General features: G+C 38.3%; 4 protein-coding genes across 17 annotated transcripts; all 4 read right to left on the bottom strand.

Moving 5' to 3' along the window:
• Positions 1 to 94,018: 94,018 nt before the first annotated feature.
• Positions 94,019 to 177,831, bottom strand: LOC102233741 (septin-9-like). 7 transcript variants are annotated; one of them, XM_023334163.1, is made up of 11 exons: positions 177,640 to 177,831; positions 139,417 to 140,097; positions 112,715 to 112,900; positions 106,071 to 106,202; positions 105,837 to 105,918; positions 104,599 to 104,736; positions 100,916 to 101,033; positions 100,604 to 100,699; positions 100,367 to 100,463; positions 97,215 to 97,266; positions 94,019 to 95,677 (listed from the first exon to the last, which is right to left on the bottom strand). In XM_023334163.1, exons 1-11 carry the CDS (start codon positions 177,659 to 177,661, stop codon positions 95,461 to 95,463), a joined length of 1,821 nt encoding a protein of 606 aa, XP_023189931.1. In that variant the 5' UTR covers positions 177,662 to 177,831; the 3' UTR covers positions 94,019 to 95,460. The 7 variants fall into 7 exon arrangements, with proteins under 7 accessions (XP_023189931.1, XP_023189930.1, XP_014331614.1 ...); XM_023334162.1 differs by lacking the exon at positions 177,640 to 177,831 and adding an exon at positions 157,402 to 157,504; XM_014476128.2 differs by lacking the exon at positions 177,640 to 177,831 and adding an exon at positions 147,286 to 147,511.
• Positions 177,832 to 180,125: 2,294 nt separating this feature from the next.
• LOC111608512 lies at positions 180,126 to 190,873 on the bottom strand. 7 transcript variants are annotated; one of them, XM_023333168.1, is made up of 6 exons: positions 190,772 to 190,873; positions 188,408 to 190,646; positions 187,977 to 188,294; positions 186,007 to 186,149; positions 184,367 to 184,482; positions 180,126 to 180,415 (listed from the first exon to the last, which is right to left on the bottom strand). In XM_023333168.1, the coding sequence occupies exons 2-5, from the start codon at positions 188,457 to 188,459 to the stop codon at positions 184,378 to 184,380; spliced, it is 618 nt and encodes a 205-aa protein (XP_023188936.1). In that variant the 5' UTR covers positions 188,460 to 190,646; positions 190,772 to 190,873; the 3' UTR covers positions 180,126 to 180,415; positions 184,367 to 184,377. The 7 variants fall into 7 exon arrangements, with proteins under 7 accessions (XP_023188936.1, XP_023188937.1, XP_023188935.1 ...); XM_023333169.1 differs by lacking the exon at positions 180,126 to 180,415 and adding an exon at positions 180,441 to 180,715; XM_023333167.1 differs by lacking the exon at positions 180,126 to 180,415 and having other exon boundaries at positions 184,188 to 184,482; positions 188,408 to 188,543; positions 189,032 to 190,646.
• An 8,165-nt stretch (positions 190,874 to 199,038) lies between these two features.
• Positions 199,039 to 216,755, bottom strand: LOC102233481 (cell adhesion molecule 2-like). Of its 2 annotated transcripts, XM_023334173.1 has the most exons (9): positions 216,652 to 216,755; positions 207,357 to 207,433; positions 206,914 to 207,246; positions 204,853 to 205,146; positions 204,022 to 204,132; positions 202,778 to 202,813; positions 201,334 to 201,372; positions 201,189 to 201,236; positions 199,039 to 201,095 (listed from the first exon to the last, which is right to left on the bottom strand). In XM_023334173.1, the coding sequence occupies exons 2-8, from the start codon at positions 207,421 to 207,423 to the stop codon at positions 201,190 to 201,192; spliced, it is 927 nt and encodes a 308-aa protein (XP_023189941.1). In that variant the 5' UTR covers positions 207,424 to 207,433; positions 216,652 to 216,755; the 3' UTR covers positions 199,039 to 201,095; position 201,189. The 2 variants fall into 2 exon arrangements, with proteins under 2 accessions (XP_023189941.1, XP_005797618.1); XM_005797561.2 differs by lacking the exon at positions 202,778 to 202,813 and having other exon boundaries at positions 216,652 to 216,754.
• A 1,864-nt stretch (positions 216,756 to 218,619) lies between these two features.
• LOC102218596 (jupiter microtubule associated homolog 1-like) lies at positions 218,620 to 234,193 on the bottom strand. The gene is made up of 5 exons (XM_005797502.2): positions 233,973 to 234,193; positions 231,105 to 231,247; positions 224,518 to 224,615; positions 220,294 to 220,321; positions 218,620 to 219,942 (listed from the first exon to the last, which is right to left on the bottom strand). Exons 1-5 carry the CDS (start codon positions 234,026 to 234,028, stop codon positions 219,809 to 219,811), a joined length of 459 nt encoding a protein of 152 aa, XP_005797559.1. The 5' UTR covers positions 234,029 to 234,193; the 3' UTR covers positions 218,620 to 219,808.
• Positions 234,194 to 234,398: the final 205 nt, after the last annotated feature.

The following is a 234,398-nucleotide window of genomic DNA, read 5'->3' as shown; positions in this document are numbered from 1 at the left end:
TCCAGTTTCTTCAGAAACAGGGAGAGACATCAACCATTCACAACATGATACATGCGGAAACCCTTGTGCACCCCAGAACTGCATCTGCAGCCTCCTTAGACAAGTAAAACATGGCCCCCTGTCCATTCTCTGCACTCCATTCTCATGGAAATGACCCCTCGGTGCACAGACAGACACTCACAGATACACACTCAGTTTACTGGGAACAGGTCAAGATTGCGTTCCACAAAGGGCAAGGCTGACCAGTCAGAACACTCACTTACATCTGCGCTACAGACTACAAATGAGAGAGCAGGACGGGCTCGGCCAAAAGTTTTTTTCTCTCGTTTTCGAGGCAATATGCCCAGAGCTATTAAAGCAGCAAGCTCCCACTGAATGGGGAAAGCAGATGTTCTGTGCTCAGGGTTAAGAGAGGTGAAAGCAGGGGGAATGCCTTCAGAAACACTGTAGGGGATATGAACTTCACCGTGGCTCAATCTCTGAATCCAGAAGATTGTGAAGGTGTTTATTTTTTTATCCATGATGTTTAAATTTGTGGTTTATTACACAAGGCAAAGTCAAGTGTGTCATTGTTAGCTGAAGTTATGTGAGAAATTGTGAGCCAAGCAAGAAAAAGTGTGTGTTAATGCCAAAAAGAGAGCATGTGTGTGTGTCTGTGACAAGACATGCATGTTTGTACTGCATGCCTTGCAAAAGTATTCCTTGGCCTAGATGCATAGCACTTAGCTTGGCAGAAAACAAATACAACACATCACCCTGAAAACTCAGTTCCCTTACTGGCACATGGTGGATGCTGTGTCATGCTGTGGGGATGCTCTTCTTCACCAGGGGAGAGGGGATTTGGTCAGAGATGGCTGGTGACCCCTCACACCCCCACCATGGACTGTTCTCCCTGCTGCCCTCTAGAAAGAGGTTCCGCAGCATCCGGTGCAGGTCCACCAGGTTCCGAAACAGCTTTTTCCCACTTGCCATCAGACTGCTGAACTCTTAACTGGACTGCACTCAAAATCTGGTCTCCACTTCATACCTTGCACATATACATAGCTAAATAACTTCCATTTTACTGTCAGTCCTGCACTTTATATTTTATATTCATATTTATATTCATATTTTATACTGTATTTTATTTTATTCTGGAGTAACCTCACAACATTGGAACCTCAAAACACTGTCCTGAGCCGTATGCAATGAAATTTCATTCTGTATACACCCTGTGCATGCAAAATGATAATAAAGTCTGTCTAAGTCTAAGTCTAAGGAATGTGGTTTGCACAAACTGAACAACTATTAGCCAAAGTGATGTGAAAAGTAGTGAGCAAAGCTATCAAAAAGACAAAACATTCATGTGAATTTGCAGTGCTCTGCAAAAGGATTCATTGCCCTAAATCCAAAATATTGCAGTCTCTTCCAGTCCCTCGATATGTGATCTACAAACCTCGCAATTAACTGAAAGGTTAATTTTCTGTTTGTGTCCGATATGAGAAATTTGTAAATGAGCACTGAATGCATCTGGACCATCTGGATCAGGGACTGCAACACAGAGTTCAGCCTGATGCAGAGGAAATCCCTCACACATCGCTCAAGTTAATGCTATGAGTAAGTCTGATTTCAAGATCTTAGCTGTGTGATCTGAAAAGAAAAAAACAGCTGGTCATCACTCTGGATCAACTTACGTAGATCATCTCAGATTGCTTATTCTCAGAGCTCTTCTTGCCTTTTGTTTTAATTCCAGTCCAATCACGTGCCATGTTCTGCATCAGGTTTTAATTTCAAGCAGCCTGCACGCTCACGGGTGCATATGTTCTCAAAAATGCATATTCACACACCCAACCTGAGATTCCAGGACACACAGTCTCCCCTAACTATCATGTCATTAATACTTGCTTAAGCACTGCAAAGCAATATGCATATTTAATGTGTCTTTAATGCTTTAGCATTTCAACATCTCCCCCACGAGACAAAGTATCTTTCTTCAAACATCAATAACCACAGTCATTGATAAATGACAGTTCAGGCAAAATTAAATCAACTTTTAATCGCTTAAACAACGAATAAATGTTTATGACAATGCACTTAAATTTAGAGAATCATAAATTAAGAAGATTTGAAAAGATTATTGCAGCTCAAACCACATCTGCACATGCCTCGTCAGAGGAGTAAAATGCTAAATGTCAGATTTTTGAGTGTCCATGTTGTAACAACAGTAAAGTTTATTCTAACTCTAAAGTTCAAAGCACATCTTCCTACCTTAACATTTAATCATGTGGCATTCACTGAAGAAACATGATCTGAGAGCTAACCCAGCACTGTGAAAAGAACAGATCTTGGTTTTAAATCTTTATTCCCCAGATGGTGCTCTCAACAAGAAGACACTCACATTGAGTTGTGCAATTCAGAATGCCTGATGAGTTCAGGGTGTCTTTCAGCATTGATTCTGCATGCGGAATCTTCCTCAACACTCTTTACTTAATGCATATGAGTAATCAAAATGCAGACAGCGAGCCGCCGCCGTTTCGTTCAAAGTGACATTTCCACAGGCATGACTTGACATATGCAAAGAAACCACCGTGATGTTAATTCTGACGGAGGTAGAAACTGTTCCCTAACTGCACATGAAAAAGGGATCTTATGCACAAGCTCTCCCAGTTGTGCCACTGCAAGGCATGTTCTATGAGTGGGAGCTGTGCTGCTGAGCGGGAGACATTCATTGTGAGTTTGTCTCACTGATTAGCAATGTGATTGAAGTGCCTGTCCATTAAATAACAGTGCGACAGTGTGGTAAAACCCTGCTGAGTTACTCACTGCTCATCTCAAAAGTCTGCAGAGTTTCTGAGAAATAACTGGGATCTGCTCGAAGGCATGTTGGAGCAAAAGACCAACATGCCTTTAGATTAAAGTTCTCCTCTACTAACTTTAATCAGGTCTAAAGAGCGTATTACTCTGCAAGGTACAGGAACATCATGAAGCAATAAAATGCAAACACATTTTGAATTTCTTCATGGAAATAAAAACCCTCTTAGATAATTTCATGCTCTCAAATGATGTGAACAAATGTTACCTGACTGTTTGTGTATTCATGTGTTTCTAGAACAGGAAACCAGAGAAGGATGCATAACTGCATGTAGAGGACAAGGTACTGCAACTCTTATAATCCAAAGAGCATTTTTTTTCCTTAAGTCCAGCTAAGAAAATTTAATGGATGAGAAAAAGTATAAGCAAGGACTCATTTATCTCGACGATCCAGAAAGATGATGTGCTTATTGTTCTCTGTGCTGTCCTATTTGAAAAAGGGAATCTTATAAAGTATGTATAGCAGGTGGAAATTTTCACTGAGTAAATGTACTGCAATTAAAGGTTAGATTGTTCAGTTTGAGATTATGCTACTGGGAAAAAAAACAAGTATTTATTTTTAGAGGCATTTCACATGTTGTTTTGTTTGGGGCCAGAAAATGTATATATTTAGGTCCTACACAAGCATGCATGCATTAGTCCATGTCCATGCTAAATGGCAGGGTGTTTGCAAAATGTCCATATGAGTGTGTTGGATGACTGGATGGAGGCAGAGTAGAGCGAGAGGGGAGTAGGAGAGTATTTCCGTGCTGTGGTAATTTCCCCCGAGACAAGCGAGCAGGTAAAGGCCAGCGAAAAAAAGGGGGGTGAGGGGTGGAGTGGGGAGAGATGGAGGCTGGGACGGCAGGCAGGCGGGGAGGGCGAGCATAAGGAAGCGAGCGTGGCAGAAAATAATGAGGAATGATACGACGGCGGCGGAGGAGAGACTGGTCGCTTTGCCCGATCAAATGGGCTCTGACTGCGCCAACAGCATCCCAAGGCTGAGTGCAGCAGCTCTCATTGTCTGCACATTAACGTTTCTATTTTCACTTCAAAATGCCTTATCTTGTTAATGAGTGTTTTTTTAACTGACTCATTGTTTTTCTAATGAATTCAACTATTAATTACAAGTGGGCTATTTCTTGATGACCTTGCTTTATTTTGTTGCGAGCCGCAGCTCTTATAATATTAGCATACATTAAGCCATGCTTATCTTTCATCCCCCATAGCTAATACATCAAATTATCACCCAGAAAAAAAAGCATCAACCTGCGTTGTGGTTTCTCAGTGTGTGTTTGTGGGTATTCGCTCCTCCCTTTTCTTACTTGCAAACTCATTACAAGCACATAAGACCTGCATGGATTTTATGGTGTTTTGGGAACTGACTGGCTAATCAGATTTATCGCACACTTAAGCTTAATTGATTGACTTTATGGATCTAAATGAATAATTAAGCGTTAACAAGCCTGGCCTGTGTTTCATTGTTCCGATATAATGGCAATAACCCATAGAAAGAAAATGGTATTGGGGATGTCAATCAAAAAAAAAAGTATGCTTCTCGACCTGACAGCTTGCTTTGTAATTCATGATAAACGTAAGAAAACCAGAAAAATACAAAGCAGAACTGCCATGTTACTGCACCTGTTGTGATATTTGTCCTTTCTACCAGATGACACAGTCATGAAGCTGTGTATCTCGATCAAGGCAGCACAAACAAAGGCAACACATCCTGACCTTCAGATGGTCTTCATCAGATCAATACTATCATCAGCACAGACAAGCGCTGGCAGATTAACCCAGCCTGCTGTAACCATCCCCCCGTGCACACATGCACACACAGACACGTGCGCACACATACACACTTTATTCAGTTAGGGTCCTGAGAGTATTGATTGCTTTCTACTTGATTGACACGCTGAACCACAGCGTGCACATGCTTGTTGACTTAATTTTCTACCGGCTGGTCAGAGGATGGACATCAGTGATCCTGAATTGGTGGAGTTCCATTAACTCTGTTGAGCACCAGCTGTTTTGTTTAGGACAAGGATATGTACTAAAGCTCCTACTCTGTTATAATTGTTGTATTTCTGTGTTTGACATTAGAGAAAAGGGCATGTGCAATGTGCAGTCATTGTCACATGCACAAATATCTATATTTTTTCACTCTAATATTTAGGCAAATGTGCCTTTGCAGGTTGCAAAGAAACCACACCCTTTTCGATCAACCAACTCTCTTTTGGCTGGATACGGTGCCTTTTTTTAAATTCAAAACTAATGTTTACTTTCATGGATGTGACGTTTGAACATCATCCTCAAAATGTCAATATTGTTCAAGTGAGGGATATTCCAGAAGCTTATTTGTTTGGGGATCATTGTACTGTTTGAGCACTTGTGTCCAAGTTTTGAGTGGCAAGTTACTGATTTGTGGTGAAGTTGGTAGGTTTACTGGCAACACTCCAATATTCCATTCACTTTGTGCAAGTAATATTTACCCCGAGCAGTAAAATAGTTCCACAGCATCATGCTGCCACCAACATGCTTGACATATGGTTGTTAAGTCTTATGTTTTAAAGAGTCGCCTTGACTCCACCCAACATTGTTCATGTCACTTTGGTCAAGTAGCTAACTTTTTCTCTTGTCTTACCAGAAATTGTTGCAATTGTTTGTGAACACAAAAGTTCAGTTTTTGAAACTCTTTTAGTGCATGCTGATGTTAAACCAGATTAAGTTAATAGGCTTGAGGTTTGATGGTTCCCAGGTTATTCTTGAAAACACTCACTACAAGACAAGACTGATGAAAAATCAAGCTATTTGGACACAGTGGCAAAAACAATATTTACCAGTTTGGTACAGTCAAGCATGGGCTGCCAGAATCATGTGTGAAGTCTGTTTAACGGATTTGTACAAAGTAGATCAAATAATAAACTCTAAAGTCATTAATTGTACCTCAGATCCACAGCTGGTCAGTAGAAACTTGAACATAATTGGCCATTCAAGGAGGACAATAATCCCAAAGACACAATATAGCTGGTTCTGTAGTACTAAGCTAATACTGAGTTTGACCCTGACTTTAACCCTGTTGGAAATATGATTTCCTACAGGGAAATCATACTATGTGCCAACTATATAACACTGTACATAGTTGGCCCGATGGCAGGGAACTAAAAGCCAAAATTTTGACAGGATCCTGGTGACGGCAACAGAAAATGTTTAGTTTCTTTGAAACATTCTAAGGAACATGCATACAAATATTAGTGAGAATGCGTGTATATTTTTGATCTTGTGAGGATTAGAGAAAACTTGCACGATACTCAATTGACATTCTGTGCTATATCAGTATGCCATTCTGAAAATATGACTGCGATAAATCATAAAAAAGCCAGAAGTTACTGTGACATTCACAACCATGATGAGTGCATGTAAACTTCTGCACGTCCACATTTCCATTTACACACACACACACAAACATGTGCATCTGGCTCTCAGCCAGTCACTTATGCAAAGCAATCACTAAGGCAGTGAGCAAAACAAATAAATTGATACCTATACGTCTGTGAGTGGCCAGGGGGCTACAAGCCCACATGCGATGTAAATGTTGGGCGGCATGTCTACAGGCAGGGACTGATATTTAGAAGTCCATTAACACAGAGTGGTGATGGGTTAATTCGCTGCGTGTGGCTGCGGACCCGGAGGGAGTCTGCGGCATACAAAGAAGAATCAAAACAGAGATGGATAACATGGAGGAAAGAATGGAAAATAAAAAGACGAGAAGAGGAGCAACAGAAATGAAGGCAATGGGATGTAGATTAGTGGTGGTGTTGGAGGATTGTTGGGGGTGCAGTGGATTTGGTGTGTGTGCTTGTGTGATGGGGGAGCGGGTGGGGGTTATTGTGAGCATTACTGCCTACTATCATCCGCCTGAGCCCTAGCGTCAGTTTGATTAATGCTGCTTTCCTCCAAGTGACCTCCAAGGTCAGTGGAATAGTGGGTACTCAGCCTCTCCCATTCGCTGGGCCTCCAGAGGGGGGGTAACCGCTGTATAATATGCTCCTTCTGAGTTCTCACCTCCTTTTTCTACTTTGCACTTCTGTCTGTTTTTTTTTTTTGGAACATCTTTTTCATTTATTCATCTCTGGCTGCTGTCGGTCACTTCCCTCTCTCCCCTTCATCCTTCCTTCCTCTCCCCCTGCATCCTTTTCTATCTCTTTCCCTTATTTATTTTCGTCTGACTCTTTTGCTCTTGCCACCAGCTCTCTGCATTGTAACTTGCAATCAATAAAACAGTGTTGCAAAGTGTTGTTTTCTTGGTGTTGTTCCTGAATAAGTTACACCTTTTTGGGATATTTGCTGTCCCTCTTGAATGCCCCATTTTTATATGTATGTTTATGGAATCTGGACTTTCTTAATAACGTTAATAGACAAAGCATTTTCTGACAGTTTCAGTTATTCATTGGTATTACTTTTCAGATTTCACAGTTGTAGAAAACAACACTTCAATTCTTCAGTCTTTCGGACCTTTAGTAAAATATTTTTTAATAGTAAAAATGACAAATGAACTGACAAATTAGGTGCTGGGAATCTGATTTTAAGTTTTGTCTTGCTCTATGTAATCAGCTGGTCAGAAAAGCAAAAATCCATTATTTTTCCATCAATATATATAAAAGCAGCACAACACTGCTCTAAAATAACTCGTTTAGGTATCGAAGTTGTTGTATCGACAAGATTTAAATTGAGGTATTTTCAACAACAGTGAATTGTAGCAGATAATTGGTGCAAGGATATTTTTTACTAATGAATACTTTGAATTGTTTTGAACATTTGGAAAAACTTTTCTCTATCGGCATTAATAAAAGCGAGTGCTGCCAGGAGTCCTGAGTCACCATCACTTAAAAAAACTTTTGGCCACAACTGTAGACCAGTCCTTGTCCCTCTGCCAAGATGAACAAAGAAAAGTAGAGCGGCTGCACAGCAAGAATCACTTGGGATTGTGCACTTCCTCTTATGGAAAGGTTCTTATTTTGTGAGATGTTATTTCCCAGCTTTGATTTGCAAAAGGAGAACTGCATAGATCTATTTTAAAAAGTCGTATGTGTTATAAATACTTAACTTCATAGATGCAAATTCTAAAAAAAAGCAGCTAGAATTTTGAATCTGTTTGTCTTTCCTAGTTTGGTTGACGAGATAACATATTTTTCGTGTATCTAAAAAACATCAACATGAGGCTGAAGGATACTGCCTTTCATGTTGTAAACCTTTGTGAATATAACACTCACACTGAACCCACGGATTTTGTTTCACATCACCAGAACCCGTAGCAACTCACCCACACATATGAAGCCTGCATAATTTCAAGCTGAGGCCTATTTTTAACCTGAGCGCCTGCACAGTTCTATGAAAAGTGACTCCAGATTGGATTTGCATGGGCCTTTTTGTATCTGCACGCGTGCACAGCGTTGTGACTGCCTGATGCCATTGTCTGGTAAAAATTGGAACTTGAAGTCACCTGGCTGGATCTCAGATCTTCCTGCAACAACATGTTGCAAATTTCTATCACCCATCAAGCTCCCAGTTTGAATTTCAAAGCTTTATGTGTATTCCTTAGGCAGTGTTGTTAAATCTGTGATGTTTGCTTCTGCTTCTGAATTTTCATGCGCAAAAAAGAAAGCTACAGTGAACATCCCAGAATGTGATATGGCTTACATAAATAGATGAATAGAAAACTACTTTGGCTAAATTTGTCTGTAATATCATCATGCTGCTAACAAACATCAACTTGGACAATTAGAGCTTATCCCATCAAACTGAAATAGTACTACAATTTTAGCAAAAGATGAAAGCAGTTTGTATGAGTAGACTTGGAAAAAAAGAAAAACATAACTGTTGAGGCCATTTCTGCATTTTCAGTGTCCTGGTTATTTTGTATAATTTCACCAAAATCAGTTGCACCACTTTCACCATTCAGAGGTTCACATCCAGATATTATTTGCTTGAATGTCATTTTAAATTGGGGCTTTTAAAGATGCATTTGGACATTTCCTTTTTATGTGTGGGTTGATTATACAACAAATAACTTTAATGAGTTTTAAGGAACAAGAATTGGGTGCAGAAGGTTGAATCTACAGTATTTGGTTGGAAACCTGTATTGGTGTTGTTGGTGTGAGGTGAAGCTGAGGTAGTCCTTCATTTTTCCACCCAAGTCGTGCAATGCACCAAATCTACTGGCAGGGAAACAGTCCCTTAGCATCATGCTACTACCACTATGCTCAGAAGTTAGAACAATTTATTTAGGTTACATCATTTTGACTCCTAAAATTTTCTTGTAATTGTGTCTAATCAGCTAAATCTTTGTCCCATTTTATAAAACTTTTTTTTTTTTCAGAAGGTTTTGCATATTCGGTGAAGCAACACATTTCATTTGAGCTTGAAGATATTCATTTAAGAGCATGGGCTTCTTTTATCATCCACTCCTTCTTAGTCCACAAAACATGTGAAGTCTTCTTTACCTTGAGTAGTGACATTGAATTCATTCACTCATTTCCGGTTGCCCTTTGTCAGATTCTATTCATTTATGGACAGAATTCCTAGCCAAGGTGTTGAAGGGATCCATTTTGGTCACCTCAGGATCAGGTCTCTGCTTGTTGCAGACAATGTTCTGCTGACTTCATCTCCAGCTTTCACTGGATCAGTTTAAAGTCAGTATCTCCAAATCTGAGACCATGATCTCGAGCCGGAAAAGGGTAGAGTGCCTTCTTCAGGCTGGGGAAGAGGTCCTTGGGCAAGCGGGGGAGTTTAAGTATCTCAGGATCTCGTTAACAACACATCAACAGGAGGATTGGTGTGCTGTCTGCAGTGCTGCAAGTGTTTTACTGGTCTGTCGAGGTGAAAAGAGCTCAGCCAAAAGATGGAGCTCTAGACTTAGAGTCAATTTACATTTCCAAACTAATGTATAGTGGCAGAAGCTTTGGGTAATGAGAAAAAGAATGAGATTGTAGATAGATGCAATCAAAATGAGTGTCCTCCTCAAGACCAACTTATATCCTAATGGTATGTGCTAACTTAGCAACTACTTTCTCTTCTTTCCTTTGGTTTGTTATTTTGTTTGTATTTCTTTTTCATTCCCGTAAAGCACTTTGTATTGCATTGTTGCTGAAAATGTGCTATATACATAAAATTACCTTTACCTTTATGACTGTATGTGGATACTGAATTGATTTAAGTGCTAAAACCAATTTCATTAAGGGTTAAATAGGGTCTTTAATGCAGCATTTAGTTTTCTTTAATTAAATGATAAATCTTTAGTTTTGGTTGATTTTTCATGGATTTGTTGACCGTTGATCTTAAAAGCTCTACAGAATTAGCCTCTCCTAAGCTACATTTCAATTAAAATTTGACTAATCTAAAGTTGGACTTTGGGTGTTCATTAGCGGACCCTGACAATGAGCACATATCTGTTTTGGTTTCTAACTTTTCTCATTGGTCATTTGTTTAATGCAAGCCTGACCAAAATGGCGTCTATAAGAGTGTGCATAGAAGCCAGAGGTATAATCGCAGCATGGTGAGTTAGTCAAGCTGTGCACCATCAATTTGTCTCAGATTTTGTGCCCTCCATCCCCCACCTTTTTTCTCCCTTTTCTCTGTCTCTCCATGTTCCCTTTTTCCAGACAGTGCCCCAGCTTCAGCAACACACACACACACACACACCTACACACCCGTGCACACTCCTGAGAATCATGAATCTTTCATGCAAGCGGGCTGTATAATCCCTGAGGCGTGCTCTTTGAGACCCACACACACCCGCCTCCATCACCTTGAGAGAGAGGGAAAGCCATCACTGGAAGGGAGCGAAAGAGGGAGACGGGAGGAGTAGAGCGAGAAGGCGAGTGACATATAGAGATGGAAAGATAGAGGAGGGAGACGGGCATTGTGATGGAGGGTGGAGGTGGAGGAGGAAGGAGAGGAGGAGGGAGTGCGGGGGGCTGGAACAGCTCAAGACAAATTGAAGGTGTTAAGTAGAACCTGGCTGGAATTACTTTCCTCCTTGTGACCACTGATGAAAGGATAAAGGAAGAAGAAGAGATAACAATGGAGAGGTCTGTTCTTTCTCTTCATGGCTGCTGAAGGCAGAGGTGGAGAGTCTTGTTACTGGGCTTTGCTTGATGGAAGCACACTTTATATTAAAAACAGTATATTCTTTTAAGTAACTACAAATTTACACACAAATAAAAACATAAAACGAAACTCTATAGGTGAATATTTCCAATCTTTCAGTAAAGTTTTGTAATAGAAAAGGTCATTCTCCAAAACAAAAGGACCCATAATGTTTTATTTCAAAAGTATATTTTAAGGTAGAACATACTTTAAAAATCTCATTATGTGGTTTAACAGCTTAAAAAGAACCAGGGTCAGTGGAATATATTACTTTAATGGTTTCATTTGGTGGAACAGCTTTTTGAAACACAGTAAGAATTTGAAAGGTGCTTTACTTTCAAGATGCAATGAACAACAAAACAAGGAAAGGTCTACCAGGAACAAAAATTAAACTAACTTGCCAAAAACTCAATGTCCATAGATCCAAACACCGTCTCACTTTATGTGCCTTAAACCTTCACCTGATGCTCCAGATTGGGAACGCAGGTCCATCTAAAGTATTTTCTCTATGTGTTCGTAAAGAACACAAACAGAAAAATATAAAATATAGACAATTTCTATATGTTAAAGAAAAATTCATACTTTACTCAATCATTGACTTGACCACAAAAGCTAAATGTAATAATATTCACCTGAAATTGTGATGCTGAAAACCAATTTTGGCATGTCAGCCCAACCATGCAAAGCCCTTGCGGCACCATAGGTGCAGCCATGAAAACATAAAACAAAAAAAGTCTTTTAGATATTTCTGTACGAGCACTAAAAAAGTTGAAAAATAGCTATTGGTAAACAGTTGCAACTGGTATGTGTCAAGCAACATTTGATGAAAACAACACCTTGCCAGCTGGAGAGCAAATACTCTTCGTTGGGGTGTCTGTCAGTGGCACAGGGAAAATTGCTTTCCTGCAGTGTTAGCTCTGCTGCTGTCATTCAAGAAAGTGTGAGTGAAAATATTATATTTGAAACATCAGTAAAATACAACAAAACATAGGGTAAAGATTCACCTTTCATTGCGGTTATAGTCACAGCTTTCTTTTGGTATGGTCATCTCTGTTAGTTTAGCAGGGTAACCATAACTTGGTAGGTTTGCAGTGGTGTCGTATTTTTCCCAGGTATAGATGCATTGACTGTGCAGTGAGATGTTTAAAGCTTGGGAAATAGTTTGATGACTTAATACTGCTTTCATTTTTAGACAAATTTCTACCTGGTCTGTCAGCTGTGTTTCTTGATCTTCATGATGTTGCTTACTTCTCTATTGTTCTCTGATGTTTAATGATGGTACTTACTCCTAATCAGTACTTACTGATTAGGAAACTTGTGCAACTGGTTACATTGGATTTTATTTTTGAGGTGTCAAAGTAGAGGAGCAATACATATGCTCTTAATATTTTTCTTTGCAAAACATTTAAGCCGTGATATTTTTTTTCTCGTCACAATTATGCACGACTTTGTACTGGTCTGCAAAAAAAATTTAAAATCCCCCCAAAATACTTTGAAGTTTGTCATTGTCATGCAGCAAACTGTGAACATTTTCAACATGTGAGAATAATTTTCCAAGGCACTGTAATGGCAAAGAAATGTGGCGAAAAATGATACAATTGACATAATTTACCATAAATAGTTTAATGATACAGATGATTTACATAGTTGGTCTGCTATGGTCAGCTATGCAGTGTTACTCTTTTAAAATTGTTTTGACTATTTACATTTCAATCAATCCAGAGTTTCTCAACAGTTCAGACAGATATAGCTGATCACGCAAATAAATTAGCAGCCTCATTTAAACATTTTGACTGGTGCTGAATAATCCCAGACAACTGGTCCCTTAATAATCCAAAACAGCAGTGTGTGTATAATATAGAAAGCTCTAACATCAACAAAGAGGATAATACTGTGTAAACAGCCTCTACATTCCCACTAATCTACTCTTATCAAAGTCACACACGAGGGACTTCTTGTTTGCCATACCTATTATTCGGATCTTCGGACATGCCACATAAAACTCCCCACTATGATCTCCCACTGCAGTCAATTAGCTTAATTTCTACTTTCTTCAAGGGAATGTAAACAAATCTGCAGGTTGTCCAGGACAGCTGCTGAAGGGGAAACAATAGCTAACTCACAGGAGGCTAAGCAATAAGTTGTGGCTGCTGGTTTAATTACTAGAGACAAGAGTCAACACAGCGACACAGAGAAACTTCCCACTGACCAGATGAGCTTATTATGGCCCCCACCTTCACACACCAGGTTTCTGATTTACAATCACTCTGATTAACAAAGCTATCCAAGGGGAAAAGGTGTGTCTTTGTGGGGACACACATTTAGGCTTGACATCATACTGGCAGAATACATGCATGTATAAAAAAAACATTTCATTTTATAGGCAGTCTCAAGGTCCTTGGTATTAACAAACAGCTGTGGAGAGGTTGAATAGAGGAGAAGTGATCCTTCAAATGTCTGAGCACTCATGAACGGCTAATAAAGGGCATCGATAAGTGGGAAATGAGCGAGTGTTCAATGTACTTGCAGTATGAGTTGCCAACCTAAAGAAACATGGGGGGATTTGTGAGGGCTCCATGTTAAATTAATACATCCTGGCATCTAAAGATGTATTTCAGATATACTACAAGGTCAGACTTTCCTAGCTCCAAGTCAAAAAAATCAGGAGGAACATCCCTTAAGGTCAGATTTCCAAATGGGAAGTTGGAGGTTCAAAAGCAGCTGATTCATGTACTGTATAGCACACTGTTATAAATACAATAATATATTGTTCATATTTTTTTACGACTTATTCCTAATTAAAACTATTTCAGACCTCGCACAGTGCAACATCCCTGTGTAAATATTTTCCTTTAGTGTTCGCATACATGAAGTGAACAAAAATATAACATTGTTGACTTGGATTGCCTACTTTAGTTGGCCAAGTCACAGAGAACAATAACTAGCCACATCCCAAAGGAGTTTTTTTGGACTGAGTGGCTGTAGAGGCCATTGGAGTGAATTGAACTCATTGTCATGTTCAGGAAACCAAACTGAGATGATTTGAGCTTCGGTGAATTTTTCTGCTGCACGAAGGATGGGTACAGTTAGCATCAGTATGTACAGTATGTGGGTTTGTCAAGTGATACAATGGAGCCGAGAGTGTGCCAAGAAATGTCTCCCCACATGATACCAGCTCTAACAACCTGAACTGGCAGAATGTATCCATCCTTTCATGTTGCTTACACTTCTGACCACCAGTTGGATGTTTTTCAGTTTGTTATTGTCCAATATTGATGATTTTTGTGCTTTTGCTGCTGTTGCCCATATGCTTCAAGATTGTGAATGTGTTTGGCATTCACAAATTGTATTCTGCATACTTTGGTTGTAATAAGTGTTTTTTTAAGCTAAAATTGGCTTTCTTTCTTCACGAATCACAGATTCTCCCCCGACATCAACAAGGTATTATCGTGTTATCATAACTTATAGATATATGTACCGTATGTATATGTATCCACACATGCAAACTGATATATAAAAAAATGTTGTCAACAATAAAGACTCAGTGTTTATGGATTGTGATTCTAGGGCACGCAGAGGCACCTCTCATAACTTTTTGGTCTGTTTGTTTTGCACTCTTTCCCAAATGCATCCTGTTTGTTTTCTACAGTCAGAAGCTTATCCCCGCCCGACCTTTCGCCGCTCGCTCATGTTCTCAGCTCCATTTCACCGTGCACGCTGACCACTCCCATGGAGCTTTTTGAGCAGCAGACACACAAACTTACACATATGTTGCTGTTGTCGTTCAGACTACACAGCCCCTCCTTGAGGGGGATCGCGGGCAGCAGGTTGAGACTAAAGGGGGGATGTGAGAGGCGGACGGTGCAGTGCCAATTTCACGCCTTCACTTCTCTCTGCCTCTCCCAGCTGCACGCTTCATGTTATCCTCTCCTCTCTGCCTCTCCTCCTGTACTTTTCTCCCTCCGAAATATACAAACAGAACACTTTCTCCAATGACAGCACCTCGCCAACCCACACCCATTTATTTATTTATTTATTCTTTCCCTCCCACCATTTCTCTCATGCTCCGAGTAACAATCTAGAAAACACAATAAACCACATCTGAGCTACCTCAGGAATAAGAACGAGACAAAGACACCAAATAACAACAAAACCCACATCACCAACTTCGAATAAATGCCTCAGTGCGCTCACACCTCATGCTTGATGGCAGGGGAACAGATAGAGACTAGAGAGAGGGAGAGGGGGGAAAGACGGAGAGAAACAGCCACATTTGCATTTGCAGAGGTAACATTTGTTTATAGCATGTGTGCCGCCTCTCCCGACAACCCCATGGCTGATTGAAGCAAGTCTCCTAATTAAGCATTAATTACACAACAATAGAAGTGGCAATTAGGTGGCGATGATTCAATGCTGACATATTCCCACCTGGGCTAATGTCAACACGGCATTATTACTTTCACCGCCTGCTGTGAATACGGCTATCTCAGCAGTCGTAAACGTCAGCCTGTACATATTGCGCCACAGTTGCCATACAGAGGAGCAATATGTTTTCCTTTCCCTCAAGTGCTCTTCTCTCTCTCACCCTACACACACTCACATGGATGGAGTCTAGTCTTTGGTGTTAATTGGTGAAAGCGTTGGGATTTACGCTGGCGGGCAGGTGGCCAAGGCTTTCCCTTTGTAGTGGTGCAGTGTTTACAGCTGTGGTGCAGTGCAGTGTGGAGCCACGTGGACGTCGCCTTTGTTTGCATCCCGTCACACATGCTTGGTTTACAAAAATGTTTCTTCATGTAAAAATCCCAGACTTTTTTATTATGTTCTTTGCCAAATATGACGATGGGTGGGGAAAAAAAGAAGGAAGGAATGAAGGAGAGAAAGAAAGGAAAGGCATGAAGGAAGGAAAGAGGGAAATAAAGAAAGAAGGAAGGAAGGAAGGAGAGAAAGAAAGGAAAGGCATGAAGGAAAGAAGGAAGGAAAAAATAAAGGAGGAAGGAACAAAGGGAGGAAGGAATGAAGGAAAAGAGGAAGGAAGGAAGGAAGAGAGGGAGGGAGGGAAGGCAGTGAGTGAGAGTGAGTGACTGAGTGAAGGAGGGAGGGAGGAAGTAAGGAAGGAAGGAGGGAAAGAAAGAAGGAAGGAGGTAAAGAAAAGAAAGGCACGAAGGAAAGAAGGAAGGAAAAAAGGAACGAAATAAGGAAGGAATAGAGGAGGGGAAAAAAGGAAGGAAGGAAGAAATGAAGGAAAGAAGGAAAGAAGGATGGATGGAAAAAAGGTTGGAAGAAAGAAAGAAAGAAAAGAAAGAGAAATTAAGAAATTGAGTAAGTAAGGAAAACTTTTAAATAATGAAATAGCAAATCACCAAATACAAATATCTTTCCATTCCTTTATTTTCTTTTTCCATACTTCTTTCTGCACATGCACAGACGATAAATCCAACTTACATACTTGGAAAGAAAAACAGTAAAGCACACCTTGTGGAGATCCAGGAGGAATCAAAGAGTTATTTGTTAGCGGATGGAAAATCACATTTTCATAATATATTGATTTTGATATCGTGTAAGGATGATGATTAAGAAGAGTAGAGGAGGATAGGGTACTCCTAAATAGCTCTAAAGCACTACTTTAGAGATTTGCTATTGATTAGTGTTAGATTAAAGATCAGAGAAATGGTGAGAGAATCCGGCTTTCTCAGGTTAAGCATCCTTGGGAGTGTACAGAAGCTCAGTGTGTTTTGAATACAAAGCAGTAACAATCCTAATGCCCCTGCCTGCACTTCCCATTAACTTATATGGCTTGTATCCATGATACTAAAAGGAAATAAATGGTAATTGGCCTCAGCACTTTAGAAAAAAAAAAACATTTTGCAGGGTAAAAGCTATAGTCCTCTTAAGAATATGTCTGCAAACCCAGAAGCCCCCCCAAACAACTCCCTTTTCCTAAATTGGAGAAATTTTCACAAAGCGTGAATACGTTAGGGAGGAATTGCAGCAAATGGCACATTATGACAATTGTCAGAAGTGGCCTATTAAAAAGGAATCAGGCATTATCGATGCCTGTGAATCTGGAGAACAATCTCAGTTAAGTTAATAACGTGCAATTAATCATAGGTCACTTAGCGCTGGATGGGGTAAAACTTACTGCGATAAAGTCAGGTTTAATCTGCCATCCCTCCATTCAGAAGGAGGAAGAGATTGATGGATGGACCGAGGCAAATTGTAATTTAGATGGGCCGGTGGATTTAAATTTTTGATAACTTCTTACTGTAGATATGAAATGGCTGAAGTTAACTAATAGCTTGTACTTTCTTCAGGTCATCGTTTTAATACAGTATAGCACTCCTTTTTGGAAAATGTAAAACATTTAATGAATTTTAATTAATGTTGTCCTACTGAAAAAACTGGGTCACCAAAAGGGCTTCGTTCATCCAACAGGAGCAAAATACAGACATCTTCTGTCCTCTCCACAGTTCTTTCTGAAAGATCAGGAATTCCCAGATCCATAGTACTAACCAGCCCCTCTGCTGAGCTCTCCAACGGTGGCTCCCAAGAGGCCTCCAAACTTCAGAACTACCTCAGCTGACTACTTTCATTGAGGGGAAACAGTGGTTCTACTTTGTGCTCCCCAAAGAGTTCCTCATCCTACTGTATATCTAAGGAGTGGAATGACTTAAAGATACCAACAGGAAGATAAAGCACATCATCCCAGGGTTAAAGTCCTCTCACTAGCTCCCTGTAGCTAAGAGAATAGACTTTAAAATACTCCTGGAAGTTTATAAACTTCCAGGAGCTCCAAAATACATTCAAGACCTGTTGTTGTTGCATCAACATTCCAGATCACTCAAGACTTCTGCTTCTGGTTTTCCCTGCATACCTGTACCAGAATTAAACACGGAGAAGCAGCATTCAGCTTCTATACACCACAAGACTCTTTGGAAGACTCTTCCAAAAAAACTGCAAAACTGTTGAAACACAGAGTGCCTTTAAATTAAGGCTAAAACCCAACCTGTTTAGAGTTGCCTTTGATTAGTAGGAAGTGGAAAAATTTTCAACATATTTAATGTTTATATGTTTGATGATTTTGATGATGAACAAATTTAACAAAATGTAATGTGTATTGCTTGTTTTCTTATTGGTAACTGTATAATGTTTTTATGATGTAAAGCTATTTGAACTGCCTTGTTGCTGAAATGTGCTGTACAAATATACTTGACTTAATCAAATCACAACATCTGCAAAATGCAGAGATGAGATCCTGTCAGCACCAATGAAGTCCAATCCATTCTCCCAACAAGCTCAACTCTGAGAAACAACTCTTCTGCTTTGCTTAAACTAGGACCCGGTAGCACATGGTAACCCATATTCCAGCAGCACCCCTCGCTAAAGGCCTCAGGTTTGTTGCTTTCATTGGTTTGAAACGCCACTCTACTAAACTCAGCATGAATCTGTTTAGCATAAGGTAAGAAGAACCTTTAGTTTTTGGAGGGGTGACTGCAACTTTCTAGAAGAAAACCAATCCTGATGAAGTTTTTGCATAAAAAAGGAAATTAACTTACTTAGAGTCGTGGGTAATCTCATTACCAGCGCAAGAAGAATCAGTACATCAATAATTCATTAAATCTAAGAAAGTGGAACTATATTATTTTCTAAAAGACTTTGAGTAGTTTTTCTTCATTTTTTTCTCCATTTGTGCAGGGTTGTCATTGGATAAGAACAACTTTGAATCACTGCTGCATTGTGAAGAGCCAAAGTGGTCTTTCACGATAACTTGTACATGCAAAGTTGATGTCGCTAGCTGTATTTTTACAGGTATTTCAACTTGGAGACTGTTGTGATTTTAGAGGAGATCAACTGTCCTTCTTTACCAAAAAAACAAAACTCAACACTCAGGCGTAGCAGTGGCAGTGTTGCAGCATTTAGGAACAAGAAGACAGGCAGTTAGGCAGTATAATAAGAAATAGAGCTTTAATCCATTGCTCAGGGACTAGATAGCGAGTGCTAAAAAGAAGAAGGTGAGAGAAAAGGTGTAAGGTAGAGACAGAGAGCTGGAGGAGGAGAGTGAGTGAGACGAGACAAGCTGGGGGAAAAATTCACTTCCACAGTTGGCTGATCTAGGAAATCCTGCAATTTCAGAGCAGCCTGAAAGCAAAGGCAGATGAGCCGTGTCTCTCCATCTTTCGTCCATCCCCCTCCATCCATCTTCCTTTCTTCCTTCCCTGGCTTCCTAATTCTCCAGTTGAGTTGCTGCTGCATTTTTCCACCTCCCTCACTTCTTTTGTTCTCTCTCATCTCGCCGACCTCGTTCTTCAACCACCACCTCGCTGCGCTCGCGCCTCGCCTTCGCCCTGTCTCTCTCGCTGTCCCGTGATGTTCCGAACAGCTTGACTAATGCCAGACTACAGCCCCCAGTGGGCTCATTTCACACCTCCAGACCTGATGCCAGCCAATTGGCCCCCCTGCGGTGTAACAACTGATGGGCAGACTGCTCTTGCCACCCAGTTGGCCCTGATTTGGATGCATAACGCTGACTTGAAATAAGAAGAGGAGGGGGAAAAGGAACATTGAAGTGTGGCAGGTTATTTCAAGCACAGGAAACTTTTGTGGGTGTGCATTTTTAATTGACTGCATAATAGATTATCTCTGAAGAAGTTGGTAATGGGAATAGTGTGTCGCTCACTACATTGTGCTGTATAAAAGTATTTATACTATAGCTTTTTCACAGTTTCTCACATTACAACTATAAGCTTAATATGTTTACTTGGCTTTTATGTGATAGACTATCACAAAGTAAAGCGAAGGTGGAAATTGAGCTTAAAACAACAGAACATAAACACTACATTAAAAAGCATGTGTAGCTCTGTTGCCGGGGTCAATCTGTGGAATAGTTTGCCAGAACACAAAACGATTGAAAGCTACAAAGGAACTTGAATAGTTGACATCTGATTGAAATCTTTGTCATTTACTTTACTTGATTTACTTACTTTTTAATATTCCTGTTTTTGGTTTCATTTTTTCTTATTATTTGGATTCAATTGTTGATTTTGTGTTAATATTTGCTTTACTAAAGCTATAAACCTACAGTTTATTTTTTATGAGGGTAGGCATGTATAAGCTGAATTTGCCTCACTTTATGCCTTTTCTATTTATATAACTTATGAATTAGTTTAATTTGACTGTCTTGAATTTCATTGATTGCAATTGGAGTGTAACAACTATTATTATTATGTGTGTGTGTCCATGTGTTTTAGACTGAATGAACTATAAACTAGCACAGCGGTGCAGTTTCAAATCTTTTCCACAAATGAAAGTGTGGTGTCTATTTGTATCCTACCTCCTTTACTCTAATAACCCCAAATAAAGTCCAGTGAAACTAATTTCATTCAGAATTGATTGCACTATATACTAATATGGGGTAGAATACAGAATGCACTGTTAAGGAGATAAATTAATTAATCTTATTTTGATATGAGACGCTGTTCCAATTAACAACAAATCAAGAATAACACCCAGAATGCATTCGGTCATTATTTCTATTCAAGGAAAAATAATGACAGAAGGGTAAAAGGAAAAGAAATGACCATTGAGACTCTCTGCAAATCCAAGAATAAAGAAAGAAAAGATATATTGCTCTTTATTATCTACCAGTTGCACAATCATGGGGCTTCCCATCATAACAAAGAAGATACAGTCTTTCACATCACTGGCCTGCAACTGTGTCCTTGGACAACAGTTCACACAGGTTCAGGAGTACGAAAACAACTTCTCACGAATCTTCTGTTAATCAGGTTCTGCTTCTCCAGTAGATAAAACAAAAATGTATTTTTTTACACCACAACCGCATATGTGAAAGTGGCAGCATTGCATTGAGTTGATGCTTTTCTTCATCTACATTAACATTTACAGGGAAGCTGATCAGAGTTGATTGAGAGGCAGATGAAACTAAATGTGAGAGAAAAGAAAAGAAACTTGTTAGACTCAGGCAGAGGTTCACCTTCCAGCTGGACAAAATCCCCCAAACTTTCCAAAGAACAAGTCATAAAAATTGTAGCCACTAGATGTACAGAGCTAGTAAATAGATATCCCAAAAGGCTTGCTGCAGCCACACTTTTCAGATTGTTAACTATAAAAAGTTTGAAAACTGAGTCAAATACTCATTTATGCCCATAAAATCTCAATAAAGAATACACTGAATTTTGTTGTTGTAATGTGATAATGTGAGTTTGACAAAAGTTCATAAAAATAGTGACAAATAGCTCAAAGCTCAAAGTATTAGGGATGATCTAATGCATTACAAATCAGAGCACAAAGAGGGCGATTACCAGCCAAATCACCCTGCTTCCCATAACAACAACTAAACACAACTCTCCATGCTTACAGAACAGTAACTGAAGAGGGGTGTCACATATTACACAGAAGGTCAAGTATGGATGAGCATGTGCGTTGTATTATGTTAGGGTAAACGGCGCACAACAAGGACAAATTGAGATGCTCCAACAAAGCAATTACATCTTCTAATAAAGCTGTAATTGTGTTTCATTATGGCAAGACGACATCTATTTGCATCATCTTTTATTTCCTTCCTCACCGAATGGTGTCTGCTCACTAACCTCTCTGGTTCTCAAGCGGGTTATTATGCTTATAGTGGTGATCACCCCCCCCCCACACACACACACCCACGCCTGCACGCAAACAAGAACAACACACACACTTCAAGAACACCCACACACACATAGCCAGACAATGAAGCGAGGAAAGCCTCTAGCGTCATGGGGTAAATCTCTCCACTGAGAACCTGTAATTATAGACCCTGTCTCAAGATAAATCAATTAACGCCAACATATAGCTTTTAATTTAATCCGTAGCTAATTAAAGAGAGGAGACGTGGGGGACCTGAGAGGGGGAGAAGGGAAGACAAAGCGGCAGAGTGTAGTGGAGGTGAGACACTGCAATGAGGAGTGCATTGGAGCTGGGGGAGTCCCTTGGTTCAACTCGTGCAGGGCAGAGATGATTGAAATGAATTCCGCTGGCAGCTAGGCTCGGGATCCCCGATGTTAGCTCAACATTACAAAGCATCACCTGGAACTGTCTGAGTGACAGGTGACACTTTAATTGAGATAATTTAGCAGCTCATTAGGAGAGAAAGATTTCGCCTTGAGGAAGGCAGGGAAGCAATGAAGCAGGGCGTTCATGTTTGTGAGCATAAAAAGAAACAAAATGAAGCAACAGAGCAATTTGCCTGGAAGGCACATTTTCTCTAAAAGTGACACAGTGCCTCTGACTTAATCTCTTATAACAGAATATAAAAGGGAGAAGAAGAAAGTTGTTCTCGGCTGTGACTTTCACACGACCTGTTAATACATTTATTTGCATGGCAATATCTGCTCAGCTGTCCTAGATAAATAAAGTTTCAATACATTTGACATTGGAGCGTTTATTTTGATCATCAGCCAAGGATTCCCCCAGTGCCTTTTAAGCCTGGCGGGCCACCAGGCTTTACTTGTGCCACCACCAGGCTAAGCATGGCTTATTTTTTAGTCTTTCTAAAATATTTTAATTTTTTAAGGCTTTATAGTTGGTGCTCAACTATTAATCTTCCAATCATTCAATAACACATAATTATCAGGTGATATTTTCAAATTTCCTGTCAACTTTAAACATTTTTTAACTCAAAAACACAACGGGCCACTGGATGAGTGACTGCCCTATCGCCCAACCACCGAGCTTAGCAAATTTCTGGGGGAAAACTTGCCAGCTAAACCAGGCTAGAACACTCTGTGGCACAAGCATCACAACTTCTAAAAGTCACGTGCACCACACACAAGGTTAAGCCCAAAATTTTTCATACCCCAGGGAGATCCAGTTTTTAAAATGATATTCATTCATTCAAGAAGTTTGTTTCTGACAGGAAATGAGACAGGCACCTCTCAAAAGATAGTAAAACAATGTAAATTAAAAAAAGTATGTGTACATTTCATCAGAAAGTGGCATGACAAAAATGAGCTTTACCCTCCTTAGTATCAATATCTTCATTATATATCTGCCAATTTTGAGTTTCCTTGCCATCAACCTAATCTTTGTAGATTCTCTGATTGCTTACAGTCTGGTCACTCCAAACCTTTAATATTTGCCCAGTCACAGGAAATGTGCCAGTAAAATTTGGGATTAAGGATTAGTTTAAATCTTATTCTTCCCAGGGTGTGAATAAGTTTTGGATTAACAGGAAGATTTAGCTGTATGCAGTAAGTTGGAGGACCTCCGTTTACTGCCATCCTTCAGCCACTTTGGTCAGACTCTCCCACACTTCCCCATCACTGTGTAGCCTACTAACCAGAAACATTTCAAAAGCTTAGGAAACATTTGAACGAGTTTTATTTTATTAGTTGTGACACTATGAGTTTATAATATTGGATTTTTTCACAGTATTGTAATTTCGGAGACACTAAAGATTACATTTTCAGTACATGGAAGCTGCAATCTTTAAAATTCCAAGAAATGATCACTTGAAATATTTCATTATGTTACCACAATGATCAATATTTTTTTTAGATGTTACATGAGAATGAAAGCAAAGTCCAATGAGAATCTAGATACAAATTTGTGGACGACTCCCTGTGGGTTGGGAACTTGCTGTTCAGAATGAGATGTCTCCAGATTTTTAAACGACAGGAGAAGGAAAAAAACAACAACATTTTTTCATGAGCATAGATTTAACAAGACTGTTATGGTGAAGAGGAAACACTCTATGCCAGCCTCTATCAGGGATCCTTGAACATTGACTAAAAAGAATAAGGTCACAAAAACAGGCTGCTGAAAAAATAACCAGAGGCAAAAAACAAAATAATGAGTGAAGAAAAAGAAAACTCACATTAAATGACAGGGAAAAGTGGCAGATCTGTCAGCTGCACTTTCTCATTACTTGGTCCAGGGGCATAATGTGTGGTGACAGCAATCTGTTCTACACTCATAAGCTTAGAAAAAGGAGGAAAAAGATACAGCAGCATCTTACCCTGTACTCCACATTGATCATCATGCCTCTCTGCCTTTGCATTCACCAGAGTTTAAAACCTGGTCACGTTAATGGCTGGCAGCTCATTAGAACTGAAACAGAAAGGGAACTTTGAAAACAATGTAAACCAAAAATTCTGCCTTTAATTGAGCCAAACAGCTGACTGGTCCCTTTGTTTTCGTGGTAATCTTTGCTCCATTTTTTAAATTTCTATTTTATGACTAAACACATCAAATAAAATTAGCATTGTTCATTATTATACATAGTAAAGGGCACTTAAAAGGGAAAATGTTTGATCACTGTGTAACACATGCTTTTCTTTGGAAGCTTCCCAGAGAGAAGTGAAATGGGGCACTGTCGAGAGACTTCAATTAAAATTCTGGCTTTTAAATATGGTGATAATTAAAGTTACACGCTAACTCTCAGTGAGCACATTAGTCACACAGACGCTCAAGAATTATAAGAAAATTTTAAGACAGAAAGAAATAAGCTCAAAATGCAGTGAGAAATTGGCTGCTGGCTGGAATTGGCAGATTTACATCTACGTAGATCTGCCCTGATTGCTGACCTGAAACTCAAAAATGTGAACAAACACTGAAAAGTTGCGCTAACAGCCACACTACTCAGAGCGGAAGCTGTTCCTGTGGAAAGAAGACCCAAAGTTAGTATCTTTTGGTTTTATTGAGGTGGTTTTGAGAAAGCAGAAAGGTTATTAGATGGCCTTTTCCTCCAGTGCAGTCTGACGAACTTGGTTCGATTGGGAGAGGAGAGCTAAAAACATTTCACACCTTCATTTAATTTGGGTCACTTTCACACTGCACTGTCTAAAATGAATGTAGCTCCCCTGAGTCTCACCGGTTGCTCTTCTGTTGCAAGATGGCAAGAAACTGCCCGGCGTGAGCAACAGGCAAAGCAGTGGACTATCCGGCCTGTTGCTCTGTATACATGAGATGAATACAGCTGTACAGAAAATAACAGCAGAGATGGACGCCAGATGTCATTTCCTGACTTGTTCACTGTTTGCTTTCCCTCTGTAAGCAAACCGCACCAAGTGAAGCGAGATCCATGCTCTTGGGCGGATCTGTGTTTTCTTGTTCTGACCTTACTAGAGTTCAGATGACTTTTCACACTTTTCACTTTTCAGGTGGAGTTTGATTTTAGTGGGTGCTGGTCTGTTTTTTTCTTCTCTATTTTTTCAGTTTTGTACCTGAAACAATCAGGTATGAAAAATATCTGCCAAAAGGATGTGATTTCAGAATCACCTTGCTGAGGTTTCAAAGCACATTTACATGTAGCTGAATTTAGCAAATACCAGAACTGCACTTCCTGTAGTCCCTAATTTGCTCTGATTTATCAAGTTGTCTTTTGTAGAATATAATTCATTTGGAAATGATTGCAACGTTTTGGAAATTTTATGGTTCAGGTAAGAGAATATGGAGAAAGATTTAAAGAAAGTAATGCTAATTGAGCTTGTTGCTAAATACAACTTAAAATTTGAAATTTCACGTTACTTTGTCTCTGTTTAAAATTTCCGAAATTGTGCTTTACAATCACTTCACATGGTGTGACATCACTGTAAATAACTAACCAAATGCTCATAGTCAAGAATAACTCTGTCTGTTGTTTTTAAAGAAAAAATTTTAATCAACTAAAATCATCTTGAGTTTATGAAAATGGAGTTGTGTAATCACTGTAACAACCCAGATTAAATGACAATAAAGTGATGTGCCATCTACAACCAAGCATACATCAGAAAGCTACATTAGATGCTATTATATTTGATGGTATTCTGTATCATAATCCATGTGGACACAGCATATTGAAGGATTATATGTGTGTACTTAGGGCTCATGACCATTCTTGCCAACCATTTCGCCTGCGGGGATCGTAAAGTGCTCATTAATTCCTTAAATTAGCTTAAATGCCCTTATGAACACTACCCTCATGATTATTTTTTGCTTATTAACTATTCCCTAAGTGGGATGCCGTGGGTCCTGTCAGGTCAAAGAAGCACAGTGTGTGTGGTGTGTGTGTGCGTGTGTGTGTGCGGGCGGGTACATGTGTGTGTGAAAGAACACAGAGTCAGTTGAGAGGCAGAACTGACGCTACATCGCCTTCCCGTTTCTTCCTCATATCCCTTTCTCGCTAGGCTCATGGACCAATCGCAGTTGCCTTGGCGACGCTGGATGGCAGCCTCCGGGAAAAAGAGGCTGGCAAATAGAAAATGTCAATTACTGCCAGAGATATGCAGATCTGAGTGAGGGACCGCTGCATAGAGAAAGGGCAAGAATGAAAGCAGAGACAAAAAAAGAAAAACAGGGGAAGAGGAGATGGAAAGAAGGACAAGGTGTGGTGGTAGACAGCTGTAGCAAAGATAGAGAGAAAGGCTGGAGGTGAGAGCTGACAGCAGAAGATAGCAAAAGGTTACAGAGGACTGTTGCAGGGAGAGAGAAAGGGGAAAGGAAGGGACAGGAACTCACTAATGTAGGAGATGAGCGACTGAATTGAGTGCAGGCCGCTGACAGTACACGTCTGTCCACATCTATTATAACACCTATCTCCGTCTATGAAGTGTGGCACTGCAAAGTTCATTATTCCACTCTTCCTCCAACGCCTGCCTCCAATGCATAGCTTTCAGCAGCAGCCTTCACATCTAGCTGGCAAAATTGATTAAGTCTGGAAAATAAGGTCAAACTGGAGCGAATAGGGTGTAATCACTGCAGGGATCTCCAAAGCATGTGGCCGGTCCAGATTATGGGACGACCTTAGCTTCATCTTGGTCTTTGGAGTCCAAGATAAATGTGCGTGTGTGTGCGTGTGTGTATCCCATGTGCACTTCCTCTTGCATCTATAAATCTAATCCTCTGCATTTAATCATGCATGGTGCATGTCCACACCATATACATGTCTGCATATTTAGCAGTTGTAGGTGGAAATATGCATCTCTGAGGTGTGCGCTTCACAGAATGAACACAACGTATTTCAGCGAACATCACTAGGCCTAAGTTGAATTAAAGCGTCCCCACCCCCTTCCCCAATTTCCATCAGGGGTCTCTTGACCTCCCATTCTACAGACACATAATGGTCCATTTGGGGTTTAGCAGCTGGCATTACCAGGAAGCATGGAGACACTGAGCTAGACCATATTTCCATAAGACTGGGACACAGAGGCCCTTCCATACATATATTAGCCCCTTTGTGTCTGAGAGCTTTCATGTTGGCCTTGTCTACACCAGTGCACGAGTACGGACTACTGTGTGCACACACAACACACCACACACATATACACATAGACATTCAAGACTAGACTCACAAATATAGTCTACCCTTCCATAATCATTACTGAAGGTACAGTGCCTCACAGAGAAATTCATTGAGAATCAATTCTGATCAAAAATACTTTATGATCTCTAAGGGAAATTCAGTGCTGTTGTTGCTCATATTAGTTATAAGACTCTTCCAGGAGTTGTTGTTTATAGTGATGGCTGTGGGAAGGAACAATCTCCTGTAGCAGTCTGTATTAAAGCAAATTTGAAGACGCCTCTGACTGAAGACATTGTTTTTCTATGACAGTCATGAACTTGGCAGCATTTTATTGGGATTTTATGTAAGCAGTGCAAAGTGGTGCATGATGGTGAAATGGAGAAAAATAGTTATAAATTCTTTCCAAAAAATCTGAAAAAATGTGGCATGCATTTGTATTCAGTCCTAAATAAACACTTTCTAAATTGGTTACTTCTGCAGTTACTTTCTGGTTCACCTCAGTTTTTAAGTCTTGCCACAGATTCTCGGTTGCATTCAGGTCTGGGCTTTGACTGGACCATTTATTCACAACCCGTCAAATAAAGTGTTATCAAATTTTGTTTAGAGAATCACAGTAAAGGGGTCTGAATTCAAATGTACACCACATGTTTTATCTTTACCAGTATCTTAAACATTTCCAAGTATCCTAATTTTGTGTCTCTGATCCAAACAGTCAAGAAACTTGAATTCACAAGATTTTTCCTTCATTTTTATTTTCTGGCCTGGGAAGCATATTTCTATTTTGGGAAATACAGCTGCCATTTTCTTTGAAAACATAGTAGAGTAAACAAGAGTTAAAATTTGTCTGCTGCTCAAACTACAATACATTTTATCTAAGGGATTAAAAAAGAACAGACCCTTTGAATATTTCTGGGGTGAAATAAAGGTCTTTAGCTCTTCTCTTTCACTTTCATGGAGTAGCTCTTCTAATGGACACAAATTGTCTGGAGGAGTTTAAATTGCCATCAACTATTAGGGCCGGATTATTATCATCAGATCATCTAATCACACTCAAAGCCCTGAGAGCACCTTAATGAACACTGTGCTCAGCACAGCCCAGACACATCAAACACAATGTAAATTTCTTTCTTCATCTTTTACATCACACACACACACACACACACACACCCCATCATCCCCACCACACACACGTACATTCACAAACAGCTGAGATTGCTCCGTCTTGACCCACTTCTGATGGTATCATCTTCAAAGAGAGACCGGGGAGAAATGTAATGGAAAGGAAAGGGAAAATGATGAGAAGCGATTAAACTGAAGAAAAAGAAGTAATTGACCACCATGGTGTAGGTAGGTATAGGTTGAGTCGCCCGGAGGCAGAAAGACTCTCCGTTCATTTACAGTTTAAAGCCTGCTGCTATTTGAAGCCAAACGCCTACCTTCATCTGGGATTCGCCCCCGTCTGCCAGTGGCAGATGGTTATTTTATCATCATCATCATCATCATCATCATCATCACTCATACATATGACCACACAGAAAAAAAATACAAAGTAGCCAACATGTTGAAGAAGCAGGATGAATGTGTGTTTGTGTGCGTTAGTGGATGTGGGGTTCCAAGGCATTATTTTTTTTAGCACAATTTATTATCAAGACCGCTTGGATTTAAAGAGTTAATGGACGGCGTTGAACCTGATTTGCTTTGCTGCACATCCCGGCTGAGAAGATCAAGTGGATGCCTCAAGAAAAAGAAATATTTTCAAGATTTTATGTCTTGTTTATGAGTTTAAATATTCCAAGCAAAAGTAGAATTGCTTATTCTGTTCATATTTGCATTAATTATTCATTATTTGACAATATTCCATTCTGGGTCTGCAACCACATCGCAAAAGTCACAAAATCTTACCAGGTGTTCTTGGTCTACGTTCTAGTGCAAATATCTTACTACACTTGAAATAAGACAAAACTAAATTACAAGTGACTTTTCTGCATGCTTATCCCACCACTGTGCTTCCCATGGGAATTATCTAGTTATAGTGACGTGTAGATTTTTTTTTTTAGCCAAAGGCTAAAACATTCACTTGTTACCTCATCTGACCCGAGGACTTTCCTTCTTCCACACACATTTGCTATTTCCCCTTAACGGCTCTTGGCAAACTGCAACAGCCACAACAAGTTCCTCCCATGCTTAGGTTTTTGCTCATGCAACTACAGAAGCTACATACAGTTTGTCCACCCTGTAGCTATTTGCTATTTCATGAGTCCCTAGAATCAACCCAGCCATTAAGGCTTCCGGACAAAAACACTCAGCAAAATCTACGGACAGGTGGAGTGAAAAACTTACCAGTTCCACCACTATTTAAATCAAAACCATCTGAACCCAAAATATGGAAAAAAGTTATGACTTTTAATGAGCAGCCAAAGAGATCAGGTCTTAAATCACATACATGTAGCTGAATTTGATTTTTAAACGCATGTTCCCTTTTAATTGCCTCTGTAAGTGAGCTGAATATGCTGCTGAATATGTCTGTTAAGACTTTACTTTTTCTGAACATCCCCAGCAGGTTTATGTTTGTTTTGGCAGCTCTTTGATGGTAAATTGCTGTTTTATAAGAGATATCATTGAAACTCTGCTCGGAAGGTCAACAGCAGATCAAATCAGCTCGCAGAAATCAAAGTGAAGAAACTCTCAGAGTGAACTGCGCCCCAGAGGCAAACTCCAAATTTGGCAGTGCTACTGCATGAGAGCTGCTGCCACCTACAGCAGAAATGCGCCCCGTCTGCACCTGGTAATGAATTCAACTCAACACGGAGCAGCTGACAAAAAGCCTGCGGCCATTGGGAACAGAGGTTCCTAAATCTGCAGCAATAAACCTCAATCAAACGCCAGTTAGACTGACTGACAGTAAGTTGAAACAGAGGCACAAGTCACTAGATTAGAAACAGGAAAAAAAGTTGAAAAAGGAAGAAATATGAAGAGTCACTTATTTGGCAGGTCTTTTCTCATAAAACCCTAACAACTGTGAAATTCCCTTCATCTTCCATGTATCCTGAAGGATTACAGTGTAAAGAGTCCTGAAATGCTGTTTGAGAATTCTGTGGATGTTTTTTAAGTGGATACCAAGGATATCTGACAAAAAAAGGGCATCGCAAAAGATGTTACGGCTCTAGAAATTGTTCACATTTGCACATATTGCAGACACAAACTTCTTGGTATTTTATTTTTAGATTTTTAAGTGACAGACCAACACAAAACTGTTAATTAAATTAAGAAAATAATGAGTAATCTCAAACTGTTTTTTAACAACAACAACAAAAAATCTTAAAAGTGTGGTGTATATTTGTGATCTTGTCTAACATTTACAACTGGATTCCAGTTTCAACTTGGACTGGGTTATTCTGAGACATAAAAACTGATTGGATCTAAACCATTTCACTTCAGTTCTGGCTGTATATTTAGTGCTGACCTCTCTGCTGTTCTCCTTGGTCGTCAAGATGTTTGTTCACTAATGTTGTCTGAGAAACCTCAGAGGTTTCCACAGAACCGATGTGTCATTTATACTGAGATTAAAATACACACAGGTAGACTCTATTTGCTAATCAGGTGACTTCTAAAGGCAATTGTTTGCACAGATTTTCTTGTTTTGGTGCATCAAGGTAAAGCAAACTGAATACAAAAAGGTTAGATTTTTATTAGTAACATTTTCTTTTTCCTTCTACTACCCTCCCCAAAAATAGATTAAACTTTATGGTTATAAAGTGGTAAAATGTGAAAGCAGTTCTGGGGGTATAAACACTGCATAGATCATAATGTGAAGCATACATTTGTTTATAAGAGACCTTCTTTTAGGTTGGCCAGACCAAACTTGTACATTTCTTTGTACATTTCTTGTATGGTCCTTTGGGATCAAGACAAACATGTAGAAAGAGAGAGTTAAAGAACAGAAAGGGTGCGAATGTGTTGGACCGTGTACTCGTGCCCTTTGCAAAAGGAACTAAATAAATCATCCACCAGTATGGTGAGTTATTACCTCAGGGTGAGGCAAAAAGACAAACCACACACTGCAACCCGATAAAAGGTCAAGGGGAAGCAAAGAGGAGAAGCACTGGGAAAAGGTCGGCTTGCACCACGAAAAATTAGTTGCATGGAAAGAAAATAATGTGGTGAAGATGAGAACATCATGTTCCCTAACTGTAGCAAATAGGTGAAAAACAGCAGGTTAGTGATGCTTGATGGAAATGAGGAGCAACTTGATGAATATGTAAGAGGCAGATACAGTGAAATAATCTGTGGTTTAGGAATAATTTTATTTTTTTCTATGTTGCTGGTCTAAAAAGAGACATAACTTCAGATTGATTTTCAGATTTGTAAAAAATAACTGGAATAACTGGTAAGAAAAGTAAGATGATAAAAATAGTCATAAATAAAAGCAGACAAGAAAAATCAAATATTTATTCAAACTTTACTGTCATTTTAAACATTAAAGAGCAAATATATGCTGCATTATTTTTCTACAGTAGTCAAAATTTGGAATTTAATTTCCAAGTTAGAAAAATCACCCATGAAGTTTTGATTCTGACCGGGAAAGTTGCAGGTTTCTTACCAGAGGTTCTTTACAGAGGAACAAAAGATTATTTACACAGGAAATGGAAATAGAGGGCAGTGAGCTAACAGTGATCTTGGATGTGTACAATCCAGCAGACTATTTAACTAACAGAAAAATATGGCAGCGCAAAAATTGATAAGACATAGTTCAGTCAAACTGCTGCAACATTTTTGCTTGCTTTACTTTTTTGCTCTACTGCTTGTTCTGCGACCTCCTGGATGAGTCGTGGATGAGCTCTCGCAGTAATATTGGTAGGTTGACAATTCCTACATTTTTGCTTACTCTACTTTTTAATCAGGCAATTCTTCTATTTTTCATCAGTAGATAGAAGATCACTGCAAAGAAGACATTCTCCTAACGTCCTGTGCAAATGATCATTGGCTTCTTGTTTTTTTTTTTTTTATCTTTGCAAGGACTGCTCTTAAGTTGCTTTTTATATTAACAGCATTTCATATTTTTACAATTTATAGCATTTTATATTTTTATTTTTATTTTATCTACAACTACTACTCAGTGGTAGTTGTTATTGTGTCTTGTCTCTATGCTGTAACTGCGAAGTAATTTCCCTGCTGGGATGAATAAAGTACTTCTATTCTATTCTATTCTATTCTATTCTATTCTATTCTATTCTATTCTATTCTATTCTATTCTTGTAAATAACCACATAATACAAATGTGAGCACAGTTTAAAAGCTGATGAAATTACATAAACCCCTATGAGGCATTTGAGATTGGAGTTGTTTTTAAGGCAGTAGAAATTGCCATAGGTTTTTTTTCTCTTGCACTTAAGATACAATGTACCTAAAACTCCTCAACACAGCCATACTTTAAAAAATCCTAAGCTATACTTTCAAACTGAATTTGAGAATATATATTAAAAGTTTTCTTAATTTCAAGTTAAATTTGAACAAGAGTGTTTTAGAGGTTTGGACAGGAAGCCAAACACTGCTACGACAAAGACTGATGGCTCCCACAACAAAGCCGTTGTTACATAAACCATAATGAAACGAACACACACAAAGCCCTAATGACATTAAATCATAAACACATCCTCAATTAATCCATCACCTTCAAGTTATTCCCTCAAAACACACACCCACACACACACACGCACAATTAAAGTGCTAAGTCGGAACATGATTTACATCATTATGATTACGACTGTCATAATTACAAACGCTGTTATCACTCTCATTATTAATAGCAATGACACTATTATTAGCCTGACTGTTGGTGTGCTGCTTAGTCTGCAGGCTAATTACTGCATCTGAGTGTCCAGGCATGGTGCCGGTCCACATCTCCGAGGTCAGCAAAGCGCTCCTCCTCTCGTCGACGAGCTCTCACACTCACTTAATTCTGTCACTCATGATCTCTTTTAATCTCGTTATGATGGAGAAAGCTCTAATTCTCTCACACGCAATCTATTAGCGCGTGTTTGTGCTTTGGAGACCTGATAGAGCATTACTGTCATAGCTTATCCAATTAACGGGGGATGTATCTAGCCGGGCCCGAGGGGGAAGAGAAGAGAAGGGGAGCAGGTACAACGTGTGGAAGACGCCACACCCCCGCTGTGTTGTGGGCACATTAGGAAGACTCCCTTCCTGCGTCTCCGGTCTTTTTATCACTGCAACCAAGGCCTGAATATTAGAGTGAGATCACAGCAGAGACAGCGGCAGAGCACAGAGTCCCTTCCTGCGTGGATTCTGTGACTGTACATATCTGCGCTGTATGCAGGGTGTAGGTGTCTGTATGTACACTACATGTGATTGTTTACACGGCTGAGGCGTTATGATGATGGGGTCCTTCTAGAGCGGGCCAATTTCACAGACCATAGAGCAAAGAGGGCTTAGATGATCATAAGCCCATACCGTCTCCCAAACACACACACACTTAGTTTTCATTATCCCCACTCACCTATAATGGCTCTGATGAAACCACAACGCATGGCTGTTTTCAGCAAACTCACTTCAATTGAGCATCATAGAGGACCTGAGTGGAATCAACATGTCAGACAAAGAAAGCACTGGCCTTCCAGGACACTGATCACCTCTCTTACGCATCAAATCTTCAATTTTCTGAACAGAGCTTAATTGAATCATGATTTTATGTCTTTCTAAAATAACTGTAATTTCATAGTGACCCAAATACACAAGGTTTGTGTTAGAAAAGAGGAAAAAAAAGCAAAGTTAGTTGCTGAAAATTGTCCCTAATCCCCTAAAATACATGTAAAATACCCTGAAAAGTGCTGCACCTATTAAACATGTTAAAAAGAAACTTTAATGTGTATTAATTTCATTGTGTGACAGGTTAACAAAACGTAAGTTGTGTTTTGAAATGGAAGAATAGTAACACATAATGTTTTGAGATTTTATAAAGAAAAATCTGAAAAGTGTGATGTTAGAGAACACAAGTGAACAAACAAGCATCATTGTGACAAAAGAGCAAATCAGAACCATTAGAAATAAAGTTGTGGAGAACATTAATCAGGGTTAAGTTTTAAAATTATATCTCAAGACTTAAACATGTCACAGATGGAAAATGGAAAGAGTTTGATACAAGTGCAATCCTGAGCAATGAGAGCAATATTTGAGATATACGAGAGCTGAATTTCAGGCAAATTACACTTTTGAGATTTTCACTTGTGATAAACATCTTATTTTCCTTTCACTTAACAACGATGTACTACTTTGTTTTAGTTAATTACATGAAATGCCAATAAAAGACATTGGAGTTTGTGCTTGTTACATAACAAAACCAGTGGCATAATTATATTTACAAGGTTCTGTATGTTGCACAACCCAGTGGATTTATGCCAAAGCCTAAAAGATGCTTGTGATAATGAGCTTGAAAAGCATATGCCCATTTAATTGAAAAGGAAATAATCATCTGAGGGATGAAATTATTTATCTCGCTGAAGCAGTTCAGTTGGATTTAACTCATTCTACTGATTATGCACGAAAACACAGACTGTTTGCAGAAATCGATGTGATGGCAATTAGAACCAGGGCTTTAATCAAAGAAAATAAAGAGGAACCACAGGGAACAAAAACAACAGGTCATCTGCCAAAATTGTTTCTACTCCCATCTCTGAATTTAATGGCAGAGCAGTTGAGCATTCTGAGTCTCTTGTAGAAAAATACTGCTCGAGTGAGTGCGTTTTCAAAAGTAAATTAAATATAATTTTAAGTTTATTGTATCGTGGTCTGCAACAGAAAAATTCACAGTGCATTGCAGGTTTCCTTTTTTAAATGACGCTTTAACTATGGAGATCAAAGCCAACTATCCGCTCACAAGGAGGCTGAAGAACATTGGCACTCACTCGCCAACTGCGCATTGGTCCTCACGTGTCCTCTTGTCTTCCATCTTCTGTGGAACGAGAACAGAAAAACAGAGCTCTTGAGACGGTGATGAGGCAGCCAGAGTGATGCGTAATAGCAGGAAAGAATACATTTAGTCGGCAGTGTAGGATTCTTGTAAGCTCTTGGCTGTCAGCGCCCAATTTTATCAATCAACGCTATTGTTCCAGTCTCCTGGCAAACACTGGACATTCATGGGAATCAGTTACTGAAATTATCTGCTTTTTGGTCTTTGAGCAACTTGCACTTATGGTTTTGGAAAATGAACACTTCATCAACACTGATAGTGAATGAGTTCAGATCTGATGCAGATTCATGAGACTGTCAGTAGAAATGAGATGGAGATTAGTGAAACTGGTAGAAAGTACATTGTTTCAATTATTTTACCCAAATTACTCAAAATATGTACTTTTTAATAAAGATACACAACTTGGGTTTGAAACAAGATGATTTTCAGCTTAATTGACTGGCAAGTCACAAGCTCTAAAATTGTACCACCAGCAAATCTCCCTTTCTAGGTGTTCAGTTTTTTAAAAATTTATTTTAACCAGATTCTTCATTTCAATAACATAGACTTCTTCAGAAATTGCTACACAAATCCTACAGATTGTTTCATCAGAAGATCAAAGAACAATTCAGTAGATCTAACACGTAGCATTTACTTTTAAATGAAAGTGCAACAATCAAAGACTTCATGATAATCAAGGATCACACTGTATTTATTATAAAACACATCCTGTTCAATACATTGTTCAAAGAGCACAAATAAATTACCATGCCAAATATTTTACAATGAAATGCTAGATTTCTCTGAATTGTCTAACAAAATCCCTTAAATTTTGTAAAACCACAGAGTAAATGCAGAGCAGAAAAGGCAGCATGCACTCTGGCTGACAAAAGGTAGCGAAAGAGGGGTCAAGGTGTTTCTTGAGATACAAAAGCCTTTTTCTTCTCGAAAATCCATTAGTGACTCAGTGTACTGTTATCATCATCAGCTGCTTAAGCCTACAACATCCCAGCTATGATGTTCTTTTTAGTTGTGTCTTGGCATTTTCCCCAAGAGGTGAGCTTGAAAATATCACACGAAGGAGGGAAAGTGGCGAGGAAGAGCTTTATTCAATGGAAAAAATGGAGTTACTGAAAGCCATGTTTTATGTCTCTTTGCGAACACTTTAAATTAGCTATCACGTTTGTGTGGCAGGACATATTTTGGGGCTCGCAGGGCAGGAGGCAGGATAGAAATGTCTATTTCTGGTACGGTGTAATCAGGACACAAAGAAAAATCACAGCTGACAAATCAGAGTTAAGAGTTTGTGGAGGTAGAAAAAATATCAAATTACACCAAATCAAACATTTCAAAAAATAGCTAACAAAGGCCAACATGAACATAGACAGAGATAAAACACACAATTTAAGCTGTTCTCCAATTTTCTGTTCCTCTGAACTTGATCGCCATCGTCCTCCCTCCAGCTCATTCAGTCTCTCTCTTCTCAGTGCTAACATGCTGCAGCATTGAACAAAAAGCATTATTTACTTAGTAGATTGGCAGAATATCTTCTAGAATTAAGCCAGAAGCTAGTTGATGGTCAGAAAATATTTTTGTAGCTGACTGGATAATTAACAAAATACCAGTGGCTGGACATTTTCTACTAGATACAAAAGCAGTAGAGCAGGCACTCCATGTACAGAGTCCTTGATATAGTCCTTAGACACTTGCTGCATGATCATTTATTTTTATGCACACAAATTATTTTTGGGGGAAAAAAACTATAGAAAATGAAAAAAGGGAACATTAGGATCTTAAAAAGAAAAACATTTTCTTTGCAAGCTGAAATATTTACTGAATCAACTAAAAAGTACAGCTTTATAGTTGATACAGTTGATACATAATAATTACTGTCTGAATTGCTTCACATCTGTGTTGCATGAAGTCAAACATGTTCATGCCAAGGACAACTGGACCGGATTCCCCTAATGAGCCGTTCTTGGCTTTTCTTTCCATCAGAAACAGAATATTTGATGCCCAAATATACAAGTTTTCTGTTGGATCAATATTACTTTGTCAAGGAAATAAGCAAACAGCATTGAAACAGGCAAACTTTCTATTGAGAAAGAAAAAAAAACAGAACACGCATGTTGGTTTTAATATAGACAACAGGGAAGCATGATTAAACATTTTTTGAGGCATTATTTTTGTTGTTGACATTTTGTCAGGTTATGTGTGGCGTAACATAAAGTGGATTTTCCTGGGCGCCTGTAATGTAAGAACCACTATTGAACTGTAATAGCTCTGTTTATGACTTTGTACATGAAAAAAACACGTTCAAACACAGAAGTACTGAACCAGCAGTCCTTTACTTCCTGAAAAAAAAAAGAAAAGAAAAGAGTTCACCTAGCTAAAGACAACAATACCTCCATCAATCCCCACCTAGAGGAAAAAGACTCACTTCCTGCTGGGAGCCTGGCTGATTCTCATGACTTCTTTATTGAAACTGATAGTGATAGATAGAGTTTAATAGGCAACAGTTAGAGAAGGTGCTTGAACAGCTGAGATTTTTTTTTTAAATCTAATTATCTTTGTGGATTTTATTATTGATCAGTAGCAGTAATAGCCTTATACTTTACCTCAAAACAAGCTCTTTAAAACTGCTGCAAGTCTATTAAATTGGCCGATACTTTCTTTGTTTGATTGACCTCTCATACCTGAGAGTAAGCTTCATCATGCAGACAGATGAAAAGATCAATCTCTAATTATTTGCAAGGTCTTGTTGTCATTTTTCAAGCTTCACTGTGAGACTGTACTGATATAAATATCACCTAACTGTAAAGAGAAAAATGAACTCTTGCAATTCCATGTGCAGCACCCTCATTAAAATTAACCTTTGTTGTTATTACAGTTGATGCTAATTGGAGCTGCAGCCAGTTAACACCCACAGCTTCTTTGTTAGAAAACCACTTGGTGACTAAACAGTCTCCCATTGCTCTGAAAAGACAATTTACAATAGGTGTAAGGTGTTTTTTAAACACTACGAAAAGGGCTGAACGTCACAGTAAGACCGTTGGGCAGCTGGTGCTGGACTGGGACATTTTCTTGCACAAACACTTCAGAAAGTTTCATCCATTGGGTTTTATTCACCAGTTTTTCTCAGTGGAAATATTAAACAAGAAGCATTAATTAGGAACCTTTACAAGTACTGATACGCAGATTAATTGCATTTTAAACAGAACTCAGAGAAGTACTTGTGCTCGTTTCCTGCAGTTACCTTCACATTCAGATTCAATGGAATTAATAAGGTATTTTAGAAAAAGATGAAGGCGATACAAAAATTAATGCAGAATTAATAAATAAAATTAAAGGTGCAGTAATGTTTTAAGACTCGTATAAAAAGATGGTTCTTTGAAAATGGAGAGCGACTTCAGTGTTTGGCTCCATCTTTTTGATATCCAAACTGTTAATACCTCAATGAGATCCTGAAAACATTTTTTAACTTAATACAAACTGAAGAAAATTAGAAAATTATTTCTAAAAATTAGAAAATTAAAAAATTATTTCTAAGAAAATTAGAACAAAACCAAATAAAAAAAATAGTCCTGTGTGTCTCTGTTTAGTCCTGCAGTAGACTGGAAACTTGTGTAGGGTGGGCATGCCTCTTTCCAAGTCGATGGATGGATGGATGGATGGATGGATGGATGGATGGATGGATGGATGGATGGATGGATGGATGGATGGATGGATGGATGGATGGATGGATGGATGGATGGATAAATAGAGTCATCCTTGCTATGAGTTAGTCCTTTGGTTTCACTTACAGTTTGTTCCCTCTCATTAAATGAGAAAACGTAAAGGCTTCATTCTAAATGCTAAAAGTAGCGACAATGTTGCTAAGTTGGCAAAATTGGGGCAATTATTGCTAACCTGACCTGGTGGTCGGGTTTGTCACTCAGACTCTCACAGTAGCACAAAAAGGGACAATGACAGATTTTCAGAGCTTTGTGGAGGCCACTAAGTTTGGTGGATAACATAATTTTCACATGAGTATCAGTTGATCGCTTAAAATTAAGAAAATCGAGGCTGATTTAATGGCCGGCCAATTTACTGATGCACTTATCATCCCAAAAAAATTATACTTGTGGTATTTTTTCAAGATCTATCATATCCAATTCTAATGAAATGTGATATATACAGTAGCTTTGTAGTGTTAATATGCCAAAGTGAATACACATTTCACTGCTTATATGTGTGTATGTTGGGGGGGGGGGGTGTTTTGCTCATGATTTAGTCACACCATCACACATTTAAAAAAATCTAAATATGTCATGATAGAAGAAAATACCACGAGGCCAAGAGACAGAGACAGAGACTTCTTGTAACAAGTCCGAAAAGAAAATAGGATTAAGCTTTTATGGGGTACTTTGTTCAGCTTGGAAAAAAATTGGGTATATCAGCAGGTGTCTTTCTGTGAAAACAGCCAAAGATGAATGTGAAGGTTGGCAGAGTCGCTTATTTGCCTCAGACCTGTAATCATTCCAACAGAAGAAAAACACACAGAAATAAAATAAGAAACATTGTCTAAAATTGAAAAACTGGTGCATTTGTATTCGGCCAGTGGACTCTCAGAAAACCACACAAGACCCGTTAAAAAACAGAGACATACCCAGACACGGCCTCATTTCACTGCCCTGTGACACAAAATGGGATTTCTGTGTTTGAGCAGAGGGGGGTCCGGCGGCTGCACAGAAACACATCAAGGGGTGAGGGCTTCAAAATCGCTGGTGCCAGATTGGATGTCAGCTGCAGCATAAGTGACTATCTATCATTGGTGCAGTTCATGTGAAGAGTGCTCTTTATAGACAGCACAAACAGCCCAGAAAATCCTCCTAAATTCAGCCAACTCCGGCCCCCTGCAGGGAGGGTTTGCACACAGGCTTCTGCATTCATTCACAATACACAGACACACAGAATTCACATGCATGGTTTCAAACATTGATGCATAAGCAGTGGATCACTTCAAAAGATATACACGTATGTATATTCACACAAAACCAGAGGTGTTGTTGGGTCTCTTTTAAGAACAAAGCTGCACACAATTTTTCGCTTTTGCATATAAATGTGGTGCATAGCTGCCATCCATAGGACTATGGAGAAAGTCAATGCAATTTGCCTTTAGCTATTGCACACTTGGGTTGTGCATCAGGGCAATGATCTAAAGCACATAAGCAAGCACACATCTGAATGATGAAAAAAGAGAAAGATTTGTAGTAGTCAAGATGCTATGACATCACCTTAAATAAACTGTTTATGTTCAAAAAACCTGGAATTAAAGCAATTCAAAATGCTTTGTTGGTTACTGTGAACACCAGATTGCAGTTGTTGTCAAAGTTAATTTCTGTTTCGCACAGGGAAAAGTTGCTACGGAAAGCTGTTTCCCGATAATAAATTAAACTTTCTTTTAAACACTACTCTTTGTATTTATTTTGGTTGTTTTTGTCTGAGGTTAAAATGTTTATAGTCTGAAACATTGAGGTCTTAAAAAAAGGAAAAAGGAATTTGTTTTACGACACTAAATATATTTTAAATTTTAAGGCGTGTCTAAGCGGTAGATCTTGATAACTTCCTTAAAAGAACCAAAGAAAGAAAGAGAAGCAGAACCAATACCTCCTCTCTAATTACACTAACGGTTTCTTCACTAAATCATGACAACAGTTCACTCCTAGATATTTATGTCCCTGTGGATGATCTTCACATGAACACCATGCAGTATTTGTATACACTCTGCTGCAGAAGCAAAGGCAGATGCTAATCTGTGCTTTGACTTAGCTGCATTTCCTGGACCATTAAACTCATGTAAAGGGATAACAAGGACATGTGGATGAGATATGATGATAACAAGAGCTAAATATCCAGACCAGCTCTTAGCCTTAACACCAACCGTCCCTCAGAAACATAAACCCCAGGCACCACCAATGAGATAATTATAAAAACCCAAAGCTTTTAACATTCTAGTAACTTGTCTCAAATATTTGAATTTGTTGTGAGATTTGTTGTTTTATGAGGCACTTGAATTGGTGACAGCTAGTTGTCCCCTTTTGTCTCTGGTAATGAATAGTGTTATTTACTGATGTGGCTTAAATGATCAATCTTTATTGCAAAGTAGCTAAACTCAGTGAGATCAGACTGAGATTGGATAGAGAATCTCTGATCAGGAATGTTAAAGTCTTGTCAACGATTCTCAATTTGATTAAAGTCTGAATTTTGACTGAGCTTGAAAGTGTTTGCACTGGATTTTATATATAAATCAAATGATTTATATATAAAATCAATCAATTTATATATAAATAAATCTATATTTAATTTTATTAAATATTATATATATATAAATATATATTTATTCAAGATATATAATCTTTAAGATTATATATCTTAATCAATCAAGATATGTAATCTTGATTTATTAATCAAGATTATGCAGTATATAGCACATTTCAGCAACAAGGCAGTTAAAAGTGCTTTACACCATAAAAACACTAAAAGACATTTATAGTCAGTTCAGAGTAAAATTATCTGAATAGAAATGCATAATTTTGAGTTTTTTAAATTAATTTAACATGTAATAAATCATGTACCCTTATTCTTTCCACAACAGGAAGTGAAAACAAACAAAAAAAGCAAAGATGCTACTTAGAGACGATCACCACTAAAGTTCTCCTAGCAACAAGCAATCTCAAAATCATCTCTGTGTGAGATTTTCCTCCTTGCCAGGTGCTGAAACAGCATGGCAGCTGTAATCTGCATGCCACCTGATCTGACCAATGAAAGGCAGTCTGGATAATCATTTCATTTAACTTAGCAACCAAGCGCACCCTGTGAGCCTTTGACTGGCAGGCAGTAAAAAGGGAAATAAAAAAACAAGAATATGTCCCTGGGATATCATAAGATCAAATGCTGAAGAAATGGCTAACAAGGCACATTTTCAGGTCTTTTTTAAAATTATTTTTTAATGACCTGCTCACTCAGCGTGAGTGAGCCTTCTGCTTACTATTGATCTTACACTATTTATTACAAAGCCACAGATTTATAAAGCATAACCAAACACCAGCAGATTTAAATTTACATGAGGGTTAATTTTTTGTCTTGTCCAATTAGACATAAACTAGACTTTATGCTCAAATACATAAAGCAGTGAAAAGTAGATTTCATTCTCAATATCAATCAAAAATAACCAGAGGAATTACAAAAAGCAGTAATTAACCTAGTACCTAATAACTTTGTGTGTTAACCTCTGGAACAACTGTGATTAAATGTAACTAAGAAAATGTTTTTTTATATTTTTATGTTCACTGTTTGGAGAAGTCAGTAAAAGTTTTTTTCATTAACAGAGGAACTTGCTGGAAGTCTTTGGAAGTCTGCTGCACGTTGCTGATATTAAAGTAGTAAATTGATGGTGAGACTTTTTCTTTCAGGTCTTTCTGGAAGAGATCAGAATTTATAATTCTATGAATCCCTGCAAATCACTCAGCAAAGCAACCACTGATCACAACGCTCCCATCATAATTAAATGATTAATGATGTTCTTTTTCCAAAACTGTAGCATTATAGTTTTGTACCAAATGTAACATGAGTCCCACCTTCCAACAATTTCCTATTTTGTCTCATCAATCTAGCAAATATTTTCTCCATACTTTTGGGGATAGTCAAGATATGTTTTTGTAAATTCAAAATTAGCTTTTGTGGAGATTTATTTGTTTGTTTAGCAGTAATTTTGGTCTTAGAACAGTCTGGTCCTCTTTTACCCAGTCTTCTTTCTTATTCTTGTATTGTGAATACTCAACTTAACTTAGGCAAGTGAGGCCTGCAGCATCTTAGTTGCTGTTCTGTTTTTTGTTTCTTACCTCCAGTAGGAGTCATGATGCACTCTTGTGGCAACTTATGTAGGCAAGCTACTCCTGGCATGGTTCACAACTTTTCCTACATGGAAGTGTTTTTATTGGCACCACTGGCCTCTATTCAACAGTAGCTGGACAGGAGACAGGACAGAGAGAGAAGGGAAAGTCATGCAACAAATGACCAGAGAACCGAAATCGAAAAAGGAAAAAATGTGTTAAGGACTGCAGACTCTGCACGGTGCACCTGCTTGACCACTGTGCCATGTGGCACTACTTCCATCTCTCAACATGGCTTTCACAAAGTCTTAGAAAAGGCTTTCTAACTCTTTACAGACTGAGAGAGGCCAGTGACATTCACATCTGTTCTTGAAATTCTGCTTTTTGACATCTTTAAGCTCCCATCATGCTGGAAAAGAGGTTTTATTTAAGTTATTTCTTGATCTAAACACAACTATCCCCCAAAAATAATAAAAATGTGGTTCATCACAATCAATGTGGTTGTCTGATATTAAAAATACTTTGATGAGATGAAACATTTAAGTTTGGCAAAAATGCAAAACAGATCAAATCCATTGCAAATACTTTTTCATGCCACTGTAAAATCAGTAAAAACGATGCAAGTTAAGGACAAGAAATCCTTCCCAACTAGTTTCAAACTACTTTGAGCAATAAATGAAAAGCTGAGAAGACAGTGTCCCCTGTCTCGGCATCGCTGTGTCCCTGAGTTGAGGTTGCATTTCAAAGACAAGCTGGCCTACTGAAGTGTGGCTTCAAAAGAAGCAGAAGGATGACTGCATGTTGTTTGAAAGGGGCTTAAGACGTATGGCGCACACATACACAGACACGCATGCAGACTCCTTTACAGTAGGATCCAGCTGAGGACCCCTGGCTACAAAGGAAGCCTGATGGAGCTGAGCAGACAAACAGAGGTGGCCCCGGGCTAAGAGAGGCGACTGAACCCAACAGATGACAAAGGAGCTAAGCTTCAAGCATCTCCTAGAATGAAAAGATAAAGGTAAATGGAACGATAGGGTAGGGTGAGGAGGAAGGAAGAAAGCCAAACTTCCTGTTTAGCGTTTGGTACACCTTAATGAAGTTATTTGCAAAGTAATTGGAGAAAATGAAACAGCAGAAAAGGTAAGGTGGAGCAAAAAAAAAAAAAGAAGAGGGCCCCTATTAACAAGGTCTGTCACCTTTTACCCCTCCTGGATCCTCTCATCTCCATAATAAGCTGACCCCCCGTGTTTCAGCCTCATTAGGAAGGCAGACAGCTGGGCGATGCGGACACACTTTTGTCACCTCTCTGCTCCCACCAGAGACCTCAGTGACACAAAGACAAGAGACAGACAAACGGAAAAGTGGTCATCAAGAAAGAGATGGAGGACATGGAAGGCTGGACCCCAGGTTTGATCAGCATGGGGGAGAATAAAAAGAAAATGAGTTTGACCTGTTTCTAAGAGGAGACACCTGCAAAGAGCATAAAAACTAAAAGGGAAGTCGAGTGGAACTGTAAATAGTCATACCTGGAATATTGCATCACCACCATGGCACACCCTGAGGTTACAACAAGAAGCTAACACTATGGTTAAATTCATTAGAGTATATCACCACTGCATACTTGGTTGAAAACATCAACTTTGACAGAGTGACAGGAAAGATAACCTATGAGAACACCACAACTGTCAAAACATTATCTGCTAATTATGCTAAGGTTGGTAACTGCTTCAAAGCATACCATCAACATTTGGTTCCTATGCTAAAGGACAGTTTCAGTTTTTAATAAGACAGGACTGTGTCTGTAACACTTAAACTCGAGGAAGCTTCTCACTTGAGGAAGCTTAGAGGTGAGCTAAGAATATTTAGCTGACTGTCAGTTCTTCTCAAAAAACAATTTCACTTTAATTAATTGAGTGGTCTAAAAGTGTACAAACACTCTGGGCAATTTAAATGTGCTGCATAGTTGAGACATTTCTTCTACTTTTGCTAAAAACAGTTTTTTATCCTACAGAGCTGCTCATGTGACAGAAGCATGTCAAAAAAAATAATGATGACAAGCCTGAGCTTTATCTGTTGACTGGCAGGTGGCCTGGTTGTATGGAACATTTACAGCTTGTTGGAGATCCCCCTCTGCTCCCCTGGGGACCCTTTGTTTTATTAAATGCTGCGTCTGTCATTGATTATTCCAGCGTTCTTACGCCAGACTCATGCCTAACCAGGTCCAGAGGTCAAAGGTCGAACTGTTGGTGCTAAGGTTGGTGACCTCATCCTGCTCTTTCACCATCAAATTTTGATCAGTCACTTCATAGCTGACAGACTGGTGGGTTAAGTCAATACTATGTCTCGCCTGCAGGAACATTTGTATTAAATCTTGTTCTTCTTAAACAGCGTTTCAGATAGGAATAAATAAATTAATCGTTCTATGTAAAAAGACCATAAAAATATTACCTATTTTTTCTCTTTTCCTGTAGTCCTGCATCATCCCTCATTTTCTTCTGTTTGGTTTGATTCTCTTTTCTTTGCTAATTTCCGTGCTCTTGCTCTCTGTGAGCTATCTGTGCATCTGCCAGCTGAACTCAAAAACACACTTTAGAACACTTCTCTTAAGAAGAAGAAATGGCTAAATTGTCATTCTGTTGGTTATGATGGCTTTTTAATCCTCAGTATAACTCCCCTCCCCCAAAACCATTCATTCATAAAGGCTGTGCTTATGAAAAAATTTACATTTATAGAAGTGTTTGATACAAACGTGTAAAATCTATCAATCTAAGATTTTTATGTACCTGGACACCTTCAAAAATCATAATCTGACATAGCAGAGAAACAACAATAAAATGATTATTCCACAACTCAGTTCTTCAGTTTCTTAAACTATAGATTACAAACAAAACCAGTTACTGTACAGAAAACTTTTATAGAGACAAGTGGTTAATTTTCTGATTCACTTTTTGGCCAACTTAGTTCTACTTCTACTTCAGTCTTATCTTTACGATGAAAACATCTGTGAGCATACACCAGTCTGGTTCCTGCCATACAATGGCTTAATGCATCTGTCATTGATCTCTCTCACTAAAAGCAAGTTGCAGCCATTCTATTATGTTGCATTTGATCTGACGAATCTGAGGAGTCTCTAAGAAAAATCTTTTGCTCTGAATCAATTTCACTCTCAGCTGAGATGGTAACTACTGTCCATTACTGTAACCATGTACACTATTAGCATTGAATTACATTAACTTTTCTTATCTTTCCATAGCATTTTACAAAGTAAGCAATTCTCTGTTGTCTTTACTCGGTGATGAGCATCTAAATTACATAAAAGCTTGGAGTGGGAGTACTTTTAAGATGTTATGACAAGAGAAAACAAACATTTTCACATCTTGCTCACCACAAGGACTCAGTATTGAGAACCATTTGTGACACACAGAACATTAGCTTCCTGGGCCCAATCATCATATAGTTGCTCTGTTTCCTGGTATAACACTGAACCGTACCTATGATTCTCTTCAACGTATCCCTTTAACTCATAAAAAGCAACTAAACTAATGAGCTAATAAGTACAAATACAACATAAAAATATCTTTAACTCTACATAAAATATGTATATGAGATCTTGACACCCTCTTTAAAATCAATTATGTCTATCTTACTACTTTAAACATTAATACTCAAAGTAGAACGTGCCATTGTGCCAACTTGGTGTTACCCATGACCTGGTGAGAATGGAGGCAGGTTGGCCTGGGGCTAATTGGTGTGCTAATCCAGTCTCGTGGGCATCCTATTCCATCCTTAAAAAGGGGGAAGCATGTCTTTGAGGACATATTGAACAATCCTTTTTGTGAAAAGGTTTGGAGACTGCTGTCTCTATCCAGCTATCCAAGCAAAGCCGTACCCTACTTACACAATTGCATACCAGGCTATTGTTTCACAAAGGTGTAGGAAGAAATAATATCATAGGAACAAACTGCAAGGTTATTGCTGTATGATGCATTTGTGATTTGTAGCTAAACTGACAGAATGTTCTGGGGAAATGTCAAAAAATGCTGCCGCAGCTCATGCACGTCATGGGTTCTTCTCATGTGCACCACTGTCACACAACAGATGAAAATGTGACTGACGTGACACAGCTGGGACCCAGTTACTTACTATTAACATTCATTTATCTCACATTGCACTATGCAGTCTCCACAGGTGAAGATTTACTCATCTGGCATGTTAAATCCTTGAAACAGTTTACCTGTACGCTCTGATAAACACAGGGTATAATTGACTGACTCCTATGTACAGAAAGCATTGAAATTTTGCTACCTGAAGTAGTAGAATAAAAGATAAGTGACATTTCAGTGAAAGTACTGTATCCTGTCCCGATGCAGTTGAATGCTGTGAATTCCACGTCCTTGATTCCAATACAGATGCACTATTCTATAATACATATCGAATACATATATATATATATGTATTCGATACATATATATATATATGTATCGAATATATATATATATATATATATATATATATATATATATGTATCAAATATATATATATATATATATATATATATATATATATGTATTCGATACATATATATATATATATATCGAATACATATATATATATATATATATATGTATTCGATACATATATATATATATATATATCGAATATATATATATATATATATATATATATATATATATATATATATATATACTGTATATACTGTATATACTGTATATACTGTATATAATGTATATAGTACACTATATAGTTAAAGGTGCTACCAGTGTCGGTAAGAGTGGCATTCCTGAATATCACTTCATTGTTTAGTGAAGTTTCCCTTCAAGGAACAGTTTAAGACTTCAGACAGAAGCATCTGCTTAATAGATGAATGACAAAATGTGCAAATGAAAAAATAAAAAAAAGGGAAAGACAACATCAAGGTTCCCCCTCTCTGAGCCCGTCCCTTTCAGTGTGCTGTTTGCTTTAATCTGCCCTACTAGCCACAACCTTGAGCTCATACTTTATTTTGATGAATTGAAGGGGAAGCCGTGCTAATAAATCAGGCTCCGTAATGAAGAAAAGCTCTGAATGGGATATTAAGATTTATATCAGAGATTACAGCTCTACACTGACATGTACACAATTGCCTCCTCTTCTTTCAGTCTCTCTTTTACTCGTCCTATCCCGCTGTTTCTAACGCTCTCTCTAAAGCTTAAGTCAAATTGTCCTCGCTTCCTTTATGACAACGACAGGATGATTTCTTACCAGAGCACTGGAGAGCAGAAGCAAGGAAAGAAAATATGAGAGCGTGAAGGGAGTTGTAGAGCAAGAAGTGGAGAGAAGAAGTGGGGGGTTCTCTGCTGTAGTCTTTGCGATATTGGCTCGGTGGTCAAGTGTGAATGCAGCACACAGAGCTTCATTATGGGAGCGCAATGGCTATCTGTGTGACAGGAAGAAGGATGGGGGAGTGAGTGCGTCGGAGAGAGCGTAGACGTGTGTGATCTACATTTGCAGCAAGATGCAAGATTGAATTTGTGTGCCTATGTTTCTCGGAAAATGCCTGTGCATATGTGTGTGTATGTATGAGTGTGTGTGAACATGCAGACAAATGTGTGCCTCCCTCAGATCTGCAGTGTGAGCACACACACTCACAGTGACTTATTTACTCCAGAGGCGAGGCTATAACCCCAGGTACAGAGCCCTGCACAGAATAATTGCTTTTTTTCATCCTCCTGCATCATGCTGCCTCTTTGTTCCTAACCGCTCACACACAAGAAGTGAAATCTATTTGTGAGTGAGAACGTGTCCGCATGCATATGAAGAAGTAAGATTGGGTCTGTCTGAGTGGGAGTATGTGCTTATGATGGATATGAGCCTCAGAATGCGCTTGTATATCCAAGTATTTCCGTATTCAATTGTCAACCCAGCAAGAATTTGATTTGAATATATGTTTGTGTTGTCTTTGGTGTGAATGTAGCTTTATATGAAGAATACTGAAAGCCTTGTGAAAATGTTTTTATCTTTGGCAGAAGTGTAAAAAGCAGTTTTCAAATGAATTTTTTATTTATTGAGAGAAATATTATATCTGTGTTAAATAGTAATTTCCCCCTAAATCTACAAATTGGCTGAGCCATTCTTGCCTACATCAACTTTAGCGATAAGTAACAGAGTCTTTTACATCTTTGCAGATGAATTTTGACTCGGTGTCCTTTGCAAAATTGTTTGAATTGAACCACATTGGACCCATTGCCTTCATTTTGATTTTCTGAGCCACTCAGAAGTGAATTTGCTGGTGTGGTTTGGACCATTTTACCTGCTTCTTAACTCAATTTTGCTGGTTTTTAAGATCACAAAGTGATGGGTGGACATTACTCTCCAGGATTCTTTTACTCCCCAGAGAGCAGATTTCTTACCAGTCAATCGGTTTTCCACATTTGTACATTGTGCCCAGTTGGTTTGGACAACTTGTAACCAGTCATTATTGATATTTTGTGATATAGTTTGCTATTAAAATATCATTAAACATTTATGTGTGATAAAAAAATTCTGCGGGGGAAATTATCTTCATAGCAATGCAGAATTATTCCTTCATGCAATGTGCATAGAAATAAAAAAACCCATAAATGTAAACATGCAATTTAAATGTGCAAATCTGCAACAACTGCGAGTAATTATCATTCAAGCATTTGAGGATAATTTTATTCAGTTTTCAGAACAAACTGCTCTAATTTCTGGTCTATTAGACTGCTGAGTAATGCTTTTAACTCACTTTCCATAATTAAACCCAGTGTACGATTGAGCGGGCGGGTTACTTGTGTTATGTAATGATTGCAATTAAGGGTCACGCACAAAGCTGGGTCTGCTTTCGGGAGCCACTGCGCGAGACACTGGCAATTAATTGAAAATGCAAATACACAAGCTGATGAATGAGAATTGTGCAGGGTCTGTTGTGCGTGAAGAGACTGTCTGCCTCAGTGCTCGAGGCTCGGGGTGGGGGTGGGCGGACGAGAGGGAGGGAGATGCTCCTTCCACTCCTTCAGAGGGGAAATCAAACAAATTGGATGTGATGCATTGCTGTGCCTCTGCTGAAAGTGTGTTGTTTGCAGAGATGGATGCCGCAGACTGCAGGCCAAGTAAAAACAAAATGCTTTTAGACAACAATAGGACCACGGAAAAATTTTCTCTGCATTGAATGTGAAGTTGTTCTGTATAATCTGTAAAACATTACTTATTTCTTTCTTTATTTTTTTTTTCTTCTAAACTAGCCGATGACTGTCGGTGGAAAATAAAAAATCATCATCAGAAGAAATTAAGTCTTTGCTGAAGACAAGCCACAACGTTGTTTTTATTATTTACATTGATAAATAATTTTTTATCATCGGACCAAATTAAAACATAAATCGGGTAGATCTCATACTTCTGTAGACATTTCACATGCACATGACAAATGTTCATATGAGCATGGTTATTAAAGTATGGCTATATGTTTGAAAAGCACGTTTCGGTTGTTGCGATCCGTCGCAAAAGATATTCAAGCCTCTTTGGGCGCCTGTTGCAATCCCATGCAGTGTATTAACAACGTTATAGTCTTCTATACATCTCAGTTATAAGTCTCTTTGGATAACAGCGTCTGCTAAATCAATGTAATGTAATAAACTGACACACAGAGAAGTTGCAGCTGTGTCCCTGCAGCTTCACACAAACTGTGTGAATAAACAGCTGAGCCCTTTCTCGCTGAGATGATACTATCTGTACAGATACATAAAGCAGAGGAGAAGCAAACTGAGCATAGCTGAATTATGCTGCACTAAACCTGTTGCACAAAAGAAAAAATGGGTGAAATTAAACATCCTGCCTTGTGAATTGTTTCCCATGTTTTTCTGGGTCAAGAAAAAACTTTTAATTATTATTATTATTTGTTAGACTAAGACAATGTAGTGCAGAGAAAATAGTGCATGGAAAAATGATATGTAGTTTAGAAAAGTGTACAAATATAAATCTAGAAAATCTGGGATGCATTTATTTTCAGACTTCAACACTTCTAAATAAAGCTCAGTTCACTCAACTATATTTTAGTTTTAGTTTTGGTTTAAATCTGATTGACATGCTTTGAAGTGACATTAAAGTGTTGTTGGTGTGTTCAGACATTTATTCATAAAAAAACAAACAAACTTGAAGAACACCATGCATCCTTTTCATTTTATTTCATAGCTACAAACTACTTTGTGCTGGTCTATCACATAGACTAATTGGTGCTTTGTTACTGCAGAAATGTGTCTGCGCCAGGGTGTAAACTCAGCTGTGCCAAGATCCAACGAGAAAAACTTCCTACACACGACCGTCTCTCCACAGTGTAGCCCGTTACAGCATTGCTGGATTTGGCACAGAAGGCCACACCACCTGGCTGATGCCAGCAGCTATGTAAAGTTTTGCCTTGGCAGAACCGCCCTGTGACATGGCAGCATCAGGAGGGCGCCCCTGGCTTCATGAAGAAAAGACACTGTGCAGGAGGGGAGGCCCCATTTCAGTGCGACGAAACACACACACACACACACACACACAAATGCCCATATGGAGCTTGTCTTTGTGGGCCAATGGTGACAGATGGGGGATGAAGCTGTCAGACCCTTACTCGGTGGTGCTGTAGGCCCATGTCGGCTGGCTGCTGCTTGTTAATGTGTTAATTAGACTACATGCTTGCCCTGTTTGGTAATCAAAGTCCGTCTGGGCCAAGCTACTCATCAGGGGCCACTGAGTGCAAGACAGGGGAAGAGTGCTGACATATGGCCAAGGTGGTGTGTGATGCATGACCTCGTGAAAGAGTGCAGACTGTTACAAAAACTGAGCAGATAAATTGTAACGAGAAGGGAAACAGTGTTGAAACACCTTAAAGGAACCTTTTCATGGTTTCAGCTGCCAATTATGCATTTAAATGGTTTTGGTAACTGATAAAAATGTCAACCTTTCAGAGCCCTTTCTTCAGAATGTCTGAAAAAAACTGATGTTACCCACATTTTCATTTAGATCTTTTGAACGCTGGATCGTCTGGGACCAAGAATGATGGACGGGCCAAACACTCGTCGCTTAGGGAAATCTTGAATTTCCCTAAGTCATATTTAGCCCACTAGTGCAATGATTTAACTGTGACTTTGCTGGCTGTCGATAGTCCTCCTGCAGAAAGTTTCATGTTCTGATGATACAAACATTAAGCTATTTGGCCACACTGACAAGAAGTGTGTGTGGAAGGGCAAAGATGAAATTATTAAACCTTACAACACTGTGTATTCTTTCAAGCATGGTGGTGGCAGAATGATGCTGTGGGACTATTTCTCCACAGTGGTAATGAGGCATTGCACAATGACAGCTGGGTCGTTCACTGCATGTCTTCCCCTTCTCTCTGCTATGAAATATATAAAGACAGAATCATTTAAAGTTAAAATCATTACACTCTCACTGCTTATTATGTTTGTTTTCAAGACATGGAAACTGCAAACCAGCAGCAATAAACAAATCAAAGAAAAACAATTTAAGTAGCTCAGCACACCTAATCTAATAACTGCTTTCTTCAAGCTAAACACAAAATGACACTTTTAATAACTACCGCATTGTGAAAATTGTTTAACCTCTTAATGACAAGCAAGCCGCAAACATGATGGCCAAAGACCGGCCTCTGGTAGGATTCAGGAGAAATCTTAGTCCACTGGTCGAAAGGACAAAAGCTCTCAGATCATTCATATTTAGGTGTCCAATAGGAACTGCATCTAATTAACATTAGCTTCTTGTCTAAGATGGTTTAATTTTTTTATTTATTTATTTGTAATCTGCTGTCGTTGATTTGTTTTTTGTTTGAAATAAAGATTTATTTCTTTTTATAAATGGAGTCCTTGACTGGTTGCATCATTTGTACTAAAGGCTATTAGATCTATTGAGGGGTTTTAGTATTTTTTAAGCTTCATGTGTGGAGTCATAATAAAGGATTAACAAACACAGAAATTACATTCCCATAGACGGACCAAATAAGTACAAAACATCATGTCTGTGTTTGAGGCTGTGGAATGAGTGCCACAGGTAGAGATAATGTGCTATTAAAAAGTGTGAGGTGTGCAGAAGGAGGAGTGGATGTCAGATAAGGAGAGGAGGAATGATGCTGACGACCATTCATCTTTGCTGTTATCTCCCACCTCGGCTCCAGCTCTTACCTGCAGGAAGCAGCAACTTCCTGCCTATGAGAGCCTGGCAGAGCCAATTAAAAGCGGTTTGTTTTGTAGACGTGGGCTAATTGACTCGGCTGGATTGCTCGATCACCCGGTTCGTGCCTTCCATATTTTCTTTTTCATATCTTGACACTGCAGCTGCCTGACCCACGTTGTTTACTGTATTGCTGTGTAAAGTGAGGAGGGACTTCGCTCCTACGTCTAATTAGACTCCTCTCCATCACTCTCCGTCTACCTTCTTCACATCTATATCTTTGCCCTAGAGGTCTGGTTTTGTCTATTTTCTCTGTCTCTGTGACCTTCTTCTCATTATTTGTCCCTCTCTACTCTTCCTCTACTCACTTCTCCATCTTATCCTCCTCTCCCATCCTTCTTTCTCTGCCTCACCACCATACCTCCTTCCTCCCCTGCTCTGTCCTTCCCAGTGAGTTAATTAGGCTCATCTCTGGCACCCTTTTGCCAAAGACTGTGCCCACAGGGCCAGTCGCACTACTCTGCTCGTGATTGGGGAGGAAGGTCTATTTTTAGAAGACAACAGAAAGAAATGAGGAAGAGTGGAGGAGAGGGATGGCTGAAGGTCATCTGGTGCCTTCAGTTGGAGCATATCTCAATGAGTGGAAACGAAAAACGGACAGAAAAGAAGATGAATCATGAAGCAACAATTATTTTGAAAGCCATAATCGAATATAATTGTGCCGTTTCTTTCGTATGGCAACGATGCAATATGTTACTTTGCCTCTTATGTTGTACCATGTCCCATTGTATTTCTTAGAAAACTGCATATTTTAATGAGATAAAGCTTTTTAGAGCTCTGAATGCAGACTGCCGCTGCACACACTCTACAGCTCTTTCTCAGAAAACCTTCCATCATAAAGGTGCACAAGGTTTTCTGATCCGGTTTGTGCCGTTGCACTGTTGTGTATTTGCTTTGTTTTTTTCAGCGCTGTGGGAAGCTATGCTGCTTTAGGTCAATAACGTCCCAGCTTCACCTTCATATAAATCTGAAGATTTGTTTTCCTGTATAACTGGAAGGGTGGGGCCACAACCTGAATGACCTGAATATGGCAAGACCTTTTAAACAACAATAAAGAACACAGAAACCATTAAAATAAAAACCCAAACACCAGAAGAGAGAACAATATCATATGCAAAAGGCAAAATATATTAAGGGCTAATTTGCCTCTCATATTATTAACTAAACTACATTTTTATTGGATAAAGATGAGGATAGATCTTAAAATATAACTTTTCCATAGTGGAGAAGAATAGGACTGGATATCCGAAAAGCAAAACGCCAAAATTTTATTACAATGACTCAGTTGATTGCGGTCACGTGAGTTATGAGCGGAATTAGCAAGACACAATGACAGCACACAGAATTAAATGTCATCCACTTGTCCAATCAGTGTTAGGCTCAATAAGGTTACATTTCCTGATAATTATCCTTCTGGCAGACTGGAGAGAGGGCTTCTACTGTTTTCTGCATGTGGTTTAAATGCAAGTATTTTATTAGTACTGAATCTTTTCATCCTGTTTATGCAAATCATTTTCATTTTCAATAGTCACAGCTGACTAACTACCAACAGAGATAAATTTTTACACCCAAAAAATATAATTAAAGTATTGAGATCACAGTTTGTCACAACACAAAACAAGGTTATTTAACAAACCCTGTATTCAGCTTACTCTGACACCCCTAAATAATATTGAGTGAAATCAGTTGCTTTCAGACATCCCATATTTAGTAAATAATTTAATTTTTAATTTTAACCATTGTATTAGGTATCTTTAATGGAAAAACTTTGGCAACCGTTTCTGGTTCAAAACATTATTCATGCATATGAATACATAGAGTATGATATTTTTGGCCATTCTTAGCTCGCATTTTTGGATTCAGTTCAGTTCATTTCATTTCAGTTTGGTTTATTTTTATAGCACCAATTCGCAGCACGTCAACTCAAAGAACTTTACAAAAAAAATACATTTGTCACATACTGTACATTCCAATTGATCCTAGTAATCAAACAGTGGATTACGTTCACTTTGTTGTTCAAATTAATTGAAAAGGTTTTGTATCTAAGGAAACCATGCAGATTGCATCTAGTTTTTGGCTTGCAGGCTTTGACTAGGTCATTACTGAAAATAAACATGTTAAGATTCTTAACTCGGGCTTTACTTTTGGCTAGATTTTGTAGGCAGGAGAGCAGTTTACTTTTACTTCTTTTCTTGTCCATGATCAAGTAAATTTGAAATAAGTAATAACAAATAAATAATACTTGTCCATTGGACAAATATATTTCGTTCACTGATGTTCTCTGACAAACTTCTGAGGTGTTCAGAGAACAGCTGGACTTTTATACAAACACTTCAGTGGATTTTCTTCCAAAGATGACTGGCTTTACCAGTTTTAATTTAGGGAAATCAAAAAACAAATCAATACATGCTACTTTGTGTTGGTCTGTTGCATAAAATTCTAAATAAGGACTGAGAAGTTTGTGATTGTCAATTTAAGGGTCTAAATCATTTTTGAAAACCATCAATAGACTGTGACAGATTGTTCCTATGTCATAAAAAAATCATCCAACAGTTCATCATTTTCTTATTTTCCATTTTCTCTTTAATAACTTGAGCAAAGTTTCTTTCTAACAGTCCCTTTATTTTTTCCTGAATTTCAGATTTACACATGACCCTCTGAACCAAAGCAGCAGCACAAGAGACACGCAAAACAACAAAAAGACAAACAGACAGTGGGATGTAGAGGAGGCAGTCTGAGTGTAACCACCAGAGGTCTTTTCACCCTACGTCTATAAGAAACAAAGCAATCAGAAACCGTCAGACATACAATTATGAGGTAATTACATCAAATCAGGGATTTTCTCTGTTTTTTTTTTGTTTTTTTTGCATGTCTTACATGGGTACTACCACATAACAACAAACAACATGAACCCCCTCCTCCACCATGCAACTGTTATCCAAGCCCCCAACACACGTCCCCCACCCTCCCTAAACACATACTCACATTCATCTCCACGCTACACGAGACTAAATAAATGCACAAGTATGCAAAATGCACACAGATTTATGCGAAAGGTTATTCATGCGACTGCGCGCTCTCTCTGTCACACAGAGTCATCCTCTGCCCTCCCAGAGCTTGTCTTAATTAGCAGCCGAGTCGTCTCATGGCAACACACTCGTCAATCTCCCTCTATGCAGACTTGCACTAATTAACTGATCTAAATGAGAGTGTGTAGCGAAGTGACACGGGGTGCAGGTTCTGTTGCCTTTCGTGAAGCCCCCCTCACCCCCGCCTGATTTGGCTCCAGATATATTCTTCACTCTTCCCTGACTTCTTCTTGTTCGTCCTGCTGCACATCCTCTAGAGTATTTGATTACAGTTATCAACGTGGGCAGACTCATCCTGCTGTAAACGGGTAAACCACTGCGCCCCTGAGCCCAAACGGTGTGCTGGAAGGGGCACTGATGCTCTTTTCACAACATGATCATCAACATGAGCAGCTCCATAGGGAGGAGTCTCTCTAAATACGTGAATCAGCGCAACTCTGGAAGTGTCATAAAATATGGAGGGAAAGGAAATGTTGCACAGGAAGCTACTTAAGGTTCACAGGTGTAACTTAGGTCGCTTCCTGGCAATGAAAGGACAATTTGACGAGTCATGGGTAAATCTCAGAGTCAAAGTATGTCAGCGGCTATATATTGTGAGTTAATGCATAAATGAAATTTTATTTCCATAAATTGAAGTGTAAGAAGCTCTCTCTAAATAACAATTTAGAGAAAGCTGCAGGAGAATCCCTTCTGGGTTGGTGGAGTATTTATAATCTGTGTAGATTCCCACTAACCTCTTTCATTGACCTAATTTTGACAAAGTGGATTGATTTAAAGAAGATAATCCCTCGATTGGATTGGATTACAGCGAAAATGTAAAAGATGTTTAACATAAAAGATGTTTAACACAAAATACTTTCTTTATGGAAAATAACTTATTTCTGTGTGGTTTGTCTACACATAAAGCAAACATTAACTAATGATAACTTTTTATTTTTAACCTCTATCACTAGGATCAGGTGTGGGCTGTAAGGATTTATAAAATAAAAGTTTATTTCTGGGAAAGATTATGAGTTTTTAAAACGACAATGAAAAAAGAAAATGAACACAGTATTTATACTGGCTGTTTAGTATTTTCATGTCATTTACTCTTAAATTGCTCATTTTAAGGACCTTTCTGACAGGAATGCTTGTTTCTTGGAATGTTTTAAAGACACTGACAAATAAATTAGAGCTTAGAAATCATAGGAAATAAGATTAGGGAATGGAATCAGCCATGACAGTAAATAACTAGGAGCCTACTGGAGCCCAAGCCTGAACGATAATGTTCAGCTATTTATCTCCCAGATATCCAATATTATTGGAACAGCCACACACACACAGCTAAGGTTTTAAGCTGCCTCCCTCCCCTTTGAAATGCCCTGGCTCTCCAAAATGGCCTGCAGAGCCCAGTTTCTCAGCATGTAGCTAATACTGGTTTTATCTCCGAGTTATATTGGCCTCTCTGCTTGCACTACTGCCTCCATGCTGGGACGTTCTGAGCCACAGGATGGAAATGGCAACAAGGGGGTGAAGAGAGGGCGAGGAGAGGGCGAGATGGGTGGTGCTGGAGCATCAGCTTGGTGGAATTGATTTTCCTTTGTGACCTAAGAGTTGTGGCAAAAGCACACACACACACACGACTGCTTTTACGCTTCAGAAAACAATACTGACATAAGCTAGCAATTTATTTTCTACAGACTTTATCTAACTGTAACCATAACAACCTGGCCCTTTTCATATCTTAAAAATAAATCTTGTCCTCACCGCAACATTATACCCAATGTTCAGTCTTAAAATTAATAATACAGAATGAAATCTGTCTTTTCCATTTTAGATTATATACTATGAGCACAGAAATTGCGCATGCAGTGTTAGAACTTGTTTTTGGTACAAATAAGAAGGGAGGCAAACTTTCTCAGGTGCACAGCTCAGACAAGGCTATCACTATTGTAACTAATATTGTCTTAACATTACATCATTCAAATTGTATGCGTATGTCTATGTATAGAATAGATACACAGAAAAGGCAGGTGGATAGAAAAACAGTGCATTTCAAAAGTATTCATAAGCATTTTTACTTTTTTTCACATTAACACCACAATAGCAACAATATTTTATTGAATGTTTGATAGGTTGTCAATTTTTTTTATTTTCCTAAAGATATTCATTTGCATTTTAAAGATATTAATTTGTTGTGTGAAGTTGGTTAGACACTGCAAACACACAGTTACTCAAGCCTGTCCGATTTTATCTGTTATCCTGTCATTTTTATTTTATTTGTTAACCTACAACTTTCAGATCCTTAATGGCAAGTAGTATTGGTATTTCATAAAAAATCTTTATGTGACAAAACCCAATAGACTAACATTATAACTCCACGACCACATACCCCCATTCCACCTCTCTAAGTTTTTACCAAAGCAAAGCTTCTCTTACTTTTAGTAGGATGCAGATTTTGGAACATGCCACAGGCTGGTAATAAGCCCCACTGCTCCACCACACCGTACAGCAGCTAAATGCTTCTAATGGTTCCATCCTGTTCAGACAATGAATTGAAATTGAATGTTGTGCACCACACCAAATCTAATAGGTAACACTCGAGCATTGCAGTGAAACAGAGGGCATATCCCCTGATGCCTATCTGTGCTGCATTAATGAAGATTTATGGTGCAGGTATAGTGATGACATTTTCATGGGCAGTAGACACCTTCCATCTGCCCCGAGGCATCGGCTCGTACCACGCCTGTCTGCTCTGTGATGTGGAAAGTCAAAAGGTTTTGGACACAGCAAGAAACAGGTGATAGAATATCTGATAGTCGTCATATGGAAACACTGCAAGCTGTGACATGACAATTTCATCATATTACTTTTAGATGTGAAACAACTGTATTGTATTTACTGGTTTATGGGGGGGAAAAATCTGATATTTGTTAAGGCATTTGGGTTTGTTTAAAAGCTTATCAGAAACTGGAGTTAGACATTCCAACTGTCAACAGTCTAACAGTAAAAATATTACCAGATAAAAAATAAAAATAAACTATTTTAGACTTTAAGGGAACAGTCACACAGGCTCAGAATTAATACAATCCTTATTATGGCACTTTGACAAAAAGAAACAGTCTAAATGATATTTGCATTTCTGTCCAATCAAAACAAATTCTTTATGTTATTTCAATTATTTCAACAATTTGGTCAATATGAAGTACATCATTTGACTGAACCATTAGGGTCTGGAATATTTTGACAAGATTTTCTTACTAGAAACCAATAATGACAAAGAGGAAAACAAATTGTACATTTATTTCGAATTAAACACACTTTAATTTGAAATAAAAGTGTTACCAAAAATGAATGAAGAGAATCCTGAATGTGTTATATTATTTGTTTAAAAACGTAAAATTATGACCATGCCTGTAGCCAAATGACAGTAGAAGTATCTCACTCAGCCTAATAGATGCCTTAATGTGTTTTGAGTAGTTGGTCAACATTCATTTAGACCTACAACATTTTCCAGCCATCTTTTAGCTATTTACTTTGTTTAATTTTCCTTTTCCTGCACCTCCACCTATACTACCCCTAATCTTATTTCTATGGCTTCCCCAATTTTTTCCCCAAATGTGGGGATACCTGAGAGGACTCGGTTTGGCGTTGAATGGCGGATGTAGCTGAGTGTGTTGCCATGGCCAGGTAATGCTAATTCCTTAGCATTACCTGGATAGGAAGGAAAACGTGACTAAAACTAGCAACCTACCAATGAGCACAGGGAGCAAAATAAGATCCTGGAGTTAGCAGGGTGTGTGTGTGTTGTTGTGAGTGAGTGGGTACACAGAACAATGTTGTCCAATTTAGTAAACACACAGGCTCAAACCTTACAGGCATGCAATGCACATAAGCATGTGCACACACTTTCTTTTATGCAGAATTAAATCTCAGCGCTTCCAGAGGTGGTTCAGTTGAATTATTTATGGCCGCCCGTCTCTGAGCGGAGCCGTAATAAAGTTACAGCCAAGACTAATTTGCAGTTTGATGAGGTGGGCTTTTAGCGGCAGATATTAGACCAACATTAAGTACATATTGTTTTTAGAGATTTGATTACCTTTTTATTGTTATTTTTATTAATGTGCTGAGTGTGTGTGTTGGCTAAGACCGCACACTCTGTCATTGTTTGCAGCTCAAAAGGCTCAACAAAGAAAAAAGATAAAGCTGAAAGAGCGGACGTGAATGGGGACCATTGGAAATGTACAGCATGTAATCTCGTGTTTAAAATTCAGAAAAAGTGGCAGCTCAACACTTTTTATAGCTACCTAGGGGCAGTCTGTTCCTTAATAAGTTAGACTTAGTCATGAATTAGTTGTGAATTGGACATGAGTCATAAAACAGCACAAAAAACACACGTAAACACACGAGAATATGCACACACACAATATACACAGGAACCTCTATGAAAGTAGGAAAGTTTAAGAGATGATGTTGGCACTCACTGGCAGTAGATTAAGGATAATGGGAAAATGGTGTTGAAAAAGACCAATTTAGTATCTGTAATTTACCCTGGCTAAACAAAATTCAAGTCTGCATATTTTCCTAGGCTCATCACTCTGTCAGGCAAGAAACAACACCCTGTAAATCCGAGGCATAAAATGACAATGTGTTGCTGGGTTGTGAAAATGGAAGTTTCATGAGCTATTAGAGGATTAGAGCCTGTAAAAAGGTGATCGTTATTAAAACATAAAAAGAAAAGTGGGGTTTTACTGCACCTTGTGGATGCCATTACATCTCTTATTCCTTAGGAAAAGCAAGCTTACATCGTATTTACCCTCCTCTGAATGTATGATAATCCACTGATTAATGACGCACAGCACATTTAATGTTTAATATGTAGAACGGGAGCTGACAAGCCAAACAATTAGATCAATTACTGGGTGACAACTATGTTGTGCTGGGTTAATTACTGGAGTCCTCGATCGTGGAGGGCTGGCGATTCAGGGTCATTGGAACAAGTTCAAATGCAAATGAGCTCACTGACAGTACAGGAGCCAGCAGTAACATGTCTTATGCTTACAGGTGGGTGTGTACAGATACAGTTGTTTGTGGAGCTCAACAAAACTGTGCTTTTTGTCCCCTCACAGGTCATCTAATTATATGCAATTCTCTAATACATTATCTGACTAGAAAAATAAGTTGCTACCTAAATTTAACAAAGCCAATAGCAATGAGACAAATCACAGCACGGCCAACTATCTTTCAGCTAGCAATAAGTTATTTAACCCCAGGTGATGCAATGAGCAGCTTCTCGTTTTTTAAACAAATACGTGGAAAGAAGCATCTGGTACTCATGAAAAAAATGTTAGCTTGTTTAAGAAGGGTCAAATCATTGACACCAAGCAGAGAAAATATCTGAGCAGATTGCAGAAACTACTAAAATTGGGTTGAGAACTGTCTAAAGTATTAATAAAAACTGGAAGGAAAGTGGGGAACCATTGAACTCAAGGGATTGGGGCTGAAGACAAGTGTAGCCTTCAGAAAACCAGTAATGAGGCTAACCAGAGAAAAAGGTTACAGTTTGCAAACGAGCATAAAGATTGGACTCTGGAGCGATGCAAGAAGGTCATGGGATCGGATGAAATCTGTGCAGAGGTCAGACTCTCCCATCATCAATACAAGATCTTGGTGAGAAGTTAATGTGATGCTGGATGGAAATACATTTTGAGGCATTGCAGAAGCTTACTGAAATAATGCCAAAGCAAGTGTGTGCTATAGTAAAGGTGTCCAACAAAATATTAAAGTGTGTGACCATATTTCTTTTTTTGTCCAGACTGTGTATTTCTGTCTTTTAGAGAGTCTTGCAATGGTTTTCATTCCCTTTTAGCTGGGTCACACTGGTTCAGGTTAAAACCAAAATTAAAGGTTTGATGGAATTAAAGGGCAAGACCACATAGCAAGTAGGCCACAATTGTGGTAGAAAGAAAATACTACAACAGTTTTCAACAGTTTTTACAAATAGAAATCTGAAAATTGTTTCTTACATTCCTATTTAGTTTTCCTCAGTCAATCTTTCAGGTTATGTCGCCAGTAGTTTTGATTATCTAGAGAAATTACAAAAAAATATTATGCTTAGTCATATTGGATGGTATCTACCTGTGAACAGCATTTTTTTCCAGAACACCAGAATGGTTTGGTTTGCAGGTAGGCTGGTAAATCTAGAGTTTCAGCACTTTTTTTCCCCTACAAGGATAGATCAGAGCAGTGCCCACATTACTGCAGAAAATTCATCCCTTGCTTTATCTTACCAACACTCATTAAAAAAGATACATATCTTTGCATTGAATTGAAAATGATTTGAATTAAACTCCTCTGCTCTGACCTGAGAACCATGGCCTGAGGGCTTAGAGGAACTGATTCTCATTCCAGCTGTTTCAAACTCTGCAGTGGAAACTCCAGCACACCTTGAAGCATGAAGCTGCTAAAAAAACCACATCATCTGCAAAAATAAACGATGGCACCCTGAGAATGCTGAAACACCTTGGAGAAGTTACTAATGTACACCTCAAATAAGATCCCATACGCCCAACGTACCCCTCACAATTCATCTGAGGAGATACAATCTCAAGCTTTCTTCGGCTCCACAAAACAAATGTCGACCGGACAATGAAACCCCTCAGCAGTTCAGCGACGGCAAATATATGATTTGCTGTTTCATAGCCAGGATAAAAACATACAATTCCTCCTGACTCTGAGGTCCTACAATCACTTCAATTTACCAGGTTCAAATATTGAAAAAAACCCCAACAAGGATTGCCCCTAATCTTTTGTCACTCTCTGACTAATATAAATAGTTGGGGTGTCAATAAATTTGCATGTGAATGCAAAATCATTTTGTTTTTAAAGTCTATACTGCTCGTTTTTGTCATTCGGTGACAAGGACATACATATTTTTTGAGTATTTACACACTGTTCTGTGAATATGACACCACAAAGTGTTCAAGAGAAGAAATTACTGGGGTTCTGCTTGAACATTCTCAGTCTTTAAGAGCCCACAGTCACTGGAAATGTATTAATTAATCAAAGCTGGAAGACTTGAACCGGTCACAACCAATCCACAAGGTCCATCATGTCACCATTTTCTCCCACGCACACCACTGTTCAGCGCATTAAGAGAGGTTGACACAGGAGCAAAAGAGAGTGGCGTAGGTCATTTCCATATTCACTTAACAGAGAGTTGCCTCTCTCTTTTCTGCTCTGCAGCGCTTTAATCAAAGCAAGCGGCACTGTCACCATTCCTAAATGGCCCTGGAGCACCTTTGAAACACACTGACACCAGTGTCATGCTGAAAAAGGACATGCTTTTTATCCTCCTAAAGAGCTTGTAAAAGGGTCCCATTGACTACACAAGCAGCAGACACGTCCATGCCTCCTTACCCAGGACTCCTTTGTACTTCCAAGCAAATCTATCAATGATACTCTTTGAGCACAGCCAAGCTGTTCAAGTAGGCTTTGAGCATTTGTGAATGGCAAATATTTATTTTGGTCTTCAAAGACACCTGTAGCAGAAATTGAGGCTGCTTTAATGGGAGAAAAGAAAGAAAGGGAACGACGTTGATATTTCATTGGAGTTCTCACACACACACGCCCGCATGCACGCCCCCACACGCAGACACACTGACAAAAGTGATGATACCATGAAGACATACACAGTCAAACCAGAACATACACATACACTGAAGCCCCTACAGCACAGACATTCTTCATGTATGGCAATACACTGTGAAGGCTATCATCCATCAAGAGGTATTGCCTGTCCTTATTAGAAAGTCCTAATCCACTTGTTTCTACAGTCTATTCTCCTGGTAGTCACCCCACACTAACATTGTAATGGGCCCACAGCGCTCACAAAACACACAGACACACACACACACACGCCAACACATGGCCACACATATGGACAAACTGATTCCTTTATGCTTGTGGTTTTGTGTTGGGAAACTGCACCAAAACTATACCTGTTCCTGACAGTTTAGCCAAATATTTATTTACATAAATAAGCAGAAACTCATGACAAAATGTTAGTTACGGTTCATATTAAGAAATTGTGCATTGGAAACATACAGGTTTCCAATGCACCTGTATTGCAGGTGCATTGGAAACCTGATAGAGCAGCAAATCAATAGCAAAATAAGAAAGCCGATGATAGAGTGAATTTTTTTACTTTTCAGCAAAAACAATAAACAGTACACTGAAAATGCCGTCTTTCTTTTATTTTTTGTTTATGTCTTGATGTGTTGTTTTCAAAAAAGGAAAGAGAAAAAAACAAAAAGTGGCAAATTGTAACCTAATTGTCAGACTGTAGTAGGTAGACTACAGTGTGTGATTACTGCTAGCATAGCTACAGACTAATGTTGTAGTTAAGCTAACGATCTAGAATCTTGCTTTCAAAGACTCTTCTTCTACTTCTTAATATGGTTCTTACCTTCTCTATTACTTTTAGTTATATGACCAAATTGTTTCATAGTGATGTAACTGTAATTTATTTATTTTACAGGCAATGACAGAACCTTGAAAACTCTCGTCTGACATTGACACACTAGGATAATTTTCACAGTGTGTGTGGGCGTGTGTGGAGGTGTGTGTAAGCACAACAGAAAGTGTACCGTACTGCCATAAGGCTCCAGTTGGTGGACCCTTACACAGCTTCGTGTAGAATATGTTTTGGTGTTTGCTTGTGCATCTGTCGCAATTGTGTGTGCGCTAGTGAATAGGTGTGTAATTGAGCTGGTGTAAGTTGGCCCCTATCAACTTCTCCCTCTCTGTAGTCTCTGAATTAGGTGGAGAGTGGCCCCATGGGGAGCCATTGTTTGAACAGCAGCAGAAGACAAACAAGACCGCCACCGCACACAGTGACTCCCCAGGCAACACTTAGAGTGTTGCAGTCATTCATTGAACAGCTCCTGAATGTGCACACACATATATGTAGCCCCAACATTTGCATATGCTTATCAATGCATATAGGCACAAATAAAAACAATAAAATGGAGAATATTGTAATATAGGCACAGCAGTTCATATTTGATTAATTGAAAGGATGTGAAGGTGTACAAGCAAAACATGGACAATGTGTGCACACACATGCAATGTTACACCGCAATGCTTCCTAGTAAATAGAGCAAAACCACAGATCCAGGGGAAAAACAAGGGCACACATGTTTACACACAAATTGCCCCCCAAGGACTTACTTAGCTCAGTTTCTGAAACAAAAGGCCTCAGCATGTTAGATTATACAGTGTGCATGGATATTCCCTTATGCATGTTTACTGACACCTTAATAACTGCTACTGTCCTGGGGCCTCTAGCTAAATGAACCAAAAAGATTTTACAAAGCAAAAAAAGCAGAGAAGTGAAGGAAAGATTTCTATCATAAACCCATGCTGGAACCAAAAAATTGAAATGAGAAGAATTGTCAATTTTTTTCAACAATTTTTTTTACTATGTTTCAATTAGAGAATGAAAAGATAAGATTTTGTTTTTGTTTTGTTTACATGGCTAAATTATTTTTTAAATAATTTTGAATATTTCTGTCATGGTTGGAGCTGTTTCTAGAGGACCCAAATGCAGAACCAAAGAAGCCAGGAGGAGGGTGAAAAGACCATTTTAAAACAAAACAGGATGACAGAACAGGAAGAAGAAATCAGCAGTGAGTGACAAATAGTGAGGAGGAGCTTAAATCCTGAGGAGTTGATTACTGAGAAGATGCAGGTGGATGATTACACACCAAGTGCAGCTGGGAGAGAAGACAAAAAGGCAGACAGGCTGAGGAAAACAAACGCAACCAGGGCTAGAACTCATCCAAAGAAATGAACAAATGAAATACAAGAATACACTTAGAACTGAATACAAAGAAATGATCTGAAATAGTGAGATCTAGGCAGAATGTAAACATTAAAAATCAAAATACAAGCACAGTTGAAAACTAAAACCAAAACATTCCCATATTTGTGATCATTTCAACTCTCCTATTGAAATTCCCTCTTGTCTCATTCCAAGGTGGACTGGATCCCCCCAAAAAGAATATTTTTTTGTTGCTATTTTGATAAAACAAATAATGCAGTTGACTTTTCCCCAAATCCCAAATTGTTTGTCATTGATGTCAAACTCAGCTATCTTCTTATGAACTTTACAGAAAGGGAACAACAAACAACAGCAACAGGCCAAAGGCAACACACTGGACGTGATAATGCCCAGTGTGTCCAGCGACAAAAGTTGGACATTTTTCAACGTTCATGTGTTGAACGTCTATATGTACAAGCTCAAAATTTCATATGCATGAATTTTGCCGATTGCTTGGCTGAAGGAGGGCAAACAATTGTCATCTCATCGTGGAAATTAGTGGAGATGTGTGTTGGGTGCTTTAGACTTTAACGATGAAATCAGAATCAAGAACTCAGAATATTTACTTGTTTCACATTTAGAAGGGCAGCGAGTGCCAGTCTGCTCTTCACTTTGACCCAAACTGCTTTGAAGATGATTAAACTGCTTTTCCCCCCCCCCAAAGGTTACAAACTTTAGCAACATACATGAATTCTAGATTGGTTTACTTTCAGTTTCTCTCTTTTTCCTCCTCATTATCTCCTGCTATAATAAAACTTTTTCTCTGTGGAGAACTTTTTTTTTTAGATCATAAATGTTTTATAGGGGTCATAAAGGTTACAGCATATAAAGCCAGCTCCTCTGAGCTTACACTGCTACACTCTTCAAAAGAAAGGCGTTCAGTCAGGAAAAGAGTTACCGTGATCCATCCACTTGTCTCATCTTACCAATGTTATTTTCTCTAAATGCTCTTTTGAACTTCCTGTGCATTTTATGCCGCCCTTCATGTGGAGTATTTCTGCCGATGGCTTTAAAGAAGCGAATCCTAATGACAGAACTTAAGGAGAAGAAAGCCAACTCAAACATTGTGATGATTCTTTATTTAGTGTCCAGCTTTAGATGGCACAGGTATTGCTTTGAATTATAGTCTAAAGTGCATGGATGTGTTCCAAAGCTTTCATCCTTGTGCTTTCCACATTAAAGCACAAGGATATTCATTGTTATGTACCATGGGCAGATATACACCATACTTTCTTTTGTGAGTATCTCCATCTATTTCCCCCCCTACAAATAAGGAAATAACTTCCACGTATTACATGGAGCTACAAATGGAAGATGACAGTCATTCAGTCGAACGGGGTGTCAGCCGACTCCTTCTCCACAACCTATGCAGCAAGCTGCAAAATAACAAGCGCGCAAACAACAAGAGAAATAAATGACTTTCTGGACAAAGGCGGCAGGAAAGCAGAAAGCATTTCTCCTGAGGCTAAGGGGGGAATGAAAGCGAGATGGAGAGCTGGAGGAGGGGAGGGGATACATCACCTTGTGCAGCGCTCCATATAATTTGCATGGTTTATACTCTCCGAGGCCCCCACCATGCAAATGACTCATAAAACAGAAATAGAGAGACTTTGGAGCTGGTGTCAGGAGTGAATTTATATATGATTGCCAGGCGGGCCCGCTGTCCTAAATCATTTTCAATTAGATGACACTTTCAATATCGTGCAACTGATTTAGAGATATTAAAACTTCTCCTGCCTTATTCTCTACAGAGTTGCAGGCAGGCAAGCTTATCAGCCGCCCTGCTTACCTCCTCCCTCTCCATTTTTTCCTCTCATCCGTGTTTTCTCATCCTTCTCCACTTAAAAGGTGTGTGTCAGAGGGATTTTTTAAAGGAAGGATTCAGCTCTTCAACGGGTTAAGGACCCCCTCGCCACACATATGAAATGAGGATGATTTGAAACTCGTTTGAAATTCACCATGTCATTGTCTGAGCTGGCATTTGCAGGATTGAAAGAGAAAGGAGTGTAATATGTACAGGGTCTTGAAAAACTATTCAAAACGCTTGATCTTTTGCATTGTTTATAACTACAAACTTTAAGGTATTTTAGTGGGATTTTATGTGATAGATCAATGCAAAGTACCACATACAATTGCATCGCTATAAATTAGACTATAAATGAAAAGCAAATTTATTTCATTAACTCAATTTACAAAGTGAAAGACATTATGTAGATCAATTACACACTAATGTTTTTATTTTCATTAGTTATGATGATTTTCTGCTTAAGACTAATGAAAACAGGCTTTAATGAGGATAAACTTCAGAATATTACATCAGACCAATAAAAAAATGTTACAGGAATGTGGGCTTAATGAAAAATATGTTTTATACTTGCCTAAAGATTGTTATCTTCAAAATATACTTTTAATCTCACCATTGAGCTTCATTGGAACACATTTTGAATTTTCTGATGTACCTGAAATGTTAAGCGGAAGCAAAAACAATTAGAAATTTTTACCCAATAAAAAAACAGAAAAGGCGTAGTATCAAAATTTCTGACAGTTTATTACTACAAAATAGCTCAAGCTCAATCTGATGTGAGCCATTTTAACAGATTCATTGGTCTAAGACATTTTATTGTAGGAAGTTTAACCTCTGCAACAATCTTGGATTTTGGCAGAGCAGTTGGACGCTAGCCCAGTAGTGGCTGGGAGAGAACTGATTGAGTTTGTGGTCACCAAAAAGTATTTTGACCCAGCAGGCCAACAATGGTGGAGTGTGAACATTGGCTGTTGAACTACTGTTTGCTTGAGGTTCAACATGTAGCAAAAGTTTAGTTCACATCTGTTATGTTCAAATATTTACCATTAGACAGCAGTTTTTGGGTTCATCCCAGAAATAGTCCACTGTAATTCATGGAAAGGTGTTCAGTGTTAAGTTTTTTTTTAAATCACGGGTAGCAAGTCTGTCTCTGCTGGAGCAAAAATTAAAAAAACAATTCTTCCAACTCTTGTAGAGAATCCAGATTTGTAAAGAATATGACTAATCACTGTTCTGTTGACAGATGAGCTGTGGACCTGTGCAGCTCCTCCAGAGTTACAATATCAGTAGGTTCTTTGATTGGTGTTCTTCTTGCCTGTCCTATCAGTGTGGATGGGTGACCATGTCTTCATAGGTCTGTAATATACATATGGGGTATTTTTAAATAAGCTGACTTCTTTGATTGGTGTTCTTCTTGCCAATTGGGAAATTGGGTGAACTGCCATCAAAGTAAAAAGGGCTGAAAACAAATGCACATAACATTCATTTAATTAAAATGAACTAGTTTGTGTCAGTCTATTGCAAAATCCCAAAAATATTACTTTTTTGTGTTATGTGACATTATGTTGAAAAATTTGAAAGGAAAAGAAAACTTTTTTAAGGAATTGTATTTTAGTTATGATGACACAGAACTGGATTAACTTCACCAAATGTATAAGTTTCAGTGCACTTATTCTACCTCTTCACTATCACCTTCATCCACTCCATCTTGCTCACACAATGTCAAGACAAGCCTTGATCCTGAATCTCTTTAAATTGTTCCCATTCATTCGCATTCCTGTCTTGCGCCCCTCTCGACCTTTCTCAAGGCTGCCTTTTTAAGCATTCATTGTGGCGCTCTTAACAGCTTTGTTACATCTGCCCTCGCTATTTTGTACACCGTCTGAGTTAAAAGGCAGCCGTTTTAACAAAGTGCACCTCGACTTCCCGTCTTCATCCAAACCTCTCTCTTCAAGGCAGCAAGGCTGAGTGAAACTGACAGAATGGGATCCATATCAAAAAGCTTTCTTCAGTAGCAGCAACGGCGTACACCTTATCTCGTCAACACCGTGCAGAACACACAGCCCATTCGGAGGCAATAAAGACGGTATCTTAATGGATGCACACTAAGAGAATGTCCCCTCTGTAATGCATCTAAATGACATCTCCACCCTGCCATCATCGCAGTCTGTTCACATTTGGTCTAACCGATGCCAGCACCCACTCTCACCCCCTCCAACCTTTCAGGACCAATAAAACCGAGGCTTAGATGGACATCTCCCATACCTATACTTCCCTCTACATGCTGCCCTCCACCTCCTTTTCTTCATTTCATTCAGCTTCCTCTTGCTCCATCTCCCCCACTTTCAACCACCCTCACATCCCCCACCTCCCACTTTTCCATCTCCCTCCTCATCTAAACACCGGTGCCCTCCCCCCTTCTCTTCTCCTTGCGTCCTCGATCTCTCCCTCCATCCGTCCTCAACGTGATCGTGTGCGAGGTCGGTGCTGCTGACACGCCTGGGCAGGGCTGATAACGTGGGGAGCTGAACAATGGGGGGAATATTGTAAAGCCTAATGGAAAGGAGCTAGAGGTGGTGGGATCAGGGACATAAATCAGGGCGCTTGGCACTGATGGGACTTTTCAGCAGCAATAAGAGAAGTAATACCTCTTGGAGAACCACAGCCGTGGATAGAGGAGGGGACCTATACTCCTTACCATGTCTCGGATCAGGAAGGAAAACACACATATGCAGTTTTACAGACACACACATATGTACCAATTGTTAATGCCTCCAAAGGGGTTAGTACAGCAATAGATTTTAAATGTAGAAACACAAGGACACAACCTATGTATACTTTCTGAAGGACTATGTTAAGCAGGAACTGTGTCAATCTCCCTGGGGACAGATGGGGGTTGGGGAGACTGGCACCCGTCCGCCGCTGTGTTTGATAACCGGCAGGGATGGATGAGTCACATTTTACTTTTATGGTGTTCTGCTATTCACTGTGCAAAGATAATGGACGAAGCCACTTAGTAATCAGAGGTGGAATTAAAGAGCTTCTCTCATCTCCATTCTGACTCACTACAAAGCCTTTCTTATTCCATCACTCCTTCTACCCTCTCTTTTTTTACCCTCACCTGCCATCATTTCTAATTATCTGGCAATAAATGAATCGCTTTCTGCATTTGCCAAAGAAGGTGCTGCGTGCGCTGTTTTATCTGACCCAAAACTTGAGCGAGGGTGTGAACAGTCTGCAGAGTGACAACTTGTGTTAGTGATGAAAGGCAAGGTGAGGCTGGTTTGAGATGACACTGTGTGCTGTTAGCGTGGGGCTGCTATAGGATTTGAGTCTGCTACTTAAACATTTCAGAAACAGAAAAGTATTGTGGGGATTGTTCCTGTGCTATCACACTCAAACTTATTGCAGTAAAAAAGCTTCAGTTTTGTGACATAGTGTTGGTTTATGTTGGCACTGCTAGACCAGACTTAAATTTTGCTTTTCCTTCTAAGAAGTAAACCCTGACAAGAACAACAGTGCCTTGCTAAAGTATTCAGACCTCTTGAAATACTCTGGAGGGGGAATCTGTTAACACAAGAACTATTAGTCGGTGCAGTTCACAAGCCCGTTCATTATGGGAAAAGAAGAAAGTCAATAAGACGTCCTGTAGGGAACAGCAAACTTGTGAAAAGAAGGTGTTTTGGTTAGAAGAGACCAACATTCACCAAATTTTAGGCCACACATCACTCTGAAAGCAAACTGTGAAAAATGGTCCAACAGCATCATGTTGGGGAAAATACTTAGCAGATACAAGCAAAATACTAGTAGCTGTAGTTGTACCGTTTTCGAAAATGGTGAATAATTTTCCTTCTATTTCACAACCAATTACTATGTTGATCTTTACATAAAACCCCAACAATAGCATTGAAGTTTTTGGTTGTAGCAAAATGAGTTTTTCTTATATTTGTAATGCATGGCAGCTTATATTTTGGCTATCCTAGCTGCTTGGTTACGCTTAAGCAACTAAAATGGATAAATAAAGAAAAGACAATGTGTGAATCTCTTTTTTGTTGGGTAAAAACAGTTTTTTGATTCTTGCTAACTAACGCCTCGTACTTTTAACTTGATTGTAATGCAAGTTTTATGAATAAATTTTTAGATCAGCTATATTTATGTATTACACAGAACATCACATTGCTGAATAATTTAGATTAATTTGCTAAAGACTATTAAACAGACTATTAAACAGTTAGCTAAATGAATAGACCAAATGCAACAAAAGCCAACATGCAATATAAAGAACAATCACAGTGTGACAATGGGCAGTGTTAGTTTTTGTTTAGATATCTGAGCACAGGGTCTGAAAATAAAATGCAGTGCAGTAAGGCATCCCTCATGGTCTGTAATGCTCAATTAATCATTCCCCTCAAGTCATATCCTCCATGCTGCCACAGATAAGAGCATTGTATAGAGGCTGGGAAAGAATGGAATGTGGTGGAGAAATGGGAAGGGTCCGGGGGCAATCACAGACCTGCTAAAATAATAAGCTGGTTCAGAGCCACGTGGAGGGAGGCCCTGGTGAGATGGGACTTGCTGATTAAATTAAAGGCTCATTAATCAGCCCTTGACCATGACTTCCTCATTCCTCTTTTTCAGCCTACACTACTGATTTCCAACATTTTTTTTCCCTCCTCTCCTTTAGGCTTCTCTCTTGCCAAGTGGGGGAATCCCCCCGCGGAAGGGTCAGGGTTAAGAGTCGGCAGGAGAGTGGGGATAAAGGGGCAAAAGGAACTGGCAAGCTTTTCCTCTGATTTGCCTGGAAAAACAGATATCTGGCCTCCTGCTGTATTGGCTGCCTCCAAATGAAAGCCAGAACAACTAAGGGCACCGGATTGGCAGGCGCCAAACGCATACGCACCCACTGCCTGGCTCATCCAGAATCACACAGAGCCTTGTGGCTGTGATTTGTCTAAAGATCTGGCAGCTGCTCCACTAATCTGTCAGCCCGACTGTGCTGAAGAGGAGCGAGGAGCAAATGAGCGCTGGCTGTAGGCATGAGTAGGCAACACTTTGATGATGGAGTGGGTTAGGGAGCTGAGAGCCTGTGTCATAATGGTGGTGATTATGCTGAGGTCATTAGAACATACACATTACATCATGGCTGAATGTAAGGGGACCCCCACCCCACAAGTTTACCTTAATGGAGAAAAATGGGCTTCTTCTCATTACAAAAGCCATCACTTAGTCAGTCAGATTATCGGTCAATCAGTAAATCAAAATTGTCCAAAAAGAAAATGATCTGCTATTGGTGTCTTTCGATGCACTTAGTGGAGAATAACATGATGTTTTCATTGGGACTCAATTAATTAGTCAGTTAGATCATTAGTACAAGAGACAACACTGAAATATTAAATAGTAATTAATTTTTCTTTCCTCTGTCTATGGTAATGATTTATATAACTTATGATTTAGGTAATTTGAGGATATCACCTTATCATGTGTTCAATAAAGTTTGAATAAATTAGGAAAAGAAGGCAAATCACATTGTAGGAACTCAGTTGCATTTATGTAAGACACAATCTGATTTGAGGCAACAGTAGAGAGGAAAACTCCTAATAAGGAGGCAGGAACAGCCAGCAGAACCAAAGCTGCTGTCATATTGTTTCTTATTTAACCATGTACACCAGTGGTCCCCAAACTACGGCCCGCGGGCCAGATGCGGCCTGCCTCCACATTTGGTCCGGCCCCCTGAACAATACCAGAGTATTTTCATATATGTGCATTTTTATTTGATAAGTTGGACTTTTGCAATAAAATAAATGTTCCTTAGTAATGAACTTTATTTATTATTAACTACTAGTTAGTAACTGTTTTATACATGCATATAATTGACCCTAACCCTTTTTTTATGTGGAGAACCCAGTGTTATTTGGTTATTATTTATTTCATAAATAGTGTTATTTCCTGACTTTTGTTCTCTGAAGAATCCAGAAAAGGTTATTTGATTGTGCTTTCTGAAAAACAATACATTTTTATGTTTAGCACTCTTACAATCTTCACACTTTTTCTGTTACAAACTGACCCCGGCCCCCCATCAGAGAAGGGACAAGTTATGTGGCCCTCACAGGAGAAAGTTTGGGGACCCCTGATGTACACAGCTCTTTTCAGTTACACCAAGAAATGTATCTTGTTTAAAAAAGAACAATAAGACATAAAGGAAAAAATGTGTTTTCTAATGGAAGGAAAGGAAAACGCTAGGAGACCTTACTCCCTAATGGGACTGATCGCAAATTATGTCACCTTTGCTCATTAATATTTATAAGAGCTTGCCTGTACGTTCGGACAATTAGAGTACAAACAGAACGGTGACATCTGAAACGATTATAACTCTGGAAGATGACGAAGGTCCTGGCAGCTTCGCTTCAATATGTTTCAATACTGAAACACGGTGTACAGCCGCTTAAATGTTGGTTGAAATGTAGAGGACTCAAAGTGAGTGAAAAGAAGACAGTGTTTGTAGAAACCACTTTCTAGCACAAAGTTGTCTGGGCCTACCCAGCCAGGAAGACAGGTGTCAGACTATTGATTTATTAATGCATTGGAATTAATTTTTTTCCATTGAATATCAATTCAGAATCATTTCAGATGTTGACATTCTGTTTGTACTCTGTCCAAACATCTGGGCAACCTGCGCATTTATGACTATAAATGAGCAAATGTGACATCGTTTGCAATCAGTGCCATTCTGTCAAGGCTGCGGTCATCATCAAAATTACAATAAATAGGATATTTACCTAAATAATAGTCAGAATATAAATTTTAACTTCAAATTGAAGTTGTTTTCATGAAAAGGATTATTCTTTATTTTTATAATTTTTTTGATGAACCTGTTGGAACGGTTGACAGCATTTGTTGTCTTTACGCTTTCAAGAATTTGATACCAAAATAATAAACTGAATGACACCATTTATGCATTTATCACAAAAAATGATTTCTTTCCCATAATTTCATCTGAGGTTGAAGTGAAGATTTTACACAAATGATTGCAACCAGGTCTGAACAGTTAGGAAAACAAAACCCCAATGCACAGTATATACCTTTATTTGAATCTCCCTCAAAGGTTTTAGTGGAGGACAGGATGTAAATAGAAAAAAAATATACAGATTCATCTATACATTCTGCACCTTGTCCCATGTGAACCCCCTCAGTATAAGTTGATAAATTGAACAGGACTCCCCTGACATCTCTGACAGCCTCCTTTTCATTCCTCTGTCGGCCCCGTCGCTTGCCCTTCTCACGCCACGCTGAGGAAGACTGAGGAAGTAATGGGATCGCAGGGCTACCTGACCCCTGGCACGTGAACAGCTGTGGCACACAAAGCAAAGAGGGAGCAGCCACTTAAAAAGGAAATGGAATGAGCAAGGTGGAGGAACAGACTGGGAAGGTGGGAGCAAAAGAGTGAGAGAGAAAAGTGAAGAATGACGATAAGGAGCGTGTGGAAGAAGAAAAAACAAGTGCCCAGCCATGTGTGAAAGACATAATTGAAAATGTCAAAAGAAGTAAGGAATGACAGCAATGAACTGGCTGAGCGTGGCAGTGCAGCCTGTCAGTGAGCTACTACCTCCATGCTTAATGGCTTCTCCCTTTCTCTCATCTCCTGCATGCATTCTGTGCTGCACACACTCACACACACATTTAAAATAACCAGCAATATTTTCCTGAACTCCTCCGATTTTATTCACGTGCTCTTGGTCTGTGTGACTGTTCGCAGACTCACACATGTACACTCAAAGCCTCTAAAAGTGTGAGGAGGAGCATATTCATATAGACGGATTTCAAAGGGAAATGTGATGCTAGATAAGCACTTGACCCTGATGTCAGCTTTATCGCTTACCCCCCCTCCCGCTCCTCACTTTTCCTCTTTATGGGTTGCCCTCCATCTACTTTTCATCTCTCAAGATGAAAACGAGATTCGTGGCCTATATTGGCCGCAGACGATGAGGCGAGTAGACGACTTATAATTCAGCATATGTGCCTGATGCCAGGTGTGTTTACTCATGTACAAGTGCAGATTGAGGGGGAGGGATGGTGGACGTCGTCAGATTTCCATGCAAACGCTTAAAAGCATTCTGTAGGCATGCAAACTTAATAATCACTAGAAATTTAATGTTAATGAGCAAAGAGCTTTACTTCAACTTACACATATGTAACACAATACAGAAAAAACTGGAGGCAAAAAAGAACCAGCAGAAAACTACATTTTAAAATTGTCAGTCTTCAAATGGTTTTACAGGAAAGGCTTTGTAATCTTCCATACTTATTTGCATTGCCTTGCAAAATTATCCTTGAACTTTCACAGGATAATTGCAGCTACAAACCCCAGTGGATTTTACTGACTGATCACAAAGAAGAACGGAAAGCAGAAGAATTTAACATGGTTTTTAAACTACTATTTAAAGAAAAAAAAGAAAGTCTGACATCCATTTGTGTTGAGTCTATTTTTTATGATTCTATAAAATAAAATCCCGAGAAACTAATTGTAGTTACCAGCAAGAGTTCATCAAAAATAACATAGACCCCACCTCAATAGTAAATCTAGACATGAAAACCTTAAGTAGAAAAACAACTAGAGGCCCACTGTAATTCTGGAGAAGCTGCAGAGATCAATGTCTTGTGGGAGAAGACATATATATAAGACAATATTGCTGTCCTGTTGATAGGACAGTCATAAGTCATGCACATCAAACCCTGACTTTTGTAGAAAATTGGCAAGAGAAAAGCCATAAGAAGTCCTGGTGGATATTCACCAGAAAGCATCTAAGAAACACAGCAACCATAGAGAAAAAGTGATCTGGTCAGAAGAGACCAACGTTTTAACCAACGCTTAAAATATGTGTGCATATACTGGAGAAAGAAAGAAAACTTGTTAGAGGCTGCAGCAGACTTGAGGCTGGTATGGAGTTTCATCTTCCAGCAGAGGTTTCTATGTTCTGTTGACTTTAAACCCACAAAATAAAAAAAAATTTAAAAAACATTGTAATTAATTTGGTGTGCGAGTGCTACTAATGAACTAAAATGTGGTTCTATAATTAAACCGCAGCAATGATAAAACCCACGTCAAAAATAATGTTTTATGCATTTGTAAATGCTACTGTTATATCTCTAGTCACATTTACAGAACAATTTTTTCCCCCGCACTTGTTTTCACACCTTAAATGAGATCTCAATCCCATCATTGGGTATCCCTCCTCTAGCAGAGCAACAGTCCCAAACATACAGATCAATCATGTATTAAACTGGCCTAGTCAAAGTCTAGATCTAAATCTTATTAAGAATCTGTCCAATACTTTAGCAGAGCACTGTAAATACAGGGAAATACATGTAGGATTGCGATAAGTATGAAATAAGATTTACAAACGGAGAAGTTTCTCATTTCAATTCACATTAACATGTTTTAAATCTACTGCACGGTTCAATACAATCGGTTTGAAGATGAAGATGTATAAGATCATTTAACAGGAAGCATTTTTCTTGATGACTTAAGGAACAGCACAAGTCCTTAATAATTGCTTGACATTAATATCAGTTCTAATTCTGCCCATCTTCTTGGAACTGAAAACAGTTTCCAAGCATCATTAATTAAGAAGAAAAAGGGGGCAGTATGGTGGAACAGAGATGTGAGTAGATATAATTTGCATAGCCTGATGGGTGGAAATCACTGTGCGACGACGTACAGGCTCTCAGCACCTTCATGAATATTCATGTCTTCCATAGTCTACTAACACAGCACATCAAAAATGGATCAGCAGATCAGTGTGTGACATGGCAGTAGCATCCAGCTGAACTCCTCCACCGCAGAGAATCTGTGCGGTGGGTTTAGATTTGCAGAGTTTAGAGTGTTGCTGTGAGTCAGCTTGCACAACAATTTAAGATAGAACTCTACAGAAATGCCATGGACGTCTTGTGTTAGAGATACGAAGGACCCCTGCTGAAGAATTCATGAAACTTTGAAAGGCTCGCTGCAGAACGACACACTCCGAGTCGGCGGTCCTGTGATGAAGCAAATGCCACTGCGGCTCTGTGAGATAATAACAGAACGTATCCTGCGGTAGTGGTGAAGGTGAACAAGGTAACCCATCCTCTAACACTAATAAGTGTTTCCTTTTTGTTGCCCAAGGAAATGTATTTCACTTGCAAGACAATGCTGCCCTCTAAAAAGACCAGAAAGGGAGAGGAAAAGGGGGAGGAAGTTAGTGAAGGGGAAAGGGAAAGGAGGGAGAGGAGCAAATGGAGGCAGAAATGGCTGCAGGGTCGGGGGAGTTTATTTAAGACTCAAATTAAACATGCAGAGCAAAGGCGCCGACAAAAATTAAACCTTAATGACAAAATATTACCTCCATAATGGAAACTTGCACAATACACACAAGGCAACAAAGAAATTATGCATGCATGCAGGCGTGTCTGAAGAAAATATCTCATCTTGCTTTTCATCAACCTAGAATATGACCCATTAAAAATGTCCAAGTTACATTTTATATTAAAATTACTTGAACAAAGATTGTTTCAGTGTAATTCAGCTGGTTTTCAGTGTTATTATTGTGCCAAGTGTATCAGTTGGAATGTATATTCATGTGGCATTAGAGAGGTGCACTGGATGTGAATATTTCCTTTCATGCTGTCTTGCAGAATGTGCCAGCAGGTGTTTCTAGACGTACCCGGTTATGTCCAGTTCTGCAGCATCCAAACAGCCTGTGAGCTCCCTGCCACACAACAGTGTGGGAACCAGGCTGGTAAGAGGAGAGAGTGCAGACACAGCAAACAATGCTGAGACAGGGGACAACCAGTAATAGGATAAGTGGCGGGTTGAAAATGTGTCGACCGGAATGTGAATTCCATGTTAGCTATGCAAATGAGAGGGAGGACCCATTGGCTTGGCACACACGGCTCATCTATTCCACACAGCGGCCTGCCATGGTTATATTCATCAGTGGCAGCTTGAGCTCTGCAGAGCTTTCTACTGTAAATTATACTTTAAGGGTAATTAAATCAAATCTGGGCCAAATATTAATTCTCAACTGCCAGAAAAAATTAGTTTTACAAAATGTTGCACATGGCTGACGCTGGCAGGCTAGCATTGGATACGTGCACAAAAAAAACTTTAGTAGCTTGTCTGTTTGCAACAGAAATGCAAAACACTATAAACAGCTGTTATTTTAACATGTAATTTTTGAACTGATGCGAGTCAAATTGAGCCAGGATGACAAAATAAAAATTCATACAAATGGGGTTTTTTTTTTCCATTTTCTCACATTACAACCACAAATCTTGGTATTTTAGCAGAATTTTATATGATAGACTGACACAAAGTAGTATATAACTTTGAAGCAAAACTACACGTTTTTGTTTTGTTATCAAAAAAGACAAAAATATTAGAATGAGTGGAGTGTGTCTTTGAACAGTGATTTTCAAGTCCTGCCAGAAAATTCTGTTGGATTCAGGTCTTGTTTTTGACTCGTATGTTTAGATTGTCGTCATGCTAGACGGCGAACCTCCAGCCCAGTTTCAATTCTTCTCTAGCCTCTATCAGGTTTATTTCCAGGATTGACCGTATTGACTTCATCAGTCTCCACCTCAGCAGTTTTTCTGTCCCTGATGGACAAAAAAAACAAAAAACAAAAAAAACACAGGATGATGCAACCACCACCTTGTTTCATGTTACTTCCTCCTCACATTGCATTTGGGCTAAAATGTTCGAATTTGTTTTTATTTAACCACTGCACTAAAACTTTTATCCATTTACGTTAGCAACGTGAGTATTTAAGCACTCAATTTTAAGTTATTTTATACTGGGAATAAAATACCTTTACCTTCAGAATAATTGAGGAAAACATTGTTTATAACGTGAATGACAAATCGCTTGACGACATTTGAAAAGCTGTCCTTGAAAAAGCTTAAAAGCATTCGAGTCCCTGAAAGTGGCTCTAAATTTGAACCCTGTTCAGCTTCCTGCAGTAGAAAATGTCACACAGCAGAACAGGACGTCTGAGGAGAGAAGGTTCAAAATCAGTCATGCTGAGCTGGAATTTTCAAAATCAACGGTGGGTGTTGCTAATTCAGGAAAATAAATCAGTAATGAACGTAACTCTGACCTACCAGGCTGAGCTAATCCTCCAGGTCATCTGAATGCCAGATTTCTGTTTTTGTCTTCACACAACCTGAAGTACGCAAGTCAATCACAGTTCTGTTCAGAAAAACTGATTTATCTCACAAACAGAATTTTGTTTTCACCCTTTTGGACCCAAGAAGGAAGTAAGGCTGGTGCCAGAGATGGAGCACTGTTTATTCAAGATACTAAAGTGGTAACAAAAGAAACATGACCTATAGCAAAACTAAAAACATTGGAGCAAGCCTTCAGAACAGAAAAAAAATGTTTTCTACTCCTCTGCATATTTCTTTGTCCCTCCAGTCCTTCCTCCTCCTTCTCCTCTCCTTCAACCCCCCACTCTTTCTAATTTTCCTGAGGACGGAGGTGCCTGCCTGCCTGGCACATGACATTGATTTCCATCAGCGCTTGGAAATAACCTCAGAGCCGTTGCCAGGACAACCCGCATCTACCTTTTCACATTTTTGCATATTGCCAGTGAGTTTTGTTTTTTTCTCACCCTCCTCACAGCCCGTCTTTCTTCACTGCGTCGGCCACTGCTCACAGAGCGACGGGAAGACAAATGCTCTCAGGTAGATGGGTAGCGTGCGGGGAGGTGGAGGTGCGGTGCGGGGTGATTGCTGTGGTTGGGTGGGTGGCGGTTGAGGAGAGAGATGGATGGCCATGCCAGGCCAGAACAGGATGGGCTGTGGGGACTCTGGCATGAAATGTGTGTGCATCTATACCTTGTGGGGGAGGGCTAATGATGTCTCCACCCTGAGGGGGGGATGTGGGAGGGTGGGGTCAGCAAGAAGGAGGAACAATAAAACACAAGAGCACTGACACCGATGGACTTCTGCCTCCTAATTAACTAACATGACGAACAAAAGCGGATGGAATGGAGAAGAAAGGAGAGATTAAGGATTAAACCTGGAGGTGTGAGAAGAAAACAAACGGAAAAAAAAAACGACCCTTTCAACTTTCCCACTTTTTTTTTATTATTAAACCATAAGCCTCAATTGTATTTTGAACACAAAGTGATGCAAAAATCTGAAAAGTTTGGCAGGCAATTGGGTTCAGTTCTCCATCAATTTTTCCCATCAGACATTCTGAAGAGAAATATTCCCATAGCATGACCCTGCCACCACTATGTTCCACTATGAATTCCCAGGATTTCCCAGCTTTAGTTTTCATTTTTATAGCATTTCATATGTAGGTCAAAAACTTCAGTTTTGATCCTATCTGATCCAAGTCTTCCATATGTCCCCTACATAAGTGGACACAAGTCCCTTATACGTCGTACATATATGGTCCATAAATGGGTAAATGAAAACCCTTATGAACGTCAGTGTGGGACAGTTTCACAGCTTGGCACACCTACTTAGATATTTATTCATAAAGTTTTTTGGAAAAATCTTTCATTTTATAGTTATGCACTTACTTTGAGTTGCTCTAGCAGATAAACCCTCCAACAAGATACATTAATGGATCTGCTTTAAATGTCAAAAACTGTGTAAAATTTAAATGTGAAATACTTTTGCAAAGCAGTGTATCTTACAGACTTGAACCAGCAGGCTATCAGTGCACTGCCACTCACAATGTCAGACTCTGACAATCATTAGGTTTCTCCCCTGACAGTGTACATTTGTCTATGTGCATATGATGTGGCGTCCATTGGGTTGGTCATTTACAGTTCAGTGGTGTGGAGAGGCTGGTTTTAGCGCTAATGTTAAAGTATCTGGAAAGCTGTATGAGCACAGGAGAAACAGGGTGTGTGAATGTGTGCGGTGGTGGGGGCCGGCTGTCAAACCGTCAGTGTGTGTCATGAGAAATGTTGATGCACACAGAGAAAGAGGGCAGGCTACCAAGAGACCGCCCTCCACCTGCATCGTGTGCCTTTTGATTTCTCTCCTCCATCGCAGCATCAACACCTCAGCCAAAGTGCAGCCATGGAGAAAATTAATTTCTTATTACCTGATTATATTATTTGGTTTTAGCTGGAATGTCACTTGAATATTCCACATCAGCATTTCATCAATAAGGTTGCTAGAAGGTAAAGAGAGGCAAAGTGTTGAAGCAGGGCAACATGGCGAGCCGGCCTGTAGTTCTGCAATGGCAGTTCTAAAGTATAAAGACTGGCGCTGGCAATATGCCGACCTGGGCAGAAAGCAATTTGCTCAAGTGCTTTTCTGTCTTATCTGCCCACTACAATCACACACACACAGTCTTACACTCTTGTATGTGCACAAACATCAAAGAGGAGCAAGACTCGGCCATTCAATCCACGAGGGGGTTTAGAAGTTTTACTGAAGCTGAATGTCCACCTTCATACACATTTTATGTCTCACTGAGGTTTTTCTCATCCAGCCAGTGCTGGTATTTACCTTTTATCCCCATCTCTGCTCCAACACACAGAGGATTTAAGACTGATGGCCAAGCACACCCTGCTGCCTCCCCTTCCCTCTCACATCTCACAAGAAGCACAATCTGATGGATGAATTTAGAGGCCGTCAGGTGACAAAAATGAAAGATGATATTCTGAAAACACCGGATTGTAAGGCAAAAAAAAAAAAAAAGAAAAGTCAGACATTTTGAGTCTACATAAATCTCATGCATTGTATCCCTACAGCTCAAACGTCTTAATAAATCTTGGAGAAGATGAGGTAAACAAAACTGATCATCACAAAATTCATGAGGTCCAGAAAATCCGAACTTGGGTGTGTTTCCTCCTGGAGGGCATTGCTATTATTTTACTCATCCCCTTCGCAGCAAACATACAAACTCAAGACTCCTGAAAAGGGCAAATTTGCATACCTTCCATAAGGAGGAAAATCTGATCATATAAATGTAAATAAGGTGAGCTTAACTTCTATTTTTTGCAGAAAACAGTGAACTGATAACACAAGGGAGCAGTGGGCAGAGCTCGATGGAGTGGAAAGGGCACCGAGATGCTCGTGAATTTGTATATACATTAATGTCAGGGATGAGGAAGAGGACAATATTTTTATTTATTTCGCACCTCCAGCTTCCAATGCTATGTTGGTATTTAAACAGCAGGAGGCACTGCTGCAATATCTGCAGCACACATTCAGAGACAAGCTGCTTTTGGAAAGTGCCAGACATACTTATTTTACAAAATCCTTTTTCTGTTTGGTTTCGTGTTAAATATTTCCTCAGAAATCAAACGGATCTCTCAACGCAAACTACTCGTGGTCTTACTCAAGTCAATAACGAGATCTGCATCTTGAACAAGCACAAACCCAGGTTTCTTTGTGCAACATGGATTTTTCTTTACCACAAATAAAAATATGACAAAACAAACCAACTCATGTAAACAAGTACAATGTCACTGGATTTATTGCTTTTTTACTTCCAGCTTTGTTCACTATTACTCTTAGAAAAATGTCAATAAACATCTACACTCACTCACTCATAATAATCAATTACAAAATAGTCTGTGCAAAGCCTTAGAACAGATATTGAAAATGTTTACATCTTGTTATGTTACAAACTAAACTTCAATACACCTTATTGGGATTTTACAGACCAACAAGAGACAGACCAACAAGGAAAAGGATAAATGTTTCTTTTTTAATTCTTCTAATTTAAATTATTGGGTCGATGTTGCAATGTTGGAGTTTCATTCAAAATGATTCTCTAGCAGAAGTGCTTATCTGAGGATCAAATTTTGGATCCTACAACGGCAATTTTAAGAATATTGGAGCAATATTTTTCAGAGGAATTGGCTTTCCAATAACAATAAAATGGAAGTCAGATTGTGTGAGAGGATGTATGAAAAAAGAGAAACCACAAACGTTTTTTTATAGATCTGGAGCTGATTGAAAACACAGTGAGAATATCCTAATTTATCCATTAAAGGTTTGGATTTGGGTCACACAGAAAAGCACTCTAATCTCTTTACAAATTTACTTGAACACCTTTGTGCCTTTTTTTGTCTTTGTTATTATTGTTATATAATAATATTGTTATTATTATTGTTTTCTGAAGTTATCAGCATGAACCAATGTCAAAAATGTGCTTTTTTTCCCAGAAACGGATGTTATCTGATAAAATATCAGTGGACATCCTTCTTCAAATAATTTATTTGAGCTAAAACCCTTTATTTAGCTTCAAGGCATGTTTCCAGACTGAATGTAATTGAGACAGAGTAAAGTTCATGGCTGAAAAGATACAAGACAAGCATTCTATTAGCTCGCTTTGGGACATGCAGCTCCACCAAGGAAGAAAATGAAAGGACAATCTCTCCGGCTGTATGCATGCTGCAGGCTCAGATCTGATTATTTTCCCCCACCTATTGTGAACCAGAATTTGATCCTCTCGTTTCTGTCCAAACAAACACTCAATCTGATTTTCCCCTAGCTTTGACGTACAATGAAAACAGCGGATGGAAAGCAGGAGCAGAAGGAAAAGAAAAGGAAAATTGGCTTAAGGGTCTGGTTTCATTCTAGCTCAGAGCAGTACAAGCCGCAGAGGAACAAAATGTAATTCATATTATCGTGACCTCGAAGGGGGTTTCATCGCAGTGTGACTGTGAGGATGCCAACTGGGTCAATGGTGCATGAAACTGCCTCCTTTTATTGGCCTGGCATTCAATCAGTTCCTCCTGGGTATATGTCCTTGGCTGTGCAGTGGGGGCCACTCATTACAGCTCTCCTTGCACCTGCTAGCATCTCACTGCCTCCCCGCCCTTATTTCAATCCTTGCATAAATACAATCAGTCCTGTCAAGAAAGCAGGAGAGCTCACCATCATCCACAGTCGTCTCTGACTGATTATGCAGAGTATAATCAGTCCTCCCATTTCTTCCAGTGTCTTTAAATTCCACTGGAGCTGGCAGAGTGCCAGAATCTGTTCACCAGATACCATCGTCCCCCACACCTCACCCCTGTAAACATCTTTAAGCAATAGCACAAAAAGAGTAGGTAAAGGTTTGACATTTTAAAAACAAAAAAAGCAAGCTACAACACATCCTTATACACCAAATAGAGACAAGTCAGATACCCAATTTCACCACACTGCTGTAACCAGGAGGCAAACGGCATATACTGTGCCTTGTAAGAAAATTTTTACCCCTTGAACATTTTTATATTTTGTGACAACCCCAAACTTCAAAGTACTGAATAATGCTAAGAGGGAGAAAATTGATGCTTGGGTTTCAACAGTTTTTGCAAACAAAACATGAAAAGTGTGCCGTACACATCACCGTGAGCAAACTACTCTCACTGTGAAACAGGGTGGTGGTAGGATCATGATGTGGGGTTTGTTTATTTTAGCCAGTACATGGATCCACATGGGGCAATCTAGACAGCCTGTTGGAAACAGCGGGAAAACCTGAGACTGGGATAAGGATTAACCTTCCGTAGATCAGCTAACCTAAACATACAGCCAAAGCTACTCAAATACAGGAATGGAATGGATTAAAGTTTGTGGCTGTTACATCTCAATAGCAAAAACGCAAAAAGTTTGCAAGGCAAACCCTAGCCTCAGAAAGTTATATAGCTATTTCACCTCTTGCTCTAGCTCTCATGCTGTAAACATTCACTTGTAACTTGCCTCAGAGTGAGCTTTAACTAATGTACCCATCAGTCTGTCCCATTAAAGCTCAGAGAAGTCCCTGGGCAGCCTGCTTTCCAGTTTGTTCTCCTCACTAACACTAAACAGAAGCTGGGTACCGCAGCATTCACACCAGCTAAACAACCTTCACCTCTCCAGGGAGATGTGCCTTTTCTTTCCTTACACATCCACTGGTGACTTTAATGAAATATGCAGCTGTCTTTTAATCAAAGCAAGTCCTATTTGCATATGGACAAGATATGGAGGTGGGCGCAGCAGCCCTCCGCCGCGCACATGAGCGCCCTGATTTAGAAGCAGGAGGGAGATAGAGGGAAGGTGGAGGAGGGAGGTGTGGATAAAAAGAGGTGGGGTAAGGAGGGGGTGTAGGAGGAGTAGGGATGGGCATGGCTTGAAACCAACCAAACACATAGATTGATGTGGCACATTTGCATACCTCAACAACAAACGTGGGTGCAATGCTTCATATCCAGTGGGGCTCAAGGGTAAAAAAAGGCAAAAAATCAGAGGAATGTGACACTGTGTGTGTCTCTGTGGAGACAGGACGCATCTTTACTGTAATTTTGCCGGTGTTAATTATCACAGTGTACCAATTATCAGAATGTGGTCTCACTAAATGCAAAGTTAATGACCGATAAATGACCCTGTGTTGGTGACTCAGATGGCACAGTGCTGGAAGCCAGAGGAGGTGTGAGCGAGGCTCCTGCGCTCTGTTTTTAGATGTCTTTATGCCTACAGATTAATTCAAATGTGAGTAACAGACAGATACAACAACATCCTGTTATGTGTGTTTAAGAAGCACAGAGGGAGACCGAAGTGGATGAAAGACGGGCTTGTTTAAATGTGTGTTTGGTACAGACAGGATCTGGCTCACTTCACTGATGTTGAACTGGAAGTGTGTCTGCTTGGCTTTCTGCCTGTCTGCCTGCAGCAACTCTGCCAGGCTCCACAGAGCCTACAGTGATTAAAGAACAGATGATTTCATCAGATCAGAATGTTTCATTTCAAAATAGCTTTGTATATTTAGTATTTTCTCGCAGGAAGGCACTGTTACCCTGTTGTGATGGAGAAAGCTGAACAGGAGGGTGGTTATATTCTTGTATGCGTTTCTTACTCATATTAACTCTTTTGCCTTTGGAAAACCCTGGGAGTTTTATGCTCTTGGTGGTTTAAAAGCATGTAATACAATTTATGCAAATGAAGCTGAACTGAGGAATTACTCACCATCACTACATTTTCATAAATCTAAGCAACCTTATAAACCCATATTGAATATTCGTTCAATATCTCCCACATGGTCTTTTCCTTAAAAAAAAGTTTCTCTGTCTTTCACCTGAACTTGACCCTCACAGTTTCTGTTAATTGCCATTTCTTAATTATATTTTGAGCCCAGGAATTAGCTATCTAAAATACTTTTTTTCAGCTTTTTTTCCAAAGCTCCTTTTTGTTATCAGCATTTATTATTTTAATGTTCAAAGTGGTAAGTCTGTCCAGGAGCTTACAGCTGCAGATTACTGAGACAAGGTTTGAGGAGTTCTAATAATGATTGCTAAAAAACGATAGCCTTAAAATATCTAATTGAGGAATAGGTCCTTGCTAAAAGTCTTTAGAAGTTATAATTGCAAATCTTCAAACTGCTGTAAAGAAGTAAGTTCTCATTTTCATACCATGATCATGTTGTGCAGAAGAGATAAACTCATGTTTTAAACAGTTAAATTTTGGGTTCTGCTGCTGTTCATAGTTCCTAAAAATGTGATGAAAGGATCCAATGTTTTACATGTGAAAGCAAACTATTTTTCACATTTTTTGACCTTACAGGCACAAGGAAAACACAATATGTTATTGGTTATTTTATGTAAAAGACTAAGACAAAATGTTCCACAAATGTGAAATGGAAGGAAAAAGACAAATGGCTTTTAACATACTAAACATTTATATTACATATTACAAAAAAACCAAAAAAGAAAATTACGGCATTGTGTATTTTCTCAATCCTATTTGTGCTGATATCCCTAAATAAAATAAAGCGTAACCAGTTGCCTTAAAAGGTCATCTAATTCATAAAAAAAAGTCCACCTGTCATGAATCGGTGAGGTGTGGTGTTACACACAGGTGACACCACAGGTGACACCACCTGTGTGTAATTTAATCTCAATATAAACCCAACTTGTGGTTCTCCATTCAGATGAAAATGTAAAGTTGGAAAATTACCATTGCATGTCATGCTAATTAAAGGTACAGTTAAACTTTCTAATTGGCCATAAAATGTGCAGTGAAAATGCGGGTGGGGAGTCAGAAAGTACCAAGCCTCACTGATAGGGGGCAGTGCTGAGCCCTATAAGCACAATATGTAACAGGTGCCCTTCTTCTATGGGTTGAAAACAGTCGAAATCCACTGAAGCAGCCAGACTTTTAAAAATGGAGGCAAACAACAAAGTGATTCAGGTATCAGTGGAAAAGGATAGATACTTGGAATTAATATACAAATAAAGGTGAGATCATAAACAATTTTTAATTTTAATAAGCACATTTAAAAAATATATCAAATTTGATATTATAGCCTATAAATATTTTATTTTTCTTGCTATATTGTTCAACAGTGTGGAATTGATTAAAGCTTAATAATAACTTTTAATACAACTAAATATTTTAGTGAAGGTCAAAATAGAAATAAAGCTCTCCATTTCAGGTACAATATATATCCGGACATCTGATTCCAGAGGAGTTTGTGCCCCATAAACATCACTAACTGATTCAAAAGAGCTGAATACAAATGTAAGTCACACTTCATATTTTCAGTCAAAGTGTGAAAACCATACATAATTTTCCTTCCACTTCACAATTATACTCTACTTTATGTCTGTCTGTTACATAATATCCATAGAAAATACACAGAAGTTTCTGGCTAAAAAGGGAAAAAATGTCAAAAAATTAGAGAGGTCTTATATAACTACCCTATATCAGTGTAGCAATTTTGATCCAGTGGTGGGTACATGAAAGAAATAAAACATGCATTTATACTTTGACAGTCACCAAGTGCCATGCATAAATGTTTTTCAGAGATCGGCTTCACCGTTTCTTCGCCTTGGTCCTCGGTGTCTACCTGCAGCCAGCCAGCTGCTCAAACAGAAATCTCAACCACACTTCATTTTCCTGTCAATTCTTAATACTCATCATATCTGGGTTGCTCCAGGGTATCTAACTTAAAATTAACTCCTGCTGCTTGTCTTATTTAATGGCTAATTAATTCAGGCCTCCCACAGTTTCACATATTGCCGCTCCGCTTTGTCTCACTGCCTGAGCGGAGCGGCATCTGCTAACTGATGTTTCCTTTTGTTGTTAAGCCTTCACTTCAAAGATCTCTTGGCGAACAAGGGCTTTGATGAGTACAGATGAGTAGGAGTCTGAACACTCACTGACATGCAGCATATGTACAGCTACTTCTGAATGTAATCAGTGGAATAAAACACAATATCATTTGATTAAATCAAATAGTATGAATGAGTTATCATATTAAAGGTTATGCACCACATAGTGCCTGAACAAATGTTGGAATCATAGAAAAAAATAGTTTTTAAAGCCTTATTTTGACATGTGACAGTATGAAAGACACAGCAACAGTGACATTAACAACGGAAAACTCACATCAGTGACCAAATATCATTTTCTGCTTAGATTGGAATGCTGCCATCATTTATGCACTGCCGCATTTCCTGATGTGACATTTTAAAATGTCTTGAGCTGAAAAGGTCTACATAATGGAACTAAAGTAGTGCTAATATGTGTCCATAATAATTTTCTCACAGAAATGTTTACACTGTTGCTGCAGCTAAAATGCTAAGAGCTATCATTTTAGCAAAACACTAAACTAAACATCACAAATGTATAACTTTAAACAACAAAATGCAACAAGAAGCACGGAAACTGAAATTAAGTGCAGTTTGGTTCAAAATTATTCTTTCCACAGACAGACTTATGATTAAATTCATCTTTTAATTTTACCAACATGTTTAACCTGACTGGAAGTAATATAAATGTTTTAGAGTTGCCTAACTTGAAAATAATAACCAATAATACTGGTTTGCTACTAATTGTCATCACAAGTAAAAAAAAAAAAAAAAAAAAAAGTAATATGTTGATGTGCAGCGGAATTTGGTGTTTCGGTTCAGTTGAAAAGAAAAAAAAAGGCGACGCACACACCAACTCTGACAGATCACCAGTAGAGCAGATGTTTAAATTAGCTAATCAACCACCGCTGTGTTCAGACGATCACTTATTAATAACCGCAAAATAAACACCAGGTCTGAAAAACATAAACGGACAGAAAGTTCTGTTTTTTGAGTGTTTGTTAGCATGGAGTCCAGATAGGTAGAGTTGCTATGGCAACGAGTCTTCATGTAGCGTAGCTAACAGAGAGCGAGAGGAAAAGTGGTTTTGACTTGTTCTCTAACGGTTTTTGGTTATTTTTCCTATCCTGTTGCGCATAGCACCGAACTAACAACAACTACATCTCCAGGTTTTATTTTGTTAACGGGATCGTTCTACCGCGGGGCAAGTAAAAGAATAGGCTTTTCTCATTCAGCACATTCGCGAAATTTCCGCTTGTAAACAATAACATGCATGGTATCAGCTGACGAATGCTGTACAGGTAAAAGTTTTACTACATCTGTTTGTGTTGCAGTTGGTGATGTTATTTAACTTACCTGAGAAACATACTTTACAAAGCGCTTCTCTGTCACCTGGTTATCGAGTGAAAGTCGTGAAAACTTATATTTTCTCATGGTGAGGCGCAAAATTACTCAACAATACGCTTCCAACAATACGCATGCGCACAGCGGAACCAATCGAGTCTATTAACGTCAGCTCGGTCCTGAGAGTAGTTATAATTTTTAATACAGATTTTATTTAAACGAACTTAAAACGAAAAGTCAGCATCAATGTAAAATTCTTAATATATTGAAGGGGTCATGAAATTTTTAAACTTGTACTACCGAGTCAAACTCTGTTACCTTTTAATGGCCATAATTTGAGCTAATTTAATTTACTACCTTTTACTATTTCTGGCACTTGGTTATCAGAAAGCGCTCATCTCCTAGCAACAAGTTAACAACAAATATTGTTATTGTTCAAAAAACATAAGATTTCTTCTGTTCTTTTGAAATACTACTTGACAAGAGTTGTGCATTTGTTGAATTTGGCAGAAAAGTGAAAATACTTTTTTTTTCTTTAGTCATTGGTGGTAAATATAAAACAGACATTCAACACAAAAGAATCTGATTTATACTTTGTGGCAGTTCCTTACTAAAAAAAAAACGTTAATCTCTTAACACCAAATAATTAACAAGTAATATCATTGATACTATTACTTTTGAAATACTGCTTATCTGCTTAGACAGAAGAAATTTACAGTTGGTAAATTTTGCAAAAGTAAAAATCTGATGTTTACGGTCGGCACTTGGTTACCAGAAAACGCGCTCGTCTCCTAGCAACAGATTAACAATAAATATTGTTATTGTTCAAATAACATAACATTTCTTCTGCTCTTTTGAAATACTACTTAAATTGTATACTACTTAAGAATTGTGCAGTTGGCGAGTTTGGCAGAAAAGTGACTTTTTTGTCATTGGTGGTAAATATACAATAAAACAGACATTGAACACAAAAGTAAAAATCTGATTTATATTTCGTGGCAGTTCGTTACCAGAAAAAAATTTTCATCTCATAACACAGAATTATTAACAAGTAATAATATTGTTTATAGAATATAAGCTCTTTTGAAATACTGCGCATCTGCTTAGACACAGGAATTTTACAGTTGGTAAATTTTGCAAAAGTAAAAATCATATGTTTACTTTGTGGCACTTGGTTGCCAGAAAACGAGCTCATCTCTTAGCAACCGATTAACAACAAATATTGTTATTCCTCAAAAAAACAGAAAACAAACAACATGTATATACTGACCACAGGGTGTCGATATGGGGTCATTATTCAGACTGGAGGCTGCAGACAGGGGTATCCACCATCTCCCAAAAGAAAGAAACCAGCTGGTGGGTAAAGGGCTTGCTTATACATTAGGGACCTTGACAGGGCTATTGCATCATGCACTCAACCACTATTGCCTATGTGTACAAATAGAAAATAACCGTTTTCATCACAGATGCCTTGCAAGACAATTGATGGAGAAAGTTTCCTATTCACGTAGGACCTTTTTGTGGTCCAGCTGGAGGAAGAATCCTAATGTGGCATCCATCGATTGCACCAACAGCTAACTGGAACACCTCATGTCCAGCAATGCCTGCAAAACCGGCTCCCATGTTCTCCAAATATTCCTCCTTGGGAAAATGAATAACCTTGTCGAGGACGGTCATCATCTAATGTTAATCACTGCCTTCTGATTTTTACTTTTGCAAAAGTAAAAATCAGATGTTTACTTCATGGCACCTGGTTACCAGAAAACGCGCTAATCATTGACGTTGCCTTGCTAGATTTTCTAAACACACGTTGTTTTGAAACTTAACAGATGAATATTTGTCATAACCACTAAAGGTTTTCTTTTGGACCTGTTGTTCCCAAGAGTCGATCTCGGATAAGCAGAAGACAATGAAAAGTGTTTAACGTGTTTGAATAACTTACCTTATTGGGCTTCTGTTCTTATTAGCTGTGTGAGAGTTACTTTATCCCTTTTTACCCTAAAATCACTGGCGCTAAAATGTGTTCCGAGTGCCATTCCATGTGACTATGTGTGCTGCTTAACCTGTTGAATTTAACACAACTTTTACACAGAATATATATGTTGTATACATATTTGGTTCGTCAGAGATGGGCTACTGTTGGAAGCTAACGGTCAAATTTGAACATGTTAGAATCACAGCGCCAAGCAGTGGCCTGGCATGACAATTACAATGTGTCTTGACTGTGCCGTCTAAACGTACGACTTTTCCCCTCTCATCTGAAAATATCGGCCGTTTGCAGGCAGCGTTCTTGTGTAAATACAGCCTAGATGACACAATGTCAATTTGAAAGCCGATTTTAAAAGCAGCTAACTAATTTACTCTGTGGTTCTGTAAAAACAGGGTGTGTATACCATACCACCAAGACAGTAAAGATGTCATATTCACTTCCAGATTTCTCTTGCAGCCAAGAGTTATAATACGTTCAATGCCAAACACTTTCACTCTCAGGTTTAGCTCTGCAGCCAGGGAAACTCTTTAAATATGCATGTTGGTGTCAGTGGAGTTTTCAGTGGCTGCTGATCTTCCTGCAAGTTTTTTTTTTTTTTTTTTTTTTTTGCCTCTCACCGTGACATTTGTCACCAAAACACTGTTGCTCTCTTCACGGGGAGGCTTCTGAGCAGCGATTCCAACTGAGACACAGCAACAACAGCTACAGCAGGAGCTCCAACTTGTGAGCAGTAGATGACGACCTTTGAGATGCGGCTAACTGTCAACACATTACGGTCAGCGGTGCCGTTGAGAAGGATGTGACAGGAGGTGAAAATGAGAGGCCCTGTTACAGCAGTCCGGGGGAGTAATGATGCTGCTGCAAAGTCACAGTTTCTCCCAGAGGGGTTTCTGCTGTCATTGTGAGGAAGAATATCTGGATATTATAAAATATGCTTATTCTGAATAAGCTGAGCAAAATTTGGTCTGCAGTTTATCTTCTTGCCACTCATGGCTGCTTATAAGGGAACATGGTTTATAGGATAGATTTTCCCGTAAGACTAACAACCACTTTCCTGAAAACAGGACAAAATTATATGTTCCTACTGATCAGGAACCCCAAACATAGACTAAAGCAGGCTTTAGAAATAAAAGGTACACGCACACATTTAACCCCAACTGTCATGTTGTTGGACTCCAGGCCAGGATTCAAACCAAGGACATCCTCCCTGCAATGCAACAAACTGCACCACAATTCTTCAAATATGTAATATTTCATTGTATTGTAATTTAGATGGTGCAGATGACCGAACATCAATATGTGATTATAAACTGGATTAAAGAGACGCTATACTGCATTGCTAATGCATTTCTACACCTAGGCAAGTTGTTATTTTTAATTTTTGGAATAAAAGGAGGTAGCTCAGTAATGATAAGGGGGTGAGAGATATTTACATTTATAAATATCCACTACAGAGGAAATAATTGAACATATGGATGATGGGAATTCAACATAGAGTAGGCTATATGTTATTTTCATTTCTACACTTTTTACACAAATCAACAGTAAAAATATCAATCTTTATTCTTTGAGATAGCATACCAAAGATAAAACCTTAATCTGAAATAGCATGACAAATTACACAGGAACTATACAACAGTAAACAAAGAGTAATTTAGTTACTTTTCCTTAAGATACAATAGTTCTGTTTGCATTTGCTATGGAAAATAGTTCTGCTCAGGCTTGCAAAGTTGACTGAGAATGGCAGGTAAATTGGGCCTAGAAAACATTCCTTGAGAATAAAAGTCATCAAAAATATTACATTTTAGCTGCTGTTGAAATGTATTTGCATCAAATTATTTGCATGTTTTATTTTAAAATTTCATAGGCACATTTTTTTCCACACACAAATGTAACAGAAATCCTGAATGAAAGTGTCATGAATTGGTAGGAATGTTTCCTCTTGCCAAAATAATTTCATAATCGACACAGTGCAGTCTCACAAATATGATAAAACATGCTATAGGAAAAACCATGACAACATTTTAAACCTAAAGTTATTATTAACTATCATTTATGGCCTGTTACAAACTTCAGGAGTTAAAGTTGAATTATACGTACTACATTAAACAACAATTAAATAGCTACTCATAATTCAGCTCTATATGCTGTATGTGCTTCTCTTTAGAACAAAAACAAATATATTTGGTTTACGGTCAGAAGAATGAACAAAACAACTGCATTGGACAAACTTTATCTTATACAATTAATATTAGAACATTAACATAAGCCATAAAAATACAACAGTAAACAAGCGATGGAAAATGTAACACAGCTGATAACACAATACTATCGGAAATGTATTGACAAAGACAGTCTGGTTTGGCAATAAAGGGATTCGGAACATCCTAACAACACAAGGAGCTGCTCCACACTACTGTTGCATTTCGGATTTGTTTCACAGTGCAGAGGTGTCGACTATACCTTTACCCATAACAATGTAAACCTAACCTAACCCTAGTCCTATTTAACCTCAGTAACGATACATTACTATACACCACACCACAGCACAAAACAGACCAGGCAAGTGGCACGGAAATATTTCTAGCTCAGAGCGCGGCCAGAATCGTCATATGTTGTACTTCATTTAAAATGATGCTGTTTCAACTGATCGGATGGCTTTCTGTCAGGGTTTGACTGAGGGTATCAGCTCCCTGGAAGGAGATTTTCCTTTAGTCGCTCCATGAACTGAAACTTTTAGTTTTAACTGTTTTACATCGCCATGTATTGCAGCAAGGATTTTTACTCGGAAATGTAATTATAGAGGAAAGAAAAAAAAAAGAAAGAAAAATGTATCTTGTCCATCTGTGTGCTTAGAATGCTCTTCACAGCATCAGTGTGTATGTGTGTTCTGTATAGATTTGGGCTTGTTCATGTAAACAAAGCATGTCTGAGTGTATGGATTGTGCCTGATATCATAAACCGGTGCCACAGTTGACCTCTACATCTCATGGGACAGGGCTTCATGTTGAGCAGCCACCCCATTGGCCTGCAGGGCACCGGGCTGCTCCTCCAGCTGACCGTTGGCCTTTGGTTGAACCGCCATATGGTCAGATGTCTGAGAGATGACATGGCCGTTGGATTCGTTTAGCCGACGGACGCGGTACGTCTCGTAGTGGATGCTCCCTGTGATGTCCTTGATGTTCTGCATGTGAGTCCTGCGGATGAGTAGGGATTATCTTAGCAGGTGAAAGTCTTTGTTTTTGTTTTTATTAGACAAAATTTTGTTCTCCAGCTACAGTTCTGATGTGTTTACACACTCATCCTGAGTATGAAGGTCATATTCGGCTTTTAACACTTTTGAACTGCTCATTTCTTTTCCTACACAAAACGCCTGAGTGTTTCTTGGGTACATAAAACAACAACACTTTCAATCATTTTAACAATTTGCATAATCTGAATTGATTGGAGATAACATTCTGGCATAATTTCATATGTATATTAAAACAACAACTGTTATGAGAGTTGTTGCACCCATTTAAATCACAGAGATCAAGTTTTCAGGCAGCTCTGTTCGGATTTAAATCATCTAGCTGTTGTTTTGAAGTGAAAATGAAAAATCTGGACATCATCCTCCATTATTCCATCATCTATGTGTAATGCACCTCTACCACTCTCATTCCTTCAAACATACATGCCGTGACCAAACATCTGACAGAAAAAACATTTCTCCAATTGGGATTTGATTTGTCCATTTTAGTTGTGCTTGACTGATTTTGTTTATGCCCGGCTTTAAAAGAAACCTCTTCTTGTCAGCAGCCTCTCAGTCGGTCCTGAGCTTTAAATGGTTGTACTGTGGACAGTGGCCGCTTTCCAGCACTTTCCAGTTTATGCTAGGTTTCACAATGACATTCCTGGATTGTTCCTAAACATGCCTGATCAATTACCTTCTATCAGCGTTTGGGTCAGATGAATAAAACTTGGACAAAGTTCGGTGTTCCAACAAGAAAAGGATCACAGTAATGTCAAAACTGGTATTTAATGAATCAATCAGCCCAGTCTTAGGCTTCTGAAATGGCCTCAATGTTAGCCTTTATGTTTGAGCTGCGCTTCAAAGGCAGCCAGTCAATTTAAACAAACTAACTCGGTAAACAGGACTGGTCAACTATTGAGCCAAAATTATGTCGAAAGCTTGTTGGTGAAAACAAAACGCACAGTCATTATGCAACTTGCAAAGGAAACTATAGAAAATATTTGTTTTTTTTATGCATAAGTTTGAGCCTGTGCAAACGATTTTGACCCTGTGTGGCTTTAAGAAAACCCAAGAGAAATTCTAATTCATGCACAAATTTGTAGTTTTTTTTTTTTACATTCATTCAAATTGTTTGTTGCACAAAAATCAAACTGAAAAAGAAAAACGGTTAAACTATATTATTTAAAGCCCCACTGAGACTGTACCTGCTCTTTCACTTACCTAATTGATGCAGGCAACAACTCAAGAAAACTAATTCATGAGCAAATCCTGAGATGTAGCATTATATTAGCAGGCACTCGAAACATTTAAAAAAAATTTCATTTCTATTGATTCTTGCTGGAAGTAAAGCTTTACTGATTCAGCAGAGTACCTACAATTACCACAGCCCACAAAACGCCTGAGTGTTTCTGCCTGGCAGGAGACTCAGTCCTGAGCTCAATTTCATTTAAACCTTTATGAAAAGTCATGAAAAGAAAATAATAGCTGACGTGGATTCCCACCTGATGAGTAGATCTCGCAGGTAAGCAAACTCACAATGTGCAATGTTCTCAACTGCAAAGAGAGATAAAAAAAATTGTGATAAATGATTGAAACAATTCTGAATGTTAAAAATCCCTAAAACACCACAAGATGGCAGTGTTGGTCACAAGCAAACGGCGGAAAAACACTGCTACCCTGAAATCTCCAGCAATTTTCTTAAACCAAGATAACATACTCCTCAATGGAGAGCGTTTAATAACGTGTCTCCAGTGTCTCCTCCACACTGGAGAACTTTAAAATGAGATGCTTTAACAAACTCTCCATGACAAGTCACTAGTGCCTCCCTTTAGGGCTAACACATGTTGGAATTAGAGATTGTGTCAGAGGTTGAAAATGAAATAAAAGGAGTGTGCCATTTATGGAAAGCTTTGAAATACTGAGCTGGAAATTAAATTTGCTTTCAAAGGAGGAGAGGGGAGGAACTGCTCGGCCTGTGAGCTCTGATTAGAGGCATCAGGGGAATGTGCAACGCTAACTTGGCTGGCATCTGTGCTGCTCTAGTCCTGCTTTAATCTCCCACATTTAAACTTCAATAATATAAACAATTTCTCCCTTTTGAATGATATATGAAGGCTTCAACTACCAAATCTTTCTGAAATCTACAGTAGCTTCATCTCTCCCACAGGTTTCAGCTATTGCTTTATCTGCCTCCCTTCAGCTTCCTTGAAGTGTTGAGAGATTCTAAAATGTAATTAATTTGTCAGAAATGTCTTTACTCAAAAATGGAGGCGCTTGTTTCCAGCATGAAAAATCTTAAAAGAATTGTTCAGGATTTTTTAAGTGAGGTTATGTTAAAAGGTTAGAGTAAGTTCATACCTTGCCTGGAGTAAATGTTTAGTCTCAAACATTTTATAGCAATTACAGTGAACACTAATTTAAGGACATTTGCTGAAATTATGTTTATATTAAACAGTTATTCAGACAGAATTTAAAAGAAAATGCACCTCTGGCCATTAAACGTCTTTATTTTACAATTTACATTTGGCTTTCTAAAGAAATAAATAAGTGAAATATAACTCTAATTAGAGTGTTTTGGCTTAAAACACACTTTGGTGCAGTTACACTGATCTTAACACCACCTTAAGCTTTTCAAAGTTTATTAACAGGTTTTTACCCCACTACTAAAATCTGTGTTTAAACCAAATTGTGTTAATGTAAACTTTCTCAAGATGAATAGATGATAATGGCGAGTTTAAAAAGAATATCTTGATTATTATTCCTCAAGCAAACTACAATCAATCGGTTTTACGATTGAAACTCTTGAAGAGTTTGTGGGAAAGGCTGAATGTCAGACATTAAACTTCTTTTCAACAGAGTATTTCTTAGAGGGAAAAATAAATAACTTTCAGCATAAACTGATTACTCTGACCAGATATTGTTTACATATTTAGATCTCTGTACATTTCACACAGGAATATCACCTCTTTCCTCTACTTCCTGTGTAAAAATTACAGGGTTTTTTTTTTAAATCACCATCCAGTGCAGACATGACAGTAGCTCAAAAGTTTTTAAAATTGCTTTAATATAAACAACTATGTTGTTTTTGAGGGGGAAGTTGTTAGCTTTAGCCTTCAGCTAACCTGGATTTACACAATATCAAGACACCAATTATCCTCTTAGAACTTTTTAACGAACACTCAATTCAAAATTTAAAAAATTTCCCTTTAATCCAATATGAATGTGACAAATACTTTCTCTTCAATTTATATATATTTCTGCCTATACTGTAGCTTGTGACTTGTATCCTATTCACGAAGCAATTTGTATTTCTAACATGCCTCTGATCAGCATCTGCACATTTTAATTGTCTAGGCCAGCGTTTCCCAATTCCGGTCCTCAGGCCTCCCTGCTCTGCATGTTTTAGATGTGCCTCTATTCCAGAGCAGCTGATTCAAATGATTGCATGGCCATCAAGTGCTGCAGAAACCTGTTGATCACCCATATATTCAATACAGGTGTGTAGCAGAAGGGAAACACCTAAAACATGCAGGGCAGGGAGGCCTGAGGACCGGAATTGGGAAATGCCGGTCTAGGCTGTATTTGAGAACCAGATGAAATGTTTCTGTGAACCAAGTAATGTAAAAAAAACATGTGTAAATCAGAAAATATTCCCCAACACCCATGAAAAGAGCTTCATTTAAATGTGGGAAAATGCCAGCACAGGACACACTCACATCTAAATTCTTTGACAATGTCAGACAAAAAATATAAAACTACCACACACCAAATTACAAGTGCACTTGTTTGCAATAACTTTACTGCTGTTCTTTGTTCACATTATCTTAAAAAGGAGGAACGTCTCTTGTTTTCCTTTTCAGAGAAACCCATGTAAACTGTCTGTAGTATCTGTGCAACAAATGGCTAGACCGCTCAGCCACATGTAAAAGCTGCAATATGTTATTATCCACAGTTTAAAATACTTCAGAAAGAGTGTAGACCATGGGTTTCTTTGTAGAGCAGCTTCACCACATTGGTGAGCGCTGTGGTAAGTGATTAAGACGAATGTGAGTCGCTATGCTATTTATTTCAATAAAATAGCTGTTGTGACACGGGAGTGGGGTAAACTGGTCTAATCAAACAAAAGTGTTAATTCTTTAACTAGCATGTTTGGGGTTTTTTTCTCCGTGGGAAGATTAGCCAAACAGTATGGTGGGTCCGGTTGCCTTGGAGTGTCAAATTTCTTTGACAAAAGGGAAATTAAATCAACACTTCCAGTGTGATCTTCAAGGACCTGCATCCAAGACTGGTCAAGGAAGTCCCCTCAGTTATTCGCATTTCCACGATCGCAGAAATTCACACAGAAATCAGCAAATCCCCATAATTTTAACGCTAATGCATAATTTTGGGTTTATTGCAGATATTTGCAAAAATGGTGAAATACATTGCTACACTCCACTACTGAATCAGACTTACTTGATGTCAAGTAGATATTGAGTAATACGTCAAGTAACAAAAATCAAGATGTTCTTCAAAGAAAAAAAAGATTTGTTTCTAATCTGTGTACTTGTTTTTTTTTTTTCTCATCTTTTTTTCCTCTTTTATATACATATCCTGCAAGAGGTTAAAAAATAAAAAATCCTGTGTGTACTGAGAAGGACTCGTGTTCCATTACCTTCAATGGTGCCCCATTTTGTTTTTCTTCCCAGAAGCCTCTTCCCATTCACCTGGTACTCCTGGTCACTGCCCACCACAGCAAAAGGGATCATCTCCTGATTTGGGCCAGAACACACTCCGATTCACTTTTTTATTCTGGTCAAGGTTTGTATGTAGTTTTTTTCCCCCGCATAAAAACAGACCGTATCAGCCAACATGTTTCAGGTAAGCTTTATCCATCTGAATTTAAACTTACCCTGATTTTGTCGTTGATCATTCTGTCCTCTGCATCTTCATCAAACTCTTTCTGCGGATAGACGTCGATCCCGTTGGCTCGCAGTTCTTCCCTGATCTACACACAGCAAGAGAGAAAAACACAAAGTTAGACCTGCTAAAGTTTCACAATATATTATGGACAAGCTATTAAATATCAGCTGAGATTTTAATCATCAGTGAGCACAAGTTTTCCATCCGAAAGAGACTGCACACATGGTTGCATCTTTATTTTCTCATATGTGATGCAGCTGAAAAGGCAGAAAACATCTAAGCACATTCAAACATTTCTCACCGTCTGTTTAAAGCTGTCCCTCTCCTCCAGGGTCAGTGTGTCGGCCTTGGCGATGACCGGGACGATGTTGACCACTTTGCTGAGACGCCTCATGAATTCCACATCCAAAGGTCTAAGGCTGCAGGATGATTACAGAGAAACTTGAGTGTGAATAATTTCCCGTTTCCCTCTGTGGTACAAAGTAAAGTTAAGATTCACTTTAAAAGGATTTGATGTAATGAAATAAAACAACCGCAAGGGGGCAGTAAATGTATTTCCTAAAGCTATCCGTTCTGATACAACACTCATTCACATTGAGGAATATGCCACACAACTTGTTAGAACAGCAGCCTTTATCATTGATAATGTCAATGTGTCTTATTAGATTTTGCAATTGTAAAGTGGAAGCAAAATATGATTTTTTTAAAACGTTTGACAAAAGTCTGAGAAGTGTCATGTGGATTTATCTTAATTTCTCCCAGTCAGAAGACTTACATCACACCTGCAAGTCTTTTGTTTATCAAATTTGTCTTGTCACAAATTTATTCTTCCATGAGTCTGTGCGCCATCTCTTTGTCCATGAACAATGGTGCACTGAAGGTGATGTGTTTGTTATTTGACCATTTGGATGACTGAATGCAGTTGATTGTATTTGGAGTCACTTATCAGTGGTTGAACACATCTGCACACCACACCTTTCTAATCATTTGAGAAAATGTTCCTTTTTTGACTTTACATCTTAAAAAATATATGTCTTCGTTTATTACATAAAATTCTAGTAAAACACACTGAAGTTTGAGATTATTAAATGATAAAATGTGAAAAGCTTTAAGAACTATGAATCCTTCTGCAAGGCACAGTTGATAGGAACGTTATGCTCTTAGGCTTGTTAGATTTTCTATGTTTTATTTTTTTAATTTCATCTCAGCTTTGCCTGCAGCTGATCCTTCACACAGACTCCCTTCATGCAGTCTGCTCTGCCCTTCAATTAGCCTCGACTGAGCCGAGCCAGCCTGGCTCAGACTCCCAGGGGCGGATTGTAGGGCAGGCCTGACTCGTTCTCCACACAGACTGATGGGCATATCAGCCTTGAAACATGATGAAACACTGGTGAACATGTGTTCCACAAAGCATGGAAAGCAGAGAAAGGAAACAGAGCAGCACAAAGTTAAAGAGAGATGAGTGATGCAGAGCATCAAAAGCCATGGGGAAAGAGAGATACAAAAACAAAGACAAAAAGGAAGAAACATCTAGATCAAAGGATGAGTACAAGAGGATTCAGGTTGGTGGGAAGTGATCTCTTCCAGTCAGTTAATTCTGAATCCAATTATTGTATTGCAATGGCTGAAAACGTGTAGAAAAAAAATATACACAAGCACACACGGCATGACTGAACATTTCCGAATCCTCTTAACAGCACAAGTCATTTTTCCATAACATATGACAGGGCAAGAAATATAAACAAAACAATGTGCATGCAGGATCATATTACATGTGTTCTCTTGTATGCATGCAATAATTCCGTGGCTGCAGTGATTAAATAAATGAGGTTGAAAACAGCTCAGTGATCACAGTAAGTGTAGAGAAAAAAACTTGAAAGCAAACCACCATCCTTCTTTACTGTAACTGATCAGAAGGCAGTTCTAAGCTGACAGGAATCAGAGAGCAAACACCGAAATTGAAGTAAAAGCTGCACTGCTTGGAGGGGGATACTGTTGAGGCCTTTATTGAAAATAGCATCTGATGCCAAGACTGTTGTATTTCTGCTTCAGTAACCCCATATCTTTCATCTGAAATCTATAAATGCAACTTTGCAGCAGATTCCTCTCAGACTAATTCTCTGCAAGTTAAGATTTACTAAATCTGAAGAAGTCTAAGATACTAAGCACACTCCATGTCTTAAGGGGAAGGAGTTTTAAAGTAGCTCATTCTAGTTCATCTCATGGCTCGGTATTCAAAAGCTTCAAGAATTTCTTGGACCATATCTGTGTCAGCGATTTAATACTACCAGAGGTTTTGTATTTAATGGGTCAGCTGAGCTGTGAAGCATGCATGTCCTCCTTTGTTTCTCTTCTGGCCAGACTTGCTGTAATATCTAAACACGAGACAGCTGTGTTTCAGCCTTGAAATGATTCGTCGATATATTCTAAACTAGAGCGATACATTTGACAAGATCTGGAAACTTTTTTTTTTTATCTTGAGCACTTTTAACAGTCTGCTACCAAACAATTTCATCTGTCACGTAGGTCATCTATATTCACTTCTGGGACCCTGAACAGAAAATAATCTTATTTCCTTTCCTACTAACCCTCCATCCCTTTTTGATATTTCTGCATGTTGAATAAAATGACATGCAGCTCAACAACATTTGGGATGAGCTAAAAAAAATGCAAATGTAAAAATCTTAAATGTTAAGATGAAATTGTAGCTGGTAACAGTAGTTTGTGAGTCAGATGTTATAAACCTGGACACAATGAATCCAAGCATACATGGCCTCCCCAAAGCCTTAATCTCATTCATTTAAACTTTATGGGCAATGATCAAAAGCAGAGTCCATGCCAGAAAACTAACCAACTTGAAAGAGCTCTACCATTTATGATAAGGAATGTTGTAAAGTAGCTGAAAAAGTCAGAACTTTGTTCACAGACACAAAAATGTGTTGTTAAAGAACATTCAACCAAATATAGGTTTGGGTGTAACATATGTGAGCCTGCAAGTATAATTTGAGTCTTTGTGGATTTTTGTGCGTTAAAATAAAAATTGTGAACCCAATTGGTGTTTTTTTTATTACTTAAAATCACTTGTTGAATCAAACAAACAGTTCAAATGCATTGCAGCCCAACATTAAAATTAGATTCCTGCTCATAATAAGTAAACTTGTCACCGTCTTTTCACTGGGGTGTGGGTTTCTTGTTAGACATAATTTACAAACCTATAAAGTAAAGAAAATGTACTACCCATTTAAAATACATTTTCATAATGCCGTAATAACTTGGAAGGCAGTCCATATTCATGATAACAAATGAGTAATGACACCCACACAATACCACAACTGTGCCCCACATGACAGCTCTACCTAAACTCCTCTTACCAAACACACACGGTCCCAGAAGCAGCAGCTGTGGCATCATGGCTTACTGCTGAGGGGTTCTATCAAGAATACGTACATGTTTCCCCCACAGCTGCACAAAGAATCTGTTTTGTATGCGAACAACTGTGGAGCTCTTGGTACATAACGGGGAAGCAGCATTGGATGAGTCTGTCTTAGTTACTGCCTGAAAAGTATATTGTTATAACAATACTTTCAGATTTTTTTTTCTTTTTTGAAATTCTGCTCCCACAGACGACAGAAAGAGATTTTCTTTGACCACAGTCTAGTAAAACAGCATCTGCTCATGATTTTTAAACCACCCGGTTTTACATCTTTCTTTTTAATCAGAGACTTTTATACAGAGAAATGTTCAAAAGGGTCTTGTTAACATTTAAAAAAGCTCAGGGAGGGATTATTTCCAAATGAAATCATAAGAGTGGTGGATGAAACTGAGAAACTGACAGGGCTGCGGACACACAGGCGGTCAGAGGAGATTCCAAAGAGGCCTGAATCATCTCAGAGGTCATTTGAGGGAAATGTGAACCACTTGGTGGATGTGGGTGTGGGATGGGGGGCTGGAAGGGGAGCTGATCTTTTTAGGAGGCAATCTTACCAGTGCCCTGTGGGAGGTATGAAGTATATGCAGCAGTGAACCCTGGAGTCTGGGATCCTTTTCTTCCTGTTGATGTTGATTTCCTCCTGCAGGTAGGCTTCATACTGGTCATTGATGAACTTCATGATGGGCTGCCAGCTGAAGCACAAGTGTAAAAATGAGTTGTTTAACTGGCAAACATGAAAACATCTCGCTATAATGTCTATTTACATTTTTCAAACCTCAAAAATGTTTTCCAAGTTACATTTGCTGGCTTTGAAATATTTCACTAAGATTTAGGCCAACACAAAGTAGTGAAAAATTGTTAAGAGGAAGAAAACAAATGCTTGTGTGTACTTCATACTGTTCTATTTCACAGAACAGTATAAATTGAACTGTTCTGTGAAGGCCTTACTGGTTTGTTAAAGAACAAGAGAGAATAAACAGCATAATGAAGACCAGGGTACACAGCACAGAAAATTGTGGAAAACTTTAAAGTGAGGTTAGGTTATAAAACAATATCACAAGAGAACTACAAACCCACTAATACTTGACTGTCCAACTAAACTGACCAGGAAAGGAGATCTTAAATCAGGGAAGCAGCCAATAAATCAATGGTAACGCTGGAGGAGCTGCAGAAATCCAGAGCTCATGTGGGAGAATCTGTTAAAACAACTATGTGGTGTCTACCCCACAGATCTGACCTTACACGGACAAATGTTAAGTAGAAATCAGTTGGAAGTAGCAAACATGTGGAAGAAGAAGCTTAACTGAGATGAGACCGACATTCAAGATTTTAGCCAACGTGCAAAGAGCTAATTCGGATGGAAAACTAAAACTACAGTTCCACTGTGAAACATGGTGCTGGACTGATCATGCTGTGGGGCATTTTTATTCAGCAGAGACATATAAGATGGTTAGAATTAATGAAGAAATTAATGACATTTTCCAAGGATTTTAAATTTTCAACCCTTGAATAAAGGCTGAAAATGGGGGAGAGTTTCACGTTCCAGCAGAACGACGACTATGAACTGCAATGGACATGTTGAGATAAAAGCACAGGCTTTTGGTAGAATGCCTATGCATTCTACTTTGCGTTGGTCTATATCAAATTAAATAACTTGAGGCTTGTTGCCGTAGCATCACAAAGTGTGAAATAGTTTATTAATAACATTTATTTTCATTCTCCTTTAAAATTTGATGGAACGTGCAGTAATGAGTAACCAAACATAGTCATGGAGGGAACTGACTTCACTCACCAGTTTTCATTGTTGATTTGATCTCCAAAACCAGGAGTGTCAATAACCGTCAGCTTCATCCTCACTCCCTTCTCCTCAATATCTAAACAAAAACAAAACAACTTCCTTGTCAGGGAATAATTATGTTGATGAAAACAATAGCCCATATGGAGAAAAAAAAACACACTGCATAATTAATAACACCATATGTGCAGTGTAAATGCTGTGGGCTGTTAAACTTGAATATAGGCCAACCGTGACTGATGGATTTAATTTCAACCGTCTTGGGGATCCTCTCCTCCGGGTTGGACTGGACCGATTTATTACGGCTCACCTTGGATTTGAACAGTGTGTTCATCAAGGTGGATTTCCCCAGGCCGCTTTGCCCTGAAAAACAAAAACACAAACACGCAAGAACGTCAGATTCCCATCTGTTTTTTGTTTTCTCTTTCACAAGGATGCAAATGCATTCCCTTAAATTCAACTTTTTGTATGCTTAACCCAAAAAGCCTGGACAAAACATTAAGTCTGAGGTATGGGGTGTAGTGTGTGTGAGTGTGTCTGCATATTTAAGAGGACGGGGATCGCAAGCGTGAAGCTGCAAGGTCATATGAGCAACCTGTGGGGGCTTGGAGGAGAGATGTATTCGACAGACCACACACAAAAGAATCATCACCCACCAAGGGATGAATATGATGAATTAAACCTGGCTGTCTTTGTGATACATTGTTAACTCAACAGAAATTCCACATCTTGAAGGGAGGAAGAGAAGCACTTTAACATGGTTCAGTTTTTCTAGCCGTTTTTACGCTGTAGTTGAGGAACCACAAAGAATGAGGCTAATAGTGTAAGAAATATTTGTTTTTATAAAAAAAAAACATTTATCCAGGGAACTGACATTGAGGGAATTTGTCCCTGGATGCCCCCTCAGCCCAGTGCAGGTGGTTAGAAGAACCCTAGCTAAAACAGTTACTGAAATGGAGAGACTGCTGCATTGTTGTTGCACAAAGCAGCATTATCGCAGATCTTTCCTGCCAGCAGCTGTTACACTTTATAACCATCACTGCTCCCCACAAACTCAATATGTCTTTAGAGCTTTGCTTTTATTTTCTACATCCCATTTTGTAGTTTTTTTTTTCACTTCTTGTGTCTACATATACAACAGACGAACAAAACTTGTATCTGAAAACAAGATGAGAAGATGTCACCTTGTTTGCATTTTTAAAAATATAACAAAGGTTTCATTAAACTTCAGATGTATTTTAAGCAACCATATTTAATTAATTTGAAATAATGCAGTTCAGGTTCGAACAGCCAGATGCCGTCAAAAAAATAAAAAATGCATTATAATAGCGACAAACCCTAATTTAGCAATAAACACGGTTATGGTAACAGATCCAGTGTTTGTGTCATTCTTGAAAAACTCTTAGAAAAGTAAAAGGCCTCATGCAAAAAAAATGAATTTAAAAACAAAATCTTTATCAGGAAAAAATTAAAATACAAAACATGAAGATCCAAATCTCTTATAACATTTCTCTTCCTTCTTTAAAACAAAACAGCATAAGCAGGCAAAAACCGTAATGAGACTGCAATCTTTCTGCTTAACATGCGGTTCAACAGGAAGTATGCCTCTCAAAAACTGAATTTCACAATAAAGTTAGTCTAAACTAATATTAAGCTTACTGAAAAATAAAGAAAAAAGGCATTGCACAAAATATTCTCCTTGACAACTTCTCCTCATGTGTCCAGCCATATATTTCTAAAATGTTCGCCCTGTGTAACAGACAACCCCAATATATGGGAGGATGTTTTAAGTCAATAATTCCTTAATATTGATGAAAGAGTGCCAGTTCCACTAGCAGATTATTTCCCTTATTACATGGGAAAAATGTCTTGTTACAAGCGAAAAAAATCTGCCAGTGGAACAAGTACTTTTTAAAATCAATATTAAGGAATTATTGACCTAAAACAATCTTCTATATCTTGCTGAAAGTTATTTTTCACTCATTTCATGTGTTCTAACATTTATGCACTTAAGACTAGACCAAAAATACTTGGTAAGACTTTGTGTTTTTGCAGTGTACGTGCAATCATGTAACAAATACAAAAGTTTTTGTGTAGTGCAAGATCATGCATTAGGAATGTATCTTTGTTTAAAAGGAACTTTTACACAAACTCAGCCCTTTTCCTACCCTTTGTCATCAGGCCCTGCGGGAGTCAACTGTCATGTGGAGCTTTGCCAACTTACTAGGTCTTCTGTTGCACCCAGGGAGACACTTGTCCTTTTACACCAACTTCACATTCAGGCCACTCAGTGAATTCATCCTCCAGCACATGCTCACATTTCCGTTGCCTCTGTCACAGACACACTCACACTGGAGCGTATTAGCTGAAGTCAGCCAGCAGAAGGGGGGGGGGGGGGGTTCAGAAAATACTCTGTCTGAATGCCACAAGATTACAGGAGCAAGACGAAGACCACAGCTGTTCTAACCTTTAAAATGACCCGACTCCGACTCCATGAAAAACCTTTGCTTCTATCCTTCTGTCCATTCTTCACAGGACTCTTCATACTTTAATTAACACTGGTGTTATCACAATACCAAGCATCACTCTCAAGTATCTACAGGTAACGAAGCACAAGAATTGAGTCATTTTTCTCAGGATTTGTTGAACCAAACACAAATAGCAAGTCAGCACCAGCCTGACTGTGAGAAACTGAACTTCCATGATGCACTTAGGTACGTGTCTGCTAACACTTGGTCCAAGGAATCTGACACTATAACTGTTGCTTTGTACATTTGCTCACTCGATAAGAATTTGACGTGGAATCACAAATTTATTGTCTGTTCTTTTTCCATCTACTGCTGCATAAAACATATTTTCAGCAGTTGCACAACATTTCATTTCACCACACGAGTTTTGAATTTTCCTTCAGGTGTCGGAGCGCTGCAAGCGCGTACATGCCAGCCGTTTACAGGGTTGTGTAGTCTGTGTGCCACATGCAATATAAACTGAAATTATGTCAAAAGTCACTTAATTACATTGATGTCAGTAATGCATGCAAATTCTTTGTGTGGGATTAATTAAAAAAAACAAAACAATTTGTATAACTTTTGACCAGACCAGTAGTACTATAAACACCCTCCATGGAGTTCTGGTTCTCCTCTCTGCATCCTCTTTTTCCCCTCTTTTTTTTTTTTACTAGTATCAATATTTCTCTCTTGGAAAAACACAATTTATGTTGCAGATCTTTGTTTGTCATGCCAAGAGATTCCTTTTGGAGCTGATGCTTCACCAACATGTGAGCACAAACTGCTGCCCTCCAGGGAAAGCTAATTGCTTTCAACAGAAACTCTCAGCGTCAACAAAATCAAAGCATAAAAAACATGATTGTGTTGCCAAGCCACTCGTTCCGTTTGCGGTGAATTTTACTCTTTGAATTGTTTTCATAATAATCAATGTATGAACTCATCCAGAATAAAGGCTGTGGTCACTATTCACTGGCAATAAGTTGACTTTGAACCTTATGGATGTCCCATCATTGCATATGGGCAATATATTTCTAGACAACGACTACATTAGAGGGACTCCATGCATGTAACCAAGCATGGGTGGATCAAAAATGTGGTCTATAACATCATTGCTTTTAAAATGTTGTGTATTAGTTTTCTATTTCAAAGTCCAACAAGTTAAAACACGTCAATGTTAAATGAGCGTTTGTGCAGATTTTGGGGGGAATTGGGAGAGAGGGCAAAATCCCCCAAAATGTCCACTTACCAAAAACAGAAATCTTAAGATTTGTTCCCCCAAAACCTCTGGGCCCAAAGCCACTGCCTTAGTAAACTTTTAGCAAAAGTCTGGGTCAGTGTGTACAACAGGAACAAGTTAACCCAGGGTACACAGACTAGGGTTTCAGTATACATGGAAAACCTTTAGTTATTACCTTTCAATGAATATGGCTCTGAGATGTGGCACTGACTGTTTCAGAATATCCCTCAACAGAAATGGCAATCTGTTATTTTCGTTTTCAGCAGGATAAGCTGCTCACGCCTCAATGGGTAAAAAGGCTGACATAAAATTAAGGCTGACTGAATGATAGATATGGATGTATACAAATGCAATGTGGGGATAAGATCATCAAAAGTGGACTACATACAGTTTTCTTTTCACACTTGTCATTTTACATCTGAAAACAATTATTAATTTTATTGGGATTTTATTTGATAGACCGTACGACAGCATATATAAATTAGTGGTAAGTGGAAGGAAAATTATAATTTGTAATTAAAACTTGACAATTTTTGTATTTAGCTGAAATAACACCCTGAAATAAAATCCAGTATAATAAACTGCCTTTAAAAGACAACAAACTAGTGATACACTCCGAGTAAAAAAAAAAAAATACAGCGGCTCTGTGAAGGTCTTAAGGTTTTCTAAGGAATGTAAGTGAAGAAACAGCTGCAAGAAGACCATTGGCTACAAGTACTTTTGCAGGAACCTGTATAAGAACAGACCATTTCAAAATGCTTTTAAATGCAGTAAAGTAATTTTTAGATCACTACTGTCGTTCCCGAAGTATTTTTTGGCCATTACATTTTTGTCTTTTTTGCCTCCAATGACATAGAACCAGAAGGTAAATAAAATTTGTTTCAAACACAATCAATTTGGACTGGCAAAAACTGAGAACAGTACTAACATTTTTAACTTGTGCTCTTCTTGCCATTAGCAGACAACTGTTTATGAAAATTGACACAAATAGATGCATACACAGACTTGATGGAGCGGCCTGATTCATATTGTCTTACTGTCACAGTCAGTGTAAGAGCTGCTGCTGATGCGAACGCTTCAACTTGTCAGACTAATTGTCCCTCTGAGGCTGACAGCCTCTTTTTATCCACTCAAGCTGCTTTGTTTATTTGGTACACCATGAATACACAAACAAAAAGAAACCATGTGGATGAAGGCGCCAGGCTGGCATTTCTTCTAAGAAATGCTTAGAAAAACACATTAGAAAATGTTCAAAGTGAGTAATGAGAAAAATAATTATGTAAATGCTGACTATGGTTGTGCGTGTCTCTTTACATGCCATTCTGAACTACCAGTTCTTACTGTTACGGCATAAAATATTGAATGTTTTATATTTTATATTGTTTTTTTCTTAATTATGGTAAACACCACACATTTGGGAGTAATAAAAGCTTCAAGCTCTCTTAGATACATCTGTGTCAGTTTAGATTTCAGATCAGTCTCTTGTAACATGCAAACATAATCAAATTTAGAGTCTAGTTCCTGCTCATGCTTGATAAAAATCTAAACAAACAATCAGTGATTACATTATTTCACAAACCAGAGCAAAATCTACCGTTTTCCCTTAAATTTAGCTTCTTCTTCCACAAACATTCCATGTCAAAATTTTGTGGCTGATTTCCGATCAATGTTAGACTTGCCAGTACCAATCTTTTTTAAAACAATCTGATTCATATTTAAGAACTAGAATGAATAGAAATGTGTTTTTGTGATTAGTATTAATATTTATATTAGGGCCAGAGGTGATGTCAGAAAGTAAAGACCAAATATTTATGGAACTGAGATTTCAAATAATTGTAGCATGATTATTAGCATGTTTAGCATGAATATTAGCAATTAGCTCAGTATAGCCTGGAGAAAAAGCATAGGCCAGTTTCCAGGATCAATGTATACCACCCTTTTAAAAAAGAGCTATGCTTTTAAAACCACAATACTTTTCATAAAACACTTTTCTTATGGTTTATGCTTGGGTCAGGGCTGCATTGATGCCACCCGCGGTCACTCTCATTTCTGCTGTTTACACAGAAGTAAGTCAGCTGTTTGCAAAGTCATGCCATGGGAAGTAAAGGAGCACCTCCCATTAGTGTTATTAAGATAAGGCTTTTCTGAAATGCAATGGACATGCTAAGAAGACAGAACTACATGTTTAGTAAGCAGCTAGGCAAGTAAGCCGATAGTCTGGCTGAAATAAACAAGCTAATTACCCAATTTTAGCTTGTTAAAAGAGCAGAGCAGCAATTTGGAAATTTACTTAAATACTTACACTAAATTCAGTGGGTGTTTAGTCCATATTTTACTTCAGTCTTCCATAATTGCTCATCACTCAACCAGATGTAAGCTTACAGAGAAATGTAAATGTGCATCACTACATGTGATGGAAGTTGAAATCAGTTTTTGATTTTGGTAAATATCTTTAGGTGAAGAAAAAACTTTTGTTAAATCATTGTCACTAAAAATTTAAGCAGACTGACAATATAATTGTTACTTTCCTGTTATAAATAATGGAAACCTGATCTTTTTTATGCAACTTTATGTGACAAAATGTAGGTTTACCCTGATTACTCATAAAGAGCTCTGCAAACTGGAGATGGATCCGTTAACTCAGAAATTTCTAAAATGCCTCGAACATTTCCAAATCCTCTTCCTTCCACAATAGACATAGGTTGAAAGTTAAAAAAACTGACTAGGCTGGCTGCACTCTGTTCAGTTTTCCTGTCATCTGCTGAAAATCTTGCTCTCTCACTGTCTCAGAGGATACTGAGGCTACTGCTCAAGTCTTCACGTGTAAAAATACAGTTTCCTTTTAAATAACTTGAACTCATCTTAATCCCGACACCGACAGTGAAAAAAGGCAACTATAAGTCTTCTTGCCTCAGTAACAGCCAGCAAACTGAAGAGTGTTGTGTCACCACAACCTGTTAGTTTAGATATGATGTGTTTACTGATCTGACGGTTTTTCTTTTACTTTCAATCACTCAGTGGCTGATGTGGATTGGCTGAACTGAAAATAATCAGGTTTTGGTGTGATTTCTTTGTGCCTCTGTTTTATCTGGCATTTACGTTTATGCTTGTATTAAATGATTACAACTCACCCACAACCATGAGGTTGAGCTCAAAGCCTTGTTTCATGGCCTTCCTCCTCATCTGCTCCAGGATGGCATCGATGCCAACGTAGCTGAAGTCTCCTCCATGGCTCTTCTCCCCCTTGCCTTGAGGGTTGGGATGATGGGGCTTGGCGGACTCGGACATGTTGCTGTGGCTCAGGCTGACCTCTGACCCTGAGGAAAGGCAAAAAGAAACAGAGGAATTATTCACTGAATTATTCAAAAGGAACTGTTCAAGATGTGAATACAAGTGAAACTGAGATGAAGGGTAAAGGCGTCTGAACACTAAGTAGTTCATTTCCTGTGTGAAACAAGACTCCAGGCTTCAAATCATACACTACTGCACCTATCCATTATTCAAATGACAAAGCTTTTCTTTTTGTCACGAACTTTTCAATTAAACTTAACCAAAATAAAAAAGCAACAACATAGCTGCACTGCAAAACAGTAAATGTACATGTTTTTGAAACAATGGGTGCAGAAGTTTGAATTCCAGTGAAAAACTCCAGCACTGCTTTGCACGAGTCTAAAAGCAGCAAGACAAACCAGACAAAACGTGGTTTGGACACAAAACAGTCACTACAAATCAGAACTTACCTCAATTTAGAGGAGGACTGCTGAAATGAAAAATGAAAATGAAGACAGTCTGCCAAGGCAAGGCTGCAACAAGCAGACTAAAACACAGCTCGGCTCTGCCAAAATGTGCTAGTGCATGCTTGCAGAAATCGAGTCACTCCTCTCGGAGGAGGAGACAACAGTTTCCTGTGCTCTAACAGAAACTTTTGGTAGTGTCTGTCTGAGGCTTCAAGTCACAAACCACAAACACATGTTTAAAGCTGAATGACAGCTTTAAACATATTCAGTCTACAGGTGTTTATCGTCGATTCTTCTGGTTGACAAAATCACAAAAGAGAGAGTTCAGTTTAAACGGTGCACAGTGACGAGCTTTACTTTTAAGAGTGGGATGTGTTTGTAATGGCCCATCCGTCTTTGCAAAACACTTTGACTCAAGTCAAATTGGGGGAAGAGAAGCACCTCCGTAATTCAAAAATCAACATAGATTCGGAACTACATTTAAGTTTGAGCTTTGACTGAGCCATTCGAAAACATAATGATGCTTTGGTCTAAACCAGTGGTCGCAAACTGCATTCCTTGAGGGCCAGAATCCTGCAACCTTTAGCTGCGTCCCTGTCCTACACACTTGAATTAAACAGTGAAACTGCCTCACTAGCATGAAGTCAAGCTGTACAGATCCCTACTAATGAGCTAATATTTGAACTAGGTGTGCTAAACCAGAGAGACATCTAAAAATTTCAGGACCCCGCCCTTCAGTACTGGGGTTTGAGACCACTGGACTAAACCATTTCACTGCAACTCTGGTTGTAAGCTTAGAGCTGGTATTTGCTGGAAAACAAAGTCGCTAACAAGTTCTCTTCTCAAGGCAAACTTTATATTTTCTCTGTACAATTACTTTTTTCTTGCACTAAAGCTAGATTTGCAATGTGCCCAACTTACAGCCAGTGCTGTGAAAATCTGCATATCCTCCAGAGTTATAATGGAGGATCTTGGCTGCTTCTCTTATCAGTGCTCTCCTTACCCGGTCAGACAGTTTAGGTGACCTAAACACATCTAAGGGTTTGTAGTTGTGCTATACACTCTCCATTTTCAGACAATGCATTGAAAAGAGCTCTTTGAGATGTTTAAAGCTTTGGATCTCGTTTTATGACGTTTTCCTGCTTTCAAATTCTCCACAACTTTGTCCCTGACCTGTATTCTCTTTTTTGTGTTATGACGTTTTATTTCTGAGGTGTCATAAAAAGCAGCGCCAGATGCATGCTGTTCTTTTCAGACAGTTGTTTCTAAAATACTTTCTAAATATTTATGTTTAATCTTCCCATGCATTCATTTTTTGCAGGAAAAAAAATTACACTGCACTGACGCTTAGGGTTTAACCAGTAGGAAAACATTTACAAAGCACTGCACATGCAATGTTTCTGAGGAACGTTTGTAATGACCAGTTGATGCAGCACTTGCAGTATGTGGGTGTTTTTTAAGGTTTTTCTTATTGTAAAGACAGAGGGCTAATAATACATTTCTAACGACTACTTTCGTCTGTCTCCTCATTAAACACCATAAATCTGCATGTGTCCTGTGATCATAGACTCTTCTACCTCAGACTTCTACATGGATTTCAAATGAATACTTCTGAAAATCTTCGTCTCTTCCAAGACTCACAGAATAACTGGAGTTTAGATTAGAAGGAAGAGCGCCACACCTTCAAAAGTCGCCGTCAGTCCTGCTAAATTTCAATGCTTTGACAGTTTAATGGTTAGCTGATGCACTTCGATACCACAAACTGCTCACCTAAAATGTAAGAGCCCCACTCAGTCAGTAATTAATCTCTATAGAAGTTTTTTTTCCACTCTCTCAAGATGCAATTTACCTCGCAGGACATTAATTCAAGTTTTTAAAAAAAGCAAACATGACATTTCTGGAGAACTGTGTAATCTATAATGTAATGTCAGCCTTCGGTTAGCACAGCATCACAGTGAGCACAAGTTGATTTAGAGCAGCAGTGCTTAAGAAACCCAACACATGTCTTGGATTTTGTACAATATTCCTAAGGTATTTGGATCCGTTTACATTCAGCTTTTGCTTGCAAATCTTCCCATGCAATATCATAAGGTATCATTTGGCTAACCCTGCACATGAACTGTTTCATACTGAACCCGAAAGGCATTGGAAGCCTCTTGAACGATGAATGATGCAGATAAGCTCTAATGACATACAAGTCTGTAGCCAAGCTGCTTTTTGGGCTCCACGACCCCAGAACTTGTACAAATAGAAAACATAATTTAATAGAGGAAAATACACAGCAAAGGCGCGGTGACAGCTACTCTGCAACAAAATTGACTTCCCCTTCATAGGCAGGCACTAGTACTTTCAGAGGCTGTATCTCTTCCAAGAGACTGCAATATTCAGCTTCCCCCTACCTGTAAAAACCTCTTATAACAAAATATTTTTGTTATAAGAGGCATAAGAGATTTCTTCATTAAATCTGCAACTCAACATTATGCCATAATAAACTTTCAGATCATGATAGAGGTACAGCATCAGTTAAATCCAAACCGTGCTCACGTGGGAACAATTTAACTGATGCACCAAAAAGGAACAATGCGTCAGCCATGAGAAACTGAAACTCGGTATGGCAAACCAACAAGAACAAACAGTACAAACAATAGCATCAGTGAGTGTATCAATGAATCTCTTCAGGAACTGAATATGGTCTCTAATGAGTAATCTCTTTAAAATATAACAAGAAAAGCTGGCCAGTTGACTAGTTTGGAATTTTTAGCTACCAAAATTTAATAGACGTAACCAGTAGGAATGGGCCAGTTACAGATATTAAGACATATACTGTACTAATATATGTATATATATGTATATTGTATATTTTCAGTTCTTTTAGATGAGATTTCATAGAAAGAGATGCTGTGACGCACATGTTCTCTCTTTTACTTGTTTCTGTGTATTGCTGGTCAGCTGGCTAAAAGGCAGCAACTGCAATTTACTGTGATTGACAAAGATACATTTGCTATTAAGAAGTCGTACTGTCTAAATAAAATGGCCTTTGACAATACCTTTTACTAAGTTTATCCAGCTTTTCCTTCCAGATTAGGGCTCAGTCACTACCTCAGTTCAAGTATCCTGTAAATCTTGTGACCTTATCTCATTTGAGTCAAATTAAATGAATAGGCAGATTTTTTAAAACCACATGTTAACCAACTGAGGGACAGCTACACAAAAAGGGAAAATATTGTAAAAATTATGATGGGTTTCTATTTTTGCATCATATCTGTAATAATGTATTACTAAATAACAGTAGTTACCAAAAACTACTGCTTTTGTATTTCAGATAAAAGTCAGATCCTTTTCTACATTTCATTTTGTTTTACATTTTTTGAATAACATATCTTGAAACTGTTATATTTTCACTCATTGTCGCCAAACAATTTGAACTTTGTACCATCTCATGATTACTGCAAGAACATGCTACACAACACCAAGCAAATTATTTTATATTTTTTACCACAACATGCAACATGAACATTTAGAGGTTCAGCTTTGTTTGAATGAATGAAGTGGATGAGTTTTCTTTGCATGAATGGATCAATCGCATCAAAGAGATAACCCCAGGCTCTGGTCATTTATTTTTAAATGCAGACACTTTAGAGGTGGGTTCAGGATTTAATCGCTCACATTGGTGAGGATGAAGTTTGCTCATAGGTTGAGCAAACTTCAGAGTTACTGGTTGCAAGGTTGTCCAAAAGATTGCATGACAAGTCTTCATGTTTAATAAAAATGAGTTCCTGCTGTGAGTTTTATCTTGGTTTCCTGTTTGTCACTGAGGACTTGACAGTAGAAAAACCACAGACTTCACATCCGCAGTCAGGCAGCTCAGACGTTAGCAGCTGAACACAGGAATTCATTTATTTTCTACTATTAGAAGCACCTAGAATAGCAGGTGCAATGTGTTCTTCAGGAACATACTGAATGATGACACTGAAGTCATGTTTAGTGCTTCTTAATATGATATTAGTTTTATTAGTTAATTTTGGATGGAGTGGTGAGGAAGTAAAAAACCAAGGAAAATTGCTGCTTCACCTCTGGCTAGTATTGTGTGTTTTTGTGTTTGTTTTTTTGTCTTAAATAAATATAGATAATAGGGGGTTTGACAACGAACTCGCCCAAGAAGACGAAATGTCTGAATCTAATTGCTCATATGTTCCCAAAAATGTTCCAATAGCAATACTTATTTTTCTTTTTTCCCAAACTACCTGCTCAGACCTAGCTCTATTATATTGGAACATTGTTTTGTCAGAGGAAGGCTCATCTTTGGTTGGTTGCCTAGGTGAAGACATCAACACACCATGCAGCACCCCATCCTACCAGATGTCACAGCAAGAACCATCTGGTCCACATGAACGAAAGAAAAATATGGGGCAGTGAAATGTTAGGATAACTACAGACAGCTACAGATTGACCTAGAGTGGACAGAGTTTTGGTCACAGATGAGATGTGGTGAGCTCAATTTTTAACTAAATATAACCCAACCTAGCTTTAGAATCTAGACTTGAGCTCCACGCTTTGGCCAATTACTGAGAAAGACTCTCAACCATCCAATTGGTGGAGCAGATTACATCCTGCAAGACATTTTTCCTAAATCATTTCTTAAAGTTTGTTCAGTTATTTTCCCAAAATCATTAAGCAGATTGAATGGCTCCAACATTCTCAGGTGTATTTATGCTATAATTTATTTTGTTGGAAAGTTCTCAAATTACTTCCAGTCATACGCAGTAATGAGCTGCTCTGAATCACTGTACGAAATTAAAGTCATTTAATGACATAGATTTTGATGTTTTTAAACCCCCAAATTATCTGCTGTGACTTTTATATTTTCCTGAAGGGCTGTCTACCAGTATCAACATATCCAAAGTTTTAAAAATTTTAATCTCAAAAGCCGCCAAGATCTTTTGCCAAAGTACTTTAAATTGGGTTGTGTGGAGCACAGAGTAACTCTGCAGTGCTCTATGACCACCACTTGCTGTGCAATGCTGCCTAGCTTGCTGAAGGAAGGCCTAAAAGACAAAATTAGATAACTGGTTACAACAAAATCAGAGTAACCAGTAAATAACATTGTTACCAACTGTGCCATTTTGCAGCCCAAATCATAGGTATTCTTTTATTTAAATTTTTTTAAATGTTAAATCCCATAAAACTATGGTGTTTTATTCAAGGTTATACCCTGAAATCTCATACTAGCCCATGCCTACTTTAAAGTTAAGGAAGCACAGTACAGTTTGAAATGAGCGCTGGATTATGATGAACGTCATAAGCATAATGCAATTGTTGGGTCTGGCAATGCCTTATGGAGTAACCATATTTAAGTCACTGCCACTGATCAATAATAAACTGGAGATCAGTTCCACTCACAATGACAAGCCAAACACAAGATCAGCAATAACAAGCTTAAAAGGATTACACAGATTTGATTACACTAAACGTCATGACGGTTAGCATTATGGCGGAGCTTCACTGATATTAACTGCACTAGCTTCTCATTTCTTGTGCTACCTACTGCATCTGTACTTTTAAAGTCAAATAAATACTTAGGTTCACATTCCACTGTACGACATATGAGGCCAACGATGGCTGCACACTGCCGTAAAACAAAACAATTTTCAAAGAGGTCTCAGGAATGCCACCAGACACTGTCACTTGTGATGGCCTTTGGAGAATGTGGCCTTTGGCTTTATGTGGAGCAGAGCAGATGGTCTCAAACACCCCTAAAAGACTGAAAAAAATGTGAGGAGACAAAGAGTGGGGTCATCACATGGGGGGAATCACTGAGATAAAGAGCACTGCCAGAGATAAGTGTTAAAATACCAGAAACAAGCCGCCTGAGCGCAGCTGGGATCAATGGTTGTAAGCGGAGACTGACTAAATGAAAAAAAGCAAAGTCCAACACAGCAGGGAGGACACTGTTCTGCTGTGTGCCATTGTGAGAACCCACTGACCACAGCTATAACTCAAAGCCTGAACATTTCTGAGAAACATGGAAGGGAAACTAGGAGGGTCCCACCGCAAGACCAGCTAGCAGCTGCAGAAGGGGTAGGGGTATGGGGAAAAGGACAAACAGAGCCCGTAGTGCAGTAAATCTGGAAGCCACTAATCACTAAGTGGTAAGGGGGGCTGGCTGGTTTAAATACTTTCATTCTGAATGTGACGAAGCAATTCATGAGGAAATTAGAAGTGTTTCACAGCTGACCGCTAACTCTTCAGGTTGTGATATTTCAATGTTATGCAAATATTTTGTGTTTTAGAAATGAAGGGTGAATTCCCTCACTTAAGAGGTTTCAGAAAGTAATTCTTTCTTTTTTAATTGAAATGTGATTATAATTAAAATATATCTAGCTTTCAGGTACATTTTTCTTTAATGGTCAGTAAGTCACTTCAAGTGAATCATTTAGAAATTCACCAAGCAGAAATTTTGTAAACCTGTAACCTGCTAATACTTACTCAGGCTGATTCTAATGTATTGATTTAAAATTAAAATAAATAATAAAAGAGTGCACCTTTTTTTGCTTTTTACAAATATCTAAAGGATTACTTTTCTACAGAGGAACTTTGCTGCAATACATTAACCTTCCTGTTATCTGCTGACATCTAATGCAATGTAAATGAACAACAGGCATCCTTCTATAAAAATTTTAATAGGCTTTCAAAAAGGCTTCTTATTCTTTTTCCTCTGACTTCATTTCCATACACCTTACTGAAAACAGCTGACACATCGTCTTCTCTCTGCAATAACATCCAAACTGAGAAGCGTTGTCAGCACGATTGAGTACAACTAGGTATGGTGTGTTAGAAAAAAAAAAGGTTGATTTCTAATTTCCAAACAAATAATTACCAATCAGGACATAAAGTCATGCAAAAAATAATCTGATTTTCTAGAAAACACTGTGAGAAACAATGTTATAATTCCAAAATATCAAGATTGTCTAGTTGATCAGAAATAAAATGTACAGGATGCAACCTGATCATTCAAAGCAAGAGACTAACTCATTTAAATATAACCATGTTGAATTTCTCCACATGCCAGAAACTATATGTTTTATTTCCAGTCATAATTTCAAGAACCAAATCTGACAGATGACCTATAATTACTTAATCACACTGCCACAGCGCTGAAGAAGAGACCACCATAACTGTACCTCCCCCAGCGCCGACAAGCTGTCAGCCCTGAAAGGACATGACATGTCCGACTTCCTCCCAGCAATGACATACATGTAGAGCAGAAAGCACTGTCTCCTGTGGGCATCCACAGAGATAAACAGAGCAAGACATGTACGCAGAAATGTGTCACCCTTCACTGAACAACAAAGAAATAACCAAAAAACAGAAGTACTATGTTAAAGGCGTAGTATAAATGTAACCAAGTTGCAGAGAGGAAGAACTTTAGAAAAAACAGAAATGTAAAAAGCAGCATTTGCAGACAGTCCCGTTGTTCACAGTTAAACATGTTCACACCTCACCTCTTTGCAGCTCGACTGCCTGCAGGCGAATTCTTTGGTCAGAAACAGCAAAAGTGTGATGATCGTCCACAACAGCAACAAAACACTAAGCATTTACAGATGTTGTTGTATCATTCAAGATTTTAGGTTTGAAAATGGACGTGTCAACTACACCCTATACAGTTTCTAAAAGCAACATCTGTGTCTGGAGTTTGGCTAAAAGGAAAGGAGACCAGCCCTGAACAATCATGCTGACGTTTTCAATCACTTGTGATTGGGTTACTCTTTATCAGAAGCTTTATCTGATTAGCAGTGCTTTAAACATTGACTAGGTGGATTGAAGCACTTTTTTATGTAAATCAATGCTTTAAATGACAAATATTTATATCCAATATGATGCAGTTGCAGCACTGATTCAACAGAATGTCTGTTGGGTGTAATACATGTAAGTTCATTAACGAAGCAGCCTTTGTTTGGAAAATGGTAGATAGTGAACCCTTAGTACTGCAAAAGTCACTCTTTGAGTGACCATTTTGTCACTCAAAGAGTGAGGTGTGATTTTCACACCATTTCTCAGTTGGAGCGTTCAGGTTTCAAAACCCACCTCAACCATTTGACTAATGGAAATATTACAAAGCTGTCAGAGTTTAAAATATTATCTGAAATAATACATAGAGACAGCTGATCTGCAGAACATGATGAAATCTAAGCTCTGGGCAGTCAGGTGCTGATCAGAGGTAGTTAATACTTTTGAGATGTTATTTCAGTATTTCTACATAATGTTTTTTGCACTTGAAGTCATCCGTTTTGTGATCATGCAGTACAATTCTGCCAATCAAAAAAATTTAAGAAATCATAATTTTCTTATCTGGGCTGCTGTAAATTGAATTAAAAGAACAGTAATTTTAGTGACCAAAGAGCTTTAACTCTGCAGGATGCAGTGGAAACAATTCTAATATCTTTTGCCTCATAAATCTGAAATTTTACTGAATGAATTATTATAATCCAAACACAACCTGGAAAATTATTGGGCTCAAAATATATATTTTTCCCTTCTGCACTTTAGGAATTGGACAGGGAGTATAACAATGTGATATTAGCTAGCACCAGGCAATTAGTTGAGCTATCTCCTGGGAAAGCATCCCAGCTTAACAGAGTTGTTGTTCATAACTTGCAAATGATTTTAAAACAAAGTTTCCTAAATCAGTGTGACGAGTGACACTGGTTACTTTTTACATGACGGCAGTCTTTTCAAACCAAAAAGTTTCCAAAGAGGCAAATTTCTCCTTTTTTTGGTTAAAGAGCACTTGGTTCTTTTTAGCCTTCTGAATAAGCAGTTCTTAGCAATGAGAGGGGGAGGGGCAGTGCTGCAACCCCAGTTACTCCAAAGTTTTCTCTGGCATCTCAATAAAAGGACTTTAACCGTGTAAATAACTCAACAGTAGCAGTTTTGAATCTGGTTACACCGTGATACTCGTCCATGTCCAGACATAATAAACTCAGTTTGCTAGGACAAGTCTTCTCTGACCTCCTTAGACTGACAAAAAAACTTTAGGAAAGAAAACTTCTGATCTAAGAGACCTGGGTGTAGTATCCAACAATGCAACTATTCAGGAAAGAGAGGGCAAGTCAGAGAGGAAGACCATGTGACACAGTGAACATGTGGTTGATGGATGATACTTCGAAAGTCTGAAAGCTTAACATAAATCAAAGGTCAGTTATTATTTTCTGATTAATAGCAGATCTGAAAATCTAAAAATAAAACAAGATAGATTTTTTTTTTCTTCTCCCCCAACAAATTATTGTTGAGACAATCAAAATTAAGCTGCATCAAAACAGCTTGGCTTCACTGATCTGGGCCAAACTGAGGCTGGGAACTCAAGGGATTGTGGTAAGAGGTGAAGCCACAGAAGAAAGACAGACAAATCACTAATAGAGTGGGAAGAGGCTATTTTGATTGGTCAGCTGGGATGGTCAAGCTTCATTTTGGAAGTTTGACCATCTATGCATGTTGCAGAGCAGAGGACACAATGGGTGGTGGTGGTGGGGGGGGAGAAAGAAAAGAAGAGGGGAGGAGGAATGGGAGTGCTGACCCCCCACACTCTCTCCAATGACTGAACAATGAGAGAGCAGGGGAGCAGATATTCCACTAAGTATAAGGCTGTCAAACAAAATTACGGTCTTTCCACACACCTCCTCGCAAAACACGCTCAAGCTTCACCTTTCTGCTTCAGAACTTCAGTCCAAGCACAACACAGCAACGAACACCTGGCAAAATGAGAAACAAGCAGCTTCAACACATCCATTTCAACCCCCTCTCTGTTTTCCTACTTTACTCTTCAAGCCTAACACTTTTTTTCTTTCTTCGTGAAACCATTCCCAAGTTTTAGCACAAGACAGAAAGAGCAGAGCAAACATGAAAAGTGACAACTCACCCAACCCTTTCCTCTCCTTCTATTTCCTTCTCTCCCACTCTCTTCCTTTCTGAATCACAGCTCCAGCTTGTGAGGCCAAACTGCTTCTGTTGCTGCTGCTCCCTGGCCACGCCCACAGTGTCACGTGACCGCCATCCCAAGGCACTCGTCTGCCACACCCCTCATTCAGAGAAAGTCAGTGGAGAACTTTAGGGAAACAGGAGAGTTTTCCCAATCCACGTGGGAGCGAGAAAAACAACTTGAGAAAGAAAAAATTGTCTATGTAACAACTGAAAATGCAAATAGACTTCAACCTGTGTGTGTGCGTGATTGTGTTGGTATAATATTATCTTTCCCTCCTCCTGTGTGTGTCCATCTGCTCCTTCCCTCCCACTGCTTTGTTTAACAGAGGAGGGTATTAAATTTTACAAACTGTGTGTGGACAAGCTGAGGAGATTTGGTCATCTCCTTTCCTCGGCGATCACTAGCTCTCTGTCTCTGGGAGGCACAAACACAGCATCCCTCCAGCTCTGACTAACACATGATTAAACCCATGACTAACTCAAAACTCTTCTATATTTAGACATTTAAAGAGATCATTTGTAAAAGAGGCTATACTTTAGCTTGGATTAGTGTAAAAACGGGGGGCCAAATAAGACCGCTTAGCATGATAAGAAGTCTCATTAAACAAATAAAGCCGACCAAATACACACACTTTTAATCTTACAGTGTTTTAAGTTTGAAAGGCTATTTTATATCAAGATGTGGTGATAAACAATATACAATTACTTTTATTTTAACCTCTAGCATTACATTCTTCAACATCAAATGGATTTGAGATGTTTTATTAAACTAGTATATTGTATTCTGACTAAATTCTTCAAAATTTAGCTCTATCAAAAGAAAAAAATACATACTTTAATTAACCCTCACTTTGATCTACTGTAATCAAAAATTAATAATTTGCTTTCTTGAATAAAAAAGAAAAGAAGTGGTTGTGGATTTTTATACTTCAGTCACTGATTTCACCTTTGCATGTGGCCACAAATTGCTTATAGTTTTATACTAAAGCATGTTAGGCTCACACAATACACGTGGAAATTATTTTCCACATAACTGGCATCTATTCCTTTAAGAAAGGATATCCTAAAAGCTAAACAACACCAGCTAGACTGAGTGAAGCTGCGTCGAATTTAACATTGGCAGCAAAACAAATGAAACTGTTTCCAAATGTTCCCTAGAAATTTGAATCACTCCTGCATCCTGTGACCCCTGCAAACCCCAACTGCAAGACTGCAATGTCAAAAGGAAAAAGAAATATGTTCTGGGAATAAACTTAATGATTAAAGTGAAAGACGGGTTGAGATTATTGATGAGTTTGAGTGACATGGACAACTCAGTGATTTATTTGTTCCTGTGTTGATATGGGTTGATACTTTTTTTCCCATCAGCACCCTGGCTGAAGGTCTAAGAGACGTTTATAACGTTCAGCAAAAAGGCTTCCTTCCTGCCACGGCTGGGTTTCAGTCTTTGTCTTGGTTGTGGTTTTCTTGTGAAAGTCAAAGTAGAAAATTGTGTTTATCGGGTACTTTTGGCAAATGTAAAAGGTATGCGTATTAATTGTCCTTATAGACATAATGAAATTAATTTTAAAAATCTCAGAAAATATGTTGAATCCGATCTGAAAGAACTGACATGGAGCAGAGGTTTGTCTACTTGGAAGGTCACTTAAGAATCTTACAAAAATTGAATCTGTGTTCTGCAGACAAAGTTATGCAAACTTTTTTCAAGGACACAACTCAACATTTACGACCTCTTGTCTACAGAGAAGATATCTGATCTGTCTTTGCTTTAACTTATCGATGTTTTATGAGTAAGCGAGGATTTTTCTTCCAACATTTCTTTTTCTTTTTTGTTTAAATTGGCTTTGATGTCTCTTGAGAGAAATCTTAAATGTTTTCCCCAACATGCATCAACAGTGTAGCCCTTTTGATATGACAGCATTTTGTTGCATATCTCCTCTTATCAAAGAAAATGTTCCCATAAAGTTGTCTCCACTCAGTAAGCAATGTTCTCTAGATGAAACCCATGACACACCAGTGTCTCAAGCTGCCATTTCCTCTTGTGGGAACCTAAGATCAAATGAGAAGTCTGTATGATGTGACAGACTGGAAAAAAGAGAAAAAGTAGCATTTACAAAATCAAGGGAATGGATAGTGTGTGGGTGTGCATGCATGCAAGTGACCTTGTTCATTTCCATTCAACACAAGCAAGCTAAAGTGTTAAGGTAACAAGATACGCTCCTGACAAATACGCTTTTATATTTACCTTGTTCTTGTGTCTTAGGAGAAAAAAATGTGAGGATTTTTCACCTTAACCCCAGAGAGGTTATTTAGAAAAGCAACCAATCATGAAATCCTTAGGGCTAACGAATCGTAATCTCCAATCAGAGGGTCCATGTCACGTCCAGCCCATGTCAGATGACAAGAGAAGAGGCACAAAAGAAGAGTTGATGGTGAGTTGGACGGAGCTAAATACAGGGCAATTCTAGAGGAAAACCTGTTAGAGGCTGTGAAATATTGGACAGAGGTGGAGGTTTACCCTCCAGCAGGACAAAGGACCTAAACATAATGCCAGAGCTGCAATGGGAACCTGTAGATCAAGACTATTCATGTGTAAACTGATTTTTATCCAATCTGCCTTTCAATCTGTAAAGTTATCTACATTACAACCCACATCAAAAATTAACAACTTTTTCAGTAATTGCGGAAAAAGTTGGTTCTGCAAAGTGTTGACTGGAGGGGTGGGAGAGGTGGGAGAGGTCGGGTGAGTACAAATACACACAGACTTCTAGAATTGGATAAATAATAAATATCCTTGCACTTCCCAACTTGCACTACCTTCGATCCATCACATACAAATCCTGATAAAATTGTTTTGAAGTGTTTGGTTGTAAGAAAACAAGAAGTGAGAAAGTTCTTGGGAGTATGAATCTTTGTGGGAGACGCTGTTTGACGGGTCAGTGGGGGAGATCTGCGACTGGCCCAGGTCAGGGATGATTGCTGAGGATAGATGGAGGAGTTTGAAGGGTCCGATTAAAAGAGTCATTTTTGTAACTCAGCAGCTCAAGCGACTCTGGGACATGTTCTCATATAGAGAGGGGGAGAACAGAAAGAGAAGGAAAGGAAGGACGTTAAGGAAAAGAGGAGACAGGAAGAAAGAGATAAATAAGGAGGACGGGGGTGGGTAGAAAATTATTGCTCGAAAAGGAGAAAGGGAAAAGAGGAGGAACATCTGGCTTGGCCTGGATATCTACAGGGAAGATAGTTCTGTTACAGTCTTCCTGTTGTGTGTTTTGTGCCGCTGTTGCTCCACTCCCCTGTGGTGCAAATGGAGACAGCATGTGTGACGAGTGAGGACTCCCCACTGCGGGCCCCCAGGACTCAGCAGCCTCCGTCCCTATCTGACATCACTCCCACATGTTACCAATACACTTAAATTAAAGTACCGTACACATGCACATCCCGAGCTTCTTAATACCAATATACACGTCTTTACAAAAGTATTCACTCCCCTTGAACTTCTCCTTGTTGCATTGTTACTTGATAAACTATTAAAAAGTAGTGAAATTATGTTTTTTATATATATATAAACACAAATGTAAAGGTCTGGCGTGTATTTTTCAGCAGTATTATTGAAAAGGTTGTTGATTTTTTTTTTCCTTCTGAAAAGTGAACTTCTGACTGATTCTCAAGTCTTGCTATTTCTAGCAGGTTTTTCTTCCAGAATTGTTTAGTAATGAGTTGCATCCATCTTTCCTCCACCTACTAAAGAGTAGCATGCCCACAGCATGATGCTACCACCACCACACCACACATGATGTCCAGTCAATAGTTTCCCCAACATAAGATATGCATCATGGGCCACTTGGTTGCTTGTGGTGTGCATTTGCAGATTGTAATTTGTGCAATATTTTGAAAACTACAAATATTAATCACAAGGTGCTACTGTGGACAATTACATCAAATTTCAATAAAACACATGCTATTTGGTAGCAGTGTGACAAAAAAAATGAAAAAAGTAAGTTAATAAAAACTCTTTCTTTTTCACTTGCTGCTTTTATGGACTTTAGATATGGTTACCCCAAAGTGGACAGAAAAACTGAGCAGATTTTATGGTTTTCATTGATAGAACAGTGTTTGCTTGTGATATTTATCTGTGAATTCTAAGCCGCCAAAGTTTTCTTCAGCTGTGTTTAGTGGAAACATCCTTCCAGGACTCAGACAGTCTGAGAGAAACTGCAGCCTTAACCAGCCAACTACAATAAGTTTAAATCATGTGTTCTTTAAAATAACACCACAAAGGCAGTGAATTGAGAGACTGTTTCTCCAAAAAATGAAAAAAAAACTAAGCAGCAGAGTCTCACAAGAGGGAATACTGCAACTATATTACAACAGTGGAAAAAGGGCAAATCATTCATCAATTTCCCTTATCCACATCTTTACAAGCATTATGAGCATCGGACATGTTTGGCTTCAACCAGCCAGTGTCCAATATCAGTTTAGTGAAACAACGCATGAAAGCCTTTGAGATAAGTGTTAACAACCAAACTTGATACTCACCAAGCGTGAAATCTGTGTGGTTGCTGTATATTTCACTGCAAGTAGAAGTCATCTCTCCTGTGAGCCTTTTTCTGTTTCACCTCTTGCTTGGATGGGGATTCAAAGGTCCAACTTCACACTTTATCAGGTTAGCAGCTGTTAGTAAGTTTTCTTTGCAACAACAAGATCTAATTGAAGAAACAATCCCTTCCCGGACTCATACACACTTAGATCTATCTCATGATCTTCTCGAGGCAAAGCCTTCCCTAATGAACAATAAACAGAGCGACTCCATGGGCTCTGCCTTCTGGGGAATCCCTGGATCTGCAGGGGCAGGGGACGACTCAAAGCCAGTAAGAGGGAAGAAGAAAAAAAAGGCGGAAGCAGCTCTGTAATTAAACTATTTGTGTAGTTGCTGCATGTCTTCCAGAAACATCTAACCGAGTTATGATGCTAATTATCTTTAATGGAAACCCCACGAAGACAGAAGCAAGGAGGCAAATTACGGCCAAGGGAGAAGTTCTGCTTTCAGGGATCAGTGAGCATCACTTTTACTCTTTTTACCTCCAGAATTTCCAGCTGCCAGTGCTTGTTCCTTTGAAACAGCTTGCCCCCTGCCCCCCTTCAGTGTTGAATTCCTCATCCTTGCCTGCCTCCTGTTCTCCTGAGTGATGTTGATGTGTTCAGTCTGCTGTGTAGCATCACTGAGCTTTTCGTGCCATCCAGACTGGAGGTGAAAGTTCACTAGACATTTATCTGAGCTCCACCGACACGTCTATTTTTCAAACAGATTATGGCGTTCCCTTTTGGAAAGAGAACCTAAAAGCTTCCTTTGAATTATCCAAATCCCTAAATTGTCAGCGTAAATCTCTGTGACAACAAAAGATCACCCTTATGAATGGTGCTTTTTAATGTTTAGGCAAGAGTAGCTTCTAAGATGTCATAAGAGGAAATACTTTTTAATACACAGTCCTGCAGTCGGCTAAGTTTGTAGTTTACTCTTCAAAGTCTAATTTAAACTGCGCATATTAATTTGTCACTGAAAGTACCTGTCCATAACATGATAAAGATTTTAAAAGCTTTTTCATATAACTTTGCAATGTGCATTCAGTCTTCATAATACATTTAGATAGTGACTTCTGAAGCTGCTCGCTGTTTTCTGTACCTGTTTAGTTCTTGTGCGTTTGTAGTGGAGGAGAGGACTGCTGTTGGATGAATAATACTTGATTTTTAAAAAAGTACTAGCTCCACTAGCAGATTATTTTTACTTTTAATAAGACATTTTCTCCATGTTATAAATGAAATAATCTGCCAGTGGAACTGCTACTTTTCATCAATATTAAGGAACCATTTACTTAAAACAAGCTCGATCTAAAGCTCGCTAAAAGGTTACTTGTATGTTCGTTTTGTCTCATTTCATTTTGGCTACAAACTAAGCCAAAATGAATTGTTAAGATTTTGTGTTTTTGCAGCGAATGCACCAAAATACAAAAGGACTGTGCATGAGGACTGCAACACAGAGCTCGACCCTGGGGAAATCAAGTTGCAAACCATGCCCCTTTGGTTCCACAATCCAAGCTATATAATTTAAATATTCATATGGCCTGTGGTCTTAGCTGATTGTCTTATATGATGTGAAAGGACAAGTGGTCCATAACAGGCGGCTTGCAGGTATGTACTGAATATTGCAGAAATACGATTTTAAAAAGGCTTTTGAGGTTTTCAATTGACTTTTTGATGTCAGCTGGAGCTACATTAACCATTCAAGATACAATGTGATTCAATGTTTTTATTAGGTTTTTGCTGCAATATTTGTGTAGCCCTTGGTTAAATATCTTTTTTTTTTTTTTCCAAAATTTATTTATGCTTTAACATGAGGTACAGTGTAAAGGCAATGCAATGGTTATATAGTTACAGTGTACCTTTAAATACAAACGTAATTGTGCTAGAACAAGCCCAATTATACCCACATATATACACCTACACAAAATACATAAAATGGATCAAGTCAAAGTAAACATATTGTGTTAGCGGACAGAAACAGATATATCATAAGATAAACAAAATAAAAAAGGACCACAGTACTAAATTTCTTGGTTAAATATCTTAGCAGCTCAGTATAATTGGTGGGTTTGAGACTTTTAAATTTTATTTATGTTCAGAAATCTGTGATAACTGATGATCAAATTGTGTGACTTGAGTATAGGATGTGCAGTAAAAGTGCAAATCTTCCAACTAAGTTATAACGCAAAGCAGATACTCATTGGGCCACAAGCGTCTCCATTGTATTCAGTGCAGAAAATGTTTAACTATAGCTTCCATTCATATTTTTTCCAATGACTAGAGTTAGAAACAGAAATTAAAAAACAAAAGTTGCTGAATCTCTGCTCTCATATTCATCTCAACAGATGGCAGGAATGTGACATGTTTGACCATCTGTCCATGCAGACATTATACGGTTGCTCTTTTTGAAGCATGTTGTCTGTGAGCTAACAAGTGTGTAAAACTTCATTAGCAAAGAATGATAAGGCTGATTATTATAGAATATTCATATTTCCTTGTTCTTCTAAATCATAACTGCATACTCAATTTAAACGATTTGCATATTCATCATTTGAAGTCAGACGGAAACCTAACAAAATGTTTTCTTTAAATACTAAAATGGCAGACAACAAAGCACAGCTATGCAATGTTTGTTTTTGTTTTGATAGCTGACAGAACTCAAGTTTAATCTCACTAATTTGATTGTGATATAAAAGACATGATTTTCCCATTAGTTTCTTGGACAAAAGAACCTCTAATCTTTGAATAAACAGAGGATCCAAATGGAGCTGAATCACATAATTGAAGATAACCGCTGAGTGTAAGTTTTATCTTAGCCTGCTCTTTGCAGCCCGAAGCCCATATCTACTATCTGCCTTTCATCTTATGACAAGATTGGAGTTTTGTTATGTATGTAATTGCCAAAAACAAGCCTTTAAGTAAAACCTCCTGTGGAGTTCAGTGTTAGGCCAAAAGAAACATATTCATACAAATGAGAGGGAAGAGAAATTGAATCTGCTAAAGAAGAAGTCGGTATCTGCATTGGGGTGCTCAGCATACACAGGAAGCTGAACGGTAAGGGGGTGTTTGCAGCAGCTGTGGGACATGGCATGGTGACTGAATAGGACAAAGGTCTTTCTGCAGTGGTGGGAAACTTCTTTAACCCTTGACTTCCCCCAGATGCTCAAAGTAAACTTCAACTTCCGAAAGCCTTATCTGGGAGTGCGGAACTGTGTGTGTATACGTGCAGGGGTGTGTGTGTGTGTGTGTGTGTGAGTCTATTTGTGTGAGGTTGTATGGTCATCCTCCCAGTGCTCAGTTACACTCCCTCCCCCTTTTAGATAAAGACATTTATTACAAATATTCTCAAGCTTTGTTAGTTTCTGCAGACTTCAAAGCAGTGTTAAAAATAAATATATGGAGGAAATAATACGCAAGAGTGTTAAAAAAAAATCTCATTCCATGAGAAAGGCAAGTAATCTCTGTTCTGATACATTTCTCCTGAAGTTACACTCCTGTGGTCCATGTTTCAGTTCCAGGAGCTTAATCAGGCTGCAGCCATAAGGAAACGTGGTTTTGTCCCGTTTACCCTGTAATTGGATGTTATCTATCAAACACTGCCTCCTGGTGGAGGAGAAACACAAGACCAAAATTCAGTTCTGGATATCTGGAAGGGACTGTTGCTGCTCTCACTGCAGGGCATTTTTGAACCAGATTGATGTAAGAGACTGACTTCCAGAGTGCTCATTATTTGGCTCATCCAGACACACTGTCTTTAACAATCTGTGCTTCCCTGCAAAAGCAGGTCTGTGCCCTTTATTAGGTACACTTTACTAGTACTGGACTGGACCATCTTTTGCTTTCATAACTGCCTTAGTAAGATTAACAAGGTGTTGGAATCATCAGAAAATGTAATCATAGTAATCAGAAAATTGCTACTCTCTGGGATGGATGTGGTCAGGAATCTAAAATCCAGTCCATTTGGCACCACAAGCCAAAGATAATTAAGTACCATTCCTCTCCCATTTTGGTGCTCGGTTTGAACCTCACCAAGTTGCCTTCACCATATCAATGTGCATAAATTAACAGATTTTTCTACTTGTATTTGAGGACAATTGAACAATTCTACCCAATGAAGTGTCCGACATTAATATTCTACGGTCAGACAACATGGGATGCCTACAGATGTCTGGCGAGGCACTCTTTTGCTGGCATGGGGGGGATAATACACAACTTTGCTTTTGTGGTTTTATTATGTTCAGCAATCTAAAGTCATTGAACAAGTAAATCTATACTTCTGTAGCCCAGTTATGTTTGTTTCAGTACTACAAATAGTCCAATATGTCAAAATGGGTGATTATTGCAGTCATATTCTTTCAAATCATCCTTTTAAATCTGGATGCTGACTTCATTCTCTCTCTACAGCAGTTCTCCCTCATAAGCACCGAGACAAAAATCTCTGCTTCCTCTACTTTGCCTCTCACTTCTTTCTTTCCAGGGTAATTAGCCGACAGGTCACGCTGAGTAATGGTCTGGGATCAGTCCAGAGTAATTACACTGGGAGAGGATTGACCTCCGATATGCCTCTGCCTGAGGGTGCATGTATGGCTGAATGCATGTGTGTGTGTGTGTGAGGGCTTGTTGATGAGAGACAATGAAAATCAGCCAAAAAAATCCAAAGATAACGAAAGTCTGTTTGCGTACTCTTTTTTTGACTTGAAGACAAGCAGAGACAAATCACTCTCTGTGGATCCCTCCCCCTCAGTCTCAGAAGGTCAATACAAATTAAAGACAAATGATTTCACTTGCTCCTTTGACCAGAACAGTTACACCTTAATTGTAAGACAAATGCAGCTGAAGACAGTGTGTTTATTTGGACAGTTTGAAGCCATTTTCCAGCTCTACTTAAAGCATCTGCTGGTCTGACGTGACGATATCTCTTTTGTTCTTGATCAGAACAACAGGAAGACATGACACAATAGTACTACCACTCTTTAAATGCACATCTTCCCAAAAAAATATTCTTGGCTTCAGTCATGTTATTTTTACCCTTGGGCCACTGCTATAAAAGTGGTTGTTTCCCTAGAGTCATGACTAAAGACGAAACTAAATGAGGATGTGATCGCAACGATAACCCACCAGTCCTCAGATAAGGACGCAGTTTATGGTTGAATGCTGCCCCTGCTGACCTCACCGCTCTCTAGTAGTTGTAAAAATGGAGGAAATTCATCTTTAGTGTTAACATGAAAGCAACTCTCTGTTTCTAAGCCTCAATCAGTCAGTCTCAACACAGACTTGAGTGTAATTACCTTGACTTCTTTTTTTGTTTGTTTGTGGATTCCTGAACCTACAAGTTTTCATGAAGGATGCTAGCTGGAAAAAGCCAAAACAAAGTGTCCTTAATGGAATAGTATCTGTCAAACTACTACAACTCTGTTCCATGTTTGCTGACGGCATGTTTTCTTATAAAGAGATCTGCGTCTTCCTCCAAAGTAACCATCAGGTTATCTTATCATGCTGCTTATTTTAATGCAAATTTTCTTTCTCTACTTCTGCTAACATCACTTTCTGCAACAATGCTACAATATCCGACCAGTATCAGCTCTGTTTTAATAGAATAGACACAGCTGACCTTCAATATCTGCAGTCAGGACATTGGCAGTCGCTGAGTTGCATAGCGTGGACTCGACTTGTTCCTACGCATCCCTAAGATCCTCCATCCAACTGCAGTTTGGGAAATTTGTTGGACAGATCGACACCTTAGGTCCTAAGGTGTTGATCTGGTGTTGGGACTAAGGGTTAGGCTTTCTATCAGATTCCTTGAGCTGATCCTGATCAGTCAATGAGTCTCATTGGTCTAACTTTTTGCATGGGACACAAATCATATCTGGACTAATAATAATACCTTACAGTTACTTCACTTGATGCAGTCAAGCTCATCTTGTTTAACAAGACACACTTCACTTTGAGAAGACGTATAATTATTTTAATAATTGTGAGTTTATATGGAATGAGGTCTCATCATTAGCCACACTATAAAATTAGATCCTTCTGGATCTTGGCAATGGATGCAAGGATTACTGGCATGGCTATTCCTCCCCGCCATGCTGAACAGGAACAGGCAGGTACAGAAAACAGATGGAGGGATTTCTTGCCATTGCTTTAAAATGTGCCTCTATAATTCATCTAAGTACCGTAAATGTCCCTTCCCATTTTAAGATGGGACTTTTCTAAGGCTTCAACTTCCGTCAGCTCTGTATTCTACTCAGAAATTACTATAATTCTTGCCTCACTCTTGTTAAGTACCACAACCCATTAGAAGGGAGATTTTGGTCTCACTCCCTAAAAGATAAATAACTACATCTGTCTTTCTGTAGTTGAAGTCGAGGATGTGGTTTCAGAAGATGATCAATTGCTTTTTAGTGGAAAGAAGTAAGACGAAATTCTTGAACCTAAATGACCTATTTGCCCAACAGTAAGCAACCATCAGTAACAGTTCACACAAAATGGTTGGTTACCCATAACATTTATAAGGATCACCTTTAGTATAAACATCCTGATGTCTTTCTTTGCAATATTCCAAACAGTACAGAGCACCAGGAGCTGGGAAGTTGATGGACTAATATCATAATATCACAAGACCCAAGAGAGAGGAAATACCCTGCAGTGAGGTCACACTGCAGGGGAAACAATCCCAGTTGAAAGAACAAGGAAGGAAGCAGAGTGGACTCTGTGTGCACTTGCTTGTGATGTCATTTTGCCGTGGAAAAACTGAATGGGCAGGAAGGTAGCTTATGGAACAGCCAAGAAATCACAATTGATATTCACATAAAAAATAACAAGATTAACCCCACACATTAATTGCACCACGGAAAAGTTATGGATAAATAGATTTCTCACGATCCTTTGCAAAACTATTATTTATATTCAGCCCCCTTTACTAAGGCACCACCTAAAAGTGTCCTTATAACTAAATAGAGTCAGTATAAATCGAGCTGATCTGTGAAGGCCATGGAGGTTTGTTAGAGGTCTGTACTGAACAAAGAGCATCATGACAACAGCAGACAGGTCAGCACTAAAGCTCCAGTTATGACCTGTCTGCTGTTGTCCAGACATTCACAGCAGTTATGATGTCAAAGAAAACCCAAGCTTTGGACATCTCTGAAAACCTAACAAGACAAGGCAGTCTGTCTAAATTCAGAGTCGGAGCTCTGAGATCATTAATAAGAGAAGCCGCCTCGTGATCCATGGTAACTCTGGAGGAGCTACAGAGATCCGCAGCTCATGAGTGAAATTCTGAGGGAAGTGCAGAACTTCAAACAATTTTGCCTTTATAAAAGAGAGACAGGCGAAAAGCAATAAGAAGGTCTGTTCGTTTTGCCACAAGCCATACAGGAAATGGCAAGTGTGGGAAAAATTGAAACCACAACAGTTTGTTTTGTTTTGTTGTTTTTTTGGTGAGTGTTCAGGCCGCTGTCTTTGACTGCAAAAGCTAATTCTGCATATCACCCTGAACACATCATCCCCAAGTGAAACATGGTGATGGTAGCATCAGCAAACCGATTAGATGTTGCAGAAGACTTGAGATTCTGCACAATAAGCCAACAGCCAGCTACAAAGCAATGGTTCAGATGAAACTGTATTTGTTTCCATCCAGTCTGACTGAGCTTGAGCTGCTTTACAAATAAGAAAGCTAAACATTTCAGTCACAAGCTGAAAGCTAAAATAGACATAGCCTAAGGTTACTGCCATGACTGCAGTGTAAGGGATTCTTCAAATTGGATGAATACAATTGCATGCCACACTTTTCAGAATATTTTTTTTTTTTATCTAAATGAAAGTAATTGTTACATGCCTGAAAAATGGTTGGGTTACAGCTTTTAGCCGTTGGGACTCCCAGTGAGGTCACTACTCATTTCGAGTCCTGACTGGGCCCCTCCCTGTGGACCAGTAAGTAGCTAGAGCCTAAATAATCTCTAACAGCTCCATGTCAAACCCTCAGCAAAGACACAGATAAGAGATTTATAGATGCTTACAAAAGACAGCAAACAGGCAGAACACAACATGACATACTGCAGCACTGGCGAACACGGACAGACTCAGACATTGGCGCGTTGTTCACAGTCTGAAGACAAAACATCTGCTAAATGATAAAGTGGGCTATTTCATCTTTAAACACATAATAGTGTGACCCAGCTAAGAGTACAAAACATTAAATGGCCTAAAATCAGAACGAGATTATATCTAATCAAAAAGTAAGTACAAAAATACCTGAGTAATGCATTTAATAGCAATGCATCTCAAAAAGACCTAGTTTTCCTCTAGTAGCTACAGCCATTTATTTCACATGTTACTTTTGGCAGTGATGAAGATGATCGAACAATATTGGAATGGTCTGGTGAATATCTTCCCTATTGCATATAGTAGAAAGGACAAAAAAATAAAAAGCATAAATCAGTGTAACGATGTAACAGTCATCACTCCAGATGAGCCTCTGCTTTAAAGTACTATTCAATTGGATGATACTATTGTTCCATATAAAGATGCAGAAAAATGTGTTGCCATGCATGACAAAGATATATAAAAAATCTTTAAAATCAACTTTTTAAAACTTATTTTTGTACATTGTTATTCCCTCAGTTCGATACTCCTAAAAGCTGTTTCAAACAGCATAAAGGAGGAGCATTGTTGTGATAAGATACTGAAGGGAGAATGTTTGAAAGAGCAGGAGCTTTTTAAAGAAACAGGACAATTTCAGGGCGTCACTTATAATAGAAATGAAATTATATAGACAACAATTTAAAATAATCTTTGCTGTTTTTATATTGAATGATTCCAGAAGAAATGCTGGAATCATTGAGGCTCAGATTGAGCAACAAACACTGGCTGGATTTGGCGCAAAACAAAGAATGAATATGTGGAGAAATGCATCAGATCCATTGTTGGGTATGATGGAAGACGTGTTATGGAAAGGGCCTGATTCTTTTCCAAAAGCCCAGGGAAGCTTGTTAAGAGCACACAGCCAGAGCTCTTTGAAACATCAGGCTATCTAATACAAATTTTAACAACTTTAACAGTAAAATGGAAACGGACAAAGATCCAAAACATATTCAAATGAACACAGAAACGTGTTCATTTGACAGTTTTTGAAGAGTTATAGAACAAAAATAGTATTTCTTAAGACACTTGGTCTGAGTTTGATTTATTTATTTACTTACTTCAAATCAAATTTCAAATTGTTCAGATCTTTACCAGGACTGTCAACACATGTGTCCACATCTGTATATTTTACACACTTGACCCAATAAGTCTGTGAACTTAATTAACTTTTATTACCAAAATAATTTAACAAAAGATGTATAAGTGTCACAAAAATATATATGGGTTATATAAACTTGCCTATGTGTTATTAAAATGTGGCAAACATATCTGTAAGCCATGTAATTGTACTCAAAAATATTCCACACTGAAATACATGCAGTAGTGTGGTTTTGAGAAGGAACAATCAATTGTACTCTGCATGTAATTGGATCATGTTGTCATACAGAATCAAACAGAACTAATCCAACCCAGAGGGGAAAAAGTCTTCGTTCTCAGTTACATACATGTATAATTTCACTTCTATCATAACTCTAATTAAGAGCTCAACTGCCACGCCAAACTGGTTTTGCCATGTGAGGTTTTCCGCACATCACAAAAATCCCCCAAGCTTTAATATGCCATGAACAAAAGAAATGAATAACCACAAATACAGACAGTCAGTCTGCCTTCTCTTACTGCTGACAGATGGTTCTCCAAGGACACGGTTTCTTGTATTACTGGCAGACAGGCAGACATCCGATTAATCAGACAAGCTGCTCCTGTTGTTGACTGTTTCTTGGTGCGATATCTAATACTGGTTCACTCAGTTATAGAATAGTGTGAATGGATGTGGAGCAACAGCTACAGACTTACGGGGAAAGTTCAAAGAAACTCTCCTGTGGAAAAAGCAATATTGTTAAACCAGCAGGATGCCTGTTCGTCCACCAAAGGAGAATGTGTGACTTGGGTTTATGTGACTAGAAGACAGTCGCTTTCACTTAGTTTAAATGATTTTCCACTGCAGACATTGCAACACCATAGTGGTAGGCTAGTGTTGATCTTCTAAGACAGGTTACTGAACTACAGTATTTTCCGGACTATAGAGAGCACCAGACTATAAGCTGCACCTACAAATTTTTTTCTTTTTTAAACTAGAAATGTACATATATAAGCCGCACCGGGCAATACGCCGCTGGTATCTCTGCCGCTCTCGGTTTTCCATAAGGACCCAGCAGGAGGCTGCGTCCTAATAAATCTGCTGGATATATTAAGGACGCCACCCTCCCGTCTCCAAAGCTGAGCCATGGTTTCGTTCACGCCGAGCTTACGTGCAGTGGCTTTATTTTCCTCCTGTACAGCTGGATCGATAGCCTTCAACTTTAAAGCTGCACCATGTGAGTTTGAAAACATTTCTCCGTCATGCCTGCTACTAGCATGTGCTTGTTCTAAATGAAAGTTAGCACTTTCTTCTTTGATTTCCAATTTTGACTTCCAATGATTCACTTCCTGCTAGAGAGCAGGAAGTGAATCCCTGGCGGTTGAAGAAAAATCCACAGAAAAGCCGCACCGGGCTATAAGCCGCATGGCTCAAAGCGCAGAAAAAAGTAGCGGCTTATAGTCTGAAAAATATGGTAACTTATGGAACAAAAATAAAACAAAAAGTAAAAACTGCTTTCAGAGGATGCTGTGGTGGAGCAGGGGCAAAGCATGACCCACATATAAAGGCCTTAGTCCTTGTGGTGGTGGTCGCACGTTCGATTCCCGGCCTGGCAACATTTGCCGCATGTCTTCCTCCCCCCTCAATACCCTCTTTCCTGTCGAACTGCTTTCAAATAAAGGCCACTAGAGCCAACAAAACCTTTAAAAAACTGCTTTCAGATAACATGTTCTAGCCATGGTCTAAGAAATTTAAGATCATACTTTTTCACGTGTTAAGTAGGGAGTGATATTGAATGTGGGGCAGGATAAGTTGTAAAGGTTTTCAAGAACAGTTCATTGAAAAGGTACTCGTGCCCTCAAAGGTTTTCTTAATTTTTCAATGTGCCATACCAGCAGAAAGTAGAGGACAACAGTATGTAGCCGCATTTACACTGATAAAGGTCCAAGTATGGGTCTTCTGCATTAGTGCTTCGTTATAAATACTGCTGTTTCTGTCACAGATTCATAATTGACCAGATGTAAATACTGACAATGAAATTTTTCCAAAATTTCCTAAGTTTATGACATACTTCAAATGTCTAAAATGTTTCTAAGTTTCTTTTTATTGTAACTTAGTCATGGCTTCTGCTCTGTCTTATTTAGAAAGAAAATTGTGCTAAAAAACACAGTTGTACAGTCATCTGCAAAGCAATTAAAGAAAATGAGTTCTGGTTAAGACAGAAATCCTGCTTGGAGTTGTATTTGGTAAGACAGAATTGGACAGTAAAAGAGAATATAACTAAAGCAAGCATGTGTTGCACTGAGCTGTGCAGACTTACTGTCAGGGTTAGGAGACTTGCGTCCAGCATGGCTGGGAGAGGAGCAGCGGAAGGTGGTGACGATGGTGTTGTGGTGTGGGTTGGGGTGGTGAGGGTGGTGCACAGCTGGGTGGTGGCCATTGTTCTCTGGGGGAGCTTTAGTGATGTTGATTTCAGGTTTACGCACATCACCAAGACTCAGCGACTCAAACTTGCGAGTGTGATTCTGCTCAGGAGCTCGGACGATCCCGTTGTTGTTATTGTTGCCCTCATTGCGGCGGATCACTGGGGAATCAGTGAGGGTCTTGGCAAATGTGACCTCCCTCCTGTGGCCCATCTCTGGGGTCCTGGAGTGTCCCAAGACTTCGGGGCGCTTCAGCGCACTGTTACTCACAAAGCGCGAGGAGGCAGGGCTGGTGATGTTGTCCACCTGCTTGCTAGGGGAGGAGATGTCAATGGAGAGCTCAGAACGGCGTGACACAGGTTCAGGGGTCCTGGAGCCACCGCCACCCATGATGGACCGTGGTTGGGAGTAGTTGAGGTTGTTGTTGTTGGTAGCCGGGGCGGCACTTCCAAGGTCACGGTAGTAGATACTGGTGGGAGACATGGCGTTACGGTGCGGGGAGTTGGTGGCTCGGCGAGAGCCGGGTGAAGAATGGGACGAAGTGTCAACATCCTCCACCTCAAAGGACCTCTTAAGGGCTGCATGGAGACAACAAAGAAAAAACTATATATTGGCATGTATTTTCCTTTTCTTAACATGATCAAATATGCCTGTGACACCTTGTTCAGCATTCAACTCTACAGCTCTCGGTCACTGGATTGAACTCACTTTTACTTAGTGTGTACAGTGTCTTAAGATACCATTTATTTTAACTGACACTATATAAATAAACTGAACTCAACCTATATCAATTCATTTTCTCTTTTTAAATAAAATTCCTGTTCCTGTTCCTGTGGTATTTTACAGTGTTGTCAGACAGTGATTATTAAGCTGTCTGTTAAGATAGAATCAGTAATTCTTCCTTTAGCTGCATTTGGCAGGTACAGTATGATATCAGTGAGTTTAAAAGTAAATAAAGTGCTGGGAGACTATCAGCCTGGAGGGAATTCAAGGCAAAGAAAGAAAAGAAGAAAGCATTTCCTGAAATTGGAGCACAAGATATTCATATAAGTTTTTTTTGTTTGTTTGTTTTTTTAAAGCTAAAATGTCATCATGAGACCTACAGCAGAGACTTGCTACTGTGGATAACAAGGCTCACACCTCTACAATCAGAAAGAGACAAACACTTCCTTGGGTAATGTTGAAGGAAGAAACCTTTGCTCCCTAACAAAATGCAATTCCAGACTAAAGATTCACAAAGTGAACATAAACAAAGACCAAACAAAGGGCTTCTGCAGTTTTTTTGCACAGATGAGTCCAAAATGGAGAACAGAGGACATGTTTTGCTTAAATCAAATATAGAATTCTAGGAAAATAATCTTGGCGGTGAGGATGCCATTGTCTGGGGATGCTCTGCTGCAGCAGGACCTACTCAGCTCACCAACGTAGAATCTACCATTAATTGTAGTGTTCATCAGAGAGGGGTTTAGGAAATTGTAGGACAATCTCAAGAATTGGAGCATGCAAAATGACATTGATCCAAAATGTCTAATTTGATCCACCAAAGAGTGGATGAAAATTATGAAATGGAAAGCCCTGGGTGCATTTCCTTTGAGAAGCTGGGGTGACTTGAAACAGACTGTACATACAAGAAAAAGAGAAAAAGAACAATGCCATAAATAAATAAAAAATATATATTAGGCATCAAAATTTTAATATTTCTTCATCATGAACTAAGTGGTTTCCTATTTTTTTCCACTTGATAGCATTTTCCTATTAGGTATTAGTTAAAATGTCAAATAATTAATATGTGAGGTTTGAAGCTGGAAAGAAACAATAAGCAGAAATAATTAAATCATGCTCTGATTTCATTTCACCCATAAACACATCCAGGCTTTCATTGCATTTTACAGTTTATTCTGTGCATTGCTGTGACATGCACAGAATAAGCTGTGCATGTGTGTGGTGAAATATAATATTTACTTCTACACTTTTACATGGAACAGCTTAAAGTGTTTCTCTCCATGTTCTAATGCCAAATGTCAGCCAAATGTCATCCACCTCCAGTCGTAAGAGCAAAGAATTTCCATGACTCCCTGTTTTTACTTTCATGCATCTTCCCTGCTCTTGGTTAATGCGAGGAAATAGCTGCACTGTCCAACTCGCAAACACGGAGGGATGGAATTACCCCCTGGGAAGATTTCATTGGGTTGAAAGTCAGCTTGAATCTGACTTCCATTGAAAAGTAGAGGAGCACAGCCAGTGGCCAAGAGCTGGCATCGTAATTATACACAAGTTAGACCACTCACACACACACACCCCCTAAGAAAGTTTCCTTCAGTTCAAAACACAGTGCTGATTATGTGATCTGTTTCTGGCCTGCGGTGCGCCTACAACACATGTGCTCATGTTTACTTGTAGAGTTGCGTTCAAAATGCTTGTGAAAACTATGTATGTATAACGAGAATATGTTTATTTTTAAACCTTTCGACACCCACAGGGAGGGAAGTTTGCCCCAAAAGTGTCTTTGTTGGTTAAGAACTAGACACAATAACATTTCAACTGTCTCCCCACAAATTAATAGGGGAAACTAATCTGATTTTCAGATATGAGACAGTTTTTCCTTTAGTTTTTTTTAAAAGTATTTACAGTCTACTGCAAGCAATAAAATAATCTAGCTCTCTTTAGACCAGAATACAAACAGCTGCATGAAAAGCACAGTCAACAAAAATACTACCAAGTTTTTTTTTTTGTTTTTTTTTTTACAAATATAACTTTATTACATGCACTAATTTGAGAATTTAATGAAGAGAGAGGAGGATGGCCCTGTTGCCTCAGTTAACTCTAAATTGTTGCAGGTTTGAATCTCAGCAGGGACTCTGCATGGAGTTTACATACACTCGTTAAGACTCTGTGGGTTTTCTCAGAGTTCTCCAATTACCTCCCATGCTCCAAAAACTGTTCTGCTGAATTTAAATTTACCTTCGTTGTGATGATGTGGATACATTTTTTCATTTGTAATGCAAATTTACCCCACCTTTTGCCCATTGAACACATGAATAATGTCCTGGTCTCAAGATTGATCAATAATCAAATGAGATAAGAAAGGTAAAAGAGCAAAATCTTAAAGATGTTGAATTTGAACTCTAATTGCTTTTATTCAGGTACACGCTTTAACAGTTTTTGAAAAAATAAATAAGAATAATTCCAGAGGAATGAGAGACTCCTTTAAAACGGAAAAAAAACAACCAAAAAAAAAAAAAAAACAAGAGTCTAACTTGAAAGCAGAAAAAAGCTACTAAAAGAGACAAGTGAAAATAAAACAAAAACATTTTCTGCCAGCTTGAAATTTAGGATTAGAAATTTGGAGATGAACATCTGAAGAAGCCCAAAAGCACTTTTAAAGCAAGCCCTTGAAAACAAGAAACACAGTTTCACAAAGTCTAGCATTTCTACCTCATCCTGTGTTTGACATTCAAGAGATTAAATGAAGTAAACAACAGAGAATAAATGAAGGAGGCTATTTTTAATTTTACAGGGAAGCAGTTAAATTTTAAATTTCTTCTAGAAAGCAAGTAACTTTGCATCCAGATTTTACGATAAAGCCTGTTTTGTTTCTTTAAATTAAATTTTTTTAAATGTTTATCTCTAATAGCTATTTTTAACTGCAGGACTGTTATGTATGTGGAATGAGATTAATATCTGCTCTGTCTGAGTTAAGCAAAATCTAAATCTTTTTAATCATTTTGTGTTTTGAATGAGTTTAGACTGTATGTGACTTGCTTTCTTTGTTTGATTATACTTTTTTTCTTTGGTTTCTGTAATTTATACTCATGTTTAAAATAAACTGGAATTGAAAAAGAAGAGTGTTTCTGATTATGGAATGCCACAAAAAGAGAGTTTAAACATATTAAGCATAGAATGTCAAGCAGGTTTTGAAGTCTATATTTAAAAATATATCTTCATTGCAACGTCTTTGCACTCTTACGTTTTGAAAAGATCACAACATGTAGTGGGAAAGTGAGACATGTCCTTTTACACAACGGTTTTACCAGCATTGCAGGTAAAACCCTTAAAGTGTTACTTTTAGGGCGCTGAGTGGCTCAGTTGTTCCTGCACTATGTATAACCTTCAACGTGGTTGTTCTGGGTTCGATTCCTGGTCTCCTCTCTCTACGCCATATTTCCTGTAAATCAACTGTTCAATAAAGTTCCAGAAACATATTTTAGAAAAAAAAAGAAGTCACTCATGAATAGAGTAACGCTCATTTTGTTCCCCTTTAATTTTTTTATTAACTTGAGGGGGATCTGTTCCTTGTCCAAGAACTTTATAATCTTACAATTTCATTTTTATGAAAATGTTGCCAGTTAAGCCTAATAATAAATGTGCAGCTTGTATTTAAGCCCACACTGCCACTGGACTGTATCTGTCTAACTTGTTGCTTTCCATTTTGCTACATGATTGCTATGGGGGAATCCAAGGTTGTGGCTACGTTTAGCTCTCACCAGACAATAAGCTTTTCTGCCAAAATTGGTCAGCAATTATATAAGATGACTAAGACACTGTAACATGTGAATTAGGCAAAAAATTAGCAATCTGTGGCCACACCAAGCTTAGTTAAAACATGCTTTAAATTAGTTTACCAAATCTTAAATATATAAACTGGGATTGTGGCCTGTTAGAATAATGCAGCATTTCTAATGTAAATATCGAAAGCGATGGCAGAGCAATTTTTGAAAATTAAATAAAAATAATCTTACTCTTTGAATATACATAAAAATTGTATTAAAAATGTGTCATATCTCATTGATTTTAAACAAAACATGCAAAGAATAATTATTCCTACTGCTGCTGCATCGCATATTGGATATAATGTATAACATATTAAAGATAAAGTTATCTTTTCCACCTTTGGTGGAAACGAAAATCAGTCTCTATGGCTAAATCTTACATGAAATAAATAAATATATTTAATGTGCATTGGTCCTTTTTTAAATAAATTATAATGATATAGACTTTTAGACATTTCAAATAAACACCTACTAAATTTTGTAGTAATGTATCAGCAACAACACAACACTATAATGTTTTGTGATTTTGTGTAACAGTATAATTTAACTAATATTATCAGGGCAACTCTTGAACCAAGCTGCTCAGGTTGCTAGCCTGCTGTCAGCTGCTTGACAGCCAGAGTGTTCCTGTCATTTTATAAACATAAACTGTATCATAACAACTATACATATAAATAGTTTGTGTCTCTGTATTGTTGAGACATCAAAATTTTAGTCTGGACCCTGTGAGTCAAGTGCTGAATATGCATTTAAAACAGGAAGCGATTAGGAAACCAGTGATTTTTACAAGAAAATTACAAAATAGGGAAGAAAAGCAACGAAGGTCTAAGTGAGAATAAAACCCACAGCTATATCATTAGCTGGAGAAAACATGGGGTCAAGCCACTAATAAACCATGTGAACAACTTACACTATGTGGCAGCGCTATTAAACAATTTAACAAAATAACCCTCAGAAAGCCAATTCAGTAGATTATTTAATAAATGTGCATAACAAGCAGCCAATGCAATTTTCCTAAATGTCTGGGTATACTTCACTGCCTAAATCCTTGAGAAAATTTGGTTTTGTAGCCACATGCAATAAGTCAACTGATTAGGACAGTAACTCTGTGTCAAACACCGGTTATATAAAACCGTTTCATGCATAGTGGGGCTTTAGATGCTGTCAGTTCTCACAGAGCAGAAAAATCTGTGGTCACACACAGAAAAACACAACCAACCCTCGCCACTGACAGGACAAGGCCAAACAATAAACGATGAAGTTTCAAGCTATGGTATTTTTCTGGGTAAGAAAAACCTTAATGGTGCACTGTCAAAAACACTTCCCTCCACTGATGGTGATGGGTGTGAGTGGTGCTCAGGAGCAGCGCAGCTCACTCCGTCAGGTTTACTGCATGATTCCCTGCAGGTCTGGGCAATATGAAAGAGTCATAGATATAGGTGTTCAGTGAAGTAAAAAAAAATACACAAAGACACAAAGAAGAAGCTTGATCAGAGTATGCCCAACACTGAGGAACCTGACAACTAAGAGAAAAACACACATCCTCTCATGCTAACTTATTCAGGCAGATGTGTTTAGCAGTCTTATTTACTGGTTTGCAGCTTTTTATGCCTCTAGTTGCAACAACTTGGTAAACTGTAGCAAGGAGGTTGTTTTAAACAGACAGGCTATGATGATATTTTTGATGTAAGAACTGAAATGAACAGAGTTACTTGGTTGCACTATAAAATGACACAATATGCCTACACCATCCCCCTTTAAGTTTCAGGAAATCTTCAGTCTTTCATTAATATCCAGACATCAAATAAACTTAATTATTTCCTGTAGATGAAACATTTTCCCAACTACTTTTCTGCATCATCATCATCGTATATGGTTAATATTAATCTAATTATGGGTGCACCGATTCATCTGTGCTGATTTCCTTAATTTTGGGAGATCAAACTAAATAAATTAGATCATAAGTCACATCATCAAACATTGAAAGTAACAGACACTGCTTAGTTCCAACTAAATGAAAATTAAGTTTCCTTCCAGAACACATACAGCTCTGAAAAAAATTAAGAGACCACTTAAAATGATCAGTTTCTCTGATTTTGCTTATTATAGGTAAATGTTTGAGTAAAATGAACATTGTTCTTTTACTCTATGAACTACTGACATCATGTCTCTGAAATTCCAAACCAAAATTTTGTATTTATTTGCAGAAAATGAGAAATGGTCAAAATAACAAAAAAGATGCAGCACTTTCAGACCTCAAATAATGCAAATAAAACAAGTTCATCTTCATTTAGAAACAACAAAACTTATGTTTTGACTCAGGAATAGTTCAGAAATCAATATTTGGTGGAATAACCAAGAGGTTTTCAGTGGGGTTCAGTGCAGTGGGCTCTTAGTTTTTTTCCAGAGCTGTGTATCTAATTTAGTACAACACATTAGAACATTTGTGAACATAAGAGACTTGACTCAATTTCTTTATTTTTTTTTTTTACTTTTTGATTAGCATAAAGAAGTAAAGAAGTTGGTCCATTGCTGGAAAATGTACTTGTATTACTTTTCTGTCAAATCATAATGATGCTGCGCTTCGTTTGGTCTGTCATGTTATATTTTGTTTTGTGACAATACATGTAGAAGTTGAAGAGGCACAAATACTTTTGCCAGGTTCTGAGTCAGAGCACTTCTCATTGTTGAACCCTAACCAGCTTTGTGAGTATAGTTTGCGTCATCAAGCCATGACGTCCAACGCAGCAGGCCGAGCAGCAGCTGGAGGTACTGACAGCAGCAGAAACAGGAAAGGAAGGCTGAGAGAAGGAAGGATGACAGAATACAAGAGGAAAATAGGACAAAGGGAACAGATGCACCAGACAAACAAAGCAGGGAAAAGAGTAGGACAAATGTCTTACGTGCTACATGCAGGTGTTTTAACATGCTGAAGTGAAGGCAAAGCTGTGTTTGTTGCTGTTACTGACGTTACTCTCTAGGATAATCAACAACAGATGACAGGCTGATTTGGCGAGCATTTACCCACCGCCCTATTTTTGACAGGCTAACAACCAGTCTTGTAAAAACACAAATAAGACACCATACAGACTTGAACCCTGCGAGTTCATACCAAGTGGAAAGATTGTGGACAGTATCTGACAGATGCTGGCGCTCATTATAAAAGGCCAGGATAAACACTGGGATTGAGAAAAATAGAGAAAATAAATGACAAACCTTCAAAATCCGAAATAATTCCCTCCAAGTGCGGGTTTACTCCAGCATCAGACATTTTTTTTTTTTTTTCCTGGCTTAAACTTTCACAAAAATTGTTTTTTTCCTTGAAGTGGCTCCCTCTTGATTCTGCAGAAACTCAAAAATAGACCCAATACAAAACACAACTTAGCCCACAGCTCTCAGTGAACAGCGTTCCCACTAAGTTTGCTCTATTGCTGCATACGCACGTCAGAGTGAGGGGAAAAGGCGAGCCTCCTCCCTTCTCCTCCTCCCTGTAGCAACACACACACACACGCGTCCACACACCCCCTACATGCACACATACTCCCTTCCTCTAGTGTCCTATGCATGAGTGTGTCCCCCGCCCCCCACACACTCCTACGTGCACACACAGGCATTCATGTAGACAGACGTCCTAATAACCTGAGACTCTTTTCAACGTAACAGGTTTTCAGTTCTGATTTCTTTATCAAGCTTTTAAACAGTGAACGAGCAAAAGCAATTGAAATAAATTACAATCAGAAAAGATATCAGGTTACATGTGTTGATTTTCAGCCGACCATCGTAGACAATCGAGCTAAACTGATGGAGGAAGAGAATAACTTCTGTCACAGTTGACTCAAAGCAAACAGTCAGAGGTACATTTCCCTTTTTAGCAGCTGCACAAGTCGAATAAAAACAAAGGGGCAGTAAGGACTGCAAGCAAAGCAAACAGGAGTGTCCATGAATGTTTACAACTGTTCTCATAAAGTGTCATTTCGTAAATAATGCAACTTTTAATGCGCAGTTGCAGTAAAAGTCAAGTGTAAATTTACATTATTTGGTCAATAATTACCCTTTTAATGCAAAGTTCTATTAAAATTTGCATTAAAATTGTATTAAAAGTGTCAACTTTGCATTAAAAGTGTCATTATTTACCGAATGACACTTCATGACAACAGTTGTAAATATTCATAAAGACTCCTTCATGTTTATGACAGTGTCATGCCAGTCTTATGCACACCCCTTCAATTAAAGTGTAACCGGATTACGTTAACTGAGTAGACTTGAGAAATATATTTACTTACTTCTTCTTCCCACTGGTGCCAGCTTGAAAAGACGCTGGACTGCAGTTGGGGGTAAGTGCTTTAACTGGACCGGTTCTAAGGGTCTGCTTAGCGATCATTGTTGGAAGTGAAGGTGATGGACGTTTTTCAGCTCTATGCAAAATACAAAGTTGGTGTTTTAGCAATTTCAGTCAACCCCTGTCCTCTTCTTTACAAAACGCCTTCATGTGTTTTTTTGTTACGAAACCTGAAACCTACAGTCTCCTCACACCTCAGAAGAAATGTAAACAAAAATAACACTGATATAAACACAAATAGTCTTGCTATTCCTACAAATTAGCCACGCTGAGCAATGCTCCACTCTGCAAACTAGCATCTTTGGTGTTGGATTGTTGTAATCCTGTTAAACGATGAAAATAGCAAAACGAAGAAATAAACTGACTGTGGCATTTTGCTTTTAGAGTGAACTATGCTCATCAAGTACTTCATTAGGTACACCTGGCTAAATATTTGTTGATATAAGCAGTGGCTCAGTCAATCACATGACAGCGTCTCAAAGCATTTAGATAGAAGTGACGAAAGCGACGATGAACCCAAGCGTCTCTATGAAGAGAGAACTGTATCCAAACAACTTTGATCGTGGCATAGTTGTTGGTGCCAGACGGGTCAGACTGAGTAATTCAGAAGCTGCTGACAGTGTCTCATCTAGTTAGTCTGTAGATGATTCTTCCATTAACCTGTCCTGTGTGACTCAGTTAAAAAAGGGGGCAGGATTCTGAGTTTGTCGTGGACATCTGACGATGTAACCCAATACTGCAGCATGTTTTTGGCAGAGACAGCGATGAAAAGCTTGTGCTTGATGTGCCGCCATGATTTCATAGCTCGTCCTTGAAACTGTTTCTGCAGGTTTAATGATAGATTCTTGAAGTGAAAAATGAAACATTGTTAAAACTGTGTTGATAGAATAATTAGAGTTATGAGATATCAAAAGTTTTCAACAAATCCCAATTTAACATACTGCTATGTTCTTAACCCACACATCAAATGAAGTAGAGGACCAATCACTGAATAGTTTTCCACAACGTCCTGTTTGTCATGAGACAAACAGGAGATTTGTGAAGAAAATATATTGATGCTGGGTTACATTTCAATGATAAAAGTCTTCAAAAAGTGTTTAAAATAAGCCTAAGCCATGTGTGTGCACCACAGGGAACTGATATTTTCCTTTCTACACACTCAACAGACATTTGTAACACAATGGATGTCATGACCCAGATCACATCTAATTTTTCAGTGTAAACGGCGTCAGCTAAAAGGCTGGAAAATTCACTGAGAATCCCACCTGAATGAAAAGCTCCGTTCTTAGGGGCATAAACAGAATAGTAAGCACCCCGGAGGCCCCTGACCCTAACACCTCAGAGGTCACTGAGAATACAGAATAATGCTGTGTGTTTCTGAGCCAGTCTGCTTTCCTAATGCAGCTTCTCTGAAGGTGTGTCTGGACAAAGAACAGTGCATGGCACATGGAGCATACGGGTTCATTAAACCCAGCAAAAATGACTTCACCAAGTCAAATTCTTGACATCTGTGACCCCTGGGAGATGCTGACGAAGGGTAGATGGTCAAGGAATTTAAACACAGGACAGCTACCAAAATACTTTGTAAAGTGTGAACAATTTTGGAAACAATGACACCACAGAAGACAGCTTCCAGTATAGTTGCTCATTGACTGATCTGCCTCCCTGTGGGATTTAACATAGCAATTTGCACCATTACATAGACGAGTATTGGACTGAACCTGGGATGTTAAACCAACAACCACAAAACTTCCACACTTCCCTCTTGCACTTCTTGCGCACCATTATTTTTAATAACTATAAACTTCTTCATTCTCTTGGCAGGTTATTGCAGCCAAGAGCTTTACTGATTGTCTATGGTCCCAGTTGCACTACAACAAAATTATGTTTTAAATGGATATCTTTCACTCTGTTTCCTCAGAAGGCTAATATCATCACATTTTACAGCCAGATTACTGAAAGCTCTTGAAAGTATGTGAACTAAATAAATTACAATCATCCTTCCCAAAACAGACAAAACACATTTCTCACAGAGAGAGCCTTAGGTTCTTCTTTTATTCAAAAAAATAAAATAAAATTCTCTGACTTGCAAAAATGAAAAGTAAAGTACAAAATAAAGGAAAATAAAGCTAAAATAATCTTGTCAGTATAATAAAGGTTTAATGTTCCTGACCAGCTTCAATAATATGCTACATTAGGAATAATGTAAATCCTAAGCACAGGCCCTCTCAAGTCTGTCTTTTGCTGCAAGAGCAATGCTGAAATTATTACCTTAGCTTTGGACATAGTAAATAATCCATTTCAGACATGAATTGCAGAGAATCATAAATCTTTGCTCGTGTGGTCATAATGTGCGTCTCCTCCGTCTCCTCCAACCAGAAAACAGAGGACTCTTGTGTTCCTTATTTGTACATTTGAATATATTTTCTTAGGTATTTTTAAGTTTCTTCTTCTTTGAGTCTAAGTTCAGCTCTTTCTGTGTTAATTAGTTTTCTCTCAGTTTCCTAGCTTTCCCCAGATGCACCACTTATCTTCTGATTAGTTTATCTTTTGTCACTGCTCACCCTCACCTCATGTATTTAAACTCTGGATTTGTATTATTCAGTGCTGGATTCTTCCATTTCAGGCATGTTTCTTATTTCATGCTCCCTGTCCTTGTTACCCAATGCAAAGACCTTAACGTATTTTACGTTTTTGAATTACATCTTCTAAAATGAATTTTTCTAGCTGATGTCCATCCTTTTCTCCTGCCAAAGAAAGCATGTCTAATTTCAGAACATCGAGTCCTTTCACATACAATATTGATTTTAAAAAATCTTAATTTTTAAAAGCATTTATAAAATGTATGTTGTCAGAAGGTGCAAATGCAGCAAAAGAGAGTTTTGAGAGGGTTTGTGGCTCTTGAACCTTCAACTAAACGAAGCAGACCGATGTTCTGATGGAGATTTATTTCTCTCAAAATAGAGTTGTTACTCTCTTTTATTCAACTGGGATTGCAAAGACTCAAGAAAATATACATAAAATATGTTTTTATTTCATGAAATAATTATTTTTTTATGTATTTCTTTGGAAATAAATTTGATTTAAATCAAATTAAACTCAGGTCTTGGATTGATGTGAATGGGGCTGACTGAATGCAATTAAATCTGAGTTAGACCAGTATTACGTCAGGTGCACAGAGATGATTCTATGTTGTCATCTGATTTTAAATAAATGTATCTGAGCTCAACTGAGCCAAAAAAAAAAAAAAAATCTGATGCACCACTAAGCACCGAAATGATGTGAACAGTTGTTTCTGTTTGGCCAGCAGGTGTCACTGTCAAATTTCTAAGCTTTGCAAAACAATAATTATGCAGCAGAGCTGCAGTTATCGTTTTCAAATTAGAAGTTGCTTTAGTCACTCTTTATAATGCAGTGCAGGCTACATTAATTGATCCCTCTTATTTTCTGCCTGTCATGTGTAATCTTTACATATATGACGAACATGCAGATCAAATCCAAATAATTTCATTTTGGAGAGTTTTTGCTGCACACTTTCTACTTAAAGGAACAGAACTTTATGCCTGTGATGTCTACCATATGTTGTGCTTTGTGTTTGATTATATATGCGTATAAGAATGCACCAGAGGGGAGCGCTTTTATTTTCACAAGCCAGTGCAATGTTCTGTAAAACATATGCTTCCATACCACAAGTCTCTGTTGTAGTGAGCTGAAACACAGCCTCGTAGGCATTTGTTCCTGCTTGTGTGTGCGTGGGCATTTACTCTGTGAGTAACTGTACTTTAATGTGAGTCTGTACACATGTGTGGTTTCTTAACTGTGACTGGAAACGGGCGTGAATAACGGGCTGTGTCTGTTCCCTTGAAATAGCCCAGTAAACACTGAGGTCTTTGGATTCATTTAAAGGTTACATTTGTTTACCCAGAAACATTCAGAAACAATCAAAGTGTTTTAAAAGTTTTTTTTTTTTTTTTTACCTCCAATCTATGGCAACTCTTTCAGGAAATTACTATTAAAATATTTCTGCTCAAGATTCCTAGAAAAAAAAGGTATTGAGTGAACACATTGCAGCGTTCTTTGTATCAGAATGAGCAACTCTCTGGGATCCATGGGAAAAAAGTAAAAACCAAACCAGAATTTATTTTTTTTTTCACTTTTAACATTTTTTAACATTTTACTGCTAAACTTGTCTCCTTTTTATTGCATTTTAATGCTACTTTTAATAACAGCAACATACATACAAGGTACATTTTATCCTGAAAAACAGAAAACATAAGTTAGTGCGAAATGCAATTATGACAGAAGGTTTTGCAATAATATATTGCATTCATTCTATATTTTATTTATAATTTAAGCTCAGTTTAGATCCCAACATTGCGTTTGATTCCAACTAGTGGTTAGCATTAAAATTTCATTTAACAAAATTTAACCAAGAGGTTTAGATTGAAAAGGCAGTTACATGTAACACTCAGTTAAATTTAAGTATATCCTAAAAGATTTACTTAAACAGCCATCAGTGAAGTGCATTTGGGCTGACAATACTACATGATGGCCAATTTAAACTTTTGACTTTGATCCAAACCATTATTTCCATTAGCATTAACATGGACAAATACTGACTATTGAAAATTTAAAAAATAAAATCAGTTGTGTCAGGAGCATCAGTGTCCATGTAGACTTCAACAGTTCTTTAATAAATTGTATTTTAATGTTAATTCCAATAAAAAAAGACACTTTATTTTTGCTTTTGTAGCTCTTGCAGATCCAAATATTTCTTTCAAATTGCTGGTACAAGACTTCCAAAACGCATTTAGAAATAAATTGCTGCAATCATCAATGACGCAATAACTTCATTGATATTTACATCAACGATTATTAGCTATTTTTCTTTTAATTTTACCTTAAAAGTCAAAATTATTACAGAATCATAGGCACTTTCATACCAAACAACTCTAAGGTCTCTCCAAGGATTTTACAAACGGAAAACTTTGTCTCTTACTTCTTTGTTCTTTTTGTAAAACTGACCATAAGAGCACAATTATGAGCTTTCTCTGCCTCCTCTTGACCGACCTTTGTTTCCAACATCACCTGTCAGTAGCTCTCGCCGGCAGGATGCCTGTAGGTGGAGCTTCCCCTGTCAGCTTCCTTCAGTCACTGCATTGGCTGTTTTACCAGTTCCCTAATTTATCATGACTGAATAATGATCAGAGGAACAATGTGAAGAGAGATATGAGGAGGGCAGTAGGAGGAGGACTATAGGGCGTTTACTCATTGAGGATATCCTGTACACTTCATTTATGGAACATGGAGAGCTGAGTGATTTCCTTAATTTCCTCTGACTTCAGGTTCATGTGTGTTTATCAGTGTGGGTGGGGTTAGGAGGCCAAAAGCTTTAAGGTGTGAGGACCTGAAGCTCAGGGTGGCTACAGAGTATCAACTCTAGCAAAAATTATCTCTGTGAAGTTGTCCTTGGTTTTATTTTCACTTTTGGTTTTAGTATTTTCCCCATTCTGTGTTTCAGTTCAATTTACTACCACTTTTTTCTAATCTGGATTGAGCTGAAAAGTAATTTTTTTTTAGTTAGCAGAACCTTCATAAGTGAAATGAATTTAATTTCTTTTTTTATTATTATTAGTTTATGTGAATATTTTCTTTGCTTTTAATATCCCAGCATGCAGAGTGATTTTCCTCCCATCTGTCTGCAGATTTAATAAATGGTTATTTAAATCCCACCACATTCTCTTCAGGTTTCACTGCTGGCCTTGCAGAATCAGTTCCAGGCAAAGTGCTAACCCAAAAACCATATGAGCTTTACCATTACTATCCGTAAGCCAAGAGAAGAAGAGTGTCTCTCCAATATTTGTGCTTCAATCTTTATATTACCCTTAATGTGAATGAAAAATTATTTATTGCAAAAATCTCGGGTTGCATTTTTAAAAAATTCTGGCATATAAAACCCTTTAAAGGTTTAACATTTTGTTACAGCACAATTAAAATCATCTGTGTATTTTATTGGGATAGACCATTGCAAATTAATTGATCAAATAAAAATATTAGATGTGTTTCATGTATTTTATATTCAGGCGCTTTTTTTACTCTGAAGCCTCCAAATAAAATATAGTGCAACTAATTACCTTCATAATTCACATAATTAGTCAATGCATCTAATTTTTTAATGGTGGAAGCATCATGCTGTGGGGAGACTTTTCTTCAGCAGGGATGGATAGTCGGAGTTAATGGGAAGAAACAAAGGCTGGACTAATCTTGAAATCCAATTTTTTACTCATGCAGACATTTTTTGCTTAGACATCCTTATTAATTTATTACTAAAAATATAATTTTCTAAAAATATCTTTAAAAAAACACAAGCCTCACTCATTTACAAACTTCTCTACACCAACAGAGATTAGTAAATAACTCGGGGTTAATTGCCTTGCAAAGACAGGGTCTTCTGGCAGGGGAGGATGTTTGATTTGAGCCAACATTTTGCAATTGGAAAATGACTACATTTCCCACTGAGCCACAGCTACGCTGTACTTGATACTGAGCTGCAATCTAAACAAACAACTGCGGCTGGAATGGTCATAAATGGTCATAAATTGCAGGACCCAAATGCATGAGGGACGCAGGGAGATGAAAATAAGAAAAACTAAAATCTTACAAAACACGAGAGACAAAGGGAAACTGTCCGGTGGCATACAGGATGTTAACAAGAAGATCTGACTGACTGGGACATATTTATGTAAGAAAGTTAATTGCAGAACAAGAAGCTGGTGGTTGATTATACACTTTGTGCAGCTGTGAGGGAAAACAAGTAATTGAAGTTGAACTAAGGAAATGGGAGAAATGGCTGTTAAAAGTGGGAAACATGTCAGTGTCTAAATACACTGACATAGTGTCAGCGTATTTAGAGTGCGTGGGTTTAGGACGTATTCCTAAACCCACACACACCAGAATCACTACAGGAAGGGTTTAGATCAAAGCCTGTTCATGTGTTTTCAAATGTCCCAGTCAAAGTTCAGACCTAAACCCCCATTGAGAATCCATGGCAGGTCTAGGAAATTGCTGGTGATAAATTATCTGTTTTTATTCTAAGTGAACTTGAGTTATTTAGCAGAGAGTAATCGAACATTTCAGTGTCTTGGTGCAAACACCATCTTAAGTCATGTCTCCAAACAGATGTGAGCTGGTTTGAACTAACTTATTTCCTCCATTGGAATGTATTAATTTGTTTTGAAAATAATAGCCAATCTAATTTTAGATCTAACACTGAATCCTGGGTTGAATCATTCCCTCACTTATGTTCAACAGACCACGCAAATACTGTAATTGCTCTAGTCAATAAGTTCCTGTTTTATTGGCCAGACTTCAAACAACAAATATCCCTCATCTTTTTTATCTTCTGCACTGTCAATAAGCAGTTTCAACAAGTCAATGTGGTGGCCACATGTGACCCCAGTGTCAGAGCATTCGTCGTATTGAATGTATTAAATTAATCTTCAACGGATTTCTAAAGGAAACTGAAAGGAGACTTTGCTTTGGATGGCTGAGGCACAGACACATGCTCAGTAAAGGCGTATAATAACCCATTTATACCACACTGTCTTATTTCTTCTGTCTGGAAAACTCCAGATGAGATGAGGCTTCTTCTGTGGCTGTTGTCAAGACAACAGGCTCAAACAGAAGTCCACAACTCAGCCTGAAAAACCAGGAAGAAACCTTGGCCGAGTGTAGCTTCTGCAAATAAAAAGAAGCAAGAGGCAAAACAATGCCTAACTACTGTTTTCTGATGGAGGAAAAAAAATAAAGCTCCATAATTCAGTTCTCCGCCTTCATATCCTATCAGTGTCAGCCTACTACATTCCTCCCCACCCCATAAACAAAAATATCTCTCTGTCTGCAGAATATAAATCATGCACATGGAAATTCCATCGAACGTATAGATAAGGGGCTGCATGAGAGAGGATTACAACACTGCAACAGTGCCACCCAGTGGAAATAAAAGTGTCTGCAGAGGCTTGGGACAAAGTCACCCCGTAGGCCCAGAGTTCTCACTGGCAGTCAAATAAAGTCAGAATGAAGCCAAGCCTCGATGAACAAACAGTCGATCTGGTTAATACTAAATCAAATACTAAATGGGAATTCCCTAAAAGTACACATGAACACACATGTTATATCGTTTTCTCAAACCAGAAAGGACTCTAATGGTCTCTACAAACACCAGGAACTGTTTGCCTACGATTCGCCCTGTTGCACACCATTAAGTTTCATTTAAACTCTACAGTAGCAAGCAGGGGCAGAAAGCTGAGAAATGTCTCACCAAAGTCTGACCTACACCCTAAACCTAAGAAAAGCAACACATGATTTGTGCTGTGAGTGACAAAAAATAGCAAATGCAGGTCTTCAGGTAAAGTCTGATGCTCTCTAACTCAGGAATTTTGAGCTGGTTTAAAATCTCACATGAGCGTCATTCCACTTCTACATAACTTAAAATAACTAAGGCTGGCCAGAAGTAATCTGACAAGTGAAGTCATCATCCCCCTCATCTATGTGTCCAAGCTTGTGATTATGGAATAAATATTTCATTCTGTGTATCTATCTGTGGACTCCAGCTGTGTGGGGGGGTCATCTGTGATTTCAAGGCTGACAATCAAAGCGCCACTTTAGCCCTGGGAGATTAGGACTTGTCATTTCGGGAAGTTAACTCTGACAGCACATCACATGAGGTTAGCTCACTGTATCACCCAGAAATATTCTGGGTGATTTTAAAGCTAGCCAACTGTAGCTATGGCTGCCCATTGAATCACACAGAGAGAGAAGGATAAACTGACACACATACACATGTCTCAGGACAGCTGCCTCACCACAAAATAAACAAAATACACAAAAAATCACAAAAAGAAAGGCATCTAGAGCTAAGCTTTCAAATGTCTGAGAAGTTGCCTCCTCTGCTGTAAAAGAGCAAAAGAAGTATAGAAAGAGTAAAAACTTACCAGCTATTCTGTCTCGGTCCATAACTCAACGGCTACCTCAGATAGCCACATGTAACCTCTCGCTTTTTCTCTCCTTCCTCCCCTCCCTCTTTTCTTTTTGCAAGAAGACTTCCCCTTTCTCCTGACTTAGTCATTCTGTCCCCGTCTTTCCACCCACCCTTCCTCTCTCCTTCTCCCCTTTCCTCCGTCTGTCTCTGTTGCTCTCCTGTCCTCCAACTTTTAATGTTTTCAGCCTGTCAGAATAAAACAAGTGAACAGATCAGACATCCGCCACCATCTGTGAATCGTATGGCGTCGCTATCTCATTTTTTTTTAGTTCCTTCTATACCCAAGCTACTCTCCTTCTCCCCTTTTGCCTCTGCTGCCGTGCTGACAGTGAATTATTTTTTTAAAAAAGCTATTTTGGTCAGAGAAGAAACAGACAGCACACTCCAGTGCTATGTTGTAATTGCTCTAATGACTTTATTAAAAGGATCCACAAACCCACATAAAAGCTACATTTCAAACACAGTGAGACTGCTGAAATGGACAAGAGAGAACTCTCTACACGCAGCGGATATAAGCACTTCAGTCTGAGAGTTTCATGCATCAAGTGCATCTCAAGAACACGTCTTCACACCGCTCTAATAATAGGATCACTCACTCTCAAGTGTGTTGATCTCGCGCACATATCTGTGAACTTCTCTCAGCTCAGTGCTTAAAGATTTGACTTAAGTGTATAACTAAATGATGAGAGAGCTTCTTAAACCTTTTACTCAAACACACACATCTTCAGTGCCTTGCAAAAGTATTCCTACTTTTTCACATTTTGTCAAGTTACAATGACACATTTCAATTTGTTTTATTGGAATTTTATCTGAAAGATCAGGGAAAAAAGTATACATGGTTATATTCAGAAAATCGGAATTGGAGTTTCAAATGACTAAAAATGCCAATTCCTCTCCTCTGTGTTTGTCTGTCACATAAAATATTGATAATGTATTCTGATATTTCTGCTTGGAACGTGTTAAGTTTTGGAAAACTTCAGAGTGTGAACACAGACACACATCCCATCCGACTCCCCACATGCTGCTATTACAAGGTCAAGGACCACTTAGTGAGCTTCTTGACATGAAAGTCAAAGAGACAATGCCCAGACACAAACAGACACACACAGATGCACAAATCTTTCTGTCGGTCCAAGAAAAACAACTCACTGACTTCCTCTTCCTCTTTTTTGCAAAGAACAATCTCTCTCAACACCCTGACCTCAAGATTTACAATTAGCTACCAATTCACTTTGAGCAAAATAAACAGACTCACACAGTCACGGAATGGTACAGACCTCAAAATATTTATGGACATCAAAGAATCTAAGTGTTTCCCCTGTTAGAACACAAATAAGTTCTGCTGAAGCAGAACCTTTCTGTCCATATTCCGAGCATCACGATAAACAAACATAGTATGGCTGGCAGATCCTACTGCCGAAACCAAGACTGTAGCCCAGCCTTGGAGCCCTCTGTATAATGTCTTACTAGTGCATTAGTTGCACAGTTTTCTGGACATTGCAAACTTTTAATTATCCTATATTGCACACTACATTTCAACTCAAGTGGCTATGGGCAGAATATTATGGTATACCAAGGTTTTACAAAGTTATGCCTTCAAAGCCACAAGCATATTCCCTCATACATCTCCTATATGACTAAAAGTGATTTAAATAAGATGCCCGAGAAAGAGCTGAGGGAACCAGAAATTTCTCTGACTGTGTGTAGCAGCAGCACAGTCACTCCCCCACCAGAGGCTGCACACCATCAGCTGGCTGCAAAACAACTGCTGCAACCTCACCTACCAAGACTAATTTGGCCTTTTGAAAACCCTCAGAGATTAATGCTGTGTTAAATCAATAGGCACTACTGAGAGCTCTTATGTTTATATCATGTAAAGCACTTTGATCCATCTTGTTGCTGAACTGTACTATACAAATAAACTTGACTATTAATTTAAGATTGTTTTAAAGCTATCAGCACCACATCTACTAGAAGGAAGCCCAATTAATACACCAACTGATATGGATGTATTATTTTATAAAGAGCAGAATGGCACAAAAAACAACATTTTACCCATCTATCCATTTTCTTACACCCTTATCCCATTGGGGTCAGGTCAGATGCTGGTGCCTATCTCCAGCTGTCAACGGGCGAGAGGTGGGGTACACCCTGGACAGGTCGTCAGTCCATCACAGGCAATATTTTATATGCAAGTTTAATAAAGAACAATGTCCTTAACCAGACTGAAAGTACGAGCTGACTGGGTTTGAATAGTGGAGGGTGGGAAGAAAGGTGGAATGTAGTATGAAGAAGTTCATTTACAAAACGTTTTCACCATGTGTTCTGCAACGGATATTAGAATGTCAGTGTTGTACGACTATATGTTGCAGAAGTAATTAAACAGAACTATCAACAGGTAGATAAACACCTGACCTGCCGCACTGTGAAGTTGTGGTTTCCTTTGACGCCTTCAACAAATCCTAGTAAACTAAATTTAACAGATACATCTCAATGTCTGATTTACGTTTTACAAAGTTGATCAAGGTGTTAAATAATATTTAATCGCTAAATAATATTTAATCGCTAATATATGAGTTTATTTTACAAAGCTGAGTCACCTTAACATGCACAAGTCTAGAGTTAAAATAACAAATCTTAAATCTTCTGTCCCTGGATTAAAAAACTTGAAGAGGAAGCTGAAAAGAGCACAGGAGAGGAAATCTGGATAGTATTATCCTGTTGGCAAAAGCGGGTTGTGTAAAGTATTAACAACAGGGGAACACAGGATATTTTGCAAAAACATAAATGGAAGTACTAAAATCCAACTAATACACTTTAATTCATTTTCATTTTATTTATATAATATTGATTCACAAGGAATGTCTTTAGGAACTTAAAAAAAATACAACTTTAAGTAGAAAACTATTTAGTGAATTCAATCCGGTCATACAGACACAGTTACTTACATTCACATTTAATCCTAGTTGTAAAACTCTGCAGTTCAGTTCCATTTAAAACAGCAGGATTTCTTTTGAAGGAAAACCAAATGATTGCATGGAGTTACTCACTGCAACAACTCATTCTTCATGTCTTTCATTTTGTCCACTGTGCATTTAGCAACAGTGAACAATCACAATGGCATTCTCTAAATTTTTTTAGTGTCTGGTTATGCTGAGAAGATTCAAGTTCAATTTATTTTAAAGCATTTTACATATCTTCAGCAGAGGTGACAAGAAGTGTGGAGAAAGCACATCTATGCACGTTATGCAGCACAGATAACATTATCTCATAGATAATGAGAGTTTTAGTAAACACCAGATCATTTTTATAATTTCACCATGGAATTAGCAATACTGTCAATTAACAAAACTGTGGCAGTAAATAAAAAATTTTAAAATGAGACTAAGCATCCTGACAATCTTCGCATGTGCAGTTTTACAGTTACGCATAACTTATTTGGAGTTAGTCTCATTGGAAAAAATCGGTTCTCATCATCTCCATTTATGTCATCATTTGTTCTGTGATGTATATTTATGCATTCTTAGAATAGCTATGAAAGAAGCTACAGCAGTTTTCTATAAATTACTTTAAGCTAAATTTAGTCTGTAATGTTGCTATGCTTATAACCAAACAACAGAATAAAAAGCATTTTGCTGCTGAGTACATCGTAGGAAAGCAGGAGGTTTACAGGGTGACGTGTCTGCACTTTTAAAAATAGACACGTCTCTTTTGGCCACTGGCTTTTTCTGCCCTGTGATAATTTTCCAGACATATAAGGCAGCAGCTAATCACTGAGTTTAAAAGAACAAACATGAAGCACACAGCATCAGTGCATGTATTAGATGACTCAGTCTCATTTGCATGGCACACAGGAAGACACAGGTTCTTAGCACTACTTGCACTGGATAGCACTAGACCGTTCAATTGTACCTATAAAACATATATTGTTTCATGTGTTTTTGTGCATAAAAAGAACTGCTGATACATTCATTAATCCATTCTCTTCATAACTAATTTCATACAAACTAGTATAGTGGTACCTGCTTAACGCAGGTCATAGTAGCACAATAATACATAATACATAGTAGCACAATATCAAAAAGTCTATTGATTTGAAGAAATAAACATCTACTTGGTTTAAAAATTCTAACAATTCCTTATTACTGCTAATGATAAAAATTATTTTATTTAAAAATTTTAGGATTATGTAGATTATACAGTTCATGTAGTGTGTAGTATACAACAAGACTTGAGGCTGATTTCTCATTTGCATTTCTTTTTTTTTTCTTAAATTCGATTTTCTCGAAAAATTTGAAATTCAGCATCCAGAGATTTGCTCTTGCGACTTCCTGCTGGGCGGTCAGTGATGTTTCTGTTAGAAGCAGACGTGACATTTGCCAGTGTGTGAAGGTGGAGTAACTATAATCAATGGTTTTATTAATTTATGTTGGATACAAATGATTTGGAGTTGATATTTTAAAATTTGCCAATTTCAGTGTATTCAAAAATAAATCGATTCTTTAAAGGTTCTCATTGGCATAAAAATTGGAGCAAATTAAAATAGAAATGAGCTTCTCTGAAAGTAACTTTCCAATGCAAACGCCACAAATAACATAATACTCTTTTTAGATTGGAGATTCTAATTCACTAGAAATCTGCTTTTCTTTTGCTCCATCTCAGCTGCAGTCTTCATGACGACTAATCTGGATTTATACAAATTAAAGATGCCAAGAGAGTTACCACAAATAAAATATTATCTTTTAAAAACCTTTTAAAATAACCTTGTTTTAAAATCCTGCAGCCTCAACAGAAGTTATAAGGCTGTGGCTCTAATAAGAAAACTGGTTACATCCTGTGGTTTTATGTCATCTGAATCAGAAAATGTTTTTCTTTTCCAACACCTTTAATCACTGTAACCTACAACCTACTGCTCAGTTACAGCTGAGCCTTAGAAAAACTCCCACACACAATACAATGGCACAGAGAGGTAGATACATGCAGCAAGGATAGAAGAAGAAGAAGAATTACTTTATTCATCCCAGCAGGGAAATTATTTCGCAGTTACAGCAAGAATTTTTTATACACAGATTAACACACACACGACGGGAGTTGCGTCTGCAGGCAGCCAGCTGAGCCGGAGCCATTTTTGAAGGAGGACATGCGGCAAAGGTCATCGGGACCAGGAGTCGAACCCGCGACATCCGCGGGTCTAAGGCCTCCAAATGTGGGGTGTGCTAACCCCCTGCACCACAGCACGCCCCAGCTGATTCCACGTATCCAAGCTGATTCCACTAATATCAGAGTTCATCCTACACTCAACCTCCTATTTACCCTACCTTAGATCCACAAATACCAAACACAGTCCATGTTTCCACGCGATGAGGCAGATGCTCATAAGACTCAGACGGACACGTGTCCTTGTTCACTCATGCGAAACAAACTCGACCCCCATGCTGAGCCAGATCGGAGAAAAAAAAGTCTCCCACATTGACCAGGAGGGGATGGTGTGCCTTGGGGTGAGCATTAATGTAAGCTGTCACTTCAGAGCATGACCTGTGGCAGAGCACGTGACACACACTAGCTAAATTTAGTTGCATAATGGTTGGACAAAGGACTCACCAGCATGCCAGCCAACGCTAAAGAGTTGCCTGCAGGGGAGCGCTGCACAATGATGGAGAATGAGCAGTGTGAGGAAGGATAAGAGACAAAACGAGAATAGCAGGAATGCATGGTGGAGAGGCAGAAAGAGATGCATGAAGGGAAAGACCAAAGGATAAGGTGATGGCCTGAAGCATCCATGTCAACAGAGGTGAAAATATGCCTAGTGGCCTAATGTAGAAGGAAACTTTGAAACATCAATTAAGAGCCATTCTACAGGATTGTCCATTGATTTAGTTGTGACTTTTGTGTGCAGCTACATTAAAAAAAAAAAAAAAAAGAAGAAAAACTCATAGTTACATTTTTTTTTTTTATCGCCCCGCAAGAGGTCTTTTTGTGGGCTCTAGAGTCCCTTTTTCAAAGTAGGCTGACAGGAAAGGGGGGAAGACATGCGGTAAACGTCGTCGGGTCCGGAGTCGAACCCGCGACAGCCGCATCGAGGCTACATTTGTTTGAATGTGGGTCGCGCTAACCCCTCCGCCACCACGGCACGCCCCTCATAGTTAAATTTTATTGAAATATCCCTGCTGGTGACTTTATGAAAGGCACCTGCAACTATTTCTCAAGCGAATTTGAGGATAGCTCTAAGTTTTGACACAAGCAATTATCAAAAGACAGACATTCACACTGCGCTGCAAACACTCACTTGATCTATGTATATATCTATATAAATACTACTCACCAGCATTCCTAACTAAGCACATACAGATGCAGAGTTTCCCTTAAGTCTTTCATCCAAACATAGCAGCAGATATTTAAAAATCCTTTCTGCACACATAAGACAGTAGGAGGGGACAACAGGGTGATGTGCTGCAGCAAACCACAGAAAGATGACTTCACCAGAGAGACACGCAGCTCTCATCTTCCTCTGCGTTCCTCGCAATCACACAGAGGATGAGAGGAAGATGCTGTCCGTAACACGGGAGTCTCTTCCTACAGCTGCAGCACTCAGCACACACAACCTGAGGCATGTACAGAGAAAACGCATCATTGAATCATCATCATCACCCATCATTGAAAGGCACGTTTAAAAGTGGACCACACACACTAATGCTAACACTCCCTTCTCCCTTTGTGTGCGTGTTGTGTGTCAACGGTGTATGAAGATGCAATGATTTTGTAAAATCCGGTATCAATTTTCTAGACAGCAAAAAAATTTTAAAAACAATTAGAGCACAAACAACCCTGAAGATTTTACATTTAATTTTAATCTTTTACTCTTTTCTTATCAATTTCTTATCCGGTATTCCAAGGAAAGCAGTATCATTCTAATCCTTGCAGACTAAAAGATTTATGGATTTAAAGATGAAGGGTAACAGTGAAAGTTTTCACTTCAGTAATATGTTTTTGAATTGTTTAACAGCTCAAGGATCCATTTGGGAAAGGGTTAATATAAGTTCAAGCCAAAGAACTTCGGCATTACCTCCTGCTTTTACATCTTTTGCATCTCAACTTCCTTGAGACCAGAACTTTCATAAAGTACAGTCACTTTAACTGCATGTAATAATGAAGCTTTACTGCCCAACCAAGAAAGATTTAATTTATGCAAAGCTCAGAGCATGAACATGTGAAACTATTTTTGGAACAATCCTTCATTTCATCTTCAGTACACGTTTTTCTGTTCCTGAAAATTGCAGATAGAAGAACTTTTCTGCACTTTATTTCTGTGATAATCTCTCTGCAATCAATCACTCCCTTTTGTGCTGGTAAAAAAAACACGGGCCCTGGTGTGACCCACTAACACCTGCCAGGCACTTTTAATGAGAATAATAACAGATGGAAATCTTTGACATTTTCAACCATTTTTCCATGACATAGAGGGGGAGAATTGATTTCTGCTCTGCTTGCCTGTCAGAAACCAGGCAAGGTGAAAGTGACATTTCTGCTCAGACAGGAAGTGGGAGAAGCTTGTGCAACTGCCTGCTGTTACAACTGGAAAAGAACATTGGATGATCATAGAAACCTGATCAAGTTAGAGATCTTTCACACAAGGTGTCTGTGAATCAAATTATCGCCAAGTAGCTATTTGAGCTCTATAAAGTTAAAAACTGTAAAGCTGTACAGCTCCATTGTAAAACACATTTTAAAAACACGATTAGTTTAACCAGAGCGCTGCAAAGCACTAACTAAGTTCCAAAAGACAAATTATAAAATAGAAGGAAAAACAATAAAAATCAGGAATAAAACATACTTCAAAGACTGGAATAAGTACAATAAAAACAAAAACAAACCAACTCACACTATCAAGAGCCACAGGCAGGCGTTAAACCACACTGTTTATCCAGGATTACAGATATTAACGGTTAAGATTTTATCAGTGGAAAGAGTTTTTTGTAATATTCATTTGACCTGTTAGGCTGTTTATAGAGCTTTGAACTTTCAGCCCAAGATGTTCAAGCAACTATAGGAGAAAGAAAACAGGCAGTGACACAGCAAATCAACATCTTAAACGTGTGTTCATCTTGTTTTATTTGTTTTTTCCTAAGGAGTTACAACCTATGAACCTCCAAAACAAACATGCTACACTATTGTCAGACCACATTAAGTGGTAAAAGTGGAGTAATTCTGTCTTCTCCCTGTGTTGCAAGAAACAAAAATAAAGGACGATAATGGAGAAGTTCTTAAACGAGAGTAGTTAAACCACAATGGCCTCCAAATTATAACTTTGCAATTTATAGGTCACAAACTATGCTTTATGTGAATAGGTCATGGTAGACCATTCAAACCAGTATTTTTGACTGTAAAAAAAACAATCTGGGGCTGTAGTCTTTGCAAAAGAAGATATAAATGTTCTACGAGTTCCTGTTTATGCCTCAATTGGATTACAAACAATTCGAGACGAACTGACCATCTGGCATACTAGACATTTTTCCCGATGGGCAGACACACTGTTTGGGTCCCAACGTTTTGTTTCTTTGTACATATTGGTCTGACTGGCCAATGAAAGCAGTAGATCAGCGGCCTAATTGACAGAGTTGGGTCAGTTACATTGTTAGACACCAACTCTTTAAGCTTTGGTCCTGCCTGCAAGATGGATTTTGTAAAACAAAGAAAGTCAACACAAGACTGTTTTCTAACCACCGTCTCTGGGTTATTTTCTTCGCTGACAGAAAATAACCTGTCAGCGTGACACCACCTGTTCTCGTCTTCACTACTGACTTCTGTTAGCGTCGGTGGTTACGGTTAGCTGTGACAGATGTTGCTGAGCTAAAAGATCCCGTTTAACTGCCCTCGTCAATAACGTTCTCTCAGCGTAGCAACAAAGTATTAGCAGAACGATAAGGAGCTTTATAAGAGACACAGTGTCTGTGGTGGATTTAGAAGAGGATCTGATAGAGGATAAAGGATTTATTTAGGAAAAAGTAACAATGTGACAAAGTGAACTAGCTAGGCTGAGACTTGCTATGCTAGGCTATGAATGCTACAAACTATACCTTTGATTAAGTTCAAAGCCTTATCTCAAAAGGTTGAATGGCAGGACAGATACACTAACAGACCAAAAAATTAATAGTAAACCTACAATTAAAGAATGACCTATGTTAAGGCTCACAAAATGATCAGAAATTCTAGTGTATACTAGATGTCTCAATGGCGATGATAGTTTAAGTTAAAACTTCAGACAGAAGTTTTTACAAAATTATCGATACATGTTCAAACAAAATCTGTCCACAATTCAAAAAACAAATCGTGGGGATTCAGAAGGATTGGCAACACGTGACACAGTGCTTACACAGTGCTCGTGCGCAGGGAACAACGTGCTTTTCCAGCTTACAAAAAAACCTCATTCATTCAAGCAATAACTCACACAGGCTCCTCTCTTATTTAAATCCCATTCTCGGGTCATTTAGGCTGTCAGAGGCAGTAAAAGTGCTGGTAGTGCAGTCTGTGTGTCTGTCTTTTCCTGCCTCACTGTGGTAACACTGCTGGCTATTTCTTTCTCAGCATAAGGTAACCATTAGAAGTGAAAGAGGATTGGCAGCAACCTCAATAAAATGGGATATCCTAAAAAGGTTTTAGATGTCTTTCAGGAAATAAGAGGTTTCTTGTTGCAGCTGATAAATAGGTGGATTCTGTGGATATTGCATAAGAAATTCATCATGCAGAGTTACTGTTCAGAATTATTTTAGCAGCTCTGAAAGCACTAATGGGAATGGCCTCTAATATTGTCTACACAAAGATATGCAAGATGTGTTGACCAATAATGAGGTTTGTGTAATGCACCTAATGATCCCTACAAATTATGTACCAATAAGAGTTTTGTGTCCAGTTTCGGATCTCCAATTTTTGAACAGCGATGACAATAATTTAGCCCATTACAATTTATTTTTAAGAACTACAATTGAGGAATGTTAATAGCGGTGATCAATACATATATTGCACTGGCAACATCCATTCATGTGAGAGAGTAGTTGAAAAGGGTTTTAATAATTTAAAGCAAGGACGAAACCTTTGAGAAGTTCACATTATAATCTGTCTTCAGTCTTATATTAGCAATTGGCATAGTTAGCATTAAAAACCGTAATCATCCTCCTTGTGTAATCAATGGAGAATGTTGATTTTTTTTTTTTACCTTAAAAGGCTGTTTCATTACCTTATTCCAGAGGTTGAAGGCTTCAAATAATAAAACAGAGCAAATGTGTTGCAATATGTACAGTACAGCTTGTTTAGTCCCTGCTGTATAAGAAACTCAATGTGCTGAAATAACAGAGTTTAGTGACAGATATGAGTCAGGTTGCTCTTTAAAAACTGTGTGGTAAAGAGTTTTTAAAATTGTACATGAGAATGCTGCAGTTTTATTTGCTAGTATCACTAAACCAGTTATGAAATGGAGGTTCATCTACAGGTTTAAGCTACTTATGCTTTCATGTGTCTATTTTATGACATTTTATACTTCAGCTTCCACTGTATGCTAGAAAGGCAAAGTAATTTTTTTTTTCCTGCAACAGTTCAACCTGAAATTCAACCTGCCACAGTTCTTGATGTTTCAGCTCTAAACGGCAATCATCCAGTACTGCCTCACATCGTCAATAACTGTCTGGTTTGAGTCCTCCACCTCAAAGAAGCGTGCCAAGCTGCAGTGGGTAGAGCGAACAGCAGAGTGGATTACTGGCTCCACTCTTGCTTCTCCGCACTTACAGCTGCAGGGCCATGAAGGATTATGGCAAACTCATAATCATTGACTCTCACCATGGGCATTACCCTTTAACTTTTTCCGTCCTCTGGAAGGCAAACTGAAAACAGTGACAAACAGTGGTCTATTGCAAACGTCTACACCGTGTTGTATTACATGGATGTTAACTTTTTCTGGTAAAGTTGTTCAAAATATCTAAAAGCATCTAAAACTGCCTGTTAGGTTTTCACTGCTCTTAGAATTTCTCTAAGTTTCCTCGCCACTACATTAAATCGTTTTACAACAAGTAAGGGAACTATTGCTGGAGGCAATTTCACAGAACCTCACTTCAGCAAATCTAAGCTATTCATTTCTGATTTGTAGTGCTTTCACACTACAAATCAGAATCCCCCATTAACACATCATTTTGAGGACCGGGGGCGAAGTGGGTCCAGCGTCTTACCAAGGACGGGCCATGTGGAGGTTTAGAGTTATTTCCCTTCCTTCTGGTCTAAAGCCAAAGCCAACCCAAACTCAAACCAAAATCCTGCCCATCTAATTGAGGGGAAGCATCACAAAGCATAACGGTGTGATTACTATTGACAATGGCGACTTGAGGAGTGTTTAAACTGAAACAGAAAGCATTGGCCCTAGAAAAACCTGCAACTCAAAACTTGATCGTTTGATCGTATATTGTAAAAATTAATGACAATATTATTAGATGAGCATTTAAATATTGAATTCTTCTACCAAAGCTAAATGTGAATTATAGAGCTAGAGTTCTACAACACAAGCAGTTTGAACACGAGTTTGAACTTTTGACCAACAAGAGTGGCCACAATGAAGCTGAGTCTGCTCCTTTCACGCTCTGGTCTCCACCGCTCTCTCTTCTTCCCACTCCATCTCATTTATCCACAACTGCATGTATTCAGCTCATCTACAAAGTTGTTGTTCATTACAAAAATAAATGTAATCTTATTTCTTAGTCGTCTCGCAAGTACCCACTGTTACTCCAATGGCACATACCACAAAAGAACTCCTCAGCCTCCTCACAATTCAGTGACAAAGCACTCTGTGCGGATCGGCTCCAGTCTTGTTTTATGCAGCAGTAAAACATTACTTGTTTTTAAATAAACTATTCCGTCTCGCATTACTAGAGAGATCTCTCTATTCCAGTGGAACTGCAAGACAAGCGACCTAATAAGCAGTCAGGAAAAGCACTCACCACTCAGGCCAAAGCTGTAATTTCCAGGACAGTGATGCCAAACCACATGAAAATTTATTACATCTCTCTTTTGTCTACATTTCAGCAGTTTGAGTTTAATATTTAAAAAAAAGGAGAAATAAATTAGTTGTGTTTTTAATTTCTCCCACAAATAGTGTGACATCCCACTACATGCACGCTCAGTATGAAGGATTGCTGCAAAGTGAACGACACGATGCAAGCGACTGTCCGCTGTCGCTACATCCTCATCCAGGAGGAGAGACTACCGCACAGTCAGAAACAGGAGTGTGACTAAGATTTTTCTCATAACTCTTTCAGAATTATAATTTTCAGCATTATTGTTTACATCCAGATTTACAGTATCTGGCTCTTCATGTCGCAAAATTATGATGCATGTCTCACTTCAATGACGTAAAAGTCGGATAAAATGTGACATGACTGTTCAGACTGCAGATGCTTTGAAAACAAAATACATCACTGGTGGTTTTTGTGTATTTTCTGGGGTGAAACCACCGCAATGGGGCATTCAGGCTGCCTTTTAAAAGTCAGATATGGGTTGCATTTGTCTGCTGTGTGAACATCGCCTAAGTGTTGAACCCTTTCATAAAAACAATATACACTAATGACTGAGGTCACTTTCAGAAGGAGGAAGCTGCTTGGCACAGACATAAAATGGTTCAACAACCATTTCAGGAGCACATCAGTCGAACATTTTGGACAAACTAATTCCATCCATGGTGGCCCACCTTGCAACTTATAAGACTTCTTGAACCAGCTCCGATTTTCTTGAAGCCAGACACAAATGTCTCAAATACCTCAAAGGTTTCATCTGCAGCAGCGACAAATAAAATTAGAACACAAACACTACTGCTTGTCCTACATCTGATATCAAGCTTGTATCGCAGTGACGCTCTAGTTACAGTGACCTTATGCTTTTCAGATGGCATCTGCTCCAACATCAGGTGTTTCCTAAATGAACATGAGGCCAAATCATTTACAGCTGACTTGCTGCTCATCACGATAAGCAGCAGTGACATGGCTCGAGTTCGCCCTTGTTGTTCACAGGGGGCTTTGTTAAGCATAACATCATCACCGTCATCAACGGCCGCCTCTATTTATAACCAAACTCTTACACAGTGGCAGATGATGTCATGCTCACATGCGTGGATGTGCATACACAAATGCACGGGGTATATGAGACAGCTCATCAGCGGGAGAGAGGTCTCCTTTGTTGGAGCGTGCATTATGGAGGTATGGGTCAGCGTTTCAGAGCCCTGAGCTACGCTTACTCAGATCGGAATCACAACTGTGAGGACAGATAACCGGGAGACACGACCCCGAGAGACAGAACAGAAACCATATGTCGTTTCACCAGTAATGGGAGGGAACACATTAGGCTATTAGCTTATCTCAGAGCAGAAAGTCAACTGGGAGAAAAACTTTAGCTGAGTAGTTGGGTTCTAATGCAGCCCTGGGGGGCCAACAGAGTCAGCTTTTCTTCTTAGCACCTAAGACTGATAAAAGAGGTTTCAAACTTAAGCTCGAGGTCTTTGAGGAGATAAGGGTCATAATATGCAGCGAGCCGGGCCGCTCTGCACTGAGGTGATGAAAAAAATAGACAATGAACGACAGTTTCTCTATCACAGGGGGTTGTAGAGAATGAACTGGCAGACCGGGCCAGAGTGTGACTCAGACATAAGGGAATCCAGCTTAGCTATCACTGAAGAGGCATTGTTAAGCAGAAATAAAGAGCAGTATTGACTCCCCTCATCTGCTCGTTCTCTTGAGGACGCGATGGTGAGATTTAGTGGGAGGATGAATGATGGGCCTCGGACTACAGTTATAAGGTTTGATGCATTTATACAAAGTTTTTGATACTGTACCAAGACATTCTTCAAAGTAAGTTGGAATATATTGGTCATCATAGCATTTAATGTCAAATGACTCAGAAACAAATCTTTCAAACAGATTGTTACTAAATATTTTATTTTGCTGTGCAAATAGAGATTTAAAATATTAGGTTTTCTGCTTTGGGACAAACAGGAGAAAGACTCTTTCAGTCTTTTGCAGCTTCTAATCTGTCCCCAATGGATGATGATGCCGTCACCATGTGTCACTAGCCGCATTTGTACTGACCATTTAGCTGTGCAATTTGACTTCTAAAAAATACATTTGCTTAATGTAAAAATGGCAATTTACCAACAAAAATGGTTAAAACAGGACTGTAGGATGAAGTGGTCTTCTGGCTGTATCAAAATCGGTTTATTTCGCAAAACTGCAATGCAAATAATGTTTTTTTCGCACCACGAGTCTCACGATCAACAACCGGATGTTGCCACTGGCTCAAACCACAAAGAAGACAACAGGAAGTAGGTGGAGGATCACGGTATGGCATTTTTTTTCCCAATGACTTATCGCGTGAACACTCATGTATGATTTTAATTGGTTTCTTAATTGACACCACAATTGTGAAATTTTGTTTTTTCGACATTAGCGGAATAGTGACAAAGTTTTGCACACATTTGTAATGCAAATGCAGCTACTGTGGGGCTGGGCTGTTTAGGATGACGTATAGTGACAGTTTTCTGAAATACATAAAGTGAATAAATGACACACTTGTATGCTCTATTTACTTTTGAAGAAGGCTATTATTTATTTAGGGGAATAAGGGAAATAGGGATCAGAATACAAATACATGTTAGATTTTTAAGATTTTATTGGGAAAGCAAATTTAAACACTGCTTCAGGTTGGTAACAAAAAAGTTCAAGGGGTATAAACACTTTTGCAAGACACTCTATAACATAAAGTGTGCAGCTTCACATGAAATCCTGCAGGCTCAGTCGTGGCCGTTATTCTTTCACCGCTCTAAAATGTTTAGTCCAAACTAAAGTAAGAAATTAGGGTCTTAAAAAAGGCAATGCTAAATTGAGACAAAATAAATTTAAACTCAGACTAATAAGAACAAGCAGCACCAGAGAGGCCTGTTCCAGCTGAGGACAAGCCTGTTTTAGAAAAAACGAAAAGCCAAACAAGAAAATATATAGCGCAGCTCACCGAAATCTTTCATGCGTAGGAAGGAAAGAGGGACTAAAGGCAGGAAAGTAAGAGTGCATTTACTCCCCTGGGTCTGCCTGCTCATGCTCTTTACTCGAGGGTTACATTACATGAAACTGCACAAGAACATGGAAGCATCCAGTTCATTAACTCCAACAGACTTCAGGTCTCTGTGGACTTTGCTGCATAAAAACAGCAAATAATTGTTAGAGGTAAAAGGTAAAAATAAGACTTCTTCCACATTCAGATGGTCCTGGTAGTTTCTGGTCAGATATGTGACTTTTCAAACAGAGATTAACCATATTTTCAGGATACTACTGAAACAACGCATTGTCTCATTGCCAGTTTTAGGTGAGTTACCCAAACCTTTACTGTTTGGTGACTGAATTAAATTGACTGTTTTCTTTAGTTTATCTACTTTTCTTTTTGCAAATTCGTAGCTGATTTACTGTTATGCCAAATTCAATCCAACTTTTTACATCTGTAAACTCCACACTGATCAAATCTTTTTCTCGGGGTAAACCAGTTCAATCATTAAACAAAAAATAAAATAACAAAAAACCACTTCAAATTGAGTTCTTTCTCAGTTCAGCCATGAAATTCACCAGCTTGACCAATAATGTGACACCTTGAGGTCATAAAGCCTCCTGGACAATGTTTCTCAACTGCAATCTGTGGAAGGCAGCATGTGGTTGCCAGGTCTTATGCTTTCTCCCCCACAAAGAATAGATCAAAAAGCAGAGTGGCCTCTCAGTTCAAACATTTGCTTTATCCAGTGAGGCAAGATACCCATCCTGCTGGAAACGTGTGTAGATGTGGGCAGTTTTCCGGGGGAAAATTCTTGCCAAACATCAAGACAGAAAACTGCTCTCATCATGCATCAGATGTGATGCGGCAGTCAGACCACCCACATGGCTAACAACTCGAGAGTGAGAAAAAAAAATCTCAGACTCTGTGAGAGTCTTTGTACGGTGATGCTTTGTCATGGCAGGTGTTGCAGTGAAACTCTCCAGAGACAGAAACTGGAAGTTGGTGATAAGACACCATAACGAGGCAAGCATGCCACCTTTGCTGACCGCTACCAAACTTATTTTCCCAAAATGGGAAAATATCCAAGCTCTAACTTTAGGGAAATGCTTTGAGAAATATGAAATTGCAACAACATACACAACTCTCACTTACAGACGTGCAGGTACTCACCAGAACTACTTGCTTTAGGACAATGGACATCGTTTATGTTGATTTGAACTTACCTCATTTGAAAATTAAAATTTGTCTTTTGTTCTTATCTTGTTGTTTGCTTTATTATTAGCGGTGGAAGGGTTTTAATACTGGAAATGTGTCTCTTTATCCAGGGCAGCATGGCCATAATGTCTCCATTCAACAACAAAAAAAAGGTTGTGAGATTTTATTTTCTCTTAATATTTACAAATATACCAAAAAAATGTTTGTGTGTTTTCAAATGACCTCTGTTGGGGGTTAGAACTTCTGCTTTATGTGAAATAAATCCAAAGGTTGACATGAGAAGACAGTTTTTGGGGGCATAATCTTGACTACATGCTCAAGCCTATTTTAGCTTACTGCTAGGATTAGTCTGCAGAATTAGAAAGCCTAAGTGCAACATTTTGTTTGTGTGACCCACATTTATGTGTTTGCATGTCCCCAGAACCAGAAATAGAGCTGTCACTGCTGCTGTGTGAAAAGGTCTGTTGAGCCTGCAAGGATTTATTCTCACATCATGTGAATATTTTTGTGCTTTCCAAACGTACACATTTACACTGTGCATTTATTTTATTTGATTTATTCTGTCCGATTCCTGGTCTGTTGAAGAGATCCAGCACTGTTATAACACTTAAAAAAAACTGAATTACATTCAGTTTCCTTATATTTCTTCTCTGTGTCTGAACCCTGTCTGCCTGGTGAAATTATGTCACAATGAACAGTTTTATTTCCAAAGCCATAAGAATGAGGCTAACTCAAAAGTAAAGAAAGGTGAGACAATAGTCTAAGTTAGCATTTATTTTAGATGGATTTGTTTGTTAAATAAATCGAATAAGAAACAATTAAGGTTTGGTCATTTTTCTCTCATTGTGATTTTTTTTTGTGAAAAAGTGGAGCAGCAAAGAGGTAACTTGACCCACAGATTCGACATAAGGAGCCGCAGCTTCACTTCCCCCTTGTGATCCCTAATATTCACAGTAGTGTGTAAAAGCTTTTAAAGCTCAGACGTTTCACCTGGTTGCTTTATGCCAGGGGTGGCGAACACGCGGCTCTCGAGCGGCATGCGGCTCTCGACCAATAAGAATGCGGCTCTTTGCCTGTTACCATATTTTCTATATACTGTGGCTCTTTCCTCGTTTCATGTTTCTTTTCTTCTTTTTTTTATATTTAAACACACTTAAATCCATCAGGGGTTATTAAAAACAAATAATAATATTTTAAAATTAATAAATTAATTTGACAGATTGGGTGTTTTTTATGAGACGTAAGACGTAAGAGACGTAAGTGACCGCCAATCATATGCGCGGATTACGTCTCATGCCGGGAAATTAGGTAAACATTTTATATGCATGCAGACCGCAGACTTACCTTCTTTGTAAAAATGGCAAAATGCAAAGCTAAACGAAAATATGACGATGAACACAGGACATTTCTGGAAGAATGGGAAGATGCTTACTTTTTTATTGAACGGAATGGCAAATCGCTCTGTTTATTATGCGATACCACGATATCACATTACAAGGCTTCAAACCTTCAGCGTCATTTTAGCACACTCCATGCTAATATTGACAAGGATTTCCCCAAAGGTACTGAACTACGGAAGCAAAAATTGAGCACATTGAAAAGCCAGGTAAAAAGACAGTCTCAAATGTTTCAGCAATTGACCAAGCGTGGAGAAGCTGTGACACTTGCATCCTATAAAGTGGCATGGAATATTGCCCGTGCTAAAAAAAAAAGAGCCGCCCTCAAACTGCTGTCGATGTTCTCCTCAACATATGTCTGCGAATCCCTGTTTTCTACCTTGAAACACGTGAAGTCCAAGCATCGGTCCGTTCTGACTGACACTCACGTAAAGGAACTGCTCCGAGTGGCTACAACTGAATACCAACCTGATTTGCAGAGGATTACTAGAAACAAGAGATGCCAGAAATCCCACTGAGATTATCACCCCATCACCTCCAGCAAGGTGAGAAACTCTGTGATGTAGTTTGAAAAAAATACCATTTGACTAAACATGCCTGTGTGAATATTTCAATATTGATCAATTTACATTATACAGGCCCTATCTATGTATCTGAAGTGTGTTCATTAGTTGCGTGTGTCAGAGCGAGGGATAGAGAGAGCAGTGCCTGTGTGTGTGTGTGGAGAGGGAGGTGTCTGACCTCCAGGGTAGTTGCTGTATTACCTCTGGCTAAGCTGCATTTGATGTGTGTGTTGAGGGTGGACACTTGAGGGTTATGTTGTAAGAAGAGGAGTGTGTTATTAGAAAAATATATGGTTTTAATTATGTGTGTTTGTGTGCGCATGTGTGTGTGTGTGTCTGTCTTGGCAGGTCAGCGCGTGGTGTGGCTCTTGGACTTTCACAGTTAAAGATTTCGGCTCTTTGTGTCTAACTTGTTCGCCACCCCTGCTTTATGCGCTCATCTGGCTGTCACAAAAACATAAGAGGAGCATATTTTCTAATAAAGACTTGAAACTTTGCTACTACAGCATTTCTGGGGACCAAGAGATGCCACTTTTACAAGGGTCTGATCTGGTTATTTTTAAAGGAATCACACACAGAGAAGCATCCCTTGATTTATGGAAAATTGGCAACAAGAAAGTCAATGGAGGAAAAAAAAAGCCGTAAGAAGTCCCATTTTCAACTTGTCTAAAGGCGTCCTTATGCGAGTTCAAGACTCTGCTCTGGTGTAATCAAACAGAATTAAGTTTCGGGTTCCCACTGTGAAACATGGTGGCGGTAGCATCATGCAGTGGGTGCTTTTCTTCGGCAGGGAAGCTGGTCCAAGCTGATGGGGCAAAATACAGGGCAAGGCTTGAGACTGGTTCACCTTCCATCCAGACAATGACCCTGAATGTACAGGAATGGATTAAATCAAAGTATATTTATATGTTAGAATACTCCAGAATTAAATCCAATTAATAAACTGCAGCTGCTCATCTAATCTGACTGAGTTTGACCTATTTTGAAAAGAAGAATCTGCAAGACATCTTGAGATGTACAAATTGCAAAGCGTATAGTGCAGTGCAGTGAAAATGTGATTCTACAAAGCTCTGATACAGGAAGGCTCAACACAAATGCATACCGATTTGTATTTTAGATTTTTTGTCTCTGAAAAATGCAAACCATGAATCCTTCCTACACACTACAACATATGGATGCCTGTGGTTGTAATGTGTCAAAATGAGGAAATCTTTATGGCTCATGAATGCTTTTGCAAGGCACTTCCAACTCCTGAACTCTCACAATGCTGCTCGAATAATATCCATGTAACCTGATATTATGAGAAATCAGACATTTAAAAAGTGAAGCCAAACGGACACACAGGCACGCATCATGACTCAAGACAGAGAGCGCAGCCCGAAGGAGTCGATGCGTTCAAACAGAAGGTCAGGAAGAAAAGGATAGAAGTTGATGATGATGATGATGACACTCAGGATGGCACATAAGACTGCAGAAGCCAAGAGACCCAGAAGGGGTTTCCTGAGGGTCATACACTCATCTGCAAAACAAATTAGCCCAAAACAACAGAGGTTATGACGTCTAAAAGAGTGTGACAAGTTGGAACCAAGAAACAGAACAGCTCAAGAGAAGAAAAAAATAAAGGTTAAGAAGAGCGTCAGCAGTAATTTGTACATACATTGCATATTATGAGTTTTCATAGACATCTCCTATGTGATGTACATTATTTTACTTATGTTTCTATATTTAATTTTAATTAAAACACATGTAAATTGGAGTATTATTTACAATGCATTTTATCCAATCTTATATCAGATCTGCTGTATTATCAGAAGATTAAAAGCCAATTGAGTCATAATCATTCCTGTACCAATATACATCAATTAACAAACATAAATACATGAAGGCACATAATGAATGACTTTCTGCTATATGTTATCACTAAGCAAGATGAAACGTTTCTGATCATATTTGTACCTGAATTGGCGGTCTTCTTCATGTTTCCGGTGAGTTAACTTCTCGTAGTCGTCTGAAAAAGCGGCGTCTTTGTCTCCAGAGGAAAACTTTGGACTGTCCCTTTCCTCCGGTTCCTTCAACCCAAAAGCCAGGAGGACTTCACTGTTATACTTCTCTGTTCTGGCTCAGCTGATCCGAGTGCGTAATGACGTCCTTCGACTGCAGGCTAACGCAGATGTAAATATGATGCGTACTTCAGAGTGAAGCTGGCCGTTTTGGGACCGCGATGAAAGGAAATCAGAGCGCATGACGGGGAGAGGGAGAGGGAGGCAGAGCGCAGCTGACGCGCTTTTACGCACGGATCGCAGTCGGACACAGCTCTGGTGCGGAGCTGCTGAAAAATGCTTCCATGGTGACTCCTGTACATACATGCTGAATTATAACAAAACGCTAAATGTGCGTGTCACATTTACCGTTTTACGTTTACCAGTAAAATAAATTCATCTTTCATTCTGGCTGCACTCTGAATATCGGACTTTTTAAAATATTTTTTTCAGTTTTGTGGAGGCATATTTCTCCTCTTTGGCAACACGTGTTTTATCAAAAATAATTGGCTCTCTAATTATTCCACCATTTTTATTGCTTTGAAAACCAACATTTCACCTACTGCTAGACAGTTTAGAAGATAGAGAGAATGATCTTTGGTTCTTCTTTTTATTACATCCGCTTGGTTTCTCTTCTGCAGTCTTCCTTTGAATCTGATTTTATTGACATAGGACTATGTACACTGATTTCACAAAAGGTAGCGCCGACATCTGCACCAGATTTAGCTACTGGTTAATTTCTATTTTCAATCATTAAAGCAACCCTATACAATATACATATAATATAAAATCATAAAAATCACAAACATCTAACTCACATACTGCAAAAATATATTAAGTTGTCATATGCAATGCGGATTCAGTTTTATTTTTCAGTTTTATAAAAATCTTAGATAAAAAAATTTTACTTAGATAAAGAAAATCTAAGATTTTTTTCTGCAGAACATTAAGTACAATCAAGAGTTACTTACAACAGTCAATCAATCTTCATAAACAGAAAAAGTATGAACTGGAAACAGTTTTCCTTCCTTACTGGTCCAGACAGAGCTCACATTGTGTCTCTATACATGCTTTAGATCAGGGGTCTCAAACTCCAGTCCTCAAGGGCCGCAGTCCTGCAACCTTTAGATGTGCCTCTGCTGCACCACACCTGAATAGAATAATTAGGTCATTAGCAAGGCTGGGAGAACTTATCTACACAAGGAGGAGGTAATTAAGCCATTTCATTCCAGTGTTTTGTACCTGTGGCACATCTAAAAACTGTAGGACAGCGGCCCTGGAGGACTGGAGTTTGAGACCCCTGCTTTAGATCTATGGGCTGAGATGGCCATGGAAAAGGATTATTTTCATGCCTAATTAACCAATTCTGTGCTGATTTGGTTGACAATTTGGATTTTAAAAAACAATAATGAAAAAATATTTCCAGTTTTTAGAGAAACGTACTTTAATTTATTCCAAACCTGGTATTTCAAATAGTTCATGATGCTATGTAATCTAACAAAGTTTGCAGAACAAACAGGCCCACAGCACCACAGATCCTCCATTATGCCTATAGCAGGCATGCGGAGATTTTCCACATATTTTTGCCTTAATTCAAACTAAACCTACTTGGAGTGTTTTACTGTAAAGCTTAATCTGTGTCCCATGACATGATAGCACATGGCTCCAGTTGGTCCTGGTTGGGTTGAGAAAATTTCCCACTTACACTTTTAATTTGGGTACATTTTTACATTTCTTAAGGAAGGTGGAATCTACTGCTAAATCAAAATTAAGATGGTTAGTTTAAAAAATGTGGGGATTTTTTTGTTTGTTTGTTTTAAACATATATTTCTTTTCTCCCCTACTGAATCCTCTTAGGATAGGTTATTTACAATTTCCAGTGTGAGATTATGCTGCTGAATTAAAGATGGATTCATTTTAAGACTTTTTACACATTTTTGCCATGTGGGATGTGGCATCCACATTTTTAAAGTAAAGTCTCAGATTTACAGACTTTCCATGTCGATTGTGAAACGTGTTCCACAATCGTTTTCACCAGTGTCTGATTTTATGAATGAATGTGTTGCTGTGAAATAACTGCGAAATGCTGCCCTCTTCTGGTTGAAATTGAAATGTGTTTAGACTGTACTTAACTGGCTCTTATCTCAAGCAAAACTCAAATGGAACCTCAAATAAATCTCAGATTTATCTTTTGGTTTGGTTTGTTGTTTTTTTTCCCCTTTTTTTTACTCTTGTTTTCAAAGACAGAGTGTATGTGGTTCGTCATTACAAGAACTGTTAAAGTGATCTCCTTCATAAAAACATTGTTTTATTCAAAACTTTTATTTAATACGACATAGAAATTAAATGAATACAACAAACATCATCTTCTCAAGTTCTGAACGCTTCAATAGTCTGTCCTTGTTCAAGCTGTCAACAGAGATGAAGATAAGATCAAGAAAACGATGTTAGCAGGTCATTTTGTGGGAAGGTAAAAACATGCAAAGGAAAATTTAGCGATTTTATCTGATTCATTTTTGTAGTTACCTCAACTGGGTGGAAATTGAAATCATTATAAACTGAGGCAGTAAAGTTAGTCAGTCTCAAAACTTTTGTCCATGACTGTAGTACTTGCTTTAGGTCAGTGACTTGCAGTCAGGGAGCGCAGGTGAGGCAGTGTCTCTTCTGTTATCATGGTGAGTAAAATGCAAACACTGTAAAGAGAAAATCAATTTGTCCACTTGATGTTCTATAAATGTGTTACCCATAAGATGGTCAAAATCAATGAATTTACACTTTGTGCTCTGACTGGAGTTGTAACAGAAATAAGTCAAGAGCCGCAACAGTTGCTGTATAACTTCAAGTTTTGTCATGGTGGCTGTTTGTTCAGTACGTTAGTGGGCTGATTAGATAATCTAACAGCACATAAACGGCTGTGTTCTTTTCATAGATGGTTGTAATCATTGAGGTGTCGTCACCATCACCTTTATTCATAAAGAGCTTCAACACCAAGCCTGAAAAAGATCAGACATAAGACCAAAATCAGCTAAATAAAATGACAAAACCAAACACACAACAAAGTAAATGAAATAAAAAAAACTCAAGTAAAAACAGATCAAATAAATACCAACAAAAGTTGAGTAAAATCAAGTGTCAGTTGCGTTGAAGACCAGAGAGTAAAAATAGATTTTTAGATGGGGTTTTGTTTTAAAAATGAACAGGTATTGACTTTGTCGACTCTTTACTGTCACATGAAATCAGTCGATCTGTCAGGCTGAAAGGTTAAAGTGTCTTGCAGAAGAGGTAGAATGACAAGATGCAGCTTTCTGCTGGCATAGATCTGCTTTAGACTATAACCTTGACATTTCGTGGCAGAGTGTACATCAAAAAGAAAGGAAACCTACTTCTCAACTGGAGCAAGCAGCAAGCTCAGTCAGTTAGTGACATTTTATATGGAGCACTTAACCCAATCTTTAACCACAAGACATAACCCCATATACAAGAAACTAACTTCACAATAAGAGTGGTGTAAATATACTCACAAACATCTGCTTTCATAATCTTGACTGGTGCGAGTTTTAGACAGTAAGAGCGAACGCAGAAAGAAAACGTCTCTGCTGCCGTAAATTTGTTTTATTACTTTAAATATGTTAATAATTTGTTGTTCAAAGCTTAAAGTAATCAATGCATAGAAAGAAACCAAAACAAATGACTTCAGAAATTAAGTTATGTGTAATAATGCAAAATTACAAATCAAAAATGCTGAAAGGGAGGTGGGGAAAGCCAAGATTCAGCTGAAATCTATCAAATCGGTGGTAAATAGTCTGTACTTGTATAGCACTTTATCATGTTCAGAGTCATTCATTCACACACACATTCACACACTGATGTCAGTTAAAAATTAGGTGTTCAATACTTATTCCTACTTAGACATCACCGATGTCTGAATTTGGGAAAGTACATGATTTTGAAACACAAAATGAAAACGACAAATTGAACAAAAATAAATCTGAAATAATCTAGCATCCATCAGTTTTTTTTTTGTTTTTTTTACTTAATCCTGGCAAGGGTTAGGCAGTGAAGGTCTTCAGTAGCCTGTCTGCACCACTTAGTGGGCTTGAAGTTGGGCACATAATGTACAGGTCATCAGTCCATCAAAGTCCCACATTTAACCATTTGCATACATCCACAACGGGTAGCGTACAATGTTTGTTTTTCCCATCAAAAGCTACCAAAACAAGGTCATAAACATTTCAACTAGTAAATCATTTAACCACTAGTTGATTTGTTTTGAGTGTATGCAAACAGTGATGAACAGTTTACTTAGACAAACTCAATTATCTCAGCAAACAGATGCCATGAAATAACCAGCTTCATTTTAAACTCCGTTCAAAATTACAACCATGTGAATGTTTCACAATTTCAACTAGTGAATCTCCACCCTAAATTATTCAGGTCAACAATACAGCTAACTCTGGAGTTTTAAAGAAGATGCATTATGCATTTTACAGGCACACCTGGTGTCATTTTATAGGACAAACCAAGTTACTATGTTACTTGGTTTGTAACATAGTAACATATGTTACTATGTTACTAGTAACATAGTTAGTAGCATAGTAACATAGTTACTAGTAACATGTTACTAGTAACTATGTTACTAGTTACTTACCAACCAAGTTACTTTGTTGGTAACTTCAACCAAGTTACCAACTTGGTTGAAGTTACCAACCGAAGTAAGGTAACTTCAGTTGGTAACTTCAACCAACTTAAGTTGGTTGAAGTTACCAACCGGGTAACTTCAGTTGTAGTTACCTTCAGTTGTAAAAAGTCTGTGTATATCAAACATAACTGAAAAGAAATCGGACTTAAAAATCTGACACTTGAAAAATTGCGTCTGTCTCTTTGAGAAGCTCCTGCTCTGACACTCTGCTTTCAGCATGTTATCACAGCTATGCTCCTCCAGCATACCATTTACAACGGTTCTTAACAGTGTTAGATGGAGAAGTTTGTATCATGAGCTTAGCAGATTATCAGTTCCACCAGGCATTTGCTAATTGCTGCTGCCGCTAGTCTGGAGGAGCGGAGTGGGGGATGCCAGGAGTTGCTCTGTGAGGTGGAAGGTCGGCTGGAGACTGCAGCTCCAAGGTGAAGATTTCTGTAACTAGACAGCACTTTGTGTGAGCAGGTGCCTAGGCACTCCCAAATGATTGCGTAGGAGATTCAAGGATTTCTCACACACACATGAAAGAATGAAAGCAACACTCCAGGTATGCTTTTGATGAGGGAAAATCATTATAATGTGACGTAAAGCTGCCCCCCGCTGCGTAAAGCTCACAAAACATTGTGATTGGTTGTTGTTCTCCATGTGGGTTATCCCCCCGCTTCTGATGAAAGTAGTTCTTTATTCTGGCCCAGAAAACAGCAGATAGTATCAGGGAAGCATCATTTCTCTGTGCCACAGTCCGTGCTTACTTTAACACTGGAACTGTTTTGGTGTAAAAACACTGTTAGAGTTTCCAATTTATCTAACCTGCCTATTTCTGGACTGTGAGAGAAAATCAGAGCACAGAGGGAGAACACTCATGCATGCAGATTGTATGCAAACTCCACACAGAAAGACCCTGAATGGCACTCAACTCATTCAAGGTTCATAGTCACAAAAAAAACAATAAAGAAAGACGCCACAAACCTCAAGAGGGTAACTCTCAGAGCAGTGGTTTGGTGAAGTTAAACAGCTGAACAAACAGGCTCTTTTAATAAAATGTTTTGTTTTTTTTTTAAGTTATTGCATTTCATGTCCTCCAGAGATTCTAACACACCTAATAACAGTCAGTAGTCAAAGTAATCATACAGTGTATTCTGGTCTCTAAGGCAAAACATTTACAAATGGGCAAAAAGAAAATATTTTGTTTCATAAAAAATGAAATGTTAGAAAACAGAAATAAAAAGTTGTGTGTGTTGCATGCAAAGACAGTGAAGTTGCTTCACTGCATGGTTCAGTGCCACCAAACAGTCTCTTCTGGTGAGAAAAACATGCCTTTATGATCGCGGTTTAGCGATGCTTGTGGTTTCCTTCTGTTCGCATCTGATAAAGTCATTACCAGACCCAGAGTGGACCTTTAAATACCACAGAAAAATCTTCTTTTGTCGTTTACTTGTGCCGATTTTCTAATTAAATTTTGGCATAAAGCCAAAAATAGTTACATGACAATAATAATTTTCTACATATCTGACATTTTAACAGCAGACATGTAAACCACCATTAAATCTAGCAGTTAGATCTGCCGTGTCAATATGTGGGACACAACACCATCTGGTCTCGTTATTGTGTCTGACTCTTGTTCTCTCTTACTTGTACTGTAGATCACATAGATTTGACACTTAGTTTTGAGAAAAAAAAAACATTTAAAATTTCTTTTGAGTACTAACAGATGCGAACTGAAGGAAATACAGAATAAAATGTCCAAGTCGGCCCTGTGTGGGATCTTTAGATTGAATTTTTCTGCTTTATTTTTTTTTTTAGAAAACTCAAACGTTTACAAGTTAAACAGTTGAAAACAAGACATAGTATATAGTTCAGTTGTATTATGATTTTCAAATGTTAAAAGAAAACTTAAAAAAATAAGTAAATCTTGAATAGGAAGTCCAGCACAATAAAAACCTACTGACTGAATTTCTAAGCAGCTTGGCCTCGTGCGTTCCCGCTCATGATTTCATACACATTATCAGTGGTGACATTCTGGTCGCCTCCCGTTCTTCTCCTTATGCACCATTGTTTCACCTGTAAGCAAACAATTCACAGAGGAAACCTTCTTTATTATACTATCATTGTTGCGGATGTAAAAAAAAATAATAATAATCAAAGAGTTATCAAAATGCAACTTAATTGAGGGACAAATTTTGAATTAATGGGAATAGAAATGTTCACTTTGAAGTAAAAAAAAAAAAAGTATTAATACAGTTTAACTTTTCCTCTTTTGTCTCATTATAACATCAACTTCAATGGGTTTTGAAGACTTTATGTAACAAACTAACACAAAGTAGTATTTAGCTCTGAAGTAAGGGGAAAATTATATGTATTTTTCACAATGCATGAAATAAAACAGTCTTTTACCACCCAGAGCTGCTGCCTAGAGGATGGATGGGAATGAACAGCATTAAGTTCGAGGTGCAAGTATTTATACAGGTGGAGCGGACAGCTTGATCACAGCAGGCTGCTGCAGCTGATGCTCAGTTTAGCTTTATGGACAAACCAGACAATAAATTTACCGCCATCCTGGTAGCAACAAATGGGTGGTAGAGCGCATCATGGGGGCACATAGCTGGCAGATGTTTATTTGTGTGGGATGCAAGTTCCCAATTCCGTCGCTAACATGGACACAAAAGTTATAGTCGGGCAAAGAGTTCATCTATTAAATTGACTGACAAATACATGAACTAAAAAAATGGTGCAGAGACATTTTAGAAGCATCTCTGTGAATCTGCTGCTTTATTATTAAAGGGAATATAATTTCAGATTTTTTATGTAAAATTTTTCCCGGGTTAACTTAAAAAATGAGCCAGTATTGTTAAGAGGGTCATTTTCTAAACTACAGAAAAGTCATTGTAGGGGTACACAAATATGAAAATTTGGGCCAATGCTGAAATCTGATACTGATGTTACTAATATTTTACTTTATTAAGTGTTTTTATTAAATTATTTAATTAATTGCCAGAATAATCGCTAGATTACTCGATTTTAAAAATAATTGTTCACAACAGTCCTGTTGTTCAGATTATCATCTTTTTTTAATTAAAAGAAAATTGAAAAATGTCTCTTTTTGTTTCCCCACTTCAGAATTATTCACACTAATGCTTTATCTATCTCATGCAACTACATTTGTTGGGGTTGTATGACAAAATGTGAAAATGTTAAAGGGCTAAAAGACTGTCGCAAGCGGATACAAATTAGTGGTACTGTTATTGTGGGGGCTGTACTTTGATACGTAATGTCACATAGAACTGAAAGCAGCGCACGCAAGATGGACAGAAATGGAAAAAAAAAATTGCCAGAGTAAAGTCAGAGGAAGCCGCAGGCGCATTTTCAATGTAAACAGAACGGTGGTGGTTTAGATGTTATCTGTATTTGAGTTTGGGGGTGCTTGCTGTGTTCCCAGCATTGAGATGGTTTCACTCTAACCCATTTCTGCTTCAGAAATGGGTTAGAGTGATCATATCCGCTGATAAACATTTAGAATCACTGTTGCATTTTAAAGGTTGCAGAGACTGATCAGCCACAAAGTGTTGAGCAAAGAGGTAAATTTACCCTTGGAATGATCAGCAAGAAGAAGATCCACATGGCCAGCACACTGATGACGCAGATTAAAATTATAAATAACATCAGGGTTGTCCTTGGCTCAATGCAGGTGGAACATTTGGTGGGAGGCATCGTGGGACATGACATTGTTTCTGTGTGAAATAGAGACAGAAATTAGCAACAGAAACCATTAAATTCTCTTGAATATTTAATTTCACTCGCTGATACTGAACTACCACTCCAACTAGAACTGGAAAGTAATGTAAATCGTCTTCTTTTGTGTTTTTACTGCATTTCTAATTTAGATGCGTTAGCAACAAGTGTTTTTTAGTAGAAATAGATGGTTTTATTTTTTTTAAAAGTGACTTGAATAACCTGCAGATAATATTTTTCCTTCCATTTGTCCTCGTCTTTATTGGAAATTTTTATATGGGTAATCCTGTCAAGCTTGAGATGTTTATTTAAGAGCAGCAACTTCTTTGTAATAACTGTTATTTTTGGGAGGGGGGGGTACAAGATTAGAAAATATAAAACAAGACGAAATTCTCCCACCATCTGGATAAATGTTATCTGCTTAGTTCTGGGAAAGTTATAAAGTATTTCATCAGAGTAAGCCTGATGCTCCACATCAGCTTGAAGTTGCAAAGTATCCATAAAAGTTATGAGGTGATCAGTTTGTTCACTTGCCTAAAAATTGTAGAAAATAAACACAGTTCTGCTGCTTCTGAGACTTTCTGTCAGTGCTGCAAGATTTTCATAGAGGAGCTGCTATGTTGCAGCTCTGGTTGGAAATTACCATTTACACTAAAATAAAAATGACAGGAGTCTGCACTGACCGCTTAATGAGATTTCAAATTAAATGCTTATGGTTTCCATCTTCTTCTAAAGGATAATATGTCATCTGATTAAACACTAGTCTTTATTCTTTTACTTTCAATTAAGCAGAAATACGGAGCACTTCCCCAAAAAAGTTACTGGAAAAACTGTGAAAACAGTTTATAGTATTAAATCAAGTTTTTCTAGAGTTTCAGTTTGTGTTTTCTGTCATTTTGAGGTTTTTCTGTTCTTCATTTAAACTCTTGGTTGGTCTAATCTATAGCCTGGATTTATCCTCATATATCTAAGATACAGAAGCATGTATGCAGATACATGCATGCATGCAGATACATGCATGCATGCATGTAAATACATTTCTTACTTCTGTGTAGGAGTATTAGTCACAACATTGTATTTGCCATTTATGCGTTACATTTATGCCATTTTTTTCCTATTAGATTATTATTTTTGTTTTAAATTTTGGACTCCATGTTCCTTACAACTGTAGCTTTTGGAAATTGTCTTGTATCTGCAAAATGACAATAAAACCATCTCATGTTACTTGTAAGCCCAATGCTTTAATCTATGTTAAAGACTGTTGCTCTGTGGGCTGATGGGTAGAGGACAAGGAATATGAACTGAAACTGTATTCATCAGCATAAAATTAACTCATTGGAATTTGTTTCACATTTAGACCAGAGGTGTAAATGCAAATACACCACTTTAAAATTACTCTGTACATCCATCCATCCATCCATTTTCTGTTCACCCTTGTCCCTAATGGGGTCGGGAGGGTTGCTTGTGCCTATCTCCAGCTACGTTCCAGGCGGGAGGCGGGGTTCACCCTGGACAGGTCGCCAGTCTGTCGCAGGGCAACACAAAGACATACAGGAAAAACAACCATTCACAAACACACACCCCTAGGGAGAATTTAGATAGACCAATTAACCTAACAGTCATGTTTTTGGACTGTGGGAGGAAGCCGGAGTACCCGGAGAGAACCCATGCATGCACAGGGAGAACATGCAAACTCCATGCAGAAAGACCCTAGCCGGGAATCGAACCCAGGACCTTCTTGCTGCAAGGCAACAGTGCTACCAACTGCGCCACTGTGCAGCCCTACTCTGTACATAAAACCTAAATAGAAAAGAGAAAAAACAAACCTGTTATGAAAACTCCATAGATGCCGCAATTGACAAAGACTTTATCCGATTTTTTGTAGACACATTTGTAGATACCCTCGTCATTCACAGTCAGGTTGCTGATAGTAAAGGTCATGGTAGATCTGTGTGTCTGGATCCTGCGTTTATACTTTTCTCTTGGCACAGCCACACTCTGAGATGTGAAAGGAAAGAACAGGACCTCGTCCTTCTCATGGTACAGATACAGATAATTGTATCCGTCGATTTTGTCTGGACATTCATCAGAGGAGCATGTCAAATTGATGCTTCCACCTGGCTCTTTGGAAATAACAGTGCTTTCTACCATGAAACAGAAAAATTGTCTCATTAGATGGTCAGAAATATACAGACATAATGGCTGTTCTAACACTGAAAGCTGCTAAAACGCACTTGAAAATAAAAGCCAAACCTACCTGAATAAGCAGAAAGACAGACCAACAGTATAGTGTAAGCCAGTAGCGTCATTGTGGACCAGCACTTGGTTTTACTGCAACTCTTTCACAAGCTCGTTGTATATAAACCGCTCCACTGCAGCAAACAGCACTTCCCCTATAGTTTGATGTGGGCAGAGGTTGCGCATCTTGTCACTGAAAATATTTTGCATGCTGGCATCATCATGCATTACATTTACCAGAGGGGACTTTGTGTAACAAAGGATCAACAAGGGGTATAAGGTCATACAAACATTTGGAATGAGCATATTCTGTTATTAGAAAATTATTACTGGGACCTTCATTGAGCAATTTTAGAAATTAAAATGTCTAAATGCTTTAAATGTATATTTGCTATGCATTTAGTTTAAAAGTCAAAACTAAATTTAGACCTGTTTTTACCAAGATTTATTACCTCAAAAAATAAAGCATGTTAAAAAGCAGCCTTGATGTAAGGAATACAGAATGAATAATTCTGTATTCTGTAAAAATTATTCTGTATTCTGTAAAAAAGAAAAAGAGCCTTTTACTGCGTCCGGAAACACACAATATCACACTCATTCACCCACGCATTCGTCGTTATTGCCTCTGTTTTCTTCATCTCACGTTTTCTATGATTCAGGTTTCTTGGTTGAGATGATCATCGGTGAAGGTTGATTTTGTGTCTAGTTAACCGTTTCCGTGGTGATTTGATATGTTTTGGATCACCATCTTGTTGAAAGATGATCCATTTTCGGTCCACTGCTGGCTCCACCAAATCTGATTAAAAATGCGTTTGGTTTGAAAAAGTTAATAACCATGTGTACAGTGTGCGTCCACTTGCATGGGGACTTTGTTAGTGTATATTAACAAGGTTTCCAGCATCTCTGAAGGAGACACAGGCCTGAAGCTTTGGAGATCTTCCATCATACTTAACGGCTCTCAAACAACTGGTTAGTTGTTTTTCATCCTTTCACCTCCCTGCTCACTGTGGATGCTGGCTAGATAAACACAGGTCCTCATGCAGCTAATGATAAATGGCTAAAAGAAATGGGATTTGTGCATCATATTTGTACCTGGAAAAACGGGAGGTCAAAGCGGGTAAAATCTAAATACTCTCAATAGTTTGCATATCAATTTGTTCACATTTCATTCAAGCTGCTGTTTAATCTCTAATGGGAGTAACAAGTCCAAAACCTCACCCACATGAGCACAACCACATGTCCAACATGCATCATGTGGCACAAAACCAGCACAAACCTCACCCACACAAATAAAAATACATGCGACACCATACAAGGCCCAATGCGTATAACATAACACGCTCACACACACTTGAATGGCCTACTTTTAAAAAATAAACAATTTACACTAACAGATAAAGATAGGTAAGGAAAGCCTACCCACGTGATAAACAGGAGGTAGAGAATAGAGATTCCCAGATTCAGGTGGTGTGCCTGAGACATCCAGAGGAGGATGAGGTGAAGTAACAATGTTTGCTTAATTTCTACTCTTTTTGGCAAAGTTTTGACTAGCTTTAACAGTTTAACCCTGCAGCAGCTTTAGCTCGACACTTAGGAAGAGCCTGGCAGATGTCATGGTCGGTCAACCGAGTGACCCGTCAGCTCTTCAGTTCCTGAAACAAAAAGAAAAGTAAACCGACCAATAACATTTAGGTTAAGGACATGCATGTGCGCACTCCCACAGATGCACAGAGATGTGGGTTATATACAGGATGTTTGACAAAAACACCTTTTCTCACCACATTTTCTTTGATGCAACAAAAATACATCTGGTTGAGGTATAGAGCCGTGCTTCCCATGGAGACAGGCAGAAAATTGGACCAACCTCAGGTCACAGATTTTAGGGTGCAAAGATAGAACAACATGCAAACATACTACCATAGGGTAACATTGGCGAATCCCTTGGAATATTTGGAAGGACAGAAAAATGTTTATACCCAACTTGTATAAACTTGCTGTAGCTTTTCTGACAAACCTCACCAGCTTCATCTGCGCTCTTTGAAAGGGTATTTTCTATAGTAGGCAGTGGCAGCTGGTAGGGCTTTTTCCTAACTCCAAAATAAACACATCAAATAATAGTAATAATAACATATACTCACAATGTAGCTGCTCCCAACGTTTTCTCGCTGGTTGATGAAGGTGCAACACTTCGACTGATGGTTTCAAACGTCTTATTAAATGAATTTTTGCTGCATAAACATCCAAGACCACCGTGAACACTGCAATAAAATACACGGTGACAAATATACATCAATAAAACCGTCATGTTCCCTTATATGAATTATTCAAATGAAACTTATTACACATATACAAACACAAGAATATTCCACTCAATTGTCCATACCATATGCCCCTCCAACCAGAAGGTTAGGAGTTGCTAGAAGTCCATTTCTTCCTTATTTCAGTTCTTTGTCTTTCCTATTGCCGCTTGCGCACACCAACTGAGTATAAAACGAAACTGAAAGTTCTCTATCAAAAGCATCACGTGACCAAGTGACGACCTAATTACTGAGGTGGTCAGATGACGCCACCAATCAAACGGTACCCCCCAAAATATGTACAAAAAAATGCCCATGTGACTACGTTCGTTACACACAACAGTGCATTTACATAAATGAATAAATTTTACATGAATGAAAACAACGTTATAATGTCATGTATGTTTTTGTTCATAAACTTCGCCCCATCATTGAGAGAAGAAAATTTCTCAAAGACTGTGGTTGAAGTCAGGGATGGTTTTGACAAGATTCTTCTCCATAGAGAGCATGAGACGATCCATTTCATAGCAACAATGCAAATTCACACAGCATCTACAAAAAACTATTATACACATGGCCTCCTTTAAGCCATGTTCTCAATATAGCACTGATTAAAAACACCGTAACAGACCTACACCGCATATTTAGCTTCTATCTCACCTGATCAGCCATACCTGTCTTAATCCATGCTGGGTCAGATGATCCTGATGGAGGCAGGCAGCCCCGGCTCCAAACGAGTTTAACAGAGCAAAATGAATCTACATGGCTGATCGTAGACAACAACATCAGTAGCCTACAGGCTACTAGTTAACAAGCTTAAGATGCTGTATTATTAGTTAGTCATCTTTTAGCTAACATTACCTGCATCCAACCGCATTACTCAACTCAGTCGGTTAGTTTTGGGGAAAAACTGTGCAAAGTTCTTTGCGTTTTGCTGGTTTGCTGCCATGATTATAACACACACCTGAGTAGCTCTGCACCTGTGCAGCAGCAGGTCTCCTTCGCTGCTGCACAGGTGTAAACCCAGCGCGAGAGTCGTAGGGCACACATTGCGTTTAAAGGCGGCTCGGAAAAACAGGTTACGACGTGTTAACAATGGATTAATCCAGGGGTCTCAAACTCCAGTTCTCGGGGGCCGCAGTCCTGCAACTTTTAGATGTGCCTTTGCTGCACCACACCTGAACAGAATAATTAGGTCATTAAGGCTCTGGAAAACTGATCTACACAAGGAGGAGGTCATTAAGTCATTTCATTCCAGTGTTATGTACCTGTGGCACATCTAAAAACTGCAGGACTACGGCCCTCGAGGCCTGGAGTTTGAGACCCCTAGATTAATCAGTTTTAACTGGTGAAAACAGTAACAGAGGACACAGATATGGGAAGTGCGGAAGCCCCTACTGTATCAAATTGATATAGGAATAACAGAGAGTTGGACTTTCTAAGATAAACAACAAACAGCTTTCAGTCCAGTGGGGTCACGGCTGACTCTGTGGGCGGGTAATGTCCCCCAATGCCCGCCCATGCCGCCGGGCCTGGAGGCAGGGAAAGCTGAATAAGGCATCAGCCTAGGCTGCATGCATCTAGTCAATCTTTGTTGTGAGGTTCGGCTGATCAGGTCCGAGCTGTTTCACCTGGACTTTCTCATTATACGTTCTTCTCTCTGAAGGTATATCTGTCCCATCGTCTCCAACTCCCTCGGCTCGGTTTTATGGTGAACTTTATGGTAGACCACGGCTGTGACGTCAGCCCCGACTTCGCCCCCATGACGGTGGCATTTCAATGGGTGGTGGTATGCAAATCAAGCTGCATTCAGATCTGGGCGTACAAGTGTGGCCCTGAATAGTCCTATCTCCTGCACTGTAGAGGAGCTACTGCATCTGCGTATATAGGCGCTAGTCTATAGGCAAAGATTTTCAGGCCCCAGGGCGGAAATACGTCACCAATCTACTCTTGCAGGTAGGGGTTACTTGTGACATCAAGTAATCCCTAAAGACAAATAGCAACTTTAAATTTGAAGAAAATTGCAACTGATACACACACATATATGTGTGTATATATATATATATATATATATATATATATATATATATATATATATATATATATATATATATATATATATATACACTGCTCAAAAAAATAAAGGGAACAACAGGTGTTTCACACTTAAAGTGTTCCTTTTATTTTTTTGAGCAGTACACCATTGCGCCCTCTACTGGCCTTACCGTAGTAGGTGAAATCATCTCACAACAGAGCGGCCACCTACCTTAAAACCAGCACTTTGAGAAGCTTTATTTTGAAGTAAAACAAATAAGATAAAATAAAATAAAAATAAAATCAAAGAGTGACATAAGCATGGTTATGCTACATGGTAAAAAAAAAAAAACACAAGTCCATTCACAACACAAACCTCTGCCCTGTTTCACTTTCCCTTTTGATCCAGACATTGTGTCGTAAAAATCGGTTAAGACAACAGTCAAAATCTATGTGTCGGCATCACAAATGTCATTCATTTAGCTACTTTTCATTGGATTTAAGGATTCACACACCAAAGCCTGTTTAATGCGTATTGTCCACAAGATGGCGCAGAGCATCATCATAACAGTGTCAAAGTGCGACCACGTCAGACCTCAAAACAGGAGATGGGCAAGATTAAATGGATCTTTGATGTAGTGTGTATTTAGCAGACAAGAGGAGATGAAGAGGAGCTTATCTTTCACCAGAAATACAAGTGTTTTCTTGTCTTTTCTATGTCCCACATGCCGTTGCTCACCCAGAAAGAATCCCAGAGATAATCTGCCCCAAAATGTCCTGCTGGTGACGTTCTGTTCCGTCTTCCTGTTGATGTAGCGTGCTGAACAACAACCCCATTTTTAATCTTGTGAAGGATTTTTCTTTACGCAGCTTTCTATAGACCAGGAGCAGAAAACCTTTAAACTTGATTTTTATTATATTCACAAGATGGAGATCCTTTGGTGCTGTTCTCTGCACTATGTCTAGAATGCATCTTCTGTACCTTTCTAAAGCAGAAGAAGATGATTGTATTACAGTCTGAATGATGGTCCAGTTCAGATCTGATCAGGATATAACAAGGCTAACCACAACCTCCTGACATTAAAATCCATCCTGAGTCATCAGATCACAGTAACAAACTTTATGTGCAAATAAATATACACACAGCAACATCACAAAGTGTGTGGGTGAATGTCAGCTGAGTAAACAAGATGATTTATTTAAAAGTTTTCCATTCAATGGTGCAACATACTGGTTTAAGAGGAGGGATTGCTGTAATATATTTGATGCAGTCACCTGAGTGTGTGTCCTCAAATAGAAAACTGCTTTACCAATTGGCAGAATAAACTGAACTACAGTGTTTTATGAATAGAAATGAAGAGGAGTGTCTATAAGATTTTATTACATTTACTTAATATTTATGTATTTAGACTGCATCTTTTTATCTTAAGTTCTTTAAGATTAAATTTGTTCTGAATTTGCACTGTTTACATAAATCAAATTGAACAAATGTAAAACGTCAGATACATTACCTCACTCTTTAAAAGAGAAAGAAAACACTGCAGTTTGAATGTGAATCATTGCAAGTTCTAGCTTGTTTGGCGCAATAAAACAGTCTGGAATGTTATAGGGTGGCACAAACAAGGGCAGAGGCAGGAGCAGGGTAGCCTATTAAAGTAACAAAGTAATTAAAACGATTATTGTGAGTTATATTTGGTATAATATACCTAATGTGCTAAATGGAAAGCAAGATTTAACAAGCATATTCTGAAAATTACATTTTCTTTCAATCACCATTAGAAAATTTCGAAGCTACAATTAGGTTTCACTATTACTGAGAAACGTAAGACATGAAAACCTGTAGATAATGTGAAATGGGTGTGGCTTCATAGGGACAACTTCATTTCCTTCAGTGTTTCTGGTTATTTAGTTCTTTTTAGCACAATCGGTCTCTTTGGTAGGAATGTACGGCATCTTGATCTGCCCTCAATATGTATACAGAGGAGTGAGATCATTTTCAGTGCAAATCTTTTACTTTATTATTTTAAATGTATGCTAACATCTCACGCCAATTCTCAGATCACGCACACAAGTTTGTTTTTTGTTTTTCAAAGGATTCTTTTTGCTTTAGTGGCTTTTATTTGATAATGAATTGACAGGAAAATGGGTTGTGAGAGTGGAGGAAGACATTTCTCAAAGATCAACAGGCCAGGACACATTGGCTGAGTAGAGTATTGATGCCTCTGTATATGGGTCATGCACTCCACCCCTGCTCTTTTTATTAAGAATGTTTTGGCTCTATTGACCTTTATCTGACTATAGATGGACAAGAAAGTGGGTTAAGAGAGAGAGGGGCTACACAAAGGTCAACGTGGGTCGGGGCTCTGCCCCTGTGCCACTGCCATGCCCACATTAGTTCATATTTGTGATGGCTTGTAGGTCAGTTGAATAAATTGAAGCTGTGTCTGAGAACGTCATGCATACTAGTGTGAAATGAGGCTTAGTTGTGCAAAATATCAGTTTATGTTAGAGTGAAGGTTGTTCTTTAATAATTAAATTTGATAATTAGAGAGACCAGTAGCACAAACATGTCGAGAATAATGAGCTTTGTCATCATTTCTACCCAAATATAATGACAGTTCTGAGCACAACAACTAAATCTGTAAGCCACAGACGATACTAAAACATATATTTTATCCTCTGAAATATTAATGTCCTCTGCTTCTCTACAGACAGGCTTCTACTTCTGATATTTTACTCTTAACTGCTTTGTTTGTCAAAGCTGTGTCTTTATTTCGCTCAAGACCTGAAGAGATGAGAGCTGGTTTTAGCTCCCATTAGATGACAACATTAGATAAAAAACATGGTAACACAGTTGCTAGACAATCACAACACTACTGTTACATACAATTATGCCTAATAAGGATGTTACCATATCCAGATAACACCCTAATGTAGGTAGAAAAGTAAGAATGCACAGACATGGGAGGATGTAAGCAGATAGAGGCACTACAAGGCAGAGTTGGAAAGCTCACATACATTAGCATGCGGCAAAGACAATATCCAGGTAAAGGGAAATATGATGATCCACCAATGGTAAACAGATAAGAGGGTGCATAACAATCTAGCTGTCAATAAGGCACAAGATTATGACTCTCTTCTTAACAGTGTGTGGTTCCTGCCTTAAGCTGCTGCAGTAACACAGTTTTCATGTCTGGTGGGGAAGTGAGAAGATACTCGAAGTTAAACCAAAATTAAAAAAAGGAATCATTTCAACACCAGAAAGGGAAATAGAGCTAAACACACAAACAAGAGAACTAACTAAACAGAAGGCAAGGCAATAGGGAGAAACATCAAAACCATGTATCATTAAATTGTGTTTGTTTTCTACAAGTACAGCAAATATTTTAAAAAGGTGCTGCAACAACTACACCTTGGATACATCTGGAAATACAACATGAGAAAATGACACCAACCCTCAAATCCTGGATTTGAGGATCCCTGATCTAGATCTATCCAGTATGTGTTCAAGTTCTTGAGTTTTAATGACCTGTTTATTTGACTCAGGTGTGTCAAAACAGAGATACATCGAAAAACTGCAGGACACCAGTTAAAAGTTTAATTTGACAAATAAGCCTCATCAGTATACATTTCCTAATTGAATGTAGTTGTAGACTGTTGCCTGCTTCATGGGTAGGAAGTAACTGTACGCTCTACAAACAGCTACAGCAATAGAAGGTTCTCATGTGCTTTTAAAAGTTTGCCTATGTTCATCCTGAACCTATTTCCGTTTTAAACAATGGATGATATCTTGAAATCTTGAACAAGTTCCTTTTTTTCCTCTGCCAAAACTCTGAAACTGGGTTAGGTTGACCAGTTCGGCAAAGAAAATGTCAAGAAAACATTCTTGATGCACACTGTCAAACATTTCAGCCGCATTTAGTTGTGTCCACTATCTTCTACTCTTTAAATCAAATAAAATTAGAGTTTTAGATTTTGAACCTAAATGTTCAAAAAGTTTGTGAAAGATAAATTTACAGTAGTAAGTTGTGTTAACATTGTATTCATTTTGTCAAACCTCCAAGAGTTGAATAAACTGGAGTTTTTATGTTAGCACTTAAAAACTGAAAGAAGAAAAAGACAGGATTAGGAACTATTTCCCAGAATGCTTAGCGGCATGCTTTTGTATCCTGAGATGGAAGAGCGTTACATTGATCTGACTCGTGTTATTAACCAAATGTTTATTTTAAAGCTTGAGGATAATGTCCTGTTCACACTAAATGTTTCTGAGCTGAATTCATTGTGATGTTTAATAAAATTCATTATCAGAGCAGAATTTCTGTTCATGCAATTTGAAACAAGAATTTAAATTATTCTAAAGTAAAATAAGTTGTTATTATAACTTGATAATGTGAGTAAAATAATAGAGAAATGTGGATTTTTAACTAGGTGAGGACCGTTTTTTTTTTTCTTCCATATTGTGAAATAAATATTTGGTTTAAATTGCAGCATTAAGTTAAAACTCTCAATGCAAAATTAATGTTTACACACATTGTCTCTTGTTAAATCAACTTCATGAACTTTCATTTCTGTTAAAATCAAAAGAATTTTCTTGTCGACTTAAATTGCATTTTCAAGGCATCAAGGGGGCCTTTCATTTTCAAGTTAAACCACCTTCAAATGTTTTACAGTACAGTGCAAATATTTACCTTTAAATATTTCAAAATCAACCAGTTGTCAGGCACTAATGTCGACAGTCCAGCACTGGTAGGCAATAAATTCCTGAAAGAAAGAAATGTTTCACAGTCTGGAGTTTGTTCAAGGAAAAAAGCCAAAGACATAACAGTCAGATATGATTCATCAGGAGGAGATATTAGATGTCATATCTCCTCCTTGCTTGCTTCTGAAACACATATTTTAGAAGCAAAACACATATTTTAGAAGCAAGCAAGTGAAAGTAGTTGACAAAGTTTCTAAAGCAAAACAAAAACTGTGCAAGTGTAGGAAATTCCTTAGCAGGCGTCTGGGATACTGGAGCAAATGTGACAGGAAACAAAACTCATAACAAAGACGGATTCATATACAAAAAGCAAAACCATAAGGGAAATGAGAAACTCATGGCGGTAATTAGAAGAAGCTGAAAACCAAAATAAAACAGCCAGAGAAGAAACGGGTAAAAAAAATATGAAAAAAACTAACGTTATTCTTACACTAGACAACTCATAAAGTACAGAATCATAAAACGTGGCGACAGATTGTCTAACTGCAAACAGACCATGACCACAACAATGGCCTGTAGCAAGTACAGGCTTTTTATCACTTATACCTAAGTACAAGTGATAAAATAAACATAAACATACAACTTTATGGTTACAATAAGATCAGTGTTTTAAAATGTAATAAAGCTCAAAATCCTTAACTTATTTCCAATTCAGTGTTTCTGAAGAACTTTCCAGAAGTCCTTCAGAAACACTGCACATTCTATATAATATTAAAACATGGAAAAACATATTTTCTTTTTTTTTTATTACAATATTTGGCTGTTAAAAAGTGCTTCTCTCTGCACGAGCTCAAACATGTACTGTGGAAACTAAAAAAAACGTTGAAGATTTAGCTTTCCTGTCAATCAGTGAGATCATTTATTGCCTAATCAGAGCTTCACGTCTGTGTTGAATTTCCTCTGCATTTCTTGCTTTTTCTCATGAGCGTCAGGTTTTATGTCAGACAAGTTTTTTTTACTGGATAACTTGTTGGTATGAAACCAAAATAATAAGTCAGCTGCCTGCCTCCTCAGCTGCTGGTCAGTCACCGTCTATGGTTATGGTTTTATCCATCAAGAATATATATTAAAAAAAAACTTTGCAGTGTTTGGGACTAATAATAAATTTGGTTTTGCTGTAGGAAGAAAGGTCTGTCCTGACAATGGTTTGTTCATGTAAAGTCTGAAAATAGGTCATATCTTTATGACTCGGTGACGCATCGAAGCTGAGGTCTTCCTGATATGAGTGATGTAGAGTCTAGACAAACAAAAGGACCTTTTCTGTCTTATATGGATTTAGTCTTTCTGAAGTCACAAGTAGACAATACGGCAAAAATAAGGTGCCCATGTTTACGTTGGAAAACATGTGACTTTATTGGTTTTGTCACTCCAACCGGTCTCTAAATTTTGATTCACTAACTCTATAAATTTTGATTAACATTAATATCTAAATTTTGGGCTCACTCAACATTATACTTGGTGTCCTTTATTCATGTGTCTGAAATCAAGCCATTAAGATAAACAGTATCTAAGTTGTGAAAAGAAAAATGCCATAGCACATTGTTAACACATACTAACATCTTAGTTTTTCAACAATGAAAATTTATTAATCATTTTCAAAACAGGCATAATACATAAGAAACAGTGAAAGCTGTACAAGCAGGAGGCCCAGTAGTTACATAGAGACCATTTCCATGAAAGAGAAAGTAAAGAAAGAAAAGAAACCAAAAGGGTCATTCTGACTACAGGATAAGATAGATGCCAAATTATCTGAGTCCCTGGAGAGCATTGGGAAAATCCAGAAACATACTTTCATCAGAAACAGCCCAAACAGACCAAAACATGTTAAAAAAAAAGAAAAAGTTTACCGGTCACATGTGAAAGCACAAGATACAGCTTTCGTCAGCATAATAATTAGATGGGATTTTTAGCACATCCACTCAATGAACTGAATAAAAAAGGAACTGCGTAAAATATCCCGAAACCATCAAAACAGAAGAAGTATAAAAATATACATATTTTTCATCAATGAAACTTTTCATTTAATTTTAATCACACTCAAAACATTTATACAGTAGACGTTAAATCATGCGATGCAGCAGTGGTTAGAGCTTTATGGTCACTGACGTGTTGTACAGACAGGATAAAGTTATGAAAATATAACAAAAACATAACCCACATGATTGATTAGCCAAAAAAACCCTGAAACCTTGATTTTTTTGGTGCTTTTCTTTAGAAGCTGTTAATCATTAGCATACAAGATTACTGATAGACTAGCAGAGATGTCCGTGTTCATAACTAGACCTGTGAACCTGCTACATTCTCCGTTTCACTATAAAAACATCTGTACAATAACTCAGCACCCGTTCTGTATCCTCTTTAGAGAATGTAGCAAAAAGGATGACACCAAACCAATGATGGAGAAAAGATATCAAATTGATTAAAGGTTACATAAGTGCAGTTTCACATTACTCCAAACCACAAAAGACAATTCTTTTGGCTTTAGGGAAGAATAGGTTGTTTTTTTCTATAATGATAATGGGCCATCATCTGATATCTTTTTGGGAGAAAGAAAAAGAAAATTAAATCTGGTACTAAGTACAACATCACACATACGAAAGCCAAGCTTTCACCAAAGACTGACATGCACTTTTCTTTGATTCAAAAGTGATTCACTCCATAAAACTTTTAACAAGCACATCAGTCATTTTCAAAGAATTGGTACACACATCTTTTAGAAGAGTGTTGGCACAGTTTTATAGTTCACACAAAGAAGCAGCTGCAGACACAATGAATTTCACAGAAGAAAAATGATCTCTGGTTTACAGGTTACAATCCTAGTTTTTGTCTAATAGTGCGCGGCTCATCTTTCTGAATGAATTATTACCTCCTGTAGGAGAAGACTTTGCTGGACAGTTGGTTATAGAGATGTATTCTTTAAAAATAAAAACGTCTTTCAATGTTTTCCATTTTTAGGAGAAACAAAATTGCCAAAGCTTGTAAAAAAAATGACAAAATTGAAAGGACTTCTCATCTAAAAACACACGCATACACACAAACACACTCAAAATGTCTATGTGTAGCGCACTCAGTGTAAAATGCACATAAGCTAGTAGGTATATTCACAGCTACCCTCTAATCCAATGCAGTGCTTTCCTCATACCTCTTACATAACATCACAAAAAAGTTGAAGGAAAACAAAGAAACTTCTGCTGAGCTGCCAAAGGCTACAGAGTGTGGGCCAAACTCCGACGTGTCTGTCTTCTCATATTTCCCTGAACATCCGCCACTACTCTGGTTGCACCAAGTCCTCCTGTAATAACTATAATCCAGTATCACATTTTGTGTTGTTTTAACATGTCTGGACCTAAATGTGTACCCCCTTCCTTTCAGCTTCTTCTCCACTCAACTGGCCCATCTTGTTTTCAGACTTGATGTAATCTCTCTTTAACAATATTTCTGCTGCGTTCAGATTAATTGGGAATTTACTGGTGAATCACAGTACAAGTTATCCCTGACTATGCACAGTTTTACATTGTAAGAAAGTTATATCATGAATGTGGAGGTTAGCAAAGAAGGAAATGCTAATTTTGGAGGTTGGTAGAAAGCGAATACATAAATGCAGCTCGTTGGGTCTCCTGAAAGAAAAAGAAGGAGATTTAAGAAATTTACTAAAGACTGTGTAGGAATAAACAGTATCCTCAGTTACAGTGTAAAAGTTTAAGCATTACCTTAGGCCATGCTGTCTTTGACTTCCTCATAGTAAGGAGGAGGTGGATCTGCAGACAGGCGTATTATTTAAACCAGTGTAAATGTTGTGTGAAATGATATAAACCAAATACATTCAATTGATTCTTATAACATTGGCATGCTTACCGATTTCTTGGTTTGAATGGGGAACCATGTCATGTGTCCCTAAAAGAAAGTGTGAAATTTTGTAAGAATATGCAGTTGTAGAAAATATATGTGAACCCACAACCACCTAAAGTTTAAGGCAGACAAGCACAGACAGATCACCCAGCACCTGAAGCCTGAGCACAGAGAAAATAGTCCTTATGGAGTATCATGATATACACCGTAACTCACTATCTTACCTGTTAATAACTCTATACCTCAGCTACCATTACCACAGATATTCCTTCCTGCATTAGTTTTTTTTTTTAAGAATCTGCATCTAAATTTGCACCAGTTGGGGGGGCGGTAACACCAAGATGAAATAAAAAAAAATTCAAAAGAAGAAGAGTCTGAGAATAGATGGAATGAACATTGACTCACTTCCACAAACGGCTGTACCTCTTTTTTAAGGAAAAGTAGATGCTACGGTTTGAATTAGGTATTTTCTGTTGCAAAAAAGCTCAAAATATTTAAAAACAAATCTGTTTTTAAATAGATCTGCTTAAAAATAAAAAAATCTGTTTTGTATGTTTTAGGTGCTCAAATATCATGCAAGACGAGGCAAAAAAAATTTATGACGTAGCTGCTAGTAACTGATTCACAAAATTACATTGTAAAACTTTACAGTAAAAAGGCTGCAACCGTTTCTTCCACTACTAAAGTGTTTTTCACAATAATGTAGAAAATGTTATTTAACTTGTCTGCCATCAAATCCAAGAACCTAAAACTCACAAAACACATTTTTGATCCTAACCTTTAGCTTGTATTGCGCCAAACACTCCAGACATTGTATTGACTCATCCAAGCCACAAGCGCCTACATTTTCTCCAAAAAGGAGGCTCAGTTATGTTCCCAGGTTTCACACAGAAAAATTGATATTTGTAAATAACTGTCCAATGCCAAAGCAAAACCCGAGTTAGCATAAACATTGTTAGCATAAACTGTACAAGTCTTAGCCACTAGCCATTAGCTTCAGCCGAGTGATCTTCTGAAAATAAGACTGTTACAGCTTTCAACAGAATCTTACTCTAAAAGCCCAGAAGTATTAGTTTAAGTAAAGTAAAAATGCTGGATTTAGTCCAAGGATAGAAGAGATTACTGGTTAATCATGAACATATGATTCAGGCAAAGTTCCCAGATGCTGCAACAGGACTGGAATGTAAGTATGATTTAACCTTGACTGGAAAACTCCCCTAATGTGCTTAGCTATTCTTCACGTGAATACTGAGCAACTAGTTGAACCCTAACGACATGCAACATTAGACGGCTCAACAGGTCTCAATGCAGACTAATCTAAAGAGCTGACAGAAGTATTGACAGAAATAAGTACAGAAAGGACCTCCATCTTTAACTTAGTGTTAGCCATTTATGCCCATTTGAAAAAGAATAGGAAGAGCTGTAATAGTTTGTCCAAAGATGGACGTACCCATAAGAGGAGCGGTTGAGGGCCTCCGGTTTTTTTCTGTCAGACATTTGAAAAAAGGCAAAATATGACAGAGGGTATACACTCAGAGCAAAATCTACCACTTTAGCCAACCTTTAACAACAAAAACCATTTTTACGGTAAAATGAAGTATGAAAAAGTTCCTGGCCCTTAAGCTGTTTCACACTGCGTGACAACAGGAGGTACTTTCCTAACCTGAATGGTCACTTTTCAGCGGTTATGCAAGTTTTTCCTGCAATCAACCCTTCCTCATAGTTATTTTATTGTTTGTGAGAAGGAAGTGATGAAATATGACCCCTGCTGAGCACATCGGCTTTAAAGAGTGCAACAAAAATTAGCCGCAATTGTATCAGGCCCAATAACATGTAGCTTCTTTAACTCTGATTTAACTACTTTTTGCCTATTTTAACAGACTCTTGTTTCATAAGTTGGCACAAGAAGAAAACATGGCCATAAATCTGGGCTTGTCTTTTAAGCTGCTACCAATGTCATATTATTATTATATTTAAAAATTGCCAATTGTATTAGGATAGTGAGTACAAGGTATATGGTAAACTTAAGTTAAAACTGTGACAATGAATACTCAAAAATATGCTTCAATAAATATAAAAGAGTTCCAGTGAACTCTGTTCCAAATAACACATGGGTGATCTGGCAACAGACTTGAAAGAAACTCAACTAAATTAATTGCTACAGTTGTCAGACGACATTCTGAGTTTTGCCTCTTAGATCTACTTAAGCAACATCTGTGGGAGTATTGATGCAACTTTATCAGTCATGGAAAGAAAGAGATTTTCTGGGTGTACCTGTTGTAAAGACTTTTATTCTTATACATAAAAGTGTTTGTAAAAACTTACTAAAAACTAAGCCTTAATTATAGTACAATTTAATATTTTAAATATGTGTTCTTTTATCTTTAAATGAAACCAGGCATGTTATAATTTTTGGGGGTGTCCAAAATCAGACAGTCATCTACTACTGAAGTTTTCTTTTCCCCTTACCTGAATTAAGATTTAGTGGAAATGGCAGACACAGACAAAATGGGGGAAGACAGGCAGGAAAGGAGCCAAGGTGAGGACTGGAACCCCAAATTAATAGCCCCATATATGAGGCACCCATCCCATAAACTGCCCCAAAAACATGACTGTAAAAGTTTCAGCCGAGCTTCTTTGGATGTCATTTATCTTTATTTCAAACCTCAATCCAAAAATCAAACATATACTCACTTTGGGAACGTTTTCTGCAGATTAACAGTACGAGCAGCAACCCCACAATCAGCGACCCAACGACCAAGACTGGAGCAATTATTTCCGAAAGTTGCTTTGATGGTTCCGGTCCTAAAAGGAGCAGTAAAGCATTATTGATTTTAAACGTTGAATTATGACATAAAACAGAAAAAGGTTTCAAGTACATGTTAAAATAAGGTATGCTGCTTAAGGTGCTTCACCCCAAACAAATAAAGATGAAGGGCAGCTAACAGCTGAATTACTGCTGATTCAAACACTTGAATAACAAATACTAATTTGTATGGCAGATCTGAAAATTTAGATTGCAGTTTAGACAGCGTCTACATTCAGTGCTGTTGAAAAGTTTTTCCATTAGGAAGAGATAGAACAGTTTTTCCATACCCTGTCTAATCTAGCATGTGCTGTCTTGTAGTAAATGTTTGTAGTTTGGATTGGCAGATATATCTGATCAGGACATGCATCAGCATGTCTATTTACTTATTTGTGTCTGAAGAAACAAGCATTAACAAACAAAATGAAACCATCTTGCAGCTTTAATGAGAAACTAATTCAGCACAGTAAGACCTCCATTTTTAGTCGTCTTGTTTTGTTGAACTTCTGGTTTTGCAGTTGAACATTTACAGAACATTTGTCTTCATATGGCCCACAGTTCCTTCACAGCTGAGTTTTCTGTTGAAGGTTTAAACCTTGCCTCAACCTCCCACAAGCCAAAGAAAAACATGTGTGCTTGGTCCTAGATTGAGCAATCTTTAACCAAACTGTGTTTGTTACAGCTCTGCAAAACGCACCTATGTACTCAGCAAAACATACCTGTAGATTTTAATTTTACTGCAACTGAGTCCTCTCTGTTGTCGCTGGCATTGTAGACCACACAGGTGTACTCAGAGAACGTGGATCCTGTCTTCAAAAGCAGCTCGCTGGAGAGTTCAGACAGACCATCCTCCATCTGGTTCACTGTTAGCTTTGCACTTTTCGTCCACTCCGTTTGGTTTTCATCAAACCAGCGCAGTTTACCTGCTGGGTAGCCACCAGTAGCCTTACAAAACAAAGACTTTGGAATGCCTTTCTCATCACTGATGTTTGCAGTTGGGGGATGGTATTTGGCTGCAAAAACAAAGTAAAAACCAAAAATGACATTGAACACTGATCAGTCCCAGTCAAATTCCAATTCCAGTCCCAGGAATTGATAAAATCTGGATGACATTTGAGTACGATCATCTTCGACAAGTAAACAGAGCTTTAAAATTTTAACACAAAATTTGATGATGAAAAAATTAAGACGCAGCAAAACAGTTTACATAGAATGCCAACTGACTGAAGAAAATTATTCAACAATAACTAATGATATACAAAAGTACAGGTGTACCTAAAAAAATCTGAATATTGTAAAAAAGTTCAAAATATTTTGTCCTTCATTTCAGAAAGTAAATCTCACATAGATTAATAACACAAAGAGTGGATTTTTGGAGCCTTTTGTACTTGCAATTTTGATTATTTAGGCTTACAGAATATTAAACCAAAAGTTTATCAAATCAGAAAATTTGAATATAACATAATATCAAAAAATTCAGGTTTCTGAAAAGAATGTTTATTTCTATGCACTTAATGCTTTGTTGTCATTGCGACGTGACATGAAAAAGATCAGCCTGTGGCATTGCGTAGGTGTAAGGTAAGCCTAACAATGCAGCTCACTTGACTACAACCCTTTGGTTCTCCACAGCATTCAGGCCAGTTTGTGGGCCAATCAAGAACAGCAACACATAGCCATTAAAGCAGCTTTTGGTACCTTTAGCAGAGTGGACAGGTACCAGGTTCTGTTGGAAAATAAAATCAGCAACTCCATAAAACTGGTCTGTAGGTAGAAGGATGAAGTGCTCTAAAACATCTCAGTAGATTTCTGTGCTGAATGAGCTTCAGTCAACACAGCTGGTGTTGGTCCATCAGCTGGTGTTGGTCCACCAGCTGATGGTATGGAAAACCAAACCATCACTGAATATGGGAACTTTTACACTGGACTTCAGCAACTGTGAAATCTTTACCTCCACTTATTCTCCAGACTCTGGGATCTTGATTTACAAATGAAATGCTACATTTATTTCTGTCTGAAAAGAGAACTTTAGACCACAGAGCAACAGTCCAGTTTTCTTCTTCTTAGCCCAGAAGAAGAAAGGTTAGACGTTTCTAATGTCGCCTGTTGTGTCTTTGGTTCAGGAGTGGCCTGACAAAAGAAATGCTACATTTGTAGTCCATTTGGAGGATTTTTCGATGCTAGTTGAGCTGGATGTGTTGACCCCAGCCTTAATCCACTTTCCCAAATTTGTGAATGGATATTGCTTGACAATTCTCTTATGGCTGTGGTTATCTCTGGTTCACTGTTTCCAAACGCATTTTTACTTCCACTTAACTTTTGGTAACCAGGGATATGCTTGGCCACAGCATATTCCTGGTTACAGCTTCTTTAGCTATGACTTTTTGTGGGTTAACCTCTTTGTGGAGGTGTCATTAACTGTCCTCTGGATGTTTGTCCAGTCAGCAGTATTCCCATGACAGAGTACTGACCCAGAGTGGGAAAACATTTAAAGGCTTAGGAAACCTTTGTGGATGTTTTGAGTGATTTTGCTGATTATTGTGTGCTCTAAAAGTTTCAAACATTGAACTTTCTCCAAATATAAAAAATTTCTGAGACACTACATTTTGGCTTTTTGTTGTCTGTAAAACACAATTATCAAAATTAGAAGGCATAAAGGCTTCAAATATTTCACTCTGTTTGTAATGAATCTATCTAAAGTATGAGATTCAGTGTCCCAACGATATTCAGATTTTTTTAAATACCTGGATTTGCTTCTTAAAACAGTAATCTGTTATTGTCACCTGTCACTTTGAAGTTTGTTGACTCGATGGCGTGACCACTGTCTGTCGCCACCTGGCATGTATATTCTCCCTCGTCTTTCACTTTAGTGTCAGTGATGACCAAAGATATGGTCCTGTTGTTCAAGGCAACCTTGTAGCCGGGCTGGAGTATATTTTCGTTGCCATCTCTCTTATCAAGAACTGATAAGAACTGATCATCTCCTTTCTTTTTCCAGACAACCACAGTGATCGTTAAACCGTTTGTCTCTTGTGTGGTTTCAACCTTACAGGTCAGCATAGACTGATGGCCGACCTGACCAATGCTTGTTTCATCACATACCACCTTGACGAAGGCTGCAGACAGAAAAAAGGAAAAATGAAACAAAGTTAAATTAATCATCTGAAGCATTTCATTTTTAAACAAAAATATTAAACAAATTAATCTTTTATTTGCTTAAACTTACATTTTGCATGTCCATAACAGCAACAGAAGCAAATGATCAAAAAGGGGAGGCGAATACTGGAGGCCATGTCTTTTTACCTGAAATAAAATAACCAAATCAATAAAGTTTGTTCTTAAAGATTAATCGTGCTGAGAATTGAATGTGCAAAGGGTGTGAAAAAGCACCTGTCAGACATATGTTGACCTCACCACATAAAGGACATGAAGATAAGATTACCACTAAAATAAATCTGTGGCTCATGTCTACGGATTGTAAAAGTTTTGAGACTGAGGAAAGTAATAAAACTGACCAACTCAGGAGACGCTACACAAAGATGTTAAGAAATACGGTTTCAAAACCACAAAAAATTTCAGTCATGCTATTTATCTTAAGGAGGTGAAGGAATGACTATTGTATTTTCGAAGTGAAAGAATAACCACCGTTTTTTCAGGTTTTATGAAGCAAAGTAAAACTGTTGCTGTGCACTGCTGGACAGCAGACTGAAAGACTGCTACCACAGTTGTCTCACTTACAAGAAAGTGAAATCGACTTGACTCACCAACACTAGAATAGAGCACATAACTACAGTTCTAAAGTCCTTACCCTGGCTTCCTGTAGCTCAGACAGACTTTAAAATAACTTTGTTTATAAATCGCTGAATGGCTTAGCACCAAAACACATTAAGGCCTGTTGCTGTTATTATATCAACCTTCCAGACCTCTCAGATCTTCTGGTTGAAGTCTACTCTGCATCCCCAGAACCAGAATCAAACATGGAGCAGCAGCCTTCTGTTCTTATGAAACAAATTTCCAGAAACCTGCTGAAACACTTGTTTAGAGTGACCTTTTCATTACCTCTCTTTTTTCTGCCACTGCAATGTAGCATTTCTTTTTTTGTTACCATGTAGCACACTTTGACTTGTCTTCTTGCTGAAATCTGTGATACAAATAAACTTGACTTGATTTAAAGCAGGGCCACCCATCACTCTTTTGGAGGTAACTACAGTTGGCAAACTATAAGTGGAATATAGCAGTGATGTCAGTAACGCGTAACGCTTTACTGACGCCGGACCACTTTTTTCAGTAACGAGTAATCTAACGCGTTGCTATTTCAAATCCAGTAGTCAGACTACAGTTACTTATCGAAATCACTAGTTACTGTGCGTTACTATTATCTATTTTAATTTTATTTTATTTCCTCTACGCGTTTTGGGGAGTAACCGCCGTTTCTATGCGACAGTATCAGCAGCGATAGAAACAAAAGCAACGGAGGGAGGAGGGAGGTGCGCATTTTGTTGGTGGAAAAACAGAAACTATTTTGAGTTTCGTTCGCCAAGTCCGATTATTATAAGCAGCTTTCAGCTTGTTTATTTCTAAAGTAACTTGCAGATTTAATGAGTTGCGGCTTCACCAGAATTTGTCTGATGATCCAGTTAGTTTTAGTCAGGCTCTCCCTGCCCATCATTTCCCGGAGGATCCATCCCGCTGTGTCTTTGTTAATGTCAAGTTAATATATTACCTATTAATGACGCTTTGCGTTGCACTCCAGAAAACTGCAAACATTGAGACTAATATGAACGTGGAAACAGCCACGAATGAACGAGTACGTAAAGTTGTGCAACTAAACGCCATTATAATTATTAATATTAAAATAAGTGTCACAAATGTGTGCAGCCATCTGAGTTGTGGAGCCACAAGAGGAGCTCTGTGAGCTGCACTCTGACAGCAAATACAAGGCCGTAACGCAGAACCTGGACGCTGGGGCAGGATGGGGGAGGAGGAATGAGGGGCCTAAAATCCTGTTTAGTTTTCCAGACAATACTGGAACACAGAAACACGCACAAATTACTAAAGAATTTTTCTTGTACTGTTGTAACCATTAAAAAAAATCTCCTCTTCAGTTCAACCCTATAAGTGGAGACACATTGTTGATGTTACCATTATAAAATAACTTGCAATTAAGTTTTGGCAAAGCTCAATGTAATTTTCACAGGTGGTGGAGCGTTGTTGTTAGCAGCTGCTGAAAGTAACTAAAATAGTTACTTTTAGTCTAACTTAGTTACTTTCCAAATCAAGTAATCAGTAATCTAAGTTACTTTTTCAAGGCGTAATCAGTAATCCGATTAAAGTTACTTTTTCAAAGTAACTATGCCATCACTGGTCGGCTGATAGCCCAGCATATTAACATACTGATATCACTTTTTTAACAAGTGTTATGACAACTAAAAAAGCTACATTAGTTTTGAAGCTGAAGGATTAAATGTTGACTTGCCCTTTTCAAATAACAGCGACTAGGTCATGTTACACATTTATTTACGTTTTACATTGTTGGGGATCATAACTTTCATGAATGTTTGGTTTAAGTAATTATTAACTGTTATGATTAAAAATGTATTATTAATGAATTATTATTAACGCTAAAGTTTCTGTAGTTAAACTTGTCAGTTTCTCATGAAGGAATGAATTCAGACTACCGGCAGGAGAAACTCTTCACACAACAAGGAATGATCACTGCCACGCTTCTTTCTAATTAAGTCTGAGAATTTATTGACAAAATAGTCCAACTTTAAAGCTGAACTATCCTCTAAATAACTTATTTCTTATGCAATGTAACTACTGATGGAAAAGACAACAAGAAATTGGAGATGAAATCACATTAATGAACAAAATACGACCAAATGAAATGGAATACTGACAAATAACTTTAAAACTAATTAACTAATTCAAACAAGAAAGAAAAGAAAAAGGGAAAACATATGCAGAAAGCACAGAATAAATAATCAGGATGTGCCCCTGCTGAGAGAGAGATAAGGGAAAGGAAACTAAAGGCAGGCTGAGGCTCTCTAAATTACCCACCCACTTTGTACCCACCCGCTTTGGAACAAAGAGCCATAAAACTCGGCCATGTGCTCAGGCCTAATGGTAAATTAAACCATGGATTGTGGCTTTGGCATTGCATGAGAATACAGTAAATGTGTTTAAGGAAGAAGGATAAGAATAACAGTGAAAAAAGGGGGAAAGGAAGAGAGGAGAAACGGTGCAGAGATGAATAAGTCTTTAAACTCTGCTCAAGATGCAAATCCCTTTAACGTATCACAGCATTTGGTCAGCAAAATCAGAGACAAAGATAATAATAATCATCACACCATACATCAGCACACTTCAGCCAGAGGCATTAACAACATGTTAATGCTGTTAACATGTTAAAACGAGACAATATTGTCTTTTTTAGCCCAAACTAAATTGGAAAACCTGACCTTATTTTTGTGAGTTGCTCAGGCTCACTCAGATTCAAAGATGGCGTCTGGTTACTGGTCCAGGAGAAGGTTCAACCACTGGAACAGTCGGCTTGGACAGAGTTTCTAGACACATGTAGCTACTTTTTAAATGTTCTCTTCAAATGTTTTAAAAGTCCTTTCTGCATTCAACAGACCAGGAGGGGAACAATTTATGCGGATGTCTCTGTCAAAAGCTCCACAGACGAGGTTTTAGGATTCAGGCTTTAATTTATGGTGAAGTTAGTTCTTATCTGATCAACTCTGAGTTTATTGCAAGGCGTTAAGGTTTGGAAGTGTCTCCAGAACAAGGAATGATTAGGGATGCGATCTGATCAGTTCGTCTGAGTCAATGAAATCCCACCATCATTTTGGTGTGAATGATACAATCATATTTTTAACAAGGTCACCAAACCATGAGAATCTCATACTGCCCCAACCTTTCATGAGAACGATAAATGTTAAGCAGAAAGGGAAAAAAACTGGAAGAAATTCTTCTTAAGATTTTAGACAAGATTATAGTGTTTTTGATAACATGACAGATTTAACTAACCGCAAAGAGAGAAAAACAAACCTCTCAATATGTACAAAGAAACATCATGACTTGAGACATATTAAGTGAAATCTGTAATTTTTTAAAAAAAGTGTTCCAGGGCGTGCCGTGGTGGCGTAGGGGTTAGCGCGACCCACATTTGGAGGCCTCAAGTCCTCGACGCGGCTGTCGCGGGTTCGACTCCCGGACCCGGCGACATTTACCGCATGTCTTCCCCCCTCTCCCTCCCCCTTTCCTGTCAGCCTACTTCATGAAAAGGGACACTAGAGCCCACAAAAAGACCCCCTGGAGGGGTTACAAAAAAAAAAAAAAAAAAAAAAAAGTGTTCCAGATATGTTTCTTTGAGACCTCACATAAGTACATCTATTATCAAAACTCAGATCTGTACTTTGTCACCGAGTTATGACTATCAATAAAGGCAACTGCAGATGACTGACATTTCCCACCACTGAACGAAATAAACCAAAAACTTTGGAGATTTGCTGCCTGATTTCCATGAAGGAACTTGCTTGAATGGTGGCAAGAGCTACCTTTCATCTCCCATAAAGAGTTACTGGATGTGAAGCAAAGGAATGCTGTTTTTGTTTTATACCAACATGAGTCTTTTGTGAAGGTTTTTATTTTGTCAAAAGCAAGAACAAATCCTGCCTTCTAAACATCTTGCAACAAGCATCGACAGGCCAAGTCGCAAGCTTTTATTCAGTTCTTTGTTTTCACAGTTGTTTTTCCTCAAACATCCCTTTATCACGCATACCAAGGTGCACTTGATATCCATCGATTCAGGGACCGCACATCTTTGTGTTCCCTTGAGACAGAACATGAGTTGAAGGAATGGGTTGTCATAAGATGGAGGAGAAATATGTCTGTAACCAAATTAGAAGATGCGCCTGACTTTTATTGTTGTTTACTGATATATAATTATGGGACTCAGCTGGTTCGTTATCACCATGCACTTTGGTGACTGTAATCCAATGATCCTGACAGAAACAAACAGAAAATATGACTCTCAGGTCAAGTGTTTACAGAACTAAGGATCAGATAGCTTGAGGAAGTCAACTCTATAGGAGTTCCACACAGCTAAATACATCTGACTGTATCGAAGAGACAGTTCAGAGTTTATAACGTAAGGTGAGAAGTGCTTATCTTATCTTCAGTAAAAATCTCTTAATGCCTTCATTTAGTTTGAACTCATAAGCTGGAGGTACACTAATGACTAGTATAATTGGGGCCATGACATAATTGGACTTCCATTGTCTTAAAATCGCAGTTCGAAAAAAGGTGTGAGTAGTTTAGCTAAACAATATTTTATGAGCCTTTAAACCACTGACACAACAATATTTATGTTGGAAATGCAGCTTACAGTTGATATTCCTGTGTGAAACGTGCTGAGAACAGAACATGTAATGTATTTCCAGTCAGAGGAACTTTGATATGCTGAATAAAAAAAATATCAATACTAGTAAAATAGCATTCCCTTATATTGCTGTATAAGATTTTATACTTTTATTTCAAACATTTACTGTGGCCTGAAAAGCTTACATGTTCAGTTCTCTGTATATGTTTCACACAGTAAAACCACACTGTCTTCTACCTTCATTCCCTTTGTAAATAATTATAGGCTTCTCTGTAAAGAAAAAAAGAAAAAAAACAACAACCAACCAACAGTTTTATAACAGTGTCAGCATTAACAGCAGTGATGGTTTTAAACTGGACTGGTTCCAATAAGGTAAAAGTCCACTTGGTCTGTCTCAGATTAGACTCAGCGACTGAGAGCAAACTAATCTGGAAATTTACTGAACGAAGACGCCAGGAAACTGGTTAACTGCTTATGAAGTTCTAACAAAAACGTCACACCAGAAACACAAAACTTCCTACTTAGCATAAAAATATAGTGTTCTGAAAATAAAGGGCATAAATAAAGAGGATGTTTCCGGAGAAACATCCTCATTCATTACATCATAATTCACCAGAAGAACGCCAGGGTGTTTATTTTTACATTCAAAGAGAATTTTCTCTGTCAAACAAAAAGAAAAGAAATTCCAGAACTGGGTCAAATTCGCAGTGCCTCGCTGAGAAATGCATGATCAGGCAGGATTTGGACCTCATAGTGTCCCTCATCAGTTTTAAACTCAGGTTTAACATGAAGTATGCTTTGACAAAAGATTCATGCAGTAAACATCAACCTTCCCTATCAAGTTCTATATAAACCGGTCTGACCAGCTTTGCACAAACAAGGTCATTTTATCTGACAAGTTCATCTGTTAGAACAGTCATTCTGAAAGAGAAAGTGCCCTTGCATTTTTCCATCCTCACGGGTTTAATTAAACGGGGTGTGTATGTGGGGGGGGCATTTTTTATTATTTCCACTGGCTGGATCTGGCCTGGTAGCTTTCTTCTGTGATTTACATTTTAACATGCCAACATCACACAATTGAATTTAAACCTCCGAAATGATCTCTGCTACATAGAAAAACAGTCAGCGTCACAAATTGTAAATCTTAAAGGGAGGACAGAAACCACACAACCAAGGCGGGAATGTCACTATTTCAGTAGCTAGAGCCAACTCAGCATTTTTGCTCTTAATGAGGACCATTCAAATAAAGCACCCTCTTGTCCTCACATTTCAGTGGTGAAATGCATTATTTCTGTTTAGCATTATACGTCAATGTCCCACCATCACAAATGGAGCGGAGACAGGCCCCTATGTGAAAGCAAAAGTATTCACAAGCATATTATAATTCCTTGAAGGCTAGAGTGAGAGAACACTCCTACTTGACTGCCCACATTAAGAGGTCAAGAATGAGCAGCTGCTTAGATATTTGAATGAAGAAATTCAGCTGTGTACACAGGACATGCCAAGATTGGACCTTTCTCTTGAGAACATACATCTGGACAATCCCCATTGTCATCTGATTTCTTTCACACATCCGGCATGATCAGGAGGTCGTTCACACCAGGGAGTTTGGAAAAACAGACGATCTCACTGCAGCACGAAGAATGGCTATACTTTTAACCATGGGAGTCCTACCTACTAGAACATGTTTAGTATCTTTAATATAAGAGAAATGGTGGCCAAATTACATCCTCAATCCTTTCATTTTCTTCACCTAATTATTACACGACTATCGGACGAGAGATGTATTACACCCTGCAGAGGATGTCAGTCCATAACAGGACCAGACAAGACAGACAACAGTGCAGACTGGTTTTGCACTGAGATACAAAACCTTTTTACACTAAGAACCAGAAGCATCTAGAAACAGAGCAAGACTATTTTTACATGGTCAGGTGAAACTGGAAAACAAACTAAAAAGAGTTTGCCTTGCTCCGCTGTCGTAGGGACAGATATAGGAAATCCTTCCTGCCACATGCCATCTCACTGTACAATAAAAGCTAAATCATTGTTCTGCGCTAATCAATCCAATTTTGCACAACTGCACTGTGGCACAATTGCTGTACATATATTTACATGTACATATCTGCATTTTTTTTAAATCTTTGCAAGGACTGCAGAGAGGATCATCGGGGCCCCCCTTCCCTCCATTCAGGACATTTCATCCCAGCGCTGCGTGTCCCGAGGCCGAAACATCATCAGTGACCCCTCACACCCCCACCATGGACTGTTCTCCCTGCTGCCCTCTGGAAAAAGGTTCCGCAGCATCCGGTGCAGGTCCACCAGGTTCCCAAACAGCTTTTTCCCACTTGCCATCAGACTGCTGAACTCTTAAGTGGACTGCACTCAAAAACTTGTCTCCACTTCATACCTTGCACATGTACATAGCTAAATAACTTCTATTTTACTGTCATTCCTGCACTTTATATTTTATATTTAGATTTATATTCCGGAGTAACCTCATAACATTGGAACCTCAAAACATTGTTCTGAGCCGTATGCAACGAAATTTCGTTCTGTATACACCCTGTGCATGCAAAATGATAATAAAGTCAGTCTAAGTCTAAGTCTAAGTTAAGTTGCTTTTCATATTAACAGCATTTTATATTTTACAATTTATAGCATTTTATATTTTATTTTTATTTTATCTACAACTACTACTCAGTGGTAGTTGTTATTGTGTCTTGTCTCTATGCTGTAACTGCGAAGTAATTTCCCTGCTGGGATGAATAAAGTACTTCTATTCTATTCTATTCTATTCTATTCTACTAACAGAGCTAAATGGGAAATGCACCCAAAAAGTCATATAAGCTTTAATAAAAATTAGAATAAAGAAAAATCCACGAATTGTGATAGATTTTATATGATTTAAATAATCCTTAGGCATTAAAAAATGTAATATTTTTTTCCATTCAGGTGGAAAACATGTAGCTAGACTGAAATATCTATGTCACCAATTAAAGCATGTAGTATGTCCCTATTTGACCTTTCTGATTATCATTCATAGATCCTTTCTATTACACTGTAATGCACTTCAAGTAGTCAAACTGTAGCTTACAAAATTGAACAAATCAAAAAATATTTCTTTATTTTTAAAAAATCTGTAACAAATCAGTGCTATCAAAATATAGGACCCCTTGTAAATCAGTCCATCTGCTTAAAAACACACTGTGGAGCAACAAACTGATAGCCACAGAACCTGGTACGCCACCTGCAGGCCGCTGTAGATACCTGGCTGACCTGCAGGTAGTACTTTGTGGCGCACTAGTCTGACGAAGTTGCTTTTATGTAAGTATATCAGCAACAAATAGATTTTTTTTTCCAGCATGGAAAAATGTCAATTCCACGACAAGGTTCAGAGATCAGAGAATAGTATGCAAAAGAACATGTGTCCCTTTTTCCCTTCATTGCCTTTATGCTAATGACAAAATTCTAATCTAAATGCTGTAATTGCTCTAGAAATGTGAACTTAATTAAAAAGAGTGAAATAGATTTTTTGCTTGCTTCATTAAAATGTGAATCGAAACCTCAGTTTTACTGTAAAATAAGTGGTAGGCGCATAGATACGCTGTATTTACGCAACCTCTATGATTTAGCCTTTTTCTTTTGCAATTAAAGGCTGGCAAGATTTCCACATTACAAACGACACAGCTCTAACCAGCAGTCGATGCAAAGCATTCAACATTTGAATTTAACATTTGAATACATTTGAAATCGAGAATAGGAGGTCCTTTGTTTTATAAACATGTACTACAAGCTTATAAATGACGCCTTCAGAAAAGTGACCGACTTTAAAAAAAAATAGTCACTTTATATCGAAAGAAAAACCTGAAACGGAATTTTTCGTCGGAATGTCTTTTATCCGAATAAAAAGCGAAGGTAAAAACGTACTTCGTGGCGTTTAGGTGACCTGAAGTCAGTTAAAAAGGCGGACTGCACTGAACGGCACGCTGTTCACGACGGCTTTTCTTTCCCTCGACACTTCAGCCACCTCACACGGTGTACCTCAGCGTGGGGTCAAATGTATGGACCGCATGACACATACCACAGCGGTGTATCATTCAAAATAATAATATATATAGTCTAGTATACTTACCACAAGCTCCTCTGTCAACCCGTGAGTTCTACATGAATGGTAATGACACGGCAGCTGCAGCCTATAGGCTATGCTGTTTTTAGTTTCACTTTCAGTATGAGTAAACTCAACAAGGAGGATGGGCTTGTCTCCATCCAGCAATGTAATAAAATACGGCAGAGGGAAAATTTTTGCTTGAGGTTGTTTACATAAACAGGCACACTGGCGTCACCACAAGATGCTGTCGGGAGGGGGCTTCAGTCAGTGACCACCTACCTCAATTTATCTGGGAAGACTAAGGTGGCCTATTATGCCTCTTTTAAAAAGTTAGGATATGTTTGTGAGCTATAAAAGCATGTTCATTACATTTTTTGCAACAAATCACTCAGATGATAAGATTTGACTTTGCTCAATTGTATCTTGGACTCCTTTCAGAATGAGCTGTTTTAGATAAAGCTTCTTGTCACTTTATAACAAATTTCCAAATGAGCTCCCTAACTCAACATTTGCATTCATACTTTTTCTTACACGATTGCACTTTATGCGTGTGAAAATGGCTGCAAACTGATGCACGATTCTACAACGCTCAGACCCAGAAGAAGAAACGGAGCCTCCTGCGCAACCGTCAAGAATGCAGTTTGTGAATGGAAAGTCAAGATCAAAACACTTGTCTTTTCCAACAGCCATTGTACAGCGCATACAGCGGTAAAACCAGCAGATCAAAGTGATGGTGCACCACTTGGGTTGCTAGGAGACCGGCTGGGCATGGCTGGCGTTGCTTACAGAAAGAATAACCCATTGCCCATCCATTGTGACTTAATAATCAGGAGGTTATTAAGTCAACTTATCATCAACTAAGTCAAATTATAACCAGAAAACAGCTCTGTGCTGATCTCTGCTGCTCCCCGTGTTCAAAGAAGAGAAATCCAGAGTCTTGGAGCCTCTGAAGAAAATATTCTGTTTCCTTTTGTTTTCAGTTTAGTATGGTCCTCAGGGAACTACTGGGGATAAACGGAGGTCCTCCATTACAACCCTGTGCTTGCTGATCTCCGAGACTTGGAGTCCAAATCAGAACAAGAATCTTGAAACACACAACAAAACACACAGAAAGCCAACAATGTAGGCCACATTTTGTCAGGAGCTTGATAGATGAATTCTGACAAACCTGCAACCGGTCTGGGGAGATTCTGGGTTTGGCACATGTAAAGTGTGCTGCCTACCATAATCTAAATGTGACGAAACAAAAGCACAAGTTATCATTTACTGTTCAGGCGAGAGACAATGGAACCAAGTTTGGCAACATTTTACCTCACCTTATCTTCTTAGGGATGGCTGAACATGGCAACCCATTTTTAGACTGGAATGAAAAGAAGTAGACCATCTAGTTTTTTGTTTTTTTTTAAATCCCTGCCATTCTTCTCTTTTTAGAGGCAGTATGAGTTTAGTTTTCTTTAATATTTTTGTCAAGCCCACCTTTCTATCCAGTGTGTTCCAGTTGTGGCCTTGAAATACATCCACAAGTGTTCTCCCAATTAACTCAAATGTGTCAGTTAATCTGTTAGTGGTTTCTAAAGACTTGACATTATTGTCTGGGCTTTCTATCTTTGTTTAAAGAGATCATAATTATCTTTTTATGTAAGCTTCTCAATTTGAAGACATTCATAAATAAATATCTATTCTTTCTCTCGTTATTGTGGCACTTTGCAAACATAAATCATTTTGATAATCCTAATTGACCTAACACAAGACGTTTTGTCTGATTTAACTTAAGACAGTGAAAATTATGTAGTTTCAACTGTTTACACCAAGGCGTAGGAATTTTTCTCCACTTTCACACTGTGCAAGCTTGTCATTAAGGCAGATTGTTTTGGCTTTCTGTACAATCCACCACCAAAAAAAAAAAAAAAAAAGATCTCCCTGATGGGACATAATCTATTTGTAACCAAAACATGAGCAGAATCCCCCAAGTAGACAGAAACACACAGCTGGTCCAGTTCACGGTCAAAACTGATCTTTAATGTTCAGTTCCACTTGTGCCATTTCTTCATTTCAGATTTCTGCAGTGACTTACATCCAGCATGACCACTTTTAAGGATGCAAACAGACATGTCTCACATAAGAAATGCTTAAAGAAAACACATCACAGGAGAAAAACATCATGTATCTAAAATGTTTGGTTAATTTTTTTTGTTCCCTTCTTCGATGACAGCTGGTGGACACAGCGGTCATGCACACGGGTGCTATGGACTGAATACTGTCACATGAAATGTACAAAACGATTGTTCCAAACTTCCACTGAGCAGGAATAATGAAATATATCAGGGTAAAAGGGTGAAAGAAAGGCCGGGCTGTCATAAGGTCACTTTTCAAATCTAAGATACACTTAGAAGTCAGGACCAAGAACATCAACAAAACTGGGTGTTTCAGGTAAGTAGCGGTGTGGCACAGTTCAGAGTGAACTTACATGTAAAACATGAGGCGGTGGGGCTTCAATGATCTAGGGTTAGTGGCTGCAATTTTAATGGAAAGAAAATCTGTTTTCATACATTTGATGAAAGGTACTTCCATCTTTTAGAGTAAAATTTATGTGGCTTCAGTGTGATATCAATACTATTTTCAGTACAAATACTTCAACTTCATGCAACAACCATACAACAAATTATTGTAATTTAAAAAAAAACAAAAACTTAAGAGGTAAAATTAATTTAAAAAATCTTCACAGTAAAGTTTTTCCTCACATTCATACAGACCAGACAAGCATGCAAGATGGGAGAAAAAATAAAACAGTACAAACAGCAGTTACTGTGTTCAAACGTATGATCGAATCGCCCAGAGCTTGTGCTGCTCAAGTAACACTAGAGTTTTACGGTGGGCTGTTGTAAGCAGTATGAGCCTCGCACCCTGCTTGGCCGCTCTAATTTCAGGGGCAAAGGCCGATTTCCAACCATAAAAAATAGGAGTACATAAAGTGCTTCTGTTAAAATAAACAATAAAAACAGTACAAAAACAGCTTTCCAAAAACAGGTATCAAAACAATGCACTTGGGGATATGGAGAAGGTGGGTGTCTGCTGGACTTTAGATGTTTCCTGAAATATGAGCCGATTTTTGTTTTGAAGAGAAAACAAAAAAGATGAGTTCAGGGATGAGAGGAGGTAAGGAGGAGAAGTTGTGTGGCGTTTAACCCAGGATGAGGCTGGACTTGCCCCCCGGGGGATTTCGGCGGCCAGGTGGTCCACCTGCGGCGGGCTCCTCAGCCTGCGGAGGCTCCTCCTGCGGCTCTGGAGCCGGATTTGGTTCTGCAGCGATGTTTTCTGAAAATGGACAGATGCGTCATGTTTGTAGAAAGAAAACAAGATGGTAACACCTATAACCTGGCCAGGCCAAACACACCCTTCTGGATTCCCGCCTGGTCTGATCATTCTCGTAAAATCGCATTCATGGAAATCTAAACATGCCTCTCCTGTTTAAAGCCTCTTAAAACTAAACTAACTTGAATTATTTCTTTGCAATCTCTGGATACAAAAAAACAAAAAAAATCCCTAGCTTATTTTCAAAAAGCACTGATTGATGTGGTTAAAGCCATTCTTTAGCAACCTAGCTGGGAAAATCCACAAGGTCTTTCATGAACATTACAGAATGGAATGAGGAAAGAACCTGCTTACCATTATCACACACAGAATTATCTCCATCCTAAAAAAAGACAAGACAGAGACAGATAGGAGGTCAGCATACCTTTTTAGCCTTTTTTTTTTAGCAGCCTTTGGCTGCTAATAAAAGCAACAGGCCTGAGAAAGCTGTATACATTATGACACCTCTGTGTTTTTTCCAGTGTATAAATAATTCCCCTGAACGAACTGCCGCAAAAAACGACACATCAGTAATGCAAGCCTGTTCTCTGAGTACGTTAAAACTGAAATGTCAAACACCCACCTACAGTGGATCTCAAAAGTATAAACGCCTCTTTAAATGTCAAGTTTATTAATTGACACTTATCGTTTTGACATATTTTTCCACCTCTAATTTGATGTGGGGTAGGCAAGCATATGCCTTTGCTTCAGTCTATTCATTTTTTGGTAAATTATAGGTTTGCAAAGTAATATTTTGTTTTGTTTTCTTTGTGTAACCCTGTTAATTTACCAACATAAAGTGTAACTGAACATGTATTCTGTACAGTTGAGCTAAAAATAAAATAATCTACCGGTTTGGAAATCTGAAGAAATAAAAAACTACAATAACCTGATGTTACATGAATGTAAACATTAAAACTGATACTTTGTTGAAGTGCCTTTTGATGCAGGTTCTGTCTTTATTGCCACGCCGATCAATCAACCATCAATCTGATTAACCAGAAATAAACTTCAGCTGTTCAAGTAAGGTTTTTTCTGATATTAGTACCCTGTAGCTAATGCCAATAGTAGCAGAGAGAATCACTTTACCTATGACTTTATTAACAAATACTTAATAGTCTGTCACCCTAAATCTCTTCATTCTGTCCCACTCCCACTTTCATCGAAATTGTCTAGGGTTATCACGCATGTTTCATATTTTCTTTACCTGGGCAGTGCCTCTGTAAACATAAAGGATTTATAAAGCAGACACCAAACTGGAAAAACTACTACACTCCCTCTCAAAATAAAAAGGAAATAATAGGATTAGTTCTTTGGGGCTTTCCACATCTATTCAATCTCTACAGACATGTTGGGTAAATTGAAGCTTTGCTAGTCAGGTTTCCATACAATATCCTGATGATGTGGCTATTTTACTACAGGAGCTAAAATGAAAAATTAGAGCACCAACAAAAAATAGTCCAAGCTTCCAACTGTGTTATGGTGTGATAAAAACCAGACCAGAACCTTTAGGACCAGAATTCATGTCTGCCAAAAACAACACTGAGCATCAATAAAGAAAACTTTGTCCTATACTGAAACATGAGATTGACACCATGCTGCTCTGGCGTGGTTTTTGCATGCTTATTTTTAAGCAGAATATCACAGTCAGTGAAATATATGAACTTTACTTGATAATAATGCTTAAAAAATGTGCTGATTTAACTTTTTAATGTTTCCTATAGCCTATTTTTACAAAACGTTTGTGTCTTAAAGCCACAGAGACGAATACTCAACCTGCTGATGTCCCATACAAAGGTAAACTTTTAGAAATGAAGTGAAAAATATTTACTGCTGTTACGTTAAAAAGAATATAAAACACTTTTTTCAGTACACTCATCACAATTGTATTCATAAGGTTTAAAATAATCATTTACCAAGTTGTTTTTTTTTGGCAGCCATTTTTTTATGTCTTAATGGTCATGATTATTGCAATCCACAGTGTGAGAAAACTATAAGTACTACCACTACAACTAGTACAATAAACCTGTGTCACCATGAATGTTTTGTTTTAGATAACAATGACAGTTCCCTTTTTAGATCTCACCAACTATAAAAGTACCAGTGGATCCTTTTTGCAGTTCCATTGTTTTCTGTCTGAATATGAAAGTTTATATGACTGCACACATCAATTAATGTGTCAAGGAGCAAGGGGTTTTTCAAGGTGTGAGACAGCAAATAAACAACTGCCCCCCCACTGATCCCACCCACCCACATTATCACAATGATTTCTGGACATTTTTTGCTGTGTCATTGCTGTTTCCATACACGTTTCACTAACGTTGTGGGGTTTACCCGCTTTAGTTACACGTTGCGCCACATTATTTGATGCTTCAGTTGCCTTTTCATTTACAGAGCTGAAAGTATGAACTACTTTCTGTTGTGACCGGAGCTCATTTATCCTTCTGTAAAAAAAATTAAATCCAGGATCTTTGCTGACAACACCGTGGCACTGGATCTGGATCTGGATTTGAGCATCTTCAGATCCAGCCCATGAAAATACAAACTTTATGGTCATACTTTCATCGTTTTTTCTTTTTTATCCTGCATGGTCTAAACTGTCTCCTTACTCCCCACAGCTTTAGGTACTAACATTTTTCAATTTCATTTTTTTTTTTCAATTTTGTCTCTGACATAGGTTTGGTGAACTTGACTAAATGTTTGTAGTTACTTTTTCCAGGTTTTTTTTTTTTTCTCATATCACGCCCCCTTTGGTGCTTTTGCTGAGGAGCCCCAAACTTTGAAAAGCTCTGTTCAAGTTTACATCAGTCACATTCAATTTTGTAGAAAGGATTTAGTAACATAAACAACCAACATTAACAGATCATGGCATGACATGGAACTGATGTCCTACAGGTATAAACACATTGCTTTTGTACTGGACATCCAAAGTTTGCTTTTTCTGTTACATATGAATAAATAGGCCAATAAATGAGTTCACGGTTACCATACACTTAGTTCAAAGTCCATGAGATGTTGTCGCTAAGAATACTTAGGAACAACACTTGTGCCTGTTTGCGTGTCACTACTGTGACTAGAAATAAAGTACGGTACTCAACTCAACTAGCAGAATATTTGATAGCTGTAACTCTAACAGAGAAGGTCGTATCAGTCTGAAGCAGATTAATATCACCCAGCCACCCGTACTTAGGTGATTCTCTAGGTGGACTGCTCGTCACTACAGGAACATATTGCAAAGTCCAAACCAAACACAAACACACACAGTGAAAAAACAAATGCAACAACAAAAAAAATGCTGCAAACAAAATATGTTGCACTGAAAGAAAATGGAAGCAAAAACCTGAGATTAATAAAACAAATGCAAACAAAAAATGCTGCTACCTCATACAAGATTAAGCAAACAACAAACAAAATTCTGTAACCAGATAAAATGTTGCAACCACAAGAAATAAAATGTTAAAGAAAAATGGTGCAATTAGCAGAAAAACGACAAATACAAAAAGCAGGAAAAACAGGAGAAAATTGGAGGAAGAAAGAAAAGGTGTGTTATACTTCATGTCTTCTTCAAACACGCCTTTACCAATTTTGTAGAGCAGTAGAATATTTATTCCAGACTTTCCATAGCATTTATCTTTTGTTGTAAAGCTAGCAGGATTCCATTTGTACAGTTTTTGCTATTGCTTCTATTTCCCGCAGTTGGAGCATTTTTCTTGTTTTTTGTTGATTGTAGGTTTTTGCTTCATTTTTCTACCATTGCAGCATTTTCAAAGAAAATGTTATATTTGTCTTTTGCGTTTGTGTGTTTTGGAGATTGCATCATCCATGTGTTTGCAGCGTGTTTTGCAGTCTGCACCCGTCTGTATAATTGGGAACCCTTCATCTTTATGCAAAGTTTAGTGAGTTGCTTGCTCACAAGAACAATGGTTTAGCTTTCTCCCTCAGAACAGCAGGGCTCTCCAGAGTGTCAACTCACGTAGTCTGGAAATGAAGGAGTTTTACAGTAGATTGTCTGTGCTGTTCAACCGAGAACCTGTGGTATTTTATGGCCACAGCCACGCTTTAGCAACTGCTTGGTCTGTCTCTCTAAAAGTGCTTCTTCCTTCACTGACTGACTATTTCTTTACATCATCTTCTCATCTAAGTGCTAGAGAAGACTGTGAACCTCACACAACTTCCTAAAACTGCCTTTCGTACAGTTTTAATCCTTCCACCTCTCCCTGGACAATTTGGCTTTTATATCCTGACACTCTCTGGTTGCGTCTGGGGCAGGTTAGTGGGTTGTTGGTTGGTTGGTTGGTTGGTTGGTTGGTTGGTTGGTTGGTTGGTTGGTTGGTTGGTTGGTTGGTTGGTTGGTTGGTTGGTCGGTTGGTTGACTTCAACACTCGCAGGTCATCCAGGTTGAAAAGCCCCCCGATTCTCAGATTAATGTTTACAGTGAAAGAGGATCAGAGAGGTTCATTTACTTCCTTCCTTCTGCGGAAGTTCTCACTTCCTTATTTTCGCCCCCAGACAAACTCATGACCGGCATAAAGTTCTTACTATGGCAGGAGCCTCTCCAACGTGATTGGCGCCGTGGTTGACGCCTCTTCTCAGGGGGGCCGATGGCTCTCCGCACAGAACACCTGTGGGTTTTCCTCCTGAAAGGGCGGAAAAAGATGAGAGTCATAAGAGCCGTCATGTCAAATGCCGTCTGATGGATGCTTGTTGTAGCTGGGAAGTCTCGTTTGCAAATGAACGTTATCAGCATTGTTTACATTTTCTGAAAGGTACAACAGCTTCTCAGACGTTTACATTGCTGAACACTGAATAACATGCTGACAGCCGTTAACCTTTCACAAACATAAAAACATAATTTTGCTTCATGTTTCTTGTTACATAAACCAACATTTTTAAAAGTTAAAAAATATCTAAATAACTAAAACTCCACAGAATAAAGTCAATATAAATAAATAATGCAAGTTGCATGTAAAAATATCAATTACCAGCTATCAATAACACTGAACACTTTTACACTTTTAACACTAAAAGGCAAAAACATTTTTCAATGTTTCCTTTTACTAAACTCCAATTTGCTTTATCTGTTCAACTGTTAACTTTATATTTGATCTACATAGAAGCTACATCTGGTCTGGTTTTCTTCTTCCTGAAGGGGGGCATTGGCTGAGATAATGCTACATCCTGATCAGATCTATCTAAAGAAAAAAAAGCACCAGAATATATCTGGATAAATGGACTCCGGTCAATCTTTCAAGCATGGTGGTGGCAGCATGGATGTTTTGTTGCAGCAGGAACTGGTTGACTGGTCTGCATTGGCTGCGAGACGACAGCAGCCAAATATAGATAAATTCTCCAAGAAAACCTCTTTAAGAGAGCATTCAAACTGAGCATGATAGGATCGGCAGAGAAGAATGGTATAAAATATCCAAAAAGGTGTGGCTAACTTGTGGAGACATATCCCGTAAGACTGCTGTTGCTACCAAATATGCAATTGTATCAATCTACAGGTGTATCTACCATTTTAAAACGTTCATATTCTTTATGAAATTTTTAAAACCTGTTTTTACCTTTTCATTATCAAAAATGTTGAGTAGATTTGTTTTCAAGTTACATCTTTCAGAACAATATAAAGAAAAAGTAAAGGGATGCAAGTACTTTCTGTCTGATGAGTACCGCCTAAATACATGAAAATATCTAAGTACTACAAATAATTAATCCACAGTGGTTAAAGTACATGGATGAATACAGCTGTTTAAATGTACAGTATGTAACAAAAGTAGGAAATAATGCAATGGCAATGTGTAAATACAAAATAAGAGTATGGCTTGGAAAAATGATCCAATGCCATTATGACCTGATCAAACCTAAAGAACTTGTAATGGTAGATATTTATTTAAAATGGACAACCACATTTATTTACAGCAGATTACAAAGTGAGTGTGAACAGATGCATGGTCTGCAGAGAAGGTCAGTAAACACTAAACTATACACGTAAGCATGAAAACACTAAAACTGCAACCATGTGCTCAGCAATCAAAATTCAGCTCTCACAGTCTGACTCAACCAAACTCTTAAAAAGCATAAGCCTAGCTCCGGGTGTTCTAGCTCTGTCTGAGGCTCTTCTTGTTTTTTTTTGTGAATACTGAGAGTTGAGGGCAGCAAAGGGGAAAGTACAACCCACAAACTCAAAACTCTGAAGTCGAAAGTTATGACCCGACATCGTGACCTTCATTTTGTTCATGTCCCACTCCCATCCTAATACGCTTTGGGGAACTTTTTTTATTTATTAAAAATTCCACTTTCTCACCAGTTGTCATTACAATCAATCTGTTCACAATCTTTAATTTGAACCGAGACAGAAAAGCACTCATTTCCTGCAGTGTAGGCTTTTTCTCAGGCTTCTATCAAAGAACTGAGTACAGAAAACACAGATGGAAGTCATCCCAGTTTCTGGAATGCAGCAACAGTTTCTCTAATGACAAACACTTGCTTGTTATCAAGCAGGTTTTGCAGGGAGCTGAAACCAGTAAGGTTTTAGCCTTTTAATCGTCTTTATTGAGTCAAATCACTCAGGCAAATGTGAACTTGTGCATGTGGAGAGTGTGAGGATAGATGTAGAGCAAAGAGAGCAGTAATCCAGTTCAAGTCTTTATCACAGTAAGCTCCCTTTTTTCATTTCTCCCTTCTCTATTCTATCAGATTTTCCATGTTGAGACAAGTTAGACAAAAAATAATAAAAGAGGCACAATTAGGGACATCATTAAGAGAGTTCCTGCCTTAACAAGCAACACAATGAGACCTACTATCAATTTCTCTTCGAAAAGCAGAAAGGTATGCTACAAACTAAGTACAGCTGCCTAGAATGACAAAGTCATCTCCACCTAGAAATAACATGCACTACCACAATGGTTTTGGTGTTTCTTTAAAAACTGCCATTCCGCACACCATTTCACCCCTTCTGCTAACAGGACACAAATCCCACAGATAGTTTGAAAAGCAAATAAAAAAAAACCTAGACACCTTGACGCTTTATTTATAGAAACAACAAGGTGAATCAAAGAGAAGATGAAAGGCTTTGAGGAGCACATAAATGTTATTGTTATAGTTAACGAGAGGAAAGGGCAGCGGACCTGCCTTCTGGTTTAGTTATTACAAAGCTGTTAACTTTTAAGTCTATACAGTAACAGTGGGGTTTTAAATCTTTTTTATATACTAAAAAAAAGTAATAATGCTTAATTACTTTCCAGTCCTGGGTGAACTATGATTTTGAATTACTTCTGAGTGAGTCTGGATACAAGCCTCACTAAAATTATGCTTCCGAGGGTGATGTGGACATGGACAAACTGTAGAGTTTTGGGAAGTAGCCCACAGGAACATAGACAAAAGACCATTGAGAGTATCTCTAACTTTGTGTGCACATTTCCTCTGCTAAGAATTGGTTTGTTTCAAGAAAATAAATGAGAAGATTTGATCAGAGTGTAATCCAGTGTGCCATTGGTTCGAAAACAAAAAATACTTTGTAACATTTAGAATATTCAATTTTATCTTTTGAATGCTTGTTAATACCATAAAATGAGCTGCTAACATTGAATACATTTCCATGATGACATATAAAGTTGTATAAATTTGGTGCAGTCTGTTTTGAGTCATCATCGGTTCCACCTCATTTCATTCATTACTGGAATGAATCAGAAATGGATATAGAAAGAGAATTTTTTTTTTTTTTTAACAGAAACATTTCATGACCTTCAGTAGACAGAACCAATCTGTCAATCTATATAGACCTTTGAAAACTGATTTAATCCTGATCCAATGTTGGTGGTCTAACAAAGATTTCCCCATTGAACACAGGTACACCACAATAATTTGGAATATTGCAAAAACGTACAATACTTTTGTAACTAATTAGTGAAACTGATGTAGATTAATTATACATAAAGTGAAATACTTCCAAGCCTTGTTTGGGGGTTCTTTAGCATGAATTAAATTTTTGATATGAAGACAACCAGAATGTGGTTCTGCTGAGGTGTAATGGAAGCTCAGGTTGCTTCAGGTCGTCTGCACAGTTGGGTCTGGTGTCGTTCATCTGGGCTCTGACTCCAGTCTTGGTTCTTTTCTTGTGAAGCTTCCCAAATTCTTGAGCGGATTTTGCTTGGTAATCCTCTCAAGGCTGAAGTTATTCCTGTATCTGGTACACTTTTTCCAACCACTTCTCACAATGTTTTAATTTTATTGGATACCAAGTTTTGGGTTTTTGTTATCCTTAAGCCATAATCATCAAAATTACAAGAAACAAAGACTTTGAAATATTTCACCTTATGTGTAACGAGTTTATATGATATACGAGTGTCATTTTCTGAAATGAGCAACAAAAAATATTAAACTTTTTTACAATATTCAAATTTTTTAACCTATACTTGCACTTATGATCATATATTTATAATCAGGTAAAGATTAACTCAACACACAAAGGTAGTAAATATAGCCTTAATACATGTGTGTTGGGTGAATACATCTGTCATTTTTCAATCCAACCCGTAACCTTAAGACAATTTCAGTGTCAGCTAAAGTATCCTTGTTCTGAAAAACAAGAACAAATCTTAAGATTAAAAAAATTCCTTTTGACGTCACTTATTCAAGTTTCAATGTACTTCCTATTTTAGATAGAAAAGCAGAAATAAAAGAAGGAATTGAAAAATGAGGTTCGACTTTCTCAGTGAAGTAAATACTGCTAGAACTAAAGGGTATAGCTAAGTGTAAGAGGCTAGAGGAGAAAAAAGGAAATGACAGACATGTATGAAAGTTTCAGTGCGCACTCAGCCTATCAGAAAATATTCTTTAAATAACCCACGGAAATGTTGTTGTGCTCCTCTATCACACATCGTACTTGATCTTATATACTACTGCTTTCTAAAGAGAGAACCAGACGGAGGTGTCTGTTTTTTAAATTATTCTAAAATGTCCATTGGAAGTGTGTAATGCAATATTAACCCTTTCAAAAGAGAGTTAAACTGTGGTGGCTGTACTGATGAAACAGACATTTGGTCACTTTTATCAATCATAGAGTGGTTTCATCAGAAGCGAGCAAAAAGAAGATCGTTAAAAGAGATCTAACATGATCAAAAAGATCTTTAAAAAAACATTCACATGCACTAGAGCAATACTTATAACCATTAAAGGAAATTAAGAAGTTATTTTAATTTGATTATATTTAGAAGGGGATTTCTAGCAGTTCAAAAAGTAAAAAACAATAAAAAATAAATACTGCAGAACATGAAGTAAAATATAAAAAAACAATCTACTTGTCTACTTAGTATTATATACCAAAATGCTAGTGTCTTCTCAGACTTCAAGTACAGTTTGTTTATTTCTATGAATTAAAAAGGCACCAACTGTTGAGAAACAAAAAGCTAATCAAGTTTAAAGTTAAATTTTTTTAATTAAAATCAGACCGCTTGAATTAGAGCAGCCGAACGTCAAACAAACAACTGCAGGCACAAAGCATGTTTATTTTGCTCAACAGTTGTAAGAAAATTGTAAAAAGGGATCGGCTCATCACGTGCCCTGAACCTTTTGTAGAATGATAAGCTTTAGACCTTTGAACAGGAAGTTTGAGAACCTTTACTGTGATGGAAACTAAAGTGAAGTGCCCCCTCTGGTGTGTAAAGAATTTACAAAAAGTGGATTGTCCATTTCTCTGGAGAACCTTTACTTTTCTTTTACAACTGCAGCACTCTCTCTTCACCATTAATTTCCTAAACAAACAGACTGAACAATAAACCACTTCTTACTGACTCTTATGTACAGGTGATAAGAGCTACATTACTGTGCTACACTGACAGCTGGTATTTATTTTTAAAGGGTTGGCTCTCTGCGGTACATCAAAGGTCAGTAATATTGTCTCTGAATAAAAAAGTATGGGAAACACATTGGGGAGTGGAAATCCCACTGGGGAAAAAAAACAGGAAACTGAAGTCAAAGTGTAGGGAGCTTTCAGTGAGCTAAAACTGATTTAAAATAAACTTTCTAAGACTTGGCGGTCTTGTCATGTTGTACATTCCAAGTCAGTTGGCTAAAAAACTTGACTTTAAGGACTGATGAGGGAAATGATAAAGACCTGGGCTCTTGAGTCAGACCGAACGAGAGTCAGATAGCTGTCAACTGGCATCTTTGAGGGAAAAAAATTGATTTTCAGAAGTTATTTATTGTCATCTTGTCCAAAAAATCTGTTGTTTTTCATACTTTGAGATGGTGATGTTAATATATTTTAATTTGATTTTAGTTAGAATTTATAATATTCTAAATGTTACATAGTTATAAATGTATCTTTAAATGTCTGGGGATTTTTGTCTTTCACAAATGTTTACAGAATTTTTCATTCTGAATTATTACAATAAAAAATAGAGGCTAAGATATGGATGTTAGCACATTTATGTCCATTTTTAATTTAGCATTAAATAGAAATCTGCATACTGTCTCTAAGCCACAGGTGTCAAACTCCAGTCCTCCAGGGCCGCTGTCCTACAGCTTTTAGATGTGCCACAGGTACAAAACACTGGAATGAAATGGCTTAATTACCTCCTCCTTGTGTAGATCAGTTCTCCCAGCCTTGCTAATGACCTAATTATTCTATTCAGGTGTGGTGCAGCAGAGGCACATCTAAAAGTTGGAGGACAGCGGCCCTTGAGGACTGGAGTTTGACACCCCTGCTCTAAGCCATGAGATAACAGTTCAACGAGAAATATTATGATTATTTAATATCATGAGACCTTATATAACAAGATTTTGTTACGCCCCTATTATATCCTGAACTCAGACATGTACAGTAACTATGAACTTGTTAGAGCAACACAAATATTTGAGCTATGTCTCAGGTCATATACCCCATGCTTGGAGGCTGAAAATAAAAACCTCATAATTTTCAATAACCTTTCCACTTACCTTAAATTTTTTTGAAAGTCCCCAATCAAAAAAGCAAAGCTGTTTTTTTTTCTACAATCACAACTAATTTTATTTATTCAGCCTCAGAAATAAAAAAAAGGCAAATGCTTTAGCAGAAATTGACATAATATAAAGCTGAAAATTAGTACAACACACAAAAAGCACTAGAAAAGTAAGTAAGATCGTACCTGGTGGGTTGTTCCTTCGATTAGCGTAAGGGTCTTCCGGCTCTGCGAACACACTGGACGCCATCTTGTTTTTTCTGACGGGAGGTTTCTCCTCATCTGCCCCAAGTGAAATGTTGGAGCCGCCACCAGGAGGGCGCAAAACCCTGGAAACATATTAAAGTCACAGCTACCAAACTCTTGATTTTTCTCTGTTATTTTTGTCATTTTCTATTTTTGAGATTTCCAATTATTCAAGAGACATTACATAAAAACAATAAATGCTACATGCAAGACAAACAACTTAGCCTTTTAGACAAATACAGGTGTGTTTGAAGAAAAAGCATGATGGCCTTTATTGGGGGCCATTGATTTAGTTTTAGATTTTCTTCTGGTCAATTCTTAAACTGAAATGATAAGACATGGATTAGCATTAAAAATCCATCAAGAAACCAAATGATTTTCAGTTAGACCAATCCCAACCAGTTCAGGTTAGCTATTATTGTTACAGGTTAATTTTCTAAACTAGAGAAAAGTTACTTTTAGGGATGCTCAAATGTGAAAAATTGGACTGATATTGATATCCAATAATAACTCTGCTGTTATTCAAGATTTACCAATATTTTATTTTATCAATTTCTTTTATCCGATTACTTGATTAACCGTAAGAATAATCGATAGATCACTCGATTACTAAAATATTCATTTACAACAGCCCTAGACGATACTTGTTTAGATTATATTATGTGCCGTATTACATAAAAACAAGAGATTATTTAACATTATGGATGACTGTACAATCAAGGTCAATCAGACTAAGTGGTGTTTACAACAATGACTAAAGAAAATTCCACTGACACATTTGGTTTGCTATTTGGTTTCTACCTGCAAATGTCACTGTTTATATAGTACACTAAAGAATAATGAAAGCATTTCAACGGCTTGAAATGAAATCAAAAACATCAAATCCATAAGAAGAGTCTATATTTAAAGTATAACCTCTTTGTTCTGGCATGCTGGATTTTCAACATCAGTCAGGACTCCTCCAGGTCTTGACTGACGTCAAACCATTATTGTTGTCCATTATTAATTCACCAACTTTAAGAGAATGGATTACATCCTCTTTGCTGGGTATTCATCCGGGAAGACCTCAAGTTCAAAATGTCAAGGTTGCAATCATTAGCACTTTTGCCTTGAGATACAGTACTCCATCCTGCTGAATCATCCCTAAATCTTGCCTGGACTCTTAGAAAAAGTTTCTCTTGGAGTACATTTTGATCTGCCATTTGTTTATGGCAGTAGCTTTAGGCAGTAGTGTGAGTAAGCTCTTGCATCAGAACCAAACTCATACATGGATTGTATCAGGATGTTTCATTCTTGGCACAAAACAGGGCACATGAGAGCACTCACATTTTCTTCACCGCACAAATGATTTTCTAGAATAATCAATAGTAGATTTCATAGGAGAAATTAACTTTGCATCTGTCTTCTCTGGTGTCCGTTCTAATAGTCCCTGGATTTTCAGTCTGTCTTTCTTAAACAAAAGTGACTTCTTTGCTGTCACAAAACCTTTTCCTTAAATTCTGGGTTTTACTGTGTGTGGCTACATATTTTTTAACATGTAAAACAGGACAAATGGATTTTAAGAGGGTGTGAATGGTAATGCTTTACGAATCCTACATTTGTCTCCCTATCAAGCACATCTGACAGTTTTCCGTATCAATTAGTTTACCATTAGAACAGAAAACATTGAGCTTTCATAGAATCACATGTGTTTTTAATTTGACTATTAGGAAAAATAAAGTCAGCTGAGCTCATTGTTTGAAGAGAAAACAGGAAATGGTCACATTTTAGTTTAACCTTTGCTTTTTGCTGAGATTACTAAAAAATTGCAAAAGCTTGACACAAATAAACAATTTACTGTAATTTTCCATTTTACATGTGGCATCCAAATATCCTGTTTCATCTGATTGTTTTTAGTGTTTTAAACAAAACATTTTTGGATATAAAGCATTTGATCACACTCCTAACTGGTTTTGAATTATACTGATTTGATTGTATAAAATCTCTGACCAGTTTGTCATGTGAAATGAGAAAAGGTTCGTTGTGAATTGCAAATCTATAGGCAGCATATATTTTGGTTTACCTTTCTAATTACCTCGTTATAAAGTACTAACTTGTTCACGTATTTTCAGGGGGGAAACACTAAACATCAACAATTGTTAAATGTACATTATTCAGTGCTCAATATTTCTGTAGCGTAAGCAGATTTCTAATAATCCAGATTAATTCAAATCCCACATGTGAAATAAAATGCACACGTGTCAGGTGTGGCCAGCTGTAATATGGCCCTTGTTATCATCAGGCAACATGCTGGGCAGACTGATTCTACATCAGCTGTCGTCTTGACAACTGATCTGAAATGTGCCGAGACCCCACCCTAATGGAGTGACCGATCTGGTGTATGAAATCTTTCTCAGACTGTAAACACGACAGCTCCCTCTCTCTCTCTCACACACACACACACACACACACACACACACACACACACACACACACACACACACACACTCGCGGAAACGTAAAAGGACGTTAGCACCGAGCTGTTAGCTGGGTAGCATTTTTTTTTTTTTTTTTTTACAAAAGGGATGGTCCATGCATGCTAACTTGCTAGCTATGATTAATAATGCGAATGTTCCGTCATAAAATGCCAAACTGCGGGTTTGACCTGTCGCATTTTAAACATATTAAACGGTTAGTTAAACACAAAATGAAGCCTTTCAGAAAAATTCTATGTTTTCGTTAATTACACGTTGGACCGTTGGTAAAGTCAGGATGCTGAACGTGTGGGCTAAAGCCGTCACATCGGTCTGATTGAAGCCTTTTATTTACCTGGAACTGTTTTTAGCACCGGGCTCCATCCCCTGAAATGTCGTGGTAGTTGTCATTTCTGCACAAAAACGCCGTTACGCTAGTAATAAACCTGTCAGGAGTCACGCAAACTGAACTTGTTTAAACAATGCTTCACCACCTCATCGTCGCCCGAACAAGCTAACGTTTCCGAAGCATCAGCATCCACCTGCCTGCAGTCTGAGCCGGAAACCCAGCCTGAAGACGGCGCCTAACTTCCGCCTACGCCTTCAAAATAAAAAAGTTGTTGCGTTTATTGGCATCAAATAAGTGTAAATGGGTTAAATGTGTAATAGTATTGTTATATCATTTTGTCTAATTCTCTTTGAAACTCATTTAAAATCTGTAACGTGTCAGAGCTTCCGGGTTGTCTTTACAGTTCTAATCTGCTGATATCCTAAGTGTTGC

Source organism: Xiphophorus maculatus, chromosome 5 (assembly GCF_002775205.1).
Source record: "Xiphophorus maculatus strain JP 163 A chromosome 5, X_maculatus-5.0-male, whole genome shotgun sequence".
In the NCBI taxonomy this organism is placed as follows: Eukaryota; Metazoa; Chordata; class Actinopteri; order Cyprinodontiformes; family Poeciliidae; genus Xiphophorus; species Xiphophorus maculatus.
This window is presented reverse-complemented; position numbering and strand designations above follow the sequence as displayed.

What these genes read in the sequence shown, in the direction of transcription:
- LOC102218596 (XM_005797502.2), bottom strand. Translation starts at nt 234,028, where the DNA reads ATGACAACTACCACGACATTTCAGGGGATGGAGCCCGGTGCTAAAAAC. An exon ending in GGTGCTAAAAACAGTTCCAG is followed by an intron (nt 231,248 to 233,972) that starts GTAAATAAAAGG and finishes ATATGTTTCCAG; the next exon opens with GGTTTTGCGCCCTCCTGGTG. An exon ending in TCGAAGGAACAACCCACCAG is followed by an intron (nt 224,616 to 231,104) that starts GTACGATCTTAC and finishes CCGCCCTTTCAG; the next exon opens with GAGGAAAACCCACAGGTGTT.
- LOC102233741 (XM_014476128.2), bottom strand. Translation starts at nt 147,340, where the DNA reads ATGTCTGATGCTGGAGTAAACCCGCACTTGGAGGGAATTATTTCGGAT. An exon ending in CAAGTCTCCTAACCCTGACA is followed by an intron (nt 112,901 to 139,416) that starts GTAAGTCTGCAC and finishes GCCTTTCCTCAG; the next exon opens with GGTCAGAGGTCAGCCTGAGC. An exon ending in AAAATGGGGCACCATTGAAG is followed by an intron (nt 97,267 to 100,366) that starts GTAATGGAACAC and finishes CTCTCTTTGCAG; the next exon opens with TTGAGAACATTGCACATTGT.
- LOC111608512 (XM_023333168.1), bottom strand. Translation starts at nt 188,459, where the DNA reads ATGACGCTACTGGCTTACACTATACTGTTGGTCTGTCTTTCTGCTTAT. An exon ending in CTATGGAGTTTTCATAACAG is followed by an intron (nt 186,150 to 187,976) that starts GTTTGTTTTTTC and finishes TATTTCACACAG; the next exon opens with AAACAATGTCATGTCCCACG. An exon ending in TCTTGCTGATCATTCCAAGG is followed by an intron (nt 184,483 to 186,006) that starts GTAAATTTACCT and finishes GTTTGCTTACAG; the next exon opens with GTGAAACAATGGTGCATAAG.
- LOC102233481 (XM_023334173.1), bottom strand. Translation starts at nt 207,423, where the DNA reads ATGGCCTCCAGTATTCGCCTCCCCTTTTTGATCATTTGCTTCTGTTGC. An exon ending in CTCAACCGCTCCTCTTATGG is followed by an intron (nt 201,373 to 202,777) that starts GTACGTCCATCT and finishes ACTTTCTTTTAG; the next exon opens with GGACACATGACATGGTTCCC. An exon ending in CCATTCAAACCAAGAAATCG is followed by an intron (nt 201,237 to 201,333) that starts GTAAGCATGCCA and finishes GCCTGTCTGCAG; the next exon opens with ATCCACCTCCTCCTTACTAT.